This window comes from Bactrocera neohumeralis, chromosome 4 (genome assembly GCF_024586455.1).
Source record: "Bactrocera neohumeralis isolate Rockhampton chromosome 4, APGP_CSIRO_Bneo_wtdbg2-racon-allhic-juicebox.fasta_v2, whole genome shotgun sequence".
Classification (NCBI taxonomy): Eukaryota; Metazoa; Arthropoda; class Insecta; order Diptera; family Tephritidae; genus Bactrocera; species Bactrocera neohumeralis.
This window is the reverse complement of record NC_065921.1, coordinates 18,124,284-18,390,553: the sequence shown is the minus strand read 5'-3', so window position 1 is coordinate 18,390,553 and position 266,270 is coordinate 18,124,284. Positions and strand designations below refer to the sequence as shown.

The 266,270-nt window shown below is 35.0% G+C and overlaps 1 protein-coding gene across 3 annotated transcripts; it reads left to right on the top strand.

Annotated features, from left to right (window-relative positions):
• The first annotated feature begins 78,258 nt into the window (after positions 1-78,258).
• On the top strand, positions 78,259-263,368 carry LOC126756794 (pneumococcal serine-rich repeat protein). 3 transcript variants are annotated; one of them, XM_050470177.1, is made up of 8 exons: positions 78,259-78,834; positions 86,652-88,889; positions 175,989-176,045; positions 252,971-254,432; positions 254,499-254,619; positions 254,695-259,664; positions 259,729-259,955; positions 260,031-263,368. In XM_050470177.1, the coding sequence occupies exons 2-8, from the start codon at positions 88,859-88,861 to the stop codon at positions 262,409-262,411; spliced, it is 9,249 nt and encodes a 3,082-aa protein (XP_050326134.1). In that variant the 5' UTR covers positions 78,259-78,834; positions 86,652-88,858; the 3' UTR covers positions 262,412-263,368. The 3 variants fall into 3 exon arrangements, with proteins under 3 accessions (XP_050326134.1, XP_050326136.1, XP_050326135.1); XM_050470179.1 differs by lacking the exons at positions 78,259-78,834; positions 86,652-88,889; positions 175,989-176,045 and adding an exon at positions 210,117-210,457; XM_050470178.1 differs by lacking the exons at positions 78,259-78,834; positions 86,652-88,889; positions 175,989-176,045 and adding an exon at positions 233,463-235,254.
• The last annotated feature ends 2,902 nt before the right edge of the window (positions 263,369-266,270 follow it).

Genomic DNA, 266,270 nt, shown 5'->3' with positions numbered 1-266,270 from the left:
GTTGCCACCAAATAATTATAATAAATAGTATCGCTATTATAGAAGAATTTCTATTTTAGAAGAATTTCGGTAGCAGTTTTTGATTCCGATTGTTCGGTTTGTATGGCAGCTATATGCTATAGTTAACCGATCTGAACAATTTCTTCGGCAATTATATTGTTGCCTGAGCAAATAATCTGTACCAAATTTCGTGAATATATCTTTCTTGTCAAATGCAAAAGCTTTCCACACCAGCACTAGATTCCGATCGTTCAGTTTGTATGGCAGCTATATATTATAGTGAACCGATATCGCCAGTTCCGAGAAATGAGCAGCTTCCTGAAGAGCAAAGCAAAGTTTCAAAACGATATCTTAAAAACTGAGAGACTAGTTCGTATATATACAGACGGACAGACATACACACGGTCTTGGCTAAATCGACTCTGCTCAACATACTGATCATTTATATATTAGGTTGTCAAAAAAGTCTTGCTGTATTTTCGCTAGTTGGCGCTGAAAGCGCGTAGTTCTTGTTTTATTCGTCGCATCGGGTCATGCTATACATGGAGCAAAATAAAAGAGAAAATACGGCATATTTTACAGTACTGCTACGATAAAGGCAAAAATACATCTCAAGCCGCCAATAAAATTTGTGCAGTTTATGGACCCGATACAGTTTCCATTTCCACCGCACAACGATGGTTTCAACATTTTCGTTCTGGTGTAGAGGTGGTCGAAGATGCGCCACGTTCCGGAAGGCCTGTCGTCGAAAATTGCGATAAAATTAAATTGGTCGAAAGAGACCGGCATAGTAGCATCCGCAGCATCGGTCAAGAGCTGGGCATGAGTCATCAAAAATTCATTTCAATTTCAATAAAAAAAAATTCAATAAAAATACCGCACGACTTTTTTGACAACCTAATATATACTTTATAGGGTCTTCGACGCTTTCTTCTGGGTGTTACAAACTTCGTGGCAAACTTAATATACCCGGTTCAGGGTATAAAACTTGAGAAGACGGCGACATTTCAAAAAAGATAGAATTTCACCGCAAATATTGTTAATTTTTTGCGCCCCAAAACTTGATTTTTGATCACATCATTAACCTGTTAGGTAGGTAGAAAAAGTACAAGTATATTTTTTAATGATCGAATTATTTCTTTCCGAGTGATCACTCCAGCAAAGTTGAAAAGTTTAGTTCAAACGTCAAGTGATCAGCTGATGGAGCTGATTGAAATAAACGGCTGTTACTCAAAAACTGTTTAAGCTACCGATTAGATATTTAATAGTGTTATAATTAAAATTAAAGCCTTTCAAAATAATCTGAAAAAATCGTTTTTTTTTAATTTTTTTTTTTAATTTTTTTTTTTATTTTAATTTCAAACTAGCTGTCCATCTTGAGCACATAAAGGATTATTGGAGGCCTTCAGAGGACATTTGCTGAAATTTCGAAACGTAATACCATGTATTTGGTTTTTCGAGTAAAATTGTGCACATTGTAAAAACAAATATGGCTTATTAGTTGAAATTAAATTTCGAAATTTCAACCTTTTTTAAGTAAAAAATACTTTTAGAATTTTACCGCTGTGAAACATAAAAATTTCCAACCACGCTTTATAGTTTTTCTGCTATCGTGTGTCAAAAGCTTAATTAAATTTTATTTTTGTTGTGCGATATGGCAATATGGTTTTAAGTTCAGCTAGTTACAGCTGCATGTATTTGATTTTTATGTAAAATAAAAAATCTTAATGAGGTATGAACATTGAAAATTTCCAAAGTAATTGCTTCAAATTTCTTTCTATTTATTTATGTATGACTATATACGAGGTATGATTCAAAACAACAACACACAATTTTAAGCAATTTATGAGAACAGTGAAAGGAAAATGAATTGATCGAGGAAACGCTAACAAGCATATATAAATACAATGTCTTATTTACATAAGTTAGCAGTAATAAGTCATAATAGAATACAGAATTTCGTATAATTTTTGAGATATATATGGACTAAGTAAAAATATTTTCATAAAACATAAATTTTGTCTTAAGATTTTCATCCAACAAATTTTAGCAGCCCTGGCCATAATAATACTATTATATTCACTATTGCTGTCATTAAGAAGGCTCTATTATGATCACATCCTTTTTCTCTTATACTAATCCAGCAGACCAGCAGACTTGGACTTGAGTAACCACAGCCACCGTTATCAAGTTTCACACTTATTGCTATTCTGCCATAAGTAACTAATTTACTCACTTCAACATTTTTTGCAATAATAAAGCGCCTAAAAATGAATTAACTCAATTTCCATTGCCATACAGTTCGAGCAATTGTCGTTGACAAGCAAGGGAACTTCAATGACTTATATAAAATCAATTGATACACACAAAAAACACATAAAAGCGCAATTAATTCTGGAAATATTTACGCCAGCTTGAATTAGGTCATGCTCCCATTGTTTTGTCTACCTAGTGTACCATAAGGTAATGACAGCTGCCAATACAATACCGCTTCAATCTGATTATATGATTTAATTAATAATATTAACTATGGAATTCAATCAATAATCATTTATAGCTAACAAAGGTTCATCGGTTTAGTACTGTGCGCTAAGGGTTGCTTCAAATTTACTTTATAGGCTGAGCTGGGTATATTAAGTTTGCCACGAAGTTTGTAACACTCAGGAGAGGACGTCGCAGATCCTATTAAGTATATTAAAATTATAATTTGTTAAATGATGATCATGGCGAAATGAGTCGATTCAGGCATGTTTCTTTCTCTCTCTCTCTCTCTCTCTCTCTCTCTCTGCCAGTTCGTCTGTCTCCCCGTCTGTCTGCATATACACGAATTAGTCCCTCATTTTATGAGATACCCATCTGTCATTTTCTACACGCCTTTTTCTCACCAAGAACCTGCTTATTTGTCGAAACCACCGATACCAGATCAACATGGCATGTAACTGTCATACACCGTGACAAATAAAAATTAAGTTCTTGTATGGAAAACTAATTGATTGGAGAAGAAATTTTCAGAAAGTTGGGCACACATTATTCTCTAATGTGAAGTTACAATCTACGAATAAATTGTTCAGTTAGGATATGCCGTTCAAACTGCCTGGTCAAAAGTAAGTTAAAGATCCTAATTTCATCTAATTTTGTAAAGAGTAATCGTCGAGAGAACTTTTTATAAGTATAAATATATAATTGAAATCAATCTTTCTGAAGATCGACTATCTAAAAAGATTCTAGTATTTGCTAATTGTGATTCGTTCGTACTTGTTATCCTTTGTTTTATAGGTAGTTCCACGAAAAGTGTTTTGACTTTCTCGCTAAATGTTCATTCGAATGCAGGGTCCAAAATTAATGAATCCCTAACTTCAATAGAACTTCTCACCTTTAATAGTTTGCATAGAAATAAATTGTTTGTGTATTTAAGGTGACTAAGATATGGGAATAGATAGGATATATAAAGTTGGGTTACAAGACTTGAAACGAAAAATGTTTCAATGAAGAATTTATGTGTCGGAACTTCGAATAGAAATCACATTTCAGTTTTCTTTGCTTATGATAATATTGATTCGTCGCAAAACCTGATTTAAATGGACTCATTCCGAACTTGAGCTCATTTAGAGTTATCGCCGAGAGCACGTACTATATATAGGAAGGTCGGTCTTTCCTCTAGTAGTTCGCTGGAGGGATTATCCAAACTCTTTTTAATCAGACTGTATGGAAACTACGGGAATCAATTTCGAAAAGAACGTCGAATTGATAATACTATATTCTCACTTGGTGGATATGCCTCTATCTACATTAGGGCGGGTCGAATTTTTTTCGCATAAAGCGGCTAGCAAAAGCGATAACTACAGGAAATTCTAAGAAAGTTTTGCCAAGAAACCATGGGTCTAAAATTAATGCCCAGTTCGCGCAGAGCGACTTTAGATTTTGAGGTCATACTTATTAAATTGTACTGATCTACATAGCCTTAACTTCCGTCAGCCCAAAGCGAATCTTCTCTCTACTCTAAACTTGTATTTATTGGTATATTGGCTATAACATAAAGATAAACTGTGCAACTTTAGTGCTTGATATTACTTCTTATTAAGTTCGTCCTGGCAGTCTTATTCTCTTTAACCTTATTATCGTCCGTGCTTCTGAAATAAACGGTTACAATAAGCTTGTTTCGTTTAATGAAAAATGTAAGACAAATTAGTCGCAAATTTTAACCTCACACTCGGTTTAAGCGATTTATTATAGTAACGCAAAATCGGGGGAAGATATGTTACGTTCATGTGGGTGAAACACGGTTTGGCAGAAAAGTCATATAAGACATAACACTATACTCAAGCAGAAAGGCATTGGTAGAAAACTAACACTAAAACACAAAACGAAGCCCCCTTGGTGGAACACGGAGCTTGGGTATTGCAGACGCAAAGAACAGGAATGCTTCAACTGGGCCAAGCTAGCAGAAAGCGAGGACTGTTGGAACGACTATAAAGATCTTCTAAGGGACTACAAGAAGTTGGTGCACAGGACAAAGCGAGAATCCTGGAAAAACTTTTGTAGAGAATTTAAAAAGACCTGGAAGGTGGCGAGAATTAGAAAACTATTATCCAAAAGCCTCGCCTCGCCCGGTCTAATTCGCAAAAGTAGCGAGAGTGGGCGGACAACTGCCAGGAATCATTGGAAAAGTCAGCGTGCATTTTCCAGACTGTAAGATTGCGGTAAGTCCTAGCTACGAAGGGAGCAGTGCGGTAAAAGTTCCCGAGCATATCTTTATGAAGAATAAAATAGAATGGGCAGTCCGCTTCCGGTACGCCGTTTTTACAAAAGTTTCAGGTCTTCATTACTCAAAAGGTCCTGACTCCATCCATGCATAGTGATGAGATTCTCTGAACAAGATGATTTTAAATCACATTTTCTTTAACGTTTTCGATGTTATGGGGTTTAACAGCACTGTTATGCCGTTGGTACATGAGAAAAGTTTCATTTTTTTTTTTGGTTTAGTTGCAAGAGACAAGCGTTGGCTGCGAAGAATAATATCGAGTGGGAGTATAATAATAAAAAACAGACACAAAAATATTCTGATAAGTATTACCACCAACAGCTATGACCGGAATCCGGCTTTGTGTCTACATTTAAAGCTTCGAGCTAAAAAATTGCCAATGTATGTGGGCAAAGTGTTGTATAATTCTTAGTAAATCCCAGCAATATATGCGGCATTTCTGATGAAATGTTTGGTAACATAAATTCTTACTTTGATGTGTATGAAATATAACGAAGCTTGTGGCAATGATTTTTTTTTTAAATTTTGCACAAAATTGAGTTTTAATTGTGAATGTATAAACAGAATCAATAATTCTGGATTAAATTATTGTTATAACGCCTAAAAGCATACTATGCTTTTTCTCCAATTGATTAAACAGGCAAAATAATTCAATTATATGTGAAATTCAGGCAATATTTTTACAAAATTTACAAATTTTGCTTTTAAATTATTTGCTTTATCTGAATCACTTTCATTTGTGCCTGGAGGTCGCGTTGCAAAGGCCAACAGCAAAACCGCAGCTGCCGCAACTTGCCTCGCGTTGACTTCTAGCATATCAGTGACACTGAAAGCCGAATTTCCTTATATGGTTGTTGCTTTTGTTGGTTTCTTTTAATTTTTTTTTGTTTCCACTTCTCCACTCAGTGGCCTTTCACACAGCTACGCTTTGCCGCCGTAACTTCCGCCTTTCAACGCAGAAGCAAGCGTGCGTGCTCGAGTGGCAGCTGCTCGGTGTTGAACGCTTATCGTGCGCATACGAAAGTTTGCCGCTCTTTGCGGTATCGTGAGAATTTGTCAAAATGGACATACAAAGTGTAAATGTTGCTTTTATTATACAAATTAAAGTGGCTTTGTTATTCAAAGTTGCGGAATTAAAGGGGAAACTTTTCACTTTTACTTTGGTGCTATTTCGCTCGCTTTGCTTTCTTCTTGCTGCAGTTCTCAGCAGGTTTATTAATATAAATATATATGTAATTAACTGTAATCAAGAATTACTTTCACACTAAAGATTTGCACGCAAGAAACTGCACGCATTTTCAGATTTTCTCTGATCGTTTGTGAAAACTAAAATATTTGATGGCTAAAGATATAAAGTGTTTTCGGAGAAATTCTAATCTGTTTTTCAGATAACAGATAAAATAGTGAAACCCTTCTTAAAACTGCTTTCTCTGCCTATTTGTTAAATTTGAATAAATAATTTTATAAAATATAAAATATCTGACAACTCTCCAAAATTCTTTAAATAGGTAGCAACTTCGTTAAAAAAATTAAAGATGAAAAATCGTAGCATTTCTTTAAACTCATTTATATGCGCATTTGTTTCGTGAATTCCTTTAATACTTAATACAATTAAAAACAGGTGGCAACCCCATTAAAAAAATTAAATATGAAAAAGCATAATCCTTCTTAAAACTTCATGTTTATTAACATTTTCATGAATTTTTTTAAAAAATTAAAACAGGTGGCAACCTCATAACAAAAAAAAGTTAAAAAAAATCTTAGGCTTTCTTTAAACTCCTTTATCTGCATAGTTATTAACATTTTTCTGAATTCATTTATAAAATTTAAAACAAGTGGCAACCTCAATAAAAATAAATTAAAAATTAAAAATCATAACTCTTCTTAAAACATTTCTATTTATTAATATTTTCAATTAATTTCTTTATAAAATTTAAAACAAATAGCAACTCTCTTGTCTGGAAAGTAATAGGACTGATTTTCTTCCGCCGTGACTGTAGTTTGGAGCGTGCGCGCACCAACTGGATTTGGTAGAGGGCGTTCCTAACTAACGAACTAGCGACTAGTCAGGTGTTTCCGAGCACCTCGAGAGTCAGGACAAACATTTGCGCGCGACGTGTTTCTGTGAGTGGTGCAAGCCGAAAATGTAGCGTTCATTAGAGCAACGGTACGCGATTAAATTCTATGTGAAACTCGATAAATCTGCGACAGAAACGTTTGATATGATAAAGCAGGCTTACCCAGATGTTGCTTTGGCAAGAAGTGAATGAATTTGTTCCTCCTGGACAAACCATCAACACCAAGTTTTACGGAGAAATCCTCAAGTGACTCAAACGAAGGATCAATCGGGTCCGACAAGACATCGCAGCTGATTGGAAGTTGCACCACGACAACGCCCCGGCTCACACCGCCTTTCTTGTGAAGAGCTACATACCTAACCAAGACCGGCATTCCAGCGCTTCCGCAGCTGCCCTTCAGCCCATATGTGGCCACCGAACTTTTTTTGTTTTCCTTGATGGCTTAAGGAAATAAAATAAAAAAAAACTAAATTTGGACGCTCAAAACTTTTTGTGGCTTCTTCGAAATATGTATTTCGGGATTTTGTAGTAACTTTTGTGGCATCATTTCTGCAACTGCTTTGAGACTATTCTGATTTCTTTATTTTTAATGAATGAAAACTTTTAAAGAACAAAAGTCAAAATATGTCGAAGGAAACTACAGATATGTAGATATATCTACATATGTATATATAATATTTATATATTGCATAAGCATATACACACATACATATATGCTTGAATGTCCGTATTTTATTTGAGGAAATTTCCATCACACATCACTTTCGCCACGTCGCTTGCTGGTTTACCATTGTAGCCTGCGTATGCTATGCAATATTATATGTAGGAGTGTGCATGATATGTGTATGTATGTGGAAAAGTCCCGTTACCGTACCGTATTGCAATGTATATTTGTATTAAAATACTATCATCTTAAGTTGCTGCCATAGTTTCTTCTTAGTTTCAAGTGCTGTTTGGTTAGTGGTCGTAAGAGCGCTTACTTTAAAGGGTTTCAGTGGAGAGAGACAAGACTGGCATGAGTTTTTAAATCAAACAGTTAGTTATGAGTTGTAAAATGCTTAAAATTCATTTCGTAAAGGGCATCGCTTGGAACATCAACAACATGACAAATAATATAATTGCTGGCAGTCGAGACAAGAAACCTTAAACAATAGCGCCTTTATTGTTATTATTTCACTCATTGAATTGATTTACCATTATGACGTTTTATTAATAATATTTCACCGAAAATTATTAACTCTACTATGTTTAGTTATATATTTGCTTGTCTCGACTTATTTAATATTAATTCTGCTATCAAAAGCATTGTCCGATAAAACCACTAATTGTTTCATAATACCTGCGAAACCCTACATAATTCAGTCAAAGATAACGGTAGCGCGGCAAATGTGTTGACAATCGTGAAGCTTAATTGAAACGAAACTTTTGTTATTGATACACTTTGTGCTGATAAAACGCTTACATTTCCAAGCTATCATTTCATTAGTTTACACTCCTTTGAACTAAAGAGAGTAACTATTCAATTGCCTTTCAGTGCAAAATGTAATTTAACTTCGTAAAACCAGTTTGAAAAGCGAACAAAGGTTGATGGCGGTTTTGAAAGTTTGTTGTTTTGAGTTGCGAATGGTTGAGTCTACAGGTACCGCTGCCATGGGGTAAACAATTTTATATATAAAAACGAGAAAAAAATTAACTTCGACTGCCCCGAAGCTATAGTACCGTTCATGGGTTATTTATTTATAGCATAAAAGTGTATAAAAGTTCTGTGCAGCTATTATATATGCAATAGTGGTCTGATAATGGCGGTACCGACATATGAGTTGCTTTTTAAAGAGAAAATAACTACCTCAGAGCTGTGGTGCGGCGCTACCTTAGTAACAGAAAACTGCTGTACCAAACTGGAGAGGGATCACGATAGATACCGGTTGCGTCACGAGCAGTAAAAGGATCCATTCTAGGCCCAGACTTGTGGATAATCAACTACGATGCTATTCTAAAACTCGAGGTGCCAAACGAATTGTACTTAATTGGCTACGCGGCTGACATTGAAGCAATAATCACAGCATGAGACACAGATGAAGCGCGAAGAAAGTTTAAACGGGTCATGATACGGACGCAAGAATGGCTCGAGTCATACAACCTCCAGATCGCTTAAAATAGAGGTGCTACTGCTTACAAATAAGCACATACCCATCGAAATAAGTATGTAAACGACTACGGATATCCTTAGGCCACAAAAAGCAGTGAACTAGCTAGGCGTAAGACTGGATCCCAGACTAACCTTCTGGGTACAAATCCAGTACGCCGCAGGAAAGATAGCAAAAATTACCTCCCAACTTAGCAGACTATTGGCCAACATAGGGAGTTCCAGCAGAGAAAAGAGAAAACTCTTAATGTCGACGACAATCAGACAATTTGGTTCCTGGATGGGCGACGGTTCTTTAGAGAGGTTTGGTGTTTTAGTGGCCTGCAAGTGGCACATACCGCTGCTGTGACGACAGTGCTGATGATACGGAAGCCATTTTCCACCCACTCACCCGCAAAGAAAAAAAATATTAAAAAACAAGAAAAAACGTTAACTTCGGCTGCACCGAAGCTAATATACCCTTCGCAGGTGCATTTCTTTTAGTAACTACTTATGTGTTCAGTTTGTATGGTAGCTATATGCTATAGTTAACCGATCTGACCAATTTCTTCGGAGATTACATTGTTGTCTTAGAAAATAATATATACCAAATTTGGTGAAGATACATTGTCAAATGTGAAAGTTTTCCATACAAGAATTTGATTCCGATCGTTCAGTTTATATGGCAGCCAAATGTTATAGTGTTCCGATATCGACCGTTCCGACAAATGAGCAGCTTCTTGAAGAGAAAATGACGTTTGCAAAATTTCAAAAGGATATCTTAAAAACTGAGGGACTAGTTCGTATATATACAGACGGACGGACAGACGGACATGGTTAAATTGACTCAGCTCAACATACTGATCATTTATATATATACTTTATAGGGTCTCGACGCTTCTTTCTTGGTGTTACAAACATCGTGACAAACTTAATATACCCTGTTCAGGGTATAAATATTAAAAAAGATATTAAAAAAATATTTTTTTATTCTCTTGCATTTTTTTGTTAAATCTGAATTTAGCACGGGTTAAAATAGCTTTAGTACTTAGCGGTCACAAGGTTTTTCAGCAGGTAAAAAACTTCGAAGTGAAGTGGAGAAGATTTAACATGCTCTTTTCGCTAATCAAGTTTCGCTTCTTTGTTCTCTAATTGTCCTGCGACTGAAGAGTGAATCGGTAGAAGGCTAGTAAGCTGCTTGATTCTTTTCACGTTTTGCTGATGACCTTTCGGTGTAGCTAAAATTTAAGTCGCTGTTCGTCGGTTTCCACGCCTTGGTCATTCAGGGAAACTAACCGGTATTGAAATAAATCGATTGAACAGACGATACCTCGATATATACTTCAGTATTTAGTTGACCGTCATCAAGACTGTTTTGTTCAAAATTTAATTTCTCCAAGTGTGTCCGCTTGGAAATTAGCCACAAACCTAACCTAACTTTCGGCAGTGAAAATGTTCTGTGAATCTAACTTAGATGAAGCTTACTACATACTCGACAAGTAGTTATGCAATTCAACTATTTTAGAAAATTCTAAATTAAACCATTTTAATGAACCCCTTATCGCCTCATCGCGTCAAAATTATTTTGCCTCCGACAGCGTTGATTGCTTCGACTTTAAACATAAATTACTTGAATATTATTAAACAAAGTTATGCGACAGTTTTCGTGTATTAAACTGCAATAACAATGACATTTAAAATAAACGCACGAACGATGTGGTAAGAGCCACTTGTCAGGCACTCGACTGTCTCTGTCCCTAATAATATAATAAAATATTATTACGCCGCACAACTGGCTGTTGATATTGTGACTAAAAGTTTGTTTGTCATGCATGCAGCAAACGGAATCAAATTACTGACAAAATGAAAGAAGAGGAAGACAAATATTATGCGAGAAGGGCAAATGTGTGATAGATCTCCGAAGGGAATAAATATGCGAGCGGCTTTGACAGGGCTGACCAAGTGACCAGCACATCAATTAGTAGCCAGAGCTGAGAGATACATATGTAAACATATATAAATGTATGGCATGTATGTATGTAAAAACAAGAAAAAACGTTAACTTCGGTTGCACCGAAGCTAAATACCCTTCACAGGTGCATTTCTGTTAATAACTATGTGTTCAGTTTGTATGGAAGCTATATGCTATAGTAATCCGTTCTAAACAAGTTTTTTAGAGATTGCATTGTTGCCTTAAAAAATAACATATACCAAATTTCGTGAATATATCTTGTCAAATGTGAAAGTTTTCCATACAAGCATTTGATTCCGATCGTTCAGTTTGTATGGCAGCTATATGTTATAGTGGTCCGATATCGGCCGTTCCGACAAATGAGCAGCTTCTTGAGGAGAAAATGACGTTTGCAAAATTTCAAAACGATATCTTAAAAACTGAGAGACTAGTTCGTATATACACAGACACCCGGTTGGACGGACAGACAGACGTACAGACAGACGGACATGTCTAAATCGACTCAGCTCAATATACTGATCTTTTATATATATACTTTATAGGGTCTCCGACGATTCCTTCTGGGTGTTACAAACTTCGTGACAAACTTAATATACCCTGTTCAGGGTATAATAATAAATTATATGCAGCCAAAAGCACTTTCATATTTTTATAGCGCTGTTGTGGGTATAAAGTATATTTTTGTTTATTGTAATTGTTGTGGTTTTTGGTGAACTGCATAAAAACGCTGCTTCATTTGCCTTGTATGCCTTATATACACATATGTATGTACTCGTATACAAACATATTTATATGACAAGTGTGTGTGTGTGCATAAGTGGCAGCCCTTGCCGAACTTTATTATAAGCAAACAAAAAATGTGTATTTATGTTTGTAAATATATGTATGCCTTTTATTGTGGTTAGCTTATTGTGCAGGTTTTTCTGTCATTTACCTTTGCTTTTTTTGTTGGCTTTTCTCAGCTTGTAGTGGGCGTCTCTAACGCCGTGAAGCTAATTAAAACGGAAAATTATAGCAAAAAGATAACGAAGGCCAAGGCAAACGAAAAAGAAGGGAAGCATAAAAAAGAAAGTCACGAAAAAATAGCAAAATAAATAAGCGACGAATAGTGCGACATATTTCATGCGCTTTATGAGCTTTACAAAGGCATTATTAAAGGTACCCAATAGGTAGGAGCTGGATTTCTAAGTTGCCTCAAAACTCAAGAAACAAAAGTTTGCGGTTAATCTTAGAAGAAAAAACAGCTGCGGTTAAAATTTTAAGGTAAGAACCAGTCATGACTTTTTTGATTAAAGAAGATACTATTAAGCTCGTGTGCTCTCTCTATACGCTATTCTCAGACTTCTGCGGCAGTAGGGTGCATATACGCTTCATTCGGGTTTATTAAGCTGACTAAAAGCTCAGTGAGACAGCAGCTGAATATTGTCAAAATCACCAACAAAGTCAAATGGTTAAATTTTCATCACCATCTGATCAAATTCGACTCGGACTGACATGCTTAATACACATCTTTATTATTCTCTTCATAATAGGCTCTAGGTTCCTTGCCAGTCACTACAAGTATACCAATGCTGAATACAATTTTTGATACACTTATTATGAGCCTCGGCTGTGATGGCCTTCAGCACCTTCAGCGAATTTTTTTTTTGAAGATTTCGGCATTCGCTAGCTTGTTAAACGCCGTTTTTGCAAAAGATTCAGGTATTTCGGTACAAGTCCAGCAACGATACGCTTTATATCCTAAACTCTAATCAAAATATGTTCTGTCGACACATAAGAGGAGTTAAGATCTTCTGCTATCACTCTGGTGCCAACACGACAATAACACGACTTTTGCAATTAGCAGACGCGGATGGATGATTCGCTTGAGGCAAGTTTTCGACGACTTCGCGGCCTTAACTGAATGCTTTATGTCACTCAAATCCTTGTGATCGCGATATAGTAAACTCCCCGAAATAATTTCGTAACATTTTGAACGATTCAGCTCAGCAGGCATGAATCGTTATCAATTTTTTTCATGGTAAAAACGACGGACAAACTTTTTGCGACGTAAACAAACAGCTGCTAAAAATACTCTAATTGACAATGGAGATCCAAATTCCCACGATCATAACAAAAGTTAAACCAATCCAGGAAAGATGCTTTGGTGCAGTCCGGGTCAAATTTGATCAGATGATATAATCGTCTTTTTCTCTTCCCAACATTAATACCTTCGACAAGAAAAAATATTGTACCTATGCAGAAACAATTTTTTGGGGCAATCCGGGTCAAATTTGATCAGATGATATGAACAAATTTTTCTATTCACAACATGCATACCTTCGACAAGTAAAAATATTTCTCAAGTTCAGAGCTTTTTTGTGTGATCTTAAGGGTTGTCGATTCAGAAAGATTAACAAGATTTGTTAGTATTTGACTTGAGGCCTTTTCCCACACCCAGCAGCAAGCAGAGTCTTGAAAACTACTTTACTTTGAGTATTTTAAGCAGTCGTCCCTGTGATATGTTCGTTGTCTGACATATTCTACTTAAATACATGATTTTTCACCCGTTGTTATACCAACGTAAATGATTTCCTAAACAGCTTTGCTGAACGTTGCTGAGGTAGCGGACCTTGGTTGTAAAAATAGTTACATTTGTCCATTCTGGTTACGAAGAATTGACTGTGGTTTTCTACATTTATCTTTATCAGATTGGCGTTCTTTATATGTATGTATACTATGCCATAAGCTTTTATTAAATTTCAGCTGTCGCATTAGCTAAGCGTCCCCTTTATAAAAAGTGGTTTCAGTTTTCGGAAAATTTAGTCTCCACTACAGAATCTCAGCAAAAGATATAAATGAAGGTGAAGGTCACAAAGCAATTACATTAAGTTTAATGAAAGCTATGTCGGTAGTATTTGCAGCATACGTTCTAACTCAGGCACCTATTATGGGTCGAATCATAGCACCAATAGTTTGTAAGCGCTTCAAAAAAGAGGTTCGCATGCTCGGTTAAGCCACAAGCGGATGCTATAAAATCGAAAAACCGATAAGTTGTTAAGAAGCAGATAAAGTTATCCCTAAAGCGCTTGGATTTTCCTACAGGGTTACTTTCCCGTTATGTGCATTTTGACTACTGTTTATTTTTGTTTGCTTATAAACATATATTTACGAATATTTCTTGACGTAAATTCCTGTTTGCAAGCAGCATTTAATAGACACCGCTAACTTATGACTGCATGACATAATAATTTCGGCCGCAAAAAATAAGCGTCAATAAATTATGTGTTCAAATAGAATGTTGCGGCAATTCAAGCAAAATGTTGAGCCTTCCGATAAAGAACGAGACACATTTATTGGCTACTCAAACAAATTGTGCATGGCAACTTTGTGTACTTAATAATAATCTGGACTTGATTTGTACAGTAGTTAGATTCTATGTTATGTGAGTACAATGGCGGACTTCAGGGCTGAATATGAATTTGAGGAGTGGTTTGAGGTCATTATTGAAATGAGAGTGGAAATCCATTAACTGCTTTGTCACGAGTCAGCTTGGATTCATCAGAGGCACCTATCTGATAGGTCGGGATGTTTGAGTGGAACGCGGGTCGAGAATTGTGTGCATGTAATTACAGAATGGCCGATGTACTAGGAATCTGGGTGGTAGGGTGATTAACTTGACTGATGGACGTTTAGAATGCCGAACAATGAGGGTCATTTGGGCGAGAATTATTTAAGCGGCGGAGGTATTTATCTGGTAATTAAGTTTAGTTTTTGTGTCAGTTGTGTGTGTATGTGATATGTGTATGGGGTCCAAGCCTAGTCCAGAGCAGTATTGAGGCTCAACTGTTAGTAGTTTCGGCTGTGAAGTCTGCTCGGAGACTTAATTCTGATACCACGGGGAGCAGGAGCCCTTGGAGCTCGCTCCAGCCTGTTCTTGTGGACTGGCCGGGGAGTATCGTGGTGGTTGTGGTTAGAACCCAAATGCGGGAAGGGCTGACACTTTGTCAGTTGATGTGGAGTTGAAATGCAACCGGGTGCCGGACTCAAAGTACGGCAGTGGTTTTAGATGGGCTTCAAACCCTACCAAGGTGGTTAGTGTGTACATTCCAAATTGCCAATAGGTACTGAAAAAGCCTGGCATTTTCAGGGCGCTGATCAAAGCATTGATTTAATCCGCTGTGTTCTTAAGCGCCGTGGGTCATCAGCAGGTACCCATGTTAAACACACCGGACGTTGTCACCCAGAGTTTTGAGCACGAAGTTCGGTCAAAAATCTCGAAAAAAGCCTTACAAAAGCACTGGCTAATAACCGAAGGAATTTTTCAGTGGAACTTTTGAAGCTGATTCCAAAATCCCAACGGTAAAATCCAAAGCTACGACAGAGAAAGATCTTTGTAACCAGGTTCTTTGAAATAAACTAGCTTGAGTCGAATTAAGGTAAGATAAGGATCATGGACACCAGCTCGTCCCGATGTATATTTAAATATAAATAATATATATACTTTATAAGGTTTCCAATCTTTCCTTCTGAGTGTTAAGAACTAGACTAACTTGGTCGCTGACAATTCAAAGAAATATAGAACGCCACCTTTCGATGCTTTTAGTCATATCCTTCTTAAGAAGGAGAAAATTTAATTTTTATTACAGCTAATTCTTGAACTCTCTGCTCTTTATTTCCTTTGAGCAGCAACAAATGGCATATTCCTTTCATTGATCAACTGAACAATGCTGGATAATTCTTTGCCTGCAGCTCAAAGCTGCTTCTTTCGGGAAATCATAGCTTTTGCTAGAAAAATAAATGAAGTATATTTGTAGGCGTAATTCAGCAAACAAATACAATAAACGAGCAGCTCAACAAACATGCATAATACATCGTCGACGAGATTAAAACTTCGAGGCAAACAAGTATGAGTCGGTGAAATATACTAACGGTGAATAAAAATATGAGCTTGAACATGACATGCAAATAGAAAATGGAAAATAGAGTGAAAGAACAAGAGGAAAGTACGCAGAAGCTTAAGTGAGTTAAGGTGATACATTTTACACCCGATATCAACCATGTTCGATATTCGATACTCTTCTCCTTCATCAGCTGTTTAAAATCTATATTTTATAGTATTTCGGTGAGCCAAACGTGATTCTTATTCTTTGAATATTTCGTGTATACCGTTATGTAGAATATTATACGTCAATGAGTAAGCCTCTCAAACTCTGAGTCAGTGTTATTAAGAGATATCGGCTTCGATACCTCTATAGCAGTTGAATTTATTTTTTCTGGTCAAGCTCTGCACATAATCTTTGCTTTGGTCAAAAGAAAAAAATATGTTAAAATGTTGCCACCTGTTTGGAGATTTTAATTTTAATAAAGTTTTGACAGAAACAAATGTTGAACATTTGGGTAACAAACTAAACAAATTTTAATAGCTTTAAATTTTAAAAGCGTTGCCATCTATTTAAAACATTTTATTCAATGGATTAGAATATTATAATATTGGAAATAAACGAAATGCGTTTAAGAATGCTTAAAGTTAAAAATATTTTTTGAGAAGTGTTGCCACCTGTTCTAAACTTTTTAATAAATTTTATGGAAGCGTACAGTACAATATGGACAAAAAAAGAACCGAGTTTAAGAATGTTTACAGTTGAAAATAATTTTTTGCGGAGAGTTGCCATCTTTTTAAATCTGTTTGAATTTAATTTCATTAAATTTTTTAGAAAAATAAATGCTGACAATATGGGTATTAAACTAAAGGGATTTAAGAAACAGTTGAAAATTTTAGAAGAGTTGCCACCTAGATTTTTTATTCAATTACATATGTACATAGATATGTACATTATAATAGAGATAACGAAAGCACTAGGTTTAAGAAGGTTTATAATTGGAAATATTTATTAAAAAGGGTTGCCAGCTTTTTGAATTTTAATATTTTACAAAAAGGTAAGAAAACCGAATATCTCTATTTGAGCGGTAAATTAAACCTGCTAAGGAAAGTTTACAGTTTAAATAACTTTTTTCAGAAGAGTTGCCACTTTTTTATTTTTTATTAAATTTTCGATTTCTTATTTTTTATTTTATTTTTCAATACGATAAATGAACTGAATGAATGAATGAAATATTGGATTGAATTGATTTTATTGTTAAGAAAATTTCAACAGGCTTGCCACCTGTTTGAAAGTCTCAATTTTATAGAAGCGATAGGAAAAAAGCTATTTTGTACAATATTAAAATGGTTTATAAAGTTGCAGTTGATTATATTTTAAAGAGAGTTGCCACCCTTTTAAAACTATTGATCAATAACACTGATAAAATTAAATAATAATGTTGAATTATGTGCATCAAACCTAAAAGATTTGAGAATGATAACAGTATAATCTATTTTTTGGCAGGGTTGCCAGCTGCTATTTATTTATTTATTGATAAATTAATATAACATCAAGTTTTGGATATGAAAAATTACTCAAGTCTGGGACTTAAAAATCTTGCAATTTTCTTATTTTTTTTCTATATTTATAATAACGGGATAACCCTTCGATAGCAGCTGGTCAAATGTTTACAATAATGGCCTTGAACAAATATATATATACATAATATTTATATTAAAAATTTCTATGTAAAGCAATTACTTGAGCTTCTATAAATGTTTGCATACGTGAACCTTTAACATATTCACTCCAATTATACATATATATAGTATACACACATATGCACAACTGATTGTACGAAATGGTTTTCACTGCTTGATTGGTTAACTCGCTTTTTGAATATTTCTACCGCCATATTTATCTGCGTACAAAGAAAATATGGAGCTCCATAACGCATATGAAATATTTACCTATTGGTTGATTGGTAAACTAAGCTGCATATGAAAATATTTGAGTAGCAATTTAACGATTGAAATTATTCAACCAGAAAGTTCAATGGAAAGTTCAATTACAACCTAAACAATTTTTAAATATATAGTACACCAAACATTACATACATATAGATAGCAGTAAGTTAAAGCACTCGGAATTTAATAACAAAATTAAATTCTTCCGTGATGATCAAGACCCACACGTTACTGAGATTGGGAATCACTACCGCCCAATGATAATCGAATATTTTTGGCCCGAATCGGATGATATGGTTCGAATAGAACAGCGCCATTAGGGCCTCCGAAAATTGAAAGTACGAATCACTAAATTTTTCGAAAAGCAGCGTCGCATTAACGTCTGTGAAACAGTGATTTGGTAGTAACCGGGATGTCATGAAATGCATTATTACTGGCGTTGTGTTTTGGATCTATGCTTACGACCCGGAAACAGACGATCAATCAAGCCGAAAAAACCACGTCAAAGCAGGTAAAAAAAAAAAAATTAAGGTTGACAGTTTTCTTCAATTATCGAGATTATGGATCAATAACTCTTGGTCATATCGTGCCGCAACCACCGTATTCGCCTGATTTAGCTTCGTGTGAATTCTGGTCCTTCAGCAAACTCAAAAGACCGCTTCGGGGAAACCATTTTGAATCAACTTGATGATGATTTTGAATCAACAAATGACTTTAGCAACAGTTTCGAGATTTTAACCGTTGACACAAGTGCATTGGCGCCTAAGAGGATTACTTTGAGAAGGACCACATGAATTTAATAGAATAAATTAAGAATTTAAAATTATGTACAAAGTCTTACTATTTTTTGCTAATAGTAGTACCTTACAGACTGACCGATGTTTTCGGCAAAATGTCAGCCATACACCCTGTTGTCCACATATTTGTCGTTTGGGTTCTTGAAAAGTTATAATTCGATTTCGACAATTTTTTGGCGTAAAATGAAATATGTATCTTGAAAGTACTATTTGTGCAGAGTTTTATCTGAATACCTTGACTGATTCTTGATTTGTACATTGAAAGTGAAAGAATCAGATGAAATGTAAAACCGTGTTATATAGGAAATAGTCGTGATTTTTGTATGATTTCACTTATATTCACAATGTGACGTAGAAATCTCAAAATAATGTTATATGTATTATTGCTTCCGCCGTTTTTTTTTTGTAAATGAATTTCATTGAAATCAGCAATAGTCGCTAAAGCATGCGGTTACGAAAGAATTTATCTTCCGAGTCAATCCAAGTATCAATACTTTATAAGAACTTTCTGAATCATTTACTTTATATTTCTTGTTAATCTATAGCGATTTAAGTGGTGGGGTTATAAATCAATGGATAGCGAATATGGTGAAATGTAGAAAAAAGCTCTAATTGTCAGTAAATAAATTAAATCAAGAGTAATTTGACATATTGCAAACGACCTGAACTATTCCTTAATATTGTTTGCAGTACTCATTTTACATGAATTAATTAAAGAAGAATTGCATTACATGCTGTTAATGCTTCATGTTTCTCACGCTGTTTAAGATAATTAAGTTTGACGCAAGTTCACAGCTTGACTTTAATACGACAGACATTAATATATTGCCGTAAGTGTTTGACATCTTTGGTCACAGTCAATGGAATTTAATTACAAAGTAAACTGTATTTTCGAATGAAATTCGAAAAGAGCTCATAACACGAGAAATTGAGGCATTTGCATGATAAGCTTTGGTAAAACTTCTGACCGGCTTTAGTAATGAAAGCATTATTGGATTGAATAGTGACTTAAGGTTGTCAAAAATGATTTTTTGTTCGCATCTGTTTTAACTAAAGTAGAAATATTGTGTTTTCTGTAGTAGTTTTGTCATAAAACTGTCATTCTGGTAGTCGAAACATACTATATCAAATGCACTTTTCCATATTTTTTGTTAACCGATAAGTGTACAGGTTAAGAAAAGTCGTGGAATTGCTCCTACCACCGAAGGAAACGCACGAACTTATATGGATAGCTGTAAAGTCTGGTACTTTTATTTCATAAATCCTAGATGCTGATCACCAGATTCTTATAGATCAACATAGCATTTTAAGCCTACCACAAATTTGTTAAGGCGCTTATCTCTAGCGAGCTCATAGGCTTTCCTGTTCCCAGCGCTTCCGCAGTGATACGGCACGCAAGCAAGTCGATAATGTTACTGATAAAGAGGTCAAAACCCTTTGCCCAGTCTTCAGTGCACTCTCAGTGAGCTCGAGGCCAGTACTGCAGTTCCGCTATCGGAGTGAATAAAGACCTCTCTGAAAGTAGTTACACTTCGCAGCAGTATATGACTGCTATCATGTGGGCTTCGCTTAAAAACACTGCAGCGGCCTGTTAACCTCAAGTTAAAGTTTGGGAACACTCGTCCAGACAAATCAACCATCAAAGAAACCCAAAAGAGATTGTTATCGACGAAAACCTCAAAAAAGTCCACAAAATTATTTTGAAAGATCGAAAAGTGAAGTCGTTCAGCGGGCACTATAAAGATATCAGATATGATGTACCCGTTCATATCATATCATTCAAAAATATTTGGGTATGAGTAAGCACTGTACAAAGGGCGTGCCGCGCGAGCTCACTTTTGACCAAAAATAAAGACGATTTAATGATTCATAGCAGTGTTTGGAAATATTCAAAAGTAGAAAATTCGATTTTTTTCGTCGATATGTGAAAATGGATGAAACATATCTACACCATTTCAGTCCGAAGTTCAATCGACAGTCATTCGAGTGGAATGACAGTGTTGAACCCGCTCCAAAGCTTGGCAAAACGCATTAGTCAGCTGGCAAGGTTACAGCTTCTGTATTGTGGGAAATATATGCAATAATGTTATTTGACTACTTTAAAAAGGGCATGACCATCAACAGCGACCATTACATAGCGTTATTGAACGGTTCTAAAAACGAAATCGTCGAAAAACGTCCACATTTGAAGAAAAGAAGAGCACTGTTTTACCAAGCCACTGCACTGTAACACAAGTCAGTGAAAGCCATGGGAAAAATTAATGAACTGGACTTCGAATTACTTCCGCATTCACCTCATTCTACAGACCTGGCCTCCAGCGACTATTTTTTGTTCTCAGATCTCAAAAGAATGCTCGATAGGGAGAAATTTTCCTCGAATAAAGAGGTGAAACTGAGACCTATTTTGAAGCAAATGACAAATCGTACAACAAAATGGCATCAAAAATTGGGAGAGTAGTATTTTGACTTTCACATTTCTTTACTTAATCATTTAATTTTTGCCCATTCATTAGGTTTATTTATTCACTGAGGTTTCCATTAAGTAAAATTATTGTCACAGAAGTAGTCAAACCAACTAATCTGGTTATCATTTCCATTTTCTTATCATTTTATGTCAACGCTTATGGTAGCAAATTTTCACTTTATGTAGTTTGACAAATCAAATAATTTGACAACTCAATTAGTTTGACAACTCAACTAGTTTGGCAACTCATTAAGTCTGTTATAGCGAAAATCGCTCCTTAATCTGTAAGTCTTTTTCATATAATAGCTACTTTTATCCGTCAGCAGAATAGTATTAGTTAATTTCATTAAAATAATTTTTAGACCATAATCAAGAAAATGAAATGTTGAGTGACAGTAATCCGGCCAGTCTATCGGAGATTTTTCGATTCACGATTTAAGATGAAATAACTTATTTATTTTTTTTATTATCTTAGGTTTTTTCATAAGCAAACCAATTAAAATTCTTCTAAATTAAACGGGTTTTCTTCCATTTCGAAGCCAAAAATTATAAAGACCTAAATCTACTCGAGCACGTAATCTTTCGGCTAGACACATACGCCTTGCGAGTAAATATTTATGCGAACATAAATATGTGTGTATAGTACAAGTATGTAAGCAATTGTAAACAAACCCTTGAGCAAAACAATTTTATTTATCATAATAAATACCGAGCACGTGATGGCATATTTTTGCTTATGTTCCTTTTTTCTTTTTGGTGTTTTGGTTTTAAGCCTTCCCTGTGGCAATGCAAAAACTTCAAAGCACGCTTTAATCTTTTAACATCCGACCTACTAAAGTAAATCAAAAATGTTTTTATAATTACAACAAACATTACATTTTTTGACTACACATGGGTGTGTGTATGCATGTGAACCAAAAGGGTCAAGCTACTTAACGGAAATTTTGTGCGGTCGCGCAAAAACTTGAAAGAGAATTTTGTGGTAGTACGAGGCGGCGATTTAAGGATATTTTGTTAAGTTTGGCTGAAACCAAATAACAGTTTTTTAAAGTTGTATTGGGAAATAGTTTATGAGAGGGGATAAGTTAATATTTGAATTATACTTTCATCAAATGACACAAAATATTAGCACCACAAACACGAACTGATAGGTGGCGCTGTATTCGTAATATCTCTCAGACCCTATTAACTCTACGTTCAAATATACTAAGAATAAGTCGTAAGGATATACAAATATTGAAAGTTCATTATTTGGAGATGTTAGAATTCTGACTAAAGCGTGATATGTGTCTAAATATGGTTATGTCAAATTTAATGACAATTAGAAGAAAGTGAAGACAAGTGTTTCCTATCAATCGATAAAAGATATTTCACTGGTAACAAATTGACGATGCCTATAGCGACATTTTAGACTAACTTGATTAACAAAAACGAATTTGACTCTTTTCACTTGCTTGTCAAAAAGTGTTGTCATTAGTTTGACAAAACTGTCATATGATTTGACATAGTGAAAGTTTTTCAGAAGAAATAAATTGCACTCAAGGCTATTAATTTGTTATTACAAGACGGCGCCACGTTCCACACAACGCATTAATCAGTGGATTTATTGAGAGAATACTTCGATAAGCTGATAATTTCAAGTTACGTCGATTGACCACAAAGAATGAAGAATGTTCTTTCGAATGATAATAAACATTTCCCATTAAAATTTAAGTTTCTGTGGTTGTTATTAAAAAAAAGTAGGGAGCTTCGAATGTTCACCTCCACGCGTTGCATCCTGAGTAACGCTATATGACCTGCGGCCGCCCCCACCTTTCAAACTTTTTAATCTTTCGATCCTTTACATATACTAGATTTTTTTGATTAATTGATTGGAAAGAGTTGCCAGTAGGAACTGATGGGTTTATCTACAAATTTTAATTCAAGGTGTATAAGATGCGCACATTTCGCAACAAAAAATAGTAACAAAATAAAAAATTGCATGTTTATGTAAGATTACAGTGTTTCAATGGATTTGTTTTATAAACAAATAAAACCTTTAAGATTATCTGAGACAATTTTTTCAAGGAAAGAGCGCACACTGTTAGATAAAAATAAGTTAACAAAATAAAAAAGTTTATGAAAGAAATTTTTAAATATTAATTTAAGAGTTGCCCCTAAAAAATTAACAAAATATGACAATAAAAATGAACAACGAAATAAAATTATTAAAAAAAACAATGTCTGTGGGAGCTGTTTTCTCTCTCTAGCGACTTGGAGCGAAATCCACGACGAAGTGCCAATCAAATGGCTAAATAACTGAAAATATGCGACCGCAGCACCCGACGCATATTGAAAAATGAGCCGTGGGCAAACAAACATTTCGTTCGCAAACCATGGACGTTTCAACTCACACTGAAGCAGTAACAAGTAAGACTCGAAGCAGTTGCTTCACTTGGCCGAAAGCACCGTCTCGAAAAACAAAGCGTAAACTTTCAAAACGAGTGAGACCGTTCCTACGAGAATATAAGAATGGCTGAAAAACAACGTTCCGAACTTCATTACGACCACACAATGGCTCTCGAATTCACCAGATGCGAATCCAATGGATTACTCTTTCTGGGCCATTTTGGAGAAAAAGGTCCGAAGTAAAAAATACGCCAGTCTCGAGATGCTGAAGAAAGCCATTTTTCGTGAGTGGGCCAAAATACCGGCAAGGCACATTCGGGCAGCTTGCGATTCGTTTTTTGACCGCCTCAAGGCCATAGTTAAGGTGGTCATATCGAGCAAAAGTGAATTGGTCCTGAATTTATGATTATTTTCACACATTTTGTAATTTAAAATAAATAAAAACAATATTCCAATCTGAATTTATGGCTTTTTTAATTGGTTACACTTGTGCCGGACCCTGTACTAGTGACGCTTGTCGTGATGCCCAGAACGCCTAGGTAGAGATACAAAAGACCGTCGTATATCTGGAAAGCGCCTAGAGATAGCCACCTATTTATTGAACAGGAAATCTGCCAATGGAACGTGGTCGTAGAAAGTATGCCAACCAAAATACTTCAACCTCAGTCTATCGAAAGTTGAACAGTGAAAGAGAAAGTGACAATTATTAGGCTCACAGCGTGACTGCTAATAGGACAGTGAATCTTGCTAAGAACCAGTAGCTCCATGTACCTTTTGCAGGATTTCAAAAACATATAAGTGCTCTTTGGTGAGGCCTATAGATCCAGCCTACGAGTGCACTACTACGGTAGAACATCTGCTCGTTCCCATACTAATAGGATTTGGGTAAGGGTGTCCTTTCTAGCGAGTTCAACGGCTTATAAAGACATAACTAAGGTATATTGTAACCGCTATCTTTATGCAGCCACAACGTCACAGTTAAATATACAGTTATGTATAAGAAATGTGTCTTCACTTTCAGTTATTCATCCATCATGCAATCTTCATAAATTGGTTTATAGAAAATTTTGTTACAAAAAAGTGGTAAGTACGCCTTAGCAACAGCAGCTTTTCCACCGGCGTCTAGCATAACCTCAAAGCGCCAAGGTGCAGCAACAACAATAATAATTGATATGAATGACTACACTTGGCTAACAATGAGAATCCCGCTGCTAAGTGGGACTAGTGCAAACACAATAGACATTCCTTGAGTATTTATGAAAACAGAGTAGAGCGCTGAGAGTTGTGTCAACACAGCTGGAGTTCCGTTTGATATCCGCTCACTTTGCTCAACTAGTTTGCACAAGCAATTGGCTGTTTGGCTGTTGCAGCAGCTGCCACCGGGTTATTGGTATTTGCTTTGTGGTTTAATAAATTCTCGCAAAATCGTATTTGGGGTTCGTATTAGCTATTTAATTGAGAGATAATTGAATAAATTTTCAAATTACATGGTATTAAGTATGTGATTCTATGAATGAACGATTTTCTACAGTAAAATATGATGTTATGGTAAGCTTAGTAATTCAACAGTTTGATAGAGAAAAGGAGAGTAAAACATCAGTTGTGGAAAAGTCGCACTTTCAGATACCTTCAAACCCAACTTTGTAACCTAGTTACCCACATAAATAAAAGGTCTACCAACAAGAACGACGTGACGGTCACCATGATCCGTTTGCATATCTACACGCCAGTTTTTGATGATCCGGTCCAGCATTTTGGCTGGAATGTCAGCTGTAGTGCGCCGAATGTTGTTTTTGATCTCCTCAAGCGTGGCTGATTGATTTAAATAGTATACCCCCAGAGAAAATATACTAGAGTCGTTAACTCGCCGGATCTTGGCGGCCATTTGTTTGAGCTATTTCTGGAAAATAAGCCTAGAGTCGACAAACTTTTCACGCAATGTGTCCAAGTCTCGACGTGAAACATGAGGCGGCGCACCGTTTTGTTGGAAATAGACATCGTCCACGTCGACTTTGTCAAATTCCGGTCAATATCATGTTATAACGCTCGCTATTGATGGCAACGGAATTTCCTGCTTCATTTCGATCCTTATCACAATCCACGCCAAACGGTCAATTTTTGAGGAAGCAAATGCGTTTTCTGAATCATACGAGAACTCGACACATCCTAATAACGACATCGTTTTTTGTTGACAAAGCTATTAAGCCAGAAGTGAGCCCCATCTGAGAAAATGAGCTTCAATGAAAACCGTCGTTGGCTTCCATTCTTTTCAGTGCTCAATCGGCAAGGACTCTCTGACAAAATTTGACGCAAAGCCGTAAACAGTCACAAGCTATAAAAATAAAGTGGAAGTATTATGCGACGAAGATTGTTGCCAAACAAAAGAAAAGCTTTCAAAACGTTAAAACCCAACGGATACATTCAAAATCAGTGAAACTGGGTACCACAAGGATTGAGCCCCAGAGATGTTGAAATAGGGTTTTGTAAGTCAGAAATGCTGCTGTAAAGTTACAAAAGGAAGCCCGTTTACCATAAGACTGTGACTGGTTATGTAAAATGAATCCATTGCGACAATCTTGTGAAACCTGCTCAGCCAGCCAAATGAACGGCAATGCCGAATATCCGAGACGCCAATGTAATGAATGCTCTATACCTGTATTTAATGAAATCAGAACGGCGTACTTTATTATGAGCTTATAAAACCGAAGGAAACTATAAAGAAGTAACGATAAATACAAATCTCAGCAATTTGAAGTGAACGATTGCCGAAAAACATTCGGAACTTGGTACTACTACAGTAGATACAAGCCAACAACTTTCCATCGTGAGAAAGCTCGGTCTCATGTTGAAAGACCGGTTAAAAAATATTTGGAAAGTAGCGGTTGGGAAGTTTTGCCACACCCTGGCTGATAGCCGAGACCTTGTCGCTTCTGACTACTATACCATATTTTCCGGTCGACACCGAACGCCTTAACATAAGAATAGGGTATCAAACATCACTTGATTCATTCCGCAAATTGATTTAGGGCAGGCGAAAAAGTGTTATAGTTTCAGATGGATAATTTTTTGAAAACACCGCAAAGTTATAGACCCAGTGACCGTGATACCTACTGCTCTTGAGCAAATACCTGAATACTTGAATGTGAATTATGTCCGTTCTACGCATATCCATTCTGAATAAAAATTATTTTATATAATATTTCGGTGCTTAATTTACTATTGTACTAGTTTTGGTCAAGCTTTAGGAAAGGCCTCTTCTGTGCACAGAAAGTGAAAGTGATTGCAGTAAAAGTGACTTTGCATAGCTGACTTTTGCTCTATTTCAAACACGGGCAAATTCTCAACTGCAGACTTCGAGCAATGCGATTATATTAGTTATATTTGCCCATCTCTTTACCACAAAACTTACATTACTGTCTACAATCTATTAAAAATAGCTCAGTAGAATTTTTCTATTCTCCACTGAACCACTTCTTCTTCTTTCTTCTATTAACACTACAAACTCTCCTTAGTAAACGCTACCTTGAACCCCATATCTTGTACAAACACTAGACTAGATTGCCAGTAGGGAGAAGCCAGTACTTTACGTAACTTAACCGTTATTATTTTAAGTACGTCGAATGATTGCCTTCTCTCCAGCGACAGCAGCTGCAGCTTGCGCGATATTAGATAGATAATTGCGCGAATAAGAAATAATAGAAATCCAGCTAGAAATGAGAAAATATGTATGAAATGAACTCAAGCATTTCCGCCTATGCGACACTTTAGCAAGCAGACACAATCTACATGCTTCGCTTCAATTCGTCCGTTTTGCGGTGGGGCGAAGCCGTTGTTGGCATAACGTTAAGCGCCTGAACGTATGCTGCGAATTGCTGCAGAAATCCAAGTAATTCTTTTTCATTTTCTAGCGCATCACTCAATTTGCCCTTAAGTTGTGGCAAATGATAGTCGGCGCTCGGTTTGCATAGGATTTACTAAGGGTAGTCAACGCTTTTTCGATTTTTCTCCACACAAGCACACCTACCTCATACAAACACCTATAGATTTGTTTATATGTGTGTGTTGTTGAGCGAAATCTAATGCCTGGCAATTTTTTATCCCAGCTTGGCGTTGTCATGCACAACGCACACTCACTCCAGAGAATTTAGCCGCTAGTCACGTTTTCCCACTACTATAACACTACTACTGCTTCAGGTGTGGTTCCGCGTATGGCCGCGGTTGGGCATTGAAAACGCAAAACAATAGCCATAAATATTACAATTGCTTAATCTATAGGTAAAAGCTAGTTTTATAAAGGTATGTATGTATATATGTACATGCATATGTATGTATGTGTAGTGTGGTATCTTCGTTTAGCTTTGAATTGCATTTCAATAACTCCTTTAATATTGATTCTTGAAGTACTTTTGCCCCAGAATTGAGTAGTATGTGGTCAAATAATGGAAATGGAAGCTAAATTAACTAAATATAATTAATTATTATGAAAGCAATGAAAAAAGGTTTTAAAAATCTACAAAGCGAATTCCTTTGCTTATAAATGGTCAAATATTTGTGTTCACTAAAATAAAAAATGTCAATCATAAGCAATTAGTAATCCTGTAATTTGATTAATTTTGGTGTGTGCCTTGGATAAATATGGAATGGTACGCCTAATTGTAGGCAACAATTTTCAGTATTACAATATATTGTCGCATACTCACTACACCGTAAATCTAAAATAAACGAGTAGAGATGTGTGAAAATTAAAAATTAGTCCAGCTTTAAGCTCAAAATGTAGATATAAACATTCATGCACTTAGCCACAGACAAGATTTTCAATCAACACACTTTAGTTTAACGTCAAAAATAGAGGAAATAGTTATTAGAATGTCTTCAACCATAAACGACATATTTCACGTTGTTCGATCTTTCGACTGATTTTATTTAATAACGTGGGTGTCTTTGCTAAGTTGCTGTTATGAATGCCCTTAAGGGTAGGCTACCTCTTGCTCACAATTCTAGGTTTCTTCTATAAAAATGTATCCAAATGAAAGTCTTATCGAATGTAAATGCTCTTATAGTTCAAGAAACGTATCTAGTTCGTCAGAACTCCTCTTGGATCATTGCATGATAGTAACAAACATTTTATATGACTTTATAACAATCAGTTCAGATAAGAAAATTTTGTGCTTGCATTTGAATCAAAGATGAACCAAGACTACTTGGAGTAAAGTGATGTTAAAAAGACAACTATGTAGGGCTTGGTGGACTTGTATGAGACAAGCACTTCATTAAAAATCTAATTTTATTCTATGATATTTCGCCATAAAGAACCTTAATCTAGATGCTTAGCTTATGACAAATCTTAACCGATCTCGAAAATAAATTAAAAAAAAAAACAAGAAAAAACGTTAGCTTCGGCGGCACCGAAACTAATATACCCTTCACAGGTGCATTTCTTTTAGTAAATATGTGATAAACTTAATGTACCCTGTTCAGGGTATAAATATGCCAAAGCTTGCCAATAATAAAACAACTGAGGAACTGCAAAATTCTGCTTGATATTTTATGTATTACTTCAGAAGCAATAAAAAATTTTAATTGTTTCAACAAAAAACGCATAAATTTGACCACAGAACTTCGTACAGAGCAAAAACTTTTGTTTTTTTTGTAAAAATTTGTTTTTCTACCTTTTTTCTTATTTTTTCTGGAACTTTTGTGTAAGGAATCGAAAAGACGCAGTTGGAAATTTGAAAATAGAATTTTAGGCTTTGTTTACAAATAGTTTGTACGAAATTATCCTGCACTTGTCTTAACTCTCTATAAACATTGACTTCTACATACATATATGTGACCCGGCACATAGACCCCGACTAGTGTGTCAAAACAGGATTTTTCACGAGAGGCGTTGAAAGATGTGAAGCACGTGTTCTCTCTCCCTTTTCCTCCTTGTTCGTTACTATGTTAGCAGTTTAGCACAATGAAGCCGTCTGAGTGTTGTCATGGTAATAGAACGCTCATTGTTTTGGCTGTCGCTTTCTGTTGTTGCTGTTCGCCGATAATCGACATTTTGACACACTAGCCGGGTTTCTATGTACATATGTATAACTACTATGAGAATCAACTGATGACACATTCTGGTTAATTTTTCAGGTAAGAGGCGTGTCAATGCTATACTCGTACCAAAAGACCTCAACATTGTGCAAAAACGACGGCGTATAGAAGTCGGAAATTATTACAACGTAGCTGAGTACCTTACCAAGACTGAGCCGAAGCTAAAAAATCCTAGTTCGCTGAATGCACTGAAAGTCAAGCTTGCCGAGGTTTATAGCAAAGTTCCCACGACAGTCGGTTCTACATAACCGGAATGGATCCAGATTTTTTATCTCACCAAGCACCGTCAACTCGGCAGAATTTTGCCGCCAAAATAACTATAACAGGCTTATAGCAATTTTATGGAAAATTCGACTGAGCGTTGGCTCAAAAGGTATGTATTTGGAAAGCGATATTAAAGATATTTTTTGTCAGAGCAACCCAATCCAAGAGTTTTGTGAACAAAAATTAAAAAAAAAAAAACAGGTAAATTGAAAAGTCCACAGCCTGACATATAAACTAATACTAGAAATAAGTACGTATGGTTTTCGGTTAGCCCTAAGTTTCAAAAGGCTCTTGTATAAATTTGACACCTGTGTTAATAGTTTGTGAATTATATCATTTTGAGTAAGGCAACTTTTCTAAATGTCAAAAATATGGTTAAAAAGGAATTTCGCGTGTGGATAAATGCTTTTTGAAGCGAAAGTACGCAGTTGAAGCAAAAAATTGGCTTGATGAGGAGTTTCCGAACATTCCCCCAGGAAAATCAACCATCAAGGATTGCCATGCTAAGTTCAGACGAGGCGAAACGAGCACCAAAGACGGTGAACGCAATGAACGACCAAAAAACGTTTTTACCGACAAAAACATCAAAAAAGTCCACAAGTCGTTTTGATGACCGTCACATGGAGTTGTTCGAAAAAGCAGGCACTCTAAAGATATCAGCTAAATGTGTACATCATGTCACTCACGAATATTTGGGTATGAGAAAGCTCTGTGTGAAGTGGATGCCGAGCGAGCTAGCTTTTGACCAAAAACAATGAAGAGTTGATAATTCGGAGCAGTGTTTGGGTGTAATAAAGCCGAGTTATATAGGTACTATATATAGTCGATATATATCATCGTTTCACTTCGAAGTCCAATCGAAAGTCATTTGTGTGGAATGATGATGATAAAGCCGTTTCAAAGCGTGGCGTCTGTATTTTAAAAATTTTTAAATATAAAATAATTTTTATCGACTACCTTGAAAAAGGTAGGACCACCAACAGCAACTATTACATAGCATTATTGGACTTTTTGAAGTGCAAAATCGTCGAAAAAGTCCACATTTGTAGAAAAAGAAAGTGCTTTTCACCAAGGCAATTCATCGTGTCACAATTCCGTAAAAACGACGGCAAAAATCAATGAATTGGTGTTTCAATTCCTACCGTATTATCCAAATCTGGTCCCAGCGACAATTTACTGTACTCACATATCAAAAGAATGCTCGGTGGAAGGAAATTTTCGTCGACTGAAAAGATGAGCGCCGAATGTTGGACCTATTTTGAAGAAGAGGACTAATCATATTACGAAAGTGATAATCAATGTATTACCATTGAAGGAAACTACATACATATGTAGCAGAAAAAATGAATTTTACCAAAAATATGTGTGTTACTATGGTAGACCACGAACCTTTCAATGGAGCTGTCTTTCTATTGTGCAGGAAAAAATGGTTTAAATGGCAAAAATATGATTAATAACTTGATTTTAAACACTTTGACCAATTTGGCAAAAAAAAATCTGAAAATTTTTTTAAAAACATTTTATTTCACCAATGACAATATTGTTTAGCTATTCAAACACATACCCATATCTGGGTCAAAACGACTTTTGAAGTGAACTGCAAATGGGTTAAATAACTTTTCTGGCAGAGGCTTCCACTGCTTGATAATACATATTTTCCGAAAACATTATTAAATTCTGGGTAGCCACAATGTAATTTACTTTATTTAACATTCCACTATGCTTAGCTTCAAAGCCAAAAACTCCTTTCAGTGCTTTCATTTTTCAGCCATAGAACCTAACATTGTTTAGTGTACAATTGTTTACCGGAAAAACGCTAACAAAAGATTACTTTTGTCTCCAAAGCATACACATTAACTTAATTAATTTAACTGACTATTTTCAAACAAAAACGTAAGCTTTTCAGGTAAACAGTTAAATACATAAATGGCCGAGTGCTACGTACAGCAGTTGCACTGTTAGAAAGTATGAACACACTGGAAATTCATCAAGAGCTCTACGAATGTATGTAACAAGCTCACACACGCGCAAATCAAATATTTGTGTACACATACACATATGCAGAGAGTGAAATTTCACAAGCGAATATTGTTGAAATGAAGAGGCGACAAAAACGCTGAAACGGTCGAGAGGTAAAACGTGTGGGAGCAGTTTGGTGCTTTGAGTCTGATTTACACACATAGATACAAAGCTGAGCATATTGCCCAAAGAGGTAGGTATACATACATAAAATTAATTAAGTTCCAATTGACTTACCTAAATGGCGAATGCGAGCAGAATACATTTATAGAGAGCTCGACACACACACACACATGCCACGGAGATCAGACAGTGAAATGAAGAAAATGAAGAGAATAAATTATATGAATATACTTCCAAAAAAAAAATGAAATATATAGCACATACACACATAAAGAGCTGCAAATAACAGTGCGAACAGCTGTGCTCATAAGCTCAAAAGCTGAGTGAATTAAAGGGAAACAAGCGCTTTGCCTGTGTGTCAGTGTTTTTATTTGCATAGGTGCTTCTTTAGTACTCCATTGTTTACATATTGTCTTTTCTTGCTGAAAATGATAACTAAGCGTTGCCACCTGTTCGTAAATTACGCTGTCGTCTGCACTAATAAGCCAATTGCGCAGTTGATGTCATAAAAGCAACATAAATTGGCTGCAATTTTTTGCTTCTAATTAAGACTTCCGAGCTTGAGCTTTGTTTCGCAGCTGTTGACATGTGAGTACCTTTTATGTTCGATATGTAACGGCATTTATTAGCATAATTTTGACTTTGCTTTGCATTTATTAAAGAATTATATTTTTGAAACAAAAAAATAATTTTTGAAAATTTAAAGTCTCTGGCGTATTTAGTTATCGATGTATCGGGCTTCTAGTAAATTTTAACAGTGCCGTTATATGCGGAGTGAGCGGGATTATCTTTCGATTTCACCAGCTTTCACACTAGCTTTAGTAGTTTAAGAGATATGTACACTAAACTTATTAGAGGGCGAGGCCATGCCCACTTTTTCAAATTTTTTTCTCACAGGTGTATCTTGCCACTGCGAACGCCTGTGTCAAGTTAGAGTGCTATGTATTAATGTAGTGCTTAGTTATGGGTTTCGCTTAATGGCGTTTAGTAGGCGTGGCAGTGTTCTGATTACGCCCATCGACGAACTAATACCTTTTTGTTACCAAGGAACTCAAATACTAAGTTTCAACAAGATAACTCCATTTTTACTCAAGTTACAGCTTGCACAGACGGACAGACAGACAGTTACCCGGATTTAAACTTTTCTCAGTATTCTGACAATGTATATATATGTATATATAACCCTATATCTATCTCGCTTAGTTTTACATGATACATACAACCGTTAGATGAACAAAACTATTATTCTCTGTAGCAACAGGTTGCAAGCGTATAAAAATGGTATCGAATAGTTGGTGGGTAGCTACAACCAGTGTATCACCTTTGAAGGAAACTATGTTGAATTAGAAAACGAATTTTGCCAAAACAAGTGTTTACTTTGTTAGGCCGGGGGCTTTTTAATTTGATAATATGTCTATAGCGTCAATCGTCTCGGACTTATCTGCCCAGACAACCTCACAAAAGCCGGCAAAAAATAGTTCACTGGTGTTAAATCGTAAAATTTTGGAGGCCACTCTGAAGGCTCGTGAAAGTTTCCTTTAATAAATTGATTATTTCATTGGTTGTATGGTATATGGCGCCATATTGTTGAAACTAAAGGTCATCAATATCCTCCAATTCAGGTACGGAAGCGTCAAAGTTTACAGCTTACAGCATTTCCCATTGACTGTAGCATTATGGTCCGCTTAATTTTTGTAGAAATATGGACCAATGATACTCTCTTTGCATAAATCAAGTAATAACTCTCAAAAAGACCAACTCCGATAAAAGTAATTGTCTCATTGAAAACAACAGGTCTAAAGAAACACCCCATTACATTAGGAGTTACATGGGTTTACGGGTGTAAAAAAAAAACTACTTTTTATCTTGCTTGAGTATTTTAGCCAAAATACAATACAAAAGCCTTGACCCCAGTCTAGGAGTTTCTAACAGTACTTATTTGTGTACATTTTATAAGTCGGAAAACATAATTCAAACCGGCATTCTTCAAATCCGGTCAGCTTCATAGTATATATATATATATATATAACAGATAATGTTAAACTAGCTGAAATATGATTCGTTTTTCTCGAAAATATCCAAGCAAATATCTCAACTCTTAATATGGATCGGTTCAGTTATTTTGGTTAATGTCTTGGGTATGAAGCGTGTTAACACTAGATTCGTACCAAAGACCCTCACATTCTTGGATGATTTTGACCAACCATGTTCACTAGTTTTTGCTCTCTTCGACATTTGTCTATTGTTTAAATATATTTACATCGCCAGACAAACTTCTCGCGTCGTAAACAAACAGTTGCGAATCACACGAATAAACGAAAAAAATTTATCAATCTTACAAAAATATATATGTATGTATCGCTTCAGTCATATTTGGTCTTGAGCTATATCTACTGAGCGAACCATTCGCAACACCATCACCCATCTTGAGACCCAACATTCATTACTGGATAATATTCAGCCGTAGCTGAGAGTACACACGAAGACTTTTAAGGGTCGATTCGGCGCGTTCGCAGCAACTCGGACTGACGTATGAAAGGATTTGGTGAATTCTACGTCGAGATCTTAAATTAAAAACGTAGCAAAAACAGTTCATGCAATTAAAGACAAAGAGGCCGCCAAGATCGTATGACAACACGCCGTTAGACTTTTTCCTGTGGGGATATGTAAAGTCTCAAGTCTATGCGGGCAATCCCGCTTCGAATCAGGCTTAGGAGCAAAACATCACGAATGTCATTCGCCAGTTACCAGTCGAAATGCTCGAACAAGTCATAAATGCCGAATAAAAATAAACATTCCCCATTAAATTGGAAGTTTTTTTGTTATTTCTATGAAAGCCTCGAAATGGATCGCCCTTTATCTCCTCTTCGGAGTTCATATACTTATTACATAATACATTCTCATTTTAATTTTAAACGCTGAATTCCCATCTTCTAATTTGTCCCGCTGAAATTCTCTTTGTGCTTGTAGGCATGTGGTATCCAAAAACTTTTTTCCCTCAGCCATTTGAAACAGCAACAAATTCGCGGATTAAATTACGCATATGCAGAAAAAAAATATCATAAATCATCCGGGCAATTAGCAAGTGAATATCTTTCGCTTTCAAAATTTTATTTTATGTTCTTAATCCCCAAGCGCTTTTTAGGTCTATTACCACTTCTACGGTTTTCTTTTTTGGCAATTGTTTTGCATAATTAGCTGACAAAGCTCAAACCCAGCGAGTAGGCGAATGTATGTATGTATGTGTACTGTTTTGTGCTCATTTGTGTATTTGCGCAGTTGGAAATGAGTGTATCAAAAATACTCTGTGCAAAGGACACATGTTCGATGGTTGAGAGCGCGTGGGCACCCTGTTTGACAATTTTTTCAAATATTTTTGGTGTGCTTAATTACCATTGACCTTCAAATTAGCATTTTCATTTTTTATTATTTATGATGGATTAATGCATTAAGTCTGATGGATTCTAAAATTAGGTTAATTCATGTTTCTCATAATATGTGGTTGCTTATTATAAATATATACGTTGCCTTTCATATTTTAGGGTTTGGCAAGCCATTTGTTGCAAACTGGCTGCTCACAAGTTTACCGTAAAATTTGATATTTTTCGTGTTATACACGCTCTGAACGTTTTGACATACGTGCGCAATTTGTGTTGTTTACAGTAACTTAAAATATTCATATTGATAAAAAATTGGAAATAAACCGCGAATATTTTCGCAATATTATTTTTTACAACTTTCCAAGTGGATTACTAATGTGGATTCAACAATCGTGAATAGATGAACGTAATTAAATCTTTTGGCGATAAAGCTCCTTCAAAGACCAGCGTTTACGATGCTATGGTGAATTTATCGATGCTATGGTGAATTTATCGATACTATGGTGAATTTAATCGAATTGGTCGATTGCTCCAAGATGAATTTCAAGACGAAGCTCACCAAAAATCAATTGTTATTTCTTAAACTCTTGATGCTGTGCTCAAACTAACATTGCGAGATCGTCACACGTCGACAACTATATTCATTAGTGGGATCACTATATATTCAATATGGCATGATCTTTTGACTCTATGTATAAATAAAATTGGCTCACGTTGGATCCCACACAACTTGTTTATCACTGAAAAAAAGGCTCGCATCGATTGATCGAGAGAAATATTAAAAGATAGAGATATAGATTAGACGTGATGAATCGAGCATTTATACGAAAGACGAGACAGTCGGCTGGCAAAATGTTCGCGTCCGATGCACTTCGAAGCACATTGCCTGTTTTGTAGAAAAACTGGACATATTACAACCATACCACTGGAATAAGGCAGAATAGTGAATTCTGAGTGGTACATAACCATTTATTTGCCTGTTGTTTTCCAAGAAATCAGGGAAAGCAACCACCGAAGACCGCTCTTCACCCCGATAATGCGAGCTCTGATTGAATGAAACAACTACATTTTTGAGCACTCAAAACATTGATTTGATGACTAATCCACGATACATTTTTATTCCCTTTTCCATACCCAAAGAGTTGGTTGATGCCTTCAGAACACTATTTTGTAGTTACATCAATCAGAGCGACAGAAGTCTTTCGACAATTGGTTCAATTGCAATTCAATTTCGATTTTCGAAAACTAATATTTGTTTTTTTCTTCCCTAATTGTGAAATATAAAGGACAAACTTCGTATGTGAAAAATATAGAATTATTGGCTGTGATCATCAGTGATTGATACTAAATTAACACCGTAAGCTAGTAGTTCTTTACAAACATTTGCAAAAAAAAAAATAATAATTTTTTAGAAGTGATTAGATGTAATATAATAAAGCAGCAGATCTGATGGGCTATCTAATAGGATTTTTCGGCAGTGTTATTCAGGGTTACCTGCTTGAATTTGGTATATTTTCATAAATCAAAGATTAAACCAACCAGTAGTGGGTTGTGATTTAACATGATGTATTAGGGTATCAGACCAGAGTGTTTTGAAAATCAACATTTGTATTCATATTGAAACGTATGCTTTCTATAATATTAATTAAACAACTAAAAACAGAAATTAATATCAAACATATTTATGGCAGTCACTTCTCAGTTTTCAGTAACAGCCGTCGAAACATATTTTTTCGTTGAAAATGCTTCGAATGAATTTTTGTCATTTGATTCGTTTGGTCGAGAATATTTCCGTTCCTCATTTATTGGTACAGTTGATTCCATTCGGTCTAAAATTTGTAAGCCCTTCGTTTGCAGAAAGAGTAGAAAAGCTCGGGTGGACACCTAACAAGTAAAGTATAACAATGATACGTGCTTCACTTTAAAGAGTAGCTCTTAAATTAATTTTAAATTAAAATTTGAATTAATTTGTTTCTGAATTCTGAAAATTTTTTTAAGAATAAACTCCTAAATTTTTATTAAAAAATAAATTTTTATTACGAGCATTAGGCATTGAAGCACTTAAGCTTAGAGAACATTAATGATGCAGTACCTAATTACCCACTTTACTCATTTTAAGCCCAACAATCTTACGATTGCATATGAATGTGGATACCTTGATAAGTATTAGGGTGTACATTATTGTCAGAGTCGATTATATTCGCAAACACCCGCTATATTTTTACTTTAAGAAACATAAACGAACGTTGAGCAATTTTTCCAATTTAAACCTTGCTTAAGTCATGACATTTTTTCCATTTATTTAACATTTTTTTATTCTTTGCCTTTTATTTCCAAAGTAAATTAACCTACAACGTTGAAAAGAAGATACTTTCATACAAAATTTCTGCTATACATAAAAGTTCGTATGCCCTTTTGCCTTAAAAACATATCTTTACAAGTTACACGCGGTTTTATTTATACAATACTGAACAATATAATAGTACACCATGTCGTATGAGCAGCCCAAAATTTATAAGGTACTTGTATGAATGCTCAGTGCATTTGATGCATAACTTTAACTGCGTATAATAATTGAACGATTAGTGGCAAAACTTGCTTTGTATTGCGGAAACTCAAAGTCATAGATTTAACGGTTGATCCAAGTCGAGGTACATTTTTCAATAGCCCAGACAGATCATGCGTTAGTCACGTCATTTTATTTGTGTTCAGTATTGCATGGCATTTCGTCATGGAAAGACTGGAACAACGCTTACAAATCGTTCAACTTTATTATAAAAATTCACGTTCTGTAAGGAATATGTTTCGCGCGCTTCGCTCAACTTATGGTCAACATAATCGGCCTACTGAGCGTACTATTCGCAATCACCATCACCCATCTTGAGACCCATCATTCATTATTGGATAATATTTAACCGAATAGACCACGTCCAGCACGCAGTGAAGAAGCTGGTAGTGTACACAAAGACCGTGGAGAGTCGATTCGGCGCCGTTCGCAACAACTCGGACTGACGTATGGAACGACTTGGCACATTTTACGTCGAGATCTTAAAATTAAAGCGTACAAAATACAGTCTGGACAAGAACTGAAGCCGTTCGACCATCCCAAGCGACTACACTTCGCTCAATGGGTTCTTGAAAATTCCCAAGAAGATACAATGTTTTCGAGCAAAATTTTCCAGATTCCAGAGCTGTCATTTCATGCAAAAAAAAAAACGGCTGGTTATGGTTTTGTGGGGCTGGACAATCATCGGTCCATTTTTCTTCAAAGAACGTAACCATCAATGGTGACCGTTATGTAAAGTATAAAGTCTATGCGGACACCGCATTTCAATTCTGACCTTGGAGCAAAAAAAATGCTCGAACGAGCTATCGAAAATTTATATCAACGGATGGACCATATGAGACGTAACTGCGACCATTTGAAAGAGATAATCTTCAAAAAATAAAAAATGTAAATAAGCAACTTGTATAATAAAACATGAAGCAAGAATTTGTTTGAAAAGAGAGGATTAAGAAAAGTGAAATAAACTTTCTACTTAGCTTCGGTCGTAAAGATGATCCACGCACCAAAGATAATGCAGAATACCTCTTGTAGCAGCTCTGTGATTTCCATATAAACAAAGCGCTTTGAGCCTACCATAATTTTGTTAAGTTCGCTACTATTAATCCCTGCAGCTTCATTATGTTCAACGAAAGTGTTTCTACGTAGATGTTTCAATCTCTGTCTGGTTTAAACTGAACTGAACTGAACGCCTTCCTTCGTGCAACATTAGCAATTTGCTTCCGACTAGACATGTGACCACCCGCATGTGAGACTACGATGACAATGACTATTCAGAACATTTTGCATGGCGGCGCGATGAACCTTGCTACGGTTAAGTAGTTCAGAGGATCACTTGGCTTCTACTTTAGGCTAGAAGACTTTACAGCCGCAAAAATTTCAGTTGTTGATTTTTCCAAATTCACTACAGGTTTATAGATTCAACGAGGGAGCGCAAGAGAACAACGGAGTATCGACTCGTTGACAATCTGATAGAATTGGGGTAAGGGTGTGGTCTCTCGTAAGTCCATCGAATTTCTCCAACAATTCTGCTAAGAGCCAGCACCAAAACAAGTCTAGTATGGAAGTATTTTGTTGATATATATAGTGAGGTTAGGCACTCCTTGACTAGATTTGAACGCACTGTCATTGAACTCAAGGCTGATATTACAGCTTGTTCTCGGCGTGAAAACACACAAATTCGGTGCTGTATCTAAGCTTCGATTCAGCCGTAAATAAGTTGACTGTACCTCTTCTCCAACGGCTTCGTCTCTAACATATCCATCTCAGATATATGCGCAAAGAGAGAACCGTCCGGAGATGGTTTCGTGAAGCAGACTGTTCAAGCTATTAGGGATACAATCGAACTAACGGAGAATTTCAGAATGTCTCTGCTTGGTATCCCTGCTATACCTTACCTGTGCCCTTCGTCGCAATGCATCTGCCAGCTTTGTACACAGGTCCTTATGTGTACAATGGCATTGAATGCCAATTCTGGTGTTGTCCTTAATGCACTACGGATTCCAATGATGGCTGTTCTTCCAATACGTTTTTTTTTCGTTCATAGCACTTCTCTTCATACAACAACCAACAAAAAAATGTTTTAGTACTTCTATCAATTTTTCTAAAGCACGTGTAGCGTGTCACCGTGTAGTTGGTGAATAAATTTCTACATATTTGGAGTATCGTTAAAGTTTCCGCAGTAATAGAGATGAAACGCAAGAAAATCTTTCCACAAGAACTCTGACCAACAACAGTACAACTACAATTACTCCATTTAAAAATATATTATGTACATGCGTATGAATATTTCCGTCATCTCTAGACGATAGTGTTCATCGTAAATTGAAACCATTGCATTGCAAGTATTGCTGTAGTTCTCTAACAAAGGATGTACATATTTACACTTATATATAAAATAGAAAATATTTTCCAAATTCTGCCAAGGCCATGCCAAGACAGCCACGAGAAACCACTGAATATAAAATAAGTATATACTATATGTACCAAAAAATATAACCTATATATAAAAGTATCTATGGAAGCAGCAGATGTTGGAAATATAGTATATAAAAGCAAATCCTTGTGTTTTTCCATTAAAATGAGTTCTGTGGCAGTTAGTAAGGTGATTTTGCACATGAGGAAAAGTTTCCGACGGCTTCAAATTTGTTTGAAAACTGCAACCGCAATTGTGGCTTAAAAATCCTTTTACTTACATCCCACACATAGTATGTAAAGTTGTTGTTGCAGTATGTTTAATTTGAGCTTAGCCTGAAAATCTGATTTGCAATTTGTATAGTTTGTTCTTGCTGAGAATTGGGTACATAAGAATTACGAAGAGGAAGAAAAGATTGTGGTACAACTAGATAGCCCTAATGTACTTAAGGTAGATCAGATTAAATTTACGCACATATATTAGGGGTGGTGGTAAGCTCACTGCCAAAATTCAACTTAGCTAACTAAACTATTTGGAGCTTACCAAAGATGAACTCACTATATTTACATTGAATTATTTACTATAATATAACGAAATAAACAGAAAACTTAGTGGGGTCCATAACCATTAGCGAGGTCACTCACCCTTCATAATGTCAATAACCTTTTTGAGCTTAATGATATCTTAGTAAGGTCATTAATTTCTCCTGAGATGAAAGTTTTTTAGTGAGGTCACTCAACCTTCTTGAGGTCAATATCGCTTACCGTGATCACTCACACTTCCTAAGGTCTATAACCTTTTAGTGAGAGTCCCTAATTTTCTCGATGTCAATAAACTTTAAAGAAGTTAATAAACTTTAGACAACCTTTCTGAGATCAATATATCTTTAGCTAGGTCATTAACTCTTAGCGAGGACACTCAGCCTTCCTGAGGTCAATAATACTTTACGAAACCTTCCTGAGGTCAATAACCTTTCCTAAGTTTAATAAATCATTAGCGGCCTTACTTAAGGTCAATAACCCTTTAGTCAGGTCACTCAACCTTTCTGAGGTTAATCATCTTTAGATATGTCAATAACCCTTTAGTCAAGTCACTCAACCTTCCTAAGCCCAATAACTTTTAGCGATGTCAATAACCCTTAGCCAGGTCATGAACATTAACGAAAATGGCAATTCCCGTCACTATTATTTGTAATGCGTATCCATGAATGAAATTTAATAATGCTCGACTTACACATTTCTTCAATTATAATGTGGCCTGAAGATAAAAATATGGCTCTAGCCCCTGTAAAATCAACAGATATGTCCTGTCCAGTGGTCCACATATTCGGTATAAGGGTACAACTCTTTCGATTTCTGTAATTTTGGTTAAGAAGGCACTACTTCTGTTTTATACACAGTTCGCTATAGTGAAAGGAAAAAAAATTCTCCAAGAAACAGTAATTTTTTCAGAAATTTGAATATTTAGATACTTAAAAAAATTGCTGCACCCTGTACTTAAATAAAAATGATCAATTGGTTTCATGAAGATCAATAAATTCGTCAGAACAGCAACTATTTTACGATCTAAACAAAATTATCAAAGCAATCGTAGTAAATTAAAAAGCTCACATAAAAAATAAATGTGGAATTAATTCCAGTTTTTTTCCACCGAAAAAATGGAAAAAAAAATAAATAAAAAATGGAGAACTCAATATGCTCGTCATTCTTTATGCTGAATTTATGAATTAACATTGTTTGCTCTACGGCATAAAAAACCATTTGGAAATGGCAAAAAGCGCAAATAACAGTACAGAGGCGCAAATAAATTCAATTGACAACTTAATTGCTTCATTGCTTACATGGAAAATGCCAGTACTTTTTTTGTAAACAATAATGAAAATAGGATAAAAAGAGCAAAACGAGCGAAAAGAGCAAGAAATCAGCACCAATCTACAAAAACAGAAATGCTTTTAGGCCACAATGGGTGGGATATATGGGGCAAATAAACATGGGCTTTGCTGATCTCATCCTTCCCTCTCCAACGTGCAGTACACAAAATTACGCTGGATAGCGTTAGCCGGCGGCACTGCCAGGATTTTTGACAAATTGAAGTCATTTGCTTGTCGAGAACAAAAAAAATAAAACGTAAAAAACCAAAAAACCAAAAAAGCACAAAAAAAGCAAGAAGAAATTTGACTTCGGTTGTATCGTAGCTAGAATACCCTTCATAGTTGCATTATTTCTTACAACAACTGCGATACGTGTAACGGGTGGTCCAAGTAGAGGCATTTTTTCATTAGTCTTTTTTTGACAGATCACACTTGAGTCGAGTCAAGCTGTCATGTTATTTTTGTTCAGTATTGTTTGGCATTTTGTCATGGAAAGAATGTGTTTCACGAGCTCCGCTCAACTTATGATCATCATAATCGGTCTACTCAGCGTACTATTCGCAACATCATTACCCATTTTGAGACCCACCGATCATTCGTGGATAATATTCGACCGAATAGACCACGTCCAGCACGCTGTGAAGAAAACATAGCTGCCCTAGCTGTGAGTATGCACGAAGATCGTGGAGAGTCGATTCGGCGCGGTTCACAGTAACTCGGATTGACGTATGAAGCGATATTGCTTCGCTCTTGGGCTCTAAAAAAGTTACAAGAAGGTCCGATGTTATAGAGAAAAATTTTGTGCAGTGATGAGACCCATTTTTGGCTCAATGGGTATGTCAATAAACAAAATTGCCGCATTTGGGACAAAGAACAACCTGAAGATCAATATTTCTTCAAAAATAGATGTCGGTGAGAACGTAACTGTCAATGGCGACTGTTATCGCGCCACGATAACCGACTATTTGATGCCTGAAATAAATTAATTTATTGAAAGAATACTTCGGTAATCAGATAATTTGACATTTTGTGCCACATGTTATTCGTCAGTTACCTGTTAAAATGCTTGAACGAGTCACCAAAATTTGGGCTCAACGAACGGACCAACAGGGACGAAGCCGCGGCCAACATTTGAAAGAGATATTCTTCAAAAAATAAATACCAAAGAATGTTTTTCGAACAATAATAAACATAGCCCATTAAACTTGAAGTTTCTGTGTTTTTTCTTTGAAAAGTAGGGAACCTCGAAATGGGTCACTCTTGACACTACTTAGCTTAATCTGTGCTGAATTTCGTGTAGATATCTTTTCGAATGAAAAATGGTCGATCGGTTTGTTAACACTGCTAAACTGCTCTCGTACCGCTGATCATGAATACTATAAAGGTATATATTATGGAGTCTCCGAAAAACTTCGTGGCAACCTTAATATAAATCCTGTTTGGGGTATAAAGATTATACAAATCGCTAACTGCAGTTTTGCTTAGCGACGCTTTCAAGCGATAAAACTCGCGGCAAACTAAAACGGGAAATAATTTATCAAAATAAGAATTGGACGATAAAACAAAATAAACGAACTGAATATGAAAGAACTAAGCGGAGTTTGTAGATGGCAAGCAGGTGGGAAGAAAAAATGGCAGACGGAAATAAATATTCATAAATGAAAAACAAAAGCAAAAAACTAACTAAATGAAAGTGAGTTTGAAAAATGATGGAATTGTAGGGAAAAAAAAGAAATAAAGAGAAAACAATAAGAAAAACAAAAAAGTAGAAACAGTAAATAAAAAACAATAGCAAGGAAGGTGAAATAATATAAATAAAAACAAAACAACAAAAAAGTAGCTGAGGAAATTGGCAACACCAAAGTCACCTCATTGAGGTGTGCGTGGCAAAGGTGTGTGGGAGTCAAAGTGTGCAGGTTGTAAAAATTTGTTTATTCTGTTTTTTGTTTTTGCTTAGCATTTGGTTTTTGTTTACCTTTTTGTTTACCATCTTGTTTTTCTTTAGCTTTTTATTTTTGTTTTTCTATTTATTTTTGCTTTGTTTTGCTTTTTTTCCCATTTATTACCATTTTTATTTGTATGTAGGTGGCCTAGCAAGTTACTAAGTGATGCGTGTAAACATCTAATTAACAGTTTTTTGCACTAATTGTTGTGGATGTTTTTTTGTTTTTGACTGCCGGCCAGTACCGCGGTCTGTTAGCTAGCAAATGTAGTACAAACAATTGGCAATTGTAAAAGTCATTAATTACATAATTAATTATTATTCGTCCGAGTTCGGTGGCATGTGGCATGCGTGTCACGAGATATTTGCATGCAAATGACTGCGCTATCAAGCGAAATACCTAATGATTGGCGATGGTGTTGTTGATAGCAAAAAATTGTAATATTTCATATGCGAAATTAATTATTTATAATAAATGATACTAGTTACTGGTAATTAACATCTGATACACGCTAAGCTGATTACATTAAAGCTATATGATTTTGAAAAGAATAATACGAATTGTTTGATGCTTTTACAGTAACTAGCATACATTAGTTAAATCGAAATTTTAAATCGTTTAGCCTCATTTTTAGTAGCAGATTAGTTTATGATAAAGGTGAGGTGCTTTATAGCCTAAATATCTTTTTTTATAAACCAATATGACTAGCAGACATCACATTATGCTAGACGAAAGATTTATGTATATTTTTATGGATCTCATTAAGCTACATGGGTATATCTTCAGGTAAAAATCGACCCGAACTAAATTAATTTAACAACTCTTTTTTATGGCTTTCAATATGAGCATATGAACGCTTAATAGAACTTTCTATGTATATACTTGTTATAAGTCTCCACTGGAAATGATTTCGATGCCTTTCACAAATTCAGGTTTTTACAGTCGTTCGCTAGATTTTTGGACAGTTTCGAAGTCATATTCATAAACTATTTTGTGTCCTCAGCTACGTTCTCAAGTATCTCTTGGCAACCTCCGCTCGAGGTCGTTTTTGCAAAGGATTCAGTTATTTTGGTGCAAACCTAGCATTGTCACGCTTCATATATAAAACAATAATACGTTAAATTGATCCAGAAGAGATGTTGAGATCCTCTGATATCTCTATGATGCAGACACGACGGTTTTTAAGCACTGCTTCGTTAACTTTGCCATTAAGGGGCCATATTGCTATCAAAGTCGTTGACCAACATTATTCGAAGACGGCTAAATCGATTAGTCTCAAATTTAAAGACGAGCTTCTTAAAATACATTTTTTTTTACATTTTTTCTCAACGATAAATATTTTTTCATTAACAATTTAATGCCGAAATTTTGGCTAAAAATCGATTTTTTCGAGAAACCGTTATGTTGTCAAAAAGTCTTATTTTGTTTATTCCTTCGATTTGCTTTCCTAGATTTAACATAACTTTAATCAAATCTGTTTGGTTTTTTAATTTCAGAGAAACCAGTTCAGAGATATAGTGGTCACCGCAAAACGTCTTTTTTGGAGGAGCTCTCAGAGATCAGCTGGAGTTCCTTTCCCGATAAATATTTTTACTAATACTAAATCTTAAAATACAACTAAAAAATACCATAGAGTGTGAACAAATTTTTGGACTAATAAATGTAAGAGTTTTCTCAGAAAAAAATCTCGAAAATTCGCTTTTTTCGGCGTTTTAACTGTACTTAACCACTTAAGGTATGACACATCTTGAAAGTACTACTTCTGTATAGTTTTATTCCCATGTCTTCATATACTGTTACTAGGTACGTAAATAAGTTCCCGCTGTTTGTCTTTGATTTTGTTTATGTGTCATACACTTTTGGTTGTGCGAATATTCACTTTAAAGACGTCGATTTCGATGACGACCGGTAAGAAACCTACGAAGACGGCGAATTGGAGACGTTGCTCAAGGAGGAGCCGTGTTAAACGAGAAAGACTTTTTTTCAGCGTTGGGAGTCAACCGCCAGTTCATTTCAAAGCGATTTAATGCGCTGGGAATGCTTCAGAAACAAGAAACTTGGGTTTCTTATGACCTCAATACCAGGAGGTATTGCCCCTACTACTGCATGACAACGCTCGACTTCATGTTGCCAAACCCTTTAAAACCTACATGGGAACGCTTAAGCAGTTCCACTGACAAGAAAACAGCGAAAAATGATGTGATTCTTGCATAGTATCACAAGATGAACAGTTTTATCGTAATGTTATTCGATCTTTGCCAGAAAAATGGAAGAGATTTGTGATGCATTTTCACAACACAACAATAGGATGCCAGGATAATGTTATGCACCAAATATGGCTGAAATTCGGTCGAGTCGTTCTTGAGGTTAAACCCCTTACCTAAAGGCAGGCGGTGCTACAATGGACGAACAAACAACCGGAGGCACAGACAATCAACTGGAATTTAACTTTTCTCGTCATTCTGAACATTTATGAATGCATAACTCAATAGTTATCTCAATTAGTCTTCGATCTTACAAAAAACCGGCAGGTGAAGAAAGCTAAAAATATAGAATATAGAAAACTTATAAATCGATTTCTATAAAAGCATCGGTTTAGCTACTGTAAAGTGGCTTAAATGAAGTGAGTTGGATTTTCTTCATGCAGATTTGCCAAAAACTATTTCACACATTGTATGAAAAACGACATAGGGGCCAACATGGCGTATGAGTGATGTTTTTGTAGTAGCGCCAACGGTAGGGACTTATTGAAGCTTAACACTGCTGGATTGCCACATATGTATTAAAAAAGCAAAGTGTAAATTATAATTGCAAAATATTGAAAACCCCTTCATTTTATCAAAATAGAAAGCTTTGATTTTTTAACTGTCAAGGCTGATGCCGATAAAATTAATTTAGTCAACTGAATAGCTTTACTATAATTATAAAAATCGAGTTTCCATTTCCTGCGATCTGACAATACTTGAAGAATTATTTTATTAGTTTATTTTTTTTTTTAATTTTCAAATATTTTTTCAGAAAGAATTTAGTGTGAAAAATTGAAATTTAAAAACTTTTGTAACTTCATGGTTATGATATCTACAGAAAAATATAAAAAAAACAGATTTTGCATTTTCCGGAAAATGCTGGTATTTCTGAATAATATTTTTATTGATTACTTCTCTTCTTTCTATTATGCCGTGTCGTTTCCTTAGAATATGTCGTTGCTGTTGTTTTAACTATATGAAAAAAGCTGCTAGCCCCACTAGTTTCAAGGGCAACGAACTGATATTTATTGAGCCTTATCAATAACTTCGCTTGAACAAATCATTTTCATGTATTTTGTATTTTCACGCGAACGAAAAAATCCTATCGCGAATTTCGTGTGAAATATTTGAATTTCGGTTTTGCTATTGTGAATGTCGGCAAGCTTTCTAAAATTAAATAAATAGTTAATAAAATATGTTAACATTTTATTGAAAGTTGATCCCAACTAATAATTTTGTGAGAAAATTTCATAGATTCGCGTGAAAAAAAATCAGTAACGTTGAAGAAAGATTTTCGAATATAAGTGATTTTTCACAGAAAGCACAAGCTTGTGAATTTTTCCATGTGGATTGGCATTCGCGTGGAGTTTACGATAAGGCTGTTTATTTTTACAGATTAATCGTAATCGAAAACGATTATAATCTACCATTATAACTAAGTTATACTTTAAATTGGCTTTTAATATAATTTCCACAAAATCAAAAAAAAAACTTTGCATCTTTATGCCCCAACAAGCATTTGTTAATGCTTGAAAGAGTAGATTTCCATTACAAAGGCAATGCATTTCAAGGAAACGCTTCTTAGTACTAATAGCTTAAAGCGTAGGTGTCAAACAGTTACGCTTCATTGAATTCTCTAAAGTTTTCTTAGGCAATTGCAGTTGAAGTCAAGCAGAATATTACGTTTTTAATTTCGTTTTTTTTTTCGGAGAAAAAAGTTTTTTTTTTTTTGAAGTGGTCAAAGCATTTTTGATTTGCTGTTATCATGATTGCCCACGATAAAACTTGTATCTTAGTGTTTTCTTTCTTCGTGTTTTCTTGTCTGTTTTAAATTTTATGGCTTCAACATTGCTGTTGTATTTTTTTTGCATTTTTGTCTTTGCATTTTTATTTTTCTTTATCATTTAATAATTCGCTTATGAAGTAGCATTGCTATTTAAGAACCCAGCAACTCAAAGTCAAACCAAGTTGAAAGAAAACTTCGGATTTTTTGCACACTTTTCACTGACTCATGACTCATACTCCGATTATATATATTTGTTCATAATTATATTATATATTCGTATATATTTTATATAAAAAAATCAAAAGCTTCCAGATTTATCTCCGCATATTTGTAATCCTTCGACAACGTCCGCCAATAATTACAAATTTAAGCAATTTGTAAAATTTTTTACAGCATTTTCTCACATTTCTCTTGATAATTAACCGCTCTCCTCTAAGCAGCAATGTAAAATGCTTTTTTGTTGTTTTCTTTTGTTCCTTTTTGTGGCCTTTTTGTGTTCTTGCTTCTGTCTCAGAGCGCCAAATTTAATTTGCATAATTTATGTTGCGGTCAGTGGAATGCAACAACAATACATACATATATATATAGTACTTATGTATGTATATATCGTCAACTTAAATACAAAATAACGTAACATCACTTTTCATGAGTTTACAAGTGAGGAAAAACGATATAAGAGAAGCCACTCATATTCAAACAAAAATTGAGTTTTGGTTATAAAATGCTTATATATTGGTTATATATTGGTTATATATTAGTTAAATATTGGTTATATATGACAACGGAAGCTCAAAACAAAAATTGGGCGTTGGTTATAAAATGGTTATATATTGGTTATAAAATGGTTATATATTGGTTATATATTGGTTATATCTGTCAACGGAAGCTCAAAACAAAAAATGAGTTTTGGTTATAAATTGGTTATATACTAGCTCAATACAAAAATAGAATTTTGGTTATATATTGGTTATATCAGACGGAAGAAGCTTAAAACAGAAATTGAGTTTTGGTTATAAAATGGTTATATATTGCTTATAATTTGGTTATATTTGTCAACGGAAGCTCAAACCAAAAATAAAGTTTTGGTTATATAATGTTTACATATTGGTTATAAGATGGTTATGTATTGGTTATATCTAAACGCGGAAGCTCAAAATTTAATGCTGCATATATGTGATATGAAGTCATGAATCGTAAGCGATAAAAAACTGAATTTCGATTTTTTGAGGATACGTTATTTTGCATTTTAGGTGACGATATTTTGTATAAATTTTAATATATATATGATTAGTTGCACTTACATATGTATAAACCAAAGCTTACACCGCAGTCAGCAGGAAGTAGCCAAGCGCATGTCTGAGTAAAGTAAAACCGGACAATTGCAAACTTTTTGTTTATTTTGATTTCCTTTTCACTGTTCTCACTGGCATAGATATCACGTTTGTAGCGCTTTCATTGCTCCCCAGCCGCATATTGCTATGCGAAGATCGCTAAGCAGCAAATCAGCAGTTTTTTGTGCAACAAACAACAAAAGCAAAAACTTTGTTGCTAAAGTACTCTTGACATTTGAAAGAAAACAAAAGGTCTACTGCCATTATGCGCGTTCTTCTCTATCCCGCTTCCTCTCACGTTCGCATTTTCACTTTTACAATTGCTTGTGAGTGGCTACAAGTATTCTCTCTGACCAACAAGCACGCACACACTTACAAAAGTGGACTGAAATATATGATATTTGTTGTTATGGTTGTGCCTTTTTGTTGTTAGTGTGGCTTTTGTTGTTGTTGCAAATCATCACGTCAACACTTGAGTGAATAACAATACGTGACCTGCTTTACTGTTACAAAATTATTGCCTTACTAAGTGTAAATAACGGTATTTACCGCATATGTATGCAAGTTTGTGTGTGTGTGTGTGTGTATGTGTATAGGTTAGTCATATGCTTAAATCGCTGCTCCTACGTGTGCTTGTAAACAGTTGTAAAGTTAGGGTGGCATGGGAAATTATTACAATTGAAAAATAATAATTTAATATCCGCTCGTTTCAAATATTTTAAAATTGTTTTGAATCCATTAGCAGAGAAATTTCTGTAAACAAGCTAAGTGTTTACAATGTGATTCAGCAATATGGCTGCTAACGGTGAGAGGTAAGCAATATGGCTGTTTGTGTTTATAAATAAAAGTTCGCGGCCAACGCATTGTGCGAGTATTGGAGATGAAATTAGCGGTTTACGGTTTGCCAAGTGGGACGTGGTCATAATAATTACATTATGCACACAAATATAAATATAAATTAGTGGCAAAGTAATATATTCAGAATGGTTCGAAAGTAATATATTTATAACATATTATAACAAGTAAGAAAGGCCTGAATTCGAGTGTAACCGTACATTTTATACTCTTGCAACTTGCAAGAGTCAAAGTCAGGAAAATACCATAAGATGTAAAACGTCAACCAGTGGATCGGAATCTAAGCAATTTTAAATTGGGTAGTCGAAAAACTCTTTTCGTATCTCTAATCAAATTTTAATTTTTTTTTTTTATATTTGTACTAATAAATAAACAAATATTTACCATTTTCGTCTACTACTTTTTGCCATTTTTGCGCTAGAGACATTATTCAATCAGTGTAAAACTTTTTTGGTTTCTTGGCGAAAAACTGCGACAAGTTTGGTTTCAAGAGAAGCCTGTGTTGCTCCATTAAAGACGTTCTACATTGACCGAAACAAATGATAGTCCGATGTTGCAAGGTCAGGGCTATATGGTGAATGCAACAAAACTTCCCAGCCAAGCTCTCCCAGTTTTTGTGGAGTTACCAAAGATGTGTGTGGTCTAGCGTTGTCTTGATGGAAAACGAAGCCCTTTCTGTTGATCAGTTCTGGCCGTTTTTTCCGATTGCTTGCTTCAATATCATCAGTTGTTGACAGTAAAATGTGGAATCAATCCTGCCACTACGCTGGAGCAGTTCATAGCGGATGATTTCTTTACAATCCCACCAAACACTCAGGATAACCTTTCGAGGCGTTCATCCTGGCTTTGCGACCATTTGTTGAGCTTCATCACGCTTGAACCATTATCTTTTTCGCACATTATTGTCTTTATTGATCCACTTTTCATCTGCTGTTACCATTCGCTTCAGAAATGGTTCGATTTGATTTCGTTTCAGCAAAGAATCGCAGATGTTAATTCGGTGCATTAAATTTTCCACAGACATTTCAGTTGTTACCCAAACATTGAGCTTTATTTTGTAGCCAGCCTTTTTTAAATGGTTAAAAACCGTTTGATGATGAATGTTAAGCTCCTTAGTGATGTCATGGCTGCTTATGTGACCTGGTCCTGTTCAATTTTTCCTTAATTTCATCGACTTTTTCAACTATAGGTCGAACAGAGCGTGGTGCATCTTTCACATCGAAATTTCCAGAACGGAAGCGAGAGAACCATTGTTGCTCCGAGGATTTATAAATATAATTATATGAGCAAAAATAGTAAGACTTTGTTCATAATTATAGAATTCTTAATTTATACTTCAAAAGTCCCCTCGAAGTAGTCCCTCTGGACCTTAATACACTTTTCCCAACGTTTTCTTCCAATCCTCGAATCAATTGTTAAAGTCAAGTCCGGAATGGCCTTCAATATGCGTAACGATTCACGTTGAATGTCTTCAATTGACTCAAAATGGTTTCCACGGAAAGGATATTTGAGTTTGCTAAATAATTCTGTCCTCCTTTTACTCAAATAGTATGCTCTGTTAACAGTTTGACCAGTCGGAACGAGTTCGGAGTGCACCACACCTCGACAATCGAAAAACTGGCAGTTACAGCTTAAGCTTTTTGCATTTTGCAATATTTCAGAAGAGATCAGGTGTGGACAGCGAAAGTTTTTTCCCGCTACTTTTGAGAAGGCTTTATTTCTATGGGGCCGGTTATAGGTGGGCCTCAAATCGTCGAAAAAATTTCTGAATTCCGCTTAAACACATTTCTTGTTAGAAATGCGAGTTTTGACTGGTTAGAGTCGTATCAACACATTAACCTAACTGGCTTGATATGGTTTGGTCTGAATAGTAATTTGGAAAATTCCACTCAGCATAGCAATATTGTGTCGACTCGGTAGTAGTAGTCTTAAGTACTACTAAAGCTACTATAACTAAATTCGCTTAGGACATTTCCAATATAAACCAATACCGGCAGTGTGAAAATCGACGAAAACGGATTATAACCGAACACATTTCTCATATTACGATTTTGATAAAAAATACTAGAAGAGCATAACTAAATGCGACAGAGACATTAAATTTTGCAACTAGGAGGAACCGGGGTCAAAATAGGATGATTAACCAGCACCAAATTGAAATTGAGAGAACGTGTTTTTCTAATAAGGCGGCATCTTTGTACCTAGTATAAAATAATAATATATATATTATAATATAATATATAAGTATTTTCTCTACTTTGATCTTTGCAAGTGCGAAAGTATGAATAGTTCGGTTACGCCTGAATTAGTAGCTTTTTTATACCCTGAACAGGGTATAGTAAGTTTGTCACGATGTTTGTAACACCAAGAAAGAAGTGTCGGAGACCCTATAAAGTGTATATATAAATGATCAGTATGTTGAGCTGAGTCGATTTAACCATATCCGTCTGTCTGTCTATCCGTCCGTCCGTCCGTCCGTCCGTCCGTCTGTATATATACGAACTAGTCCCTCAGTTTTTAAGATATCCTTTTGAAATTTTGCAAACGTCATTTTCTCTTCAAGAAGCTGCTCTTTTGTCGGAACGGCCGATATCGGATCACTATAACATATAGCTGTCATATAAACTGAACGATCGGAATCAAGTTTTTGTATGGAAAACTTTCACATTTGACAATGTATCTTCACCAAATTTGGTATAGATTATTTTCTAAGGCAACAATGTATTCTTCGAAGAAATTGTTCAGATCGGTTAACTATAGCATGTAACTTCCATACAAACTGAACACATAGTTACTAAAAGAAATGCACCTGTGAAGGGTATATTAGCTTCGGTGCAGTTGAAGTTAACGTTTTTTCTTGTTACTTGTTATTTTTGTTTTTTTTGCACATTATTTTCGGTAATTCTATTTTATCAAAATTGATATGCGAATATGTAGACTATATTTACTTTTTTTACTATTAGTGTTGATATTTGTGGAATTTTAGTTTCATAGATATTTTTGTAACAGAAGGGCGGTAAATTATAGGTATTGAATTAAATTTAGAGTTTTCAACTACCCAACTAACAAAGTTCACCTTGGCGACTTCAATGGTCCACCTCATTTTCACTGCAAATATTCACATAACTAAAAGAGAAGTGAATGAATGCAAGCAATTACGTTTCTGGCTATTTGCTTCATAAACTTGGGAACACCTCTCAGCCTTTGCACCCTCTCATAGAGTGAAAGAAACGCCGGAAGTATAAAAACAAAAGTGCTTCACACTTTAACCGTAACGGTATATAATTAGTTAATGAAGAGTTTACAACAGCAATATGCTTGGCAAATTTGTGTGCTCGTGTAGGCGCAAGGTTGCCTCGAACGGTGGACTAATTAATATTTAAGCTTTCGGCATTTCAAACATTTTGTAAGTAGAGTGTAGTGCATGCCATAACCGATCAGGTTAATGTTAAGCAAGCATGCTGAAATTACTTTTTGCATCACGTGCTCGATGTTATGCACCGGTACAAAGGTTAGGACACGAAAGCTTCGTCTTTTATTTACTGCTTTGGTGTGCTTACAATCAACGAAGATATTTCAAAGATAGTTGCCTACTTTTGGGAGCGTAGGTAGATTCTAGATTAGACGTAGATAAGTACTTTGAGCAGAAGTTGTAAACGAGTTCACCGCAGCCAAAGCTCTGTTTCTGATTTGATAAAATATTTTCACGAAGACTTTCTTTGAGTAAAACTACTTTTTCGAAAACGAGCGACTTCAACGCAATTGTGTGGTGCGAAAAATTCCGTCATTCTCACTGAACTTAAGATTTTAATATAATAAAGACTGAACCGATTTGTAAAATTTTCTCGAACTTTCCGCCATCAATTTCAAAAATATGTTTTAGTGGGTTGCCACAAAATTGAAAATTAAAAGTTTAAAGAATTGGTATTTAAAGAAGCATTACAAAATCAAAGATTTTGCAGAAAGCTTAAATTGTAAATTTTTTTATAAGAGTTGCCAGATTTTTCAAATTTTATTTAAAAAAATTAGTAAGGAAAACAAGCTTTTGTGTTATAGATTGTAGATTTCGAATGAAAAAGTTTTGAAAAATTTATAGATAAACATAATTTAAGAAAAGAGTTGACATATTTTTTTAAGAGTTGCCAGATCTTTTAAATTTTAATTCAAAGAAATTAATAAGAAAAATAAGATAATTAATAGATTTCGAAAAAAAATTTTGAAAAAATGTATAATATAACATTAGAGAAGAGTTGCCACCATTTTTTATATTTTATTCAATTAAATTGTTATTTATGACGAAACTTTAACTTTATTTTAATTTCTAAATCATAATGATTGGGATAGTACAGAAAAATTTAACACAAACCTTGCCACTTAATAATTTTTTTTAAGAGTTGCCGGCTTTTTAAAATTTTAATTCTAAGAAATTAGTAAGAAAGACAAATTCCTGTATTATAGATTTCGAAAGAAAGAGTTTGGAAAAATGTATAGTTAAACATAATTTAAGAGAAGAGTTGCCACCATTTTTTTTATATTTTATTCACATAAATTGTAACTTATGACCAAACTTTAATTTAATTTTAATTTCTAAATCAAAATGATTAGGATAGAAAAGAAAAATTTAAGTTATTATTTATTGAGAGACGTTGCCACCTGTGATGTATAGAAAAATTATTTAATATATTTTAATTTAATAAAAATGGAAGTATGTATATTCGTATTCAACCAAAGATACAATAAGGATGCAAGTTGAGGTAAGCTTATAGCTAGAAATATTGTTTTAGGTAAGGTTGCCACCTTTTGTAAAATGTATATATGTACTTTAATTGAGAGTATAAAAAACTACTACATGTGTTTATACAATAATGACGTCAAACTAGCGCATTTGAATTAGGCTTGCAGCTGCAAACATTGTTTCAACCAACGTTGCCATATTCTCTAAATTTTATGTACTTGAATTGAAAGGCTAAACAAACTATTACATTAAGAAACATTTTATTTATGCAATATTGATGCAAAACTGGTGCGGTTGAAGTAAACTTACAAGTAAATATATTGTTTTAACCAAGGTTGCCACTTTTCTAAAATTTATATAAGTGAATTGATGGACTGAACCAACTAATGGAGTGTGACTATCAAACTTTAACTTTCAAAAAAGTTAAAGATAAAAATGTTTTAAAGCAGGGTTGCCATATGTATAGAATTTTCTAACTTCTACAAATAAAATCAAATATGTATTACATTTGCGTGACAAACTAAGCAAACTAAATAAACATTCAATTTTGAAGAAATTTTCGAAAAAGGGTTGCCACCTGTTAATTTTTTTTAAAAATTACTAAGTAAATTCAATATTTGAATATTGGTAAATGAAGGGTACTAACGTAAAAAAAATTTTTTTATATTACCTTTTTTTATTGAATTGATTGAGATAGCGAATTTTTCTTCCTTATATACCATAAAAATAAGCACTTCACCTTGAAATGGCAGTTAAATCGAGAGCGACTACGACAAACGCGTCTACAAGAGAGTAAAACACACAAAAGTTCAAAAAGCACTTCAAGATTACATGTGCAGCGCCATGCTATGTATATCAGTCTAATCGATCTAAATTGCCAAAGACATTTTATTGCGCATCCACTTTCCTAAAGTTGAAACTGACGAGCAAAATAGAACTATAAACTATTTAAAGGTCAGCTTAAAAGTTAGCTGGCAGCACGAGAGCAACGGTTTATTGCACTGCAACATGAGATTGAGGTTAAATTGTAAGAAAGTGGCACATGCAGTAATATCAAGTGCATTTCTACAACAACAAAAAGCATAAACGTCAATAAAAATAAAAATGGCAAAAAAGCAGCACAACAACAATTAATCAAAATTTGGAGCACTATCAGTTACCAACGAAACCAAAAAACAACAACAAAAAGGTTGATTGCAAAACTATTCGCGAGTGGCATTTATTTGCGTACAAAACATTGCAGCGAATTTGGAAGCGCGCTTGGCTCTTCAGTTATGCGAGCTCTCACTTTGCTCAACAACTTTTACTATTCATATTCAGTGGAATATCAATTTTTTTATTTTTATTTATTTTTTTTACTTTTATTTTTATTAATAATTTTGATTTTGATGGCAACTTTCATGCTCCTCTTTGCCTTAGAGTTGTATGGTTGCTTAGTTCGGCAGTTTCGGGTGAATCGAGTTATTGAAGCATATTTTCGGTCGCCATTATTTTTTTTTGTTGATACCACAAAGGAAGTTGGAGATTTATAATAGAAAACAGGGGCAACAGCTTTTGGAGGCAACTTGTGTTATTGTACTTTTCGTTCGAGTTTCTCAATGTAAAAACTAATGAACGGTCGAAAATTAGTGAACTCGATTGTTCAATGCCCACTCATTTAAAAGTTTTTAATTCACTATAATGCCGTTAAGTAAAGTTATCCTTCCGTGATGAAGTAATCGTAGTAAACTAAGCTGCTTAGATTGGACAAACGATCTGAATAAAATTTGACCGGAAAAATTTATGAAATTCTTCAAAGTTTAGTAAAACTTCCTACTGCCTAATCTGAGAGAAGTCTGAGCAATGTTTAGATGCAAATTGGAATTAACTTGACAACCATTTACCAAGTGTTGAATCACAGAAAAGGTATTCCACTAGCTTGCTCTTGAAATTCTTTATATATAAAAATCACATGTCACGTGTTTATCCGCGATGGACTCCTAAACTACTGAATCGATTTTATTAAAATTAAACACACTGTGTCCAGTTCGAACCAACTTAGAAGATAGGGTAGTAAAAACAATTCATAAATAAAGAAAATAGTGAAATCTCTATTAAATGGTCACCGGACATCTACATTAACCATTGACATTGTTGATGTTTATTAAGTACAATCTATAAAGCGTACGACTCTATTAACTGGACAGAAAGACTGATAGCCAGACATTGAGAAAGCAGCCTTAAATTCCTTATCTTTTCCAATGAAATTTATTTGTACGAAGATATTCAAAATGAAATCTCAAGTACAATGCCTTGGATTCTTATACCGCGAAAAACGTTCTCGCCTTTATTCGTAAATAAAATGTTCACTGTACTGAATAGTTTATTATATGAATAATAGTATAAATGTATACCACAGCAACGCGTGGCCGGATCCCCTAGTTATTATTATATAATTACATTGAAGTACAGTGCACTTAATAGTAAGAAAATTGCACCTTGGTCGAGAAAAATGTGCCACAATTTTATTTCTTCGCAGAAACACATTGTTTTCGCATCGCTTCCGCTTAAACACAACAATACCGTCAGACCATCTCGACGCGTAGACGAATATATTTCAGATTCCTCACTTCCACCCGCTTTCGCACGCTTCCTCACAACTGACGCACTTCAAGTTGCATTTGTTCGGTGAATGCGCGGAAACAGGTTGCCACTTGGTGTCCAATGAGATGGCGCAGGTGTGCGGCAGGTTTCAAGGTAAAGCAACATTTTCACGCAGTTGAAATGTTTAACTTTCTTCCACGTTTTTGTCTTTTTATTTGTCTTTTCGCCTTTTTCGGTGTTTCGCTTGTTTTCTTTACCCGGTTTCGGTTTCCATCTTATTCAGTTGTGTAGCTTGGACAGTTTTTGCTGTCAAGTTTGTGTACATGTTTACAGTTATGGTTTGTAATGTGCAGTTTGTCCTCATTTGTTTTTGCTTTTATTGCAATTGTCAGAAAATTGGTAGAAAATGCTTTTTGTGCCCGAAGGCAATTTATAGCACAGTGAGTAGAGTTGTTTTGTATACGTAATGGTTGTTATGGCAGCATTTTTACGTGGAACTGGAATACATGCGCCTTGGAATATCGAATTAATTACAAAGCGAGTTGAACTGAGTGAAATATATATCGGCCTGGCCTTTTTTAATTTTAACGTATCGTGTATGTCAGACCTATATAAGAAGCTATTTGTTCCTTATATCCTGTTTATCTTAAAGCCATCCCTCCTAGATGATAAATATATAGTATAACAACACCTAATCTCTAACATCGCTAACCAATGGTTAGGTAACTAAAAGCATTGGTAGCTTCTGTTAAAACTGGCTTAAGAAGCCTATACGACTTTGACTAGAGAGAATTTAGTAAATCTTAAACCACTACCCACAGTTTAGTTAACCCAAACTTCCAACACTATCGACTTAAAACGTTACAAGTATGTAATAAACTTCTTCAAATAGTTCGATCCTAATAACGACCTCTCTTGGATAGTCTAGAACAACAACTTACATATCTTCTTCTTCTTTTTTTGCGTAGATTTTTATATAATGATCCTAATTCTACCACGCACTTTGTGCCTACCGCAAATTTCTTAAGGTTGTTACTGGCGTTTTCGGCTATGTTCCTGATTCGCCGTAGGTAAGACTGCCCATATGTTCCAACCTCAGTCTTTCAAAAGCTGGACAATGGGGAAGAAAATTCCTCTATATTTTCATCTCTCCATCAACTTTGACAACTTGTTTCAGACAAGATTTTTAGCCTCACCGCATAAGGACTTCTACTATTACAAGATGGACTTTACTAACGGCAAGTAGTTGAGTAGATATCTAGCGTTTAACTCAAAACCAAAAGGATCTCGCAGTCGCACAGGAGCTGATCGTTGATCAACGCCTGCTAAGCACACGCGAGGTCTACAGATTTTGTGATAGATCGCAAATAACAAGTACCCGAACTATTGTGGTAATAAAGTAACTTCATGCTATTTCTAGTGAGGAAAGACACTACTTGACTAAATTTGAACGAGCTCGGTGAAAGTACTGCCGTTCTGCTGTCGTAGTAAATGCTCACCTTAATTTCTAAACTATGTCTTACAAAAAGCTCTGTTTGTAGAAGACCTAGGCGAAAGGTGAAGATATATTTAACTCATTTATTAGGGCCGCAGCGCCTTTTAGAAGCTTGTCCAAGGCGCAGCACGCATATACGAAGTGCAGGTCAGTAGAGACTGCACCCTGACATTTAATATCGAAAGGGCTTTTGAATCTAAGGAATACGCTCTTGGAGCATTCCAGGATATTACTGGAGCGTTCAACAACGTCTCTATGAAATCTATTCTGAACAGTATCTTGTCAATAGGTGTTGATTTTGCTATACAATGCTGGATCAGAAGTCTTTTCACTTGAATAAAACAACGCTAAAATGACCAAAGAAATCTGTAGAGCTACTCCCCAAGATGGAGTGCTATTTTCGCTTTTGTGGACATTAGTGGTGAATAAACTGCTAAGGAACTTGCAAGGCAAAGCCTCTAAGCTAGTGGCATATGCGGACGACATTTACATCTTAATAAGGGGTAGGTGTCTACAGACCATTAGCAGCCTTATGACCACCACTCTCAATACAGTCCAGAACTGGGCATCGCAAGCGGGTCTCGAGTTGAACCCGGAGAAAACAGATCTGCTTGTGTTCACAAAAAATGCCAAAATTCATCTATGGATATATCCTTCTATAAATGGAACACAACTCTTTCTCAAAGTCAGCACTAAGTACTTTGAGGTAGTCTTGAATAGCAAACTGTTTTGAAAGCACAAAGTGAAATAAAGGGTGAAGAAATCCAGTAACGCTTTATATGTATGTAGGGAGTTGCTCGGCACAAACTGGGGCTCTCTCCCTCCCTCATGCACTGGTGCTACACAGCTATTGTTGGACCAATTCTGCTCTACGGTGCAGTAGTATGGTAGACAGGCTTACGGAAATGCACCTACCAGAAGCCAATGAAAGGGCTTAGAGGCTCACTGCGCTGTGCATAACGGGAGCTTTAAGAACAACTCAATCGGCGGCTCTTGAACTGGTACTAAACTTGCCACCTGTAGACCTCTTTGTTGAAAACTGCGCAGCAAAATCAGTGAGACGACTAAGGGTGGCAGGAGAATTTATATATGGAACCTTCAGGCATAGCTCTGTGATAATGGTACAAGACCCCACTTTTCAACTGGGAAAGGAGGTTCAAGGAAATCATGGAAAAGATGTCTAGCGTAAAGGTATATTAGCTACGCGTAATACTCTAAACATCTTTACGGAAAGCTCGAAAATGGACGCGGGAATATACTGTCCAGAGTTAGGCAAAAGTCAACCTTTTAAGTTGCCGGACCACTGCAATATATTTCAAGCTGAGGTCTTTGCTATTGCGAAAGCCGCGGAGCTGGCCTCTAATGCACCTGCTCGCAAACCCAGAGTCAACATCCACGTAGATAAGCAAGCGTAGATAGACAAGCAAAGTACAAAGCAGAAAAAGTTCTATAGGCAGTGTTCGAAGTAAGCATCTTCAAGAAGTGGACTGTAGGCTAACATCCGTAAAAAATGATGGGATCCATGCATTGTAATCCGACGATCTTGACAGAAGGATGGTAAAGAAAATCAAAACCCGATGAAACGATCTACCTGGGTGCAAAACTGCGAAAGTCATAAGGTACAAAATATTCTTATTGACAGATCTGTAGGAATATGATGGGAGACTGGTCACTGTCTGACGACACACGTTCGCAAGATAAGGCTGACAGATCGAGAAGACCACAGGAAATGTCCAAGCAGGGCACCAAAAAAATAATGGAGCATCTCTTGTGAACTTGTTCCGCATTGGCAAGACTACGCTGTAAGCTTCTGGGGTCGCCACGGTATGATACACTGGAGGAGATATCGATAGTGAGCCAACAGAGTCTGTTAAAATGCTCGCTGGCTACTCCTCTTGGATTTAGCAAGTGAACTACATCTGGTATCGCAAAGACTAAACTGTTCTATGCGTGGCTTATTGGCCTACCAGATTAACCTATCATAACTTAATCCCTATATTACTTTCAAGACATATTGATTTTTTTTTTGTTTTATTGGCAACTTTACATCTCTATAACTTACAAGACCACACTCTTATCAGTCCAACACACATATGTATATGAGAAATTCGTGTATAAACCCTACATACTAGACACACGCATACAATTTTCTGCGCTCCTAATTATGCCAAAAAAAAAATAAAAATTAATAACATCGTACAACTTACCAACTTCTGCAGTGGCTTTAATGCAGCCTTTGACCCATTACAAACACATCTGAAAAAAAAGAAAACAAAAAACAAATTTGCATGTTAATTTTGCACATTTTAGTGAACAAAGTTCAAACTTATTTAATTTCAATATTGACTACATTAAAAAGTATTTAAAAGGCTCAATGAAAATGCGAAAAAAGAATCGTTCAAGTAAAAGCCAGCCATTTGTAATGATCGTAAAGTGAAAGTCTGCAATTTAATACTCCACAGAGGTCAACGGTAAATGCGAAAAGGCCAATAAAACACACGCAGAGAGAGCAAACGCCGATTGGGTATAACTAATTTAAGTATTTATTACCGATTTGCGTTTTTTGTGTGTTGTCTTTTACGAGCGAAAAACACGCCAATGACACACACAGGACACGAACACATATACACATGTGCCTGTATAAAATCCAGCGAAGTGATGAAAGAGGTCACTAAATGCAATTTAAGGAATTGATTTTTCATTACAATAAATATTCATATATGCAGTACACATATATACAAGGTCTGTCGCAAAAGAAACAGAACTTTTTAAATATAACTGTTTCTGGTGGCGCCACCTATTGGTAGGTATGTGAAATAAAAAGTAGTTTTAAGACAATTGGATAACTACAATCGATGTTATCGATCAAAAAGTGACAGCAGCTCTTGGTCATCGGTCGTAAAATGCATTTTGAACAAAGAGCAAATATTAAATTTTGTTTTAAACTTGGGAAAACGTTTACTGAAACATTTCAAATGATGAAAAAGTTTATGGTGATCAGTGCCTATCCCGTAGTAATGTTCATGAATGGTTTAAGTAATTCCAAGAAGGTCGTGAGCACCTCTTTGACGATCAGAAGTCGGTCGTCCTCAGAAGTCAAAAATAAAGACAATGCTGATTTGTTTTTACGATTCCGAGGGTATTGTACACCGAGAGTTCATCCCAACTGGCCAAACGATTAATGCTGTGTTTGACCTTGGTGTTATGAAGCGTCTTTTGTCACGCATTCGTCATGCTCGACCATAATAACGTGAGGCAGGGTCCTGGCGCCTGTTGCACGATAATGCGCCGTGTCATCGGTCGACGCTTGTCACTGACTTTTTGACAAAAAACTCCATATCGACCATTAATCACTCACCCTACTCACCTGGTCTGACACCCTGTGAGTTTTACCTATTTGGAAAACTTCATTTGCCCATGAAAGGACACTGGTTTCAGGACATTTCAGCTATCCAAAAGGCGACGGCCGATATTCTCAAGAGCATTCCGAAAAATGCCCTTAAACACTCATTTGAAATGCTAATTGACCGGGCTAAACGCTGTATCGAAGCACAAGGAAACTACTTTGAATAAAAAAATATAACTTTTGAAAAATATTAATTTGTTTTTTGTTAATTTGTTGTTTTTTTTTTAACAGTCTTGTTTCTTTATCGACAGACCTTGTATATATACATATAGAGGTATGTATGCAAATCGCCATAAAGTTAAATGGTTTATAAGTCATTGAGTTGTTGGTAATTGATTGTAAAATTATATGAGAAAAAGGTAATAAAGGAAGCGCCATATTTTATATCTATGTACATATATATATAAAAATGAATTGCTGTTCGTTAGTCTCGCTAAAACTCGAGAACGGCTGAACGGATTTATCTTATCTTAGCCTTGAAATGTTCGTGGAGGTCTAGGGAAGGTTTAAGTTAGGCTATAGCTGACTAAACCGTTACATGATATGAAAAAGTTCATTTTAACAGACTTACGAGCGTAAATTTCCAAATAGTGACTTTTCCACACCACATTTTTTTTAAATTTTTTTTCTTGTGTTTTCCAACTAATTTATTTGTAAATTATTTGAATCGTTCAATTTCTGTCGTTTGCTTTCTTTATTTCGGCTATTCAAAAAAAAGTTATTGAAAATTATTCAGTGAAAACTTTATGTGTCTTTCATACAAAGTGATCAAATACAGATTGAAATTTGTTACGATGCCACGAAGAGGTCGCGCTAATATCGGTCGGCATTCTTTTTACCATCAACAAAGATTATACTTTGGCAGCCCAAAGCACATGCACGAGTACTCGCAGGATGCGATTGTATACCTGTACGTGCGGAATTATGGACGGGCGGATTTGTTTGTTACATTCACTTGCAATGCAAAATGACCATAGATTACGGAATTATTGAATCGTGATCAATCAGCAAGATCGTCACGATGTTACAGCACGACTTTTCGAACAACAGCTATGTTTCTTGAAGCAACGTATGTATATATGGTGCTGTTAGATGCAGGATGTATTCTGTTGAGGGGCAAAAGAGATCAAATTGATGAAATCATTTCATCGGAAATTCCTGACCAGAGATAGATCCAGAATTATACGAAGTGGTGAAAACCAATCTGGTTTATGGATCTTGTGGACATCACAATCGAACTTCGGTGTAAATGTCTGGCAATAAATGCACGGAACACTATCCACCTGCTTTTCTTTCGGAAACTCAAACTGGAAATGATAGATATCCATTGTATCGGTCTCGCTCACCTAGACGACAATGGCAGAACATTCAGCATTCAATTTAGAGGTGTGAATAACGATGTTGACAACACATGGATTGTACCATATTCGCCATTATTGTCTAATTCACATTCAAAACTCTTCTTTGCAAGTGTGGTCTTTTCTAGAGCCCTCCACCACATAAAAATTCCATAGAACATAATGGGCATGACTATGGTGTCGTAGAGCCAGAGGACCACTTTCGGTGAGAGACCCCACATTTTGGAAATGGCTCCTCTGCAGCAGTATAAGGGAATCTATGTCTTTTTTGCTCTCTCTTCGATACTAGTAATGCATATATATTTTTAGGATTTTTTTTTGAATACAGGTGGCAACTTAAGAAATAAAACTATTTTGTAAAAGCTGGTGCAAACAACTTCTTCATTTTCATTTTGCTGCAGAGCATCGAGAATATTTTATATTCTTTCAATGTCTTCAGCAAATTTATTTATGCCTTTCCATTATAAATTGTCGCAAGCAACCGTTAGGTGAACAAAAAGGCATAATATTTATAACATCTGCTCAACATGTTGCAAGCGTATAAAAATGTGAAAGATAAATTCAAACAAAAACACTCAAACTATTTTTAATATTTCCTCATTTGCCACTTACCACACCAAAGACCGTAGAATTTAACGGGTTTTTTATGCCACCAAAGTTGCCACATCAAGCACAGCTACAATTGTAAGCAAAACACTCGAAAGCGCGCTCGCGCATATTTTACACTTAATTACGTTATTTTCCACTGCCGAACCTCAATTTTTTTGTATTTATTTTTTTTTTTTGTATTTTCGCTTGGTAATTTAAGAAATCAAAAATTTCAACTTTTACAGTTTTCACACACATACACACATACATCTAGAGAAATATATGCGCGCGTTCATATGAAATGGTCATTTGCGCGCTAATGAGTGCAAGCAGGCCCGCAGCGAACCGGGAAGAGCAAACATAATTACAAATGTTGCATATCTGCATGTGTGTTAGTCTTCCTGTGCGTGTGTTGGCAGCAAAACAATGGTTGGAATTCGTGCGCGTTTGCTTTGTTTTAATTTTGTTTTACGCAGAACGGCGCACCGCACCACCCACGCCACCGTCAATCAGACGCATCGACAGCTGACAGGTTTTATAACTCACTCCACTTGGTTGTTGTTGGCTGCGCGAAAATTATTTCTGTTTAAATTTTTGCCTTTAAAATTGGAAACTCTTATTCGAGGAATTGAATGCTTGATTGGCAGGCGAGAATTTCATTAATTTCAATTATCAGTGGCTTTTCGATGATTTGCACAATAGTCATCAACGCGTCCGAACTTTACATGATGAGATGACACTTAATCAACTTTGTGTTTTTATTTTCATAAAACAAAAATTATATAACAAACAATTTGTTTACTTTGATGCGGAACTGAGAAGAAAAATATTTTGGTTTTCTATAAAAAAGGATTCACTTCAGTATTTTTGAAAAATTTTTGCATGGAAATGCTGGAAACACATCAAATTTATTAATTTTTTTGTAATAAAAATTAATATAACAATTTTTTACTATTTTTTTTTCCGAATTTTTTTCATAAAAAATTAAATTACTAAAACATTAAATAAAAATATTTTTTTTTTTTAAATTAAATTTTATTTTTTTTAATTAAAATAACATTTTTTTTATTATTATTTATTTATTACAAGATTTATGAAAAAATGAATTTTTATAAAAAATTAAATTATTAAAAATTAAAATTTATTAATTTTCCAAAAAAAAAATTGGAAACAATTTAGGAAAAGAAAAATTAAGGTAAAAATTAAATAAAATTCTTGAATTTATATAAAAAAATCAAATAAATAAAAGTTAAAATTCATTTAATTTAGACAAATTAAAGAAAAATTAAAAAAAATTCTTGAATTTATATAAAAAATTAATTTTTATAAAAAATTAATTTAATAAAAAATTTAAATTTATTTAATTATTTTATATTAAAAAATTTAAATTTATTTAATTTATTCAAATTTACTTAATTTTTTATAAGAATTCATTTTTTCACATAAATTCAAGAAGTTTAAAATAAAAAAAATTAAAATAAAAATGAAATAAAATTCTTTAATTTATATAAAAAAAAATATAATTAATAAAAATTAAAATTCATTTAATTTATACAAATTTTGGTGAAATTAAATTAAACTTTTGAATTTATATAAAAAAATTAATTTTTATAAAAAAATAAATTAATAAAAAATTTAACTTTATTTAATTATTTTTTATTAAAAAATTTAAATTTATTTAATTTATTAAAATTTACTTAATTTTTTATAAGAATTCATTTTTTCATATAAATTCAAAAATTTTATTTGATTTTTCCTAATTTTTTTCCAATTTTTTTTTTTAGAGAGAAATATTTTCTAAAATGTAAACATTATTTATTCTAATTTGTTTGATTGTCAAAATATATTTTAATAGAATTTTAAAAATTTTTACTTTATTACATTTTTTTAATCAAATAACAATTTAATATGATTTTTTTTTTAATTTTCTGAAAGTAAAATAATTTTAATATTTAAAAATTTTGATTTTTTTTTTAAATTTTAAAATTTGTCTACAACAAAACTTGTTTATACTGAAAAATATCAAATAAAAAATAATATTTCAATTTAATATTTAATTTTTTTCACTTTAGCAGGGAAATAAAATATTTTGACTGTCAAAAAATAAATAAAGTTTAACTCTGGAATTGTCATTAGAAGCAAAATTTCATAAAATTTCCTTCCATAACTCAAAGTTTTTTTGGAGATTTATAAATGTATGTACATATATATTTTTTCTGAGTTAATAAATTTGTTTCATACTTTGAAAAAAATATTTTGTACGAAAATGTTGGAATTACAATTTAACCACAAAAATTAAAAAAAATTGACTTATTTTTTTAAACGTATTTTAAAAAAATTTCATATATTTTCATCGCAAATTTTATTTAAATTAAAAAAATAATTATTTAAATTTTTGAAAAAATATTATTTAAATTAAAAAAGTTAAATTTCTAAAAAAAATGTAAGGCATTTAATTTAAGGAATTTTTTTATATTCGAAAAAATTATTTTTTTAAGATCTAAAATCTTTTTCTTCACATCTTAAATTTTTTTTAAACCAAAGCTGCATAAAACTCAAAACTACCACAAACCTAAAAAATAATTGTACTGAATATGTACACAATATAAATATTGCTATTTTTTCTTTTTTTCACAAAATTGTTTTAAATAACACAAATTTTTTTCCAACCCACAATTGATTTGAATTTAATTCCTTTCAAACCACAATTTATTCGTACTTTTACAAACGCCGCACGAAAATTAGCAACACTTAACCGTTAAAAAATCTCCACCTGCGCTTGTATGCTCACAATGTCGCGTATACGCACTGACTGTCGCACTCAGCCCACAGCGGCAACGTAAAAGCCTTACTCCGAAACACAGCTGGCGCATATTTGGCGGCAAATTCCAGCCGCTTCCAGTTAACAAATGCGCAGGCGCTTCCAGTATGAGTTAACAACAACAACAAGAAATGCAAAAAGCGAAGAAAAAGGAAATGCCACGAGGCAACACGTGCCCACCTGTGGCAGCAGCTCGCTTTTGGTGCGCGCGGACACCGCAAGGGCGGGCAAAGAAAATTGCGAACAGCTGTTTCAGTTTAGAATTTTGTACAAACACACGCACACGCACAGAGTGTAACAGTGCATAAACGAAGTTGCGCAGGTGTGTGTCTGTGCTTCTAATTTATCAATGGCAATTTGTTTGCTTTCAATGTTGTGTGGCGGCATTGAGATTGAGTTTTATTACTTAAATTGTATTAAAATTTCTGCTGTCACAGAAAGCAGTTGAAATTTTAATTTTTACAAATTATTTTGAAAATAAATCATAAATATAATAATATTTTGTAAAAGTTTGAAGGTTTTCAAGGCTATAATATGCGAAAAACTAATGCTAATTGTTATTTTTAATATGACGCTTGCTTTTCAGATGTTTAAAAAAAATCAGAAAACGTTGATATGTGAAATTTAGACCACTGTGTTCCCAAAGTAATCTTACAGCCTCAATTTTATGGACAATAACTCAAATAAGGAGTTGAGAAGGAAAATTATGTTTAGCTTAACTTAAGTCCTTCGCAGAATTTATCGATCAAACACTTTATTGCTATCTGCAATGTATGATATGTGTAAGTTTTGTTCGTCGAGAGAGAAATTAGCTACTCAATTGTCTACATAGTCTAAAATTAGAACATACATAGTCCAAGATAGGCAATATTGCTTACAACAATGCAGTTAGGACTATGAAAAGTGGCATATGTTATTTGAAAAGAGATTCCATGTTCGGAAGATCTTCACATGCACTTAAGTTTAAATATTAACCAGATGGCTAGCTATCTTTTTCTTAAACTCTCGGAACACAGCAAAAGTTGTCGAAATGGGATTATAACTTTTCATGAACCCAGTCGCCAAATAAGTGGACCTCAGTCTGTAAGATATATCATTGAAATTCGAAATGTTTCTTTGGTTATAATATACGCTTGCGCCAATAATGGATTGAATCGGATCAATACCACCCTTAGCGCCATACACCTAATATAAGTATTTTCGAACTTCAAGTTGATGTTATAACACATAATCGGTCAGTGTGTTGATTATTTAAATGAAATTAAAAGAGGATGTTTTTCTAATAACCGTGGATTCCAAAGCGAATAGGACTATAAATCTTCCGCAAAATTTACGGACGGGAGTGATGAGGGTTTGATATTTGTTCGTCGTGCGAAGACTTTACTTCTCAATTGCCTAGTCAGTCCAAAGTAGCACCTATTGGCAAGATTTGATTCTGCGGTTGATTTCAAGGCTGACATTTTTGTTGGTCTTGAAGCTGATTCCAAAATATACAAAATTATACACTTAGGTTCCAATCGTCGACCATGCTTTCATCCGACCATATCTTGCAAAAAAGCTAATGCATGGCCTTGTCAGTTCTACGCCACTGTTTTTAAATAGCTCGGCCGGTAATACATTGACCCCTGGCGCTTCGTTGTTCTTCATGCGGGTAATTGCTATTCGAACTTTATCATAGTCGGGCAGTATTCCATCGTCATCGATTGGAGATTAAGGTTCGCCATCTCCGGATGTTACACTTTCACTGCCATTCAGCAGGCTGGAGAAGTGATCCCTCAATAACTTCAGCAAGTTCTGAGCATCAACCTCTAGATCACCACTTTGGTTCCTACAAGAGTATGCTCTGGTATTGAAATCTTCAGTTGGTCGCTGCATCTTTCGTAGGGTTTTCAAGCATTTCCCTTGTCGGCCAGCTTCTCAAGCTCTTCATTCTCACACATTTCAGCCTTAGTTTTCTTTGTTTGCATATGCGTCTCGCTTCCCTCTTCAACTTTCGGTATCTATCCCATTCCGCACGTGTTGCGGTCGATCGCAACGTTGCGAGGTAGGCAATGTTTTCTCTCCGCTGCAACACGAAAAGCAACAATTCCGCTTGTAGCTGAAAGTCAGAAGCTTGAAATGTTGTCCCACAGCTCCCTTATATCGAGTTGCTGATGAGTGCTTTCAGAGAGCGGAAGTGCAAGCCGAAAATCGTTTGGCTGTCTGTTGTGATTGATGCTTCTCGACGTCGAACCTTTCTTGTGTTTGTTGACATGCGTTTTTTGCTGCACAGAGGCGCGTATTTTTATTACAAAAAAATAATGGTCCGAGTCGATGTTAAAACACTGAAGACAACATAATCGATCTGGTTTTGAACTTTTTGATCCGAAGACAGGCAGGCAGCTTGTTGAATTTTCTTGTACTGGAATCTAGTTATATTTCGAACTCCTGCGCCGTCGATCAGCCGTGGTCAAATTCAGTATATAGCAACATAGTACACTTTCGACCACGAATTCAAAGTCAAATTTGGGCTACCTCATACGGTCACTGTAGAAATCGCTCCAGGGCGTTTGTTTTTTCTTCCTTTACTTCGCTCAATACATCTCTTTCGCGATAGACTGTCGAGAAGGAATGGATATTTTGGATAATACACTTTTGCCAGGTCGCTAATAAGAGTGAAATTGGTTTGTGTCGAAGCTTAATTGCTAATAGTTTTGGAAGCCAATAGATGAAACAGCTCTTCAACGATTTTTAAAATGCAATTCGTACTTAACTATTCTCTCTATTATTACCAAAACTCCGCATAATATGACACTAACTAGGCTACTGTTTAGAGTTTGAATTTGCTGATTGAAATGAAGTCAGAGTTTACTATAAATAACAGGTGTCTGCTGTTATCCACACCATAGTAGGCACAGAAAGCGGGTTCAAGAATAAAGTTTTCTAGAGCCTCTACTTCATGGAACAATCTTTTTTATTTAGCAAATTGTTAAAAGCATAAACAATATTTAATAAATATCGCCTAGAAATTATTAGCCAGCCAGCCATTAACTCACACCTGCCTGTATTATTTACGAGCTATTTGTTTTGAAATTCAATTAACTTCATTTATGTCCCATTTGCTGCTTGCGCCTGAGCAGCATTTCGGGTAATAATTGGTTAATATTAAAATAAGGTTAATAAATTTTGTTGGTGCATAACTACCCATCAAATAGCTTCGGTTAATTGGCATATAAATTTACTGTAAATAGCCTTCTGACTTTAACAGCACAATTTTAAAGCTTAAGCTGCTTGCGAGCAATTAAAAAGCGTTCATTTTTCGCCAAAAAAAAATTAAATGTGTGCAAACAAAGCAGACAAAACTTGGATTTCATTGAAAATAAATAAAGCACACGCACATGTAAGCACACACACACACACACACGTCTGTGACCACAAATAAAGACACACACGTAGAGCGTGAGGCAGAGAGCAATGTACAGCAGTGAGCAAAGTTGGCGTGACCTGCGACACTTTAAGCTGCACACGCGGCCACACACATCATTCATGTTCACTGCGCAGCGCAAATTTACCTCACGGAGTTCCCGGCGAATGTGATGCCAATGTCAATGATTCTTTGTTGTATTTGTTTTTGTTACACATTGTTGTTGTTTTATCATTTATGTATTTTTGGTATATATTTTTTTTTTGCTTTTCATCTATTTTTATTGCCCTCATTAACTTAAAACAATTAAACGCGCATCACAACGTAAAAGCACCGAAACACAGAAAATAGCAGCACAACAACTACAACAAGCAATAAATAAAACAATCAATAAACAACTTAAGACCACATAATGCGAGTGATGTCAATATGAAATTACAAGCAGCATCAAGCAGGCATTGACATTTCGACGCTTCGAAATTGATAGTGAGGGTAAATTGGCCAAGTGGGCGGACGGTGCGTATGAGTAACATTAAAGCCAAACATTATGGCGGCACTGTGTCACAGCAGCAATAAAGGTGAAGTGTGTGCGTGGGTGTGTGTGTGTCGCTGTGTTTACATAAGTTTTTAAACGCTACGTGTCACATTGTATTTAATTAAGGCTATTAAATATTAATTTAACTCAAGCAGACGGCACTCAATGGAAAAGTGAGTGAGTTTGATAGCGAGAGCGAACGTAGTAAGTCAATAGTAATGAAAATGCAGTAAAATATTAAAATTACAAATTAATTATGCGTTTGAGTACACTTTTGACTACACTTCTTAAAATACCATACATTATACAGCAACAAATATAACAACAACAACGAATCATATTACAAGTGACATGCTGCTAATAAAGCGATTACAAGTGAGAGCTGAATGAATTTTAATACGAAAGAAAACCTGCTTTGTAAAGAGCGTTTTTTAGTCGTTTTTATTAGGGTCTACAACTTTGCTTCCGCCGTTTTCCAATAGATAGAATAGATTAAATCGTTTTATATCGATCTAGGTCATTTGTGTCAACACTAACCCAACAAAATATTTGTAGAGATCTGTTTGCATTCCAAATCTATTCTCAACTGAAATTGTCACTTTTTGAGCTGAATTCTCGACATTTGCGGGAAATTTTGCTTTTTTTTTTAATTCCAAGAAAAGTGCGGCTGAGGCTAATCGAATGCTTTCGGATACGTACGGTGAGGCTGTCCTAACTGAAAGAACATGTCGCGAATGGTTTCAACGTTTTAAGAATGGTGATTATGAAGTCGAAGACCGGCATGGTGGTGGAAGGGAGAAGATTTTCGAAGATGCTGAATTGAAAGCATTGCTCGACCAAGATGCGTTTCAAACCCAAGAGGAATTGGCCGAATCGTGCAAATGACACAGCAAGCCGTATTAAAACGCTTCAAAGCCATGGTGATGATTCAGAAACAAGGAAACTGGGTTCCTTACGACTTGAAACCAAGAGATGCCGAAAGACGCTTCTTTGCATGTGAACAGCTGCTTCAAAGGCACAACCGAAAGGAATTTTTACATCGCATTGTAACTGGCGCCGAAAAATCAGTCCACTACGATAATTCTAAGCGAAGAAAGTCATGGGGAAAGCCTGGAATGCCTCCACGTCGACGGCAAAACCGAACATTCACAGCGCCAAGATCATGCTCTGCATTTTGTGGTACCAGCTGGGGGTGATGTATTATGAGTTTGGCTTCAAGTGAAACCATCACAGGAGATCGATACCGAACGCAATTGATGCGTTTGAGCCGATAACTAAAAGAAAAACGGCCACAGAACGAGGAAAGACACGATAAAGTCATTCTCCAGTGGTCAAAAAATATTTGAAGACGCTGAAATGGGAGATCTTACCCCACCCGCCGTATTCTCCAGACGTTGCGCCATCTGATTACCACTTGTTCCGATCGATGGCACACGGTCTAGCTAACGAGCACCTCAGTTCTTATGAAGAAGTCAAAAATTGGATTGATACTTGGATCGACTCGAAAGATGAGGAGTTCTTTCGTCACGGAATACGCATGCTGCCAGGGGGCCTATTCTGTAACTCGATTCGAAAAGCAATTTACTCGAATTCGGATTTTTTATATTCTGTAACTCGATTTTCGGATTTTCAAGCCAATTTTCGAATAAAATATTCGTTAGCTTTTGAATTGTAGAAAGCAAAAACGAAAATTGTACGTATTTGTTCTGGCACAGGGTGGCACAACTTTCGCATAATGATAAAGTAGATCCGAATTTCGAATAGAATACATTTTCGAATCGAGTTACAGAATAGGCCCCCAGATAGATGGTCAAAAGTAGGAGCTAGCGACGGCCAATATTTTGAATAACATTTTTGTAACCGTTTTTATACAATAAATCCTTAAATTTACAAAAAAAAAAAAACGGCGGAAGCAAAGTTGTAGACCTAAGAAATTGAAATTTGGTTATTAAGAAGAAATACAACGCATAAAATTAAACTCAAAAATTTAGCTTTGTTATAGATATAAGGGTGTACTATTGTAATTTAATGAGAAGCCCAACTTTCGACCACCTTTTGCAACAATTGCAGCCGTGAGTCTGAAGAAATTAATATTTTCTTCTACGGCGTCAATCGTTTCATATAACACTACAACCGTTTTGGCAGTGCAAAACAACCGAAATTCTAGTTTACAATTTTTTAAGTTTCACCAGCGGAGAAGGCCGGAATCATTACAATAGTGGAGTACGGGTGATCCAAGGAGTGGTACTTTTTTCAACGGCCATTTTTGACAGATCACATGTGAGTCATGTTAAGCTGTCATTTTATTTCCCAGAATGTTCTTTCAAATGATAATACAAACTTCGCATTAAATTTGAAGTTTTTGTGTTTGTACTTTAAAAAGTTACTAAATCGCCGAATGGATCACCCGGATTCGGAGATGAATTAAAAATGTGATGATAAGACTTTAAGTTACTATAAATGCTTATGAAGGATTGACGAAATATTGATTGTAGTTTCGCATTTAGTTTTTCTGTTCTTTGCTTTGACCACCTTAATGAAACAAAAATTTTTGACCAAGTCCTTGCTTTCAAAATTACCAAACAAAGGGCAGGGAGACAAATTGTAAGATTGTGATAGCAAGTCAAACTAATTTCGTTTTAACATCAAAAGTCCAGCGAAATTTTTTTGGACTAGTTTGATTCGCAGTGTTGCGTCTGGACTTCTCTTGTTGAAAATGCGTGGGATATAAAAGGGTAAGTTAACTCCAACTTACGTGAAAAAAGTACAAAGCTTGTTATAGATAAAAATAAAAAGCAAATAAAAATTTGGTTACTGAAAGTTTTCACATAAAATTTGAGCTTAAGTCAAAAAGTTGTAATACAAAAGTCTAAGAAATTTTTATTACCAACAACTTTGCTTTTACCATAAGGCTCCGAGCCTTGCCGAAATAAGAAATAAGCTGTTTTAAACTTTAAAAATTCACCTTTTCTACCTCTTGGCGACCTAAGATCGACCACTAATTATTTTTCCTATAATTTTTATTATATTCTCTTTCTTTCTTTTGGGTTTCAACCTACTATGAATTCTTTTCCATTTTTTACCATTTTCAAAAGCTTCAGTACTGGTCTATAAATAATAAACACAAAATAACTCTATCTTCAACCGAAGCTAAACTACCCTTTACGAATACAGCACTTTTCTTACACGATGCTCATTCTGATCCGTCAGTTTTAATGCTAGTTATATGCTGCAGTTTTCTAATCTACTGTAGAATTGGAAAAATGGCAACACTAGTAATAACATAACTCGCAGAGCTTCGAGGAAGAAAGCAAGTATTTGAATAATTTTGTCACCAAATCATTAAATAACAAGTAAGGAAGCGCTAAGTTCGGATGTCACCGAACATTTTATACTCTCGCATGATAAAGTGATAATCGAGATTTCATTATCCGTCATTTACATATTTTTCAAATACCGTATTTGTGTAAAGTTTTATTCCGCTATCATCATTGGTTCCTAATGTACACACATATATATTATACAGAGAAGGCATCAGATGGAATTCAAAATAGCGTTATATTGGAAGAAGGCGTGTTAAGAAGGGTGTTAAGAAAATATTATACACTGAATTTCATTGAAATCGGTGGAGTAGTTCCTGAGATATGGTTTTTGGTCCATAAGTGGGCGAGGCCACGCCCATTTTCAATTTTTAAAAAAAGCCTGGGTGCAGCTTCCTTCTGCCATTTCTTCCGTAAAATTTAGTGTTTCTGACGTTTTTTGTTAGTCGGTTAACGCACTTTTAGTGATTTTCAACATAACCTTTGTATGGGAGGTGGGCGTGGTTATTATCCAATTTCTTCCATTTTTGAACTGTATATGGAAATGCCTGAAGGAAACGACACTGTAGAGTTTGGTTGACATAGCTAAAGTAGTTTTCGAGATATGTACAAGAAACTTAGTAGGGGCGGGGCCACGCCCACTTTTCCAAAGAAATCGCGTCCAAATATGCCCCTCCCTAATGCGATCCTTTGTGCCAAATTTCACTTTAATATCTTTTTTTATGGCTTAGTTATGACACTTTATAGGTTTTCGGTTTCCGCCATTTTGTGGGCGTGGCAGTGGGCCGATTTTGCCCATCTTCGAACTTAACCTTCTTATGGAGCCAAGAAATACGTGTACCAAGTTTCATTATGATATCTCAATTTTTACTCAAGTTACAGCTTGCACGGACGGACGGACAGACAGACATCCGGATTTCAACTCTACTCGTCACCCTGATCACTTTGGTATATTTAACCCTATATCTGACTCTTTTAGTTTTAGGACTTACAAACAACCGTTATGTGAACGAAACTATAATACTCTCCTTAGCAACTTTGTTGCGAGAGTATAAAAAAGCTTTCCATGGAAGAACTAGACTTTGTTCGTTCAATTTGTATGGCAGCTATATGCTATAGTGATTCGATATCGGCGGTTTAGCAGCTTCTTGGAAAGAACAAATCGATATGTCAAAACCTGAGGAAGTAGTCGCTTATACATGGACAAATAACCGGCTAGCCAAGATGACATGGGTTTAGGATTTTACTCAGCCCTCAATAATCACTTTTTCCAAAGAAGATATGTTTATGGCAAGGTTAACATCAGTCTCGTGTAAAAAATAGGGTCTAGGTTCACTAAACTTACGTCTTATTTTCCAAGAAGGGTTGCAATCAACCATAAAAATGAAACTTAACAACTACAGAAAGAGTGAATTATATATTTAAGGCGAGAATTCAGCAATATTATGAAACCCTGTTCGACTTGCTTTACAGTTGTGTAAGCTTACCACAAGAGTAGTCTCTTACATATGTAGGTTGCCTTTTATGTCTCGGGATTTGGCAACCCTGGCGTTGCAATCTGGCAACTGACAACTTTATCGTAAAGTTTGACATTTTTCATTATTTGCATGCTCAGAATATTTTGATATACCGCCACTATTTGTGTTATTTACAGTAACTTGAAATATTCATCTCGGCCAAAAAATGGAATTAAATCGTGAATAACACTGATCAACAAAATTTTGTAACAAAAAAAGTAAGCAGTACTTTCGAAACATCTACCTAACCTCTCTACAAAATCATACGTATATTGATTTGATTAGGACTAGTTTCCGTGTTCCGGTACTTATCAGTAAAGTTTAATATTAATCGTCTTTTCCTTATTATTTTCTAATTCAGTGCTTTATTTTTCAGAAAAGTGGCTGTATTTTGTGTTTGCTGAGTGGAGTGATTCTTAAAGAATGTCAAGAAAGTGTAAAGATGATCCTGACAAGTTCTGTTACATTTGTGGTGAAATATCTTTTGTATCTCAATGAACAAATTTAACACCTTTAATAAAAAAATTGTATGAAAGTTATTTTGGTTTTCCTGTTGAACAGCAAGATAAAGTGTGGGTTCCACACATCTGTTGTGTTACGTGTGTAGGACTTCTTACGGGTTGGGAAAAAAGATCTCGATCTATGCCTTTCGGAATTCTGATGATTTGGATGGAGCCGACAGACCGTTCAACTAATTGTTATTTTTGTCTGATTAATACAAAAGGCATTACAATTAAAACTAAAAAACAAATTAAGTTTCCTGATGCGTCATCTGCTAAAAAACCAATTCCTCACAGTGTAGAACTACCTACACCTCAGCCTATACCTCAGCGCTCTGATCTTTCAACTGAATCAGAGGAAACAGATAATATATGTAAGTACTGATCCTGATTTTCAAATAGCTTCTTCATCTATCTGTCTCCAGGAAGAAACGCCACACTTACTATCTCAAGGAGATCTTAATGATTTAGTTCGTGATTTACACTTGTCTAAACAACATGGAGAACTTTTAGGATCTCTATTAAAAGGATGGAATTTATTGCAACCAAACAAAAAAATAACTTTTTTCGGCATCGAGATGAAGAGTTAAAAAGCTTTTTTTCACAAGATAATGATTTGATATTTTGCAACAGTGTCTGTGATGTTATGAATATTTTGGGAACCCAACACAAAATTGAAGAGTGGCGTTTATTTATTGATTCTTCAAAAACAAGCTTAAAGGCAATTTTGTTACATAGTGGTAATAATCTTCCCTCCGTACCAGTAGGTTATGGTACTAACATGAAAGAATCCTATGAAACAATGAAATTTCTTTTAGAAAAGATTCAGTATGACGAAAGAATTTGCGGAGATTTAAAAGTTGTTGCGCTTTTATTAGGATTGCAACTTGGGTATTCAAAATTTTGTTGTTTTCTTTGTGAATGGGACAGTAGGGATAAAAAATGTGAAATATTCTCCATTAGTATACGTACAACCTGAAGATATATTTTTACCACCTCTCCATATAAAACTTGGTCTGATGAAAAACTTTGTAAAAGCAATGGATAAAAATAGCGCTGGATTTCAATACATAAAAGAAAAATTCCCTAAAATCATTGACGCCAAGATTAAAGAGCGCGTGTTTGTAGGTCCTCAAATCGGGCAATTGATAGAAGATGATATATTTAAAAACCAGCTCAATGATCTGGAAAAACCAGCTTGGGAATCATTTATAAAAATCACTGACAATTTTCTTGGAAATCACCGATCAAATGACTACATATAAAACAATTGTTGAGGAACTTCTAGAGAATTATAAAGCATTAGGCTGAAATATGTCCTTAAAATACATTTTTTACATTTTTTAATCATTTTTCCTTTCAAATATAACGGACATAATTTGCGGCTCATCTTGAAAAATTCGCACCACCTGATGCCATTGGAACATGTTGCTGACACAACAAGCGAACATGTCGCCAACTGCTCCAAACAGATTGGAACCAACATCGCCCACCTCCCACCGGCAAATAGCGCCACACTAAAGAGCCACCACATAAACTCTTTGTGCTAAAAGTTCTCTTCGGGGCAAGGTACTCTTTCGATTGCTCTCTCTCTCTCTCTCTCTTATGCACGCACACATACACACGAGCAACGCTGCTAATGTAACGCAGCAGAAGCGCTTTGGCTGCCATGTGGAGCACTCTCCGTCGTTTGTTCGTCATTTAACGCCGTTAAAGAAGGACGTTCGTACGGTAGCGCGCGGACGTAACAACGCTTTTCTGTCGTTTCTTGGCCAAAAACAAAAACAAAATGCAATAAAGCACATGCAAAAGCAGTAACAAAAAAAAAACAAAAACATGAAATGTAATTGTGGCAGCAAGAAAAAAGTGCAAAGCAGAGACTAACAAAGCAAATAATTTGAATATTAATTATTTGTCAAGTGCTTAACTCAATGCCACTGCTCTTATCAGTTGGGCAAATAATAGAAAAGTAAAGAAATATTTATTTACGACCACATGTATTTGTGTTTTTGCATTGTATTTGCACTGATTTTGTGCTTTTACTTTTCTACGCGAAAGTGAAATTGATTACAAGAAAATCATAAGTAACTTGTAATTAGTACGTAATTAGAAATTTCTAGAGTTTTACTTATAATTACAATTATTTCGTGGTTTTTGGCTAGCGTTTGCGGTTGTTTAGCGATTATTTTATTACTAATTTTTTTAATTAAGTGCGAACATTCGTGGATATTTTGCCGTCGCGCGTGCTGAGAATATATTTCGATTGCCAATAATGAATACTAAGAAGGTGAATAAATTATTATAAAAACTTTTGACTTTATATGTAATTTGGAAAGAGTAAAATATTTTTATAAAAATTTTGAATTATTTTTTATTTAATTATAGTCGTAAAATATAAGAAATATTAACATAATTATATCAAAAAAGTAATTATAAAATTCAATTTATTTATGTCTAGAAACGATTTAGCTAAAGAGTATAAAAAGATAATTCAGTAATCATTAATTATATACAAACATATATGTATACATAGTAAGTATATAAAAATCCACACACACCCACCAAAAGCTGTGCAATTTGAATTAGATTACTAATCTAGGCGATTAATTAATCGATTTCAGTAATAAAGTATTGATTAAATTCATATGCATAACCACACATATTAATTTTAATTGAAAGTAGTTAAGGAATAGTCCCGATTATTTTCCATTCATAAAAGTAATCAAAAATAATCCAAAAATTAAAGTAATCAATTAACAAACAAAGTAATCAAGTTTAAATTTCACTTTTTTTACTTTTAGTCAGAAAAAGTAAATAATATTTTTCCCTTACCAGATAATCATAAATAATCAAATTTAAAAATTATTCAAAAATAATCGATAAATATTTAAAAAAATACTAATAAGCAAACGAAAATTAATTAAAACAATTATCCACAAATTCCTGATTAATTCGGAAGAAAGTAATCATAAGTAACTAAAAAGTAATTAAAATAATTACTCAAAACTTCGTAATTAGTTTGTTTATATTTTATTAAAAATTAATTTTTGGAATTAATAGAATAATTTATTAATTACAATTGCTTGAAGTCAAATTATTTTCCTTAGTAATCATAAGTAGTCGAAAATAATTAAAATAATTTCACACATGTATAATATATATTTTATAAAATTTTTATTTTTGGAGTTAACAAAATAATTGACTTGAAGTCAGATTACTTTCTCTTTCTCTTAAAGAAAGTAATCACGAGTAAACAAAAAGTAATTAATTTATTTTTCACTTAAAGAAAATAATCATAAGTATTCAAAAAGTAATTAAAATAATTACCAAAAAAAAAGCTGAATAGTTCTAAAAACAGTACTCATAAGTAAGCAAAGAGTAGTTAAAATAAAATCCCTGATTAGTTTGTGCATATTTGACTAATTATTTATTTTTAAAATTACTTATTTAATTAATTAATTTCCTTAAAATCAGATTAGAAAGAAATCATAAGAAAACGAAAAGTAATTAAAATATTTCACTAAAAACTCCAGGAAAGTTCGAAAGAAAGGAATAGTAAATAATTCATTTATTATTCCCTCACAAAATGTAATTATAAGTAAGCAAGAAATAATTAAAATACAATTCCTGATTGTTATGCGTATATTTCATTAAATATTTATTTTTCTAATTTATAAAATCCCATATTAATTAATTTTCTTGAAGTCAGAGAGTTTAGAAAGAAATCATAAGAAATCGAAAAGTTATTAAAATAATTACTCAAAAATTACTGCTTAGCTCGAAGGGAAGTAATCAAAAAATTAATAAGGTAAATCATTGGTTTGTTTATATATCATAAAATGTTTGCTTTTGGATTCAATAAAATATTTTGCTAATTACTTAAAAAGGAATTAAAGGAATTCTTAAAGAAATTAATCATAAGCTGTAAAAAAGTAATCAGAATACTTCAAAACTTCCTGATTAGTTCGAATGAAAATAATCATAATCAATCGAAAACTTATAAAAATAATTACTCAAAATACCTGATTAGTTCGTTCAAATTTAGTATTAATAAAATAATTTACCAACTAATCAATTTACTTGAAGAGAGTCTAATTTTCCTTACAGAAAGTAATCATAAGTAGTTAAAATAATTACCCAAAAATTCCTGAATAATAGTAAAGAAAGTAATCATAAGCTAATTCCAGAATAGTTACAAAGCAAAGTAATCATAAGTAATAAAAAGTGATTAAAGTAATGATTAAAAAGTTACTTAATTTCACTTATTTTACTTACTATTTATATTTCATTACTTTTAATAAATTTTCTTGAAGTTAGATTATTTTCCCTAAAAAAAGTAATCATAAAAGATCTAAAAGTAAATAAAATAATTATTCAAAAAGAAAGTAATCATTAGTAATCAAAAAGTAATTGAATTACCCAAAACTTTTTAAATAGTTTGTTTATAGTTCAATAACTTGAAAAAATAATTTCTTAATTAATTAACTTACTTGAAGTACTTGCTTAAACATCGATCGACGTAAAAATCATATAAGAGTGTGGGCACACAGACAAGTCGTACCACATCTGGCAGCACTGTTTGTCAGTTATTCTATTATTTCATTCTCTTTATATTCTTCTTGGAAATTTACAGTTTCAACTGAATTCTAAGCTTTTAGTTTTAAGAAGCGTCACTTCTTGTATAGACGCCAACAAGTGAAGAAGTCTTTTGAGTTATCTTAATAAATAATCAGTAATTTTATATAAATGTGGTGTTTCATTCGCCACAAGAGCTCATTGTTGGGAATCATTACTTAACTCTTCTACGAAATAAGTAACTTCCAAAAATTCTCGAACAGAATGCTTATTGTTATCAATTTAAAGCACAATTATTATTTTTAAAAGATAAGTATTTAGATATGACTATAATTTATTTCGAGATCTCTATTGGTTTCGAGTTATGTTTGTGAAGGTCTACACCTAATCTCCAGGGAACCAGAGTACATAGTTTCCAACAAAGCAGAATTAAAAATAAAACTAAAAGATTGCTAAGCAAAAAATATTATGGAAATAATATTTTTTTTTAATAGGGTTGCCACATTTTTTTTACGAAAATTATTATTAAATACATGACAAACATAACAAGATACGGAAAAATTCTCCACCATTAGAAAATATTTATAAGCTATGTATGTTTATATTTAAAATATGGTTGCCACCTGTCAAAAGAATTAAAACTGAGCAAAAAATTATTAACTAAAGAAACTAAGTTCAAACATTCACGAAACATTTTAAGAATATCTACGATTTTGAATTATGATACCTGTATGTTGGAACAGAGTTACGACTTACAGAAAAAAATAAAATTTTATTAAACTACACTTCATGAACTACATTTGAACGGAATCTAATTGCTTAAAATATATAATTTAAAATAGTATGCTTCTAAATAATTTTCTGTCAATATACCTATAACGGTTCACAAAAATAAAAGCTCATAAATATTACTCAAATTGATAAAACTGGCAAATAGCTATTTACATATATTTAGATTAGTTGTTATTGCAGAGCACAAACACACCCACACTTTCATAAACAATAAATGCAAAAACATGTTTTTCATAAACTAATCGGAGGAGTTTAACAGCACGAAATGCCACTGGAACATATGATTAATTTGCGTTGCTTCTACAGAGAGCGCAATTTGCGTGTATAACGGCATTTTATAAACAGCTGAGAGAGAGACACGTGCTCATTAAATATTTCTTTCACGGCTCGTGTGAAAAAGTAAAAGCACTAATAATATTATTACAACCGCTCAACAACCCCAAACACTGGTGTATCCTTATCAACCGGCAAGAAAATGACAACACAAGCATACACCATACAATCGAGCATTTTTTAGAAGCCTCACCTGCTTCAACAAAAAACACTACCTTTCGAACCAGTAAGCTTGTTTATTCGGGGGAATATCTATGCATTCAAATTCTCTCAAAACAGCACTCTCTCACGTGCGCTCACTTACAACACAATCAGCACAGACAAGCACCAACCCTCTTGTGTCATGTCCCAATCCAAGTTGCAATGGTTGAAAACTGCACAATTCCCTCACCCCTTCACCGTATTACAACAAAAAGTAATCAAATCTCATAAAGAGACAAAGAAACAACACAACACAAGAAGCAACCGCTCTCAATACATCTCTCAGCTTAGAGAGCAGACATATAAACAGCAACTTTACTTCGAAGCGTAGAAATTCGAGCAACTGCTAATAGGTATTCCCCAGAACACCACTTTAACAAGAATAATAAAAACCGAAAAAAGGTCCTTGCTACTCGTGCCACGCTCTTCGGTTCGCTCTCTCTTTCACGCACGCTTCATTAAATTCGCATTACGAAAGTTACGTTAAATGAGTGCATAAAATAAAAACAAAAGTCTTGAGCCATAACAGTAAAAAAAGGAGCCAAACGTCAAAGTAACAAACATAAAAGTTATGAGAACAACTTAAACGGGTGGCAACGCGAGCGGGGTGCTTTGAAAAAACAGACAACATTCAAGTTTATGCGCACATAAATATGGATGTCATGCTTTCTTATTGTATATTCCAACAGATGCAGGACATTAGTGGGAGCTTAGGAAACGGGGTTAAGGTGTGTATGGCAAAGTGAGAGGGGGAGAAGGGATAATGTAATGGGTGAGTAGAGTTTACGCTTGCAAAACGGAGGAAGGACATACGCGTTTCAAGTGCCAGCAGATTATAGTTAAAGGCTCATAAGTAACGGTATGGCATGAAGAAGGGAATATAGTATTATGGCATATGCAGGAAAAGCAATTACTTGAAGGGGGAACGAAAATGTGTTTTTGTATATGAGAGAAGTGCAGCATGAGTACTCCACAACCGGATTACAATTATATCAAAATGAATGTAATTGAAATGTCATTAATTTTGCATTATTACATTCAAAAATAAAATTAGGCTTCCCAAATCACGTTCTATTACAAATAATTTTTTAAATTATGGAAATACAAAAGACGAGTTATAGCCATATTACAGCTTAATTAATTAGAATTAAGTACAACTTACAAAAATTATCATATATTTAAAAGCAAAATAAATCAAGGAAATTAATTTACGATAGTTTCAAAAACAAATTATTAATTTTCTTTAATTAAAAGTAATTAATTTTCTTTAATTAAAAATATTTTTTTGTTTTTTAATTAAATCATACTATAAAAACATTACAATATCTGAATTAAATTAATGAAAAATTTATTAAAGTAAATTAAACTACCTGAGTATAAACTCAATTAAATATTTCATTAAGACAAATTAAACTACATTAGGTAAATGTTGTTTTTCTATTTTAAATTTTAACAATTTTAACAGTCTAATTAAATCAAAATGAGAAAATTTTAAAAAATACTTTTAATTAAAATTAAAAAAAATTATTTGAAAGTTAAATCAATTATTTTTTGAAAACACTATTTGCAACTCTGATTAAAACAACCTAAAAACTAAGTTTAGTTTATCTTAATTTTTTTAATTTACTAATTAAATTAATTTTAATTTTTATTAATTACTTTAATTTATTAATTAAATTAAAGCAAATTAAGTAAAGACATTTTGATCCGACTTAAGTCACTCGTTTTGAAATAATTAAAGACAGTTTTAATTAAACAAAATTATATAATATAAATATTAATTATAAAAACACAACTAATCAAGTCAAATTAAAAAAATACGTTAAAATAAATAAAATTAAATTAATATTGAAGAGTCTAAAATATAACAAATAAATTCAAGGCAAGCAAACACATTTTAAATTACACAAAATTAGTTAAACTTAAATTTATTTAAATCTAAATAAACAAAAAAATAGAAATTAAATAAAAAAAAATATTAATTAAGTATAAATAAATTATCTGGTTTTAAAAAAACTAAAAAAAAAATTATTAATTCAATTAGCCTAATTAAATTAAGAAAATATAAATTTAACTCAGAAAAAACTTGAACTAATCAGCTATTTTTAAGTAAATATTTTTATTAATTTACGATTACTACTAATTACTTTCATTAAAAATAGTAATTACTTTCATTAAGAGAAAATAGTCTGACTTCAAGCAAATTCTATAAATTAAAATTTTATAAAACATAAATAAACTAATTTGGAATAGTTGAGTAATTATTAAATTTTTAATGAAATATAATTAAACTAATCAGGAATATTTGAGTGATTATTTTAATTACTTTTTGATTACTTATGATTACTAAATTCGAATTAATTAGTAATTTTTGCATAATTGTTTTAATTAGCTTCGATTACTTTTAATTACTTTGATAATCTGACTTTAAGATAATTAATTAAATTCCACAAATAATTTTTTAATGAAATATAAACAAACTAGTTAGGAATTTTCGAGCAATTATTTTAATTACTTATCGATTATTTTTGAATAATGTTTTGAATTACTTTTTGATTACTTATGATTATTTAGTGAACGGAAAATTACGTTTTTTTGACTAAAGGCAAAAAGCCAAAAGTAATGAAATATAAAAACGTATTTTTTGAAATAAATTTAATGATTTAAATTAAACTATAATTTTTTGATCACAATTCAGTTACTTTTTAATTGAAATTTAGGTTGCCTCAATCAGCTAAATTTTAATCAATGCAATAAAATTCAATTAAATATGTTTTTAATTAACAATTATAATTAATTACATTTAATTTATTAAACTTAAATAACTTTATAAATCAAATTACATTAAATTCAATTATAAAACTAATTTTAAAATTCTTTCAATAATTTTTTTATTTTAAAATAAATCAAAATAAATACAAATACAAAAAAGTTATAAAAAATTCAAAATATAATTTATATGTTGAGAAGAATTTTATTTTTTAAACTAAAAGTTAATTAGTTAATTATTATTAAAAATAATTATTATATATTATCTAAGGAAATTAATTTGGATTAAATATACTTTTAATTAATAATTAACATACATTTAATTTAATTAGTTTCAAAAATTAAATTAATTTAATGATAATTAACTAATTTAATATAATTATTTTTAAAAATTAAGTTAATTAAATTAAAAAAATAATAATTAAAAAAATAAGTTATTTAAAGCTTTTTCAATTAAATAAACTCAACTTTCTAAATTAAATGAAAACAATTATTTTTTAGTTAACTATTTTCGTAATGAAAAGTTTATGAAAATTATTATTAAAAGTTAAAGTGATTAAACTTAATTTTATCTAAAGAACTTAATTGGAATTAAATATATTTTTAAGAAACAATTAATGCAAATATGATTTGATTAATTTTACAAATTAAATTAAATTTAATTTAAATTTAAATAATAAATTAAGTTTTATTTTAAATCATTAATTAATTAAATTAAATTTATTTATTTAATTTTTTAATGAAATAAACTTAATTTTTGAAATTAAACACAAATTATTTTTTTCTTAATTAAAAATACAAATTATTATAAAAACTTAAATTAATTGAACCAAATTTTATCTAAGGAACTTACTTTGGACTAAAAATGTTATTAACAGTTAACATTAATTTAATTTTATTTCAGTTATTTAATTTATTTAACTAAATTTTTTTAATTATTTAAGTTTAACTATAATTACCTTTTTTTATTAATTAAGTTTAAATAATTTATAAAATTAAATTAACTTAAGCTCTTAAATTTAGTAAAAGTAATTATTTTTTAAATTACTATTTCCTTAAATAAAAGTGCAACTATTTTAACTAAGTTTTAACTCATTAACTTAATTTGGATTAAACATTTTTTATTAAAAATTAACATTAACTTAATTTAATTTCATTTCTTAAATTAATTAAATTTATTTGAAAATTAAATTAATGTAAATGTAAGTAAATTTAATTTTTTTAATTAATTTTAATTAATTAATAAATAAATTTAATTTTTTTTTTAAGTAATTATTTTTAAAAATATTTTTTTTAATTAAATTTACAACTACTTTAACTTAATTAAAATAGTGTATATTTTTAATTAACAATTAACATAAATCTAATTTAGTGTAATTAATATAATTTAATTTAATATTTCACGGTAACTCATTTTTATTTTCTGATTTTCAGGCTAAATGTTTTTCAAAAATGTAATGCGAGAAAAAAAGTTTTAACTTGACACATATCAACGAATTTTTCATGGAATAATCAATAGAAATAGTGAATAAAACATATACGAAGCTTAAGGCATAAAAAATAATAAAAAAATATACGAGAATATTTTCCAAACACTTTCAAAAAAATCACAAAAAATACTTATACTTCAGTGTAAAGAAGAAACTGCGTAGCAACTGCGCTGAACATACCCAGTAGGAAAAATATAGTGCAAACACATACACAAGCAAAAACAAAGACCGAGATTAAATGCGTTAAAAACTATACAAGAAAAACATAAATTATATGCAAAGCGCAGATGCTACAACAACACTTATAACAACCAGCTTAAAATATAATAGGTTGGAGAAAACAACAACAACAATAACGAAAATGCTGTCATTCTATGCAAATTACGTGCTACACACGTCTCGACTGACGCCCACAATGGCCAAAACGTTTGCCAAGCTGTTTGAACTTAATATGCCATAGATATGCGCAACTGCACACACACACTTTGAAAGACACTCACACACACACAAGGACGAATACAAAGTGAAAAATACGCTGTAGTTCACCTACATACATAGTGATGAATGTGTGAAAAAGTGTAAATGTCATGACGTTTATTTATTGTCTACGAAAACCACAAAACCCGAAACACAAATAACAGCAACAACAACAACAACAACGACTAGTCTGCATAGTTAAAACGCATAAAAAAACTGTTTATTTTTGTTTGTATGTGTACGTGACGCAACCAACACGTTGTATTTAACAAAAAAGTTGCAGAAAACAACAATAATTCGAACAACAACAATATTTCGAGCAACAACAACGACATTTTGAGCAACAACAACAACCCTTCGAGTAACAACAACAATATTGCAAGAAACAACAATAATATTTTGAGCAACAAGAACAACATTTCAAACAACAACAACAATAATACGAAAACAACAACAACAAAAATTCGAAAAACAACAACAACACCGGCGAGTGATACCACGTCAAGGACATTGACAAGCTGAGCAATCACGACGCAGGATAACGGCAAACGAGTGGCCACACGAAGTTGATAACGACAACATAACGTGTAAGCTAAGGGTATTCCATAAATATTTGTGTTCGCGTGTGTGCGTTTTCATACAACTTTTTCACTTTATTGCCCGCGTGTGGCAATAAAAGCGGCAAAAAGAGGAAAATAACAAAGTCTGTCATCGATACGGTTGAAGAAGCAGCCACCCTGTTGCTGGCATTCAATTGCAGACACCGACAAAGGCAGCTTACGACTTAACACACACATGCAAGCAAACACACAGTGAATGTGTGCGGCATTTATTTTATATTTTGCTCGTAGGAAGAGCTCGGCAAGCTAGCCTTGTGCTACAATTACTTAAGCCTCGCACACATACACAGTTATTTACAAATACATATATACATATATACATATATATCAGGTATATATGTATGCACAGATCTCACCTAGAACGGCTGACGGCTATGCGACGTTGCTAATTTCAATATAAATCAAGCTGCTCAACATAGCAACGGAAAAGCAGCAGAAGAATCAGAAACAGAAACAGAAACATACAAAAAATAACCACCCACTCTGCAAGAACAACAACAATAACAACTAAGGAGAAAAACAAACTAAAGACCAACCCAACTAAAGACGCTCTACGGCAACGAACCTCCATGCAACTCACCAACCCAGCGAACATCTGCACCACCAACCGACCAACAATAAATACAACAACAACGACAAGAACAACTAATTCACCTTCAAAGCTTTAAGGATTAAGCAAGCATTAATATCGATCAGTTACAAGCGACAACAAAAGTAGCAAATAAACGAGTACCAGCGCACACATTGTTGCAGCAGGGGAGAAAGTACTCACAACAACAGCAACAAAAACAAAAGCAAAAACAAAGTACACAATAATAAAAGCGATAATAGCGTCTCACGTCGCAACTAAAGCGTGCAACGAACAACAACTACAAAATACTAACACACACACTTACACAAATAGACGTGTGTGTGTTTGTGTGACATGTTGTTAGCTTGAAATTAGAGTCCTCTAGAATCACCTATACAGCTGTCAAACACATCTACAAACAACTACACACATACAACCTTTCGCCCGCCTGCCTGCCTGCCGAACAAATAGGAATTCAACGAAATGGCACGACGCAAAGGAAGCGGAAGAGGAAGTAAGTTAACAAATAGCATTATGTTTGACTTAATAAACAACAAATATGAAGTAGAAAATAGTTTAAGGCGTTACAAAAGTTTATAAGGGGTGTTTCAGAAATGTTGCATAAATAATTTAACTACGGAAGCACTAAGGTCAGGTGCTATTAAAGACTATATACTTTAGGACATTATAAAAAATAGCTTATAAAGAAAAGAATACGTTAACTTTGGTTGCAACGCAGAAATAATACCCTGTACAGAAGCATTTATTGAAGCATAAAAGGGCATAACGAGATATTTATCTCCATTGCGATCAGCCAGTTTGTATGGCAGCTATATGCTATATTGGTCTGATCTGAACAATTTCTTTCGAGAACATAGCATTGTCTTAAATAATGATCATTACAAAATTTCATGATTATATCTTGTCAAATAAAAGAATTTTCCATACAAGAACTAGATTTTGTTCGATAAGTTTGTATGGCAGCTATATGCTATAGTAGTCCGATATCAAAAATTTCTTCCACGATCGAAGCACTGTCTCAAAGAATGATCCATACCAAATTTCATGTATACATCTTGTTTAATAAAAGAGTTTTCCATACAAAAACTTGATTTTAATAGGTCAGTTTGATGACAGCCATAGGCTATAGTCATCCGATATCGGCAGCTTCTACAAATGAGCTGCTTTTTGGCGATAAACGAATGTGTGCATAGTATCAGATAGATATCTCAGAAACAGAGAAATTAGTTCCCGTATAAATAGCTCAACAGACGGACTAAATCGTCTTCATTCATCACTCTGATTATTTATATGTACATGGGTATACTTTATAGGGTCTCCGGCGTCTTATTCTACATGTTACAAACTTCGTACCTTCATACCTTGTTCAGGGCACAAGTGTTTATAAATTTAATCTCGAACAAATAATGTTGAAAAATCTTCTGGCCGTAGTCAGTCTTATTCCAACCTTATTGGAAGTTTTTGTCTATTATTAGATTTTATATGAAGGTACTTTCTGAAATATCCGTGTCCGAATGGCAGCTGGTTTTCGCCACCTTAATTTTGGCGTGCAGGAATTGTACCCAGAAGGTTAATCTGGGATTCAGCCTAGGTCATCTGAGGGTGTTTCGAACGTCCCGATCTGAAACCGTGTTGTCTGAATTCGCCAGCTTTTCCAGTCTAGATTTAAGTAGACTTTTTTAGAACTTGTGTATAACATGCATAGTGGCCGGTATTCTGATGGCAAACTGGGATCCCTTTTTGCTATGTTTCTTACAAGTTTCAAGAAATATTCCAGTTTCGAGGCAGGCGTCGTTCTGCGACGTTTGTTTTGTGTTATTTCTGCTAGGATCCCATCCGGGACGATCGATTTATTAGTTTTGCGCTTGCCAGCGGCCAGTTGCAGTTATTCGAGAGTGAACTTGGTGGTTTCCGAAAATCTTATAGCCTATTCTGGTTCACTGACTGTGTTTTCGCGCGTGGAAAGAGCATGTTAACGATAGCATCCAGTTTGGCAGCGTTTTAGTCAGGTGACTTGCTTCGAGCTCGGAGTTTCTTCATTACTATTTTATACCCAAGTTCTGAGGGATTATTATTAGTATAAAGTTTCCCTATATTAAAGTTAGTAAGCTACAAAAATCTACTTAGATGCTATGGAAACTAACGTCAAATATGAATTGATGTCAGCCAAATCATCCACTCATGCGAAGCTTAATATCCTCAACAAAATTTATAAAACTTGAAAGTAATATCTTCGTCTAATATGACCCAAACAAGTTTTTGGCTCTACCAGTGCTTCAATACCCAAATCAGCTTAAACTAAATCTTGAAACCTTTTAAATAATCTTCTATTTTAGTCGATTTCGAGTCTAAAGTTGAAAGCTGCGGTCTTGCAACCAATTGATCTAAACGATTTTAAAGCACCTAACCTTGGAATTATACGTACTTCGAAATGTAGATAAAATATAAAAGTACCTCTATGAAATATTTCCAATTATTCTATACATAAGCTGTACTAAGCTTCTCATTTAGTTTTTTCACTAGCTAATTAATTTGTTCACCATAATCCTTAATTGCATGTCAATTAAGGAAATATGAAAAGCAAAATTCCACAAAATTAATATTGCATTATTTCTGAATGAAATTACCTTGAAAGCATATGTCCGTATAATGCAACCCTGTTCTTTACGCCCCTTAACCCTATCCCCTTTCTATTTGCTTTGTGAATTTGTAACTAAATATTTTATTCAAAATAGAGAAATAAACTCATTAGCATGTTGAATAAAATTTCGCAGAATTACATAATAATACATCAGTTCTAATGAGTTCACAGAAATATTGCAGCAAATGCCAATGTCCGTCAGATAAATAAATGTATGTGGAACTACTTCGGCGGAAAAAATAAAACAAATTTCTTGTTGCTTCTGATATTGACAGTTATTGAAATTGCTTTGATTTGGCAACAATAAAAACCATACGAAAATATCTCGTATAAAAATTACAAGTATATATGTATATGTATATGTGTGTCATTTGTGTTAGTTATTAAATTTATGAGACTTGTTCGTTCGTTTTGCCACTGTCTTATATTAGTTTTTAAGAGTTAGCGTAAATATTATAACTTTATTTATCGATAACCTAAATCGATGGCGATGGAGCAGACGTTCCATGGCTCGACCATGAAGATGTTCGTCTGGGGAACAACAAAACGGCGGAAGCCGATGGATTGCCAACCGAGCTATTCAAACACGGCGGCGAAGAACAGATAACGAGCATGCATCAGCTTCTTTGCGAAATATGGTCGGACGAAAGTATGCCCGACGATTGGAATTTAAGTGTGTCGCTGCGTACTGTGTAGTCGTTTAGGCCTGGTAAATCAACAGCTAACCAGATATTTACCATGCGCCAAGTCTTGGAAAAGACACGTGGAAAAAGGACCGACACACACAACCTCTTCATCGACTTCAAACTCAGGTCGGGCAATACCTAAGGCTCCGTCAGGGTCAGGAAGGTTCTATCCGAGCCGTTCGATACCAAATAAGGCGAGTCCCTATCGTGGTGAAATATATTTAGAACTTTATCAAGTAACCTCACAACGGAATCGCTGAAAACTGAAAAGTCGATGAGCTGGCTTTCCTCAATTTCATCCGATTAGAGTCGAGTCGGTTTTCCGTTGTTTGCTTGCGTTCTGACGTTGGGCCTTTGAACCTGCAGTGAGCTCAGCAAGCGATCTCAAAACCCTTCTGGTCCAGAGTGAACTGTAAGTTGTCATCCAGACTACTGGCTCTTAGTAAAGTCAATGTCTCCACAATTATATGTAAGTGTTCTGACTGGACACTGTCTAACAGTTTTACATGCGGTGTAGCTGATTGTTCTGCCGGAACAAAACTGTATGGTGGAAGGCTAGGTAGAATCATCTTTTCACTTTTTATTGCCCAGCTTTTGCCAGATTGAAGTCGAAATATCTAGGCAGACATACCTTTGGCGAACTTGTGGGGATTCGCTGGGAGCCAAAAGCATGGCACTTTGCCAATCTCATCAACTATTTCGGTTATGGTTACTGAGTACCAAGCTATAACCTGCAATAACTTCTATAGTGTATTCAGTATGATTTCGCTATCCTAAGGCACTACAAAATATGTATTATCAACTATTTTCACGCGCTTATGAGTAACACCTCTGTCTCGAACTTTTTTCTATCTGCAATCATTTAGTCTAAATGCCTTTGCAATCAAGTTAATTATTTTATTTCAAAGTTGCTTGTGAAATTCCGCTTAAATGGCGATGATTCAGAGAATATTCCAAGCCAATTTATGCTTTTATTATGTGATTGCTTTTTTCTTGCGGCTTTTGGTAGAGGATATTTTTAAACTACTAACCAGTTTGCGTTTTTGCAACTTTTGTTTGATTTTTCATGCTGCAAGCGCTTGGCCAACAAGTTTTGCTACCAGAAATTGCGCCGCGCCATTAGTTGACTCATCTGAGTGAACGCAAAGTCGAGGGAACACCTATGCCAGACCAGCACAAGCAAGCGTGAATTTTTCGTTTTTTTTATTTTTATTGTTGTCTATATATTTCAGTAGTGAGTATGTGTGTGGGCAATTTGGCGTGACTTATTGTGAGTCAGCGTGTCGCCACCCGCAATATGGTGTGAGTCTGCTCCGTAAGTAGTCATATCTGGCGGCGCAAACAGTTGGCAGTAGCGAGCACTTGTTGGCCAAAAATATTCAGTTTAAATATTTCTTGGAAAAAGAATTTTATTTTCGCTTTAAAAAAATATATTTTCTCAATAAAAAAATATTATTTTCGCTTTAAAAACAGCTGAATGGGAATTTTCTTATTAAATCGCTGCTATTTTAGTGGCATGCAACAGGTTTGTCTGAGTGAAAAAGTTGAAATTTATTATTTTCTCATTTAGAGCCACAATTCCACTTATTAAATCCATATTTTAATAATTCCGTTGACCCCTTAACCTACGCCAAAAATTATAATTTTCTGCCATAAAACGGGGAGACGGGGATAGCGCGCATTTTCAAATCACTTTCACTACAAACATTCACCAAATACATAAAATATACTATGCAAATACATACATATGTATGTATGTATCTATCTGCTCACTCATAAACGGTTCTTTTATTAGTGTCTACATATTTGCTATGAGTTTTCACCCCGTTGCACTTTGTCAAGCTGTCGCCAGTCAATGCTAAGCAGCGTTCCATCATGTCTGCCCAAGCATCTCGAATGCCGATAAAATATACATTATTTTTATCGGCTCTTTATATTAATATATTTATATGGAGATAGATATTCTTCGCATTAAATGTGTCAAGGCGTTTGCGCAGGCCACAAGCACACAACTCCATAGAACTAAAATGGCCTCCAAAACTGTTGCTTTTGCCATTTCAGAGTAGTAACCCAGTAAATAATTAATTTTCGAATGGATATCCAGATGAATGGAGTAACTATTTCTCAGTCCACTATCCATAAGCTTTTCAACTTTTGGTATTAATAAAAGTTTCAATTGTAAAACGATTTCTCAACTCTTTTCTCAATAGCTTGTCAACATATCCATAGTTATATCTTCCAAAAAACATCAATTTCAATTTATCAAACCAGTTCACAATAGTATCTCAACACTTCATAATTAATTTAATAATTATTTACTGAAAGCAATTAAAACTTTTTCTATAGAAAGAAACTTCCTTCTTCTCAATAACATCTCAACAGTTCTTGATAGTAAATATTTTGGTTCAAATACTCAAACTTATTTTTCACTTTTTAACTGTTGATATAAAAAAAAAAAATAAATATTATAACAAAAACGGTTTCTCAACAATTTTCTCAATAGCTTCCTAAGAGCCGATGTCTCAATGTCTGGATAGCATTTATCCATCAGTTAAGTTTTGGTTAAGAAAAAACGTTCTTTACCGAAGGAAGTAGTCTTGGTTAACTAACCAGAACTTAATTGACAAATGGCTGTCAAATAAACATCAAAAAAGCTAAGTTTTTGTTAAAAAAACATTATTTACCGAAAGAAGTAGTCCTGGTTAGCTAATCAGAACTTAACTGAGAGTTGACTGCCAACCATATATTGAGAAATCGGCATTAAATGTTGATACTTATCATTATTTTTAGAAAACAAAACAAAAGTATTCAAATAGAAATAAGCTTTCTCTACTTCCGATATCTATAATTATTTTAAAGTAAGCTTTTTCAAACCACTTCTCAATATTTTTTCAACTGCTCACTTTAGTGAAACAATCATAAAATGAAATGCTAAATTTTTTCTGTACTTTTTAAATGTTGTTATCAATGATTATTAAATTATTATGAAAAAAAACGATTTCTCAAGAATTTTCTCAATAGTTTTCTAAGAGCCGATTTCTAAATTCCTGGTTAGCAGTTATCCGCCATTTAAGTTTTGATTAAAAAAAAAACGTTCTTTACGGAAAATGTAGTCTTGGGTTAGTTAACCAGGACTTAACCGACAGATCACTGCTTACCAGACATTTGAGAAAGTGGCACTATAATCATTAATATTTAATATTAATCATTATTTTTTTAAATGAAAAGTATTCAAATAGAAAGACCTCAAATGCTTGTTGTCAACAACATTCTCAACAATAACTACGGAATGTAAACTTCGAATCAAATCAAGAGAAACCAATTATAAATTGAAAATTAAATTAATCCTCAATAGCATTTCAATATACTAAAGTTTACTTTAGTTTACCCAAAGCGAAATCTACGTGGTTTTAGCAGTATTTTCTGTGTTGTGTTCGTTGGGTTATGTCAACTATGTAAGTATGTCGCTTATGCCTGTGTGTTTACCAGGAATTGACATTGGTTTTTATTGAATTTATAGTCGCTTGTGTTGTTATTGGCAGGCAATTTATTTTCCAAGCAACCCAACCTGGCAACGCAGACTCTTGCCGCTTGGCCTTGAGAGCGAAAAATTACTGTAGGAGAAAAAAATGAACACAAAGGAAATGCCGAGAGGCGCAACGCTTTCAATATGACAAATTAAACGGAAATTACATTATGACGTTTTTTTTGCCCCAAAGCAACTAATATACGCATACATAACCGTGATGAGATACACAACCTAATGAAGCAACGCAGACTGAAAATAGAAGCATAAAGCCATTCCATAGCAATTGAGTGTGAGAAACAGAATCATCAGTTGTTGGTTACTCGGTCAAATGATAAGTAGTTCTGAGAAATCTGGTGGTGTTCAATCTTTGCTACTATACACATTCGCCTGGAGACCACTTGGGTGTTAAAGACTGAAATACGAGTATAACATCAAGATGGTTGTGATGGTTCTTTCACGAAATGGCGAGTTTTGAGTCAACCCTTGGTAATACTAATGGATGGTTAGTACTTTCGGAAGAATAAAAAGGGAACACGAACTTAATAGAGGCCAATTACCGAAAAATTTTGCATTACATATTCCTTAATAGTTCCATTTGCTCGGGTTTTAATCGTTTAGTACATGATCAGGTATAATACTCATGCGACTTATACCAGAAATTAATTTTTCCGGGATTTCTGTTTTGTACTTTCCAGACATTTATTCTACTATAGGCGCTCACAAGTATCGAAATATATGTTTTAAAACCTTTAAAAGCTTCTTTTGGCTTCGAAAGTTATTGACCACGTGCTCTACTCTGGTAGGTTGCCATAAAGACACAAATGGAGTTGTAGGATGCCAAATCAATTGTGAATACTGCCATAAAGCAATATTTTGGTCAACTGCATTCCGTTACCAAATGTTTACGAATGTTTGCTAATATTGACTTGATCATAACTGATTAGGCTTTTTTTAACTTTTCGAATTCTGAAAAACACTTATTACAAGTAAAAGGGTTGGATAACCCTATCCACTACCCTTATAACGATTCCGTTAAAAGCTGCTGAAAGCGCAATAAATCAATTAATAAATACGTCACAGGCATTAAATTTTACACCTAAAATAATACAAGAGATTTTTATTGAAGTCGCGTTCAAAATTAGACGATGGGAATAGCACCGTCTACAGTTCCGTGAAAACCCTGGATCTACTCGAGAGATATCAACAAAATTTCATATATATTATTATTTTGACATTTATAAGTTCCATTGCGAAAATGAGCGAAACCGCACCAAAACCACGCCTACTTTACAAACAATAGAATTTCAAGTTCCATTCTTTCACTTCTCGGTATGCCAACCAAGGACCAATGGATGTTTCGGCATAAAACTATGCCCAAATAGTACGCTTAGAATAGGCCACCTTATGAACAAAAAGTGTCCAAACCGGACCAAAACTATTCAAGCCCTCAGATACCCAATATGTGGAGCAAAGTTCCAATTGCCAAATTTTTATCTCTGTGAGATAGGTATAATATTACAAGGATATATAAACTCGAATATAATCCTTTTCTAATGATAGTACGACTGTATGTCAAAAATGGGTTGAAATGGAATTTTGGAACTTTCAGTTGACTTTATACCACATACATTGTGACAAAAAAGTACCCAGAAATTGTAAATAAATCGCAAAACATTTTATTATTCATCAATATTTATTTTGTCGCCTTCAAAGTAACTGTCACGGTTTTATACCCAAAACATCCATCAAACCAAAAACGGACTCGCGAGATGTGTCGAACACTGAAGCTTTTTCAAGCACCATATGCTTCACTTTTTACTATTCCATTTTCATCAGTTGAAGAGGTCGAAGATCGTCCAGAACGAGGCATATTTTCAACGATCTCTCGACGTCTTTGAAGGAATGGACCTTATGTAGCTTACAAATCTTAAGCACCAGAAGGTATTGGCTTTGATTCTGACAACTTACAATAATATAAAATGTTACACCCGAACTTAGTACTTCCTCACTTGATTTAATCTGTTCCTTTTTCGATTTCTGGAGTATCTCAAGTTTGCGATTTGCTATCCCGATTTGCGTTCTCTGTTTCGGTTTTTTCTCTTGTATCTGCTCAGAATCGGCAACAAATTGCAACACCTACGTGTTCACTTAACGCGCCGAGACATCTTATTTGCCATCATTAGGACGTACTTTCATACACCCACACACATACATAACTGTAAACATTTTTATCCTTTCCGCATGTGTGTGTGGGTTAGCACGTGCCACCTTTTATAAAAACAAATACAGGCACACCAAGAAAAAGACTTATCATTTACGCTCCACTTACAGTTATTTCTACGCCCCGCACTTTGTTACAACTTTGCACAACAACAACAGCAGCAAAGCAATGTAAATAAGAGTTACAGACATACTCATATTTTATATACATATGTATATCATATTATATATATATGTACGTGTATATATATACATATATACGCTTCTAATAGGCAAATAAAAGCAACCTGTTTCCTACTTTCCTCCCACGTCCGTGGCAAAGCAGGCAAACACATTGCGAATTCAGCTGAGAATAAATGTCTAAAACGGAATAATAGATTAAGCAAACGTTCAAGTTTTTCGGCCGAACTCAGCCGACAGCGTGAGTGTGGGTGCGGAGGTTGAAGCATTGCGCTATTCATGTCAAATACTCATACTCGTTCGCATGTGGGGGTGGAAATCTCGCCTGTGCTGGATTTCCACAGCGTCAACAAGTAACAGTGCCGAGCTCGAGGAGTCAGCTGTGCGAAGGCAGCAAGCTGTTAGACTTTCTGAGGAAAATAAATAAATGAAGTAGTGTGGGCGTGAGGACTCCAAGTAAAAACAGCATGATTTGGCCATTTAAATGCGAAGTTTATGGAGACTCGAAATTAAGGAAGAGAGAAATTTTAATATTCAAACCTGTCTGTCTTCCTACTCGCAAATGCGAAACTAAGAAAGTTTGAGGGTGTCGGTAGTAGCACATTTACTTAGATATGCTTATGAGACCTGATATGTTTGAAACATATAGTATATCGAATTGGTGGTCGGTTGAAGTTGAAATGATTTAATGGCGAAATTTTCAGAGTATTTTCAATAATTGAGAGCCGAAATTGAATTATATGTGAATATAAGAGATAAGTGGAATATGTACTCTAAAATAAATTTTCACACATATCACAGCACGTTGCCAAGGGTTCGATGGTTTTGCAGCCATTGAAAGAATACCGTAAAATAACCGCATGAGAACTTTATATAGCTATTGCAGTGAGAAAAATTACAATATCAACAATTTTCATGAAATTTGTTTATACATTCCCTCATAGACCGGAAATCAATACAGTAACCAATTAGTGAAAAGCATAGAGGGTTAGAATAAGTAAAAAGCCGTAGTATTAGAGCCTATCGCCGGATTTGTTAAGTCAAAACTAAATACCACGTTTCAAAAAATCTTCTCTCATTCTTCAAAAAAATTCCCCTTGGCCTGGCAAACCATCAACATGACTTCCCAAAAGTGGACGACTCCACCACAGCATTTCACGTCATAAATGCACAGATAGTTGATCGCCTCAACCAAAAACCAGCGCCTGCGACAGTACGGTCCTTATAGCGTTGGACTTGTCAAAAGCCTTTGATACAGTCATTCACACAACGCTACTTGAGGACACCGAAAAATCTACGCTCCCTCCAGAACTGAAGAGGTGGACTATGAAGTACCTGAGCGGTCGACAATCATCCGTACTATTTCGCGGTAAAATTTCTAAATTGAAAAGAATTAAAGAGGAGGTTCCACAAGGTGGTGTCCTCTCCCCGTTGCTGTTTAACATTAACTACATCTCGAAACTCCATCAACCACCAGAGTGCATGATCGAGAAATGGAATAGATGGTATGTGCTAAAACATAAATGGCTATCTCTCCGACCTTTCTCTCTTTCTCGCTACACGAAACCTAACACTATTGCCCAATAAATCCACAGCGACTATATTCACTAACTGGAGGAAGGAGTACAGACTTGGCCTTAATATTGCTAAGATTTTAGGTGTGATTCGACAGGCTGTACTCCTTCACTCCTCACACGACTGCGATTATTGCAAAAGTACAGAGCCGCAACAAAATCCTCAAGTTGCTAGCCGTCAGCACATAGGGAAAAGACAAAGAAACGTTGTTGGCACCATACAAGACAATCGGTCGGCTGATCATTAACTACACCGCACCAATATGATCGCCTGGATGCAGTGAAACGCAGACGAGGAAGCTAGAAACATATCAGAATACTGATCTCCAGACTACAACAGAATGCCTCTCGTTGTCTCCCATCGAACACCTGCACAGTGAGGCCCGTATGTTCCCAGTTAAGAAGCATAATAAGCTCCTCTCCAAATAGTTTCTGCTGGGTTGCTTTCACTGAAATCATCCCTGCAGTCATCTGCTTGGAGCGGAACCGACTCCTAGAAGCATCAAGAGGTCCTTCCTCAAAGAAACCGGATATTCGAATAATCGGTTTTAATAAGATAATAATTTAAGAGCCCTTGTTCTTAGCTACGTATGCTTGACGACGACTATTTAACGACATCTACTCGACATCTTGTTGGTAAAAGATTGTGGTCTTCAGATATGAGTCTAGCATTGACATGCTATATACCCAAAATATTAACCAAACCAGTTAATTTGATCTATAAAAGATCCTCTGCTATATCTCTGTTGACCACACGTCGATTTCCAAGCACTGCTTCTTTAAGTTTTCGATGTTATGTGCTTTAATAGGAATCAATGGTCAATTCGCGTCGACTTCATCGACCTTCATTGAATGCTTTGTGCTAAATACTTAAGTTTACGATAAATTAAACTCCCCAAAAACACTTCTGTAACATGTTTAATAATTCTGGAAAGAAAAAATTTCAAACAAACTTGTTGTTCAATTTTTTTGCGCAAACGAATAGCTCCCAAACATACACATGAATGATAGAACCCTCCTGTTCTTCCTAACATAAGCTGATATTGAGTAGGTTGTCTTCTGTTGTCTTCTGTTTAATATAGCTTTAATCACAGAAGCTGAAAATATACTCGATTTACTTTAAATCACTAACCACTTTCTGAAAGGCTGTACAGAGCTCACCAGCGGAATGAAAAAATCATTCAAAGTAACTGTTCTTCAATGTATTAGCAATGTCATTCTATTGTATCTTAGATAGTTTTCACTGCCCTAGCTTACCATAAATTATATATTAAGAAATATGTATGAAACAAGAACAAGAATAAGTATGAAACAATTCACAAAAGCTAGTTCGCGAGCACAGAGTTGTATTTGCAATTACACCGCGGTTAAATAGAAAACGTCGCTGACTTTCAATTCTGCCCTTGTGTAAAATATTTTAGTACACAAATAGAAGGTTTGAAAGTAGAAAAAGCAGCGAGGTGATTAAGAAAAATAGTACAAAAAAACTTTCGAGTGCAGAACGCACTCACTCACAAAGCAAATAAGTCAAAGGAAATCTACACCAACTAAGTAACGGTAAAGTAAAAGAAAACTATACTTTCTTTTTGAAGTTGAAAGTAAAAAAAAAAGTCTTTGAGAAACATAAAATACATTTTGTAATGAATACTAAACATTTTTTATGTCAAAGGGTTGCATTTGAAGGGGCGACAAAATATAGGGCGCGCCATGTTACTGCGTCTCAGACCCTTGACGCTCTGACTGCTCGATTGTGAGGAGAGTTTGACGTAAAAACTCATTTGGCTGAGTTAATTTAAGGGGTTGTGGCTTTTGATGAGTTAAAGTTTAGAATTTCAGTTAAAGAGCCCTGAGGGTTTAGACCTGGAAAATCTACAATCGACCAGATTTTCACCATGCATGAAATCTTGGAAGGAACTCGTAAAAGGAAGATCGACACGGTTAGAATTCAAAGAGCGAAGAGTTCACTTAACCAATACCGATTTATCCTGAGTCAGAAGAATGCTCCAACTGCGCAAGAATTGTTTTGCTTGACCAGAACATTATTAACTCATGGGGCCAAGACTTCCGGCAATGAACTGAACAACCAAAGCTCCAACCAGTTTTTATTTAAAAGATATTGGGGCTAGTGTCATGTCATGGTTGCAATCTATAATGAGGCTTAGCACCCCGTAACTACCCAGTGAGTGAGTTGAGCCTACCATCGAAGCGAATGCTAACTTCTTTGAAAGAGAGTTTATTTTAAATTTGTAGAACTACTGCTGAATTGTTGATAGCCACCTCTTTTGGAAAGTAGCTTCAGTGGTCTGGAAATCTACAACTAGAGTTGATGCAGAGGTCCCAACAAAAGACTGCCGTAATAACGTCCATGTAAGCTTTTTTTTTAAGAAGAAGTCCACTGCATGTCGACTCCACACCGACGACAGTTACCTCACAGGGCTCAGAAAGAAAAGTTTAATTTGTATTCCCTGAACAGAATTTACCAAGATGCTTGAAACATCGAGAGAAATCGGAAGGATTTAGCCAAGTCCGTCTCTCTGCCGACTGTACATCCGCGAGTCTCTTCTTCTTTTTCATTGGCGTAGACACTACTCACGCGGTTATAGCCGAGTAAAGCTGTTTTCTTCTTTTCATTGGAGGTGTTTTTTACGTAGCGTAACCTAAACCCAGCGACCGATCCTGCGGAGGGGATATTTCGCCTTCTCACTTTAGCTTACCTTCAAACAGATGTTTTTTGGCTATGCAGAGGATACTTGGTCTAAGACCGGGAATCGTGAGCTGCTTGAGCCATATGCAAAAGAATCATTTCTGGCCACTCCCAAGTGAATGGCGCTCAGAGAACTTTCCTCAACTCCTTTCCTAAACTTCTACACATGGCTCCATCCTCCGCGAGTCTCTCCAATTTTGAGAAATCGATCTGAGATTTTGCACATGTTCCTTTCTTCTCAAGACATCTTCTTATTTGTCGGAACCTTCGAAATCGGTTCACTATAGGATATAGTTGTCAGACAAACTAATTGAATGAGTTAGAGTTCTTGTAAGGAAAACTTTTTTATTTGACAAGATATCTACACGAAATTTGGCGCCAATTAATAGCTATAGGAACGTTATAATCCGCCATCAAGTTGTACAGATCGGACCAATATAGCATAAGGCCGCCATACAAACTCCTCGTTCAAAATTAAGATAAAGACAATTTCATACTATAAAAATTGATCTGTGAAAGATATTATAGCTTCGACTTTTCTTTTTTTAGTTATTAGACTTTGTTTAAGCTGCTATCAATACTAAAAAAAAATTAATGAGACCCGCTGTTTTCCATTTCAAATCCTACCATCCTCATAACCCCAAAGTTTGCAAGTTGCGAACTTTGTATGCGAACATTTAAGGAGCACTGAGCATGAGCTGATTTTTAATTACGATTGTCACAACAACTACAAACACAATGCTAGAACAACAATAATTGAAAATTGCAAAGGCGAGCAAACAACGGGCATTAGCCGCACACTTCTCGCAACGAGTGGAGAACGAGTCCACAAGCTATGAAAGCCGGCGTGGGTCAAACAAATACCCAGATATACATGAATAATATATATATATATAGATATATGTATGTATATGTATATACAATACAGAGTCCAACACATGCAGACTTACTCATCGTCAGGTGTATTTATAGTTACTGCCAACGCGGCGCAACAACACAGAACCACCAAAGAGCCAACCAGCCAACTCACCTCAATGCAGACACACAATCATTCATATACTCGTATACAAACCGACGCTCTGCCAAGGTGACTGCCGTCAGTCGTCGGACGTCAGTCGATTGTTGTATTTACTATTGAGTGTGTTAGCCGAATGCCTCAGTGATTTTACGATAGCCAAACGAGCTCAACACGCAACACAACTCAACTCGAAGCCGCACCCGGTCACCCACCCGGTTGGCGCAACAAAATACGACGACGAGGAAGAAAAAGAGCTCTGCCGGCGCAGCACACAGCTGCAGTTGCCGTTCACTTTTGTGCTGCTTGCCACATGAAATGTTGGGGATTCCCTTACGTAATCCGCACGAGCGTTGTTAGCCACACAACACACACTCGTAATGTGAATGTGAATGTGAAGACAGAAAAGCAAACAAAGCAAACGAGGCAAATGCGCGCCAAACAAGCGAGAAACCCCACGACAGCAGGCGGTGGCAAGGAGAAAAGCATGCAGCAGCTAACAAAAACAACAACGAAAATGTCGTTAAAGCGACGGCGAAGTACAATGAAAATACAAATATATGTATGCACGTGTGTGCGTGTGTTGTGTGTGTGTACATGAGTGCGCCATTAATGTAGAATGAAAAGCGACTCGGTAAATAGGCAAAGTGGAGGCGGCAGAAAGGTGGCAAATGTTGGAAAACCAACCAACGCGCACAACGTACGCAACAACAACAACACTAACAATAGCGGCGTTAATAAAACCAACCAAGGCAAACAATAATAAAAGTCTCTGCTAACAAATAAAAGTTGTAATGGCATGAAAATAAATTACAAACACGCTCAGACACACACACACACACACACCCACTTGTCCGCGCACAGCAAGCATTACCCAGTAAGACATGAGCACGTTGGTGTGCGACTTTGCTAACAATAGCGGTGTTCGTGAATACACTAAAGCTTGCCGAGTGGCGAATCGAACAAGCAAGTTGTATAAAAATGAAATGCTTGTTTAATTAAAAAAAGAAAGTTTCCATTAACTGAAAGTGCCTAAACTACTCACCTTAATTAAGGAGTTGCATGAGTTCCCTCATGTAAAAAACAGCCTTTTTTCAACAATTTTTGCTCAAAGAAAAAATTGAATATTTTATTCGAATTTTTTATTGCTACAAAAATACACTAGTAACAAAAAATTCTGAAATTTTACAAAAAAAAAACATATTTTTAACTCGGCCATTGCGACGCCATTTCCAGTGACCCCTCGGAAAAAAATGTGCCCGCGTTGGCAAGATAACTCCTTACAGGATCATCTAAAGTAAAAATACGTGTTGTAGTCAAAACCTTAACTTAAAACTTGGACGAAGGGAAAAAGAAACTAAAAATTGGATTTTTGGCAGACATTTTTGCAAAAAAAATTAAAATTTCAGTGAAAATTTGGAGATATTATTTTTTAAACAGTTCTGGTCGAAAGAAATCCTTCGTTCAAGTCTTTAAGAATTGTATTTCAAAGACCTGGCTAGCATCGACCGCACAAGTTCTCAAGACTGTATCTCCGAAACTATTACTCGGATCAACTTTAGAACAATATTCTAGAGATGTAGCAGAATTTAATAAGACAATAAAAAAATTCGATTTTTGGAAACCCGTAAAAATGTAATCCCTTAAATTATGAAAAGTACAGAATTGAAGACGACTATTTTGACTGTACTGTCTGGTTCTAGCAAGATATCTTCCTAGTTGCTTTTCTTACTACTTTTTGACACTGCAAACGTATGTTGGTCTTAGACGAGAACTCAAAACTTCGTTAGTTGCCTCTATACTTTGCGAAGTCATGCCTGTTGAATATCTCAAGTGCAGATAGGTCGCTATACACTTGCTGCTTCCATTGGATGTGTAAGCGTACTTGCTTCCGTTGTCCACCTACGCGTCTGGAACCGAAGGAGCTTTTTGCAATAGCATTATCTTCCATAAGAATAACACAACATGGACTAACCAGCGTATTCGTTGAATTTCTATGAGCTTAACTATATTCATGCCGCCGTACAGCTCATACAGTTTGTGGTTCCATCTTTTTCGATATGCATCGTTCACGCGAACGGCTTCAAAAACTTTGCGCTCGAATATTCCCAGTGATTTCTCACCTAGCTTCCTCATCGTCCATGTGTTTGCGGTTTATAATGGGATGGGAATAAGGAAGACTTACAGAGCGTAATTTTTGTTTGTCGAGTGCGAGATCTGCTCTCAATTGCTATCAATCTCAAAGCAGCACCGGTTGGCAAAAGTTTTTCTGCGCTCGATCTGCAGGCTAGTATTACTAATGAAGTTTATGCTCGTTCCGAAATATGTAAAGTTTAAAGCTGCCAACAGTGAGGTAGTTTTCAAGACGCGAACGTCCTTTAGTATTGTAGTAGTATTGATGTCTGAGAGACACTATGAAAGATCAGTTGTCTAAAACATCGACAACATAGTCGAAATCCTTGAATCCGACCGTCATGTAAGCACTGTCTCGATTTCCAAGACCTTAACATTGCTCAGAAAGCACTTGGAAGCATTTAAATAAGGCTGGATACAAAAGAAGCCCATCTGTGGCTGCCAGACGAGGGAAATGAAAAAAACCTCATGAGCGGAGTTTCGATCTCCGAATTGCAGCTGAATCACCTTGCTCGTAATGAAAAGATCTTCTTATTTGTTTGGAGGGATTGGTATGGAATCAACTACTACGAGCTACTACCTTACGACCAACCTCTTTTTTCGGACCTGGACTGTCATAAATTTGACCTTCCGAAGTATGCAAACGCGAAGAAGCGATCCGTTTTGGCCGATTGAAGTAGGATTGTCTTCCATAAGAACAACGCCACGCCGTGCACATCGACAGCGACTCGCCAGAGGCTCCAGCAACTTGATTGGGGTAATCTTATTCATCCACTTCAACGATTTTCCAAGAGGAATGAGTTCACCCATTTCCTACAGGGTTGCCTTTAAACCCGACGCAAGTACAAAGGTATAATTGCATATCTGTCAGCTAACATAGCGACCAATCCATAGTGAAATGCCGCCCACACAAACATATACACACACCCAGCATACTATCAGTCAGCAAAAACCTGTCTCGTAGCAACCTCAGCATTGCCACATTTAGCGCTGCTGACGCCAGCGCCTACGTCAACGTCAAAGCCGCCATCGGCTGAAGTAGAAAGAGAGCCACAGTCAACACGTCTCGCAACGTGCCAACGTAGCAACAAGCAAATACATTTAAATAACACACACATACACACATATATATAATATAAATAAATCTCCCTCATTGCTTATTATTTACCAATTCTTGTTGCATGGCTGGATAGTGCCGCAATCGTGGCAGCCACTCGTCGCAGTCGCCAGTTTGGTTGCGAGTCGGCGCCGATTCCACGCTGTTGACTGCCTGCTATTACTTATGCATGCCGATGGAACCGATGGAAGACCAAGTAATGCCACCCACACGCCAGCGGGTGAACCCGACTTTGCCTAGCAATACAAACAGACAGACAGACAGACATATCTACATTTGTATATAGTTATGTACGAATATGTACAGCTAGGAAGCAGCTTAGCAGTGTACAACTTGTCTGTTGCTACATTTGGGGTCGCCCATTTGTGAGTGGCAGCTATGAAATGCGAACATGTGGCAAGCAGTGAGGCGGACAGTCGGCTCGGCAGCCTGTCAGTCAAACAGGCGGTTAGACAGACGTGCAATATAAAGCAGGAGCGGAGGTGAATGAGGATGAGGTTGTTACTGCTAGGCGGCGCTGAAGAGTTTGGCTGTGCACATGTACATATATGTACGTGGATGTGTTTGTATGTGGCAAGCTGAGTGGCAGTTGTTGCGCGCTCAACTCTCGATGGCAGAGTTTGCAAATAAGTGCTCGTAAACATTGCAAAAGCGCGGCATAGAGGCATGCAGACCTACAGACATATAAATATGTATGGCTGAGTGAGCGTGTGTGGCGAGATGTTGGGACATAGTGTGTATGTATGTATTTAATTTTCATTTATGCAGCGCTACATTAAAATATGGGCACACACATAAATATATGTATGTATGTATGTATATGTATATGTGTGTATGAAAGCATATTTAAGCAAGTATGTGTTTGCTTGTGACTGCCTGTGTTTGCTCCGTTACTTTTAACTCAGCTCTTCTTGCAACAATTTGAATTAGCATTAAAAAGCAAGCAACACAGTAATGATAGAATAAATGCAGAAGCTCAAAAACAACAACAACAATAAGAACTTGAAGCACTAAAGACATAAATAATTAAAAAAACAGAAAAGCAACAACAGCAAATACAATAATAAATAGTAGAGCATATGAAGCTCAGCCAAAGTAATGTTAGCACAGTGGGTTTGAAATGGCAAATACTTAGACGTTGTTTACTATATATATTTACATATGTAAATGTGTATATATGTAAATGTAAGGAAGAAAAATCATTAACTTTAACATAATAACCTTTACAAATAAAACAGTTTCCACTAAAAAACTTGATTTTGAGCGTTCAGTTTGTTTGGCAGCTATATGCTATAGTGGTCCGATCTCAAAAATATTTGCGGAGATTGTGCTATTGCCTTGGACATAAATCTAAGCAAAATTTTGTAAAGATATCTCGTCAAATAAAAAAGTTTTCTACAAAAGTATTTGATTTCGATAGTTCAGTTTGTATGGCAGATATATGATATAGTGGTGCGATCAGAACAATTTCTTCATAGATTACACTTTTGACTAATACAATAATCTGTGTTAAATTTCATGAATACATCTTATCAAATAAAAAAGTTTTCCATATAAGAACTTGATTTTTGTCTTACAGTTTATATGGGAGCTATATGCTATAGTGATCCGATCTAGAAAATATTTTCGGAGATCGTGGCATTTTCTTGAACACTAATCTGTGCCGAATTTCGTGAAGATAACTTGTTAAATAAAAAAGTTCTCCATACAAAAATTTCAATTTGAACGTTCAGTTTATATGGAAGCTATATGTTATAATGATCCGATCAGAAAAATTTCTTCAGAGATTGCACCTCTGTCTTGAACAATAATTTATGCTAAATTTCATGAAGTTATATTCGAAAACAAACAAGTTTTCTATATAAGAACTTTATTTTGATCGTTCATTTGTATGACAGCTATATGCTATAGTGGTCTGATCTAAAGAATATTTTCGGTGATTATGCCATTGCCTTGGACATTAATTTCTGCCGAATTTCAAGAAGATATCTTATCAAATCAAAACGTTTCTCATATAAGAAGTTGATTTTGATCGATAAGTTTGTACATATGGCAGCTACACATATGTATGCTATAATGGTCCGATATCGACGGTTCCGACAAATGAGCAGCTACTCAGGAAGGAAAGAACGTGGTAAAGAGTCCAGACCAATATCTTCAACAACTGAGGTACTAGTGCACGTATGTTTAGTATAAATAAACAAGTTTAAAACGCCTCAGTAATCTCTTTTTATGTATTCTATAGGGTCTTCAACATATAAATTTTTTTAGGTCCGACAAATTTCATAGCAAATTTTCGAGGGTAAACGTAAATATATACTTATATGTATCACTAAACATATCTACAGCTCTCCTAAGTACATACCACTCAAAACCAAATTGAATTCGAAAGTTCGCTTGCAACCCTGCGCTGGTCTAACGGTTTCTCTACACAGTTTTGCACTTTTGCACGCCTCCAACTATGCTTGTATATTTTATTATTATTATATTTTTGTTGCTGCAGAAACTTTTGCACTTCTCGTAACGCATTTGCGTTGCCTCCGGCTGTAACGGCAGCTACAGAGCCACGCCTCAGTTGCCGCAAAGTGCAACCAACTTGCAAACGCAAACACAAATGGCAGCCAGCGCAGTATTCTCCGATGCATACACACATTTTAACAGCACCACGTTCATCTGGGTGAAGTGCTTGCTGCTTGCAACGTGCAACATGCAGCATACAAGCGAGCAGTGTGTTGTGTTATGTATACGTAATCTTGTGCTGTGTGTTCTGGTTGTACAGTGGTGTGTTTTGTAAAAGCATTGAAGGCTGTGCTTATTTATATGGAACCAGCTTTGAGTTTTCTTCACATAACGGCTGTTTCTAGTGGCATGTCATAAATGAGTGGTGCCTAGTAGATTAGGATATAATTTTTGTTTTATTCATTTGTCTCTCCGTAACCCGTACCATGGAAAATTTTTGATGTGGTTAAAATAGTGTGTTAATACTTTATCACTTCTCATATAACGGTACATTTTACAACAAGTAAATCGATCACAATAGTTTTAAATAATTTTAATATCAAATCCGCTGCAACTTCGACTCTTCCCCATTCTCAACGACTCTTCTCTGTTGTCACTAGCTCTCCCTATCGGCTCTCTCTGTCGCTCTCCCAAATTCTCTCAGATTTCTTTCTTCTCTTTCCAGTATTCGCCATTTTTAAGAGAAAAAGTTAAGATAACATCCTAATCTAGTGGGCCGGTCTATATAGTACGTGTCAACCGCAAAAGGTATATACTCTCAACAGCAATCCCTCTCTAGTTCTCCTCGTAACTCACCAACTAACAGTTTCGGCAACTAAATGGTAAATTTATTAAAATTTCCTCGGTGTCGAATATTGAACAGCCTGCCGCTGTGATGTAAATACGAACTTGGAACTGTCGCTAAGCATGTGCTGAATTCGATTCCTTTTTCGAACACTTTAAACTAGGAACTGCCGCTAAGCATGTATTGGACTTAACCCCTTTTTCGACCTCTTAAACTAGGAACTGCCGCTAGGCATGTACTGGATTCGACCCCTTTTTCGAACACTTTAAACTAGGAACTGCCACTAAGCATGTATTGGACTCGACCCCTTTTTCGACCAACATCGAAAAAAGCAAATATTTTTTCTAATAACGATCAAGTTTCGTCAAACAATATCGAACTGTTTGAATTGAACATAAATATTTAAGGTCAATAATTCAGATTTTTCTTCTTCTTTCTTAGCAAGGCTTCTTTTTGGTCGCTAATTGCTTTCGCAAATCGTTGTTCTTTTACTTTTTCATTGTTCCATATCATTTGATTTATTCCAAGAATATTGTTGAGATTCCGTGACAATTAGTTTCAGGTAGGAGCTTGTCGACCTCGAGACTCTGGTCCGTCTACGAACACTATTCATCACGTTTATTTGAGCCTTGCTCTCCACCAGGGGTTTCCTTGCGATGATGATACTAAATCTCGAGTAGAGGGGTTGTTGAGTCCAGTTCTTTAAGATTAAAATGTTCAGATTCTTTTAGATTGAAACATTGTGCCTTTTGGAAGTTAGTTATTGTTGCTGTTATTTTGTTATAGTTTCGTAAAATAATTCCCAAACACTTTTGGAGAATTCTGATGAGTTAACAGTCAATGGTCGGATAGAATCCGGCTCCAGTTTCTTAAAGGAAAGAAAGATTTTGGTGAGTCTATGGACGGATGAAATTTAGCTCCAGTTTCCTAAAGGAAAGAAATATTTTGGTGAGTCCATGGACAGATGAAATCTGGCTCAAGTTTCTTGCAGAAAAGGAAGATTTTGGAAAACAAATTTATTCATCTACCATACTCGTTTGTTACCCGACATCTCTGTCACCCAAAATTACACGTTTCTGATCTTCTAACTCCAAACTAACCGAAACTTCTTAAAATAGTAGCAATGTTTATTAAGATACTGGAAATAGTTCTCCGAATTCACAAATTCGCCGACAGCGATACCTAGAAGAAGACCCCTTCAATGAGAGGTACAGTTGAATTTCCTAGACATGTTCAAAATCACTTTGTTATATTTTTGAAAATGAAGTGGATTATTTTAACTATGCCGAATTCAGTTCCATATTCGTAAACTATTGAGAACAAACCATTATTTTTTTCCACAAAAACTGCAACTCCGCCCCACTGTCGCTATGACTATGACGGGCGTTACTTTCGGAAATTTTCGAATTTCTAGAAACTTTAAAGACATATTAAAAACAAGTTTGGCAGAGCCACTTGATGTCGTGTCTAGCTATATACCCAAAAGTATGTATGTAAAGTCCTTGCTGCCATAAAAAACCTATAAAGATGAAGAGGAAGCAGCTCGGCGAAGCTTTATTTATAGATAAGCATGACGGCATGTGGCAGAACGTTAGCAGTTGCACTCTTTACGGCGTATACTCAACTATATAACCGTTATATACATAAATATATAGCATATATACATATTTAGTGCCTGGTGACCTCTGCGAACGGTGGTTTTTACTGCAATATCATTTTCCCCAGAACATTTTACACAAAATTACACATTCATACGCCACAACGTTCGCATTTTCCTTGCCCTCGTTGCAAGAGTGCACGATCGACTGACAGCCATATTGCCCAACTGACAGTCTAACGGACTAACTGACTAACTGACTGTCATTGCCTTATAACAAAGCGGGTTTGAGCACTCCCCAGTGGCTGCTCCCCCACACTACCCGCCACACTCCGCGTAGCTTTTGAGGCTAAACAAGTTTCGCATTAAACTTGCAACTTGCAACAGTGCACCGCACCCTGCTAACATGCCACATGCCACCTACACACATATTTTTTCGCATTTATTATGCTCTTTCCTTGCAGTCAGTTAAGTTATTTTTGTTTTTGTTTTTGCGCCATTTGCCAACTTGGCGGGAGTTTCCAACAAGAATGTAGAAGAGAAAGAAACAAAAAAAAAACACAAAACAACAAAACCATTTTCTATGCACACTGGCATTCTCGGTTCTCGGCTTGACATCAGGAGTTTCTAAGTTTTAGTTTTGCTACTCTTGATTGTTTTTTCGCATTTCTTTTGTTGTTGGCCTTGTTGTTGCAGTTAAACTTTTACATTTCAATTTTCGTATGTCCTCATTTCCTCACTACCACATGCAAAGCTGCGTTGCATGCAGCTTGTATGCCAGGCCGTCGCTTATATTTTATGCTGCGAGTTGTGGCAGAATCTTTGCATTTTGTAGCGCAGTTGTTGATTTATTCCCTTTGACATTTTGTGCTTTTCACTTTGACGATTTTGTGAAATAGCAGTAAATGTGTTTTCGAAATTACTTTGTTCTTGCTTTTGCTGCTTTTTCTGTGTGAACTATAAAAGTTTTTAATTTAAAAATGGTTCTTTTTCAGCAGTACGAATACTGAGTAGTGAGAAATTACTTCCACCATGCTGAGCTTTCATCTTGTTAGAAGCTTACATTGTCAGTATAATTGAATTGAGGTTTAGAAATTTGTTTGCTTCTTATTGAACTTTCATGGAGCTTTCACTATAAAAGTTAATGATTTAGAAACGTTATTTCTTAATGACTTGGAGATATTGTAAATATTGCGATAGGAGAGCTTTTTACTCCTAATTAAGCTTACGTAAGCTTCTTTTTGTGAAAGCTATTAATTAAATATACGAAAAATTACCTGAAAAAGTTTAACTGGACCTATAACAAGAGGTTTTTTTTTCTAATTTAAACTATGAAAAGCATACGACTTTCATAGAGCTTTCACTTTTAAAGCATTATGTTTTCTGATTGACACCGAACTTTCTTGAAGCTTTAACTATTAAAAAATATCATAAATATTTTTGTGAAAGGGCTCTTTACTCCTAATTAAGCCGTCGTAAGTTTTCATTTGTGAAAGCTATCAATCAAATAAAAGAAAAATTACTTTAAAAAGCTAAACCGGACTTATAAAAAGTGTTTTCTTTTTTTAAATTGAACTCCTAAAACCATACGACTTTCAGAGAGCTTTTACTTTTAAAGCTTAATATATTCTGATTAAAACCAAACTTTCTAAAAGCTTTAACTGTAAAAACAAAAAGATAGCAAATTTTTTTGTGTGAGAGCTCTTTATACTAAACTAAGCTTTCGTCAGCCTATTTTTGTGAAAGCTAACAATGAAATGTATAAAGTATTCAAAGATTAATAATAAAGGCAACTTTCATAGAGCTTTCACTAGTAAAGCTGTACAATAATTTAAAAACATTATTTATTAATTAGTTAAAAGATATTCAAAATATTGCTGGGAGAGAGCTTTTGATTCTTAACCAAGCTTTCGTGAGCTTTCATTTGTATAAGCTCACAACTAATGTTAGCAATATTCAAAAGTTGCTTAACAATGTTACTTCAGTTGACATACTATATAAGAAAAAGGATTTTTTTTTAATTTTAATTATTAAAGCAAACACTTTTAAGCAGAGCTTTTAATTTTAATTAAAACAATGATATTTGAGTATGAAAACAAGGTTTTAATAACAGAAGAATATTATCATTAATTTATATAGAGCTTTCAGAACAATGCTAACTATTTATAAATAGAAATTTATTAAGCTTTCATAAGTAAAAGCTTTTATTTTCATAAACTATTTTAAGAGGAACAATAAGTTCAACGTCAAGAGCGTATATGCATAAATTTACACTTTTGAGCTTTTATTGAGCTTTTATTTTGCAAGCTTTTAGTTACATAAACAATATTTAAAGAAACACGAAGAATGTGCAACTGCAGTTGACTTATTACGATCTCAGTTTTTTTCGAAATTAAAACACTGAAATTTTTAAATGTGAAAAATAATGCCAAATTTTGTAAAATAAATACAAAATTAGATTTTAGAGATTTTGTAGAGCTTTTATTTTAATTATTATTTCATTTAAACTGGAAACATGTCGAAACCGCGAAAAATATAGCGACTGTGATTAATCTATATCGCGCTAGCTTTCTTCGAATTTATGCGATTAAAAAGTCAGCTTCAAAAGATTGCAGTTTGGTAAAGCTTTAGATATTCAGCGAAACAAAATTTCGTTTTAGATAGGATTGTTTCAGCTTGCATTACTTATCTCTAGAGATTTTATTCAAAAAAGCTTACCGTTAAGAAATTTTGTAAACAAAAGATTTTCGAGTTTTTACAACTTATCTCTGGAACTTCAAATTACGCTTTTTTGAGCTTTTATAATTGATCTATAGAGTTTTCATTCTAGAATTCTTACCATTTTGCATAAAGATGTAACTTTATTCAAGAAAGTTTACCGTTAACGAATTTTTGTAAATAAAAGCTTTTCTGAGCTTTCACAACTTATCCGCGGAGTTTAAAATTAAGCTTTCTTGAGAATTCATAATTTATCTGTGAAACTTTCATTCAAGAAAGCTTTCGGTTTTGTAGATATTTTCTATTTGGTATGGTTTTAGATATTCAGCATTTCATTCAGTTTTCGGAGCACGTATTGAGCTTTGACAAAAAACGACTTTCATCCTACATATCTAGAGAAATTGCACCGCTATTTTAGTGAAAAGAAGTGTTTGTATGAAAATTTGCTTATCCTCCATCAATATCAAATCGATAATAATGAATTTTAATTGCTGTAAAGATTTTATAACGGTATTTCTAACCGATTTTTAAATAGTAAATTTGAGACACGTGTTAATATGAATGACAGCTGTCAGGAGTTGAAAGTGAAATAAAAGTTACATATGCTCTTTCATCCTTTTCTCATATATTAATTTCTCGAAAATCAATCTAACTGAACTTGTCATGTCCGTTATTTCAGGAGAATTTCACTGCAATTGATTTTGTAGAAAAAACATTACTGAACGATAAAGTGAGCTTAGATTGTTTTTAATTGAAATGCCGTTATTGAAATGTAGCTATGATTCTCGGAAAGCAAGTCAATTTTATGCCAACCCCGCAAAGGCATAAATTTCAAGGAAACACTATCAGAGCAACGCCAAAATAACAACAACTCGTGCTCCAACAACGAGGTCGCATATTTGCATGAGCTGACAGAGGCAACTAGGAAATTAGAACGCGAGCGCCTAAATGTAGACCTTGCCTAACGAGCGCAACAACTTTCGACGACGACGCCGCCACGCCTAAAATGACACACGCGAAAAGTATGCAAATAATGAAGAAGCAACAACAATGAGAAAACAACAAAAAATACAAAAATAAAAACAACAACAAACACATAAATTAACACAACAAAAACACGAAAATAAAACAACTAAAACCAGAAAACATTAGAATACTTGAAAGAGCCGGAAAACATGCGCGAGGTAAGCGTGTGCACCACAAAAACAGAAAGGATGGCCAGCAATAAAAATATGGAAAGAAAGTGGAAAGCATAAAGCAAAGACAGAGCTCCAATGAAAAAGGTCAGGTCAGGCGTGCAAATACTAGAACCGAGGTAAATGAGCGCGCAAAATAAATACGGAAAACAACAAAAAATCGAGACCAAAGAAAATATTAAAAAAAAAACAACTAAAAATTGAGGCTAAAGTAAAAATCTAAAAACAAAAAGAAAAACAAAGAACACTCACATAAAATAAAATAACCGAAATGGCACTCCCTGCAGCGCGCCATCGAGTGTAGAAACAAGAGCAACACGAGCAAAATGTACTTCCGCAAACACAAAAAAAGCAAAAAACTGGAAATGTGTAATAATAAAATGGAAAGCCATAAACTGTGAGCAGGCGAAAGTATTGCGAGTGCTTCACTGCCAACGCCAACGACTTTTCAGCTGAAAATACCCGCCTTGCTCCCCTCCTCCTGGCGACTCTGCCCGCTACTACGACCAGCTCATTCACTGGCAAAACTCTATTTGTTGCATGCCACACTTTGGTAATAAAATCGGCACTAGCGCACGGGGAGCGAGGGTGGTGTGACAGGGTTGCAAAAGTTATTGAAAGTAATAAGTGGAGAGGGAGAGAGTGAGTAAGTGAGTGAGTGAGCGAGCGAGAAAGAGCAGGAGCGCGTGCTCATATTGCGAAAATAAAAGCAACAACTAAATGCTGCAAGTTGACATGGTAAAAAGGATAAGAGGAAATGTGCCGCGCACAGACGCGGTTTGGGTGGCACTGTATCAGAGACGCCGAATGAAAGTGCTTGTAACTGAGGCAAAGGCATTAAATAGGCTACAGCCAATATATATAAGAGAATAAATACATACATACATATATACTAATATATTCCAGCACATGAAGGAGTGCAAAAATAGCTGTGCGGTGTGTGCGTGTGTCAGCTTGTTGAAATGGCAACGAAGCAGACAGATGCGCTGAAATTGGGAGCGACGACAGTGAAATTGTGGTCTAAAGGCACTGTGGAGCAATTTAGCTGGGAAAATATTTAAAAAAATAATGCTTCAGTTGCAAATTTTTGAAGTCTTGCATGAGATTAACCATTTATTCTCATTTAGAACATTTTTTAATCTAACAAGGTTGCCACTGTTCAAATATTTTAAAATTGTTATTCAAAAAAAATTGAAAAAGTGAAATAAAATTTAAAAAACAATATAAATAAATAAAAAAAAAAAAAATATTTTTTTTAACTAAAGTGGCGATATAATAAATTATACTATATACGTTGTTAAATTTTTCTTCTTGCTTTGTAAACATTGTTCCTATTAACTTTATTTTCAATTAGAAACATATTTTTTACTAAAGTGGCAACGTTATTTAAATTATGCCATATAATTTTTTATATTTTAATTATTTCTTAGTAAATATTGTTCGTATTAGCTTATGCTTACACTATTTATTTTCATTTAAACAAATATTATTTAATCGACAAGGTATTCAGAAAAATTTTGACTATTTCTAGTTTACCACTTTCGACAACAATAATAAATAAATTAAAACTATGTTTTGCTAAAGTGGCAACCCTAATAAAATTTTGAAAAAATTTTTCTTGCTTGGTACTCAATTTTTTTCAAAACTTCTTTTACATACATTTTGAAACAAATTAGTTGTATTGAACATTAAAAAAGTACGATGGCAACTCTAGTAAAAAGGAAAAATATTTTTTGTTTTTTCAGTTTTTTAGTTTCATATTAAAATCAATATTTTTCGAACTTTGAGCTAATTTTAAATTTTTGCCTAGGTGGCAACTCCGCATAAATTTTGCATACAAAACATGTTTTTAGTTATTTCTCTAACAATACGGATTTAAAAAAGTTAATTATTTTTTAACTAACTGATTAATAATTAATTCAAGGAAATTATGCGTTACCATTTGCCGAATTATGTTTAAAAAAAAAAATTTTTTATTTAACTGTTATGTGGTAACACCCTACAAAAAAAACAAATTATTGTTTACTTTTTTTCGAAAATTGTTGTATTCATGTTAATTAAAATTATTAGTTTTTCTAAAATTTAATTATTTTTTAGCTCACTGCCATGTGGCAACCCTATATACAAATTTTAAGGCAAATATTCTTTACTTTTTCTACAGTTATGTTTTTAATAAGTAAGTTAATTATTTTCACTTTTTATGTAGCTGTAATGTGGCAACCCTACATAAAAAAATTTGAAAGAAAGTATGGTTTACTAGTATTTTCTGAATTAGTTTTATTATAAACCTAAAACAAAATTACATTAAAAAAATAGTATTTTTTGAACAGGTGGCAATCTCATGAAAACATATTTTCGAAGACAGTATATTTTATTATTTTTTGCATTAGTTTTATTATAAACTTAAAACTAAATTACATTTAAGAAAATTAGTATTTTCTAAACAGGTAGCAACCTCGGGAAAACATATTTTCAAAGACAGTATTTTTCGCTATTTTGTGAATTTGTTTTACTTCATTTCGTATTTTTCTCACTGTAATATTAATCATTTAATTTTTTTAAACTGGTGGCAAGCCTCATAAAATTAATATCCAAAATTATTTTACGAAAATTTATTTTTCAAACTATTTTTCGTTAACATTTATGCATATGTTAATATTTAAGCTCAAAAGGTCAAAAGCCCGTTACGCTACGACCACCCTAGGTACATACATACATATGTACATATGTACATATATCAAAGAGTATGAAAATAAATTAAAAACCGTAAAAAGCAGCTTTTTATATTAACATAGAGCAAAGTTTACAGCATTTCCACAATTTATTGCGAAACGTTAAACACTGTAGAGCAACGATAAAAGCAACAAACGAGCACCAGCCAAACAACTAACGCACACACACACACCACAGAAGCGCATATAGCAACACGAGGGTTTCCCCAAAATGGTAAGCTGCCGTTATATACACACGCACACATATACAAAATATAAGTAAATATATATTTATTTGTATGAGTGTCTGTGTGCACACGCTGAAATAACGACACTCATTGCTGCAATCAAGCCAGCGCGCTGTGGACCCTCGTGCGCCATGGCGTATAAGTAAAGCGAAATATCAAGCAAACACAAAAAGCAGCAAAAAATTGCAATAAAAGTAACAACACACGGAATCACCGCTGCTGCAGCAGCTTTACTACGTCACCATGAAAACACAGCAAGCCAACACATCAAGCAGCAAGGTGGAGTGGAGCGTGTGAGGTGAGTGGGAAGGGCGAGGGGTGTGGTGCAGCATAACAAGCGGAGCAGAATGAGTCTTTGCCGCAGACAGTTACCGTTGGTTTATATAAATGTGTTTGTGTATGTGTGTTTGGCGTAAAGTTGTCAGAAGCCATATAAAAGCGAATGAGCAAACAAAGCAGTGTTGTTGCTGTTGCTGCTGCTGATGGCGTTATTGTTGCTGGCGCAAGCGAAGTAGGACAAAGTTTATGAGTATTGCGTCAGTGTGTGTGTGAATATTTGTAAAACAGTTTCGTTGTAAAAGTGGAAACACCAGCAGCAGTGGTAGTAAAAAGTAGCAACAACAACAACAGCAACAACAAGAAAAACAACAAATAGTAAAGTATGAAAACAACAAGTGAAGGAAGCATAACAAACGCAGCAGCGCGCACACCCTCGCTCGCTGTACATATCTTATAAATATATATGTGTGCGTGCAGCTGTGTGTGTGTTTGGCTGTAATAAGGGCGCAAAAATCCACCACGTGACATCAACCATTGCGCTGCCGAGCGCTTGCCCGTGCCATAGCGTTTATCGAGTGATTTGGTTGCGGCCATGAAAGGCCATTTGCCTTGCCATACTTCAATATACGCTTGCTGTTATTGCTATTATTGTTGTGCGCTGTGTTTGTTGGCTGTTTATGTGCTATTTTTGGTGTGAGTGTGGGTGCATATTTACATATACATACATATATATATATTTACATACACATAAATATATGAGTATGTGTGTGTGTAGTAAAATTTTATGTGTGGGTGTGGCTGCTGAGCGCGTGTGTATGCGCTCATATTTCAATATAAATATGTATAAGTATATGTAACTGTGCATGTGTTTGTGTTGCAAGGATATGCAAATACCAACTCCTTGCCACACAGTGGTACGTATCCTACATACACATCTGTTTGTAACGGATTTAATGCCGTCGTGTCTTCAGCGTGGTTCTGTATGGATATGCACAAATATATTTATATATATGTGCGTGTGTGTTTGTTGTTAAGTTAAAGCGTAAGCACTCGAACACGTTATGCTCTAATAGTATTGACTGCCTGACTGTGAGGGCATACGTGAATGTGTGGGTGTGTGCTTGCATTTCTTGGCACATAACAGCTGATTAACAGCAATATTTATACATATGCGTATGTTTGTGTGTGCGTATGCATGTTCGAATGTGAGCAGCTGTAGCAGGAATCGGAATTGCTTTCATACAAACACACACATATGTATATACATATACACATTTATTACGAAAAATTGGTGATTTCGGTTGCACCGAAGCGAATATACCATTCACACACAAAAGAGTATTGGAAGTTTGCAAATTTATGGAGATATCTCGACAAATGGAAAAGTTGTATATACAAAAAATCGATTTTTATCATTCAGTTTGTATGACAGCGATATGCTATAGTAGTCGGATCTGAGCAATATATTCGCAGATTGTAGTGTTATCTTGAGCAATAATTCTTGCCAATTTTCCTGAAGTTATCTCGTCAAGTAAAAAAGTTATCTATATAAGGACTTGATTTTCAGCGTTGAGTTTGTATGGCAGCTATATGCTATAGTAATCGGATCGGAACAATCTTTTCGGAGATTGTAGCCCTACCTTGGGCAATAATTCTTGCCAAATTTTCTGAAGATATCTCGTCAAACAAAAAAGTTTTTCATATAAGGACTTGATTTTCAGCATTGAGTTTGTATGGCAGCTATATGCTATAGTAATTGGATCGGAACAATCTTTTCGGAGATTGTAGCCCTACCTTGGGCAATAATTTTTGCCAATTTTTCTGAAGTTATCTCGTCAAATAAAAAAGTTATCTACATAAGGACTTGATTTTCAACGTTGAGTTTGTACAGCAGCTATAAGCTATAGTAATCGGATCGGAACAATTTATTCGGCGATTATAGCGTTGCTTTGGAAAATAATTATTGCCAAATTTCCTGAAGATATATGGTGAAATAAAAAAGTTTTCCATACAAAAACAAGATTTTGATCGATAAGTTTGTATGACAGCTATATGCTATATTGATCCGATCTGAACAATTTGTTCCGAGATTGTAGCGTTACCTTGCGCTATAATACATGCCATATTTCTTGAAGATATCTCATCAAAATAAAAAAGTTTTCCATATAAGGATTTGATTTTTAGCGTTGAGTTTGTATGACAGCTATATACTATAGTGGTCCGATATCGGCGGTTCCAAGTAATGAGCAGCGCTTTGAGAAGAAAAGCACGTATGCAAAATTTCAGATCGATATCTCAAAAACGCAAGCACTTAAATGCGTATATACAAACAGTCAGACCGCATATGTGTATCCTGCGCAGGGTATAATAATACGGCTGCAGTAAATTTTCTTCAAACTTCGACTTCATAACTCCGCTAACTGCAGCTGTCCTTGCAGCTTACTTTACAAACTTCTGCACTTTCAACTGTGCACCGCTTTCTTTTCTATGTTCTTATTTATTTATTTTGTATACTTTTTTTTTGCTTTTTCGACTTGCCAGTCGCCTGCTTTCTGCCCGCAGTCACACTTGCCTAACCCTTTTCAGCGCACAGCCTTTTAAATTCTTCCGCTCACTGCATCTGCTCGCCCTCTTCCCTTTCATTCATCTGCTCTTTCCCTCATATACACTTTCCCTGTTACTGTTTTCCCTCTCTCTCTCTCTCTCTCACCCAACTTTGCACTCCTTTAAATTCATACTTTTTTAATGCGTTTACAGTTACCATTACGCTTCCTTTATTTTCCTTTATACAATTTTTGCTTTGTGGGTGAATGTGTCCGCATACCGCCGCGTACCCCCGCACCTTAAGCCGTCACCCCTACACGGTTTGATGCAATTTATTTTTAATAGCATTTCTATGGTTGTCCTAGCTTAAATTGCAAGCGCCAAAGAGTTGATCCGCATACGCCATGTTGTACCTTCTATAAATCTCTCTAAAGATACGTGACATGTCTCTTATTATAGCTTTTGTGCGGTGAGCAGCTTTCATACATAGTGTGGCGCACAGAGTGCGATAAGCTTGCGAAGCTTGTGTTTGAGTCAAATATAAAAAGGATGCTCAAAGGCACTAATGAAATTGTTGTGAAGTGGAGTAGTGACTGACAGAGGGTTGAAGTTGATTGTAAACGATTTCAAAAAAGAAAACATTAAATTAAGTTTGCTGAGCGAGGGAGCTTGTAAAAACTCTACAGTGAGGGGTGAAATTGGACTTTATACAACTTTAAGGAGTTTCAGAAGCCATATTTTAAACGGATTCAAATTAAATGGAGGCAATAAATTGTAGTGCAGATTACATAAACATAGCACACCTCCCTTACAAGCTTAGGAAAAAGATGTATGCATGTGCCTAATCGAAAGCCTTTGGGTGATCATTCGCGGTTGGTATCTGCTGAAATGAAATCTCGATAGAGTTGGATGCTAAAAAGTTATTGGTAACTCGAATTAATATGTATAATATTAATTTTAAAAATTACTATATGTGACCTGGTCTACGAAAAGGGAGCTAACGTGCGAAAACTAGTTTTCTGGGAAAAGCTGTTAAAAATAATCGCCTCTCGTTATCTCATTAATTGTTCTCTTTTTTTTTGACACCTAAGCCCCCTTTCCGTAGACCAGGTCACATATACATATGTATAGTATGTAATGAAAATTTTTAAAATACCGAAATTCTGGGACTAAAAACCGGTATCCCGAAAAAATTAGCTTTACCAAATTAGCGCTATTACTTGTGAGAACTTATTGTGTACAGTGTAAAAGTGTTTGATACTATGTAGGGAGCAAATTTCAGAGTACCGAAACTTCAGGTCTTGAAAACGGGATCCAGAAATTTCTATGTTGTCAACTTATTATTTTTTGCAGTTTATTAGAAAATCATACACTTTAGTTGTCTAACACAAAATCCCGAAATTTCCAGATCGAAAAACGGGATCCCGAACTTTTCGCGTATAAAATTAACACCAATAAAATATTATAGCAATCATAATCCCGAAATTGCGGTTCTGAAAATCGGGATCCCGACAAAATTAACATTATCAAACTAACGCAATTCCTTGTAAAATATAATATATTGTATATTGCTTTTGATGTGTAGCGAAAAAATTTCAGAATCCCGAAATTTCTAGTCCTACAAACTCGAATATTTTATGTTGTCAATTTATGATTTTATGCAGTTTATTAAGTTTATTGAAATACACTTTAGTTGCTCTAACACAAAAACCCGAAATTTCGAGATAGTAAAACGGGATCCCAAACTACACATCTGAGGTGCCAATTTAACAAAACCACTTTTAATCAGATATTGTAATTAATAAATAAATTTAATTTATAGCAAACATAATCCCGAAATTTTAGAACTGAAAATCAGAATCCTCTCTCTCTTGAAAAAAAGTTGTGGGCCGGAGAAATCATCGGCATATCGGATCTTTTTTATATTATGAAATATCTTCACGAAATTTGACATTGCATATTGCCGTAACGTACGTTATAATCTCCGGAATAATAAGTTGCTCAGATGCTATTACTATAGCATACAGCTGTCCATAAACTGAGTGCTCAAAATCAAGTTCGTGCATGGAAAATTTTTTTAATTGAAAAAGCATCTTCATGCGATTCGGCATAAATTATTGATCACATTAATGCTACAAGCTCTGAGTATATTATTCAGATCGAACTAGTCCAAGTATCTGTTTTACAAAGAGACCGTTCAAAATCAGGGAAAAAATATTTTTTATATCCTTTTATGCTAAAGAAATACAGCTGTGAAAATTTGTAGTATTGGGGCAGTCGAAATTGAAGTTTTTTTCTGGTTTTACTTATACTTATGACTACAATGAATCAAAAATAGCACACTACCCCATCAATGTTAATCAAATTAGATAAGAATAATTAGTAATATAAAATTTTACAAGTAAATAATACATACTTATGTATTTAAACAAGTGCTGATAAGCAGAAGGCAAATGAAAATAAGATTAAACGTTTTTACAAATACAGAGGTACTCGTACATATCATATATATATATACTATATGTATATAAATTATACTATTATGAGCAAAAAATAGTAAGATTTTGTTCTAAATTTATTCTTTAAAATCATCCCTTTCAAAGTAATCGCCTTTTGCTTCAATACACTTGTGCCAACGTTTTTTCCAATTCTCGAAATAGTCCTTAAAGTCAATTTTCGGAATAGCCTTCAATGCTCGTAGCAACTCACGTTTAATGTCCTTACTTGAATCATAACGATTTCCCTGGAGTGCTCATTTGAGTTTGCTGAATAGCCACGGCTTCAAATCAGGTGAATATGGCGGTTATGGCACGATATTGGTTGACAATTTTGCAAAAAAATCACGAAGAATCATTGCAGTTTGTGACGGTGCATTATCATGGTGGAAAAACCAAGAGTTGTCGGCCCATAATTCCGGTTTCTTTTTAGGCATAGCTCCACGCAAACGACGTATACGTATAACAATCACATGGTATTCCTAGTTAACAGTTTGGTCGACCGTAAGGTATTAGAGGCACTCCACGATAATCGAAGAAATCTGTCAACATAACCTTTATTTTTGACTTGCCTGGACGTGGTTATTTCGGCTCACCTTTGCCACGATATTCGGCCGATTGATCGTCTGGTTCTCGGCGTTCTCGAGCCTCTTTGAATAATTTTAACCAATCAAAAACACTTGCTCGTGACAAACAATGATTAACGAAGACCTTTTCCAACATTCTGAACGTTTCGCCACCAGAAATTTGATTCCGAACACAAAATTTAATGGAATTTCTTTCTTGAATAATTTCACTCAACGTAGAAATCGCCGAACCTACTTTAGAAAGACAAGCGTACACTAAACACTAATGATTATGTTGATGTGACATTTGGCACAGCTGTCACTGACCACAGTAGAAAAACATGTTTCGACAAATGGGTTTATGCATGAAATTTAAATTGAAAAGTCTTACTATTTTTTGCCCACAGTAGTATATACTTATTCTATAAATATTAATTCTAATATTGCACCTCAAAAGGTACGTGTGTATCTACATAAGTATGTACATATGTATTTATGAAGGTATTTGCCTTTTAATACAATAATAATGTACAAATAAATTAACACTCATTTGTTAAAGTAGAATAGCCATCAGATAAATAAATCATATAAAATAAATTATAAGCAACTGAGCAATCACATTCATATCTACTGGGGCCTGACTGCAATACAAATATACATATGTATGTATATGGCAATTATATATGAGCGAGCACTTGTTTGTTGGCGCGTGTGTGCATAGGAAATTTTTCAGCAGTGAGGTAGTCACTTAGAATTGTACTTCTGACACGAATCTGCTTGTATTTGCATGGATGAATGTGTTTACTTTGCAAATCAGTGCAGCGCCGCAGCCAATGGCGTACATACTAAGCGAGGCAGAAGCCAAGTAAATAGCGAGCAAAACAAAAGGGCAAATAATTGTAGAAATTATTGCCGCGATAATGCTGGCATGACGTCAGTTACTGTATACGTATATTGAAAACTTTTTTTTGTATATACATACATATGTATGTATAAGTAGTGATAAGCTATGCTAGGCAGCATGTATTGTTCACATTATATATATACGAGTTCATATGAATGTATATGAAAAGTACATAAGGTACAAATATCCCTCAAGAAATTAACTCACATAGGAATCAATAATATTTGGACCCATATATGTACATATACATATGTATATATGCATGTAAGTACATACATATGTATGTTTATAGATGGAGACATTTATATGTATATATCTGAAGTGTTTGAGTCTCTTTTCAGTTACACTTTGAGTGGCAACACGTGTTTCCATCGAAAGATATTTGTCACAAATTCGTATGTATGCATGTACAGTAGTATGTAGCAATATTATTAATCAGCATCTATTAATATTTTCACATTATCACAAAGCACTCTTCAGCATTGAACCGAACTGATAGAGGTTATCTATTATCAGCTGTCTAAGTGACAGTACAATAACAATTCGAGTAGTATAAATAAAGATTCTAAATAACAAAACATGCGCTAATAGACAAAATACTATTTATTTTTATAGACGGTCCTCATAAAAATTATAACTAGAAATTTAAATACTTCCCCTAGATTCATACATTAAGTTCCATACACCTATGATCTTAGAAGTCCTCTGAATGCAAATTGTATGAGGGTTTTTTTGTGTGACGTCACTATATCAAATGCCTCTGAGAGAAGTGGAAATATCTATTTTCATTATTGTAACCTACCAAATAAATTTTTAGGGGAGGACAGTCAAAATATTATGTGTGCAACTAAGTTCCCGCTATTTGGCATCAGATGGCTCCATCAATTAGTGGTGATGGCTTTCGATAGACGGAAAATCCAAAAAGTTTACGGAGGTGCTCGATGAGGATTCGCATCTAGCCCGAGAAGAGCTTGCTTCAGCAATATTTGGACCCCAATACCTATAGTTGACTTTTGATCGAAAATATTGGTCAATATGTGAGATATATTGGCTAGCCGAAAAAGTCTTTTCGTATTTTGTCAATAGATGTCGTTGCAGTCGTATATCTCCAGTGCTACTAATCACATTGTGTCACACCATGTAGTGTTGGAAAGGGAAGGATTTTAAGTCTTATTTAGCCAAAAAAAAACTTCGGGGAACTTGAAAAAAAGTTACAGCAGTTCAAAAATGAGTAAAAATAATAAAAAAATTCGCCATATTTTGAAATTTTGCACCTGAAGTTGGCCATTCCTTACTTATTAATTATATGCATTTGTTCATACAATTATGCAAACATAAATATGTATTTATAAATTTACATATATATATACATATGTACATACATATGTACATATGTATGACTATAAACAGTTTTAATATAAAATGCATGAACATACATACCTATGTATGTACAAACATATATTCGTGCTTACCCTTACTTTTTATTGCCAGCACATACTTACATACTTATGTACATATTTAATGTCTTTCGATTAAACATACGACGGATATTGTAAACGCTACGATCGAACTATAAAAACAATTTAATATCACCAATATTGGTACATTTCTCACTAAACTTAGATTTACTAATATACATACATACATATGTACATATGTATATGTATTTGCTACATTCATAACGCACAGTTGGGAATCGTCGGGTAAAAGCACATTTTTCACACGAGCATGCTGAAACATGTTTGCCAAACCAACACATTGTGCACTGCTTTGCTCAATTGCATTTGCACACCTCACTTCAATAAATTAACACACACTTATCACTTTACATTCACAAATTCAAATAATTTTTAAATAACACTCAAAAAAAACTCCACTAAATGATTAATTTATTAATTTTTCACAAACTTTGTTCGCGATCACGTACCGACGCGCACTTACCGACACACGACTATGAAACAGAGAATGTTAACGAACATGAATGAAATTGTACTAACATTCGGTTAATTAGCTGCACTTATAATTTTCTACAGTTCGGCTCCCCTGCTTCGTGATGACGAGACAACAACTGTTGTATGTGCAAATGTGTAACATTCCTACAATGTTGTGCATGCTGTAACGAAATTACAGAGGATCAATCGGCGGGCTTGCAGTAACATAAAACGAACAAATTACATTGCTTTGTTGTTTGCCCAGGATTATAACAGAAATACCAAATAGTTTATTAACATCAATGCTAATGAAGAGTGACTGCTTTGTTTTTATACACTTGTAACATGTTATTGCAGAGTATAATAGTTTTGATTACGTAAATCTAATCGAGATAAATATAGGGTTATATATAAATAAATGATCAGGATGATGAGGTGCGAGTTCAAATCCGGTCAGCAAACATGAATGGATAAATAACTGATTCATCACAAAAAAGTATATTATTGAAGTATGTTACAAAAAAATTGATTTCGAGCTTAAATATTGGTTCCACCACAAACCAATCGCGCTTTACTCAAGCATTACGACAGGCCGTCAAATAAACTATGCAGCAAATTAATCTGTCAAAACTGTAACAGCTTCACGTCTGACAGATATCAGCATGCGCCTTATGTGTAAACAAAACCTCAAAACCAATGAAAATATGCACTGATCCATAAAAAAAATTCAAACGAAAAAAGATGCATAAGAAATATAGCCCATCTAAACAAACATTCCCAGCAATTACTCACCGCATGCCACCCACAAATTGAGTATATCGTTCAACAGGTTAAATCCGTTATGCACACACAAGAATCGCTGATTCCCCAACCACACACAGCACTGACTACACTGACTAGATGACGTATCAGAAAACGCAAACAAAACAGAACAATAACAACAATGAAAAAAATCACAACAACAAAAGAAAAATGTAGAAGGAAGCGACTGAACCATATCACCGACAAACAGACGGACAGACGGGCGTACAGTACAAACAAACATTGACATGTGTGTTGCAGGATGAAGAGTAATTGAAAGAGCAAAAGAGTCAACACATTTTCGCACAAGTGAGCTGGTGAGAATTGATGAGGCATGGCGCGGTGGACCAAAAAAGAAAGCATAAATAAACAACAAAAAGATTGTGTTATCTAAGGGCGAGTGATTGTACGATGCACGTATATAGAATAAATATAACTGTATGTGTATGTATGCATGATATTTATAAAACAGTGTGTGTAGCGCATATCAACAGTTATGTGGAAAAATGGTCACAAAAGTGAGCATTCATACTACACAGCGAGCTTTAAAGAAATAAATATTAAATAAAAATTTATGTATGTGTGTGTATGTGTAAATAATAAATGTGCTTAGAACCGCAAACACGTGTGGGTTGGTATATGTTCGTAGTTTGGCGTTGTCGAGTGATGAAGTGGCGCTGTCTAAAATCCGACAACAAAGCTAAGTAAATGTTGAAACGAATAAATATTTTTATGCCGATACAATTTGAAGGTGCAAAACAAACACGCACATGCATACTGTATATGAATGTATGTAAGTATATACATATGTTCATAGTATTTACATCATTATATTGTTTGTATGATTTATTGCCGAAGTCTGTCGGTGGAGACAATAAAATACCCTTTCAGCTATAAATAAAATAAATGAAATATGTGCCTGGTTTCATAAATCATCATAAGTACAGTGAGCATGCTTGTCATTCGAATACAATTAGTTTATAGTGGAAGCAAAATTCGAGGCAACCGCTAGGTGGCGCTAAGAACGAAATTTTTCAATGGGTCATTATCACTTTCAAGTCAGAAGAAACATATTTTTGAAAGTTTTTGTTTTTTCAGGAGGTATTTTTTTCAATACGTATATAAAAGTTATATGAAGGGTGAACCATATCGAGATTTCCTGCTTTTTTAAAGAAAAAATACGGAAACTAAACATTTAATGGGGAATGTTCATCATCACTCAAAATAGTTATGTACTTCCAAAGTAATCTGAAAATCCGCACAAAGCATAGCATACTTTTTGGCGTCGAACCCAGCAACAGTTGTCCACTTGTTTTTATCTACTTTTGTGTTCGTATTGTTATTGCTTTGCGCTTATCCTATCGTTATTTGTGCACGTCTGAGCGTCGCCACAGTGGCCTCTGCCTTCCCTCCCTTCAAACGGTGAACTAAGCCCTTCCTACAGCATATTCGTGCAACAGCATCTTTTATTGTCGTATTTACATACAAAAGTGCTTTGATAAAGTTTAGCTTTATCATTGTGCGCATCATCAACAAGAGCATATATAGTCACCAACATTGTCTCATCATCATTCTCATCATTAATTTCATCATTATTCTCATCGTTATCGTGTTCCACATAAGCGGTTAGGTAATTTTACCGCCCACTGCGACGCTGTGTACATAAACCGTTACAATGAGGTCCTTTGAATATTTATATTTTAGCTCAGTCGTGGCAGCCCACGCTCTAACATCTGCGCAATTATATAAAACAGCCTATTTGTTGTTGTGTTTTATGTTTTTTTTTTTTTTGTCTTCTCAACGATTCCCACTCGTTTTGGCTTTTTTACGCACTTCGATCCTTCAGATTTTAATCTCTTATTTGTGTGCCCCTTCGGCGTTCTTGTACAGCTTTTGCGTGAGTCTAAGCGTCGGCTTTTTAGTTGTTTGTATATGAGTAGGTAGTAGCTCTCTTTCCGACTCTTCTAAGAATTGTGCGGTCAAATTACCAATGCAGAGCAGAAATTCATTTTTAATTGGCACATAAGCTAAGTATTTTCTTATGACCCACTGACAAGTTAACTGTTTTTTTTATTTTCGATAAACTGTCAAATGTGTCTATTCGGTTTGTTGCTTCGTAGGCTGGTGATTAACTGTTGTGGAATTATTTGCTTTAGAAGTGTTAGCGGTTGATTGAGCAAAGAGTGGCAGTGAAACTAAATGATCGATTTTTGAAATTTATCGATTATTATAAGTATATTCACACAATCGATAATTAAGCAAAGTTATGTTTTATGATCGGTAAATTTCTACTTGACTTATATATTTCCCTTGGATGAGTCACTTTTGAATATTTGATGCCAAATGAATTGCTTTAGAATACCTATCGGTGGAATTGAGAAAATTATGGTATATAAAAAACAGTAAGTCTAAGTTATGGCTTATATATTAATGTCATCGATAACAAAGTAACGATAATTCTAATGATCGTCTGAGGTTTTTCGATGCTACGAGCCTCTTGAATATTTGATGTAGAATGATTTGCTGTATAATGGTTAGATTCTGATCAATTTGAACAAATGGTGGACTATGAAAGTTGATAATTTAGATTTACTAATTATCGATTAATGAAGATTTTCAATTTATGAACAAAATTTATTAAAAGGTAACGATAATCGAGGGATACGCAAAGCTATGGGTGTCTGGTTATAGTGGAATCGATGGAGACCTCATGAGCTTGGAAAAGAGCGCACCCTTATTCAGATTACATCGGATTGGGAACAGGTTGGGTTTTTGTCAACCCCTTGTGTTCTAGCGCTAGTCTTCTAAACATCGCGTGAGCTTAGCTTCTGGCTTAGCGCAGTACACAGGAGATCCACAGATGTACTTGCTCTCAGTAAGGTTCATCTTGCCGCAAATTTAGGAGTTCTTACTGGTCATTTCTCTATAAGTGTACATGCGGCAAGGTACACACATATAAATTTTCGGGGATCCATACATACCACTTGTAAGTTCTTCAACAACAAGATCGAATTATAAATAACTAAGAAAAGCGAGAGGTTAATGGTAGTTGTTATTATGAACGTCACACAGATTTTTCTATTTCCACCTTTCTTTTACTTTTTTATAAGAACGTTTTATATACATAAATTGAAGATTATGTCAAGTCATGTCTTCTGAACCCTCCACATCAGTGAGTACTTCTGGTTAGAGGAGAAGGAACAGAGTGAAAAAAAGTTAGAGACACTATAAAAGGCCCTTCAGAAGGCCACACAGACTTATGCATCGCTTGTAGACGTAAACCAAGTCCAGTAATTTTGGTGCTCCTACTGACCCTTATTATACCTACTCTTCGTGGTTGTACGAAAGGGGTTTTTGGAGATACCTCTGTAGCGAAGATTAAATGTTTCACTTACGGAGAAGTCTCGAGTCCCAAAAAATACTAAGTTCTGGAATTAAGGAATCAATTAGCACAGTAAATCGAACGAGTTTTTCAATAGGAACGCTACGAAAGTAGACCGATATGAACATCAAACGAAGCCATATATGTTTCCCTCTTTTTATACTCTTTTGCTGTATTATAGTTTTGTTCACATAACGGTTGTTTGTAAGTCCTAAAACTTCAGATATAGGGTTATATATACCAAACAGGGTTTGCCAGTCGAAATCCGGATGTCTGTCTGTCCGTCCGTCCGTCTGTCCGTCCGTCCGTCCGTGCAAGCTGTAACTTGAGTAAAAATTGAGATATCATGATGAAACTTTACACGTATTCCTTGGCTTAAGAAGATTAAGTTCGAAGATGGGCAAAATCGGCCCACTGCCACGCCCACAAAATGGCGGAAACCGAAAACCTATAATTTCAATGAAATTCGGTATATAATATTTTCTTAACACCCTGATGACATGTACGAAATATAGGTCAAATCGGTTCACAACCACGCCTTCTTCCAATATAACGCTATTTTGAATTCCATCTGATGCCTTCTCTGTATAATATATACATACATATTAGGAACCAATGATGATAGCGGAATAAAACTTTACGCAAATACGGTATTTGAAAAATATGTAAATGACGGATAATGAAATCTCGATTATCACTTTATAATGCGAGAGTATAAAATGTTCGGTGACACCCGAACTTAGCCCTTCCTTACTTGTTTTTTTTGACATTTCTCTTCAGTAAGGTTTGCCATTTCATCATGGATACGATCCAAGAACGAGTCGAAATTCATAAAATTACTACCGAAATTCGGAGTCACTGACCTCAACCTAAAAGAGAGTCATGTACAACGAGGGTTTCTTCCGTAATTTAACGATATTTACTCTCTCAAATGTAAGCTTTCGATTATCAAGTTCTTTGAATATCTTTGAATCAAAACAAATTTTACCTCTCCAAATACACTTAATACACCGAAATTATCCAAAAACATGTATACTTGCAACAAAAGAAATCCAGCCGGTATTTTAAACTTAGTCTTATATACATAATCGAAGAACCCCATTATTATAATAGTGTTACCCAAAGAACTATGTATGTATGTATGTATATCCCCAACAACATACCTGAAAACTGTTAAGGCTTATAAAACCATAACTTCACCCCTTCTATATTGAAACCTTCCCGCTTTTTCGTTTGCCTGTTGCTCGCTTGTGTGAACTCAACAGTTGGGCTTTTTCAGCGCTCGCCGATGGAAATCAGCGAAAGGCACATGTCTACTTTTATATAAAAATAAAAAATGTGAGTCTGCATGTACAGTTATTTCAATAACTCGGTCGCCGAAGCGGACTTTGGCGTCAGTGGCGACGGCTGCCCATTCCCTTGCTACACAAAATTCCAGGCGCGCAGCGGAAGCTCTGCACTAAATAGGCCTGTTTGGAAATGTAGATGAAGAGGTTCGCAAATAAATCCGAAGTGGAAGCCAACTAGTCAGCACTTCAGACCAAAACACAACAACCAGAAGGGCTAAAAAGTAAAATAAAGTAGGCAAAATATTGAAACGAGAACGACGTGTTCCGGTCACTCTCTGTGTGTGTGTGTGGTCTGCCGATGTAGGTGAGGGTGTTTCTTCTCGTGTTACTGACGTTTTATGCTCTTCTTTATCGCTGTTTTTTGCAGCTGTCGTTATTGTTGTGCTGGCGGATTGCGTCCCAGCCACGCTGCCAGCCGAATTAATAATGAATATTTTGCAAAAACAAAAAAAAAACGAAATAAAATCACAAAATCATAAAACGTTTAAAATTATACTGACTTTTAATTACTTTATTTCTTTTCGGATTCTTTTTTTGCACAATGAAACCCGCTTGGTGCAAAACACTTTATAAATATTGCCAGTAGCAACAACAAAATGTGCGAAAAAGCTCGTTTTATCGCTGCTGTGGCTTGCGTGACACGATTCTTTTTGTTGTTGTTATTTATTTTTGTTTTTTTTGTTATTTATTTACCTTATTTTCCCACTCCTCCTTATATTACTTAATATTTAATAACAGCAAATTGCTTCGGGATTTGTTTACCCAAGCGCTTTATATTCGCGTTTCTTTTTCAGTGTTTTCCATGCGGCTTTTAATAAATTGTGTTTAAATTTAGAATGCACATTCTTATTGAGTATTTATAACTCGATTTCTTTTAAAAGCTATGCTTTGAATTTTGTTAATGAGTTCTGCATTTTTATGGCCCACTGATTCAAGAGTTTGTTCTGAAAATGTACGAAATTGTGATTCGAAAATGTTAACCGACTTTTTGTGCGGAATTAAAAATAAATTTTGACAAGAAACCAAACAAGCATTAACTGGAAATCGAAGATTTTCTGAATGTAGCGAAAAATATTATTTAACGATATTAGTGATTTTTTTTCATCATCAAAAATCAAGTTCTTGTATGGAAAGCTTTCAATTTGACAATGTATTCACTCATATTTCTTAGGGCAGCAATGTTTTGAAATTTTCATCCTAAATGTACGATCGCAACAGGGCTTGTATTTTCATTGACGTAGTATCTTCAGAAATTTGACATGGATTACTACTTAGGTAATAATAAAAAGAAATTGTTTGTAGCATATTCGAGAGATGAGCACATAGTTACTAAAAGAAATGACCTGTGATGGGTATATCAGCTTCGGATTAAATAACGTCTTTTCTTTTTCCTTCTTATTTTATTCGAAGTTTTTTAGTAAATATTTAGTAAATTTTCTGTTAACTAAATGTAGGCAACAGTTTTTAATTCGAGAGATATTTATTCATAGATCAAATCATTTTTCTTCTTATTTTATTCAGAAAACATAAGAAAGTTTTTTAGTAAATTTTCTGTTAATCTTAAATGTAGGCAACACTTTCATTATAAAAAAGCTTCTTTGGCCTAAAAAAGAAATTCAAGTAATTCATAGTTCCCGAATTGATATTAAATGCAAATTTTGTAAGGAATTTTCAACAACAATTGATTCTATAAGATTTTTAGGTAGACCTAACCTGTAAAAAAGCAAATTTCACAGCTGCAAGGCGTTGGGTTCGAAATATAGATTATTTCGTAAATGTTTAATACTTCAAATATTTTTCCTTTCTAATTGTGATGAAAAGTTTGGTAAAGTCACAAAAAACATAAAAGGTTGTTGGTATGTACATATGTATTATATAATTTGGTTTCACTCCTAAATGTAGGCAACATATTTATTTTTAAAAGCAATGGTTCGAAATATAGATCGTTTGGTAAATTTTTAATGGTTCATATATATTTTTATCTTAATTGTGTTAATAAAAGTGTCACCAAAATCATGAGAGGTTGCTGGTGCATATTAAAGAGTTTGGCTTTGCTCCTAAATGTAGGAAACATTTTCAGTGCAAAAACTTGTCAAGCTCTGGAGTAGTCAAAAAAACGAGTTTCCAAAATTCACAATATTCGAAAAACTACTCGCTCTCTAACTTTGGCGATGTTTCATAAAATTCTAATGATTTTTTCAACTTATAAAAATACTTAATGTTACCAGAATCATTTTAGGTATATCACCTTGAACCCCTCCTGTTTATAAAAAATTTAAAATATATGAAGAGAAACGAAAAATATCCTGACTTGCTTAAAAATAAAAGTAGAAACTTGAAAGCTTCGAAAACTTGTATCTATGTATTTTACTATGAAAATGTTGTATACATTTAGGAGTCAAACAATAAAATGCGTCCAATTTCTATGAGAGCATGCAAAGTGAATCTATTTTTCTATATTTGTCGACCCAATTAACTTGTAGCTGTGGAGTTGGCCGTTTTAAAAGTTAAGTCTATATAAAAAATATCTAGATTCAATTCTCGTTACATGCTGTTATAAAAATGGGACGCACTTTATTGTTTGACTCCTAAATGTAGGCAACATTTTAATAGTAAAAATTGTCAAGATCTCACTTAGTCCATAAAACAGAATTTCAGAAATAATTAGTGCTCGTTCTTCAGCTACAGGACAATTGGTTCGAGTGGTGGATTATCTTGAGTGAGTTTTAAAAGGATTAATATTCCTTTTCTTAATTTTTTAGACTAAAAACCAAAGATGTTTGTTCGACTTATTTGTAATCAAAAATGTCTTCTTTTTTAAGAAGTAGCTATTCAAAAAATATTAAAATTACTGTATTTTCATCTTACATAGTTATAAGAGTATAATTTGCACTTACTTTTCAAACGTCGATGACGCAATAAATATAAATCAGGCTTCAACGATAAAAAATTGTAGTGACTCACCTGAAAAAAAGAGAGACGAAATCAAATTTTATTATCATTATTTATTAGTATCAAAATTGAAAATAATAATGTATTATTATGTATTTAGAGTGTACAAAATGAAAAATAGTCAATAAGCCGATACAAATAAAAAAACTTGTCTTCTGATTAAGTCAGCGGTGCTCAAACTTTTTTTTTTACTAAGAATGAGGCTTGCATTAATTTCGCTTTAATATCAAGTAACTCAACTTCACTGAACCCTAGTTACTTTTTAATGTTTTTTTTTTCTTTTTTATACTCTGGAAACATCACTAAAGAGTTAAGGTCAATCTTCCAAATTATCGGCATGCATTTTTTACATGTTTTTTAAAGATAATAATAGCTTTGCGAATTACTAAACAAATTTTTCCTCTCTTTTCAGGTAAGTCTTTGAAGAGTGTACAAAATTATAAATATCATAATCGTAAGTTGAAGAAAACCTGCTCTTGTTTGTAATTTCTACTATATTCTTAAAGAAATTCCGAAATCAACCTTTAATTAGGGTCACAATAATTAAACCTATACAACTTTCTCTTAGAATACATTTTCAAAAAATCTAACTAAAATTAGAATAGGGTACTATAACTGAAGTAAGTTCTGAACTCGGACAAGGCAACATATAAAGTTATGGTAAAATTATATCAAGAATGTTGCTACAAATAACAGCTGATCAAATTTGACCCAGACTAACAAAAAAACTTCTTTTTCAAGTGCTTTATCCCAAACGTTTGTTATCGTCTCCTAAAAAGGCTCGTGAGTTAATACAATCATTACAATTTTTAAACCATTATTCCGTACACTTGTTATAAGCTCCGGTGTTTTTCGGTTTCGGTTCATTTTTGGAGCCCTTTTTGCCAGATTGCTGCACACTTTAAACATCACATTAATAAACCCACCTCTCGTTTACAAATGGTTCAGATCTTTCGTACGTGTCCAGCAATGACACGCCTCATACCCAAACATTCTGACGACGATTATCAAGGACTGTTACCTTAACTTTTTCGATTTTATTATCATTAACAGTGGTAGATCAATAACTCGCTTGATGAAAGTTTCCGTGGCTTCAAGACCTTCACTGAATACTTTGAGCCACTCAAATATGTACTTGTGTTCGTCATAAAGAAGACTCCACAAAACACTTCTGCAATATTTTCAGTGATCCCATAGTCGAAATTCTATTGGAACACATAAAACTCTACACACTTGTACAGAAGACTTTGAAAATGGTAAAAAGTGAAATAATGGACGGGGTTAAAACACATTGAAAAACAAAAGAAAAAATAATTTACAGGAGATCTGTGGGTGGGAAGGAGAAGATGACGGGCTTGGTTAAAATTTTAAGGGTTAAAACGATTTATCTCGGTCTCCAACAAAACTACGAGTCCTATAGAAAAAGTTACATGGCAAAGTTGTAGGTAATGAAAAGATCTACAATTTTCGTATCAACACTTTTTGGGCACAATTTCCAAATTTATGTCAAATTTTTAAATAACAACGTCCTGTGTGTTTAACGTGGGTATCTGTTGACGACGGCCTTACTCACGGCGCTCAAAAGCACAGCGGTTGAAATCAATGGGTTGATCAGCGCCCTGAAAATGCCTGGCTGTGTGGTATGGATACACTGACCACCTTGATAGGATTCGAGGTCCATCTAAAACCTCTGCCGTACTTTGAGTCCAGCATCCAGTTGTAACGCAACTCCACATTCAACTGACAAAGTGTCAGTTCTTTCCCCATTTGGGTTTTAACCACAACCACCACGGTACCACCCGAAGGGCCCGTCCACATGAGCAGCATGGAACAAACTCCAAGGGCTCCTGCTACCCGTAGTATCAGAATTAAATCTCCGGTCAGACCTCGTAGCCGAAACTACTACCAGTTGAGCTTCCATATAATTAGCTCTGGACTGATGGCCAGGGGTTGGACCCCATACACACACCACTCATACAAAACTAACCCTATTTCCCAGTTAAACGCCTTCCTAGATAATTGTTCGACATTCCGACTAGTGAAGATGACACCGCTATCATCTAAAAATTCATCAGTCCAGCTAATCCCCATACCATTCAGATCCCCAATGTCCGTGTACATTGAGCACTCTACAATTATATGCACCCAGTTTTTTACCACCTTCCCCACAACGACAGCCCGACTTATCAGATAGGTGCTTCTGTTCAAAAAATCTATTCAGAGGCCCGTGCCCGTAAGCAGAAAACCCAGACTTGGACAAAATTTGAAGTCTGGGTTATCTTCAACAAACCCAACGTCGCGAATGTACTCGGCCGTTGGTACTACTGTCCCAACGGTCTTGCCACCTAAACCTGACCCCATCATCTAGAAGATTATTGCTCCCTAGAAATCTCTCTCCCCACATCATCAACGGAAATCCAGTCATTCCGCAGCAATGACACACTCAAGCCTCTTCTTAACCTAAACGCAACAGCATTCTGTATGACAATCAGGTCAAGAAGGGGTGCACCTAGCAAAATCTACATAGCGTCCGTTGAAACGGTGCGATAAATTTCAAATAGCAGAAATATTTTTTGAACGATATCCCAACTAATTGGAGAGTAATCATAGTCAGCAAAAATCTAGAAATGAGGCCGATAAAGAGTGCATTCAAGGGATCGTCTCAACGGAATATGAAATATACTTTAAAGAGTTGAAGGAGAGTTCATAAATGTTAACAGCAGAAACCTCCAGTGTGAGAACAGTATAGCCAGAAATAACATATATATTTTATTAAAATGTCGCAGATGTATCCAATTGGCTTCATATGAGGACGAACTCAAGATAAACCAAAACAAACACAAATAATAAAAATCCTTTATTTACCAATACAAATGTAGCCAAAAAAGAGAAACAACGAAAATATATTGAACTTCAGATTTATTTGTGTCGTAAAGAATGGCTCAGCATGCCGACAACCTGTTCAATTAACCTCTTCAGCCCCAAAACAACGCACACACCTACACAACAAACAAAACAAAAAGCTATAAATTAAATCACACACATGAACACGAAGGAGAAGAGGGAAAAGTGAAGGCAAAGAGTGAAGGAGAGAGAGAAAAAGGGAAGGGAGGGGGACAAAAGGTGCACAGCAGCGGTTGCCTTGCTACAATTTTCATAAGATGCTCGTAAATTAAAAGCACAAAAACAACAAACAAAAACTAGTAAAAACACACACACATACATACAAACACACTCGAAATGGAACTGCGCACGGAGGACCATTGACACGTCGAGGGCAGAAATAAAAGTGAAATAAATTCAATTCTTCGAGCAAACAGACGAAAGTCATTAAGTGCAGTCGTGTTGTGTCTGCCAAGGCAAAACCAAGGGAACATGGATCCTGCACACACTACTTCACCACCTTTTGACGGCTATACATGTATGTGTGTGTGCGTGTATTGGTGTATTAGTGGGTCTCAGAGCTCTTATTGCTTTGCTTGAATCAACGACCTGCTACAGAGTCAGCACACAACAATGAAGCCAGTCATCCGCAAGACAGAAGTCATAGCAACAACAGCAACAGCAACAATGTTGCAAGTACATACATACATACATCCATATATGCATAGAGCGCGCAGAAGAAGCGCTGCAAAGTGTGTTGCAAAACAAAAATATTGAAGTCATAAACTTTGTATGTGTTGTTGTTGTTGTGGTGGTTGTTGAAATGAAAGTGATGCCGCAGAAGCAGCAAAAGTTTTGGCCGGAAGAGTAATAAAAACATGAGGAGAATGATAAAATGAAATGGAAAAAGTGCCAAAGAGATGCATTTAACGGGTGTTTGTATGTATGTATGTATGTGTGTGACTGCGTTGCCGAACATAATTCGCGCAAAATGCTTTAAATAACCAACCGGCAAAAGTAGTTGGAAAGAGACCGAGGCAGAACAAGAAAAAGCAAGAAAAAGAGAGAGAGAAAGAGCGCGTGAGAAAGAGTGAGGGGTGAGAACTCATCCAAGTACAAGCACTCGAAGGACATGTCTTCCTGTCTGCTCTGCCACTATTTATGTTCCATGTTATTTGTATGCCTCATTCTTTCATCGTACCTGCTTTAATCAGCCAGACACCGCCGATAAGGAATTAAGTAGCTGTTGGGTATCAGCGTTGTTAAGTTGGCTATAATTGGATGCGAGTTGTTGCCCTGGTGACTGCAGATGTGAGACTTTACGTCTTTGTGGTGTTCAATTTATAGGCGAAGGCAACCCTGGAGCCTTTTGAAGTTGAAAATAAGAGCTTAATTATAATTAATAGCGTTATTTATATGCTCAGCGGCTTGCAGGAATTAAGGCATTCAGTTTGCCATTTGGCTGGGAAAGTTTCAACAATTTTTCTCAGTTGACATATGCCTTTAAAGGCCTAAAGTTTTAAAGAGACAGACATATTTCTATTATAAAATGAAAAAAAATTATTAATTAGTTTTAATGCCTTCTCTAAACTTAGTTTATTAAATGATCTAAAAGTCTCGGCATTTCAAAATTTACCTTTGGTCTTTGAAAAGCAGCTTTCTTCTGCAAAATGCAACTGCTTGAGAATCCTTTCTGACCACTGCCAAGTGAATGGTCCTCAGAAAACTTTCCTCACTTGTGTGAACTTCTACACATTACTAAATGAGAGACAGGTTCGCGTATATACAGACCGACGGACGGACAGATGACAGGAGATATTTCGTCTTGTTGTTTATGCCTATAAAGAAGTCTCTCAGTTTTTGAGATAACGGTCTGAAATTTTGCATACGTTCCTTTCTTAGCAAGACAGTAATCTCGTATCGGATTTCGGCTAGAAGAGTCTTGGTAAGCAGGGCAGCAGTGGAAAGTGTTGCCAGAAGCCAGCAAATTCACTTCTACTGGGTGTCAGGCCACAAAGGCGGCGAGGTGGGTGAGATAATGGACGAGATTGCCAGGAATGGTCTAAGGCTAATATCCGAAAACGTGATCGACATTGGGAAACTCATGCATTTTCTATACGACGAAATTGACAGAAGTATGGTAAAGAAAATCAAAACCCGATGGATCGAGTTATATGGGGGCAAAACTGCAAAAGTCATATACAAAACGTTAGATCGGAAGTACACAAAATACTAATTGGTCACCATCTGGTGGCGACACACGCCCGCAGAATGGGGCTGACAGACCGAGAAGACTTCAGGCAACGTCTGGAGTAAAGCACCAGGGAAGCAATGGAGCATCTCGTGTGAACTTGTCCCGCATTTGCAAGCCCACTGTATGATACACTGGAGGAGATATCGATAGTAAGGCCACAGAGTAAATTCGCATCAAGCGCAAGCATCCTAAAGGATGACTACTCCTCATGGACCTAGTAACTGAACTCTGAACTCCATCTGGGCTGCAAAGAACCAAAACTGGTCTATGCGTGGCTCATTGGCCTACAAGATTAATCTCACCTAACCTTTCCTCAGCAAGAAAATGCTCAGTTGTTGGAACTGCTGATATCGGACAACTCAAAAATCAAGTCATTAGCATATAGCTGCGATACAAACTGAACTATAGAAATCAGAATAAGTATTTTAATAGTAAGTTAATAGCCTTTTATTCATCAGAAAGTCATCACATTCACGACTTCGCTTCGACTTTGAAGTCGTAGATGATATCATCTATCTTGGAACCAGTATTAACAGCAACAACAATGTGAGTCTCGAAATCTAACGCAGAACAACTCTTGGCAACAGCTGCTATTTAGACTGAGTAGGCAAATGAGAAATAAAGTCCTTCCTATATGGTGCAGAGGCATGGACAATAACATCATCTAATGAGTCGGTCATAGGAGTATTCGTCAGAAATGTTTTGCAGAAGATTTATGGTCCTTTACGCTTTGGAAACGGCGAGTACTGCAGCCGATGGAACGATAAGCTGTACGAGATATGTATACGGCGACATTGACATAATTCAGCGATTCTAGGGACAGCAACTGCGTTGGCTAGGTTATGTGTTCCGGATGGAAGAGAATACTCCAGCTCTGAAAGTATTCAACGCAGTACCGCCGGTGAAAGCATCGGAAGGGGAAGACCTTCACTCCGTTTAAGAGATCTGGTGAAGACGGACCTGGCTGCACTTGGTTTCGAATTGGCGCCAAATAGCGAAAAGAAGAAACGACTGATGCGCTGTTGTTAACTCGGCTATAACCGCGTAAGAGTTGTCTTCACCAGTAAAGAAGAAAAAGAAGAAGTATAGAAGGCATACTGTGATGAAACTTATTCGTCGCGTCTCTGCGAACAAGACAAGAAACATTGCTCACAACAATAAAACAATGGAATTACTAAAAAAATTTAGCGCTGCAAACGTGAGTAAAACAGAAGCGAAACGACCAACGCAAGTGACAAAAAGCAAAAAATAATAAAAAAAAAGATCGCTTACATACAGACAATTCACAGAAAGAAACCGAAATGCCGCAGAATAAAATAGATGAAAAAATAATAAATTCGAAGAAGTAAAATGATTTTACGCTTTGAAAGCGCCGCCGCCAGACAAGTGGACGCGTTTTGTGCATGTTGCTGTTATGGATATTACAAACATATATACATATATACATAACAGTGATTACTTTTCTTATTTGATTTCATTATTCTACTTTTTGTTGACAGCGCAGTACAACAACAACAACAACTTGCCTCACCAACTGCAGCAATTATTAAAGGCATTGCAGCAACACCAGAATATTCAACACGATGTTGCATGCAACTGCTACTCCCGCCAAACTGTTGTTGTTGCTGTTGTTGCCACGTTCTTCAACTCATTTCGCGCCGGTTTGGCGCTCGTAAATGTGTCGTTGCTCTCCTCGCACCCCCTGCAACGCTTTGCCGAGTTTGTACACTGGAACTCGGTTGAGGTTGGCCGACCGGCTCGTCGTGAAGTTGGCTGCGGTGCAGTTGCAATGCTTTTATGCGCGTCTGTACATACGTAGATACATAACGCTTGTATGTAGAGGTGTGGGGAGGGTTCTCTTATGTGTTTCAAATGCAGTTTGGCGGTGTTGCCAATCATATTCACTCACTCAGCGGAATCCACTCTAGGTTATTAACACCGCCGCTCTTGTCTGGCATGGGAAGCTGTCTATCTGTATGTTTATCTGTCATGCGGTTGTGTTGGGTTATCCGGAAGTTTGTGAAGAATGTATGAAGGTTGTGTTTTCTTCACTTCACTTTTCAGTATGATGTTTTGGCGCTTTTGTTAACTGCGGACTACTGATTGGAGTTCGCCTATTTTGAAATTACTTTCGGTTGTGACAGAAGCAAGTTTAAGGGCAAACACTATGTAGAAAAAGCAATAGAGAGGGTGAACACCTGCTATATCTGATTGATGATTTCCATCTTACAATAATTGTCGATTTTTTTCTAAGAAGAGAGAGCTTAACCATATTTTTAGACTGCCGAACACTAACTGTTAAGTATTTATAGGGAGGAAGGTGAGGTGGAAACATCCAAGCACTTTCCCCTCCTTTGTCCAGATTTGCGAAACAGAGCTTTAAACATTTCAACAGTCAATCCAGTTTCTCCCCAGGGAACAAACCAAACAAGGATTGCTATGCTAAGCTTAGACTTGGTGAAATGAACACCGAAGACGGTGAACGCAATGGACGCCCAAAGAGTTCGTTGGTAACAGAAAACATCAAAATGGTCTACAAAATAATTTTCGATTACCGTAAAGTGAAGTGGTTCGAGACAGCAGACAATCTAAAGACCTCAACTCAAACTCACTCACTAATATTTGCGTATGAGAGAGCTCTGGCTATATGTGGGTGCTGCGCGAGCTCTCTCCAGGGAACAAACCGTCGAGGACTTCTATGCTAAGCCTAGACTTGGTGAAATGAACACCCAAGACGGTGAATGCAACGGACGCCCAAAAGAGGTTGTTACCAACGAAAACATCAAAACGGTCCACAAAATAATTTTCGATTACCGTAAAGTGAAGTGGTTCGAGACAGCAGACAATCTAAAGACCTCAACTCAAACTCACTCACTAATATTTGCGTATGAGAGAGCTCTGGCTATATGTGGGTGCTGCGCGAGCTCTCTTTTGACAAAAAAAAGTCAAGTTGATGATTCGGAGCAGTGTGTGGAGATTTTCAAGCGAAATAAATCGGACTTCGGACTATTCAAAAAAAAAAATTTGCCGGTGAATATTTCTGTCGAAATCTTATCAACGAACTGAGCTAGAAGATGACGTTCGAATGAGGATATAGTCTACAGCATACAAAGTATTGCTTATGGTCCTCTGCATATCCTCAAATTCTTTTTATTATTGTCTTCCTGTAAGTCGCTATACATTTTAGCGGCCATCATGGGATATCTCATTATGCTTTTAACCTGGTTTATCGGTTTAGAGATGTTTAGCAGATCATACCAAGCACTTTAAAATTCATTAGCGGTATATCTCCTTTCTATGCATGTTTCAGGATATCTTCCTCTGTACTTCTATCTTCGACTCCAACAAACACGTTCTGCGGTCCATCAGAGCAGAGATCAGGTTGAAGTCCTGCGGGAGGCCATATATCTAGCTTCTAATTTAATAGTTGGAGATAATCTTCTATGGAAAAATGTTTAGAAAAATACCAATACTTCTAATAAAATAAGTACAATTATTCCTCAGCATTATCCTGGTGTTGAGAGTAAAGTATGAAGACTTTGAAAGGTTCCTTCTCGAGAAATATCTCGTCATAATGGGGTGTACAGTTTCAATCATAAAAACTCTGCTTATAAAAATGGATAGCTTTTGAGAGCCTTCTAAACACCCGTAAGTACCTATATTTGTCTCATGAGATCAAGCCGCTCCCCACAAAAAATCTGCAGAATTCCTTTTCAGGCGATGTGTTATGCATATCACACCACAACTCCAGTTAAATTATGCAAAATGGCTTAGTTTTTCAAGAAATGATAGAGTCAAACATCCTTCCCCGCTCTTCAATTATCAACCTTACAAAATGATTTCATTCAATGCAATTTATTTACTACTTCCCTAACCCTCAGATACTCCAATCTCAGTAAATCACAATCTTTTAAAAAAATCTATCCCTAAACCGTCCGACCTAACTGTAAGCACTCAGAGCAGACTATTTTATTTCTGGCACATTTCAAGCTCCAACCACGTACACTGACAGTACCAGCACCTTACGGCCCACCAACCGCAACTAATGACCTCTTTACAGCCATACTTTGTGTTCTAGATGATTTTTTCTTGATTACCAGCGTATTTCTTTCACATTTGTTTACCTTTTTTGTTGTCGTTTCTTATATTTATACTCATTTCATTGTTGTTGTTGTTGCTTTTTATATTTTCCTATTCATTTTTCTTGCTTCTAAGTAGTCATAGCATTTGCTTGTCACTCTGTGATTGTGACCTTTGTGACCCTCTCTGCCAACCCAAGCAACCGTAGTGTCTCCACGCGCCCTTGAACACACGCGTCGGCTTACAATGCGCACACACCCATAGAAAGATATATTTATGTATATTTGTTTTTTGTCTTTCAAGCTTCTGGCCTCTTCCCTCCTTCGCTTGTCTATTCCAAAGTTCAGTCTGTTCGGCTGGTCTGTGGCGCCAAACTACAGCCGTCATTCGTCGTGTCGTTCACGTTTCTTGCTCGTCTCGTAGTTGCGCCACAAATGTGTTGCTTCCCAGCCACCCGCACCCGCTTGGTAGGGCCCAATCTGACCATTTAAGCCGCCACTGAAATCACCTATCGTGTCTCATGACGCTGCTCTTCTCTCGCTCGGCTCTTCGCCTTCACAAATGTCGTTAGGTATATAACAAAGTTTATAGTTGGGGTTATCTTCGTCATTTTGTACGTGCTGTTATTTGTCTGCACACCTCCAATTCTCGCACCTTCTGCTTGGATCCACGCATTTGTTATTCATCCGCAGCCGTTTGTTTCCACTTCCTCGCCAAGTTCGCCCATTGTGCTTTATTCCATGACTATTATTTACGTCTGTTGCTATTTCTTTTCAGATTTTTATTTTATTTTTGTTTTTGTGTTGGTGTGTTTACGTTCCTTTACGTCGCTGGCATTACCGGACTGTTTGCTGCGTTTATAAAAGCGGATTCGCTGGTGGTTTCGTAAATTTTCGTTGGTTACAAGTTGTTTCGATAAGTCGGTGAGACTTGCAAGCTATTTTTCCGGACAAAATTCCGACTTCATACGGTATACGAAGGATTCTCACGATTTTTAATGGTTCGAGCCATTAAGTCTTACTATTGGTGGAGTTAAGGTTGTTAGTTTCTGAAATAATTTGCAAATTTTATTCCAAACTCTTCATACTGTACATATAGTTCTTGGATTTGAAATCCCTGTAAGCTAGATCCAAAATAAAAATCTTGACCAAAAAACTGTAACCTAGATCCAAAATAAAAATCTGGACCAAAAGACTCTAACCTAGATCCAAAAACAATATGGACCAAAAGACTGTAAAGTCCAGATTTTTTTGGATCTTTGGATCGCTTGATATTGATTTCAAATCCAAGGATTGCGTACAATATTAAGAGTTACGGTTACTAGTTACAAGTTTTTGAAATCTTTTGGAGACTTATTTCAGTACGCTGAGGTATTCTTCAATTGGACAATTGTATTCTTAACTTCTTTAAAGAAATGCCACACTCGTTTAGCAGTTTAAGTTCATTTTATACGATTTTGTTTGATTTTGTTGATGCTTAGACCTTCTGGACCTCAAGAGATATGTTGCAGTAAAAAAAGTCCACTTCATTTACCTTCGTGATTTATGTTGTGTGTTGTCTTATCGATAGCTTCTTCTTACTCAATATTGAGAAAAACTTAGATCCAGAAAAATATCTCCAAACAGACTACAGAAAAGGTCATGTAACCCCGATAATAGACGGATTCTAGACACGTAACGTAGTAAATAGTAAAAATATCTTTTCAAAGGGTTTATCGAAGTCTTTCAGGTCGGTTGAATATCATTTGATATGCGTTTATAAGCAAAAGTCCAATTTTTATTTTGTCTTGATCTATGGTGTGTTTTGGGTTTCCGAGGTGTTCGCCAATATTGATAAAAGTTTAGAATCGGAAAAAATATCTGCAAACAGACCGATGAAAAAATCACGAGACGCCGCTAATAGACGTGTTCTAGAGACGTAACGTTATTTTTTCCAATTTCTATTAGTATAATATACTTTCATAGGTTTTATTGAAATCCTCTAGAGTAACAAACTTCTTTGAATGACCGTACTATTTAATCTCCAATTTTCTACTGTTAGCCATTTTTCGAGGTCTTCTGATTAAACAAACCATTATATGTTACGGAAACATCGCTTCTCCCACCTTTTTGTTTCCAGACTATCCCTTCACACAATTTTTCGCAATCCTCTGCCATATCAAGCTCTTTTGTGTGACCTGACACCATCTGCTTACAACATGGCACATTTCAAAATCCATTGCGCTATCAAGTAATCCCCGTTTTTTCTATGCTCAGCCAACCCACTCAACTCACGTGCCGAAGCTCTTTCGAGCATCTATTTGTCGGAAGAACGCTTCACTGCACGAAACTTATGCTCTATGTGGCATTATATAAATATCGCCAAGCCAGTTTTGCACATACAAATCCATTTTATGCTTCTAATTTTATTATCACCACGCGTTGCCACACCGCTGCTAAGTTCAACAGCTCCGCAATCGACTCCATACATACATACATATGTATGTATGAGCCAGCTCCACTTGGCCCGCAACACGCTTTGCAACTCTCTGTTTTGTTTTCATCTCGAGCTTCTGCCTTTGCTGTGTAATGTTTCGCCATAAATTTGGAATGGTTTTTGTTTTCCTTTAGTTTTGTCTTGCAATTTTTTTCAGGGTTTCCTCCACTCTTGCCACATTTTTGTTGCTGCTGTTGTTGTTTCTTCAACGTAGCTGCGAACATCCAATCTGCTAACGTCTCTGTTGCAGTCTGTTCCGACGACGCCGTTTGCTTTGCCAGCGCACAGCTCTGCCGGTTCGGTATGGCAAGACTTGGTCGTTTTGCTCGTCGCAACGTCGGTCTGTCTGTCCGCACGTCTTTGCTTGTTGCGCTTAATATTGTTGCTTTTGTTGCATGTTAGTTATGTACTTGTTCAACTGGAACCATCCTTCTGCTTTTACCCGCTTAACCTTTCTATCTGTTTCCATTTCTCTTCTTCTGTTTTTGTTTTCATAATTTTGTTTTTGCTTTTCTTTGGGTTTGCGTTTCTTTCCCCATATTATTCCCCATTGTCTACATCGCCCTCTGTTGCTGTGGTTTGTTTTTGTTTGGCATTGTGTTGTTTGTTGGTTTGACTTTTGGGACTTGTGTTCTATCAATTACATTTGTATCTTTCGTTTTGTTGCCACGACTCTTTACGATTTCGCTGAATGCATTCTAAAAGTTTTTGTTTTCCTTTCTACTTTTTGTTGTTATATTTATTTCTTGTTGGTGAAGTGAACTCGTAAATTTTCTTTGACAGCCCTAGTATGCTCCATTTGGGTTGAGGTATACAGTCGACAAATAATTTATTTTAAGTAAATCGAATAACAAAGAAAATAATTCCTCCATTAGTCGTAATAAAGGACTAATCTTTGATAAGTAAACTCTGTTCCCAAATAAGAGCGGTATATGTTTTTCTCACTCTCTTTCTATGTATAGTATATCTAGTTCTTTCTCACAGAATTCTGAGACTCTTTTCATTTAATGGTTTTGTGTACTATAACTTTGGGATCTTCATATGAACTGAATCTGATCAAAGACGGCACGAAGGGGTTCTTTTATATTTTATTTCTTTGAATGGTAGAACCATGTTCCGATATTTTTATGTTCCTATGAAGTTCGTTCTCCATCTTTCAATTGCTATGGATTTGGCAACTGTTGGTGAGACGTCCATCCAGATTGCAGAGAAGCGCAACATCTCCTATGGATCGACTCCACAAAGCCAATGATAGTCTCATGCCAAAGATATTTTGCAAAACCAAAGTAGATTAGTGCTCGCAAAAGAGATGCTTAACGTTGAGGACCTTGCTTTTGCCAAACCTAACTTTGTCAAATGCTAATCGTTTTTTCTTTATAAGTGTGTTGAGGTTCCACATGAATTGTTCCATAGCGTTAAACGGTAAAGTAGAAATATTACTTATCCATTTAAAAACGTCTACGTGAAGCAATTTGTCGTAAACGACCGGATTTGTGTGCAGAAAACTTTAGGATTATTCTCCAAGATAATGAGTCGCCACATTCTAGCCTGATTGTCACTGACTTTTTGACCAAACACATAACGCGAGTTATAACTGAGTTACCGTATTCGCCAGATTTGAATAACTGTGGCTATTTTCTGTTTTGAAAAGTGAAAAACTTGCTACAGTTAATACACCATGAGTCAATTGGTGCCATTAAAAGCTTTTTGTTGTTAAAGATTTGCTTTAAAATACGTGGAAATATTGTATTTGTCAATCCGGTTCATATTTGATCATATGGTATTTAGCCTAAGGAAATGATCTATCAATTGTATCTATTCTCGACATCACGCTATTTCAGGCCATAAAAAAGATCAGAAAATATTTTTAGAACAACTGAAATCCGAAACATAGACACCAGGAACTTACCGGTAAAAGTGTTCTAAAGTGTATATCTGTTTTCCATATTAGTTTGAGGTGTTTATTGGTGTAGGATATCTTGAAAAAAAAAAAATAATGATGGTGGACTGACAGAGTCAAGTATAGCGTTTTTCTTATTGCTTTTTAGAGAATATTTGCGATTTTTTTAGAGATCTAAAATGTATTCATTAGTTAGCTAAGGATTTACGTTTCTCAAAAAATCTCCAAGATCTTAAGTCCTAAGTTTTCTCTATCCTCCTATCTCCTCTTTCCAATACAGATCAAACCCCTAAAACAAAAAAAAACACCAAACACATCAGATATCATCCAAAGTCGGGTTTTTTTGGTCACAGTGTGTTAGACAGAACTACAAAGAGAAATTGAACTTAACAATAGCTTATCTACTTACAAGTACATAAATATAGCTTTCTATATTTGCACAGCACTTTGAAGTAATCCTCTGATAAGCCAAAAAATATATAGATTAGATAGTAATCTAACAACCATTATACAAATTCACATGGAATGTCATTGAATCTCAACTCAACTTAAACACAGAAGTGTCGAATAAGCAACACACATTTCAAATACTCTAATCGACGATAATGAATGATGATAAGACATATTTTGTAGATAACAATACAATTATAAAATTTAATAATGAAATAGCTGGTGTGTGTCGCCACCGGACAGTGATCAGTCAGTATTCCCAGCATGATCCTACAGTCTCTTCTATCGAGTGTCAATGGGAATTTTGTGTACTTCTGATCTACCGTTTTGCAAAATAAGCTAAAACTTAGACAAAGTCTCTTCCGTTATTATCTTGAGAACCACATTTATAGCATTTCTTTTCTCATCTCTTTCGGCAAAGATAATGATAAAAAAAGATGTTCAAGGTAGATTAAAAGCCATCGCAAACTAGAGATGGAAAAACAGACATTGATGAAAAAATAATTTACAGGCGATCTGAGGTCGAGGCGGAGAGGCGCGTTGAATTTTCAAGGGTTAAGAACGATATAACTCGATTTCCGGCAAAACTACAAGTCTTATAGAAAAACATTATATAGCAAAGTTTTAGGTTATGAAAAGGTCTCTAACTTTTGTTTAGAGACTTTTTTCGTATAACCTCAAATCTTTGTCGAAAACCTCAAATAACCAAGTTTTTGAATTTTTTATCTTACAAAAAAAATTTTTTTGAAGAACCTCAGTGGTAACTAACCATCTTATGTCCGAAATAAACTGTATTTTTTATGTTTTATTTTTTCGCCTTATATGGACGTAATATCGAAAAGAGATCTTAGTTTTTAAACAAAAAATGTCACGTAAAATATAATATCAGATTTTTTTTTTAAAGTCAGTAGGTTCTCTGTTTATTGAAGTCTCTATTTTCTGATGACATAAAACATATATGTATACAATACTATGGAAAACTTTCTGATAGGTTTCATCTTACTACGATTTTCTTTGTTTTCAAAAATATCTGCCCTCGTCTAATACATCAATTCTTATCTTCAAAATCTTGTTGTATTTTGACCAAATATTAATAAACATCTTATAAAAATAAAAAACACTGTATCTAAGCAACAGTTTCCCCACACCCCGTCAACTGTATACCGCGCAATTCTCAACTAGCTAAACGAAATACGCCACTTCGGCTGAGTACCGGAGTAAACAACGAAAATAGCACGAACTAATGGAGAAAAAAATCTTGAACTTGAACTTTTGCCATCATTAAATAAAAAATGAGCCAATTGCGTTGAAATAAAACCGAAAATGACAACAACAAGGGCGTAAAAAAACACAAAAAACTGTGACAAGTGTGTAAAAAATAAATTACCCAAACACGCAAGTCACGAAAGCGTTGAGAAAATAAAGCAAATGAAATCGAACAACAAAAATCACAAAAGGTGCTTAAGTTAAATTGTGCGGAGCCATAATGGCTGAGCTAAAAATAAACGCGCCGAACACGCTCAAATTGAAAAAATGTGTTACGACAAAAAGGTGAGTGCGGGGTATGATATGAAAATAACGAAAATAATAAAAAAAATGGAGAAAATAAATGAAAAGCCAATAATTACTTCTTGATAAGAAGGAAGGGAAGAGAGAACAGCAAAATGGTTAGTGAAATAATTGAAAACCCCGAATCAAATAAAAACAGTTATTAAATATGTACGAGTATGTGGTATGGTGAGATTAAGCAGGTGTGAAGTGGGAGAGAAAGTAATATGGTTAAGAAAAACAAATAAAGAAACAAAAATGTAAAGAAAAAATCAAAAAATTAATAAATCACTCGTAAAAGATCACATAACACCCAGCGGGTCAAAAAAACTGTGATAATCCTTCAGCTGTCCACTCAGCAATAACCATCAGAAGGTACACCTGAGATACAAAGAAAAAAAAAAACAATAACAAAAGAAAAAACGCAGCAATAAACCACACAAAAAGTCTAAAAATCACAAAAAAATCATAAAAAATAAAAAGCATGTCACTACAACAACAAAACAGTCATCCAACAACAAGCTGAATGTGACAAAATTGAACGCCGCCCAAATTAAACACCAACGAACTACAACGCAATAAAAGCAACAACAAGTGCATAAGGTTGCTCCACGGAAATACATTTAATAACAATATAACAACAACAAAAATGCATATCAAAAAAAATATATTTTTTTTATATGTCTGTTTGTAAGCGCTTAGTATGTTTGTAATGTCACCACTTAGCCACAATTGATTACAACGTATCAACAACAACAACACATCAAAAGTGTAATGCAAGGGAATTCCCTCTCTCAGCGTGACAGCCAAGTCGTGATGACGAAAACAGCAAATTTTGAGCGTAAAAAAACATACTTAAGAGGGAGGAAGGCACATGGTCGGCAACACAAATGAATGGCGCAGAGCTGCTAAATACACGTACATGCACGGTTTCTCTAACCAGCAATCTTTGATTTAAGAGACTCACTCACTAATGCAACTCTTTCATTGTAAAGGTAACTCTTTCCTTTCTCTTACGTTGCGCTTTTGCTTTTGAAATTTTGCTTGTAGTGAAACACTTGTTTTGAAAAGCCAGCATATTTCATTTTCATGGTGGGTAATTGGAGCGTTAATAATGCACCGAACTGGTGTTGACAGCGAAAGGCGTACGTTAAATCAAAAAAAAAAAAAAAAATAATAATAATAATAATTACTATAACTATCGGTTAAATTACCGATTGACTACCCTGTAGCGCACTAGAGATACCTCTCGAAGTTTCTATGAGTTTCTAGCCTAAACTATGTGTTACCGTTCTTAAAAAATATAAGCCAATCCAAGCCACATATCGGTTAAATCACCGCTTAATTACGCAGTAGCGCTACCATGGATTACTGTCAAAGTTTCTGTGATGTTCTAGCCGAAACTGTTGATTATGTGTGATCGTGTGTCTGTATTAGTATCCGGGTTAACTTTTTCAATCTATTGGAGTTTGGGTAGCTGTAACTTACAAGAATTGTGACGTGGTTTAAACCTGATAATTTTGGAACTTAATATTTTTTTTACTCGAAAAACTTCTCCGAAAAATTACGAAAAAATCTCAACTTCAAAATTCGAAGCAAGAAACATATTTTCAGAGATTTTGTTTTTATTTTTTTGGTAACGCTTCAAAAATAGTAGAAATTTTTAACCTTTCCTTTAGACAATTAGGCTGATATTTTCATATAAATATTGAAAATTGATTGGTTATTTAAAGTTATATTGAGGTCTGTTAGCTAGCATTTCATTAGAGTGAAACATAATGTGTCCATAAAAGACAAACAGACCTACATAGACTAAAACTAATATAAATCTTAACAAAATATTGAAATAAGGATTAAGAAAACATGTTTGAAAAATGAAAGCGTTTTAACTGGAATTTCCTAGCAACGCTAACTCAACAATATTCACACTAAACTCCTTTATAACCTAGAACCAATGTACGACGCTCTTATATCACTTTTTTTTTTACTAATACACTAAATATTCAAGTATTCTTTCTACATTTAAAATTTTTTTGTTTTAGCGAGGACACCCACCGACTGAAAATATACCTTATCAGTACTTTCAGTTGTAAAATTAACTATGCTTAAAAATTTTTCTTTACGGCATTATCTTGAAAAGATAGACTTTTAAAATTTATTTAAATATACATATGTATATAAATGTTGCCAACATATTGGCGCGACGCGCCAACTTTAGCGAAGACACGCACCGATTATGGTTAAGCGATAGAGTCACGCAGTTCTTCTGCAATCATTACCAAAGCTTTGAAAGGAAATATATGTATGTAATGTATATTGTTTGACATCGTTTTTATATAGAAGATCTCATTTTTCAATATTTTACTTAAATTTACTAATTTTATCATATTTATATATTTCAATTTCGAAATAATAGCCAAAACTACAGGTATATATTTTACTAAGAGCATATGTTTTATAAGGGTACAAAAATACTGGTATTGATTTAGTCATTTCATGCTTTAGAAATCGTATAAAATTGAAAAACAAAAAGTTGAAGAGTTTCAAAGGTGCTTATAACCTCAAAAAATACAATATACAAAAGCCATTAAAACAAAAAAACTACAATAAAACAGTAAATTCTTAGTTTTTACTATTTGGACTATAGAACAGTGTAAATATTTGCATAGCTTCTAAAAAGTCTATCAAAATTTTGAACAAAAACAGAATTAAATAGTAAATTATTACGTTTTTTATTTTAAAAACATCTAAATATATATAAAAGGTGATCCATTTCGAGGTTCCCCACTTTTTTTTTTTATTTTTATTTTTTGAAGATTATCTCTTTCAAATGTTGGCCGCGCGTACGTCTCAGATGATCCATTCGTTGAGTCCAATTTTCTATGAATCGCTTGAGCATTTCGAATGGTAAATGGCGAATGACATGCGTGATGTTTGGTCCTAAGCCTGATTCGAAGTGCGACTGTCTGCATAGACTTTAGACTTTCCATATCCCGACAGAACAAAGTGTAACGGTGTCATTTCACACGATCTTGATGACCAATCGACCGGCGCAAAACGTGAAATTATCTGCTCACCGAAGTGTTTTCTCAATAAATCTATTGATTCTGAGACTTCCAGAAATTAGTTTCCTTTCTGTTTGGCAACCACAAGCATTTAACTTTTTCGAGATTTCCTACAATTTCATTTTTCAAAAATTATTGACAGATTTTGCTAAACACTAATACCAAAAGATTTATTTTTATTGGAGTGTTTGCCCTGGTAACCCTGCACGCATGAGGGCTTGCTCCACAAAATACAAATAACGAGTAGTTAATATGTATGAATCGCGTCAGTGCTTATGAAATCGATATACTAATCACTGAATTAAATAATATACATTTTTTCAAATATGCCGCTCGAATTGCTATGCAAAGCTTCACATTGGCTTGCCCATATGCACGTATAGTTTATATTATCACTTGTATATTATATATAAACAATCAGCATGCCATAACAATGTGTATTTAATATATTTTAATATACATGATAATCGTTAAGCTATCACGATACACTTATTGCGATAACGGTGATAACTTTCCAAGTGAGTGCCTCTAAACGAGCGTACAAGTGCGGGCAACGCTGAGCGCTTAGGTACTATGGTACATTATGTATGAATGTCTATACATATATATGTATTTGTGTACGAATATTTTCTCTTTTGCAGACCTTTTTGCAATTGTTGGCGTGTCAATGTTTTTTGCATTAGTCACGTAGCCGACATTACGCACAAAATTCAGTGTGCTCATAAGTGGTAGATTCCGCAATGTGCTCTCAAACATACTATATTTGTAATTATGTACATATGTATGTACTTATGTACATATATAAAATATTTATAAATGTACATACACACATATGTATGTAAATAGAGTTGTTGTTGCTTGAAAGCGCCCATGTTAGGTTGGTCGCTTTATTGTCACGCTACAAAAATGTTACGGGTGTTCGTTTGTGTTTATTGTTATCGTAATTTGACGCATTTCTTCTTTGCCGTTGATATGCCATAACATTTTCCATCTTTGACATTAGTTTTGTATGCATTCTTAAGTGTTTTCCTTAGCGATTAGAACTTGAAATGATTTCATAAAGAAAAAATGCGAAAAACTCACCAGATGAACAGAAATCATGCTATTGGGTATACTCACTAATTTATGGGATATTCTGCTCAAGAAAAACAAATTGATAGAAATATTATCTTCGGTTTATGAAGTCAGAGGAATTTGTGACATCAGGTATCATCATATAAATAATGTGTAATATCATTGGCATCAACAACCGCGCCGTTAGTTCTGCTTTCTCCAGACTGGATAAAGAAGCGAAGCTTATGGGTCTGGTTGTGAACGAGGACAAGAAATATCTCATCATCATCAAGCCAAAAGTCGGCGCTCTCGCGACTAGGCACCCACGTCACTATTAGCAGTCATAACTATGAAGTCGTAGATAATTTCGTTTATCTTGGAACCAGCATTAACACCAACAACAATGTCAGCCTCGAAATACAACGCCGAGTATCTCTTGCCAACAGGCACTACTTCGGACTAAGTGGGCAATTGAGAAGTAAAGTGCTCTCTCGACGAACAAAAGCCAAACTCTATAAGTCAATCATTATTCCCGTCCTGGCTGTATGGTGCAGAGACAACATCTAATGAGTTGGCGAATTTTCGAGAGAAAAGTTTTGGGGAAGATTTAAGGTTCTTTGCACATTGGCAACAGCGAATATCGCATTCGATGGAACGATGAACAGCGAACAAAGAGACAGCGGCTACGCTGGCTAGGTCATATCTTCCGAATGGATGAAAACATTCCAGCTCTGAGAGTATTTGACGCTTAATAATTTTGTATTTTTTTTTATTTTTTTTTTCTATAAAGCTTCTTAATCTTAAGTTAACAAATGTTCCTGTATTGTTGGACGATAATATAATAACCCGTTGTCATTTTTGCACTTATTTATTTCGTAAATTCCATTGAACCGATTTATTTCAACAGGTGGCAACCACACTCAAAAATATTTTCACAATAACCCTTCATAAAACTGTTTGGTTTGATAACCGTATTCTATATTTTCTATTCCTGCGAATAGTTCTAAAAAAATCGCATGAAAACCCTACGAAACTCGATAACCCCTCGACAGATTTGGATGAAATTTTTTATGTGTTTGAAATGAACACTGAGTGATTCATGTTTGCTGGTTGATGATGCTGGCGATTTGTTTTCAACAGGTGGCAACTACACTCAAAAATATTTTCAATAACAAGCCTACGTAAAACTATATAGTTTGATACCAATATTCTGAATTTTTTATTCCCGTGGCTAATTCTAAAAAACTGTCATGAAAACCTTACGAAACTCGATAGCCTGTCGACAGATTTCGATGAAAATTTTAATGTGTTTAAAATGAATACTGAATAGCATATATTTGCTGGTTGATGGCGCTAGGATAGTAAAAATCTATTTTATGTGCCAAACTACATAGTTTTAGTTTTTATCAAAAGTTTAATATAAGAGAATAATAGTTAGAAAAAAGATATAGCTAAAAATATAACTATAATTATATTTTGAACCCACTTTAAAGACATTAGCAGTGAAAATTCAAGTTAAATAACAAATTATAAAGTCTAATAGATAACTGACTCCGTGGCCGAGTAGTTCTTAAGAGACATTATTACCCAAAAATATAGCAACAAATTTGGCAGTGAAAAGCAAACCCCCGCACAAACATTTAAAGGCAGCGAAAATTATTCTGCTTAAATTTTGTTATAACTTTAAAGAACAGATTTCTAAACGAATACATCATATCAGTTTGTATGTGGCTATGTTTGCGCACATTTATGTTCATGAATTAAAACATTTTATTAACCTGTTGCTCCACTTAAGCTACACACAAACATATACATGAACAGACACATGCACACACTCAATGTCGTTCTAAAATTGTTTTTGTACATTAGCATAGCAACGCGCTTGCATAGAAAATAGCTGGTAGCAAAGACCACCACACCAAATCTAAGCAGACAACGGGGCGTATACGTAACATTTTATTATTACTATTTTTTTACACATTTGCGCTTCTCTGCATAATTGTTGCATGGCTTCCAGGGGTGTGCCAATACACACATACATATATGGATCTGTGTGTGTGCGATTTTTTGACACTGAATTACTATTTATATTTGATTTGCTTGGCTGATTCAGTGCAGTAGGCGCATGTGGGTGTATGTGTGTCTTTCATTTGCATTTTAATTGTTTACATGGCTTTTATATACATACATATGTATTTGTTTTATATTTTTTTCTCCAAATTCACTTCTTAACACTGCTTTTATGTATTTTTACTGCGAGAAATTGTAAATATTTACAGTGAGGCTTTTAAAGCCATAGAAATATGACTGCAAATAAACTTTGCTGGGTCAACTTTTTCTTTATTGATTCATATCAGCAGAATATTTCAAAAAAAAGTTTTCATAAATTCAATGTTGATAGCTTTATTTGTTGTTATAATCAGCAGGGTTGCTAGCTCTATCAAATAATTGTTGAGTCAGTGGCGTGCAATAAAACAGTAGATCTCATAAATTTGGGTGGATTAAGTATTTCGTCAAGTGATGTACACTCGACATTATCTGAAGTAGCACTGCCTTAGCGCTGCGATACCGTAATATTAATATAATGATTCATTCTGCATGCTCTTGCTATTACTGAGATCATTTTTCATTTACGTATATAACGCTGAAAAATGATGCAATCCTTTAAGTATAAAAATATTTAAAAATATAATTTTTATTATTTACGACTGAAAGTTGAAATTCTAATCTACTGACAATTTTCTTTGTTATAGTAATTTAATATAGTAATACAGCTGTTCCAAAAAAATACTTTGCAATACATTTTTTCTTCATAGTACATGGCAACCCTTATTTGCCAAATTTTTAAATTTTTAAAGTCACTTAAAATTTAGTTTGAAAATCTTTTGGGCTTACAAATTTCGCAAATTTTTTCTTTTTGGTAACCATATCCATTTATTCAATGTCAAAAATAAATTTTTTTGTGTAACTTTTAATTATCAGAAAGATGGTAACTCTTATAAAAATATATTTTTGAAATAACAGTACTTTAATGTACCTCAAATATCAAATGTTAAATATCAATTTTTGAACCCACTCTTTCAAAATGTAAAAAATTTCACAGTAAAACTTTTCTGAAATTCGATATAAATTTTTCTTAATTTTCTCCTTTTTTGAGGCCACCAAAATCTTTTCTTTGATGTCAAAGCTAAAATTTGTTAACTATATTTCCTTTTCAGCAAGGTGGTAACTCTTAAAAAATATATTTTTGAAATAAAGGTTTTTCAAATTTTCACCAACCTATAGAAGAAAATTTTAATTTTTCAAAAAGGTGGCAACTTTTTCAAACTGTACAAATTTTACAATAAAAAGTTTCCGATTTCCGATATAAATGTTTTACAAGTATTTTCTACTTGGTAACCCATATTTCTTTATTTAATGCCAAAAATGCCATTTTTTTTGCAAACTTTCCATTTTCAGTAAGGTGGTAACTCTTAAAAAATATATTTTTGAAGTGAGTGTTCTTAAGTAAACCTTAGATGCCAACAAATTACCAATTACTTAATTACATATTTAAATACATTTTAGTTTACAAAAAAGTGGCAACTCTTTACAAATGTGAAATAAGGGTTCTCATATATACCATAAGTTTGATATCAGTTTTTCACCCAGTCATTGATGTACATTTAATTTTCCAAAAAGGTGGCAACTTCTTCAAAATATAAAAATTATATAATACAACAAAAAATATTCTGATTTTCGATATAGATGTTTCACAAGCAGTTTCTATTTGGTAACCCATATATCTTTTTTAATGACAAAAAAAATATTTTATTAGCTATTTTTGCATTATCACAAAGGTGGCAACGCTTATAAAAATATATTTTTGAAATAAATGTAATAAGCATAACAAAAAATAAAAAAGTTGGCAATTCTTCTTCGCAACATTTTAACTGTAAATAATTTAAGATATGACATATGTATATAATTTGACAGCTGTATGCCGACAAATTATTTATTTTATCACATTTATACAATAAAAAATTTCTATTGGTTTAAACAAAAAATTAACAGATGGCAGCGCCTACCGGCAATATTTTCAATTGTTATTTTGTAAGCAATGAATTATACAATTGAAATTTTAAGAGAATCCTTTCCTGACCATAGTAATTCTTGTCACCCAGTTTTTAAGATATCGTTTTGAAATTTTGCAAACGCCATTTTCTCTTCAAGAAGCTGCTCATTTGTCGGAACTGCCGATATCGGACCATTATAAGATTTGTATGTATAAATATGTAGCTGCTATACAAAATGAACGATCGGAATCTAGTGCTGGTGTGGAAAACTTTTACATTTGACAAGATATATTCACGAAATTTGGTACATATTATTTTCTAAGGCAGCATTGTAATCTCCGAAGAAATTGTTCAGATCGGCTCACTATAGCATATAGCTGCCATACAAACCGAACGATCGGAATCAAAGTTCTTGTATGGAAAACTTTTGCATTTGACAAGATGTATTCACGAAATTTGGTAGATTATTTTCTAAAGCAACAATGCAATCTTCGAAAAAATTGTTCAGATCGGTTAACTATAGCATATAGCTGCCATACAAACTGAACGATCGGAAAAAAGTTCTTGTATGGAAAAATTTTGCATTTGACAAGATGTATTCACAAAAGTTGGCGGAGGTTATTTTCTTAGGCAACAATGTAGTATCCGAAAAAATTGTTCAGATCGGATCACTATAGCATATAGCTGTCATACAAACCGAACGATCGGAATCAAGGGCTTGTATGGAAAACTTTCGCATTTGACGTGGTATCTTCACGAAATTTGGTTTAGACTATTTTCTAAAGCAACAATGTAATCTCCGAAAAAATTGTTCAGATCGGCTTACTATAGCATATAGCTGCCATACAAATCGAACGATCGGAATCAAGGGCTTGTATGGAAAACTTTCGCATTTGACGTGGTATTTTCACGAAATTTGACATGGATTACTGCTTAAGGTAATAGTATAATCTCCGCAAAAATTATTCACATCGGATTACTATAGCATATAGCTTCCATATAAACTAAAACACATTGCTACGAAATGCACCTGTGAAGGGAATATTAACTTCGGTGCAGCCGAAGTTAACGTTTTTTCTTGTTTTTGTATACGATTAAACTTATTTGTACTAATTTCCAATCTCAATTTATTATAATATGATAATTTATTTATATTTATTTAATTAGATTAGATACAAATATATTTTTTTAAGTGAAAGTTATGTGATATGTTCGCATTTCTAGGGTAGCGGAGCGTACTAGTCATAAGTGACAGTTATAAACACCAGGAAGTGTTGCAAAAATATGCAGGGGCAATAAAATGTAGTAAATGCGTTTGTAGAATATTAAATATTCGAGAAAATAATGAAAAAGATAATAATAATAAATGTGGACAATGTAAATATAAAGTCTGATGCTATTTTTGTAATCCGTATTTTGCCCTAGGCAATCCATAGTCTGGGCAAAGGTTTTGAAAATGACAAAATAAAGGCAAATGCAATTTGTAATGCAATAAAAAGCGCAACAACAACAATTTTTTTTGCATATATAAATATGTATGTATGTACATATACATTTATATTTGTATGTAAATGTTTTTCAATTTGATTTTAATCATTTTTGTTTGCATTTTCAAATGTCTACGCCCATCCCGAATGCAACTGCGCTTATTTTTGTTATTTTAACTTTGCACTTTTTGCAATTCTGCTGTTTATTTTATTTGCTCTTTGCTGTTAGTTTCATTTTACAATTGTAGCGTTTGTGTTGTTGTTGCCGCTTAACAGCTGCGGGAGTCGCATTGTCGCCGCAATGTGCGGAATGCGAGCGCGAACAACACACTCAAACCAACAAACGAACGAATAAACGAAGCAAGCGACGGGCGGCGAATGCAAATTACAAATTGCGATTGCGAATTGCAATTGCGACAGTTTGTCATTGCGGCATGTCAACCCAATTTGCTGAGTCGGCTGTTATCTGTGTGGTTGTTGGTGTTGGTTGGTTGGTTGGTTGGCTTTCCGTTTAGCGCGGCTGTTGCTGCCCGAAATGGCCAATGCGCTGTCACATGCAGAAATTTGCATACATACAAACATTTAGGCATCCATATGTACATACATATGTATATATTTACATATGTATATATGTACATAAGTATATATACACATGTTTGCATATCACTCGCTTTGCAACGATTAGCGAAAATATGCATGCAAATATGTTTATATGCAATGTAATATGTTACAGTGGGTTGTTAGGTTCACCCATACATATGTCTATGTATATATAAATCTAATTTAAAATGTTTATGCACTTAAATACAAACATACATACATCTCAACAGTCGTGCTTATGCTCGCAAGCCTGCTCCCTGGCTGTGCTGTTGTTTCGGTTTGTAGTTGTCGCTGTCCCAGCTGGCATTAGTAGACTTTGGCCCCACTTTGCATGGGCGTTTGCTATGTAAGACATACATATGTATGTACATATATACATATTTATTTTATTATTATTATTCCTTATCATGGCTTTTTATAGTTTTTGTCTCGTTTTCGGGTCACCTGTTGGTACTTTTTGCATAGATACAAATGCACAACATACATATATATTCATATGATCAAATTTGACCCAGACTGACAAAAAAAGTACACTATCAAATGGTACAACTCTTCTTTTATCATCTTCAAAAAGACAAAATCTGCATGAAAGCAAGGCTTAGACCAATTTCTCTAGAAACATTTTATAAGCCTCGGCTGGAAAGGTCATCAGTGTCTTCGGCGAATTTTAGTATATAGTATTATTGGATTGCCATCCGCTAGATTGTCTGACAGTTTTGGCATCACATTTACCAGTAATAATCCCTTTGATGCATGTAAGCTCTGCAGTTTTCAAGCTGTCAAGGTCTATTTTGTGACCTCCTACTCAAGACATATGTATGTTTCGAGTATAGTTTCTATTATTTGTTTGGTGTTTTTGATGACTTCACGACATTCACTCAGGTTATATGAGATCCCTTTTCGGATACACAGAATAACTATTGTCAGGAAAGCATTCTGTCTGAATTTCAATTATATATCTCACACATTGACCGATATTTGCAGTAAAAAGTCAACTATAGATGCTAGGGCCTACATATTCGATACCTAGGGGCTCGAACAGTGTTGATTGGTTTTGGGCAGTTTTCGGCCACAAGGTGGCTTTATTATTGAAAAATTAACTAAGAACAACAATCTCTAACTTCTAACTGAAATTCATTACATTTTGAAATGTTGAGTACCAAGCTGGAAATATCGATTGTTCTAAACAAAACGATAACTAAATCTCGAGTGAAAATAAAAACCATTACAAAGAACATGTAACAATTAAACCGATTGATTAACAAGAAAAAATATAAAAATATCAATAAAATTTTTTATGACATTCTCAGTTCAATAAATTTAAATAAACTAATTAAACATTTTGACCGATAACAGATTTTACTTTTCAAATCACCTTTAAAAATTATCGATAAGTTCCAAATTTCAAAATATCGAATTTAAATCAAATAAAAATAATTGAACCTTCAAGCATTTGTTACTTTTTAAATTACTTTAAAAATATCGCTTAACTCAAAATCTAAAAAAAATCAACTTTTTAATAACTAAATTCCAAAAATGTATATAAAACAGTATAAATTGTTAACTTGTGTTACTTTTTACATAACTTAAAAATTTATCGAAAAATTCGATAAATCAAAAAATCGATATTTTATCATTTTCAATACTAAATTGTATTTAAAAACTATAACCACGAATTACAAAAATAAAATCAGAAAATTTAACAGTTATTTTCAAATTGTATCTATAAAAACTGTGACAAATAATAGCAAGTAATTATTTTAAAAATTATCGATAAATTCTATTCAATAAATCTTAAAGTTTTCTCAGAAAAAAAACGCTGTTTTCGGCCTTCTAACTGTATATAACCCCTTAAATTATTTTGAAAGTTATCGATAAATTTTAAATTTAAAAAAATTAATTTTTTAATAACACAAAAATTTATATAAAACATTATAAACTGTTAACTTATGTTACTTTTTATATAACTTAAAAAGTTATCGAAAAATTCGATATATCAAGAAATCGATATTTTATTATTATCAATATTAAATTGTATATAAAAACTATAACCAACAATTACAAAAATTAAATCAGAAATTTTAAAATCGGAAATGTATAAAATAGTCGCAAGTTATCGGAAATAATCACAAATTTTTAATTGAATTTTTGTTATTTGAATAAACAGTAACATAGTTCAAAATGTTCATCAACAGTAATCGAAATCTAGCACGCACTCAACTTAACCCAAATCTCACAAAAAAACACTCCTGTCATGAAGTCTATTGCAACGAGGCTTTACTGTAAATGGAAAGTAAACTATTTGAACAAGAAGAAAGTGGTGACTCGTTAGCTCGAAAATGCACTATATACATACATATGTACAATATGGGTTCGACTGCGACGCACTTAAGTAATGTTTCCTGATAAGCGTCGAATGAACGAACTCTTAACGCAAAAGCTTATCGCTTCTAGGAAAATTGTATGATGTTGCCATGGACGGACTACAAATACTTATATAGTGTAAAAAAAATAATATAATATGTCAAACATAAACTTTAAGTGCAACATTTCTATGTAAGAATGTGCGTGACTATTCCTAGAAATGCATTTATTTGACGAATATTGTTGTTGTTGTTTTACGCTGAGCACATATAAATATATAGAGAATGTACTTTGCACACTCATCGCTGATAAAAGCTCTGATAACAGCGATTCATTAAGAGGGAAACTAAGTTAAAAAAGGAAACTATGAATTGCAATTATTTATGATCGATGATTGTGATGATTTTATTGTATGAGCTTTTTTCTAAATAAAAAATATAGTTTATGAGGTGATTTTAGAGAAATTTCTGAAGAAAATAGTATTTGTTTGACAATTTAGCTTAACATAAGAACGTGGAAATTTACTAACTTCAATTAATCTGCAATACTTTCCTTCTTAAAGGAGGAGGTAATGCTCATTTTTGATAAGCTGTCATATATCGAGCTTGATTTTGAAGCCCTTATGTGACCAAACCGGTTAAAAGAACTTTTGCCTCGAAAATAATCATATTTGAGAAAATAAAGAGAGAGAGAGAAAGAGTCTTGAATTGGGGTTATGATCTATGAGGAATACTAGTTGGAAGCAGACAACGTGCGTTTAAATTTCTCCTTCGTGTAGGATGTAGGAACCGATCTGTTAGTTCGATACTGAACCGCCCTGCCACCCACCTTTGATAGAAATAAGATTCAATGCAAAGCAATGGCTTTAGATCTGTTGATAAATTCCTCAGACACTTCAAGATCTCACCAAAAAACTGAATTTGATTTAGTAGAAAGGGTTTCAAAGTGTTTCTAAGTATAAATAACATCAAGGCTATGAAGAATGTGTAAGCAACTATGCGATATTAGTTTGAGTCGAAATAAAATTCCGGTAAGATTATGGCCACAACTTGTTTAAATGTTTTCACTGCAGTTGGGCATGAATCTCTGAAACTATGGCTTAATGTAGAACGAACCCTATATTAGCTTAAACAATTACACTTAACACCTAATCATCTTCGAAAGCCTCAGTTCTTCTATTAAACATTACCAATTACCCAGCCGATAGAGATTCTACGGATGTACCATCTGAATATCTTCGCATATTTTAATACAATTCTGTACTATCCTCTTCAAAATTGGCTCCTGAGGCAATACAAGCATTAATTTTCCATACTTGTTATAAACCTCTGTTGTGATGACCTGTAGTACGATCAGCGAATTTTGGTTTTTCAGTTTAGACTTATTTTTGTAGCGCCTTTCGCTAGATTGTTGGACAGTTTCGACGTCATATTCATAACCCACGCCTTGTCACCAGTAATGATGTGTTTGAAGAATGTAGAATTTTGCAAAATATTCAGGCCTTTTTGTATGATTTTAGCTTTGCATGTAACAAAATATTAACCTGGCGATCCATAAGGGATGTTGAGATCCACTGATATCTCTCTGATGCGTATACAACGATTATCAAGCTCTATTTTTTTTCTTTTGCTGTGATTGAGAGAAACGGATAGACAACGCGTTAATGGATCATTCTCAAGCCTAATTTGATCAGGTGGAAACTAGTAATACAGAGTATCTTCGATATGGTAGTTCTTCAGCAGTAGTTCGTAGACAAAGATTTCGTTTAGACAAAGATTTCATTTAGGATGCGTCAGTACTTAACAACGATGATTTGTAGCATAAGTCCATAAACCCGATTTGGTTAATATCGGCTTCTAAGCGAATTCGACATGTCGTTCAGTGAAGTCTGACTAGTTTAGAGACAAAATATTTCGAATATACAGGGTTTGTCCGGAAATTAACAGAACCGATTTTCATCCGACTGTACTTCGGAGCGTGCGTGCACCGACTGGATTCGCTAGAGGAACAATTGTCTCCGAGCATCTTTAGAGTCAGGAAAAACATTTTCGCGCGACGTGTTTCTGCGAGTGGTGCAAGCCGAAAATGCAGTGTTCGTTAAAGCAGAGCTACGCGCTTAAATTCTGTGTGAAACTCGGTAAATCTGTGATAGAGACGTTTGATATGATCAAGCACACACCGAACATTCGTCATCCCAACACTTCCGAGCCGCCCTACAGTCTTATTTTGTTTCCTTGCCTGAAAAGGCCGATGAATGGCAAGCATTTTGAGATGACAGACGGGATCCAAGCAGCATGTACCCCGGAGAATGCCTTTCGTGACGCCTATAATGCTTGGAAATCGCGCTGGCAACGCTGCATCGACGCAGAAGAAGCCCATTTTGAAAGTTTTTAAAAAATTGTAACGAGTGATTTAATTAATTTTTTACTTTCAGGACAAACTCTGTATGAATCATTTGCCTTTTAAATGCTCACAAGGTTAATCGTATTTTATATGACTGATCATCATATGCTATCTGGAATTTTTCACCGGAGAGAATATTAAAAAGAATAGGAAAAAAATTTGGACTAAAAAAAATTGCGGTTCACTTCAATTTCTGGTGAACCCTTAGGCCAAATGTGGCTCCTTCATGGCCGAAATTGATTGTCTCATCTTACCAATAATTCATGCCTCTGTATGCCTACTTTGATCACGATCGGCAGTTAGCCGGCAAACGAAGGCAGAGACTGCAGCAGACGGTGCTAAGAGGGATCAACAAGTTTTTGCGTCTCTCTTTCCGCTTTTTTGTGAAACAACCGGCTTATGGATTGTTAAAAAAGCCACATAATGAAGTGATATCGATAAAAAAATTAAAAAAAAAACAAATGACGTAGAAGACAATGTAGCATGAGAAAAGAAAGACAAAGAAAAATTTAATAACAGCTTTGCATAAAAGCAACAACAACAAACGAAAGTTCAGTTAAAAAGCAACTAAAAGAAATGAATACCGAAAAACCAACTCATTGTAATGAAAACAAAAAACTGAAGCGCTAAAACAAAAACAAAAAAAACCAACAACAACACACGGCTATCGACTGGTCTGCGCTGATTGTGGCGGCTTCCCCCAATGCGAATGTAAGCAAACAATAACACACGACTGAGCAAACAATGAGCAATACAACACGGCTGTGGTCATAAAAACGCAAACAACAACAACAGCAACAGTTGAGACAACAAAAACAAAGTATATTAACACGAAAATGCGGCTAAAAGCGAGCGCAGCAACAAGTTAAACGTCATCAACGACGGCGCATGCGCAACGATGCGATGAAGAGCACAACAAAAAATACAATAACAACAATAATAAGATGACGAAAAGCCAACGTAAAAAAACAACGGAAATCTGCGATCACAATTAACAGCGAACATTGAACTGGTTGCGTTGGAACGGCGGAAGGACGCGCGCAAACGCAGATGACCGAACTGGCAGACGGACGATTGGGCCGACAAGCGCACGAACTAGAGCTTGGCCGGTGGTTGCAAACAGTTGGCTTCAACGGCTAAATGACGACAGAGATGGTGGGTCAAGTCATATGTGAATATGTGCGTGTATGTGTGTGTGTGTGTGTGTGAAAGATGACGTTCAACGCAGGAGCTCCACAATGAAAGAGGTGGACGCACGCGAGGCGGCTAAACGGGTCGCGCTGCAGCGGCAAACCGGTCGTTAGCAACATTTAAAGGCCTGCAAATTGCGTTGTTATTGTTGGTTTTGTTGTTGGACGGAGTGGCTACCAACAAACGCTGACGCTGCTTTGCGAAAATGTCTGGACCGACGACGACTGACTGTAATTGACGCTGGGTCGCGGACTCACGCAAACCGGTTATGAAAGAGAACAGCAACAAAGCGAGAGATTAAAGGCGGAGAGAGTGGGGTTAAGAGCGGTATGCGAGGTAGGAGGCACTGCTGCTCTGCTTTTGAGGCCATTTGCGCACGTTTATGGCGTTTGCGATATGCAGTTGACGGTGTCTTCTGTGTGCGGCTTTGCGTTTGCCAGCAAACACCGCCGACGATGACCGTATTTCCGTTTCGGTTCAGTGCGGTCGCCTGCAGCATTCGGCATGTGCAACTATTTCATTGCACTTTTTGTTGTTGTTTTGTTCGAGTTGGTGTCTCGGTGCATTGCCGCTGGCGACAGTCGGTCGCCATTGTTTTTGTGCACGCCAAAGTACACTTGGCGTCAAGCGAGTTAATACGTGAATGGAGTCAAGCGACAACAACCAACAGCAAGTCAAGTCAACAACAGCAACAACCTTGTCTTTGCGAGCGACATGCATTTATTGCGCAGGGGGGCTTGGCTTGGCTTCGGCACGCACAAAGCAGTGCAGACTCAACCTCATTTAAAAATATGTTTATATGTGTGGGTGTGTGTTCACACAGGTGTTGTTGTGCCGAATCAACTTTGCCGGGCAATTGCGCCAAATCAGCAGGTGGTGGGTCACAATGAATTGCGTTTGCGCACACAGAAATAGCCGAGACACTGCATGCTCGCCGGCACATGAAGCAGATATGAAGACTTTTTGGTTTTTGCATACGATATATACGAGGGGCGTTCGAAAGCGCAGAGCAACCTCGAATATCATGTGATCAAATTTGACTCGGACTCGGACTCGGCTCAATACATTTGGGTTAAAGTTTTGGGTATATCGTTGTTCTAGCGATGGAAAACATATCTGAAGTAACCTCGAATCTACATTGAATCTCCAGTACATATCATCTTATAGATCTGACAACACATACTGGTTAAAGGTTTGGGTATATTGTTGTTCTAGTTGCAAGAAACATACCTGAACCTGAAGTAACGTCGAATTTTCTACATTGAATCTCTAGAGCCGAGTTGTCAGTATTTGGTCGAATAAAATACTAGCTCCGTTCCGATAACGTAGACCTGGCTGTCCTTGGCACGGAATGTTTATCGCATGAAACGTGCTAATGCTAGACTCGTACTAAAGTCTTTTACAAAAACGACGTCGAGTAAGAAGCGGTCCCTACATTTATCAAATAAATCACTAGTGAAGACGAGCCGTTTCCACGACAGTCGGGTTTACGAAACCGGAACGCACTCGGATTTTTTATCCGGTCAAGAACTGTCAACTTGGCAGAATTCTGCTGCTAAAAACCGAAGCTTATAGTAAACAAGTAGACCCTGATGATGAAAGACACGATCTTCTATCCAAAAGCCTTGGCAGAGGAATTACGAAAAATAAATTGAGGAATTCGACAATACTGACCAAAAAAAAAGGTCTAGCAAGAGCCTGAGAACTATACAAATGTTCTTATATGAGATACTTCTTCAATGCTATCGACTTTGTTGAAGTAGACGTAACAGATCGACTTACATAAGAGTGCAGATCGCTATGAGGCTTATATAGCTTAAATTGACCTCTATTTGCTTTAGCCCGTGGAGGATGACAACAATAATATGATTAGAGATAGTTATTCGAAAAAGACGGATATCCACTACTGCGTCAACGTCTTCAAAATTTCCATGAAAATTTGTGTCTTCTTCATAATAATTTTATCCGCATATCCTATGCACTGCTGAACTTGATTCCTTAGAGAAAGTTACTTTTTCATTCTGAAATTAAGAAGATGTTAGGTTAGGTTAAACTGGTAGGCCAAAAAGGTCTTTTGCGACACCAGATGGAGTTCAGTTGCTAGGTCCATAAGAAGTAGTCGTATGGACAATACATGGGTTAACTTAAGAGCAGAGTTTGCGAAATATACCTGGGGATCTATGGAAGCTCTTAACTTCCACTTGGCTATCCAAAAAGATGACCATAATCCATATCAGTCGTAATAAAGGAACACATTATCAGAACTCCAGCCGAGGAAACCACTAAATAGCTAATAATAGCAATATAACTGATTCAAAACCGCTTGTCTGGCACTGATAATAGACTAAATTTACCCACACTGATAATACCCCTTCATCTTCCCTATCAAAACCAACTTGAAATGAAGTTTTATGGCAAAATACCGTTAGACGATGAGCATACTACCCTTTCTAGATATTTAACTCTATAAGATCTTTGAGAAGCCTTACATTGTAGGTTTGGACAATTAAATACTTAAAACTAAGAAAATATAAAAATAAACAATTTCTTTGATGAAAATCTACTTTTAAAAAGTGCCGTACCCGAATACCCTTGTATATATACACATATACATATTTCCATTCATACAATTCCACGTAACTGAAGCTCGGCTTGCAGCTGCAGCCAGATTTTTGTCTCGCTGGTAGGCCGCCGACTTATTTCATGTGATATGTCGATCCCATAGCGATATCCTTGAAATACTTGATTGCCACATATTCACCTACATATATACATATGTATAAACATGAGTACGAAATATTGTTCGCGGCAGCTGCAAGAAGGCGTAATGGGCACCGGCTGGTGCAACACCATGCAATTTGATGGCTGATTTGCATGTCTCGTACATGTTTGTAATTAAGCAGAAAAATTTCGAAAACACCTTCACTGAGTCTCACATACACCATACATATGTAAATAATGTAGTAAACATATGTTTTTCCAGTTAAAAATTCCAAACTTCGAAACTCATTTTGATATAAGCTAGAGCTTTTCTAGCGAAGCTATCTTTACAAAATGAAAAACTTCAAAATTCATTATTCAGAGAAGGAACTTTGTGGCGTTTAGTCTCGCCATTCAATGTAACTAATTCAAGTAGAAGTGTAAAAGTTCACGCAAGTGAGGAAAGCTCTCTGATCGCCTTGGTCTTAGACCAAGTATCCCCTGGGTAGCCCTGGCTAGAACATCCGTTTGAAGGCGCGCCAAAGCGAGAAGGCGAACGATCCCTCCCCAAGGTTGTGCGATGGTCCTAACATCGACTCGGACCACTATCTTGTTGCAGCCAAGATCCGCACCCGCTTCTGTGCAGTAAAAAACGCCCGTCAACAATCACAAGGTAGGTTCGACGTCGAGAAGCTGCAATAACAACAGACAGCCGAACGATTTTCTACTCGACGGCACACCTGCTCTCTGAGAGCACTCCTCAGCAACTTTGTATAAGGGAACTTTTTCTTTTACGGAAAGATGCGACGATTAACAGAAGGTTTCAAGGCCGGAACATACTATTGTAGAAATCCCAGAGGTGATCTAGTAACCGATGCCCAGAGCATTCTAAAATTATGGAGGTAACACTTTTCCAGCATACTGAATGGCAGTGAATAACTCCAGGAGAAGGTGAACCCGATTCTCCCGACGATGGAGCAGACGTTCTATGGCCAGACCATGAAGAAGTTCGAATAGCAATTACCCGTCTGAAGAACAACAAAACGGCAGGGGCTGATGGATTTCCGGCCGTGATATTCAAACATGGCGGCGAAGAACCGATAAGGAGTATGCATCAGCTTTCTTGTAAAATATGGTCGGACGAAAGCATGCCCGACGATTGGAATTTATCACCGCATATAAGGCTCTATCGAGCGTATTGTGTGAAAGATTAAAGCCCACCGTCAACAAACTGATTGTACCTTTTCAGTGTTGCTTTAGGCCTGGAAAATCAACAACTGACCAGATATATATCATACGCTAAATCTTGGAAAGGCCCGTGAAAGGAGAATCAACACGCACCAGCTCTTCGTCAATTTCAAATCTGCTTTTGACAGCACGAAAAGAACTGTCTTTATGCCGCGATGTCTGAATTTGGTATCCCCGCAAAACTAATACGGCTGTGTGTAAAATAACGTTGAGCACTACCAAAATCTCTGTCAGGATCGGGAAGGACCTCTCCGCGCCGTTCGATACCAAGCGAGGTTTCAGACAAGGCGACTCTCCTTTATGCGACTAGTTCCGAAAGTAATCGACGCAGTACCCGCCGCGGGAAGCAGAGGAAGCGGAAGACCTCCACTCCGTTGGAAAGACCAGCAGGAGAAGGACCTGGCTTCGCTTGGAATCACCAATTGGCGCCATGTTGCGAAGAGAAGAAAGGACTGGCGCGCTATGGTTAACTCGGCTTCCACCAAATTGAATCAACATTACCAGCAAAAATTTCTTTTAAAGAAATAATGATGATAAAAGAAAATCTAATTAAATCTATTACCAAAGCACTAATTCAAAACATAATATTTTCTTAGAGGGAAATCAAAAATAATGCGAAAAGTTTCGATTACAATTGCTTCAAATTAGCCTCAAATTAGCAAGCAATTAAACAAAATTTGGTACAATTGAATAATTATTATTATCTCATACAGCAAACAAATACATCCAATTTATTTGATAACTTTTGCTGGGAATGCGAAGGAAAGGGAAACACCGAAACACTGATATCTCAATTATTTTGCCATAAACAAATGCTGACAAATAAACGAGCATTAAAGCGAGTATAGTACATACAGTATATGTATGTATGTATATGTATGTATATACAAATTCTTAAATACAAGGTGCTTTCCAAAGTAAACAGGACTTTTTGAATTTAGCGCTCACTGGTGGCGCCATCTATACGTCGACAGGTGCGTTAGAATCTGCTACCTTTATCGTTTGTTCAGTGAGAATTTCATGACATTTCATAGATTGGAAGTGAAGTTATTGCGTTTTAAGTGTCAGTATGTTTGTGTTATCGGTGCGAAAATGAGCTTCGAACAAAAAGCCGACATTAAATTTTGTTTTGAAATTCGTAAAACTTTTACCGAAACGTGTTAATTGACGAAACAAGTTTAAGGCGATGATTGCCTATCCCGTAGCAGAGTGCACGAGTGGTTTCAACGTTTTCAAAGTGGTCGTAAGGACATAATTGACGATCAACATGTAAGCCAATCAAAATCCGTGATCACCGGAAATTTCATCGAAACTTTGCATTAATTCAACAAAAATCAGCCGAAATCATCATTGAAGTTCAAGAAATGGAATTGAACATCTCCGAAACAACGATTTATCGCATTTTGATCGAACATTTGGGCTTACGAAAGGTGTGTGCACGGTTTGTTCCGCACAAATTGACTAACGACCAAAAATTGCTCAGAATCCAACACTCAAAGGATGCTTGTGACCGATTATTTGACCAAAAATCATTTTAACCATCAACCACTCCCCGTATTCACTTGATATGGCACCGTGCGACTTCTTCCTCTTCGGAAAAATGCATTTGCTCATGAAAGGAAAGCATAATGCAGACGTAGAGACCATTCAAAAGGCTTTCACCGGCATACTGACGTCCATACCGGCCAACGAGGTAAAGCCTTCGTTCCACATGCTTTCGGACCGTGCAAAAAGCTGTGTGGAAGCAGAAGGAGACCAGTTTGAATAAAATAAATTGATTTTGCCGAAAAAACCAATTTTTCTGTTTTTTTAAGTCCTGTTTACTTTGGAACGCACCTGGTAAATACTGGTTGTGCGAGCCAGAATGCATAACGGTTTATTTATATATAATTTGCGCGCTTTTTATTGCAAAATGTATACATACATAAATATATCATTCTTTGTTACTCTTTTTAAACAGTTTTTATTATTATTATTGTTACTGTTAATTTATTTTTAGTTCAATATTTATATCATAACATATACATTTTTGTTGTTGTTCTCTTTTTTTTCTTGTTTTTTCACACCCAGTTTTTATAAACTTTCCGCTCTATTGTTTATTCGCGAGTGCAAAGTATTTTAATTGTCATGCAAATAGTCAAATGTGGGTTGGGCGAGCGGGGCAAGTGTGGAGAATTGCATTTGGCCAGTTTTGAAGGTCAATTTTGTTTCTATTTCTAATTTGTATTGCAATATTTTCTACATGAATTTCGCTGTGCGTCATTGTTTGTTTGCTTTAGAAATTAAGTTGATTAATTGCTGTGAATTTGCCGGTAAGTGAATTCGCACAAAAAATATTTGTATGTATATTATAGTATTATGTATATTTCTGTATGTAGTACATAAGCATATGTATACGAGTATGTAACATTTTAATAATTAAGTCTTCAGATTGAATAGTTGAAATTCATTTATGACTTTTATTATATTAGTTGATCGTCATAGTCTTTGCTGTTCGATTGCTTACGTCTCAAGCGAAACAAAGTCGTCATACTTTTGATCCTTCGAATGCAGAAGGAGAAAGCATGTCCAGTTTAAAAAATCTTAGCAAAAATGATTGCCACCTTGTAAAACATTTTTTTTTTCCAAAAATTTATTTAAACAAATAATTGAAATGCAGACCCTAAACACTAGTGATTAGACAAGGACTAGCAGTTGGAAATATGTTTACCAAGGGTTGCCACTTTTTCAAAAAATTTATTTAAACAAATAATTGAAATGCAGACCAAACACTAGTGCTTAGACAAGGGATAAAAAGTCGGAAATATGTTTACCTAGGGTTGCCACTTTTTCAAAAAAAATATTTTTCAAAAATTTATTTTAACAAATATTTGAAATGCAGACCCCAAACATTAGTGATTAGACAAGGGCTAACAGTTAAAAATATGTTTACCAAGGGTTGCCATATTATCAAAAAAATTATTGCAATCAGCACGTTAAACAAATAATTGAAATGCAGACCATAAACACTAGTGATTAAATAAGGGCTAATAGTTGGAAATATTTTTCAAGGGTTACCACCCTTTTCAAAATTGTGTCAAATAAATTTGGTAAGATATGTATGTGAATTATTACAAATATGTGATTAAAGAGGTTTAAAAAGACTTACAGTTGAAAAAAATGTAGGGTTGCCAACTTTAACAAATTTTTGTACTTCATAAATGAGTAAAATAAGTGAAATATTGTAATGTGGTCGAGCTGTGGAGTTTTAAAAATATGAGTTTACTTTGTATAAGGGTTGCCACATGTTTTAAAACTTTTATTGAAACAATTTCATAAAATAAACGGGAGAGAAAAGTCCTTATCCTCTTGATGCCTCGTATGCAGAAGAATAAAGAATCGACCAATTTAAAAAGTGGTAGCACAAAAATTAATTGGAGAAAGCGACATTACAAACCAATGAAATTTAGGAAAATCTACAGTTGAAAATAATTTTTCAGGAAATTTATTGCAATAAGATCGGTATGTTAAACAAATAATTGGAAACTGATTAGACAGGGCTAACAGTTGGAAATATGCTTACCAAGGGTTGCCACCCTTTTCAAATTTGTGTACAATTAATTTTTTAAGACATATGAGTTATTACAATTATATGAGTTTTAAGAAGACATACAATTGTAATCAATTTAAGTAGGGTTGCCACCTTTACAAAATATTTTTATTTCATAAATGGCTAAAATAAGTGAAATATTGTAATGTGGTCAAACTGAAGAGCTTTAAAAATATGAGTCTAACTTTAAATAAGGGTTGCCACCTACTTATAATTTATTAGAAAATTAGAAAACTTAATTTTTTGTGTTGGAAAAACTAATCGTGGTCATATTGCCCGCGAACTAAGAATCACATTTATTGCTGTTGTTAGTATTAAAAATATTTGAATTACTTCTCAAGCGGAAAGCAATAAAATAAAAGTTCGACAAAACTAAAACAAAACCGAACGCATAAAATAATATAAATATAAAGATCAGCATATAACACATATATAATTATGTATGTACATACATATGTATGCATATGTCTACATTGTAGTCTCTACAATATTCAAAAATTTCACCGCAGACCCTGAGCCGTCAAAAATGGAAAATAATCGAAAAAAAATTAAATATTTTTTGCGAAAATTCCACACTACGCATCTTTGGTTGTTTCCCGAGCAACAGAATTCAAATGAAATTTAGAAATTTCGAAGCACAAAAAAAAACAATAAAAACACAACAACAGCAGTCACAAAAACATCAACAAATGGCATTTTGAGATTTTTGCGCGCACAAGTTGGCCAAAAGCGCTATATTTTATCCAAGCAATTTCAGCTGTCGAGCCAAGTGTTGCCACGTTCGCGCCTGCCACCAAAGCAACACTCATATACATACATATATACACGTACGTATTTTTTCACAACAACAACACGCCACGCTCGCAAATAATTAAGTTGAAAAATTATGTTTTTTTCGCATTTTGTTGCATACTTTTGCGCGCTGGCAGCCTCGTAAATTAAATGCAAATTTAGTTTTCTAAAAATAAAAACTCGAAAATCCCACTAGCTGATGGCTATTTTTGCTCACGCTTGACGCCGCCTTCGCGCAATTTCACTTCAAATAATAAAATAAATTCTATATTTTTTTCCATTTTTATTATTTTTCTCCTATTTTTTTCCTTTTTTCTTTTATTTTATATTTTCCTCAAATTTTTTACCTCTTTAATTATTTGAAAAATGTTGTTTAAGTGAATTTTGCTTTTGTGCGCCGTGACGCCACTTGAAATGGTTTGTTTTCACCCATCCACCCGCGCATAATTTGTTCTTGAGCGGAAAAATGGATATTTAATGTCAGTGTCAATGCGTGGGCGCAAACTCATCCGCCACAGCTGCGCCAAGCATCCGACATTCCAAACACTCTTACTAATTGCCTCGAATTTTCCTCTACGTACTAAGCAAAACAATCATTTTTGGCCTATTTTTAAGCTTTGTGCAATAAATAATTTGAAAATATTTTCATTCCATTTCTTCTTCTTCTCTTTTTCCGCAGAAACAACAGTGAATTCACGCAAATCGGCGTTGGAGAACGCGCGCGAGCGGCTCAAAGGTGAGTGCACATGGCGATACAATGGCGCACAAGGTGTGAGAAAAGAATTCTTGCACTTAAATTTGCCGTAATTATTTAATTAATATCTTTATTTTCTTTAAGTGTTTAACTGAGATAGGGGGAAAATTTAGGAACTGAATATTTGGTACTTTTAATATATATATTATGTATAATATTTAAGAAAACTATACCATATTTATAGTTGAAAAGCATTATTTCAATTCATTTGTTTTTTTATTCAACATAGTTCTCTTCAAGGATAAAATTATTATATCGCATCTTCTGCGTTCCATTTCGGAAACCACCTTTGTAGTACGATCTATCCTTTGTTTCAAAATAGGCCTCAGTTTCGGCGATCACCTCTTCATTCGTAGAAAATTGCTTATCAGCGAGCATTCTTTTGAGATCTGAGAACAAGAAATAGTCGCTGTGAACTAGATCTGAAGAATACGGTGGATGCGGAAGCAATTCGAAGCCCAAATCATGGATTTTTGTCATCGTTTTCACTGACTTGTGACACGGTGCATTGTCTTAGTGAAACAGCACTTTCTTTTTCTTGAAATGCGGCCGTTTTTCGACGATTTCATGCTTCCAACAGTCCAATAACGCTATGCAATAGTCGCTGTTGATGAGCCCTCCTTTTTCAAGGTAGTCAATTATTCCAAAGCACCCCAAAATACGAACGTCATAGCCCAGCCAGTCGACTGTTGCGTTCTTTTACGCTTTGCAGCGGTTTCATCGTGTAAAAGTCTGTCGATTGGACTTTGCAGTGAAATATGATGGAACCATGTCTCATCCATTGCCACATATCGACGCAAAAACTGGAGTTTCCTATCAGTTTTATCAAAAAGAAAAACATACGAGTGGTACAAACCCTTCAAAGACGGTCGAGAGATCGTTGAAGATATGCCTCGTTCTGAACCACCTTCGACCACTTCAACTGATGGAAATATTAAAAAAGTAAAAGATATGTACTTGAAAATTCTCAGGCAAGTGTTAGAGAGATGGCAAAAGAGCTGGACATCTCTTGCGAATCTTGCGTTCAAATGGTTTTGGTGGATATTTTGCGTATTAAACGCATTCTTTCTCGTCTCGATAAAGCAGAATTTTTTTCAAAAACGTACGATTATAACCGAATGTAAAGCCAAAAACGCAATGAATACCACCGATTAGCCACTGTATTCACCACATTTGGCTCTTTGTGATTTTTTCTCGTTCCCCAAACTGAAATAGCCGTTCCGTGGAATCAATCGTCGATCGAAGAGATAAAAAAATTTGTTGAAGTAACTGAAAGCCATCCCAAGTATCGCTTATGGAAAGTGTTTTGAGGACTGCAAAATTCGTTGGGATAAGTCTGCTGGAGATTATTTTGAAGGTGACAAAATAAATATTGACAGACACTTTTTTGTTTAAAATTATCACAACTTTGTAGCCATTTAGGATGCAATTTTTTACAAGGCAGATTCTTGCAAAACACAAATTCATATCAAAGGATTTGAAAAGTCTCAAAAAGTCATTTACAAAAATTTTTTTAAAAATGTCGCTAAACATTTAGATTAATCAAAAAAAGTTTTTATATTTATTATATATTATATATATATATAATTAATTTTTTGTTATATTTGAAATCCCATATAAAGCAAACATTTTGATTTTTTTCATATAAATTGAAAAATCTCCACCAAATAAGTGAAATTAAAGCCGTTGAAATTTAAACAAATTTCTTAATGACATTAGCGTCTTTTAAATATCTCAACATGTAAGCAATATTATTGAGATATTTAATATATATGACCTGGTCTACGGAAAGGGGGCTTAGGTGTCAAAAAATCAATTTTCACTTTTTAGTTGATTCGGATGGAAGATGAGATATTAATAGGTCACATATGTATATTAATAGAGTTATTTAAACAGAACTCAAAGCTTACAAGTAGTACTCTTGTGCAGTAACATCTTCATACAAATTGTTAAAATCGATCGAAAGCTCTCCTAACTCTCACATGATGAATGATCTGAGTTCCGGTAGTATCGCATATGATATCCTATATTGATTAATGTACTTTGTATATATTACTGCGACTTGGAGAGCATGTTGTCTCTATCAATTGGAAACGTTATGAAAAAAGCCAAATTGTTGGAAAAATATCAAAAAACCAATAATCTCAATAATCTATCATTTTTATTAATAAATATTAAAATAACACTAACTTAGCGCTAGCTGACACGTGTACAGCTAAAATATATGTAGGCACATATGCAATTAAACACATGTGTAAAATTATGTGGAAATATAGGTTTCACTTTCGCCTGCAGCACTATGCTTCATATCAGTTTGTTATCGGTCAAAGTGACAGTTATTATGAAATTCGCAAACTTGCACACGCCCAAGGTCAGAAACTGAAGTCTAGCAACAAACAAATATGCGCCGCAACAAGTGCATGAATAATAGTATTATATGCATGTATGTTTATGCAGAAATTTGAGGCAAAATTTTATATATATTTATGAACTAGAGTGGGTCGTATTTTTATAAAATCGTGTTTGCAAGAAAAGTTCTTCAGATCATTCTGAACAACTTTGCCTAAGAAACTGTGGGTTTAAATCGGTTTCGAGCCAGCGATTTTTAAGGTGAAGTTTAAAAACTATGAATAATCCGTATTATGGGTGATATGTGATATAGTTATTTGAATTGGCCAATTCCGACAAATGATCAATAGAATAACAAAATGCACCTACGTATTGAGTTTCATTTGGCTATCTCAAAAACTGAAGAACAAATTTTTGTATTTGCTGAAAAAATAATGTTAAAAATCGCTGGCTCTAGTTTTAGACCCATAGTCTTAAGAGCAAAGATGTTCAGAATGATCCGTTGAATATTTCCCGCATAAACGATTTTTTCGTTTTTTGGCTCCTTGAAAATCAACGCGCTTCTAAAGTGAATATATTACTGTGGCAAAAAGTAGTAAGACTTTGAAATGTAAGTTTCGCGCGAAACCCTATTCGTCGAACTAGTTTCTTTCTATTATAGATTGAGACGACTGTCAGTGAATCTGCAACAAATGTCACATCAAAATAATAATTATTGTTTAGTATACTTAGCAGATTTGAGTAGCTTTAGGAAGCTTTCAGTGTTTCTATGTAATCCTTCAAACTCCCGACCTTTATATCAGAGCAGATGGGATTAGAAAGCATGTCCAAACTCATCAATTTTAAATAATTAAGCATAGGATAATTAATTACCGACGTCCTTACATGTACTTGTCCAAATTTTGAAATAATTGCCAAAGCAAAATCCACATAATTTCTGCATCTCCTTTCACACCTTCTGATTAGCTAATGAATTAGCATGTTTCCATGGCAACAACAAGCTGACAATTTCCAATAAAACCACTAAAGAGCATACAAATACAATATTTATTTAGTACAGCACTTCGCTTTTGCTATTGTTCTTGTTCTTGTTATTCGCAAAGTCGAAAATGAAAAGCTATTAGAAATTCTTGTGAAAAATTGAACCTACGCTGGGATATAAATTAATTGCGAAAATTCCAACGAAAACAGCAAACCCCACACACTCTTCGGCCACCGGCACATTTTGAAGGTCGACACGTCATCGTAAATTGAAAATGCACACACAAACACACAGGCGTATGTGGTGCGTGCCACTCGACAGTTGGCATGCGAGCGCAGCGTGTTGGCGGCAAATATTTACAACAGCGCTTGGCTCCCACACAGATAAAGGGGCGTAGAAGGCAGACAGTGATTCCAGGTGTTTCGCGAATTTAACGGTGTGCAATATATAGAATATACATACATATGTATGTACAGTTATGTATGCGCTGAAGTGAAAAAAGTAAAATTTGCTGTTTGTTATTTTTTTTTGCCGTTGATTAGATTTAGGTGCATGTGTCTAAGTTTATCTATAAATATACGTACATATGTACATGTGTGTGTATACACAGTGTCGTTAATAAATAAAGCATTGATTAAAATGAATATTTTTATTACTGATAATAGATGATTTTATTCTTTTGAAGGCTTTATATTTATACTCTCGCAACAAAGTTGCTAAGGAGAGTATTACAGTTTTGTTCACACAACGGTTGTTTGTAAGTGCTAAAACTAAAAGAGTCAGATATAGGATTATATATACCAAAGTGATCAGGGTGACGAGTAGAGTTGAAATCCGAATGTCTGTCTGTCCGTCCGTCCGTCCGTCTGTCCGTCCGTTCGTGCAAGCTGTAACTTGAGTAAAAATTGAGATATCATGATGAAACTTGGTACACGTATTTCTTGGCTCCATAAGTTCGAAGATGGGCAAAATCGGCCAACTGCCACGCCCACAAAATGGCGGAAACCGAAAACCTATAAAGTGTCATAACTAAGCCATAAATAAAGATATCAAAGTGAAATTTGGCACAAAGGATCGCATTAAAGAGGGGCATATTTGAACGTAATTTTTTTTGGAAAAGTGGGCGTGGCCCCGCCCCCTACTAAGTTTTTTGTACATATCTCAGAAACTACCATAGCTATGTCAACCAAACTTTATGGAGTCGTTTCCTTCAGGCATTCCCATATACAGTTCAAAAATGGAAGAAATCGGATAATAACCACGCCCACCTCCCATACAAAGGTTATGTTAAAAATCACTAAAAGTGCGTTAACCAACAAACGTCAGAAACACTAAATTTTACGGAAGAAATGGCAGAAGGAAGCTGCATCCAATCTTTTTTTTAAAAATTGAAAATGGGCGTGGCGTCGCCCACTTATGGTCCAAAAACCATATCTCGGGAACCGCTCGACCGATTTCAATGAAATCGGCATATAATATTTTCTTAGCACCCTGATGACATGTACGAAATATGGGTGAAATCGGTTCACAACCACGCCTTCTTCCAATATAACGCTATTTTGAATTACATCTGATGCCTTTTCTGTGTAATATACACATTAGGAACCAATGATGATAGCGGAATAAAACTTTACACAAATACGGTATTTGAAAAATATGTAAATGACTGATAATGAAATCTCGATTATCACTTTATCATGCGAGAGTATAAAATGTTCGGTGAGACCCGAACTTAGCCCTTCCTTACTTGTTTTTATTATTGTTGACAGATGATTTTATTTTTGTGAAAGCTTTAGATTTTTGGCATTATTTTCTGCTGCAATGGACTTAAATAAAAAGTTCTTAAGGGGTCAGTAGGGTAATCTGGCCAAGTTTTGATTTTCTTTTTTTTCAAAGAAATTTTTATTCTACAATTAAACTTTTTTCAAATATCATGAGGTATATCGTGGAGTGTATAAACAAAATTTTTCGGTATTTTTTGATGACATCTGTCGGAGAAATGGCTGGGTGAATGAGATGCGTTTTTTCACTGCCGGACCGAATTCTCATGTTTGGATCATTTGAAACACAAAAACCCAATTTATTCTTAAAAAGTACGTGAATGGTTATCGTCCCTACTAGAATCATGAAAAAATGTTGATAAATAAAAAAGTAATACATTTTTTTTTTAATTTTTCCCCATGTTTTTTACATAAATTTTGTCATAACATTATCAATAAATTATAAAAAATTATAAAAATGAGTAGTTCGACCGGAATCATGTCCGCCAGTTTAAAAAAGTGTGTTTTGAGAAAAACGCGTTTAAACTTTGAGGTGTGCACTCCGAGCGCTCCGAACGTCGAGCAGTATTATTATTTTTGGGCCTTTTTTGAAACCTTCCAATGACAAAGTGGGTTCCTACATTAATTCTAAGGATATATGTAAAGGAACAGAAAATGCAAAAATAAGTTTTTTTTCAAAAAAGATTACCCTACTGGAGTCATTAAGCATATTTTTGAGAGCTTAGAATCCAATAATAATAATCTGATTGCGGTTTTGGTTCGAAAGCCCATATTTTACAAATTTGGGAATAAAAAGGTTAATCTGGTAGGCCAATAAGGCACGCAAGACCAGTATTGGTCCTTTGCGATACCAGATGGAGTTCAGTTGCTAGGTCCAAGAGGAGTTGTTATTCTTTAGGATGCCTGTGCGAATTTTAACAGACTCTGCGGCCTCACTATCGATACCCCCTCTAGTGAAACATGTTTACATCGTAGCCATATCAATGGACAAGAGATGCTTCAGAGCTCCCTGTTGCCAAAAAAAGCATTTAACATTATTTGAGACAATTTTGGATCGAACATTCGTTGTTTTTTCGTTTCCAGGTTGGAATGTGATAAATATCGATAGACTACTCAACATACTGAACACAGAACCAAATATATGACATTTCATTCATTATAGCAATACTTGTCCAACATGGGCATAGACCCTTGTGCAAACTGCCGGTTTAGGAACCAGAAGCTCCAGAACACCTGATTCTAGATTGCCCAGCAATTTGTAGAAGCAGGCTCTAGTCCATCGGATCCATCTACGTGGACTGGGATCACATCCCCACAGTCGCACCCAATAAGCTCCTGGAATTGTTCAGACTTGGATGCAGTGCATAACTCATAACTTAATTAATTCTTATCTTCTATCTATCCTTTGTGGGACTCAATATTCAGTTTATTGAATAAAACGAAAATTGGATAGTGCTGTTATTTTCTTTCACACTGTACATTTATTTGTGTGCACTTTTGCCAAGTAAATTTTGTAAAAATACTACAATGTTACTCACCTACATATGTACAGATGTTTTTAGTGTTTCGTTGTGCAGCATTTCGTTACCGTTACGTAGCCGATGTGATGAAATGTCACTAAAAATAAATTAGATCGCTCATTAGTTTATTGCGAGTGAAATTACCACTTGGTGATAGATAATCTAAATGTGAAAATGCTTTTAATTGGCAATCAATGTTTTTGGCTACTTTTCTTATTCGAATGTCGAAGAATTTATTTATAATTTATAAAGTGATACGACAAACAAAAATAAGTCAAACAATGGGGAACTTTTAATTTAAGTATAATATATATATAACCGATTTTACTTGAATACCTCACATATGGACCAAATTTTGGTATAAAAATAAATAAAGTGTGATCCATTTCGAGGTTCCCTACTTTTTTAAAGAAAAACCACAGAAACTTTAAATTTAATGACGAACGTTTGTTATCAAAGAACATTCTTTGGCATTTATATTTTGAAGATTATCTCTTTCAAATGTTGGTCGCGACAACATCTCAAATGGTTCATCCGTTGAGTCCAATTTTTTGATGACTTGTTCCAGCATTTCGACTCGTAACTAGCGAAACCGTTGCTTTTCTCACAGGAAAAAGACTAACGAATAACAAAATGTCGTCGAGATCACGAGCTAATTTCACGCATTGAAGTTATCAGTTATCGGTCACCGGCATCTTTTTTTGAAGAAATATGACCGATAATTCGTCCCAAATTTGAATCTCTTCAGGTTGTTCTTCGTCCCAAATTTTCTTTGTTTACATACCCATTGAGGCAAAAATGATCCTCATCGTAGAAGAAAATTTGGCTAGAAAACGTCGGAACTTTTCAAGAGCCCATAGAGAGAAGCGATATCAATTGGGATGAAATGCTGGGTCTCAATATGGTTCATGGTGTTGCGACATCGTCGACATGGCTAAATCGGTTGAGCTTGTTAATCATTTATATACATACTTATACACTCTTTAAGAGGTCTCCGACGTTTTCATGAACTGAAACTGAAACTGAATATACGCTGTTCTGAGTGTTATCTTAACAATATCAATAAGATATTTTAATTATTGACCGATATGTGCAGTATCAAAAGGAGTGTTAAAAACTATATACTCTACACGGTCTATGAGAATTTCTATTATATTTCGTCACATAATTTCACCGAGGTCCATTAATTGTGGTTTAATGGCAACGAAAGAAATGAAAACTAATATATTCGGTATAGGTAAATTAAGTTTAGAGAGCTATGAGGATTGAGCTTCGAGAGCAAAGAGAACTAAAAAATAATTATTTATTTCTAAGAGTATTAGTAGTGGAGGTCAAGGTATCAGTGGGATTCTCATACCACAGAAGGAAAAAAAGTAAAAATTTTTCTAGAGTATAAAAGAAATTAAAGAACCAAAAAAAGAGCCAAGAAGAAGAGAAAAATAAAGAGTGGCATATAATAGATTAACTAAATTGAAAACTAAAGTTCAGGAAAATTATGCTTAGAACAGAAAGCGGCCAAAAATTATAAAAATTCGAGTGATATTTCGAAACTAGTGAAATTTTTGATGGATTAAATTTGTAAACTCAAAAAGCATGCACTTTTGAAATAAAATGGAAAAAAACGAGAAGAAATAAATTAATTTAATTCAGCAGATATAAACGCAGATACATTTTTATACCTCAAGAACTCAATCTATTAAAATGACTCTAGGAAAGCTGTGTATAATATTGTATTCGGGTCTGTTTTGTACGTACTATATTAATATATAGTATATTAAGGGGTTATATCCACTTTTGGGTATCAAATCGATTTGTCTTGCACATACTATATCGAAAATATATGTATTTGCGATTATTCTCCGAAAATTTTATTCTTCCAAATAGTTTTGCAGATGTTAAAGCATAACGTCACCTAAAATGCAAAACATGGTATTTTCTCTAAAATCGATATTTATATATATGTAGCATAAAATTTTCAGCTTCCGCTGTCATACATATATAACCAATTTATAACCAGTATATAACTTATGCATAACCATTTTATAACCAATACATAACCAATGTATAACCATTTTATAAAGAAAACTCAAATTCTTTTCAATATGAGAGGTTTTTATTATATTGTTTTCGCCTGTAAACTTATTAAAAGTAATGTTATGTTATTTTGCATTTTAGTTGACGATATGTAAAAATTATGTATTTTAGAACAATATATACATTTTTCTGGAAACACTATTTTTGGAGTCAGTGAGGAGAATTTCTCCAAAACAGCTGAACCAAACCACTTGAAATTTTCACACGACCTTCTTAAATATGTTTATCGGGCAACGATCAAATAATTAAAAAATTTTGATAATAATTTTTATTTTTTTTTATATATATTTTTTTTTAATATTTGTTTTGTATTTATTTTGTAAGTAACTTGAAGAGAATATTTTTCAAACAAAACCAATTTTTTTGGAATTCATAATTTTGTCAAAAATCAAACTAGTTTTTTTAAGGATAATCCCATGATCCCGGTTGATCATGATTCAATATGATATTCTATTGATCATTAGTCGGAATTGGTCAAATCGGGGGTGAAGTATATCACATATAGTGCATAAAACCGATTATGCAGATTTTTTAAACTTCGCCTTCAAAATCGCTGGCTTGAAACCGGTTTTAGACCCATAGTCTCTCAGGTAAAGTTGTACAAAATGAGCCGTAGAACATTACTAGTATATATAAGAAAAAATTCCACCTGCTCTAGTGTACAATATATGGTTTTGAAACGATTTCCATAGAGTTTTCAAATATAAAAATATTTTATGAGTTATACCTGCTACATATGAATATAATAAATATCACTGAATAAAAGTAAGAAAATGCCGAAAAAAAAACTTCAAGTGCCCAGCTAAATTCTACCTTGAGCACAATTCATTTATAAATAGAGGAGAATCCGTGGAAAAACCCTGGCGACTATGGACAATTACTTCCCTTTTAGGGAGATTCCTTGGTAAAACCCATGCTCCTTTCATTTGCAGTCGTAATTACGGCCGTTCAATGGAACACTCAATGCAAATACAATGCACACAAATCAACACAATAAATTCCGCGTAAAAGGGGATTCCTAGGTAAAACCCAGAAACCAATGAAGAGCCATCAAAGACCTTGTAACAAGTGCACTTTGCACGCAGGTACACATACAAACAAAGAGGAACGCGCGCATATGTGTATGTGAGTGCATTTGCGCTTGAATGCGCTGACCTCAAGCACTTGACCCGTACCCGCCTAGTGCAGCGCACGTACACACACAGGCACTCGCGCAAACTCGCTTACAGTATGCCACAAAGCATTGTTAATCCATTTAACGTCAACAACCAGGCTGCAATAACAACAAAGCCGCCATGCAATTTACCATAGCACACACACACATGCAAGCACATACATACATACAAAGGCTATGCTAAGCGCATAAAGAGCAAGAAGAAGCGCAAAATGTGTGAAGTGCACTTAGCCCTTTTTACCTGCTCGCCAAAGGCGCTGAAGAGCAGCGCAGCGCAGCAAGAAGCGATAATAAAATAAGCCAAATACAAATTATATGGAATTTTGTGGCGGCAAAGTGTGAGTGACACTTAGGCTAGGTAGTTGCATGCAACAAGGTACTTGACAGTTATTCAAGTGTGTTTACCTTCAGCTGCGCAACTATCTTTTTCGGAGAGGTGTTAAAAACGGTGCTCATCGGCTCTTGGCTGAGTGTGAGTTGTTTTGCTGCAAGTGCCGCTGTGCGGATCGTGAGATTATCGCTTTGATATATTGTGTTGTTTTTTGCTTTCACCTAAATAGTTGTTTTTGTAGATAAATACTAGCGATTGTTTTGAAAGTAACGCCTAAACTCTTATCATAATAGTATTATCCGTAGAGAGAGTGTTTTCTAGCTCTCACTGAGAGCAGAGCGGATGATATTTTTGTTGGATGGATTTTTTTTCTACTGTTTGAAGTTCTTATGGTACTTACATATATGTTTAGCTCGAGGATTTGAAAGCTTTATGCTACACACATAATAATCGGTGCCTAAGTTCAAGCTTAACTGGGCTGAACCTATATTTCGCATGCCAAATGATATACTAGTGACATATTTAATTTTACTCCTAATTTTCTTACAGCAATTCCTCAACACTTTCCTATAATATTGGCCTTTCCATCAATTGGAGCGTGGAATATGCTTTTTCCTGAGGTTTCGATGCAAGCGCCGTTTTTTACACTTTTTTTTCAACTTTTAAATTAACTTGTCAGCTCCAAAAAATTTTTTATTTCTTTTTTCCTTTTGAAGAGAGAACTTAAATTCTAAAACTTCTTTTCTGATAAAATATCATGTTTTTACACAACATATTCCACAGTCAAAATGAAAATAAACATTTTCTGTCAGCAGATGGCTTAAAATTTAAGGGGCACACCTAGTGTGACAGCGTAAAAGACAGGCATTTTTTGGGATCAAAAACAAAAAAAGTCAATTAATCATTTTAAAATTTTGAGGGTATATTTATACATGTTTTAAGAGTAAACTAAAAAATTTTGAAAGAAAATATTAAATATTTTTGAAATGACAAGCGATCTCCGGCGGCGCCAAAAAAAGGGTCCCCCACTGCTGCCATGATTGCAGCCTTGTCTGTTGATAAAACCTAAAAAAAAAAACATTCTCCTTAAACTAAAACATATTGTCTGTACGATGAACCTCGGTCTAATAAAAAAATTAAAAATTGACAAAATGGCGGCATGTTGAAAAAAAAGTTAAATTTCACCCAAAATTATGGTCGTTTTTGACCCGCCAAAATTCGATTTTTGATTAGATCAAAACAAATTTGATAGCGGTCGGATCATTTGTCTCCGAGTAATCACAAATTCGAAAAATGCTGTTTCGAGAAAAACGAGATAAAGACTTGGAAGAAGGATTTTTTTTATATCACAACTACTTTTCAAAAAACAAATGTGGCCAAACTCTCAATGAAGTTTAAATTTTTTTGTTAAAATGTCTGCCAAAAATTCAATTTTTAGGTATTTTTCCTTCGTCCAAGTTGTAAGTTGAGATTTCAACTAAAACACGTATTTTTCACTTTAAATAATCCAAGAGAACCCCTGACAACGCGGGCGCATTTTTTTTCCGAGGGTTCGCCGGATGTGGCGTCGCAATGGAAGAGTTTGAGTGGCTTGGTTGTTGAACAAACCTAGGATACTGTAGCTAATTCCAAGGTTATAGTATCTATTTTTTCAAGTGGTACCAGCAACGATATATCCACTGATCTCTGTCTTATATTCGCCAAGATGAGGTGACTCATAGCATATGCTTAAGAGAAAGATTTTTTAAAATTGAGATTTCTTCAATAACTTTCTGAATTTCTTAATAGGACAGATGTTCGGAGTAAAACCTACCTTTTGAGACAATAGGTTTCGTTTGAGATATAGTCTTTATCGAAGTCTAATAACAATGTTGATAATTCTATAACAACATTTATTTTCGTTTCTTTGGACACAAATGGAATAACTCACATTGTTAATCAATAATCGGGTAAAACGGAAACATTCGGATCCCTAGGGATAATCTACGCAATAATAGCAATTAGTCTTCTAAAGTTTATTATATGATTGGGGTACTCACAACGTGTCATAAAGCATCGTAAAATCATAAATTTTTATTCTACTTTGGATGTTGTTGGGTTGCATACTAAAATAAGTTTACGCAAATACAACTCCGAAAGCTATGTTTTTGGATCGTTATAACTTACAACTTTATGAGCCCATGTGAAACCCCTAGATAATTTCAATACCGAGATAAAGAAGAAGAAGAGTATATATTTCAAAAATTTCAAACCTAACTCGAGTTAGCTGCAGACTCCTAGTGACTTTTTCTATTTATGCTCATTTACCGATGAGAAATTTGTGGAAGGAGAGAAGTCTCTGTAGAAGAAGCACAGTGAGTTTTTTCACAGATGTGTAGAAGGTAAGAGGGAAGGTTGAAAGGAAAGTTTTCTGCCAGGAGCTCTTCGCTAGTACATTACTAGACTCGTTAGGGTGACTGGTCATCGTGAAATCACTAATAACTGCAAAGCCGATGGAATCGAGTTGGATCTCCGTTGTCATCTAGCATTCTACAACTGGACCTATGGATCTCGCGTGGTCGACGCATTGAAGCGTTGAAGCATTTCGACACTCAAAAACGAAGCTGACATTAGCCACCTGGAAAAAAATTGAAAGACTCAAAGCGCTTTGAGAGTTTATGAGGGTTTTAAAATCAGTTATATAGGTGTTTGGGTATCATAACGGACCGGTGTTCTCAGCTATCCAAGTAAGATCCCTGTTAGCAGCGACCTCTTAACCTAACCTAACATAACATAACCTAACCTGCTAACCCTTAACGGAGATCTCTATCGAAAATCGTGTATTTCGAGAACTCGTTCAATCAAGACAGCAACTTCTGGTAGTTTGAGCTTAATATGTACATCCTCCAACTTTCCAGATCTAGTCGGGAGATAAATCACAACGATTTATAGTTGAACCGTGATGACCTAGGAAGTTCAAGATCCACAGAATAATACTTAAAACAAGGTACGTTTTACTCTAATTGGACAGAGCCCATTAAAACTTTTGAGTGAGATGCTTATAAACACACATACACCGCTTCGGGAAACATTGTGGAGCGCAGCGATCAATTGAAAACTCAATTTGCGCGAAATTCCAATGAATCTCCACTACACCAATAAAAGCAAACAACAACAATAATAACAATTCGCAACCAAGAAACATAAAATCCAATCAAATCATTAATGATTTCAGTCTCTCTTTTTTTCTGCTGCAACAATAAGGTAATAAATAAACGAATAATTTATTTTCCGCCAGTGGCCACAGACAAGCGGCGCGATCAACCTGATTGTGTCGAAGCGATTGCCCAGTTTGGTCACTGATCGGCGGTGAATGCCAATGATTGGCAATAAGCAAGCAATACACTGCCACACACATACATATGAAGGCACACACATTTTTTAGGCGAACAAAGTTGTTAAAATGCGTAGAGCAGACGTGGTGCGCGGCGGCACCAACAACATTGTCGAAGCAAGTCGAGCAACAGCTGTACGCGACAGACAGCAACTGCATTGAATTATGCGCGCGCATGTGCGGATGTGTGTGTAAAAGTATTGTGTAGAACTGGCAAGTGCATAATAAGAAGCATGGCAACAGCAAGCAATAACAACAAACACATTATCACAACGCGTCAACACACAAATCGACAAGCGTTGCATGTGGCACACAGCGTTGCGGCGGCAAAAACGCGGCCACAGTCAATCCGCAAGCAGTCAGACAACGCTCGGCCGATAATCAACGACCCGGGCCACAGCAACAGCGCGCGCATACACATCCGAACACGCGCGCTCACATGTATTAGCATGTGCAACACATAACTTGTTGGCGACGCAAGTCTGCGAACACAATTCCGCGCAACGCCAACAATCTACCGCGCGCGCGCCCGTACGCTCAGCGTCAACAATCAACCGCGCTCGCGCCCGCCGCGCAATGCAACGCAATGGCAGCCGCGCATACAAACTGTGTTAATAGAGGTGCGGCAAGAAACCGGTGAATGCGTTAAGTGTGCGCCACAATGGCGATTCCCAAAACAACAACAACAATAACAGCTAGTATTGAGATCACAACAACAGTTGTTATAAACGATCAAACAAAAAGTTATTGAAAAAAGAAAACATTGTCGGCAATAACACCAATTTAAGCGTACGCGCCGCGAGCAATACACACCTCCGTCGCCAACATTTATTTACAGACACGCCAGCGCGCTGACATTCCCAACAAAATGCGGGCATACACACTCACGTGCTCAGGCGCATACACTTTTTACTTGCGGTGGCAGTAAAAACAAAATCAAAATAAATAAACAAATCTCAAGTCAGTCGTGCGCGCCACGAAACCGCGCACGAAACGCGCCGCACAACGTCAAGCTAAATACGTAGCGCGCATAGCTTTTTCATATTCCTACATACACACAGTGGTTGCGCATGTAATGTGAGGATCATTGCTCGTTTATAGGAAGCCAAACAGTTTTTTATTTCTTTTTTTTTGTTTTTCTTCTTTATATCACGTTATGTGGCGCGTCAAGCGCTTTATCGTTGAAACGGAAACGCACCGGCAGTCGATTTCAAAAGAAGCGCAAAAAAGATCGAACAACTGATCAATCGATTGAATGAGTACGAACGGCTGCTCAAATAAAGTGTTGGCGCGGCTCGCTGTGTATACTTACATATGTCTCGGCTGAGTGAATGAGTGATTGAGTGAAGTAGTCACAACTGATCGGCGGCACAACTGCCGCGTACACCACTGACAACCAGCTGCGGGTGAAAAGTGATGGATGTCAAAGCTTCGTATAAATAAATAAATGTTAGACATATGTTTGTGATGAAATTTTTTCTGATCTGCTGAATGTGATCGTTGTTGAGAGAAATGTAGTAATCTGCGTCGCGATCGAAATGATCTTCAGATGGCAATTCATTCAGTCAGTCGACAGGGGAAAGGATCCTTTGGTCCGCGGTAGTGTCCAGTTGTGTATTCACAGTAGAAATTTGATCAGCATGAAATATGCTAAAGAATAAATGATCAAAATTGCGATAGAAATGATCTTGAGAAGGAAGAAATGATGTCCATTGTGATTGAGATGATCTTCGGAAGGAAGTTCACTTAGTCAGTTCGGCAGGGTCTCATAATCCACGGGAATGGACAGCTATGTGTTTTAGAGAATCAGTTAGATTGTCAGAGATAATGCCAAGAAATAAGTGATCTACATTGCGATCTAAATGATCAGCAGAAGGAAGTTCATTCAGATGACGACGAACGGGTTCTTATAGTTTACGGTAGCGCCCAGCTGGAGACGTGTCTTCCGTCTATCACAACATAATCCATCTGGTTGGTGACTTTTCGATCCAGAGACAGCCTGATGAAATTTCTTGTGCTAGAATTTAGTACTAGAGATAGCCAAATTTTAAAGTTCCGGGGCGAAGTCGATCAGCCTCAACTCATTTGGGGATGTTTCATCATGGAAGCTAAATTTATCGACTGTTGTGCCAAAGATACCTTTTTGTTCACCCTAACGTTAAAGTCGCCACATCTTCCTTCCCTTCCATCGGGGCGTGGGCGTAAATCAGCGATATGTTAGAGAACTTTGATTTGGATTGAGGCTAGACGTTCATCCACCGGGGTGAAAACCAGGACTCGGCGACGGAGTCTCTCTCTCACCACGAATCCTACACCGAATTTGGCCATTGTGTAGTAAATGTTCAGTCCTTGTCCTGTGATGACGACGGTGATGCCTTTACTCTTACGAGGACATCAATCAGATGGGCAGGGACACCTTCCCAAATAAGGGAACGGATATTCCCGGTACATGCCCTTAAATCGTAATCCTTAACACGTTTGCAGTGGTCGTCATTATAAGGGGGGTCTTTCATCCGAGGCGGTTTAGTTCGCCTTTAAAAGGATGTTTTTTTACCCTGAGGATACTTGGTCTAAGACCGGAAGTCGTGAGCTGCTTGAGCCACATAAAAGAATCTTTTCCCGCCACTACTAACAAATGAATGGCGCTCCAGAGTACTTTCCTCACTGGCGTGAACTTCTACACTCCATCTTCCAATTATTAAAAAATACGAAAATTCGCCTTTTATACCCTGAACAGGGTACATATATTAAGTTTGTCACGAAGTTTGTAACACCCAGAAGGAAGCATCGGAGACCTTATAAAGTATATATATAAATGATCAGTATGTGGAGCTGAGTCGATTTAGCCATGTCCGTCTGTCTGTCTGTATATATACGAACTAGTCCCTCAGTTTTTAAGATATCGTTTTGAAATTTTGCAGAGGTCATTTTCTCTTCAAGAAGCTGCTCAATTGTCGGAACTGCCGATATCGGAGCACTATACCATATAGCTGCCATATAAACTGAACGATCGGAATCAAGTTCTTGTATGGAAAACTTTCACATTTGACAAGATATATTCATGAAATTTGGTATAGATTATTTTCTAAGGTAACAATGTAATTTCTGAAGAAATTGTTCAGATCGGTTAACTATAGCATATAGCTGCCATACAATCCGAAAAAATTTTTCAGATCGGATTACTATAGCATATAGCTTCCATACAAACTGAACACATAGTTACTAACAGAAATGCACCTGTGAAGGGTATTTAGCTTCAGTATAACCGAAGTTAACGTTTTTTCTTGTTTTATGTCTAATTTTTCCTACGAAAATCCGTTCTACATCTTTGAATGCAACGGATGTATGTAGGTACGTTAAGTTGAAGTATTCGAGAAAATATAAATAATAAAAATTAAAAAAAAACTGCGATCACTAAAAAGTTCATTAGGTACTCAAATTGATCTCTCGAATAAATCTAACGGTATTAGCATAATTATAAGTCAGCTATATCGCATAATCAATTGAATTGAACTTTTATTTCATGCCAAGCAACTAAAAGATCCTCGTTAATTAAGTTTAAAATTATCTCAACATTGTTAATGAGATCACTGAGCGCCGATCTAGAATATTCATGCATTTGAAATGTCTGGCAAATACAGTTATATACCTACTTTAGTACACATTAGTGCCATGCAGAGATAGTAAAGCACCAGGTTACTGTCGTCTACTGATAAAAATTGGCGGAAAACACATTTTCATTGATCAGCGATCGCTTATCTACACACAAAATGAACACTGTTCATATGTACATATGTATATATGGTATTTATACTTCGCATAAGCAATGTGTACAAATACATACACAGTTATCACATGTACCCAGGTATGACTAAACGTCTACGTCATAAGCACTCATTCACCATTATGGCCGTAAAAACGTCATATTAATCAAACCAGTTTATCAAATGCGGTCATTAAGTGATCGTACAGCGTGGGCTGTGTGTGTGTATCAAACTTGTATAGATATGTAATGTTGTATGATCATTGAAGTGATCGTGTTTCATAGCGGTGGTAACGTGTTGATAAGTGAAAGAAAGGTGCAAAAGCTTTTCTGATTGATAGATTCTTATATTTTTTATTATATCATGGATTGTATGAATGTACTCAGGTCTGTTTGATGCCGTTGATTGATGTTATCAGACAGCCAAGCGCTTAGTTTATATATCTGTATGCGATTTTATCAATAAACACTCGCATGTCCATATATAGGTTTGTATTTACAACGGTTTGTATTTACTCAAACTATGGTAAATGTGGTAAATGACCTAAACAAACATTATCGCGACGATAATCTCACTGTCAATGCTGTTTAATGACACAGCTACAAAAATATTGTCACCGTCAGCGCTGTACATCAAGTGTTCTTCAGATGGATACACTTGGCTCTACACTTGTTTGCGTTTTTATGAAATTTTGTACCCTCAGAACATGCTATAGGAGGGATTTTGGCTTTGGCTTCCTTTGAAATAACGATGCGATATACTGAAATTTAGATAACAATAGGAGGAATACCACAAGCACAAAGCGAAATTACATAAAAGTCAAAATTTATATAACCAATAATAGAAAAAAAAACATAAAAGTGAGTGTGGTCACGCCTAATGATAGGTTGAATGTAGGTCGCTCGCCAAAGCTAGATGAAAATTTGTAATAACCACCTCACCTATGTATATAATGGGTTTGGTTAGGTTAGATCGCAAGGTTGATGCTAATCGAGGTATTTCATTTGTACAGATATTCGTACTTTGTGTTGTGTTACCCAAAAACTCCTAAAATTGGACCACCAGATCCTCATAGATCGACAAAGCGTTGACCTCGAATTTATTAAGGCGGCTAATATCTATCCTAACCATTTCGCTAGGTTCGCCAAAGGTCTGTCTACCGAGATACATATCTCTGCCTCAGTCAGGCAAAAGAAGAGCAATTAAAAAGAAAGTGGAAAAATGCTTTCACTTCGCACAAGTTCTGGTTATTGATCAGCGCTTTACCAGCACACTGGCGGTTTATAGATCTAGCGCTAAAATGCAAGAGGATATCATAAAACCGACACGCGTCTAATCGGATGAAATTGGGATAACGGTACCCTTCTTAGCAAGCGCATCGGCTCTGCAGTTTCCGGCGATTCCACTATGACTATGCACTCATACAAGTCTAATATGGAAGAAACTTGAAGCAATTTGTAATGCTCATGCACTCCTTGACGAGTTTCGAGCGCACTCAAAGCCAGTATATGCCTTCGGCTATCAGAGTGAATGCACAACTCTCTGAATGAAGCTGGACTTCAAAGCTGTAAATTTAATGCTACCTTAATGGCAGCCACCGTTGTTTTGATATCTGAAACAACTGGCGTTGATGGAGAGTTCACTCCAGAAATATCCACCTCCTACCTTCTTTCTTTCCTCGTACAATAGTATGCTCGAAAACGAATATTATCTTATAATAAACTAGTGAAATGCAAAATTATATAGAGTAACTGATATAATAGTTACTAGCATCTCTCCAGTTTAGTTCCATAACTCATAAAGTGCTCGACTAATTTCAACTTATTTTGCTTTAGATAAATCTAAAACGTTTATTTGTTACTTTTTTAAAACTCGGTTCATACCTTACCATGACCCCCATATAGCGAATATATGAATATCATCTCACTCTATGAGATATCATATCTAAAATTAAGTATAAATTTGGGTATATTTTAACATCATTTGATATGTTTATGAGCGGTAAACATCTTTCCTTACCTCAGAAAATACGTCAGGTCATTTAATGAACCTAACACTACATATTGCCCTTAGCATAAGCAGTAATTAGTATCAATTAAAGCTACAATTAGTCAAAATTTCGTCTTATGACGAAGGTTCATTTCCGAAGGCACTTTTCATAATAAATCTTTGAAGACAACTCCATATATTACATAATTGTTTCATTAGTGAAAGTTTAGAGACCTTTTTTGTTCGGATTCACCCGCCTTGAGCTCTTCCCTAGATACTATCGATAATTATTTTCAGCAATTTGTTGCAGATCAGCTCATTTCATACCTATTTGTAACATATAATTACTTGTATGTGCTTATTTAGCTATTTATATAAATATACTATGTATTAGTAATCACAAAAACTTTATTTTCTTTCATATTTATAATCTTACTGTCATATATAAATATACATCTATTAGGTAATGTTATTCCTATTTATTAAATTATACAAACCTACAAAAGTATATGCATGTATGTACATATATATATTCATATATAAAACTACATATTGTATATATATTCATGTGGGTATAAGCAAATATTTTCTTTCATATTTATAGCACACGCTGGTGTATGTCAATAATATTATTTTATTAGCTGCTATTTTCATTAGAAAGCTTCTATCGCAACTTTATTTATACAATACTTAGTACTATTTGATAAGAAATTATGAGTACACATACACATATACATCTTTATATATATGTATGTATGTGTATATTTATATAAAAAGTCTCTGAAAAGAACAGAAAGCCACCATTTAAAGGCATTTGCATCACTTATTATTTTAGCTTAGTTCAATAATATGTTCAGCTGTGTTATCTGTTTGCTTTCTTGTTAACAATCGGCCATATATATACTTATGTAGGTATGTATGTACATCTGCATATACTTATGTATGTAGTTTAAAAGAAACATAATATGTAAGGCTAATTGTAAGCTGCAGACAGTTATAAATATACTAGAAAAGTCAATATATACATATACATACTATATATTCAGGGTATTCCCTTAAAACGTCTTAGAATAATTTTTAGGTTATGTAATTTTTAATATTAATGTTACTTTATTTCTTAAATTATTTATTGCTTTCTCATAAAAGTGAGACGTTTAAGGAACTTCTAGTTCAGATTTTTGGGTGAAGTCTCACAAGTTTCAATCCACCGCTGAACACTGAGCAAGTGATTTTTAAGAAAATCTTTAAATATTTTGTAGATCAACAATCAAATTTAAGACGGGTTCAACGTGCTTTCTCAATGAATTTGATCCTACTCTAGTAGTATTATGGCTTCACAAAGGTTTTTTCTTTAATTTCCCAAGTGTGATCTCCCTCCTTTGCCACAACGACTAACACAGGGCCAACGCACTGATAAATACCAGTATATTGCTGGGTGTTATTGAGGCGTTGTGATCTCGTATCATCAACCATTTTTACTGTTCTTATAATATTCCCAACTCTCTATTCAGAGAAAACTTATTTTACCACTTGGCTAACTTGAGCAACACCTTTCAAGACCTTTTTTAAATACTAAGACAACAATTGTTTTGCTTTCCTCTAAAACTTGATCTTTGCTTGGCACATCGTCATGAGTCATATTTATCTTGCACACATACAAACAAACTTTCAAGTATTCAAAAGAAGAATCTGTTTTCCGACAATATCCCACCTTCGATAAGAAAATCTATAACTCGCTCGGCGTATCCGAAGATATTACGGCAAAATTATATGACCTCATATATGACCTCTTAAAAAAGGATTTTTGAAAATTCAGAACCCGAAAATGTCACATATAGTCTAATTCCTCTCTCTCTCTCTTTAATGGGAATTTTCGAAAATTCTGGACCCAAAAATGTCATATAAAACCGATTTTTTTCAATGAAGTCATAAATTATCTCTTTCTCGACCGCTTTTGCTACGAATCTATCACACAGAGGTCGTTCATGTTCAAAACATCAATCAGTTTTCGAGCGGAGATTTTCATCTCTTCGTTAATTGTTACTAAAAATGGATATATCTGACGCAAGAGATACGATTTGGGATCAAAGTTTGGTAATTTGTTTCTTCGTTATGAAATCTTCAAAGTACTTTTGTATGGATCAAAGACAATTTTTATAGTACAAGAGCATAGACCTAGACTTTCGAATCATAAACACTTCAAGCTGCTCTTTAAATTAAGGCTCTTTGAAGCGTGTTGTTAAAAAGAGTTATAGCATTTTGTAGACAGTTAACTTTGCGAGTTCTTGTTCTGATTACAGTTTTCGGTCTTTTAGTACGAGTCTAGCAGTGACATGCTTCATAACCAACATGTATTGAGTCTTTCCATAAAAGATGTTGAAAACCTCTCTTATTTTCTGATGCCAACACGACAATTTCGAAGCACAGTTTCTTTAAACTTTCCTATATACTATACTTTAACAGAGGATGGACGACTCGCGGGGGTCAAATTTTCGACAGCTCACGACGTTCACTGAATGCTTCGAATGAACTTGTGTTCATGATAGAGTGGACCCATCAAAAAACTACTGCAACGCCATTGTACAGACAATAATTTAATCGTTGTCCCAGTTTTTGTTTACCTTCGTGGTAAAAATTCTCCGACAAACAGTTCACGTAGTAAATAGCTTCCAAATATACATGGAGATTAAGCTTCACAAGAACATACATATAAAAAAATTAACTAATCTGGAAAACGATTTTTTATCGATTCTTTGATATAGTCAGTTTATGTAAACCAGTCCGGGTCAAATTTGATCAAGTAAGAAAAACACCTGCTAAACACTCCTTGGTATCAAACTTCACGTGAACATAAAAAAGAGTTTAGCAATCTAGAAACAATTTTGTATCGATTTGGTCAGTCAGTTTATATGGACCAGTCCGGGTCAAATTTGATCAAGTAAGAAAAACACCTGCTAAATACTCCTTGGGATCAAACTTCACGTGAACATAAAAAAGAGTTCAGCAATCTAGAAACAATTTTGTATCGATTTGGTTGGCGTAGTCAGCTAATATGGACCAGTCCGGGTCAATTTTGATCATGTAAGAAATTGACGAAATTTCGCTCGACACTATTTTAATATCTTAGATACGGAATTTTTCGTCTCTACCACATTTTCTGTGGCAATTTACATTAAACTCGTTTGTGCCACGTGGGCTCTTATGCAGAGGAACGAATACAAAAATAATAAGAATATTTATAAATAATTTATGCCAAAAAATAATTATAATGCAAACAAAAATAAAAGACTTCAAAGAAAAAATCCTAAAAAATTAACTTCAAATAGCAGTCCACACCCAAAAGCGATTAGTTTTTATGTGAAATCAATTAAAAGCCGACCACAATTGAATACAAATAGCGCCGCCACATGTAAACACTCGCAAATAATTTTTTAACGCAACAAAGTCTAACGCGCTATTTAGCCACCAGACTGTTAATATGTATGTCTGTATCTGTAGAATTGAGAATTGAGGCCCAAAGGCGGATAGCGAAGCGCGAAACAGCCGACAAACGCATTTTTTATAGAAAAAAATTAGAAGAATTAGAAAAAAATTAAAAAAAATGTGGAATAAAAGCCGTGACGATGGCGGCAACTGGCTAAGAAATGAATACAATCGGTGTGTGTATATATTTGGATGTATGTGCGAAAAAATTAACTGTCGATATGTCTCCATAGTGTAGTCGGTGGCTGAAATACAATATCTGCAAGCTTACAAATGTAGCCAGATACCTAACGACAAACGCAACCAAACTCGCAAAACTAGAATTTCTTAAGCAGCCGCGCACATAGTAAACGTGTAAATATGTATGCATGTTTGTATGTATATACATATGTACAGCAAGAACCGACTAAATTCACGCCAACCCACTACAATTGACAGCCATAAGACTGAAAAGTGCTAAGTGCATGTGAGTGTGTTTGTGCATTGTTGTTTTTGCTGACCGCTTAAACATGTTGTTACATTGCCACTTTTGTTGTTGCTGTATTTCCACTTTTTTATTTCCACTCATATGCTAGCTGTCTTTGCCAATTTGGTTTGCCACTTCAAGCCAACAAGTCTTGTACTTCTACCTACAAACAGGCATACACACAAACAAGCATACACTCAGGCGAACACACATACACACATACATGCACAGCACATTAATAGCTAAATATTTTCGATTTGTTGCCATTCTACACTAGTGTGGCTATTTTTATGCATAGAAAAATGGCAAGGAATTTCGATTGAGAGCAACATGTGCGCCGCTCCCGCTGGCAAAAGCGTTGGCGCTGTGACTTAGCTGCAATTTAGAAAACAACAAAAGCAAGAACCACATGCGTCTGAACTCAGCGGTGATCTTTGTGGGTACCGTAGACGAATTTAGAACATTTGTTGATCGACATAGAGCATTTGCATATACTAAGTATGTACTCAAACGTGGCCATATAAATATGAAAATGTGTATTTGGCAAAATAGAGTTGCCAGACAGTTTTGATTAAAATATAAATTTAAGGCAAAGACGACAACTTGGATCTCTCTAAGAGCGTTTTTTTCGGGAATGCTTAAAGTAAGGACTATTTTCTGTTTGAGTATGAGATGGCAATAAGACTAACTTTTGCAGTATAAAGGAAAGTCTCTTTTATCTAGGGCTTACCTTAAGGGGTTATAACCCCTTCCGATTTTCAAAAGGTCTTTTTTTGTAATATAATATTCAAAATACACATATATTTGAGAGTATTCTCCAAAAAGCATCGAGACACTGCAATAGTTAGGAAGTCTGAAGCTGGAGTTGATAGAGAGCTCCTGACAGTAAACCCCCCTTTCTCACGCACAACTCCCTCGTCGGAGCCACCAAAGTTCGGTTAACAACTCCATGATCCAAGTAATCCGGTATGAAGTTAAAACGTGTGGGAATATCCGAGTGTTCAGATAGGTGTTCTTCTATGGACCCAGATTCTCTGAGTCTCATAGCAACTTTTGCAGCCCTACACCTTCTGACGTTTTTACGGCCATTTGCAAAGATAATGTTCCAGCGTTTCTTCATGCTCCGCGCATGTTCTTTATTACACCGAATCCACTTTACCAATTTTCTAGAGATGGTATCTCCAGGGTAGTTTCGCGGGTATGACGCCTAAAATATTACTATATTTTATTGATGGCGGATCAACACTACCCGAAAGTAACTTTGTGTTAAGCCCTGTATTGCTAGTATTCCAAGACCTCAAGTGTTCCTCTTGGGTTCATTGCTTCAAACCACACTTGAAGGAGCTGAATGGTCCAGGGAAGCTTAGGGGAATTATGTTTCCAGCTTGCTCCCGAGCGAGCCAACTCGTCTGCCTTTTCTATTCCCATATGAGTGGGTATTCAAATATTATTAACCGATTCTTCTTCGCAACAAGACACCTGCTTTCGGTGGTTCTCTTGCAGATCGGCTACAGGAAGAAGGTTATCCAACTTTTTTTTACCATTTTTTATTTATTTTTTAAATAAAACAATTCTTAAAAAATATTTCGCAAAAACGGGTTTTTTTCAGACTCTTAAAAGATAAATGACGTTATGTATATAATTGGTAACCCTGGCTAATCTCATAAAAAAGCAATTCTTATTCAAATGAATCTGTAGAGTCTTCAGATTTTTTTTTTGTTTTGTTTTATAAAAGACTTGAATTTCTAAAAAAAGAAAATTTAAATTTCCTTATTTTTTATTAAAATAATGGTAACCCTGTTTCAAAATTTGGTCAAAATGAATTATATGGTTCAATAAATTTATTTTACCTTAGATTTTTTTATAAATTAAGCGCCAATGAGCTGAATTTAGTTTTGATCGTTTGACAAGATGGCAACCCTATATGAAAATTATGTTTATGTTCAATTCGATACAAAATAAAAATGTTTATTTAAATGTAATATTTACACGATGCTTATAAAATTTAGGTTATTTCTATTTTTTAATTTAGATGGCAACTCTTTCCTTAAAAAGTATAATTTTTAAAATATTTTTTAAAGTAGTTTTGATAACAAATCAAAGTAATATTAAATATACTAAATATTTTCAGTTTTCGACTATGTTCGTGGCAACCCTATGACTATTTCAGAGAATCAAAAAATTCTTAACACTTGAAAAGTACCAAAGTAAATAGTCTCTTAAACTTTTTGTGTTTCCACTTTGAACAACGTATACTTGTACAGTTTTAATCTTGATCTCATAAACTCTTCGGATCATTGAGAAACTAAGAAAACTCGTGAGCCGATCTAAACAAATTCTAAAATTAACGGAAAATATAATTTGTACAGAAGAAAAATGATGGTTAGGAGATGCTTTGACTCACTTATCAGATAAGAACAATAACACCACCAACGCACAACGGAAATATCTCAAGATACCAATTTGGCAAATCTGTAAGATGCCATAATATTCATACTAACTGGCAACTCTGACACATTCATTCCTATTAACTCAATCATGAGCTGATCCGCTTAAGAACTATTATAGCACCCAACCGCTGAATACTTAAGAGTCAACGAAAAAAAGCAAAAAAAAAAAAAAAAAAAATAAAAGAAAACACATTTCAGAAACCAGTATAAATATCAGCATGTGTATGAAAAAGAGAAAATACCCCGCAACACTGAATAAGCGAACGCGAATTGATCGAAAGATTGTCTACTGACAGAACATGACCTCCGCCTGCACCGCAGTCACCGACGACGACGCCGATCAGAGCCAATGAATTGCGCTGCAAAAAATAACGTTCGACACGAAAATAGCAACAACCAACTACGTCAAAGAACAACAATGGCTAAGAATAACAACCAGCCGATATCTGCTCGGGCACACGAACCAACACACATACACACAACGAGTGAACGCAGAGTGAAGTGTTCGAATAGCTGTGTGTTTAGTTGACGGATCATTGTATGGGTACAAAAACAAAAATTATATAAAAAACACTGTGAGGCATTTTGGCGTCTGGTTGTCGCCAACACTACGGCACGTCTCTACCCGCAATGCAAAACAGTGGCGGCAGCGCAAGAAACGTAACAACGTGTCTTCGAAGTCGAACGATTGTTTAATACATATTTTTTCTTTCGTATTTTGAATTTTTATTTATTTGTTGCTTCTGCTTTTTTTCTTGTTTTGTTGTTGATTTGCTAGATTGTTTTTGGTTATTTTGTTTCGACTTCGGTTTTGTTGTGGCAGCCGCAACGACGTTTTGGCAGCGCTTTAAGTACAAACATACATATACACTTTTACTGATCGTGCTGATCATGGCAGTCATGAGCGCGATCATGACGTTGCCGTCGATGATCATCAACACCTTTTGGAGGAGCTCCGCGCGCATGAGAGACGTTGGTGCTGACGCGACGTGACGTTGGCCGTACAGCACGATCGGTAGCGTTGAATGAGTGCGCGCAGCATACGTGCAAGCGTGTAATAACAACTGATCTTCACCCTTACTTATGTATGTATGTGTGTGTGTGGGTATCTAGATACTTATATATCCATATAAATGTTTGCATTCAATCAAATACAGTTGTTTGTTTATACACACACACACACACACACATACAATTGGTGCACACGTATGGCAGCAACATTTTGTGGCGGCGGCGAGTGCGCCACTTCCTAACACCGTCGACGATCAGCAATCGACAATGCACCGTATAACACCGTGCCGCCGTCTAAATGCTCCATCGAACGCTAAACTAACTAAAAGGCAACGAAAATAAAAGCAATGCGCTGCGTTCAACAGAAGCGCGCACCGCGCGATCATTGACGATCGGCGTTTAGTTGATGATCGGCGCGGCGTCTCACTTGTTTCTTAAGCGCACCGTCACGGCGCGGCGCGTCGTTGATTCACACATTTGCTCGCACAAGACGTTCACGTTGCGCAGCTGCTGCCGCTGTGGTGTTTCTGATTGCTGCTGATTTTTTGCTGAGTAATCGTGCGCTTGATTGGGTGAACGCGAGTAGGGGCAAGCGTGTGGCGACGATCACTTCAATTATTTCATGCCTTTTTCGTAACATATATACGCGTGTGTGTGTGTATGTTTCGTATTTTTATTATATTGTTATGCATAATTGTGGGTTGGTTGGTGGATCGTTCGATCTTTCGACCGTTGGACGCGATCGTTCACTCGCTCCTTCGTTTGTTAATATTTCTTTTTTTGCCATTTGATTTGTGATTACGTTCGCTTTGGTATTTTTGCGCTGCTATTCTTTGCGTTCGCTACTTTATTTTGTATAAGTTGTGTTCTAGACTCCATATTATTATTGTTTTTTTGTGTTTTTTTGAAGTGTGTATGTTCGTTTTCAATTTGCATTCGTTAAAATTCATACATTTTGCTATTCGCTTTGCATTGCTCACAGTGGCTGAATCGTTGTACTTAAACAACATTGTTTCGCTTGATTGGTTTATTTTTCCTTAGTTTGCTTCGCTGAGCATTTCGTTGTTCGAGTTGATTTCTCGAATTGTAAATTTAATAGATCATTGAGTTTGTAGCTTGCCTGCGTGAAATCGGTCAGTGATTGAATTAGGCTATAAACATACTTACACACTTTTTATCAATGATCGCTTCGCACTATTCTTTAAATCAATTATGGAAATATTTTTGGTATTACTTCATAGATTTTTGTTTTATGATCTACCTTAAATTATATTGTATTGAGATCGAAAATAATATTTTGATTGAGATCTCTTAGATGATCGATCATGTATGCATGTTGATCGCTGATCCTCATTTTGTTATTTTTTGACTTTGTGTAGTTTAGACTATAGTTCGTTGTAATACTTTCTTCAATTTGTTTTGGAGAATTGTTGATGTCTTGATAATGACTCACAGATTGACTCTTTTTTATTTTTTCTTCTATCTATCTGTAATAGAAATATTGAAATAGACTATTATCTAACATAAAATACTGTTTGTTATTATGATAGCATTACGTCAGTTGAGACCTGGTGGTCTCTAGTGGCTGAATATATCTTTTTGATTTTCCTAAACTTGATCTGTAAAATTTGTTTCCCTAACGAATCGTAGCGTACATAACGGGTGATCCAAATAGAAGTACTTTTTCAATAGCCTTTTTTGATGGATCACACGTGAGTCAAGCTGTCATGTTATTTTTGTTCAGTATTGTTTGGCATTTCTTCATGGAAAGACTTACAAAATACAGCTTGTGCAAAAACTGAAACCTCTCGACATCGCTTAGCTCTATAGGCTCTTGAAAAGTTCCAAGAAGATCCGACGTTTTCAAGCCAAATTTTGTTCAGCGACGAAGCCCACATTTTTCCACCTCAATGGGTATGTAAATGAGCAAAATGCCACATTTGGAACGACGAGCAACCTGAAGAGATTCAAGAGCTGTCATTTCATCCAGAAAAAACGACGGTTGGTGTGGTTTGTGGGTCAGTGAAATCATCGGTTCATATTTCTTCAAAAATGATGCCGGTGGGAACGTAACCGTTAATGGTGATCGTTATAGGTAACGAAATTTAGCGGATTTATTTCGAGAATACTTTGGTGAGCAGAGAATTTCACGTTTTCGTTCGATCTACGGCCACCAAAATCGTGTGATATCACACCGTGTGAGGAAAGTAAAGTCTAAAGTCTATGCGGATATCTTCGTGTCAAAAAATGCTTGAACAACTCATCGAAAATTCGACTCAACGGATGGACCATCTGAGACGTAGCCGCAGCCAACATTTTAACGAGATAATTCTCAAAAAATAAATGCCAAAGAATGTTCTTTTGAATGATAATAAGCAATCCCCATTAGTTTTGAGGGTTCTGTGTTTTGTCTTTATAAAAATAAGTAATCTCGAAATAGATCGCCCTTTATTATTTTGTATTTAAATGGACAATTTACTAACCAAACCATGTTTCATTCTCTACCGGCTCAATTTGAAAAAAATCAAATCCAATTCCAAGTTTCGTTACAAAGTATCGAAGTAGTGGTTTGCTAATTGATCCGTTGCTAGATCGGACTTTTTAAATATTTTCAAATAAGTATCCCAATCAACATATTCCTTCTGAATCTATAGCCCATAATATTTTCTTCCTTAACAATTATATTCATTTACCTTCCAACTTCCTGAAGTAAACTAAGAGATCTCTCCAAGAATATTTCTACTTTCAACAGACTTTTCAGACCCTAGAATAACTTAGAAATCTCACCATGAATATTTCTACTTTGAAAAATATATACTCATACAGTGTTAATCTTGCTCTCAGAAACTCTTCAGATCCTGGAAAAAACTAATATTTTGATCAATCTTAATCTTAACCTCATACAGCCGCGGTCAACATTTAAATGAAATTATCTTCAAAAAGTAAATGTCATGAACCAATCTAACGTTTCAAATAAAGAACAAATTTGCAGTCTGACAGTCTCGTACAGTTTTACTCTTGATCTCATAGACTTGTCAGACCCTGGAATAACTGTGGAATCTCTCCACGAATGTGTCGACAATTTCTAACAATTTATATATACTTATATATAAGTATGTTTACCCTTGATCTCATAAATTCTTGAGATCCTGGAGTAACTAAGAGACCACTCTAAGAATGTTTCCATTTTGAGCAATTTATATTCGTACATTATTACTCTTGATCTTATAAACTCTTCAGATCCTAAAGTAACTAACTTATCTCTCCACGACTGTTTCTACTATTTTGATCAATCTTAATCTTAACCTCATACATAGACTATTCAGATGACTTTTGATCATTTTTATATGCATAAAATTCTCTATAAATGCACCGCGCTATTGCGCTACGTAAGCAAAGCGTTTTCGTTTTCAACAACCACTTTATTCCTCACTTTGTCATATTCTTTTATTATCAGCCATTGTCTTTTTTTATTCATTTACATTTATTAGTATTTCTCATATTATTCGTTTATTCCCCCTTTATACTCGTGTACGCCGAACACATATCAGCGCATTGCTTGAATTGTTTTTGTCGCCGCGCGGTTGTCTTATCGTTTATTCTTTGTTGCCTGTCATGTCGGTGCTGTCATTGTTGCTAGTTCTAGCAGTTGTTCGTATTGTATTGTGTTGTCATATGTTAAACTCGTTCGCGGTATGCGCTGTTGTTTAGCGCTTAGCCACCAACAACCAACAGCCAACAGCCAGTCCGTCAGCCAACCAGCCAACAAGTCAGCTAGTCAACCAAGATATTATTACTTTGGGGCGACGACTCGACGCTACGTTGGTCGCGCACTGATCGCAATGGTCGTGCGCACAGACAACCAGAACCATGTCGTTGTGGTCGCGTTGTCTATGAGTCTTCAGTTCTTGCGAACTTGTGGCATTTCAGCAGTCGGCATACAAAGTGATCGTCGCCAAGATCGTTGTGGCTACTGAAAGCGCTGGCATTTTCGTAACGTTCTTGTCGTTCATTATTGTACTTCTATTCTTATTTGTTGTAACGTCGTGTGGTGTATTTCTGTAAAACTGATTTGGCATTCTTTTTTTGTCCATCCAACATCCGCTGTGCATTTCGAGCGGTTTGATGAACGCGTCGTAGGCACGAACGCGCGGAAAAAGTGTTAAAAAGAACATTCGTTTTTTTGCTAATTTATTTGTAAGTTTTTTGCGCGCATACAGGTGCAATTGAACCGAAGATCAACACAAAAAAAAGAGCAGCGAAAAGAACGTAAGAACTCAGCGCGCTTGTTTGTGACGACATACACGCAGCGCGATCGTCCGATCTTGCGTGTGCAATCTCAATAAAAAGAAGAACAGAACACACAGCAATCAGAAAAAAGAAAAAAACACAACAAAAACGAGGGTACAAGTCAACCACAATGCGAACGAGCGACGATCATCTGTTGCATTGCGCAGCCAAGCAAAAGAACAAAAGTTATCAAAAAGTCAGAGATCGACGTCGACCGCGACAGACTGGCGACAGTAGCGTCACACAAGTCAAGTGGCGGTGATTGCCAGCGTACAGTGTGAAGAAGAGTACGCTGCCAAAGCCGCACGCAGAAGAAGTAGTAGTAATTGAGCCAGTAGATAGTAGCTGAAAAAATGTCTGTGTACGCTTGGAGTCGCTGCAGCAACAACATGACGCACGAGCGCGCACTGCGTTCGCCCGGCAGTCTAACTGGCAGCGCGTCTGACTGGCAGCGCGTTCAATTACCCCGCCCGCTCAACGTGCATGCCGCGTCGTCCGTCCGCAGTCGGGCTGTCGTTGTGTCTGCTAGCCGTATGCTCGTCGAAGTCAAAACTGTTTGTTGTTGTATTTTTCTTTTTTTGTGTATTGCTGTTTACAGTTTGCTTTGGGTTATTGTCTCCAGTGTGAGTGTGTGCGCGCGGGTTTCAAACGTTGCGGCTGTGGGCCACACACTCACCAGTCACACCAGCGCTAGCATAAAGTCAGACTTGTTTGCCTTTGTTGTTGTTATGCACTTAAGCGCTCATGTTTTTTTCGCCTTTTTCCTTTTTCCTTTATGTTTTTGTTTTTTTTTTTCTTTCGAATTGTCTGCCTTTCCCAGTTTTATTATGCTGCGCATAGCTGTTATTCAGCATCTTGTTACACATGTGTTGTTATTGTTATCATCGCAGGCGACGACCACGACCGAGGCGACGACGCACTATCAGCCCACTTGTGTGTTGTTGGCGCGCCTGCAGTCGCCGTTGGCGGCAGCGATCTCATATGGCATACATATGCACGTATGTTTGTTGGTCGGCGCGCTGCACTCGGTAGTATCTTGGTGCAAGGCGCGCACGCCGTCAGCGTCGGCGCTGACGTTCAGCGTTGCGCTGCGGCGCATGCATTATTATTATTGCTGTGTGTTGTGTGAATCAAATAGAAAATATTTCAGTTTAAGCGTAACGTTGCATACGTCAAGATCGCGCGATTCCGTATGCTAAGCGAAAGAATATTTAGATAAACGCTACACTTAGCTAGTTAGTTGTTGAGAAGGCGCTTGAGATCGCACGAACGTATGCGCGCTTTGAAAAAAGTACTTACTTAAAGCAAGCGTGCGCTCGCGTTAATTGGCGACTATAAGCGCCTAGCGATTTTCAGATTTTATCGCCCGCGCAGGAAATGTGTATTAATTTCGTAACGCTAGCTTTGTGGCGACAACAAGTGCAGTGATCGCGCGTACAAAGAGCGCTAGGTGAAATTAAAAAAAAAAAAAAAAACAATTTTTTAAAAATTAAAATTTTTTGATTTTCTGCAAGAAAAAGCGCTTAATTTTTGGAAAAGTGCAAAAATTACGCGCTCTATCTAACAAAGCGAAAATATACCAAAATTCGCGCCGCGTTCAAAATGCGAAAAAATTATAAAAATATTTTGCTTTTGTAAATTTTAGTATTCATAAATCAATAGCCGCCGCTTTGAAGTGCAATTTTGTAGCGCGCAAAGCATTAAAATAGTGCAAAAAGTATACATATGTGTGTGTACAGCATGTGTTGAGTGACACGATCGAGCAACACGATCAGCTGCCAAGTGATTTTCAGTGGATTTTCAAATAAAAGTCTTACAAATTGCTAACTAAGCCAATAGCAAACAAGTGTTATACTCTAAACCAATAGTTCAAGTGATCTGCAAGTGATCCTCGTTTCGCAAGTGATCCTCCTTACCCATGCGAAACCCTCAACTGGCGATTAGACAGTCAAAATTCGTTACTCATCAAAACAAGAGTGTCTCCTCGCAGAAGGTTCTTAACTGTGTCGCCGTGTTTAATTGAGTTCTACGAATTTACGCTGTGTGTGACTGCAAGCAAATAAAGCCAAAGCCGTCGCTGTAAAAGCAAGTGGACGAAAAATAACAAAATCTTTATCAAAAACAACAAAAACCAAAGTGATCATAAAGATACTTGAACGAAAGGTCGAGGAATACCCTACCAACACATTGCACTTAAGTAACACTGAGCGCGCGTGTGTGTGTGTACGTATATGTAAACGAAGACACTTGAGTTACACAAAACGAACGGTGACGACGACGACGACGTCAGCAGCGGCGACACATTGTCCGACGTTCAAGTACACGGCACAGCGGCAAGCAATAAGAGCAACCTCCAGGAAGCAACAGACGAGTGCAAAATGCAACAACAGCAAAAATAACAACAAACGGTATTACAACAACAGCAGCAAAGTCATTAATAAGCAAGCGCCGTACGTGCATGCCGTAGCTACTAATAATAAAAATAAAGTATCTAGCAGATACAAACACACACACGCACATACATACATACATACAAGCATATATGCATGTGTGCATATGTAGCTAGCTGCCTGTGTAGCCGCTGAGCAAAAGCAGTCACAAGCTGAGTGCCAGCCAACAGGCGACAGAAGATCACCGAGAACCTGAAAAGGAAGTCACAACAACAACAATACAACAACAACAATAAAAACACAACAACAACGGCAACAGGGCAACAGCACACACTTAAGCCAAGTTGAGCTAAATAGTTGCATGTCACTGCTGTTATTGTAGTGTTGTTGTTGCTTTTGTTGGGCTGGTTGTAGCTAGTCTCATTGGTAAACAGCATGAAATATTCGTGGCATTAAAGACGGCGCCAGCATACCTGCCAATGTCTATGGATGTCTGTGGAACGGCGGCGCAGCCGTAGTCGCCGACGCGGCACTTACCGTTGTACAAGACGTGTGCAACTTGCTGTTGTTGTGTGCCAGGCCAGGCCAGGCAGACAAGGCAAGCCAGCAGCAGCAGCAGCTTGGCAAGATCATCGTCCAACAAGTCTAGAGGCAACGACAACGACAAGCAAGCGCGCTTAATAACTGCAAATTGAATACGTCACGTCGCTACGCGGCAACAACAACAACAATAAGCACATAACAGCAACAAACGCAATAATTAAAGCAATAAAAGTTGCTACACGCTATCAACGCGTACGGTTAAATCAAGCGCACCGCCGCACAAAGCCTGCATTGGCAAGAGAAAATTGCAGCGCAAGCAACAAAAACAATAACAACAACGAAAAAGTACTAAAATAGCATTACAACAAAGTGGAGGCAGCCGATTCAACACGCTGCAAGACTGCGTAAGTAGCATTTAAACACATACCTAGGTACATAATTATAAATTGAAGCTATAGCAACAACAATAGCAAGAAATGTAACTAAAGACACACACACACACAAACACTTATGGTGATGAGGAAACTCGAAATTGTGTGAAAACTCGAAATAAATCGGAGCGAAGACCCCAGACAGCGACTAGATAGTCCCACAGACAGTCGCACATACATACAAACAATCATACTCGAACATATACATATGTGTATGCGTGTGTGTATGCAGACACGGCGACCGACCGTTACGGGACGCCAAATAAACGCACCGACTGACTGATAAAAAGCAGCAGCACATGTGCAGCAACAGTCGTCATAAAAAAAAATACAACAACAACCATAGTAACAACAACAACAGCTTAGCAGTGGCAGCAATCAAAATTGAAAGCATGCATATTAAATTCGTGCGTTGTCTCTGTGGCGCACAGCAAACACGCACAAACATATGTGTACCAAAAACAAAACACAATAACAACAAGAAACAATAGCAACAACCACACATGCTAGCAATTAACATGCAAAGGTCATTTTTATGAAGAAACCAATACAAGCGAGCGAGCAAACGTACATACATACATATGAATATACAAACAAATGCACATATGTAGAGATATGCATGTATGTATGTATATGTATTTTTTTTTTTAATTTTTTATATTTTTTATGTTTTTATTTGATTTTTTTTTTGTGTTTGCGCTGACCCAAAATGCATTAAGTCACTGTTTGTGCGCGTTGGTATTTGTTTTTGTTGTTATTGTTGTTTTGCTTGTCGTAATTTTTGTCTGCTACGTTTCCACATTCATACATATATACATACTTACATACATATATAAATTTATACAGACAAACATGCATATATGTATATTTATGGTGTTTGACGGCATTTTTAAATTCACATGTCTGTCGGTATGTTTGTGTTTGTATGTGTGTGTGCTTGTATTTTTGTAAACAGCAATTGTAGAATTTTGAGGAATACCCTTATAAATAAATAAATACACGCTGTTTAAGCATCGAGCGCAGCGCTGACTCAAAGCACACAGTGCCGGCTGGTGACCTATTGAGGCACTTAAGCGCACACACATATGCAGATATATATTTATATGAATACTGTGAGCTTGAGTGAGTCAAAAACGAAACCTTTTTGATTATGAAAACAAGAAAAAACTATAATATCCCTCACAGATACATTTGTTAAAGCATTAAAGGGTATACAAATATGTTTATCTTGATTGTGATCGGTCAGTTTGTATGGCAGCTATATGATATAGTAGTCCGATCTTAACAGTATAATCAGAGGTTGTAGATCTGATACAGAGAAAAATTCATGACAAATTTCGAGAATCTAACTTGTCAAATAAAAAAGTTTCCATACAAGAACTTGATTTTGATCGGTCAGTTTGTATGGCAGCAATATGCTATAGAGGTCCAATATCGGCACTTTCAACTGATTAGCTAATTCTTGAAGAGAGAAAGACGTGTGTAAGATTTCAGTTCGATATCTCAAAAATTTAGCGACGTTTGTGTATATACAGAGCGATATGGCAAAATCAACACAGCTCGTCAAGCTGATCAATTATATAGTTTTTATTTTAGACCGACTCTGACTTTTACTTCTGGGTATTACAAAATCCACGGAAAACTTAATATACTCTCTTCAGCGTATATTGGAAAGTTCTAACCTTTAAACTTGGGCCTCGATACTCTTCCTAGAGATCTCGTAAAGGTCCAATAACTCATTTCTTCATATATTGAGCTAAAATTAGTGGATGTTGTTATTATAGCGCCTGAAAACGAGCTCCATATATTTGTAGCAATGTTATCGAAACGACAGTCCATGGAACCTCCTATTTTTGTCTCCCAACTTAAACCCTATGGTTGAAAACTCGGTGCATGTTAGTACATTTGTTGGTCTTTGCATCGAATCTGACGATTACTAAAACTCCAAGGTATTCAAAAAGAGGTTATATAAAGTCTCTTTAGGCTGTCGGTTGTAGCTGCTGCTATAAAGATCAATCAAACCAAGCTCAAACAAAATTCTGCAACCAGTTAAGCACCTCGTATTCGACACTCCACCTGCAACAGCACTTTATTTTTACCAAACAGCGCATATCAAACTATATTTATACAGCATCAAGTATGTGTGTGTGTGTATTTCGAACCAGCTGTGCCAGAGTATCGGCAGCCGTCAAATAAAAATAAATATTTGGCATGGCGTGACATACCAAAGCACTGATCCGATTCCTATGTTAAATGGCATGATCACAGCTATTTACTGGGACGAGTTTTCCTTAGGTTTATTTTGTTTTTTTTCTTACTTTTTTAATTACATTTTTTTAATTTCTATTTTTCTATTTTTGTTTTAATTTAATTTTTTTTAATTTTAATTTTATTGAATTTTTGTTTTTTTTATTTTAATTTTTTTTTTTTGTTTTTTTTTCATTCAATTATTTTTTCAATTTTAGTTTTTTTTCCTTTGTTTCCAATTTTATTTTATTTTTTTTTTTTTGTTTTCAATTTATATTTATACTATTTAAATTTTTTTGAATTTAAATATTTTTCGAAATTTCAATTGTATTTAATTTTTATTTTATTATTTTAAAATTTTTTCAAATTATATTTTCGTGTTTTCCTATTTATTTTTTTTTCATACCTAATTTTTTATTATTATTTTTTTAATTTTTTATTTTTTAATTTAAATTTTTCAATGTCTATTTATTTGTTTTTGATTTAAATATTTTTTTGCAATTTCAATTTAATTTTTTTTATTAAAAATTTTTCATTTCTATTTACGCATTTTTTAATTTTTAATTTAATATTTTTTCAATTTTTTGAAATTTCGATTTAATTTTATTTTTATTTTTTCTTTTTCAATTTTTTCAAATTCTATTTTCGTTTTTTTCTATTTAAATTTTATTACTTTTTTTAATTTAAAATTTTTTTATTTCTTCCTTTTTTGTTTTTAATTTCTATTTTAGCACGGACGACACAAATTAACATTGTGATTTTCTCATTATCAACACGCTCGACCACACTCCATTGTATTGTTGGTGTTGTTGGGTGTAAGCTTTTTCTCTATTTTATTTCAAATGACACTGTCAAACGTTTTATTGTCAACGCCGAGCACACACATATATATGTACATATGTACATATGTATATGTACATATGAATGTATAGGCATACATATAAGTACGTGGTCCGGTATATGTAACATATATACAGACACATACAAGTACATATGTGCCTGCAGACTGTCTCATTTCGGTGCATCAATACATTTTATTTTTACTTTCTTTAACTCTTTGGTTCACGGTTCACATTTTTTTACTTATTTTTGTGGCTTTTTAGCTATTTTCGTCACACTGTCATGCTGTGGCGAGTGTGAAATACCAGTTTGACAAGATCGAGGCGAGGCGAGGCGTACCTAATCGACGGCGACGGTGACTATGGCAGTCGCGGAGGTGGCCACCATTGTGTTTGTGTTGTTGCTAGACAAGCTTTTTGTATTTGTTTTTATTTTTTATATGCATACATACATATATATATTGTGGGGAGCGCTGGTTGTTGTTGTTGGTGCAATCTCCCCACACATGTGGCGGCATTCAGCAGCTGACTGGCAAAGCGCGTAGCGTCATCGCTGGCTGAGCGCACAGTGCAGGGTGTTTGCTGAGGCATGCATGGCAATTATTGCACACACACATATGTACATACCTATGCAAATATTTAACTTTATCTATTTATTGTATGTTTGTGTGGGCAACCACTGCTGACTGCCAACTAATTTTTTCTCGTTTTTCTCATTTTCGCTTAGCTCATCTACATTTAATTGTTTAATTGTAGTTTTTGTTATCACAACAACACTTTTTTATTATTTAGTTTTTGTTGTTTCGTTGGCGTTTGTCCTGTCTAACGCTACGAAATTCCGTCCTTCAATTGTGCGAAATCGAGCTGTCGAGCTGTCGCGTTGTTCGTTGTGCGATTTTTGTTGTTACATCCTCCATGTACATACATATGCACATACATACATACATGACGTTGAGGATGGATATTGAAGATTTGTTTAACAAATGAGGGGCTTTAAGGTTGTGGGGAATGTGAATATAAAAAAAAACTTATGTTTCAGAATTATCGTACGAGAGTATTTAAGTTATACTTATATATCTGATTTTCAGTCTCTCTGTTCCAAGAAATGATATCAAAATAAAAGATAGGTGGGCAATAGCGACCTTAACTGGATAGTACTCAATATTTGTGTAAAAAATATGGTGCAATTTTTCACCTACACACGCCTGTAGCTCAACAAATAGATCACTTTGAAACTCACTCTGGATATGTTTGAAATATTATCATACCCTCAATTAGGTATATTGAATTTCCCAGGAAGGTTGTAACACCCAAAGGAAAATGTCGGAGACTCTAATAAGTACATAAGTATATACATAAGTACATATGTATGTATATATGTATATATGTACATATCGTCACCTAAAATGTAAAATAACGTAGTATCACTTTTCATAAGTTTACTGGCGAAGGAAAAACGATATAATAGAAATCACTCATATTGAAACAAAATTTGAGTTTTGGTTATAAAGTGGTTATATATCGGTTATAAAATGGTTATATGTATATTGGTTATGTCTGACAACGGAAGCTAAAAATGTATGCTACATATGTATGTATTTATTTATAATATGATTTAGTGAATCTTAAGCAATAAAAAATTTAAACAAAATTTGAGTTTTGGTTATAAGTGGTTATATGTATATCGGTTATAAAATGGTTATATATTGGTTATGTCTGACAGCGGAACCTAAAAATTTATGCTACATATACATATGTACATACATATACATATAATATACATATATAGTGAATCTTAAGCAATAAAAAACTCTATTTCGAATTTTTGATGATTTTTGTTTTGCATTTTAGGTGACGATATGTACATACATATGTGTCAATTTAGCCATGTCCGTCACTCAATTTACGAGACATTCATCAAAAATTTTATACACGAGCTTTTCTCCCGAAGAAGCTGTGCATTCGCTGGAATCACCGATATCGGATCACTGTATCATATGTATATGTACTTAGCTGCCATACAAACTGATCAATCCAAATACAGTTCTTGTATGGAAAACTTTTTTGTTTGAGAAGATATCTTTACGAATTTCTGCATGGATTATTAACAACGCAACAATGTCCAAAAATATTGTTAAAATTGGATCACTATAGCATATAGCTGCCATACAAACTAACCGCTCAAACTAAAGATAAAAAACTTTTTTACCTTTTTTTCAAAATCCCATTGAAACACGTCTAAACCCCGAGAATGTTCGAAACATTGAAAATCCGTGCTTAAAAAAGTGCAAAGAAAGTTATGTTCGAGGAATTTCGATTTTCATTCGGAAACATGTCTCTATTTCGAAAAAAAGATGCTATTTGGAGCAAAGTTCAGTCTCAATAATAATATTCGAAAAATTTCGATTTTCATTCGGAACCGAATTCTCTCAATTTTGAAAAAATATGCTATTCGAGAAAAGTTCAGTCTCAATAATTATGTTCGAAAAATTTCGATTTTCATTCCGCTCCAAATCTCTCTATTTCGAAAAACAAGCCATTCGAACAAAGTTAAGTCTCAAAAATGAAGCTTGCTCCATAAAAAAACGTCTTCATATTGCAAGTTCTACTGTTTCAGTTAAAGCCTTTAACTCCTTACGTCTCCCATAAATGTAAAACTCACCCAGCGCCCTTCATTTTACCCCCATTTATTTTGTTTACTCCCCATCTATTCTTATTTTACGCTTCATTTGCAGCTTTTGTCATCGGATTTCTTCCTGTACCATCGACACATGTTTTTATTTATTTTCATAATTTAGCGCTTTTGTCGTTATTTATTTAATTTTTTCTCACTAAACATTTTTGCAATGCGCCTAACTACGTAATTTACGGTTATTTTTTCAACATAATTATCACACTACCGGTTGAAATCGCCACCGGCAGTGCCACTAACACTGTTAACGTAGCACAAAGCAAACGGCAAACACAATAAACAGAACCGTTTTGGGTTGTTCATTGGGCCGCACGTGTGTCTGCCGCTGCACCCGCCTGCTGTGTGGAGGTAACCCCCTTCTTGAGCGCAGCTGCAAAAAACAACTTGCCTGTCTCTTGAAGTTTTGTTTACGCCACTCTTTCAGCTGACTGACTTACTTTAGCTCCGCAATGTGTTTGTATGGATATCTGTTTGTATGTACATACATTCATATGTGCCTACCCCCCTGGTGGCTCTACTTCCTGTGCCCTGGCTCTGCTTTAAAGTTGTTCTCTACTATTTTGACTCGTTTCTTGTTATTTTATGCGGTTTGAGCCGGTTCCATGCGTTGTCACTCGGCTTCCCACCACGTTCGGTCCAAACTACTTTTGTATGCGTAATGTTATTGTTGTTGTGTGATTTTATTAAGGTTTTGAATATTTGCTGTTCGATTTTGCATACATTAAGGAAACTACCTTTTAAGCTATAGCTATTAATTTATTTGTTTTATGAAGTGCGTTTTTGTTTCTTTTTCTTTTCGAATGTTTGCACAAGTGTATGTACATACATATGTATGTATGTGTTGTTGTATGCTTATAATTGCCCAAGTCATTCGTTAGTCGTTCAGTTGTGGCATTTGCACTAATTTTGCGATTTTATTAATTTTCAACGCTGAGGCAATCAGCATCTATAAATATATGTACATACATACATACATACATACAAATAAACAAATGAATCAAATTGTTCATGAGCTGAATTGGTCTGATTCATTTCATTTTAATATCCAATTGATTTTTCAATTTATGTTATTTTATGCATTTAATTAATTAAAAACTATCGTTAAACTGCTAACTATTTACATTCGTATATAAGAACGCAATGTACAGATATACATACGCACTTATATTGTATACAGAACTTTAAAATTAAATGTTGAAAGCTTTTAGTCGAGCTTAAAAATGGGTTTCACTTTCTTATAAAAAAAACTTTTCAAATATTGTGAGAACTTTAAAGACCAATATGGAAATACGATGGGCCAGCATAAAACGAAAGCTTTCGGAGCCTTTACTTTGAGCTTTCACTTTATTTTCATCAGTAATGTTTTTAGTTTTAGTACAAGCTTTAAATTGAATTTTTCTCAGTTTGTATGCAAATAACTTCATTTACTTTTTTTGTTTTAAAGATTTTATTTGTTTTAAGCTTTTAATTTGAGCTCTCACTTTTCCAAAAGAATGCATTAAATTAATTTATAAATCCTTTCATAAAAACTTCCATTCGTTTTTAGTTTTTAATTTTCTAAAAAATTGCATTAAATTAATTTTTTAAAGCTTTCATTTGTTTTAGACTTTTTTTCCAAGCTTTCACTATTACAAAAATTTTCATTAAATTCATGTATTATCCTTTTTACTAAAACTTTCAGTCGCTTTAAGCTTTTACTCCGAGCTTTTACTTTACCAAACAATTTCATTAAATTAATTTATAATTCTTTCTACAAATCTTTTAATCTCGTTTACTTTTTACTTCAAGCTTTCACTTTTCCAAAAAATTTCGTTAAATACATATATTTAATTTCTTTATAAAAGCTTACATTTTGCAGTTTTACCGGTAAAAAGCCTTTCTCTCTCATATTTTGATTTTTTAGTTTAAGCTTTAAGTTGAAGTTTTCACCTTTTTGCCGAAAGGTTTTATTAAAAGTTAGTAATTTTTTTATTCTTTAGAAGCTCTTTACAAATAATGTAGGGTATTTGTTTAATTAATCTAAATAAAAAAATTTCCCAATAAACTTTTTTAAAAAATAATTCTCAGTGAAACTGAGAGTATAAACAATTTCTTCAATTTCTATTTCTGTAAAAAATGTAGAAAAGCATCAAAAATAATAAATATTCTAGTGAGCTTTAGCTTCTATTCTATCGAGTTTTCGCTAAAAAATGTTTAAGTTTATGTGTTCTATGAAATTTTTCAAAATTTATTAAAAATACGATTTGTTTCAATAAGCTTTCGCTTTTGTTGTAAAGCTTTCCTCAATTTTGGTTTTGTACTTTTCTTTTGAAAATAAAGCTTTCTCTAAAATTTATAGTTTTCAATTATAAAATTAGGAAAATATTGAACTAAAAGTTCATAATAAGCATATTCTAGTGAGCTTTCACTTTTTCAAAAAGTTTTGGTCGAAATATTGGCTTGTTAATAGAGCTTTCACTAAAATTTAGAGATTACAGATGGAAAATTTATGTTGCATTACATCTTACAAAAAAATATTAAAAATACGGCATATTCTAATAAGCTTCGGTTTTTGCTATAAAGCTTTTGATAAATTGTTGAATTTTTCACCTGAAAATGAAGCTGAAAAGTACATAGATAGCATAGATAGATATTAAAATATTTTAATAAGCTTCCGCTTTTGCTATAAAGCTTTCAACAAATTTTTAAGTTATAAATTAAATTAAAATACATTTATGAATATTATCATATCAATGAAAAACACGAAAATTAAATCTTATTTTGAAAATATTCACAGAGCTTTCATAGATGCTACACAGTTTTTACATATTTATAAAAAAAAATTATTTAGGGGTTTCACATAGTCTCATAAAGTTATAAGTTATAACGATCCGAAAACATAGCGTTCAGAGTTGTATTTGCGTAAACGTATTTTAGTATGCAATCCAAAAACAAATTTTTTAAACTAGTATAAAAATTTATGATTTTATGATTTACGATGCTTTATGACACGTTGTGAGTACCCCAATTATTTATTGTGGTTTACATAATATTTTTGCTTAGAAATCATGAAAGTTGTGTGCTTGATACAATACTGAAGAATGAAGTGTTCTTTTCTTGGAAAATTTAATTAATAGCCAAAAATAAGTTTATTTTTCTTTAATGCGATTTTCCATATTGGCAGTCATAGTTTGCTCTTCAGCAGAATCGGCGCGATTTAGAGTAGTGTAAACAGCAGAAATCCACTGAACGGAAGAGGTGAATGAGTACTTTGGCTATCGAAAGGGAGCGCGACGGGGCCATAGTGCAGCCTAACGCCAATGGCTGCCAGCTGGCGTTGTGAATTAGTTGAATTTGGCAGCCGAATTGCACGTCCATTCAAACCAACATACACCGATGCATAATTACAAGTATATATGAAAAATTGCCTTAAATACAATTTTTGCATTTAAAAGTATGCGCAAAGTCGAAAGCGCTTGCTTGTGGGTGTGTGGCACTCCCACCGCGCACCCACTCTATGGCACTGTGAAAAGTGTCAAGTGTGTTGAGTGTGAAATCACCGCCAAAATTTCGAGAAATAATTTTCAGTGAAATAAAGTAAACGTATTTTTCGAAAACCTAATAAAAAGGAATTCTTTATTTTTATTTCTTATTTTTATTTTTTTGGTTATTTTTTTTTTTGAATTTGAATGTCATTGACGTAGTTTTCTATGCCAAAAATAGCTGCGAAAATTTATTTTATGCAACTGCTTATGAAAAAATAAAAAAATGTTGCCAACTTTGCTTGGGCAACCAGGCGCCTGGGCCAACACAAGGTGTCTGAGTGGGAATTTCCCATTTATATAATTTTAGCAATATTTAAATTAGATAAAAGAAATTTAAGAAAGTAAAGTCAAAAGTGTGCCTTCTTCAGCATAGAGAAATAAAAGAATTATTATATCATCTCTTTTAAATTTGCTTGGCTCACATTCATCCAACTCCTGCCTTAATGTCGCCAAACGTCTTCTAGTCAAATGAATTCCACACTTTTAATTAATTTTATTTCGAACACGCTTCTTTCTATGCAAATTATTTTCTAGATCCCTAATGTTTTTTATAATGTGTAATTTATACGCGGCTCATTTGCATTTCTGCCAGCTCTTTAAGTTGTATTTTTATTCTATTTTCGGGTTATTCATACCGAAAATCGCTTATTTCTTTGGTCTCTTACATTTCAGCCTACACTTTTGCTTTCAAGTCCATAAATTTTTTGTAGAAAGAAATCATTGCTAAATTTTTTGCATATTTTCGAATTATTTATTGAATTGTTTGCTCGGTTTTACCTTTTTCTCTTCTTGATGTTTATATTTCGTTTTAGCGATTTTGTTCAATTTTCTGGTCATTAAAGAATGAGTTGTGTTGGGGTTTTCTAATTTAGTATATTCGCGCTCTATTTGAATTTTGGTTAAAATGTGCGCTTGAAGAGTATTAGAAAATATTTTATTGGAGAAGTTTAAAACCATTACTTATACGATTTTTAAAATTTTTTATTAATATAAATTTTCAAAAATATTATATTAATTTATGTATTTATAATTAACCAAAAAAATATTTTGGATAATGTTAAATAATTTTTTTTTGTGTTTTAGATTTAAAAATTTGCACTTGTTAGATTGTAATTAAATAAATATTAATATTATAATTAATACATAAATTAATTAAATACATTTTTTTTAATTCAAGTTTCTCTTTTAATTTTTTTTACCATGAGAAATTGAAAAATGTTAATTAAAATTGTTTTTAATTTTTTTTTCTTTTTAAATTGGACTTATTAGAGTTTTTCTTTTTTACATTTTTTTCTTTATAACAACAAAAAGAACTTAAAATAATAAATTAATAATATGAATTTTTAAATAAAATATTTATATTATATTTTTTTTTAATTCAATTAAAAATATTATTTAAAATTAAAAGCAAAACATTTTTTTGTGTTAGCAAAAAATGTATTACAATTAAAAAATCTTTTAAATTAAAAATTTAATTTTTTAATTCAAGTTTTTTTCTAAATTTACGCAGATTAGTTTTTTTCTTTTTTGACGTTTTTTGTTTTGTGTTTTTATAAACCAAAAATAAGTTTTAAATAATAATTAATTAAATTATTTATTTGATTTTTCAAATAAAATTTTTATATTAAATTTTTGTAATACAATTATGAACTATGTGAAATTGAAAAATATTGATTAAAATGTTTTTATTTTTTTAAATATTTTTGTTTTTATTAAAATTTTTTTGTTTTAAATTTATGAAAATTAAAAAATCTTCTAAATTAAAAATTTATTTCTATAAATTCTGAGTAGGAATTTTTCCATAAATAGTGTACATATTTACATATTTTTCATTTTATTATTGCTTTAATTTAATTCATTTTACCATGAATTTTCAAATAAAAATTTTAGGGAATTAAATTATATTTAATTCATAATTTTATTTATATTTATTTTTTTCAAAAAAAATTATAAAAATATTTTTAAAATACTAGACAAAAATTGAAATATCGAAAAAATATTATAAGAAAAATATACATATACATATGTATAAATAATTTATTAAAATAAAACATAGTTTTATTAGTTATAATTTTTAAATAAAAGTTGTATGTAATATTCTTTCTTAATTCAATTTTTTTTGCAAAATATTTGTTTTTGCCATACGTAAGATTATGAGAATATTTTTAAAATTCTAGACAAATATATAAATAACATAAAATAATAAAATTTTGAATTAAAAATAAGAAAATTTATGTTCATATGTCATATATTTTTTTCAAAAACCTTTTATTTAAAAAACTAAAAATTTGCATGAAAATTATTAGAAATCAATAATAAAATATTTTTTTTTTAATACAAATAAATAATTTGGTTTACATAAATATTTAGGTTTTTTATTATTTTTTCTTATTTTTTAAACATGTTTTACAAAAATATTAAATATATTTCAATAATAATAAAATTTTCTACACAAGTTTACTTTTATTTAATATTATTTTTGTTGTAAGTTTTTTTTGTATTGAAAAGCTTATTTCGATTTGAACGCAGAATTGCCGACAATATTATAGACATATGTACATACAAATATGCATATGTACATACATATATCGAACATATTAGCAAACATACGTACTTATGTATATACCTACATACATATGTGCCTAAGTACATACATACATACGTCCACCCATACACTTACCCATACTAGCTCACCTACAGCGCATACCAACACCCACGCCACCGTTCACAGCGTGCCTTTGCACCTCATCTTCTCGCCCAATATAAAACCACTTGCCCCTTACTTCTGTCTCCAAAGTCCATCCGCCACTTGCCTTTGGCTGAGAAAATCATCGAGTGATTACTTTTGCCACACAAAACGTTGCGTTTGTTTGTTTAACATTTAGCGCATTATTAATAAAAAAAATAATTTCAATAGCAGAAAAGCATTAGAAACAACAATATACGTAACAGCGCTAAGCTAAACAAAACACCAACTCAAAAAAAAAGAAAACTCTCGAAAATACCACAAATTGATACACACACACAAAATAAGCAGTTATTTATTAGCAAAAGCTAAAATGAAAATTTTCAAATTTTTACGTCAATATCTGGGAATTTCCGCTGTGAATATTTTTCAAACAAATAGGCGGCGAAAAATATGGAATTCGAAATTTTCTGTGTCTTAAGTGCTTGCTTTCGGCAAGTGTAGGCTGTTGATGTGTATAGCGGTTTTCAAAGATACTACATTATTACATATACATACATACATATTTGTTTTGTATTTATTTATGAATTTTCGAATAATTTCTATGACGCTACGCGCTATAGTCATTAGCTTGTGGATTTTCGCATGACAGTTGCTGCTATTTATTGCTTGATGTCACCGCGACACTTCCGAACCGATGGGAAATTTCAACGGCGTACATTAATGAGAAAATAAGCCATTTCTGCTGTTTATTTATTTAGAAAAATGTTTATTACATTTACATGTACATATATAGTATAATTTGTGGTGTTTGTATATATGTATGTATATGTGTAGTACATATGTATATGAGTATGTAAATATATATCAAAATTTATGATTTTTCTATTTATTTGTTCAACTTTTGTAAATCACTTGCCAATACACAGGTGGCAAATTTCAAACTTTTCAAATTTTCAAAACTTAAATTTTTCGAATATTCAAAATCTTAATTTTTCAAAATTTTAGTTTTTCAAGTTTTCAAAATTTTATTTTTCAAATTTTTATTGTTTTCGGAACTGAATTTATTCATATTTATTTGAAAATTATTTCAAAATATTTGAGGATAGGTTATGTTCGGTTTTAGTATTATGAAAGCATGCAAATAGGTTTCCTATTCTTCAACCTTAATTTAATTTTAAAAATTTTAGTTTTTCAAATTTTCAAAATTTTATTTTTTTAAATTTTTCAAATTTCTTTTTTAAATTCTTTAAAATTTTAATAGTTCAAACTTTCAAAATTTTAATTTTTGAATTTTTCAAAAATTTTGAAAATTAAATTTTTTTTAATTATTAAAATATTCACGTTTCAAACTTTCAAATTTATTTTTTTTTTGAAAATTTGATTATATTTCAAATTTTATTTTTTTTTTTCAAATTTTCAAAATTTTATTTTTACAAAAAAAGAAAACAAAAATCAACTTGACTTCGTATTTGAAATATGCCAAGGTGATGGTCGTAAATTTTGAAATTTTTTATTGCTTTCGAAACTTAATATTTTCGTATTTATTTGAAATTTATTTCAAAGTATTTGAGATTAGGTTTGGTTATAGTCGATTTTAGAATTTTGAAGGCATGCAAATTGATTTCCTGTTTATTAATCTTAATAAATTCGACATTATTTACAACAGGAAGTACAGTAAAACGTCGGTCTATACTCTAACTATGACAAACATTTCGGAAAACCCTTCTGAAAACTGCTTATTTTTCAGTCACAATATGTTTCAGCATAAGGTACTCAAATATCGTAATTTCAGCGGTTTCAGAACAACTTCCCTCCTCGTTCTTCGTTCAAAACCCTATATTCTCTCACAAAGAAATTTCATCATAAATTCTTCCACAGTGTTTATCTGCGTACCTTACCCTTGAACTTTAAATGTCTTCACTTGACCGCAATAGAACTAAGCCCTTCACACACATATGCAAATCCTTTAGAGATAAAAAGAGATAACAATTTTGACAAAAGCTTTATCGAAAATTCGTATAATTTGTTTGACTGATAAGTTCGAGATAATAGAATTCGCCAAACAAGAAAACGAAAATCACAAACTGCTTTCGTGATAATTTTTTGTACGCCCAAAAACACAAAAACTGAAAACTAATTTGTTTACCCACTAATCATTCTTATCGCATCCGCAATCTTGCACGTTTTCCCCACAACAACGGAGTTGGTTGGGGGCGTTTGAGAGGTATTTAAGTGCATAAAGGAAATACGTATTTGATGGCTGATAAGATAAATGTGCTAAAAATGAAACTTTTTGCGCTGAAAGTTCTCAAGCGCTTATGAGTTATCATAAAATGAGGGTGTATATTTGTTGTTGTGAGTGTTTCAATAATCTTCTACTTGACTTAAGGTGAAGTGTTGGACTTAAAAGCAGGTGAAATTGGAGTGTACATATGTGAAGATAGCGAGGAATTGACGTACTTTTGTGGGGCAATAAAGAAAGTTACATTTTCAAATATTTGAAAAGAAAATTTTAAAAGTGGAAATATGTATTTTTTAGTGCTTTGGAAAACAGAATTTTTGAAGTTTTAGATATGTACATATGCATAAAATTTCATATACATACATAAATATATCATATTTTTATTCCATTCGTTACAAATAATCATGATTTTACTGTATTACTATTGGCAAGGTAATTACTCATACGCCTAGGGGCACCAAATTTTTGATGTTTTTGACATATTTTTGATTATTTAATATATAAGTGAGTAAATAATTAAGAATTAATGGAACTACAGTGAATGCAATAAAACATACAAAAAATATTTTTTTATGTAAAGCTTGCATATTGCTCATATATAATATGTACAACCAAGCAAAATATATATAGCACAGCCTGAATCAACTTTACAAAAAATAAGGAGCTTCATACTAAATGCATTATTAAAATATTATTCAAATAATAAGCAAAACATGAATAAACGTCAAACTTGATTGTACTGAAGCTATAATAACCTTCTCATTTAATATAAAAAGATCTCTTTCTTGATTTTTATTGATTAGTTTGTATGGCAGCTATATGTTATAGTGATCCGATCTAAATAATTTCTTAGGAGATTGTAGCCTTGCTTTAGGCAATAAGATGTGCCAAATTTTGTGAAGATACATAGTTAAATAAACATGTTTTTCATACAAAGATTTGATTTTGATCGTTCAGTTTGTATGGCAGCTTTATGCTATAGTGCTTCGATCTCAACATTTTCTTCGGAAATTATACCGCTGCCTGAAGTAATAATCTGTGCCAATTTTGGAAAAAATATGTTGTCAAATAAAAAAGTTTTTCATACAAGAACTTGGTTTTGATATGCTACTTTGTATGGCAACTATATGCTAGAGTAATCCGAACTGAACAATTTCTGCGGAGATTATACCACTCTCTGAAATAGTAATCAGTGTTAAATTTCGTGAAAATATTTTGTCAAATAAAAAAGTTTTTCATACAAGGTCATGATTTTGATCGTTTAGTTTGTATGGCAGCTATATGCTATAGTGCTCCGATCTGTATAATTTGTTCGGTTATAGTAGCGCTACATTTAACAATAATCTGTGTTAAATTTCGTGAAGATATTTTGTCAAATAAAAAAGTTTTTCATAAGAGAACTTGTTTTTTACCGTTCAGTTTGTATGACAGCTAAGTATATGCTATAGTGCTCCGATCTGTATAATTTGTTCGGAGATTATAGCCTTGACTTGGGTAATAAGCTATGCTAAATTTAGTGAAGATATCTCTCAGATTACTAAGAAGAAAAAGGCCTTAAAGGCTTTTAGATCTCCCTTCTGGGTATTATAAGCTTCATGGCAAACTTTATAAACCCTCTTCAGATTATAAAGCTGAAAACAGAATTTTATAATTATTTAATATTAAAACGCTTAACGAGATAATCCACCATTATATTCAAATCTAATAGCGGTCACCTATAATTGCTTGAACATACGAAAATTTCGCATCATCAGCAACAATGTGGACACCTACATATGTACATATGTACATACTTATGTATATGTATGTATATGAAAAAAGATTTATGTACATACATAGCTACTGATACACTCAGTGGCATTGCCAATGCTTTGCAGCGGCAGTGACAACATGTGGCGGCAGTTATAAAACAACAGCAATAACAACAATTCGAATCACATATAAATATGCAAACATACAAATACACAAATCTGTATGTATGTGTGCTTGTATGTGTGCTGTGGTATCTCAAACCCGTTTCTAGTGAATAAATAAAACCATCATGCGAATATAGCGATAAAAGCGAACAAATAAATCTACGTGTGCGCGCATGTATGTATGTGTGTGTATGCAATTTGACTTGATTCATATTAACCGCAGCGATTTACACGTAAACGGCAACCCCAAAAGCCCCCAAACCCGCAAACACACTCTTCGCTGCGCACACGCTCTTGCTCTCTCGCGTCGCTCTAGCGCTGTCACTGTCGCCGTCGCTATGTATCGCGCTGTGTGCACACTCATCGCTGTTGGCTGGCTCACCAGCTTGACTCGCCAAGTTTTAGTGATCGCTAGATTGAGGGTTTCCTCGTTTCTGGTGAATCGTCAGCCATTAAATTCATACGAATAGCGCAAACACACACACACATGCACATACATGAACACAATGAAAAAGCCAATAAAAGCGAAGAAGCTTAATAATGCGAAACGAAGACACTTTAGCGCAACGTTCGCCTTCGTGTTTGTGTGTTCGTGTATAACTCGTATGCAAAAAACAAAAAAGACAAAAACAAGAAAAACCGTCGGCGCGCTCTTAATTCCAGTTGTTTGCATTTTGTTTACTATGTCGGGGGCAACCACGTCCGCTTAGTTGTTGGCGCGGTCGCTCGCCTCCGTTCGCACCAACAAGTTGACCGTTACCCCGCTCGCCTTTGCGCCGCTTATAAAAGCTTATCCAACGCTTTACTGCTAAATATACACGATGAATTGAGCGCACTCACACACATACGCCTCACACTCGAAGTGACTGAGTTGCTCGTGTACTATCAGTGACTCGCTTGTCAGTCAGAGACTCTAACTCACTCGCACACCGACTGACTGTCGCACTCACCGATCTGCCCACTTGGCTGATCGTCGCCGTCAGCGCTCATTGTATGCTAGTTTCGTTTGTGTTATTGTTATTATTGTTTTTTTTTTTAACTTAATGAGACACCCAAAACGCTCGTCTGCTCGCTCGCTCACTTCTTCGTTGGCGTTCGTTCGCTCGTACAACGTGCTCGTTTGCCACTCATTGTTGTGGTTGTTGGGGTAATTATCTTCATTATGTTGTTAATTAAGGAAGTTCATGTTAGTGATAATGATGTTATGACGTCGCTGTGTTGTTGTTTTCGTATTTTGCAATTCAACAGTGTTGTTGTTACTTTTGTTAAATTTTATTTTGCTTTTTGCTCTTCACAGTCGCAGCGTTATTATAATGTATTGGTTTAGTTGCTGATTACGGTTGTTCATTTACATATGTATGTATGTATATACATACATGTGTAAATATGTTTAGACCTATGTTGTTGTTATTGTTGTTTATTGTTGCTTTTGTTTGCCATTCGTCATTTATAGTGTGTGAAATGACGCGTCAGCAATTTACATTACTTTCCACTTGGAAACTTCTATGCAAAGAGATACGCATACATACGTATGTACATATGTATGTATGTTTGTTTGTATTTTTGTATGTAAGTATGCGCCACAATTACTTGACATTCGCATACTCCACTCACGTTATCAGCGGTTTTATACACTTGTACCCATATGTATGTACATATGTATGTATGTACATATATTTATGCGTGTGTGCCTTTCCACAACCGTCGGTTATGTGTATGTACTTCTGTATGTATGTTTCTGCAATTATTTTTTTATCAGAAGAGTGCGATTATTGTAGCAAATATAATAATCACACTTTATTCATGTGAAAATATTCTGAAGCAAAAGTGTAACGGCGCTTTTACGCGTAATTTCTTCGTGTTTAAGTAGAAATATACTGCAAATAATCTGTTATATAACTTTTTATCGTATTCAGCTCAGCTGAATTTATTTCTAAATTGCGTTACGGTACGATTTAGTTCATTTGTATGGAATTTTTGGCTATTCAGCTTGGTTTTATGTAGCTGAATTACTTTAAATATCATACATTGGAGTATTTATTTTAACCTAATTGCTTTTTACAGTTATTATGTCTAATCTAGAACTATATTTAGGTATTGATATATTGAATGATTATGAAAATTCAGAAATAGACTACAAATAATCTGTTATATAAATTTTTATCATATTCAGCTCAGCTGAATTTATTTCAAAATTACGTTGCGGTACGTTTTAGCTCGTTGCATATAGTTTTTGGCTATTCAGCTCGGTTTTATGTAAGAAAATGTAGCTGAATTACTCATCGAATCATATATTTGAGTATTTATTTCAATCTAATTGCTCTTTATAGTTTGATGTTTGATCTAGAACTAAAATTCAGTATTGAGATTACGACTTAAAATAAAAAATTATTTTTTTGCACTGAATTGCTTAAAATGTGTATGATATTATAATTATAAAGACTATAAATAACATGTTACATAATCTTTTATTGTACTCAGCTTAGCTGAATGTGTTTCAAAAATATTTTTAAATCGTTTGTATGCAGTTATCTGCTATTCAGCTAAATTTTCGTAAAAAAATATTGACTGAATTACATGAAACTCCATGCATTTGAGCATTTATTCCAACATACTTCTTCCTTATAGTTTTGAGTTCTACTTAAAACTATAAATGTGTGTACGTATTGAGACTATGACATAAAAAATACTGTTTATTTTTTTGCGCTGAATAGCTAAGAAGTGTGTATGATACACCATTTTCAAATTTCAAATCTTGTGGTATCATGTAATAACATACTAATTCAAGCATATTTTCAGTTCATTGTTTTATAGGAAAGCATTTTACATATGTGCGTTTTCTTATGTCAATAATAAAAGTAATATTTCGTTTTCCATAAAAGCTTATTCAGCACATTTACACATGATCCTGTTCATAAAGTATATTATAATTGAACTGAATGCTTGATCGAAACATTTTGATCAGCACATCTGTTTTGCTGAATTGCTGAAAACCTTATTCAGCGCATGTGAATAGGGCTCAACTTGTTAAAGAGCATTTTTTATCAACTCATCTATTTTGCTGAATTGCTGAAAACCTTATTCAGCGCAGCTGAATAGGTCCCAATTTAGAAAGATTTACTGAAACATAAAAACATATTCATACATATAACTGGAAATGTTTAAGTAGTACGATAATTTTACTGAATAATGTAAACTGTTTTTCAGCCTATCATTTCTGTCAAAATTTAGTTGTTTTCTTCAAAAAGTGCTAAATTTTAAGCAAAATATGCTCTTGAATCAAAGTTTAAAGTTCAAGCTCATCAGCAGATATAAAGATAATCAAGCAATGCTGAATAATTAAAAAGTCCAGTTAAATAAATACATAAATTTCTCAATCCAGACTGTATAAAGTATAAAAGTTGCTTTCTTATTATTGTTTGCTATATATTCATTCCATTTCATTGCTCATTTTTCATGTCTTTCTATTTTTTCAAATTTAATTTCCTTAATTTATTTACATTTTTTAAAGGCTCCTCCACTCGAACACGCCAACATCCGCTACTCTTTCAGTTCCCCCATCCCCGCTCATGCGCAACGTTCATTGCGCTTTATCATATTTCATTGCGATTTACATTTTTGTACGCTTTGCATTTCAATGTGCAAACGGTTGTGTAATACTCTGTTTTTTTGTAATTTTCGCTTTTGTTATTGTTCGCCTGGTGCTCCCCAGACCTTACTTAGTCAGCGACAATTAACACTCCGGCTTTGGCAATAAACTACTACAATTTTTTTGCTGCATTTCACTGTCGTGGTTGTGGCTTCGTCTTATTCAACTTCAGCAAAAGCAAAAAAAACAACTAAAAGAACAACAAAAATAAAAGAAAGCATTTGTGAGCCGACGAAGTCCACGCAAGCTAGCAAGCAGCCACGATCAACGGTCTATTCAGCAACTTCGTTTTTTGTGTTTAGCTTTTTTTGCGATCACTTTTGTTGGCTTTGTTGCTTTAATAGCAGCGCTCAACTTGCTGTAGTTGGCAGTTTTTTGCGGGGCCGTTTGTGTTTTCTGTTTCAACTGCATTGCTTTTGTTTTTGCTATTCGAGCCGTTGTCGTTGAGCTGAGTTCGCGCCGGTTTTACTTCGTTTTTTTATTATTTGCTGATTGCTTGAATAATTTATGCATGTGTATGTTGTTGTTGTTGGTGGCCATTCTTATTGGCATATCATTTGCGCGTTTAAATAAATTTTAATGGCGCTTGTGCATAGGTATGCGTGTACTTCAGCGCTACCGCACTTTGGTTGCTCATACGCCGTGTCGTTTCGTCTATTACATTAATTCATTTCGTAGTCATTCGGTTATTGCTACGAGTTTGCTTGAAGTGTTATTTGAGTACATATATGCTTATAGTACATGGCTGAACGTATAGTCTTGGGTTTGAACTAGGTTTTGAAGAATTTTTTTTTGTAACGGATTGTTACCTACTAGTTTCAATTATGGTTGTAAATTAACTGGTTATACAACAACTTTGTGGAAACCAATATTTTTAAAGAACTCACAGGTTTTTGAAGAATATGATATATTAAACATACATATGTTTTTTATAGACAACCACTTTCTTTCTAAACGTTTTTATCCAAATATGACTTTATTGTCCGAAGTAATCTCCAGTTAGTGTAATATTTTTTATTGTAACGGTCCTCAAACACTTTGATGTCATGCCGTATATTGATTTTTAAAGAACTTAATAAATTTCTAAATAAGAAAAGGCTAATGAAACTTCTATCAAGTTTTCAAAGGTCAAAACTTCAAATCCATTACAATTGCCTACAGGTTAACCATGTCTTTTAAATTTTAAAAAATTATTTATAGGTACATTACAGCAAAACAATTAATTTAATTCATAAAAGACAAACTAATTTACAAACTGGTCCGTAAAACACTAGTTGGTAACTAGTTGCAATTACTTCAATTTTAGTAAACCAAATAAAATTCTGAATAGAAAATTCACTGTGAAAATGTTGAAAAATTAAAAATCTATTAACTTCTCAAGGGTCAAACTAACCCAAACTAACTGCCTACGTGTTAAGCACATCTTTTAAATTTTTAAAATTAATGTATAAGCATATTGGTATAAATCATTCATTAAATTAACTAAAACCAAGGTAATTTGCAAACTGCTCCGTAAATAACTAGTTTGTAACTAGACTTAAGAACTTCCTGTTTTTATTAAAATTACAAATGCAGCAATTACTTATACCGAAAATAATAAAATTTACGAACAAGGTGTCAAATAAAAAATTAATAATGAAATTTCTATTACTTCTCAAAGGTCAAAACTACCCAAAATAATTACCTAAGGGCTAAGACGCCTTATAAATTTTTAAAATTAATGTTTAAGCTTAATATCATAAAACATTTATTAACTTAACCAAAAACAAAATAATTTACCAACTGGTCCGTAAATAACTAGTTTGTAACTAGACGTAAAATATTTTCCTACAATTTACAAATTCAGCAATTAATTATAACAAAAATAATAAAATTTGCCAACAAGGCGTTTATAGACAAGATCATCATGTGTGCGCGCACACACACATGCAAATGTACATACATACATAAATACACCTACAAACACCCTCTACACAACAGCACACAGCAACTTTTTGCATAAACATACATAAATAATTATTAATAAATGGCTTTGTTGCGCGCCCGGTACAGGGTACACTATAGCAGCGGCGTAGGCGCCGACAGTGCTTACGCCAACTGACCGTGCAAGCGCCTCAAATGTCTGGTTTGCTTATTTAGCTGGCCGACTGACTGCTCAATGACTGGCTGTGTAATGTATGCATGTATATGCATATGTAAGCATCTTGCTGACTGGCTGGCTGACGGCTAGTTGCTGACTCGTCAGCTTCTTTGTGTGCGCTCAGCGTTCAGTACACCTTACCGCACTGCTTATTATTACTTCACTACACCGCATATGGCTCATAGTTAGCCATAGCGTTTGGTGAGTAAGTGTGAATTTTGTGGTATGCGCTGTCGCGCCACTTGAACATACAGCGGCAGACAGCAGCGCCGTCTGTATCTGCATACAGTCGTATGTACAGCAGGTATATACATACATACGTGTGTCTGCTCACATACCGAACTTCATTGTGCTGCCGTAAAAACGCCGCGCGCCCGCTACATGTGTCAGCCCACTTCAAGTTCCTTGATTATACGTTCTCTAATGGAACTTGTTGCTGTTTACGACCGCAGCTGTGGCCAGTCTCTGCGATTGTCTCTTTAAATGACTTTTTCGTCTGCGCTGACTTCTCGCGCTCTTGCTTACGCGCTCGCTTATACTCTCTCTCGCCATCTCTCTCTGTTTGCGCTTGTTCGTTTGTTGGTGCTTTGGGGTCGCTCACACACATACTGATATTTTTTTTATATGTGTATGTGTGTTTGCATATTCCTCCCCAACCAACATATGTTTGCTTTTATTATTATTTCCCTCTTTGTTTCGTCACGTTTTTTTTTTTTCATTTTATAAACAGCTTTTTTCCTTTGCGCTTTGTTTTATTTACTTTTCAGCTCAGCTGCTCTGTTGCCTTACTCATGCGCGCACACAAACACACGCTTATGCGCTCGTAAGCGCTCATTGAAGACATGAATACATACATACAGACAAAAGGTTTGCTTGTGTGTTTCCGCCAAGGCGCGCTGGTCTGCATCTGGTCGTGTGTATGTGCGCGCTCTTGTGCTAGTGTGCGTTTCTTGTGCGGATTGTGATTTTTACTTGGAAATTGAATGAATTTCGTTCGTCCGTCTAGTCGCGTTTCGTATGCGAAGTCGTCCACAAAGCCAAAGAGCGCGCGCGCATTCAAGTTTAACGGGGTCGATTACACGTTCAGCCATTGTCGAAGCTCGTCACATAACCAAACGCATATAAATGCATACATATATATATTTTATTTTTCTGTGTAACACTTCGTTGCTTGGTGTATTGCCGCGTACATTAGTGTAACCTGCAACGCGCCTACTGCTGCCTACATTGTAAATAGTAATTGCGGTTGCATAGTTGGTGTGGGCTGTCAACCTTCCTGCCACCCAGCCAACCGCGCGCCACTGTGCCGTCGACTATTAGCGACAACTGTCTACGTTGCCAACGCAGAAATTCCTTATTACTTATTATTACATTTTCAACGTAGTATAAAGTGTACAAAGTGAACTGTGCTTTTTTTTGTGGTGTGCATGTCGATTGTTTGGTTTTGCTTACGGCACAATACATACGCGCGCATACACATACAAACGCGCGCAAGCGAACAAGCGCACTCTACCATACCCGCCGCTTCGCCTCGCGCTTTTCACTTCATGCTGACGTTTTGGCCTTTTTGCCGTTTGTGTGTTTTGCTTGCGGTCTTTCGTTGTACGCGTATGTGTGTAAGTGTGTCGGTTTTGCCTTTTGTTTTTGTTAGCAGCGCATATTTGCCGCGTTGAATTATTGCGCCGCGCGTAACTGCTGATATTAATAGGCAGCGGCAGTAGCAGCAACAACTGTGCCGCCTCTCGCTTAGGCCACTTTTCCTGTTCGTTCGCAACCCAGTCACACACACACAGGCACGCGCACGCAAACATACATACATGCATGCATGCATACATATCGTCGTCATCATCATCGACATCAACATCAGCGCGCTTCGCCAGTTCAATTCAGTTCAGTCTGCCGCATCAGTTAGGCGCTTGGTTACGCCAGTTGTGCGCCGCTCGCCTTTTTGGAATATTATTTCGCATTTTTGTGCTACGTAAACTTGTGCGCGCTGACAGTGAATAGAAACACCGACAACAAAAAGCGAAAAGCAAAAAATATTTGAAAATAAAAAATATAATACATGCATACATATATTTAAGTGTGGTGTTTTGTGCTGCGCACGACTATGTGAATTGCGAATTCTGGTGAAGTGAAAAATTTGTGCGCTTTTTGTATTTTCTGGAATTTCGTTTTATTTCCGCGAATCACAACTGAACCAACTCAGTACAACAAAAGCAAACATAATAAATTAAAACGCAAAAACAAAACCAAAAAATTAAATTACAAAAAAAATATTTAAAAAAAAAACAGTGAAACGTCAGCGCGCTACTCGATCACCTTTGCTAGCAGTGAGTCGCCGTCTGGTGTGCAGGCGCTCGCATTCGCCGCGCACACACTCGTTTTAGAAACATACACGCTCAAACGAGCGACGACTCAACGGCACTTCGATAACGTCAAGTGTTCAATTACTGCGTCTGTCAGACGGACGGTTGGTTACTCGGTCGTTTACTCAATCGTACGCGTCGTCGTCGCCCGCTTAGTTAAACAGGCGTGTTCCTTTTTTGTTTTGTTTATAAATTAGCTGACGTCGCGCGCCGCGGCGCATACACGGTCGCCTCTACTAAGCACTTATGTGCATACATACATACATATATAGCAGTACGTACATATATCCGCGCGCACATGGATTTGCTGGGCGTGTATAAATCAATTGGCGTTATTATTGTTGCTGGCGTCGCTGTTGCTATTCACATTTTGTTCGCTGTTTGCTGATTGCCGTCTGAAATCTCGTGTTGAATAAAAGCGTCAATAAAAAAAATTTAATAATTCAACAAGTTACAGCAGCGCGTAAGTGTTGTACAGTATTAATTGTTTAATTAATAAGATGTGTTATACGCCTAAAATCTTAGCTGCAGTCAATTATCGTATGACTGGACTTTAATTAGGCACACTCAAGCACAGACACACACACCTACATACACATTGTTAGTGTTGTAGCTATGTAAATAGCTAAGTACTTGTGCATTACGTGCCGGTGATCAATTATGAATTTAACGCTCACAGCAAATGTTTATTAATAGTTGCGCGGTGACGTGTTTTCGGCGCTGCAAATAATGTGCGCCATAAACATTTGACCTTGGTGAGAGGGAAGCCGTCGCGTAAGCTACTACATTCGTGTTATTAAGTTGTAAAAATAGTTGAATGAATGTGGATTTGCATAAATGATAATTACATAGCAGTATTTATAAAATAGCAAGATTTAAAATAAAATTTAAATATTTTTATGCAATTCAGCTGCGCTGAATACGAATTTTAAACAACTTTATTGTAATTTAAAAGTTGTAACTAATATTAAAACACATTCAGCTAAGTGAAATAACCTTTTAAGTTCAATTTAAAAGTTCTAGCTAATTTTAACCACATTCAGCTAAGTGAAATAACATTTTTGCATAATTCAGCTCGGCTGAATTCAAATTTCTGTTCGCTCTAACCACAATAACGACCACTTAATTGTAATTAGCTACATTTAAGCACGTTTTCAATATGCTAAATAGCATATCGATATAATTCAGCCCAGCTGAATTCAGCTTTTATTATATTTCAACAGAAATAATGACCACTAAATTGTATTTAGCTTCAATTAATAGCATTAAACAATTTTAATGTAATTTAAAAGTTATTACTAATTTTTAACCACATTTAGCTAAGTCAAATAACATTTCTGCATAATTCAGCGCTGCTGAATTAAAATTTTTGTACATTCTAACCACAATAACAACCACTTAATTGTAATCAGCTACATTTTAGAACGTTTACATTGTGTTAAATAACACAGCCCAGCTGAATTCAGTTTTTATTCCATTTCAACTGAAATAATAACTACCGAATTGTTTTTAGCTACCTTTAATAGCATTTTTGGTTTAGTAAGTGCTGTTTCTTGAAAATCTTAAACTCAAATTTTGATTTTTAATATTAATTTGAAACATATGTACATATGAAGTACACAATATTCTAATGTTTGAAGCTTACTCCGCCAAGTTAGTTATAAAGCATAGCTCAACATAATATCCAAGTTAATATTGTGGGTAATTTAGCAGTTTTAACATTCTTATGTTTCTATAAAATAAAAAAAATTGTGTTATGTTAATTTGGCATATTTTAGTGTTATTCAGCTGAGCTGAATTGTAATAGTAGTAGATAAAAATTAAATTAAATCGCTTTACAATCAAAGATAGCGTACTTTTTTGTTTTTCAAGCAAGCTGACAATATTTATTACAATATTTATTTTGCTAATTTCTTTCTAATTTCAAAGAAATATCATTATATTTGCAACAAACACTGCAATATAAATACTTTTTTGTTTCGAACATCGTAACTAAATTCGCGCTGAATACTATTTGTAGCCATTCAGCGCACTATTTTGCACCGTGAACTTACTTCTAGTAAGCCAAACTTAGTATTGACTAAAGTTTAAAGTCATTCACCGCAATTCCAACCTATTTGAACTATATTTTCTTTACTGAAATTGTATAAATAGTAGGAAAACTAGAAGTGCGTTTAAATGTTTGCTTTAAATGCTAAGTTTTCTATTAATAACTTTTATTTGTTTTTACTGAAAATGTAACCTTTATACAATACTAATATTTAAAACGCTGTCAAACAAAAAATGCCAAGATCAAAGTTCGTGTAATGTAGCAGCCTTGAAATAGTAATAATAAAGCTTAAATCATCGCCTGCTATATTCCTCAGAATATGAAGTAATTCTGCTAATTTATGTATGTTTACTTTAAATAAACAATTGCATGAAATATTGTCTGACATGATCGCTGTCGATCAGTTGGGTACATACTGCATATTTCAATTGCTTAATTGAGTAGTTTGTATGGATGTATCGACGATGACCATATGATGTCATTTTTTATATTTCACAAGTTAATTGCTAAGAACACAACTTCATTAGCTGATACTTAGATTGAATAAGGGATCGGTTTGGATACGGTTTGTGCTTCCTGATTTTCGATAACTTTCATGGTTAATATGATTGGTGATCACGCTTTTTAGACTTTATAGATTGATCTATTGATCATCCTTATTTAGACCAATAGATCATTTAAGAAGTTTAACACGATCAATGATCTTTCTAACGTGATTGGTGATCATCCTTTTTAGAGTTTATTCATTGCCTTATTGATCATCTCATTTGGAGCAATAATGCATTGAAGAAGTTTAACAAGATCAGTGATCTTTATTTCTTTGTGTTTGAGTTATTTGTGCCCATTTGAAACCTATTCAACAGTTGATTTTATCTTCAATAGTACATCAGTCTACTAACAATAGCTTACTGAAGGTCCAAGAAAAGAAGAGGTTCTTTAGAGATGATCACATTGCACTTTTGGCGACAGATCTACACTTTTGAACTTTAGAGTATTGTTTATAATCGTCTTTAGTGTTTTTTCTGCACATATAAGAAGTTATACAACATCTAAGACCCTCTTTATGATCCATATTTCTCATTTAAAAATTGTCCACCTTTTCTTATAACCAAATACCCAAATTCGCCCCAAAAAATTTAAGAACTTAAACAGGTGTTCTGCATCTACGATTGTACATAAGTATGTATACTCAGTCTACGTGCCGCCTCTGTCAGTTTGGCTTGGTACTCACTAGCATGTTTCAGGGAATACCCACACGGCATACCAATCACCCCGAAAGCGACTGTTGATACGATATAAATAATTTGGCGAATAATTAGCCGAACGGTAAACAGCACAACAAATGCATAGCGCACAGCTTACAGAAATCCGCATTCTAATTACGTGCAAATAAAAATAAATTTCAACTACAACAACAAGAACAAATAAAATGAATCGCGCAATGCTTAACACCGAGTAATTATTTCAATGAATGCAGTGAAGCGGAGAGGCGAAAGAAAAACTTAAAATAGCAAAAATAAAAGAATACAATAACTACATACAAACATAGGTATATAGACATATATATACATTTGTACATACATACCTGTATGTAGCTATACATGCCGAAACATACGAACAAAAATCAGTTTCAATTTCCTTTACCGCAACCCGGCACTTGTCGGCGAACGTCGCTTAGCAATTATTGCCGAACACACACATACTTATGTACATACATATATGTATGTATGTAGGTATATATGTAAGCAGGTATGCACATTTTGATGTGGCGATGACGTACCTGCGAAGGTAGCTAAACGCTTTTGTCATTTCAATTGTTCGAAGTGCCAACTACAACAACAACAATGCAAACATTTTCGCACACACTGACATATAAACACTCAAATATACATACAGACATGAATGCGCTTATATTTAGCGTCAATAATAATGTCGTTGACGACGACATCTAATTGCCGCACCTTTTTTGCAACGCGAAATAAAGCAAAAACAAAAATAACAGCAAAACGGTGGCTTAAATCGCATGACTGCCGACGTTTATTTATATTTGAAGTTTTGTTATGTCTGTTATGGGTGTATTTGTTGCTTTTTAACTGTCACTGCTGTTATTTTTATTTTACAATCATCAGCGTACTGAGTGTGAAGTTATTATTGCTGTTATTACAGCTTCATTGAGGCGGTATTGGCATATCATATTTTTTTATTACTCATATTGTTTGCTCAATTTGAGGAAAATGTGTCACTTAATAATAAGAAATTAAAAATAAATATTTTTTTTAAGTAATTTAGCTAAGGAATAAGAGCTGAATTGTAAACCAAAGCACTTAGTAACAATTTAGCATAGTTTTCTTCAAAAGCAAAGCAATTCACTTAGCTGAATTCCATCTTTTGCTGTTTAATTAAGGCATACGAGCTGATATTGGCATATCATATTTTTATTACTCATATTGTTTGCCTAATTTGAGAAAAATGTGTCACCTAATAATAAAAAATTAGAAATATATATAATTTAGCTAGGGAAGAGGCGCTGAATTGTAACCCAAAGCTCTGAGTAACAAGGTAGCATAATTTTCTTAAAAGGCAATGCAATTCAGCTGAGCTGAATTCTAACTTATACATTTTAATTAAGTTATAAGAGCTGAATTGTGACCAATAGCTCTGCCCACCAACTTAGCATAATTTTGTTTTAAGACAATACAATTCAGTTGTGTTGGGCTCATCATTTTACAATTTGGCTAGGAAATAAGAGCTGAATTTAAACCAAAAACTCTTGTTGCTTGTAAAATCTTAATAACTGTTATTAGCAGATAATTTTTCCTTTAAGATAACACAATTCCGCTGAGCTGAATTCTTCATTTTACAATTCAGCACATTTTTGTTTTTAATATTTTGTATTGCTAATACTTTTAAAAGTAATAACGTAAGTACACAACTATATATGACAATGTAGGATGAGAAATTTTTGAACATATTCAATAAATTACTCTTAATTATATTATTGTATTGTACCACAACTCTATAGTATAGCAAACGTTTGCCTAACTACTGATATTGATTTGTTATTTCCCAGGTTATATGTAGTATGAAAATAATTGCATATTAAAACAAAAAAAGGAACTAATTGCTGAATTGCAAACTAAACATATCAGTACCATTTAAATTACTTTTACGCAAATTTTATTCATAAAATATGCAATTCAGGGCATTATTAATGTTGACAGTTAACTCATCACCAATTATTTACACATTCTTTTTGTTTGATACTACTAAAAGTTTTATAATCTATCAATAAATCTTAATAACAGTCCACTTAACTCAACGCTTAACTTATACTGAAATGCACGCTCATAAAAAGGCGCTGAATGAAATCAAAAATGTTATTTTCTTTGAAAAAATCTATTAAATTGCAGTAATAAATTATATTTAGCTCAGCTGAATTGTGTTTGAATGCATTCAGCGCATTTTATAACTCGCAAAATTAAATTCATTGACGTAAGAAGCCTACCGTACTATGCGATAACATGAATTGTGCTTAGTCTTAAGTCATAAATGGAGAAAAATAAATATTCCGTTATATTTTGATTGATAACTAAGAACCGAAACAAACAATTTAGCTAATTTCGTTATCGAAAACGTAACTGCAAAGTGTGTATGCATATGTATGAGTTTATTAATTTCGCTGAATTTTCAGAATTCTCGTGTTGACCGAGGAAGTAATACATACAGCTATGAATCTGCATAGATATCAATGTGTGTGTGTATGTGCTTGTACTGCAATCAATATTTTATAATATTTTTTCAATTCTTCACACTTCTCCGAGTTGACATTTGACTCAAACAATCACAGGCATACATATGTATGTATATTGAATTTAAATATATGTAGTTGTTTTTTTTACTTTCATATATTTTTATGTACGTTTAAATATGTTTGCCTCTGTAGCCATGCGCTTTGACTCGCTATTATCACATTCAGCGTCATTAAGCGCGCTTCAATATATTTTTTTGCCTCTGAATCGCTAAAATATGCGCGCCATAGTCAATTTGTCGCCCGACAGAAACAGTTGCACACATATTAATACAAACAAGTGCAATCAGACACACACACACATACTTATGCTCATCAACACAGAACTATTGTTGTAATTGGAGTACGAGTATATGCGCTGCCGTTGTTGTTCATTTAAATTAGTGTCAGCACATTGTTTTATAATTTTTTGACGCCTCTCCTGATATTTTGCTCACAATCGCATTTACATTCCTTCAATGGTTTGTTTGTTTGTTGCATTACTTGTGTACTGTTGTGTTCATATTTGCTGTCATTTAAGTGATAATTTCATTTTCACGCGTACCTTTGTACTTTGCTCAGCGCCAACGGGCGCTACAAAGACGAACAGTAAACTGTAAATATTTGTTTTTCACTTACATTAAGCATTGAAAATCAAATAGCGTATGTTTGTAATATACTTATTTTGAGATGATGCAGTTTACTACGTGTTAGGCGTCTTTATGAACGTGTTATACGTTCGTATAGAAGTTAGAAAAGTTTAGAGTTTAAGGTTACTGCTTATTAAAGGTATTCAGTTAAGCTGGTTCTTGTATTGAGTTATTCCGCGCAGTTATATTATTGCTAGCACAAATTCTTAGTACAACTAAAATGATTTTTATGGAGTTTTAGTCAACGCAATGACATAAACAAAATATTTCTTGAAGTAATTTGTGAAATTGTTAAAACTTTGCGTATTCAGCTCAGCTGAATTAGTTTGTAGCTACTGTAAATAAATGCCTGCTTTATAATATAATATTTCTTGCAGTAATTTGCGAAATTGTTAAAACTTTGCATATTCAGCTCAGCTGAATTCGTTTGTAGCTACTGTGAATAAATGTCTGCTTCGACTTTACAACAATAAAGTCACAACCAGCTCTGCTGAATGCAGTTTTTAGCTATTCAGCGCACTTTAAACTTTCGTAATTTTTTTTTTAATAAATTATATGAAATTTGAGGCAATATTTGCAAAATCTTTGCTATTCAGCGCAATGACACATTGAAATTGTATAAGAATAAATGCTAAAAATTACTATATACAACCACACTAGAAAAAAATTAATTTGTATTAAAAATTTCAAACATGCTTCCTCAGAAATATTTAAAAATCTAATCACTTAACGAACTAGACGCCACAATATGCTAATTGAATCAGACAAGTGAAGCAAAAATGCTTAATTACAGCATATGGGTGCGAAACTATAACATTTGCTGAATGCTAAGCAGTTACGCAAGACAGAAACGAGAACAAAACAATAAATACGCTATAACAACACGTATGTACATACATACATATGTCTGTTTTTACTTTTGTATTCGAGAAAAAGTTCAAACAGAAAACGGAATAAAAATTTATTCACGGCAAAAGGAGATACTGCAAAACTTTTTCTTTATTTCATAGAATATAAGATTTTTTTAAATATGATAAAAGTAAATGTTAGCTAAATATGTACCAGAGATATTTTTCTTATTTGTTTTACCTATAGCAGTGAGATTATCTCTCTCTGTAATAAAAAAGATGCCCGTCATTTTAACAAAAGTTTCTATTGTAGAAAGCGATTAACTCTGTTTAAATCGAAAACGTCTACGATTTAAAAAACTCTGCATATTTGACAAACAATACTTCACTGTTTATATACAAACTTTCATTGCGAGTGAAAGCTCACTAAACTACACTTTCGAGTGAAAGCTCTAATCCCAAAAGCTTTAAGCTTTTTGGCAAGCCACTAGTATACTACCTAAACTCATATAAAGAACTATAACTCTGCATAAATTTCTTTCACTCACTTCATAATTAACATAAAAAATAAAATTATGCGTAATATAAGAAAAATTTCAAATTGAAAATTCTAATAAAAACCATTGTGCCGTTAGCTTTAAAAAGAAAATTCTAAAAATACTTTTAAATCGAGCAAAAAATAGAGCGATTTGCAAACATACACACAAGCGCATCAATACTCAATTCAACAAATTCACCGCACAATTCTTAATAAATTATTTTTCTCAAAACTACGCACATCGAACACCACCGACCATACAAATGAACACTAGCAATAAGCGCGATGCTGCCATAGCATGCTTACGTACAGACGTACTTAAAAGTATTTATACACATTAATGTAGTCAGTTCAACGGCTCCAACAATTCAGCAACTTGTCTGCAAGCGCCATTGGACGTCAATCAACAGCTGGCCTCTGCTGCTCTTTCCTCAAACCACACGCAGCTTCCGTTCGATTGCTTGCCACTGCTGGCCGGTCCCGCCTCCTTCGTGGACATAAGACTACAAGTGCTGTGGTTTATAAACATTGTTTTCGACTTCTTTCATTGTTTATATGCTCACAATGAATGCGTGGCTACTTTAGTTTAAAAGTACTAGTTGCCAGCGCGCTACTGTTGTTCACTTGACAGTTGTTTGTGAGTGCGAAATGTTGTGGAAGCTTTTGGCATTTAATTGTCTTTGAGCTGTTGGTGGTTTGTAGACTTTACATAATTGTAATTACTTAGATTACGCTGATATTTACGGAGCTTTTGTGAAAAGTGGAAAGCTTTTGAAGCAGTATACTTCAGGTCGACGCTGAAAGCTTTTAACGTCATTTTTTATACATTGTTGTTGCTAAAAAAAGTTGACATGTGAAAGCTTTTCTATCTACCTAATTCATTTCAGCAGCTGTTCTAAAAGCTCGTTATTTTATAAAAAAACACAATGTCTGGTAACAATAATTTTTAATCTTTTAAAAATTAAAAAGTGAAAGCTCGCAATGCAAATATTTTATATCTATGTTTATATTAAGAGCTTTCACTTATTTCATTGTAATATGTTTACTTTTATTTACTCTCAATCTAGTGGTGAAAGCTTCAATTGAAAGTTTTAGACAGATGTATACATATACTTAAAGTATGCTGATATTTACAGTAGCTTTTGAATAAAGTTAAAAGCTTTAAAGGCAGAAGCCATTAAAAACTTTTTGGTCGGCGTTAAAAGCTTTTAGCTGAAATTTGGAAGCTTTTGTTCACAGTCAATTTCATTAGTTTATGTTATTGGTTGTTATTTTATAAAAAAAAATAAATAAAGTTAGGTCAAAATAAGAGCTTAAGATATTCAAAAAACTATAAACTGTTTATTTATAAAGCTTTTCCTTATTTTATTGTAATACATTTACTTTCAATTACTCCCATTCGAGCAGTTAAAGATTTAAATGAAAGCTTTATACAGCTGGATGCTTTCACCAAAGCCTCTCAAGTCTGAAAATTTTCAATCGGTTATTCAAAAATTCAAAATGATTATTAAATGGATTAATAGTTGCATAAAGCTTTCACCACACTGCGAAAAAAAAAATTATTTAAATTTAACTGTAAAAATAACGTTAAAATATTTGAGAAAACGACGAAAGCTTCCAAGGTCAAGGACTCTCGTACATAACTGTTCATATAATTAGTTTTTACGCCAAGATAAATACTTTCTCAATTATCTGAGCGAACTTCAAAATTATCCGATCACAAAGCAACTTTGCAATAAATACTGATATTGAAAATTTCATAAAAATCCCTAAATACTGATTGATTAATATTATCAGCAATGCACTTAAATACACAAACTTTACTTTTGTGTTCAATTTTTATCTTCAACTGAGTCACACACGCCAACCGATGATCAATTAAAGCAAAATATTAAGATGCCGCATAAAGTAACCACACCACTTCGCCATGCTTAGATAATAAATAACAAATTGTTGGTATTTCCAACCTATTTACGCCTTATCACAACTTTCATTTATTCGAAATTCGCTATCAAACCAACGAAAATAAGTTGCGGTCATAAAAAAGGTAGATAAAAAATCGCCAAGCAAAAAAAAATATGACAGTGCCGAGCCGGCGTATCATTAATAACGCTAATCTACATTACGTATACGCACGGGCGCACCACTTGTTTGTCCAGAGAAAGCTACACACACACACAGGTGTACACAATTTTTAACGCACACATGCACAACCTCTTTAGCACACATCCACAAATTTTCTAACACACATACATATACTCCACTGCTCGGCCCACCTCTCATAATCTCTTCCATACACGTGCACACATGTTTCATGCTCTTTGTGGCTGGCGTTTGTTCAGCCATTCGCACACTTGTTGCCGCCGGCCATTATCGCATGTACGAGTTCGTGGCTAGGGGCGTTAGAGGGAAGCGCTGGCATGTGAAGTGGCAAATTGCGTGTGTTTGCTATCTGAGCAAACAATAAAATATGTGTAAACACAAAAATATTTGTTTGTATGTATGATTACTTACAAAATGAATTTGCAAAATTTGAGGCGAGTAATCAAAAGAACAAACACACTTGTCGTTTAGCTAAACAAATTAGAGCAAAGTGAAGCGAATTTGAAAAGATAATGTTAAATGTGAAATATTTCGTGATAAATGCAAAGCAACAACAAGTCTAGCTGCTTTAATTACTATCAGAATAATAAAATTTAATAAAACATGCCAAAGCGAGTGATAAAAGTAAGCGAAGCGTATTTAGTTACGGTGGCATTAAGCAGTGAACAAGTCAAAGAGTGAGTGAATAAGTGAGTGAGTGAGCAAGCTAGCGAGTAATCTTATGAGACAGCCTTTTTATTCAACTTACTTTTACTGTTATCACAACTGGCGTATACAATTCATCACACCATAGTCATGAAACTAAGAATTGCCTGTACTTTCTGTAAGTGTTCTTTGTTTTTGTTGGCGTGGCTGCTGAAACCGACAGTTGCGGTTGCCAGTCTGATAGTCTGTTGCTGGCTAAATGAGTCAGTGTGTTAGCAAGTTAGTATGTTTTGCTTGGTGTTGTGGAAATCGATCGCGTTAAAGGCGAGACAGTACAGAGTAAATAGTATCATTGCTGGTTCAGACTAACTGTGACTTTATATAAATATTTACATGATTTGCAAATAAAATAATAATTTCAAATTACTTCAAGACTTATTCAGCTTTAAACAAATCAGGTAAAATGTATACAAGCCTGACTCGCCATGTAAAATGCCTTTTAAAGTACAAAACATAATTATTACAGTTAACAGTGTTATTCAGCACTTAAAAAAGAGGCATATTTTTAAATTACATCCATTTAGATTTTAATACAGCTTAACAAAAATACTGCTGAATAGCTGAAAACTAAACCAAACTTTGCTGAATTATATTGAGAATGCGATAAAATCACATCGTCTCAAAAATTCGTAAAAAATAATAATTCAGCTTAACAAAACATAATTATTACAGCTAACATTGTTTTTAAACACATCGAAAAGAAGCAGATTTTTAAAGAAAATTGTTAAAAATTTTAATTCAGCTTAATAAAAACACTGCTGAATAGTCAAAACCACACTAACTTTGATGAATATCATTGAGAATGAGATAAAATCAAATCGTCTCAAAAATTTTGTTTTGAATTTTTTGCTGCTGAGAGGCAAAGAACTTAATTCAGCGCATTCGAGATAAATTAATAAAAAAATGATGAAAGTGTATATATTCGAAATTATAACGTTTTTGATTTAATTATATATCTAGCTGCAGGCGAATTTATTAAACGAAAACAATTTGGAAACTTTATTTTATAGACAAAAATATTTGTTATTTCATTCACCTTTAAAAAAATACCACTGAATAGCTGAAAACTTTACTACACTAGCTGAATGCAATTGCGAATGAGGTAGAAACAAATTAATTAAAAAGTTCTGAATAAAAAATGCTGCTGAATAGCAGAGAACTTGATTCAGCGCTACCGAATCAAATATAAAACATTTTTGATTAGAACGTATACTTAATTTTTGGTCTAATTTGGTAATTAATCACTTTGGATACCAAAGTTTAATGACAAAAATATTACTTATTGGCTAACAACTGCATTTAGCTAAACTTACAGTCACAAAACGTAAACTTTTTACCCTTATTTTGTTTCTAAAGTAAGATCTGCTGAAAATGTTCTCAGATAACACATATAGTATATTTCAAATTTGTAAGCTCACTACAAAATTATATTCAGCGGCGCCAAAAACCCCGCAACTTGCTTTAAATCCCTTAAAATGTGGTATATTTAAAATTCAACCCAGTTTCTAGTCAGCTGAATAGCACATTAAACTTAAGATTTTGCTGTAGATTGCTTACAAAATATTTTTTACCGTTATTATGTTTCTAAAGATATACTGAAAAATGTTCTCAGAAAATACTCATATGATATTTAAATTTTATAAGCTCAACACAAAATTGTATTCAGCGGCGCTAAAAACACCGCAATTCGCTTCATAATCCCTTAAAGTGTCGTATATTTATAATTCAGCTCAGTTTCAAAGCATGGAAGCCAGCTGAATAGCACACAAAACTTAAGATTTTGCTGTAGATTGCGTTTTACAAATATTTAATATGAACTTTATACAAGTATATGTATGTTTACATGTATATAATATGGGCATATAGTATGTAAATTAAGCTTTTAATTGCATACAATATAATTTTGAATTATCTAACATGTTTGCTCTTATGCCAAACGTCCGCCTCAGTTGCAATGTTTTTTAAGTACTTGCTTATCAATTTAGTAGAAACATATGTATGTGGATTGTATTCTGATATTTACTTGCTGCATTTTGTAGCTTATCAGCACATATTGCCATTCAGCACTTCGGTAGGCCCCCAATGTGTCTTAATAAACATTCACTTAAATCTTGTGACACTACGTGACTTTTATACATATATCTGTATTGTCGGTAAAAAAGGTCTCATGGGGTTTTCGAATCTGAATGGTGGGTAAAATATTTCAATGAAGTATATATTATTTATAAATTCAAAAAAAATATTCAAAATATCGCTTTTTGATTGAAAATGGTATTTTTTAAGCTTTATATACATTTCTTTTGTTTTTTATTGAAGCGCTGAAAAAATAATCATTTCTTCTGCTGCCAATATACAATTTCATAATCAGTTTCATGTTTTTTTATTTGTTGTTGTTTTTGTTCTTATTTTTATTATTTTATTTTCATTTTGCGTACGCAGGTCTTTATGCTTCTGTTTTTTGTTTTCTTCGCTGCCTCGTCAATCACTTGACTTCTTCTGACGTCAGTGGCCATATTATCAGTAACAGTAAAGCAATTAAATGACTCGCAAGACGTTTGCTTTATTTTATTATTACTTGTTTTTGTTGTTTTCCTTTACTACACAGTTTTTATGCACATATTGTGCTACTTGAGTTGCAATCACTTGTTGCTTTAATTATTATATGGCTATAAAGTTTTCGTGTGTTTGACAACTAAGTGCAATTTTTAACATTACAATTGTGAAATACATATATGTATATTTATCTACTTGCTTTAAATATATATATATATACATATGTATACGTGTATTTGTATAGAAATTTATTCCGAAGTACGGACATAAGTGATTATTTCCACAATCCAACTGTCTAGTTCACATTCGATACATAAAAAAGCAACAATAAAAGTTAGAAATAATTAAGCACTTATCTGATCACTCAGCGGATTGCTCATGCTGACGAGAATATTGTTCAGTTTTTGGTAGCAATTCACTATTTTTATAAAGAAGCTTTTGACGTAGAGCCATGAAGCACTGAAGCAAATATATGTACATACATACATATATAACAAATGTATGCCTAACCGAAAATTTAACCGAAAAAATCAATTTTTTTCATATTTAATAACGAAAAAAATATCAAAAAGCCTTACAATTTTATAAATAATAAATATATTTCATAAATTTAAGTGATAGAGTTAGCAAAAACTTCTATTTTAACAAAAAATTCCCGCAGCAACTCTGAATAATTAGCGCTTCTTGCTAAAAGCCTTACGCCTAAACCTAACCTCAATTTAATCTCAAAAAAAAAAAGCGCACACGCCCACCTCATCTTTTAATAAACTTGCAATGACAATAAAAATACTTTAAAAGACACACATATTTGGTATAAATAAATAAATATAAATACACCTGATTTCTTACTTTTGTGCGACGCCGAGGCGCGTTCGTTCATAAATCAAGCGCCAACATACTTGTATGTTGAGTATGTGAAATTCCCCAAAACCGAAAGAAAAACACCTTAAATGCCATAAAAATATTTAAATGACAGCTATTACTTAATATAACACGCATGTGTGTGTATATATGTATATGTGAAAATATTTGTCCATATGTATTGTATATTTTTTATACTCTGTAACCAAGCAAACAATTAATTAGCACTCGGTTGGTAGTACGCAGTTGAAGTGTGTGTTATATAACTCAGAATGTTTGGAGTGTTAGGAATTTTTAAATGGAAAGAATTTTTATTTGTAAACTTAGCTTTTCTTAAGTAAGCAAATGCGATTTATAAATTATTTTGAAGTAAAGCTTAAAAACTTTTGAAGCTAGAAAGCTTTTCATAACATTTTCTCAATCGTTAAAAGTGAAAGCTTCTAGGATCGGTAGTGATACATGTGTTGAATAAAACTTAAAAACTTTTGAAGCTAGAAAGCTTTTAATTACATTTTGTCTATAGTTTAAAGTTAAAGCTTCTAGGATCGATATGTGTAGAGTAAAGTATAATGGCTTCTAATTCCAAAGGTTTTTCATTTCAATCAAAATGAAAGCTTTGAGCATGATATTTATCCTGAGTAAAGTTTAAAAGCTTCTAATTTCGAAAGCTTTTCATTATTTATTGTTGAAACTTAGCAGTCAAATCTTTTATGTTGGATATTGCTAACTATATTCTGTTAAGTTTAAAAGCTTTTAATTTCGAAGACTTTTCATTACTTATTATCGAAACTTAACAGTCAAGGCTTTAATGTTGGGTATTTCTGCCTATATTTTGTTAAGTAAAGTTTAAAAGCTTTTAATTTCAAAAGCTCTTCATTATATGCTGTTGAAAGTCAAAGTAAAAGCATGACTTACTATGTTTACTATATGTGTTGAGTAAAGTTTAAAAGCTTTTAATTCCGAAAGCTTTTCATTATTTACTGTCGAAATTTAGCAGTCAACGCTTTTATGTCGGGTATTGTTAGATAAAACGTATAAAGTGAAAGCTCTTAAGATCGGTATTGCTATATATGATGTTATCGCTAAAAAAAGATATAGTTGAAATGTGAAAGCTTTTAGCACAGGAAAACTCATCTGCTATTTGCTAAAGCTGCTTATTTCGTAAAAAAAATCAAGTGAAAATAATAGCTTTTTATAATTCTAAAAAAAATATTGTTATGAAAATATGTATGTATATAAATGGAGAGTTTTTATTTATCTACATACATATATACTTTTTTAGCCATATTAGTATTAGTGAAAGCTTAGAATGAAAGCTTTAATATGAATTAATATGGAATATGAAAAAAATTCAAATAAACGCAAAGCATGCATAAGTGACGCTTTCATAATAACAAAAAAATAACGGTGAATTTAAAAGTGAAAGCTTTGAATATAAACTTTTATATAATATAAAAAATATTTTGCATGAAATAAAAGCAAAAGTGACACTTACCTTTAAAAAAATGTTGGTGAAGAAACAGGAGACAGGCTGAAAATATAGAAAAAATAAATTAATTAATGAATTTTTTCAAGTCTTGATATTCAAATGTTTAAACAATTTGAAAATTGATTTAGCCAAAGACCCAACCAAGAAAATGGGAAGCTAAAATATATCGATTTTTATTGATAGAGTAATAAAAAATTAAAATCCAACATATAAAAATGTTCATTCCATTCTTAGAATTAGCTTAGTAACTGCAGAAAGATTCAAAGTTGTAGGAGAAAGTAGTTTTTGATCAATTTTTTACCGATTTTGATCGATTTTATATCGGAAAAGAAAATTCAAAAACATAGAAATGATGGCCACATTATTCAAATAAGCAAAGTAACTGTGAAAACCTGCAACATATATTGGCAAAAATTGATTTCTGAAAACCTTTTTTTATCGTGAAACATTTTTCTCACACAAATTAATATAATAAAAGCAAAGAATTTTACAATTTGCTATGTCAATATATAAGCAAATATATTTATAACAGACAACAAAAAATCCAAAGCAACAACAAAAATTGCTAAACAAATAAACTTTGCGTTATGAACGTGAGTGAAGCACATTGTTTCATCATCCCAATAGAAACATAACGAAACAAAAAAAATATTTCCAACCAATTAAATTGGCGTTGAGAAAACTTGTTTCAGTGAATTTCCAAATAAGCAGCCAACCGCAGTTACTCATATGCAAATAACATAAATTGCAAAGAGTCGCCGTGACATCGCGTCTACCTTTTTTTTTACCTTAATCAATTACTCATGTCGTTATGATTACATACATATGTATGTACATATGTATTTATATTTAAGTACGTGTTGCACCCTTTATAAGCATAGCTAGTTGGTATGTAGCGTTTTGGATAATTACTACACACAATTCAAGGGAAAATTAACCGCAGACAAAGTGGCTGACTGCCTAGCTACGGCATTATTCACAGTATGCCGACATCAACACCAGCACACATACAAATACATAGATACTTAGCAAGTTCAGAAATGTAAACTTGTAAGCAATTGGCGTGATGTTTAAAAGTTGGAAACTACCTGTGTGATTTATGGTATTAATGACTAACGCACACATGAGCACATTAACACTCACATACATGTTTACTCGTGCCCAAACAAAATGTGAACAATTAAGCATATTCTTTAGTTATTTATGCCAAGCAATGTTTTTGATTATGGTGAAATAACAATAAAAATATAATCTAATCTAATTGATACTATTATTATTATTTTTTTTTGTGTGCATGTTTCTATAATTGAGCCAATGAGCGTTATGCAGTTTTTGCTTTATTAAATTGCGTGTGCTTATCAGTTATGAGTTTTGGCAAAATTGATAAAAAAAAATTTAATTTGGCGAATGCTTATGACAATTATATATGTATGTATTTATTTGAGGAGAACGAAATATGTGGGGCGTCATAAATATATAGCAAAAGCAACAAAGTAAATATTATGAGAAAAATATTAGGAAAAAATACAATATTTTTCGAAAAAAAATTTAAATTTAAAAAAAATGTTGAGATACATTGATGTTGCGAAACAAAAATGTTGAGATACATTAATGTTGCGGATAAAAATGTTGACATTATTTTTGAAATTTTTAAAAATGTTCAGATTTAAAAATGTTGGGATACTTTGATGTTACGAAATAATAATGTTGCGAAACAAAAATTTTGAAATGCTTTTAAGTTGCAAAACCAAGCTTTGGGATACATTAATGTTGCGAAACAAAATTGTTCAAATACATTGATGCTACGAAATAAAAATTTTGACATTATTTTTAAAGTTTACCATAAAATTAGGATTCATTTATGGATGTTACGAAACAATAATGTTGTTAATCAAAAATGTTGGGATACATTGATGTTGCTAAACAAAAAAGTTGACATTCTTTTTGAAATTTTTAAAAATATTGAGATACTATACAAAAATGTTGGGATACATTAATGTTACGAAACAAAAATATTGCGATACGTTGATGTTGCGAAACACAAATGTTGAGATACAATTGCTGTTGCGAAACAAATATTTTGACAAATTTTTTGAAATTTTTAAAAATGTTCAGATTTAAAAATGTTGGGTTACTTTGATGTTGCGAAACAATAATGTTGCAAAACAAAAATTGATGTTGAAAGACCAAAATTTTGAAAAACAAAAATGTTGAGATACATTGATGTTGCGTAACAAAAATGTTAAGATACATTGATGATCCGAAATAAAATTTTGACATTTTTTAAATTTACAAAAAAGGTAGGATACATTGATGGTTGTTATGAAACAATAATGATGCGAATCAAAAATGTTGAGATACATTGCTGTTACGAAACAAAAATGTTGAGATACATTGATGTTGTGAATCCAAAGAGATTTAAGAATTTTTAGATGCAAACTTCAAACTCTTCTCTTGGCATATACTACATGTAATGAAATACATATGCATTTGATATATACCATTTAAAAAAAAAAATCTTTTATAAAAATATTATTTATTACAAATTCTTTGTGAACTCATATTAACTCTATCTCTCTGCTTCACTCTTTACAGATGATCCCGGCGGCACAACGCAATCACGCCAAACGCAACAGCAACAACAAAACCTTAGCAACAGCAATATGGAAGCTGCCACAACAACAACTACAACAACAAAACACTATAATAAAACAACAAAATTACAAAACAATCATCATCGTGCCACAGAACGACGCGGCACATATCGCACGCAAGGCGGCGAAGCGCAAGCAAATGCCAGCGATAACGTCAAAGTGCCAAAGCAGACAGCCAAGCAGGCAAAGGCGGCAGCAGCAGCTGCACAACGCGCCGCCGCACTGGCTGCTTACACGACAACGGAGACAGTAGTCAGCGGCAGCACTGGCAAGGCAACGGCTGGCGGTGCCAAAGATCCACTTGCGATTGGCAACGAGGCAGCGGTGGTCATACAAGGCAATAACAAGTCGGCACGCGCCAGGGAAGCTAGAGGAGAGCAAAAGACTGTTGTAAAATCGGAAACAGCCACAACAAATGTTAATAATAACAACAACAACAATACAACCACCGCCACTAGCAGTAGCAGCAGCCACAACAGCAACAACAAACACAGTGATACTAGTAACAGTAGTTTAAGCAAAAATAATTTTACCTTAAGTCAAACTGAGTTGGCGCGCAAAAGTGAAAAATCACAGCAGCAACAACAACAACAACAACAAAATGTCAACAATAGTAGTGATATGACAGCAACAGCTAAAACAGCGGAGGCAACAGCAGGTGCAGCGCCAGTCGCAGCGCCTGCCACCGAGCCGAATACCTGGAATAACGCGCGCTATTTACACAAAAAGTTCAAACGCCTCGCCAGCACCACAGACGTGGACAGCCTGGTGGCGGACAGTCAGAGCGTCAATGCCGCAGGCAGCAGTGCGAGTAGTGAGGCAGGCAGTGAGGCGGCGCCAACGCGCACCACCTCGCTGTCTTCAGCCGCGTCGACTAGTTCAATATCGCCGCCACCGGCCACAACACCCACACCCACAGCGGCGACGAATGCGCAAAGCACAGCGCCAACTACCAACGCCGCTTATGTACAAAGTGCCATTGCCGCGTTGCCATTGACGAATGGACACGCGCACGCGACGTCGGCACCGGCTGTTGCAACAGTGGAACACTCCAATTACAATAACAATACGCATAGTGTTAAGTACAGCGGCGCGTCAGCAAATAGCAATAACCACAGTGAGAGCAATAACAATGATGGCATCAGTGCGGCGCAGCAGCTGGAAGCAGAGCAAATACCGCAAACTTTGTCGCATATTTATGAGAATCAACAGAGTCAGCAGAATAACGGTGGCAATAGCAATGCCAGCACGGGACGCTACGTGTGTCCCTATTGCAATCTGAATTGTACAAAACCGTCGGTGCTGCAGAAGCACATACGCGCGCACACCAACGAACGTCCCTACCCGTGCGACATCTGCGGCATCGCATTCAAAACGAACAGCAATTACTACAAACATTGCCGGTAAGTTGTAGCAGCACACAAAATTTGAGCGAAATATTCAATCGTTTATGCCATTTTTACATGCAGATCGCGTTCGCACGCTGCGCGGAAACGCGGCATTGCGGTGCCTATAAGCGCCGATGATGGGCTCTTCGGCGGCTCCGATCAGGAGGGCGATCCGGAACTGAGCAACAGCAGCTCAGATGTGGTAAGTACAAATATTCATGCTAAAATTCAAACAGCATTCGCTAAATATAATGTCAATGCCTGTTGTCCTTTACAGATAAGTCGCACCGCCTCGCCGCTGGAAGATCTAAGCACCGCATCGTCACCTGTGGTAATGAGCACTACGCCGTCAACAGCCAACACACTTACACCGCAACAACTGCAGCAGCTGCAGCAACAACAACAAAAGCAGACGCAACTACAACAACAACAACAAATTGTTTTGGCATTGCAACATCAGCAGCAGCTGCAGCAAGCCAGCGCCGCGCAATCACCGCATGTCGCGCTGCCATCCACACCCTCACCATCATCGCTTTCGTCAGCGAAAAGCGCCTACTTGCAACAGCCCGCGCAGCAACAACCGCAACAATTACCGCTAGGTTCACCAGCTGCTGGCACATTGCCGCCACCGCAGCCGACGACATCAAATGTCACTACAATTACTGCCGTTACCACGACGTCCAAACAGGCCGCCGCCGCCACCGAGCTTAAACCTTACAAACCGAAATTTCACAATGCGGCGTTTTATGCGACGACCAAGGAAGCAGCGGCAGCAGCCGCCGCCGTCGCAGCTGGCATGCCGCCCGGTCTGTTGCAACCCTTGCCGTTACAACAGTCGCCACACCAGCAACTACCACAAGCGCCACCACATAATATGCCGCCTGCTACACACCTAGCTATGCTGCCGCAAGCGCAAGCGCCACAGCCAGCGCCAACTGCGGCGCATCATCCATCGCTGTCGCCCAGCACACAAGTGAAGCTGAGCAATCACATCAACACACATCAGTTACAGTTGCAGCTGCAGCAGCCACAACAACCGCAAGCGCTACACGTGCTACCGCCGCCGCTCAATGCAGGCATACCACTGCATCACGTGGCGGCCATGTCACCGAAAAGCGCCGGCCCGCGCCCTGACTTGGTGAACGCAGCAGCGGCTGTAGCAGCGGCCAACATGGGTTATCTGCCAGGCACGCGCATGATCTACCCGGGTGGCATTGATTTTCCGCCTGATGCACTGCACATGATGACGGCCGATAAACGTCAAAAACTGCACTTCCAGTACAAGTGGCTGGAGCAAGAGTTGCAACAACACTTTCACAAACTAAGTCAGCAGCAGCAACAGCAGTTACAGCATATGTCGCCCTCACAGTTAGCCGTACATGCACCACCAGCACCAACAACAGTACTAAAACCCACCGCTACATTGCCAGTGCCCGCGCGCGCGACGAGCGCGGCTAATGCCCAACATGCTAGCGCGGCGCCAGCAGCAGGTATGCAGCAAATGACTGCGTCTGCGCCATTGCCTGCAGCGCAACAAACGCCATTACAATATTTCTCCAACACTGGCGGCGGCGGTATGGTAAGCGGCGCCAGCAGTGCCAACAGCAACACCACCGCCTCTATAAGCACCGGTATCTTGCATAGCAACATCTCCAATGCGGCCGCCAGCGGCACGAACAAAGTGGCCGATCTTGTGCAGGAACACATCACAAAGTTGATCTCACAGAATGAGGCAATTGTGGAGAATAAAGCGGTGCTTCTGCAGAAGAAGTATCCGAAGGGTCTAAATCGCTCGCGTAGTTTTACTAATAATGGCGGTGGCAACAGTAGCGGCGCGGCAGCCACCTCGACAGGCAATGCAGGTGGCAGCAATGTCAGTTTGGTCGCCACTACCGCGGTGGGCAGCGATAGCGCCACCAACGCTAGACTAGCGCAAGCGATTGTACAGAAGCAACAACAGCAACAGTTACAACAACAATTGCAGCAGCAGCAACACTATCAACAGCAATTCCAGCAACAGCTAATGGCCGGCTCACAGGCAATGCAAATGCCACCGCCCTCCCAGCAGCAGCAGCAGCAACATATTGCACAGCTGCGTCTCGAGGAGCAACATCAACAGCATCAAATGCAGCTGCAACAACAACAGCAGCAGCAACATCACATGCAACCAAATGGTATTTCGAAGAATCTTATGTCAATGTCCAGCGCGACAAAGTCCAGCGGCATTTCAGCGCCTATGCCACAACACTTGCAAACTTTGCATCCGCAACCCCAACGGCATCCAACCACATCCGCTTACAGACAGCAGCAGCTGTCGACTGTGCCGCCACCAGAAACGCAACGCCCAACACCGTCACCTACAAGCGCACAATCTAGCGGCGCCTTACACAAAGACAACATGAACGCTATGCAGCAGATAAGCGCCGCCGCCAACTCAAATGCGCTGCCATTGAACCTCTCCGCTAAGCCGAAGCCGCGCCAGGAAGAACAAACCGAAACCATTCCAGCAAGCAACTTAGCCAACTCAACGCCAAGCAATACACCGCGCAAGCGTCAGTCTATCGAAAACCAGATGTCCAATTCCAGCAATGATGGTTCCACCAACAGTTCGATGGTTACCGCGCCGCCAACTGCTAGCAGCGGCGCCGCCAATGCCAAACAACCAACAAATGTTTCTATAATTAAGAATTTGCTGCTGAATGCGCGTGGTTTGGCGAAACCAACCGGCGAAGGTGAGGATGCTGTTTACAATTGTCCGCTCTGCTCGAATACCTTCCGCACGGCAGAGGATTTACAGCTGCACAACAGCACTTACTGCCAAGGTGCCACAAGCGCGCCTATCAGTCCAGTATCGTCGCCTTCGTACCTCCACTTCCGCTCGAACTCGATGACATTGAATCTGCCCGAGCTGAAGAACACCATCTTAAGTTCACAAAATCCACTGCCGCTCGCTAAGCTGGCTTGGTATCAGCTACGCACCAAACCGAGTTCGTTGGTTTTAAGTCGACTGAGCGCCTCGCAGGCTGGCAGCTCAAAGGCTACTACAACCACGACTACTTCGGCGACATCCACCGCACCAACTAGTTCAACAAGTAGTAATAGCGTTGCCAACTGTGTTGCTTCACCTAGAAGTACGCCGCCTAATGGTCCGCCTGCCAATTTGACGTTACCCGATCCGAACATTGTACGTTTGATCGATGCACCACTGCCATCACCAGGTCCACTGTTGGGCAAAACACCACTTGTCGATTTTGGTAATACCAGCGAGACGCGTAAGACGTCAGAAGATGTGATTATAACCAAAATGCATGAAGATCGTCAATTCGAGACACATACATCCGCGAAACGCGCTAAACTGGCTTCGGATAGCAACGAGGTATTTTCGCTAAATCAAGCATCTACCAGCAGCGGTTGTGGTGTGATGGCCGCAACGTCAAGCAAGCGCTTGACCATCAATAGCATCAGTGGCGGTGATATACAGCTGCTGCCCAACACCAGTACCAGCGACCTGAGCAAAAAGGAGGAACGCATGCGTCGCTTCACCTCTTCCGGCGGCTGTATTATACCACTTTCGGAGTGCAGTGATGTGGATAAGAGCACAAAAATGATACGTACACCCTTGCTCTCGGGCGGCAGTTTTCAGGAAGTCTCACCCAAACCGAAGGATAAGGAAAACAAAAGTAATATTGCATTGCCCTTTCCGAACAGCAGTGCCTTCACGCCGAAACTAAGCTTGGTCGGTCTTGGTTTACCCACAAATGGGCCGCAGCATTTTCATCAGTTCTCCATCAACCCCATAACAGCATTCAATCCGTTAACGCTGCCACCTTTGCAGAGCATGACCGGTAGTGGTGAGAAAATTATACCACATGTACCCGGTATACCCGGACCAAATAGTCTAACACCCCAACTGCCACCACCGCAACATCTGCAGCTGCCGCAACCGGGACCACAACTGCTAACCGCAGGACGATCGCTCAGTCCGAACCGCAAAAAGACACAAAGCCCGCTGCTGATTGCTAACAGTGCTAGTCCCAAATCTATGACGATGTCGTCGCAGGAAAATCTCAAATCTGCATCACCATTTCGTGGCGCGCAAAATGCACCCAACGAGTTCGAACGTGCGTCAGGCATGCGTGCGGCACGCAATTGGAATCCGCAAGCTGCAACAGGCTCGACAAGCAAGCCAAACAGTTTAGATGTGCCGAAGAAGCCATTTAATTTCACACGCATGGCTGACAATATAAGTCCGCGCAAAGGTGGGAGCGCCAATATGCCAAAAAGCTCGCCGCCAGAAAATGAAGTGCGTCACTTCAATTTCGATCATTTAACTAAGGATGTGGAGACCGGCACCACGACACCGGCAAACTCTGCACTCACACCCCTACATGTTGATATTAACGCCAGCGCTGCGTCTGGCAACAGCAACGGCTCAGAGCCCACCGACGCCGAGAGAAAGAAATCTAAATTTCTGCGACCAACCAGTCTGCCACTCAAACCGGGCACATTCACACCGAAAAGACATCACGGCATCACACCAAATGCCAACACCCTGCCACTTATTTCACCGGAGACACCACGTCAATCCAAATCTTGCGTACAACTCTATCTAAACGGCCATGCTTACACATATTTAGGACTCAAGTGTAGCACGAAAATGTTCTACTGCACCGTTAACTGTCCGCAGGCTTCTTATGTGGCGGGCGCTCAGAAGCTCTCCATGTACAGCGTTTGGAAGGTTTGCGCGGAAAACAATCCACATCCGTTGGGCTTTAAACCGAAGTTGGTGATGTCCTTGTATGACTCACGTCAGAAGAGCTCTACCAGCACTATGGCCGGCATGAATAAGCTGCCCTACACTTTGGTTGTCTCGCAGCAGACCGTTATGACACCGTTCGAGAACAATCAGGGTCAGTATCTGCATCATCAATTGAAGCAAATCTCACTCAACACCAATACTACGGAGAGCGCCGAACAGTTGAAGAAGGTTAGCGCCGGTAGTAGCGGTAGCAGCAGTGGTAGTAGTGGTAGCGCAGATGGCAGTAGCAAGAAAGAGCCATCGGCTAGTCAGATGTTAGTTGGTGGCTATGAATCGCACGAGGACTACACCTATATACGTGGTCGTGGTCGTGGCCGATATGTGTGCTCGGAGTGCGGCATTAGATGTAAAAAGCCTTCGATGCTGAAGAAACATATACGCACCCACACCGATGTGCGTCCATACACTTGCAAGCATTGCAATTTCAGGTAAATCACTCGACATTCAAGTGGTTAATTGAATTTACAAGTCTTACTCTCTTTAAAATTACAGCTTTAAGACAAAAGGCAATCTCACGAAGCACATGCAGTCAAAGACGCATTTCAAGAAATGTCTTGAGCTCGGCATTAACCCTGGACCAATGCCAGCTGATGGTGAATTTCTCGAACCGGAACCAGAGTTCGATCAACAATCGACCACTTCGGCTGGTGGACGCACGTCGTCCATACCAGGCGAATCGGACTCGGACGATTACAGTGATAACGAGTCCGAAAGCAGCGGTAGGCGTAATTATCCATTTTACAAAACTTTTTACTTACAACATACTAATTGGGATTTTCATTATCTTCACTTAGATACGGACGAGTCGAAGTCGCGTCTGCTGGAGCACGAAGCAGCGCGTGGTTTGCTTTCGCTCTCTATGACACCACCCATCGGGCAAAGCATTTCACCACATCCGAAAAGTGAGCCATACCCATATCAGCAGCATGGCGAACGCATAGAATCAGCCGCTATGTCGTTTGTAGGCCAGACAAGCATGGCAACAACAGCAGTCACAACAACCTGTGCGTCAACTGGCAGCACGCATCCCACCGGTATTAAACGTGTCATATCATTCAGTTCACCCAAACCACCGTTCGACTATCAGAAACAAGAGCAATACTACTCCAATCCCGAAGAGTCCAAGCCGAAACCCAATAATAACGCCGCTGCAGCGAGTTATGAAAGTGCACCTATAGATCTCACCAAGCCACGTGCTGCCGTTAGTGTTGCGACCTCGTCTGTAACGGCCAACACAGCTGCAATTCAGCTGAGCAATGCAGCGCTTTCAGAAGAATACAGCGCCAGCACAGCAGTGCCGCTAAGTGGTCCGCCAGTGCAAACACAAGCGCAAATACGTGACGTGATCTTCGGCAATAGCAACAATGAATCGGGTTTTTTGAAAACACTCATCTCAGTGTCGGACAAGGTGCGCAGCTCCACTGAAATGCTTGAGAACTACAAGAACGGCGATGAGCTTTCGCAAGCCTACCAATACCACAAGGCATTCCAATACCATAAAATCAAGCAAATACAAATGAACCAGAGCTTCCCCGACGCCGTCAATGTGAACGCTATCAATCAAAATCTCGCCAGCACAACAAACATGAGTACCGTAAGTGTAGCGGGCGCTGGATCCAACACAGCGCTCACAACAACAGCGAGTGCAAGCAGCGGTGTGCGTATTTCAGAGAGCATAGCCGCGACGGTGTTAACCAACGATACCGCAGATACCACAGACAGTCTACCGAACAAACCCTCAGCCGCCACCTCCAACAAAGTGGAGAGGGAGAAGAGCACAACTGAGTTGCAAGTACCCACAATCGAAGTCATTCCAGCACCAACGGAAGAGTCGAAGAGCGAACAAACAGTGGCTCCAGCAGCAGCAGCAGCAACAGCCGCAAGCAATAATAAAAGTAATGTTTCGAACAGCAATGTCACTAATAACAAAGCATTACCCACAAAGTCCAACGTGCCTGCGGCATGTAAATCATCCGATGAAGGTGAAGATAGTGAATACATTTCCGATCAGGAACAACCAGCAGCAGGTCAAACCGCGAAACGCAGTCGAAACATCAGCAATACAGCAAACAACAACAGTACAGCAAACACAGAGCCGCATAATGCTAAATTACCTGCGGTTGTGGCACAACCGGGAACTACCGATTTCACAGGCGTGCTTTCGGCACCTGGACGTACAGTCGTTGTTGGCGAAGATGGTCTAAAGAAGTCTGGTAATAATGAAATTCAACCCGTCTATCCGCGCGTGCGCATGTCACCCGATGGACGGCCGGTGTGTAAAGTTTGTACTAAAACGTTCCAGACACAAGGCCAATTGTCTTTACATATGAATATACATTACATGGAGCGCAAGTTTCGCTGTGAGCCATGCGGCGTATCTTTCCGCACGCAAGGTCATCTGCAGAAGCATGAACGCGCCGAAGCGCATAAGAACAAAGTCATGATGACGTCCACCTTCGGCGTGCCGACAACCTCCAACCCACGTCCCTTCGAGTGTACCGACTGTAAAATCGCCTTCCGCATACACGGACATCTCGCCAAGCATTTGCGCTCTAAAACACATGTACAAAAATTGGAGTGCCTACAGAAATTGCCATTCGGCACTTATGCCGAGATCGAAAGAGCCGGCATTAGTCTCACCGAGATCGATACCAGCGACTGTGAGAACTCGCTGATCTCGCTGAAAACACTTGCACAAAAACTCATCGAAAAGGATCCGAACAAATTGGGCAGCTACACAACACCTTCGGGCATGAGTGGTGGCAGTGGACTGAGTGGCGCCAGTGGTGGTATGAGCGAATCAGCCGGCATAAATAACAATCACAGCGCGATTGTGTCGCAGGATAGCGCTTCGGAGGACGATTTTAGCGCCGCTACAATTGCAGCGGCCACAGCTATTGCCTCGCTGGACAACGATAGCGCTACGAACACGCCGAAACGCACCAACTCGACCTCGGAAGACGAGGCCATCGCAAGCGGTTTGAATAATAATCTCAAACGCCGTCTGCCCGGCAATTTCAGCAATGGCGAAGAGAGCGACAATCCCACCGAGAGTGCGAGCAGCGAGAAACGTGCGCGTGTCTCCTCACTCTCCAGCATTGGTGCAGCCAGCGCCACCGCTGCGGTCGGTTCGCCCGCATCGATCACCTCATCGAATGCATCATCAAATAACTGACATTATGCCTATGCGCCGTCGAGCGGATGAATGAGGGATGGTTTGCCGCTGGCAATGCCGCAACACAGCGCCGCCACCGCCAGACAGCAGTCGCCAGCAACGCAGCCAATAACCGCACAATGGCAAGCGCCTGCTTTGCAATGCAACAATTTTCACAACGCCACTAACAGCGGCTGGAGCGGTAGTAGTGCTGGTGGTTTGGAACAAAAACAATTTCACCTGCAATTACAATATCAGCCGCACCATGCGGTGGAGACACCGTTTGCCTTTCCCCAGTTGATGCAGAGGAAGTACTAGCGTGTAGTACTTTTGAAGCGGCTAACAAGTGCGTAAGCGCGTGATATGTACATACATACATATATAAAGAGTTTATATTATATATAGAATTTATATTATATAAAGTAGATTTGCGTAAGAGATTATGCTAAGCGTTTAAGTGTAACGGCAGTTGTGCTCAGTTGAAAACTAGTTTTGAAAAGACAAAAAATCCCAAAAAGTCAGCGCATATCCTGTATTACATATCGTATGTAGACAACAGTTATACATAACGGATACACTTACAAAAACACACCGTTTTACAACAATAATTTCTTTTTGTTTTACATAGTAAGCAGCAAATTTGAGGTTATTCCAAACCATGAAACACAAAAACCCGCTAAAATATTGAGAGAAATATTAAATAAAAATAAAAAATAATCGGAATAGAGTATAAAAATCTGCATTTGGGCGCAGCTGTCGTTATATTTTTGCTTGGCATTTTTGCTTGGCTTATGTTTAGTATACAAATATTTATAATAAAAAATAAGCAGGTTGTGCGCTAAAATGAAAGAAAATAAGTTAAAAGGCATACAAACATTGTTTTGAAAATATTTAAAATTTCAAAAATAAAAATTCAAAAAAATGTTAAAAAAAAATTAATTCGAAAATTATTTTTCAACACTACTAAATTTATTTAATTATTATTTTTTTTATATTATTAACTTTAGAAAATAAATGTATTATTTATTTTTTGAAAACAAAAAAAAAGTTTTCAAATTTAGTAAATAATTTTTTTTTAAACAAAAAAACATTTTTTTTCAGTAAATTCTTTAATTTTTTGAAAATAAATTATTATTAATTAATTTTTTTCAGCACCACCAAATTTATTAAAATGTTAATTTAAAAATAAATTAATTTTAAATAAAAAAAACTAAGTTTAAAGGCATATGAAAATTGTTTTGAAAATATGTGAAATTGCAAAAATAAAAATTCAGAAAGTAATTTAAAAATAAAATTAAAAAAAAAATTAAAAATTATTTTTCAACATTATTAAATTTATTTAATTTTTAATTTTAGAAGATTAATTTATGTTTTTTTTGCGAAAAAAAAGAATTTTCATAAAACAAAATTTCAATATCACCAAATTTAATAAATAATTTTTAAATAAAAAAAAATTGTTTTTGAAAATAAATTATTTCTTTAATTTTTTTTAATTAAATTAAATTAATTTTTTTAATCAAAAATAATTTTTCAACACCATAAAATTTATTTAATTTTTAATAACTGTTATTTTTGGAAAATAAATTAATTATTTTTGTTTTTTAAAATTTTGAATATTTTTATTTGTAAAAAAAAAACTTTGCAAAACGTTAAAGAAATAGTTTTTTTTTATATTTTGAAAAGTTAAAAAAATAGTTTAAAATTTTTTCAACACCGCCAAATAAAATAATTTTTTTTTAATAAATTATTTCTTTATCTTTTTTTTTAATAACTTATTAATACATTTTTGTGAATCAAAATTAATCTTTCAATACCATCAAATTTATTTAATTAGTTATTTTTATTGTGTTAATTTTGAAAAAAAAATATTTTTTTAGATTTTTAAAATAACTTAACTTTTTATTTTGAAAAAATAAATTTTCCCAAATTAAAGTATTTTTTTTTATTTTTTTTAATATTTTTTGTGCTATATTTTAAAAAGCTAAAAAAAAAATAATTTTAAATTTTTTTTCAACACCGGCAAATTGATTTAATTATATTTTCACACCCAAAACGTTTGTCTGCTTATTAACTATTTTCGCATTAACCACAACCTGCAAATCAAAAATATCAGCGTTAGTGTTGTTGCATTTCATGTGAAGCAACACAGTATACACATTTTGAAGAAAACAAAATCAACAAAAAAAAACTTAACTAGGGAATTCAACTATCATTGCTATGAAAATATCCAGACAGACATATGGTATTTCAAAAGTAAACAAACAAACACTCACACTATACACACACAAATATATGATATATACATACACATATGTAGTATATACACACACTTAGAACCTATACAAGCACACTTTGTCCTCAATACAGAAACATTATACTTATATAGCATATAACTAGGCATAACCACCTAATTATACAAGAAAATCTACAACTTTACATTCTACACGGAACTCTGTTTGATTTCATATACAAATTTCAAAAAATACATACATATGTATATTAAAAAACAAATACACAAAATATCCTCAATCTACACACATACATATACAACTTCCCTACCCACTATCACTTTATATACCAAACTATACAAAATTTATGAAAAATACATATGTACATATATTTTTATATTGAATTATAAGCACCTCTACTATTTTGTGTGAACTTTCTGAATGTGTTAACTATCGATATGTAGCTGTATGTGTATAAAAAAAGTATGTATAATTATTGTTTCTAGTTATAACCTAACTTTCCTTTTAATTTTCAACTATCTATTTGCTATGTACTGCATACCATTGGTAGGTTTACACAAATACATAATATACTCTCTAAGTGCTGTGAGTCTAATGGCTTAGCCGCAAAACAAAATGTTAAAATATATAAAAAAAAATATAAAAAATATGATTAAAATTAATAAAAATTAAAATCACAAAAATAAATAAATAAAAATAATAAATAAGTATTTGTATACTAATAAAACAATATAAAAATATAATTATTTATAAATAAAAATTATAGTAAAAAAACGTAATAATTTAAAAAGTATGAAAAATTATAAATTAAATATAAAAATTATAAAAACAATTTAACGTAAATACAAAAATATTAAACAATGTTTATATATAAATATATTCATGTATATATACATAACTAAAAAAATATTTGTAAAACATTAAACGTTCAACGAATATCGTGACGCACTGTCCACATCAAGTCAAGCTATCTAATCGATAGATATAAAAAACTTAAAAATAAAAATAACACAGATAACGTTGTTGTAAGTATCTATGCAAACAAGGCAACATACCTACATATGTAAAAAATGATTACCGAACATGGCTAATATACAAGAAAAATTAAATAAGTAATTGCACGCTGTTCACACCGAGCGATCAGCTGAGCTGATAACTGATATTGAAGCAGTTATTGGACAAAGAAATAATAATTTAAAATAAAATAAAAAAATGTTAAAAATTTTAGAAAAAGAAATAATTATATTTATTTTCAGAAATTATTTTTAATTTTATTTAGCCTCATTTGATTTGTATTGCATTTTATGTACTATATAATTCGATCGCCTTGATTCTTGATTTTAAGCCGCAAAACCCAATTTCAAATTTGAAACTTTCGATTTTAAGTTAAAACTCACATAGCTCTTCCTAAAAACTAAAACTACATACAAAAACATTAAAAAATTTCGCTCGAAATTCTTGAAAAACATCAAAAGTATAAACATATACATATGTATGTGTATATAAAAAATTACAAAATGAAATACCTGTGTTTAGCAGCTGTTCTTCAACTTTTTTTAAACCGCTTAAAGTTTTTTTATTTAAGTTTTTTCGGTTTTTTGTTTTGTAATCAACGAGACTGCAAATGTAAT

Bases quoted from the DNA above. Each gene is read 5' to 3' on its own strand.
- LOC126756794 (XM_050470177.1), top strand. From the start codon at position 88,859: ATGGCACGACGCAAAGGAAGCGGAAGAGGAA. The intron at 254,620-254,694 runs GTAAGTACAAAT...TGTCCTTTACAG, and splicing joins GCAACAGCAGCTCAGATGTG to ATAAGTCGCACCGCCTCGCC. The intron at 259,665-259,728 runs GTAAATCACTCG...TTAAAATTACAG, and splicing joins TGCAAGCATTGCAATTTCAG to CTTTAAGACAAAAGGCAATC.